Source organism: Homo sapiens, chromosome 17 (assembly GCF_000001405.40).
Source record: "Homo sapiens chromosome 17, GRCh38.p14 Primary Assembly".
Taxonomy (NCBI): domain Eukaryota; kingdom Metazoa; phylum Chordata; class Mammalia; order Primates; family Hominidae; genus Homo; species Homo sapiens.
Genome location: NC_000017.11, coordinates 6,568,453 through 6,849,526, shown reverse-complemented (window position 1 = coordinate 6,849,526; position 281,074 = coordinate 6,568,453). Strand labels below are relative to the sequence as shown.

The following is a 281,074-nucleotide window of genomic DNA, read 5'->3' as shown; positions in this document are numbered from 1 at the left end:
GCTCACGAAGGGTGAGCAGAAGCAGGGTGGGGCGTCGTCTCACCTGGGAAGTGCAAGGGGTCAGGAACTCCCTCCCGTAGCCAAGGGAAGCCATGAGGGACTGTGCCATGAAGGACTGTACTATTCAGCCCAGATACTATGCTTTTCCCACGGTTTTTGCAACCAGCAGACCAGGAGATTCTCTCAGGTGCCTACACCACAAGGGCCCTGGGTTTCAAGCATAAAAGTGGGTGGCCATTTGGGCAGACACTGAGCTAGCTGCAGGAGTTTTTTGTTGTTGTTGTTGTACCCCAGTGGCACCTGGAACCCCAGTGAGACAGAACCTTTCACTCCCCTGGAAAGGGGGCTGAAGCAAGGGAGCCAAGGTGGTCTTGCTCAGCGAGTCCCACCCCCCTGGAGACCAGCAAGCTAAGATCCACTGGCTTGAAACTCTTGCTGCCAGCACAGCAGTCTGAAGTCAACCTGAGATGCTCGAGCTTGGTATGGGGAGGGGCATCTGCCATTACTGAGGCTTGAGTAGGCGGTTTTCCCCTCACAGTGTAAACAAAGCCACCAGGAAGTTTGGACTGGGCAGAGCCCGCCACAGTGCAACAAAGCCGCTGTAGCCAGACTGCCTCTCTAGTTTCCTCCTCTCTGGGCAGGGCATCACTGAAAGAAAGGCAGCAGCTCCAGTCAGGGGCTTATAGATAAAACTCCCATCTCCCTGGGACAGAGCACCTTGGGGAAGGGGCAGCTGTGGGCACAGCTTTAGCAGACTTAAATGTTCCTGCCTGCCGGCTCTGAAGAGACCAGTGAATCTCCCAGCACAGCACTAGAGCTCTGCTAAGGGACAGACTGCCTCTTCAAGTGGGTCCCTGACCCCCATGCCTCCTGACTGGGAGACATCTCCCAGCAGGGGTTGACAGACACCTCATACAGGGGAGCTCCGGCTGGCATCTGGCAGGTTTCCCTCTGGGATTAAGCTTCCAGAGGAAGGAGCAGGCAGCAATCTTTGCTGTTCTGCAGCCTCTGCTGGTGATACCCAGGCAAACAGGGTCTGGAGTGGACCTCCAGCAAACTCCAGCAGACCTGTAGAAGAGGGCCCTGACTGTCAGAAGGAAAACAAACAAACAGAAAGGAATAGTATAAACATCAACAAAAAGGACGTCCACACCAAAACCCCATCCAAAAGTCACCAACATCAAAGACCAAAGGTAGATCAATCCATGAAGATGGGGAGAAGCCAGTGCAAAAAGGCTAAAAATTGCAAAGGCCAGAACGCCTCTTCTCCTCCAAAGGATCACAACTCCTTGCCAGCAAGGGAACAAAACTGGATGGAGAATGAGTTTGACAAATTGACAGAAATAGGCTTCAGAAGGTGGGTAATAACAAACTCCTCCAAGCTAAAGGAGCATGTTCTAATCCAATGCAAGGAAGCTAAGAATCTTGAAAAAAGGTTAGATGAATTGCTAAGTGGAATAACCAGTTTAGAGAAGAACATAAGTGACCCAATGGAGCTGAGAAACACAGCATGAGAACTTCGTGAAGCATACACAAGTATCAATAGCCGAATCAATCAAGTGGAAGAAAGGATATCAGAGATTGAAGATCAACTTAATGAAATAAAACGTGAAGACAAGATTAGAGAAAAAAGAATGAAAAGGAACGAACAAAGCCTTCAAGAAATATGGGACTATGTGAAAAGACCAAACTTACATTTGACTGGTGTACCTGAAAGTGAAGGGAGAATGGAACCAAATTGGAAAATACTCTTCAGGATATTATCCAAGAGAACTTCCCCAAACTAGCAAGACAGGCCACATTCAAATACAGGAAATACAGAGAACACCACAAAGATACTCCTCAAGAAGAGCAACTCCAAGACACATAATCATCAGATTCACCAAGGTTGAGATAAAGGAAAAATGTTAAGGGCAGCCAGAGAGAAATGTCCAGTTACCCACAAAGGTAAGCCCATCAGACTAACAGCGGATCTCTCTAGAGAAACCCTACAAGTCAGAAGAGAGTGGGTGCCAATATTCAACATTCTTAAAGAGAAGAATTTTCAACCCAGAATTTCATATCCAGCCAAACTAAGCTTCATAAGCAAAGGAGAAATAAAATCCTTTACAGACAAGCAAATGCTGAGAAATTATGTCACCACCAGGCCTGCCTTACAAGAGCTCCTGAAGGAAGCACTAAACATGGAAAGGAACAACCAGTAGCAGCAACTGCAAAAACATACCAAATTGTAAAGACCATCGACACTATGAAGAAATTGCATCAACTAACGGGCAAAATAACCAGTTAGCATCATAATGAGAGGATCAAATTCACACATAACAATTTTTTTTTTTTTGAGACGGAGTCTCGCTCTGTAGCCCAGGCTGGAGTGCAGTGGTGCGATCTCGGCTCACTGCAAGCTCCACCTCCTGGGTTCACGCCATTCTCCTGCCTCAGCTTCCCGAGTAGCACCTGCCACGATGCCTGGATAATTTTTTGTATTTTTAGTAGAGATGGGGTTTCACTATGTTAGCCAGGATGATGTCGATATCCTGACCTCGTGATCCGCCCACCTCGGCCGCCCAGAGTGCTGGGATTACAGGCCAATGGAACAGAACAGAGGCCTCAGAAATAACACCACACATCTACAACCATCTGATCTTTGACAAACCTGACAAAAACAAGCAGTGGGGAAAGGATTTCCTATTTAATAAATGGTGTTGGGAAAACTGGCTAGCTATATGTGGAAAACTGAAACTGGACACCTTCCTTACATGTTATACAAAAATTAACTCAAGATGGATTAAAGACTTTAACGGAAGACCTAAAACCATACAAACCCTAGAAGAAAACCTAGGCAATACCATTCAGGACATAGGCATGGGCAAAGACTTCATGACTAAAACACCAAAAAAAATGGCAACGCAAGCCAAAATTGACAAATGGGATCTAATTAAACTAAAGAGCTTCTGCCCAGCAAGAGAAACTATGATCAGAATGAACAGACAACCTACAGAATGGGAGAAAATTTTTGCAAGCTACCCATCTGACAAAGGGCTAATATCCAGAATCTACAAGGAACTTAAACAAATTTACAAGAAAAAAACAACCCTATCAAAAAGTGGGTGAAGGATATGAACAGACGCTTCTCAAGAGAAAATATTTATGCAGCCAACAAACACGAAAAAAAGCTCATCATCACTGGTCGTTAGAGAAATGCAAGTCAAAACCACAATGAGATACCATCTCACGTCAGTTAGAATGGCGATCATTGAAAAGCCAGGAAACAACAGATGCTGGAGAGGATGTGGAGAAATAGGAACATTTTACACTGTTAGTGGGAGTGTAAACTAGTTCAACCACTGTGGAAGACAGTGTGGCGATTCCTCAAGGATCTAGATCCAAAAATACCATTTGACCCAGCAATCCCATTACTGGGTATATACCCAAAGGATTATAAATCATTCTACTATAAAGACACATGCACGTATATGTTTATTGCAGCACTAGTCACAATACCAAAGACTTGGAACCAACCCAAATGCCTATCAATGATAGACTGGATAAAGAAAATGTGGCACATATACACCATGAAATACTGTGCAGCCATAAAAAGAATGAGTTCATGTACTTTGCAGGGACATGGATGAAGCTGGAAACCATCATTCTCAGCAAACTAACACAGGAACAGAAAACCAAACACCGCATGTTCTCACTCATAAGTGGGAGTTGAACAATGAGAACACATGGACAGACACAGGGAGGAAGAACATCACACACTGGGGCCTGTCAGGGGATGGGGCGCAAGGGGAGGGAGAGCATTAGGACAAATACCTAAAGTAGATGATGGGTTGGTGGGTGCAGCAAAACTTCATGGCACGTGTATACCTATGTAACAAACCTGCACATGTACCCCAGAACTTAAAGTACATAAAAAAAGAATCTAACTCTTGATTAATGGATATAACACCTTATTTTATTTTTCTGAAGAAATTGCTTATCAAATTTTTATTTTCACATTTTTTTCTACGTCTTCCATCATTTCTGCTTTCTCCAAGTTCCTTTTTCCTATTTGTTTGGATTTCTTTCTTCCAAGTTGGAGGCTGTCTTTAAACATTTGGAGATCCTGGGCTGCCTGTTTCTGTCTAAGTGTGACTCACTAAAAAGATGAATGAGAACTCTGAGGGAGTAGGTGAGGCTTGTCCACAGAAGGACTTACAACAAGGTCGCTGGACAGCAAACTGGCTTTTAAACTGGGGCGGGACTCCAAGATGTCAGAATGTGGGGGTCTTTTCTCAGGAGCCATTCAGTTATCCAGAGAGAATGTGTCAAACCTCCTGCTGGCAGTGAGGGTGGGGAGGCGTGCAATGGGTGGGTGGAGACAGCTGGGGTGCGCCTGCTGTAGGAGGAGGAAGGGGGTCCATCCTCCCCCTATACAGGCCACTTAGCCCCCCTGTTTTTAGTCCCATGCCTTATGCCCACCTTCTGTAGATTTGGATCTCCCCGTCCTCAGCACCTAGAGTTCTATAAGACCACCTCGCTTCTGCTTATTAGTTTCCTCATCTGCAGGGAGCCAGGTAGTGATCCCCAGCTCTGCCAAGTCAGCTCCTGCTCCTCTCCCTCTTCCAGATATTTGTGGGACTCTCTCATCCATGTTCATCTCTTCCCTCATTTTATCACCTTATGAGTTTATATATTCTTGATTCCTTTATTGCCATTTCAGTGGAGTTTTGGAAGGGGGAAGTGAGCAATCTGCCATGCTTACTCAGAAGTGGGCTGCATTTTAAAAACAAAATCGGCTGCATTGCTCAAAGATGAGGGAGGGTTTAGGAAAACCAATTTGTGTACAAGACATGCTTTCTCATGCATATATGTACGCAGGCCTTACATGATGAAACTCCTGTGAGAGGGGCCAGCCTGTGAAATTCCCAGATGGTGAACATAAGCCCCACCTCATTGAATTGCTATGAGGACTAAATGAGCTAACACAAGTAAAATGCTTAGCACAGGGCCTGGCATTTGAGTTCTCAAGGGATAGCAGTCATGATTATTCGGATAGTTTTGGGATGAACTTGACTAAGGGCTCTGGGGATTTAGGTGAACTTCTCTTCGTCCTCTTCTGTGCCCTGAAGGAGGAAGCACCTTCTGCAGGCTTCTCCTGGGAACCCCACCAGCCTGTGGATCTCAGAGCTCTTTGGAGTTTGAGAAGAGAATGGGGAAATCCCTCTGCTCTTGACAACCCTGACACTGCATAATCGGCATAAATGGGGGATCCCAGCTCAGACAGGAATGTTCTCGTTTCTTGGCATGAACCTGTCTTTTTGCAAACACAGTCACTTTTTGTCTGGCCCATCAGCCCTCCTCCAAAGGTTTCTTCTACTCAGTCCCGCCATACACATCGTTTTCAACATTAAAGTCACCCTTTAATTCGTAACAAAGAGATATGGGTTCTAGTTCTGTCTTTGCTACTAATTGCCTAGAAATAGCTCAAACTTGGGATCTAGATTTGATGTGCCCGATTTGAATCCCAACTCTGCATGAGCCATGTCCCATGGGCAAGCATTCAGTCCTCTATGGGCCTTGGTTTCCTCGTCTATCAAATGAAGATAATAATAGTTCCTAACTCATAGAGCTACGATGGGGCTGAAAGAAATAATCCACGTAAAGCGCCCAGCCTGCTACTCAGAGTTCAGATAAAGCTAGCTGTAAGGATCACTATCTTTCCCAATTTAGACTCTCCCACAAACTTTGTCAGGCACAACTTGAGGTGAGGAATCAGAGGAAATGTGATTTCCTTGATTTTGTCTGTAGCTTTTACTAGACCACATAGCAACCGAGCAACATAGCAACTAATGAAAGCAATTCTGTATAGTTCCAAGTCCAGGAGCTTACTTTTTCAAAAGTATGTCATTCACACTTAAAAAACTCCCCAATCTTTTTGAGTAGCTTTCATGTCATGTAGAAAAACTCTTTACGGTAAAAATGGTGTTTGATTTTTGTTTCTGCTCAAAGCAGTTCTTATCACAAATTTAAAAACTGATCACAAACGTCCTTGGCTCTTCTGAGCCTACTGTTTTATAAACGAGTTACCATACTGCCCTCTTGTGGAACATATTGATTTCCTTGAGTTAAAATCCTTGCTTAGATTTAAAATAGGACTCCCGTTTATAATTTATCATTCATAGTATTAGGCTCATCGGAAAGTATGCTTTATCCACATATTTCACAAAGCTCTTTTAAAAATTAATTATTATTTCATTTTCAATTGTTTGAACTTGGATACTTTATGTTCACTGATTCTGTCTTCCTACAGCGATTCTAGCTGATGGGTATGTCAATTCTGTTCCTCGAGCTTCCTCTGGGTTCAGAGGGCTATTCATAAACTAGTCCACAGCAATTCAGGCATAGTGGGGAGAGCAGGCCACAGGCCACAGGCCAATTGTTCTGCAGGGGTTGCGGTTAGAACTCAAGGAAACTGCCTGAAAGCCTCCTTTGTGCCAGCCCCCATCCAGCCTCACCCCAGCTGGAGGTGCTGATGATCCTAAAGAGGATCAGAATATGCCACCCCCAAAATATGCTACCTTGGCAGAAGAATATTTTGAGCTATAGGCAAGGAAGAAACAACAAATGCAGTAAAAGTTCTCTGCCTTCCCTTATCTGCCTAAATGCAGGACCTAAATTTTGCTTTGAGGAAGATGCCCCTCTATACCCGGAAGAAAAAGAGTGACTCTTATCACTGGTGATGGGAGTTGCATTCAGAAGAATCTGCATAAACCAACCTTATGGAGATAACTTTAATCTTCTATTATTTTCTCCCATATATTCCTAAGCACTTTCTCACAATTTATAACCCCAGAAGCCCAAACATTCTTTCCTTTGTCCAGTCACTTATCCATAATTTATCACCCTTTGTGAAAGTAGTATATAATTTCTCACATCTAACCACGTATTTGAGTTTCTACTTCTCTTTGTGAAGCTCCTGTGCACATAAAAATATTAATATCAATTAAAATTGTATTATTTTTCCTTTGTTAATCTGTGTTTTATCAGCTTAATTTGCAGGTCCCCAGGAATAGAACATAAGAGAGTATGGGATAAAGGTTTCCTCCCCTCTAATCCCAGGTGTGGAGTTGGTCAGCGGAGGGGCAGGAGGAGGGTCAGCAGCCTTGATGCCCCTTTCCAGGAGAGCTTCTTGCAGTGGGTTCGGCTCTTGAAAGTCACCTGCTTCAGCAACCTCAGCTGCTGTGCTTGACAAATGGCAAAAGACAAGACACCAACCACATGAGATCCCAGTGCACATTACCTGCCTCATCTTGACTTTCAGGTGGCTTTATGTGCCTATGCAGTGTTGCAATGTTAATCCTCAAGGGTGAAATCCAAGCTGGTTTATCCGCAGAGCTACCAGGGCCAGTGGTGATGGTGAGCAACGAGGCACCAAATTTCTTCTCCTAAAATACAGAGGATCTGTTCAACACACTCGCAGTCACAGCACAAAAAGCTATTCTGTATTAGGTCAGCAAAGGAAACCAGTCCAAGTGCAAAGGCAATTTTAGATCTATGTCCTGTTTCCTGTGGAAACGCGAAACTAAAGGGAAGCTCACTGGTAGGACAGAGCGAGCACCCGTGAAGGTGCAGCCTTTTTTAAACTTAAGTTCTGATTCAGCGGCGGGTCCTGCGAATCCATCCTTTAACAAGCATCGCCTGCGGGAGGGGCTCTGATGCAGAGTGTAGGAGGGCTGCCTGTATTCCGAGAAACACTGGATGGTGTCTGCCACGATTCAATAGCAGACATTATTACAATTATCAGGAGACTTTGCCAAATAGTAAAATAAGAATAAATATATTTACATTTCCCAGGGTTTGGCCCAATCAGACTTTGCTTGGCTCACATAAATGCCAGCACATAGGTATTTGCAAACAATAAACATATGTTTAGCATCCTAAACTCTACTTTGAAATAAAACATTAAGGAATAGTCATGATTTATGCAATTAGTAAGTCCATAATTAACACTGAAGACTATTAACAATAATTAACACATAATTTTTACTATGTAATACTAATTTTATTTTTATTTTTATTTTTTAGTTGTGTTTTTGGGACAGAGTCTTGCTCTGTCACCCAGGCTGGAGTTCAGTGGCGCGATCTCGGCTCACTGCAAGCTCCGCCTCCGGGTTCACGACATTCTCCTGCCTCATCCTCCCGAGTAGCTGGGACTACAGGCGTCTGCCACCAGGCGCGGCTAATTTTTTTTATTTTTAGTAGAGACGGGGTTTCACCATGTTAGCCAGATTGGTCTTGATCTCCTGACCTAGTGATCCGCCCACTTCGGCCTCCCAAAGTGCTGGGATTACAGGCGTGAGCCACTGCACCTGGCCGTAATACTAATTTTAAAATACCTTTCACGACTCAAGGGATCAGGCAGTTGTTCAAATTTTTCTAAAGGCCTGAAAATTTTCTAGAAGGCTTACACCAGCATCCATGACTATCTTCCTTTCTTGAAAACTGGACCTTCAGATCTTATTAATGTGTTTGATAATTTCATCATAAAGAAAAAAGACAACTGCAATGTGCAAACATACTCTGCCATAGCATAGAATTGTTCTTTGTAACAAAGTTTGTTCAACACAAACTTTATATGAAAAATAATGCCCTTCAAGAAAAAAAAAACTCTCAAAATATACTTTTCTTGGAAGCTTCTGGTATTTGTATGGGAAATGAAATCCAGTTTAACCATATATATATATGTATATTTTTTTTGCTTGTGAATTTTAAAAAAGATTACTGAGTGCCTATTTTGTTACAGGCACTCTTCTCAGTATTGGCTTAGCACCATCTTTAAAGCAATTTTCAGTGAATATAATATATATTGATTATATATTATACACTTCCTTATTGACTAATATAAGATAGAATAGTTAATTTCAAAAAAAAAAAAAGTTTTTTCCTGGGCATCATTTTAACAGAAGTTCTGCTTCCTTTTCTTTCATGCATAGAAAATGTGTTTTCTCCTAATGCAGAGGAGTGGGGATGCTTTTTCTGCCCCTGAGTGGCCAGGAGAGAACTGCTTTCTCTTTGTCTATGAACTCAAGGGCCAACATTATTCTAGCAACAGTAGGACAGGTGGCAAAAGTGTTCTGGTGTCCTAGTTGTCGCCATTAGAAAGTTCAGGCAACTAGAAAGTTCCCTGAGGTCATGCCCTGCAAGTTATATACCTTACATAATGAGGCACTGGAGAGAGAGCCCAAAAATTCCCAATTAAAAATAGGCAAGCTAGGTGAGGTGGCTCATGCATGGAATCCCAGCACTTTGGGAGGCTAAGGCAGGAGGATCACTTGAACCCAGGATTTCAAGACCAGGCTGGGCAACATAGTGGAACACTGTCCCTATAAAAAATTTAAAAATTAGCAAGATGTGGTGTCATGTGCCTGTGGTCCCAGCTACTCAAGAGGCTGAGGTGGGAGAATTGCTTGAGCCAGGAGGTCAAGGCTGCAGTGAGCCATGTTTTCACTGCTGCGCTCAGCCTAGGCAACAGAGGAAGACTCTGTCTCAATTAAAAATATATGTGCAAAAGTCAGTGTGTTTTGATGTCTTTCTTCAAATCACTTAGCAGAATTCCTGCTGTTTTCATTTACATTAGATGCTTGAGACAGTTTTCAAGTGAAATATTATTTTTAAAGTCCAAAATCCCAAATTGCTTTCAAGGTGAATAAAAGGATTTTAAAAGATTGTAACAATTTTATTTCTGTGATGATCACTGAATCTAAATTCTTCATTCTCTAGACAGGGAATCCATCTAAGAATTAAATGGAAGGGAAAAAATATATATTTTTAGTCTGTGATTAGGGGAAATAGCTCATGAGATAAGAACTGGATATAAATGGAAATATGTTCAGGAGGAATGAAAAATAGGAAATTTCATCAGAGAAATAGAAACTACCAAAACACAACCAAATGGTTGCATTCTAGAACTAAAAACATATGATATCTAAAATATTAAATTCACTGGATGGGCTTATAGCAGGATGAAAACGACCAAAAGAAGTCAGCAAGCTTGAAGACAGAAACATAGAACTTATCCAATTTGAAGAACACATAGAACAAAGATTAGAAAAAAAATAATGAGACATATCTTTGGACAAAATGAATGCCTTTTGGAGGGAAAAAGGAGCCAGAGGAATAGGAATGGGAAGGAGATTTACTTCTCACTGTATTCCCTTTTATATTTAAAATTTTAATTCTCAGTGTGTATTACTGATTTAACAGGAAATAGATACATATTGAATTTTTATGCCCTAGCCCTACCTTCAATGACTGAGTGAGCAGGTCTAAGAAGAACTTTATAAGAAGGTTTTTGTTTGCTATTGATATGAACTGCTAGTTAGGAACTACAATCCTGTGATATACGCTGTTTTTATCACTTATTTGTTATAATATGCTGCCTTGTAAATAAATATCCCTGAGTATGTTAAGACACCAAGAACCTTAAAGAGAAAGGAAGGACAGAAAATACGTATTGAGCATCTGTTGCAATTTGCCTACTGATATGGTTAGTATCAATATGGTGGAGGTAATTGAATCTTGGGGATCGTTTCCCCATGTTGTTCTGATAGTGATTGTGAGTGATAGCGAGTGAGTTCTCACAAGATCTGATTTTTTTTTTTTTGTTTTTGAGACGGAGTCTTGCTCTGTCACCCAGGCTGGAGTGCGGTGGTGCAATCTCGGCTCACTGCAACCTCCACCTCCCAGGTTCAAGTGATTCTCCTACTTCAGCCTCCTGAGTAGCTGGGATTACAGGTGTCTACCACTATGCCCGGCTAATTTTTGTATTTTTAGTAGAGACGGTGTTTCACCATGTTGGTCAGCCTGGTCTCAAACTCCTGACCTCAGGTGATCCACCCGCCTTGGCCTCCCAAAGTGCTGGGATTACAGGCGTGAGCCACCGTGCTCGGCCAAGATCTGATGGTTTTATTAGAGGCTCTTCCTTCTCTCTGCACTTCTTCTTCCTGCTGCCTTGTGAAGGTGTCTAGCTTCCTTCTTGCCTTCTGCCATGGCTGTAAGTTTCCTGAGGCCTCCCTAGCCATGCTGAACCGTGAGTCGATTAAACCTCTTTCCTTCGTAAATTACCCAGTCTCGGGCAGTTCTTTATAGCAGTATGAAACTGGACTAATACACATACATGATTTCATTTAATCTTTATAGTGCCCTATGTGGTAGATATTGTGTTCATTTGTCACAGATGAGGAAACTGAGATGCAGAGAGACAAGCAGTTTGCCCAACATCACACAGCTGGGGCTGGGCATAGTTGTTCATACCTGTAATCCTAGCACTTTGGGAGACTGAAGCCAGAGGATCGCTTGAGACCAGGAGTTTGACACCAGTGTGGACAACATAGGAGACTGTGACTCTACAAAAAAAAGAAAGAAAGAAAAGAAAGAAAGAGCCAGGCATGGTGGCAGGTGGCCATGTGCCTGTAGTCCCAGCTACTCAAGAGGCAGAGGTGGGAAGATCACTTGAGCCCAGGAGTTGGAGGCTGCAGTGAGCCACGATTGCTGCCACTGCATTCAGCCTGGGCAACAACAGAGCAAGACCCTGGCAAATAAATAAATAAAACTAAACATCCCCCAAACAAATGGACAAACAAACAAAAAACAAGGGAAACAAATCCTGCAAGTAGTATAAGCCTGAACTGGACTTGAACTTGGGTCTGATACCAGAGGCTGATCCCATGCTACCTACCCCAAAGCACCTAGCACTGTGAGATGCAGGGAGCAGAGCTTAAGAAGGGACTTGTTAAATGATGGATAAATAATGCAAACACTTTCTGATATATAGGCACTCAACTACTATTATTCAGGAAAACTACGAAATTTCTATTCATTATTCTGCCTGAATTACTTCTGGGGCCTCACTGCAAGAAGAAACAATGGTTAGGAACTGGAATTAATCCAAATGTAGGTTATGTAATGGCTTTACCAAAGCACCGATTTGATTTCGGCTTTCTTTACAGCAAATGACCAAATGTAGTGACTCTTTTAACTGGCTAGTCCTGACCCGGTTCATAGCCTATCACTGTAACTGAAATATTCTAGCCCTTTGTCTTATTTGTTATAAGACTTTCTATCTTGTTCCTACTTATCAATACTGGTCTAGAACTAATTTTAATAATAATAAAATAAAATTCAATTATTATTTTTGCAAAGGTAGTACATACATGTGTATGGTTCAAAGTGTAAAAGACACAAAAGGGTATTCAGTGAAAAGTCTCCTTCTACCACTCTCCCTGGACACCTAGTTTGCTTCACAGTCAGCCAAGGTCACCAGTTTCTTGTGTATCCTTCCAGAAATATTTATGCATTTACAAGCAAATATGTATATATGTTTTCTTCCTCCCCTCTTATTTATAGAAATATTTTTGAGGACAAAATAGATAATATCAACCTTTCTGCTTCAGCTACTCAGGAGGCTGAGGCAGGAGGATCACATTGATTTTTTATTGTTTTTCACTGAAAATTATCCTTTAGAGGTCATTTCGTTTGGCTACAAAAGGTCCTTCCTCATTCTTTTGTAGCTTCATGGTTTCCAATGGTAAGGATGTGCCATAATTTGTTTAGCAAGACACCTACTGATGGGCATGTAAGTTGCTTCTAGTCTTTTCCTATTACCAGCGATGCTGAAATGAATAACATTGTGCATGCAGGTGTCATTTTAAAGCCATCTCACCATTTCTTTCTTGCTTACTTTTGATTATATTTGGTCTTGTTTTTGGAGTACTTGGTAAAACCCTGAATATGTTCAACATTTGGTTTGGTTGCCTACAAAGCAGCCAAGAGCAAGCCTTCTAAGCCTGAACGAGTAGATACATATTCCCTGAGTGTCTCCAAAGCAAAAACCTTAGACCCTGAAAACAAAATAGTTTCATAAAAGTTACTCCAGTAATTTTTTGAGATGAGGCACTGCTCATCATCCTCAAATTCAAATTGCCAAAGCAGTCAAGATCCTGTTGTGATTCAAGAGCCCAGACTTCCAGACGTAGGAGACAGCCTGGAAACAAGGCTTCTGCTCAGGACCTTGTTGGCTGGGTGAAGAAGCTTACAGGAGAGCCCGTGGAGGCAGATGGGGTGCTCAAAGGATCACCCACATGGCTGGTTTTTCTTTAAGGAGAACCATACAGCAAGTGATGAAGGGCAGGAAATGGCCACTTTGCTCAAACTCCTGGAGGCAAATAGGAACAAGACTTAAGAAAGGTCTAGTCAAGCCTCCAACGTTACACATTGAAAAGATCATTATGCACTACCTTGAAAAGGACTAACCTGTCTCTTAGGAGCGTGTGAGTCAATATAGTGCTCCGACAATGGGTATAGTGGTTAGCATTGCAGGCTCTAGGGTCAGGTAATTAAAATCCGCCCCCTCCTTTTTTTTAACCATTTAGTAGCTGTAAGTAACTTCTTTGTGCCTCCTGTCTTCTAAAAAATTGGGTCATTAATCATAGCTCTCCTAAAGGGCTGTGTGTAGATTAAATGGGATAATATCTCCCAAGCACAGTGCCTGGCACATAATACATGCTTGATAAATGGTGGTTGTGGTGATCATTCGAGAAACAGGAAGCATTTCACCACTTAATTCTATACAAGAAGCTACTTTAAAATATCGTGACGACTTCTAGAAATCAATACATGTTGCACATATTCTTGACTATCTTGTTTCTAGCCTCAGGATTTTGATTTATTTTGTACTGTGGTGTCAATTACAGAGAAAAGCCACCTTCTAGAAATGAGAAATGGGGACCCTGAATGGAGCCTTGCTTGTGAACTGTGCCGGGACATCCTGGTGTGTGCCATACAGTCCTGTAATTGATCAGTGTCTTATGAATCTTTCCCATTTTTTTATTCCTTGTTGATTTGCTGTGAACACCTGAAAGAAAGATGGTGGAGAACATCTCTTCATCCTTACTGGCAGTGAAAATCTGTTATTTCAAAGGGGAAGCACATGCTTTATATCCTTTTATTCCCCTAAGGGCCTCTTAAAAGCACATCACAGTTATTTGGTAGGTTAAAATTCCAATGAAAAGCTTTTAAGTTATCATGTTTGTTAATTGCTAATTTGGGGTTAGCGTCATACAACAGGGGACTAAGTCCCCGCTACAGACGCAGAACACTAGGGTCTTGAATGCCCAGCTTCGCACAATGGCCTGTGATATTGATACTTATTATAAGGAATAGCAAGAATAAAGGGCTAGTGGTTTCTTATCAATGAACTCACTGCTCCACAGTGAAACCTAAGATGGAAAACAATTCACATCTTACCAATACCATTATATGAAGGGAGTCTTTTCCCCCCAATCTAGGTGCAGTTCAGTGGGGAAGTTGACACAGATCCCAATACTACTGGCAATGCTACCAAAACAGAGGTCAAGGGTCACAGTGGCCACTGTATGACAGTTAAATAAGAAGTGAATAAGATCTGATGTTTGGGTAGCACTTTTGCATCCATAAAATACTCAGGATAGCATGACAGATTTATCGAGGATGGGAAACCTGAGGCTTGTCCGTGGTGAGATCCAGGCTGGAAGCCAGTCTTCAGGCCCCTGGCTAAGTGTGTCGTCTCCTAGACATACTGCCTCTGTTCATCTCCCTCTGAATTCTTCTGGTTTCAAAATAACTAGTTAGCTCTGTCTCAACGCTTTCACACCTCCTGCTCTTCTATCGGCTGCCGTATTTGTGTCATTCATTTACTGAAATCATTTATTATAAAGAGTTTCTGCATTTTTATATTCTTTTAAAAGAGATAATAATTGTACAACTCTCAAAAGGCAAAAGATTATTCAGTGAAGCCTCCTTTACCCTCCACACCCCAGCCATCCAGTTCTCTTTCCAGAGGCAACCAGTGTTACCAGTTTCTTATGTATCTGTCTGGAGAAATTCTAGGGGTACACAAACAATTACATTTTACCATTTTCTATCATAACAATGGTAAAATACTATATATGTAATTCTTCTGAACCTTGCTTTTTTCATTTAATATATCTCGTTGGTCACTCCATATCAAAGAGATGTAAAAAAGATTTCTAATTATATATTTTACAGTAAAAAATACTCTATGACTGTTTCATAATTTATTTAATCAGTCTCCTCTTGGTGGACATTTGGGATATGTAAATTTTTTTCTATTAAGAACAATTTTGCAATGAATAACTTTTTACACACAGTTACATCATTTTGCACATGTGCAGATGTATCTGTAGGATAAATCCCTAGATGTGGAATTGAATTGCTGTGTCAATAGCTGTGCATCTGTAATCTCCACAGAAGGCAGAGACTGTGTTTTATCTTCATCTATCCTTGGTGTCTAGCACAGGTCTTGATACTTCATAGATGTTCAATAGGTATGTGGACAAATTAATGAATGAGTGAATTCAGAGAATGAGTTCAGAGAGTGGTCAACAAATCTTTGTTGAACAAATCAATGAATGAGTTCAGAGAATGAATGAGTTCAGAGAATGAATGAGTTCAGAGAATGAATGAGTTCAGCAGGGATGATCATGAGGGGGTGGTGACTTTTGGCACCATCTCTTGTATTTCATATACTACTCTGAAAATGACATCAAAATTTAATTTTCTTCATACTTATAACTTTCTTCTGTAGGTTTTTTATTTATTTTTATTTTTTTAGATACACGGTCTCACCATGTTGCCCAATCTGGTCTTGAACTTCTGAGCTCAAGCAATCCTCCCGCCTTGGCCTCCCAAAGTGCCAAGATTACAGGTGTGAGCCACCATGCCCAGCCCTTGTGCAGCTTTTAACTTTTCTCAGAATTTGTATTTGTCTATTTTTAACTTATAAAAATTAAAAAATATTTTAATAGGGGTCTGTGTCACCCAGGTTGGAGTGCAATGGTGTGATCATAGCTCACTGCAGTCTCAAACTCCTGAGCTCAAGCCATACCTCCCAGGCATTCCAAGTGATGGCACCTCAGGCATGCATCACGGAGACTGTCATCATTTATCTACTTTTTATTGCTCAGAAGAGACATAATTTCAACTCACCATGTGGTTATACTTCTGGGTTATGAATCATAGTTTGTATAACTCTTCTTAAAGATATTGTTCAAAACTTCTTTTGACTTTTAGTTGTAATTTGGACTCATTGCTTTTTAGTTCGGTAGCTATTACACCGAGCTTTCTTTTCATCACACAGCTGGGTTGGTTCCACTATGTCTTATGTCCAGTATCTTCTTCTTTCTGGATTTTTCACTTTTGCTCTATTATTTTTTTCCATAAAGAATGTACGCTCACCGTTTTGAGTACTGGCATGTCCAAAGAAATCTTTTATTTTGCTCTCATACATGAAATGCTTTGACTGGTTGTAGAATCCCAGATTTGAAATAATTTTCTATAGAATTTGAAGGCATTATCCTAGCATCATTTCTAGCAACCATCATTTCTAGCCACCTGTGTTAGAGACGAAACACTTGATACCTATTCTTTCTTTTTCTTCTTATTCTTTGAATTAAGAAATTCCACCAGAATAGGTATAAAGTTGGCCCTTCCTATCCGTGGATTCTACATCCTTGGATGCGATGACACACAAATAAAAAATATTCAGGAAAAAAATTCCACAAAGCTCCAAAAAGCAAAACTTGAATTTGTTGCACCCTGAGTGCTATGTTGAATCCATGCGAATGAAGCGATGAGTAGGCATGGTTAGACATTGTATTAGGTATTGTATTAGGCATTGTATTAGGTATTATATTAGGTATTAGGTGTTGTATTATGTATTGTATTATGTATTGCATTAGGCACTGTATTAGGCACTATATTAGGTATTGTATTAGGCATTGTATTAGGTATTGTAGCAATCTAGAGATGACGTAAAGTATGCCTATCTAGGGATGTGCGTAGGTTATATACAAATGCTACACCACTTTATATGAGACTTGAGAATCTGCAGATTTCAGTATCTGAGGGGGATCCTGGAGCTAATCACTCTATGGATTATATGCATAATCCACAGGGAGGACTATATGTAAGGAATGGGGGTGTGTGTTAATTTCAGGTGGGTCGTTAATCTAAAGACTTGAGTCTTTGGCTCAAGTTATCTCTCTCTCACTTTCACAATTGTTTTGCCATTCTCTCTCTTTTTTTCTTTCCTTCTGGAAGTCCTACTTGACAAATATTAAATCTTCTGGAGCTATCCCCTCAGATTTAATTTTTCTCCCATATTTTCCATCTCCTAGTGGATGCAGAGTGACTTCTGGAGTGTTTGCCTGAAGGCGTTCTACTCACACACCTGCCCTCACAGAGTGCCCCATCGGGCGCCCCACGCAGAAATAAGCCAGTTGTGGTAACAGACCTATACAAACTCTGGAGGAAACTCATTGTAGCTTACAGAAACAATCAACTTGGCTTCCTGATTTTTAACCCTCAATTTCGCCTGCGACTGCGAGGTCCTGGAGGCATCGCCCAGCCCAACCCCACTGTACAGCCGGGAAGTCTGAGAGCCGGGGTACAGCGCGACCCGAGATGATCCCGCCCGCGGGAGGGCTCGGACTAGACGCAGGTCTCCTGACTCCCAGCTCGGGGCTTTGGCCGCTGTCTTCTGCTTGGTGCCCCGCGTCTTCGCGGTAGGTTGAGGTGGCCGGAGCATCTGGCCCTACCCTTCCCACACGCCACACTCCTGGGTCTCTGGCTCTGGGGTCCGCAGAATTTGCGCCTGCGCTAAGCCTTTGGCCAGGCTGCTCAGTGGCGGAACCAGCCCTCTTTGCCCTGGCAACGCGTCACTTGTTGTCATGGAGACCGCGTTGTTTACCTCTCTGTTCTGCAAGAGCTGGAAGCTCCAGTTGGGGTAAGGAGGCTCCCATCCCGAGCTTGCGTAGTGGTTCTGTGTGGCGCTGAGGTAAGTAAACCATGACCCCACCCCACCGACCCCTACCCGCAACCCTCCCCGCCTAACCAAATCCTTATGACGTTGGGATGAGCCCTAATTTAGGTCCCCACCTCTCTGGGGGCTATTCAGACTTATCCAGGAGCCTTGGGTTAAATGCTGGGCTCCACACTCAGATAAATTCGGTAGAAGCCATAAAAGGGACTGGGCTAGGAAGAAACGGAGAAACTCCATGTTGTCTGAGGGGGCTGGGTGGGCTGAGGTTCTCAGCCTAGTCAAGATCTGACTCTAGTTTCATCCTTATATATGTGAAGGCTTCAGAGATCCAGAGGCCCCTAAGAGCAGGGACTCAGACCTTAGGGTAGAGATGGGAGTGGGGGCAGATTTCAGCCCTGTCTGAGGAAGGCAGTTCTCATGGTCCATCAGAGTTGTATGAAGATGAAATGGGTAATTTTAGCGTTTCCACTGCCGACAGCCTCTGCCAGCTGGCTTCCCCTGTGTTGTTCCCCTTCCTGTTCTCTCCTTTTCTTTGTCCTGGAAGTTTTCAGATTCTTTTATGTGTTGAACAAGTTCAATACCCAGTTGTCAGTTTACACATGTTACATTTCCTCCTCCTCCTCCTCCTCCTCCTCCTTCTTCTTCCTCTTCTTTTTCTTCTTCTTTTTTTAAGAAAACATCTCTGGGCTCATCTGTTTGGCAGAACATTACTCCATGACCCAACAATTCTAATGAGTTATAAAAATGCATACACGTGTTCACCAAAAGACATGTATGAGACTATTAATAGCATTCTCATTATGGCCCTGGAGTGTAAACAACCCAAATATCCATAAACAGTAGAAAAGACAGCTAGATTTTATTCATATAACGGCACCTACACAGCAACGAGAACGAACAAACTGCAATCATATAGACAATATGGATGAATTTTACAAACATAATGTTGAGCTAAAGAAGTCAGAGACAGAATAATACATACTGTATTATTCCATTTATGTTAAATTCAAAAACAGCAAAACGAATTTGTAGTGTTAAAAGTCAGGATACTGGTTACCCTGAGGGGCTTGAGGTGGAGTAACTGGGAGGAGGTTAGAGATGCTGGTAATGCTTGTTTCTTGGTTTGGGTGCCGGCTACACAGATAGATTTATTTTGTGTACAGATTATGATTTATGCAATTTTCCGTATATATGTCATCCTTGAATAAAAATTATCATAAAAAAGGACAAATTGCTTTCATTTAATCTAAAAGAGTCTGCTTTTGATCAGGAATTTGGAAACCTCAAATGGCTAAACTATTACAACCTCCACCCAAGTTCCTGCCCTCAGAGTGGCACATTGCTAACAAGAACCAGTACCACAGAGCAGACGCTCAAAGGTCCCGATCAGAACGCCTGGTCGCAGAAAGCCAGAGGCTTGTGGATGAAATTGAAAAGACCACAAGAAAATCTCAAAGCGATGTGAACAAGAAACTAGGTAAGACAACATGCTTGGCATATTCGTGAACATGCTAGGATGAGGCTGTTGAGTTTAGCTATAGTGTCATGTTCAGATGTGGCAACATATTATTTTTGAATATTAGAGAAAATCATGTGTATTCTCCAGGTTCTATGTTTAAGTTCACTGCCCTAAGATAGACACAAGGTAACCCAGCCTGATTTTCAGCCACCCATCATTCATTTATTTGTTGATTTGATGCACAGTTATTGAGCATCTATGGGCATCTATGTACTACACACTAGGCATATCACAGGGAATGATCAGAATCTCTGCTTTTTAGGGGCTTCTAACTTGAAGAGGATAAAGATACAAAAATTAATCATCAGAATACAGTCAGCCCTTTGTATCCATGGGTTCAGCCAGTTGTAGGTCCAAAATACTTAGGAAAAAAAAACAATAAAAGATTACAACAATTAAAGAATACAAATAAAAACAATACAGTTCAACAGCTATTTACATAGTATTTGCATTGTATTAGGTATTATAAGTAATCTGAAGATGATTTAAAGTATACTGGCTGGGTGTGGTAGCATGTGCTGTTAGTCCCAGCTACTTGGAGGGCTGAGGCAGTAGGATCCTGTAAGCCCAGGAGTTAGAGACCACCCTGGGTGATATACCAAGACCCTGTTTCATAAAAAAAAAAAAAAGAAAGAAAAAGAAAGGAAGAATGAAAGAGAGAAAGAAAGAAAGAAAGAGAAAGAAAAGAAAGAGAAAAGGAAAGTATATGGGAAGATGTGCATAGGTTATATGAAAACACTACACCATTTTGTATAAAAGACTTGAGCATCCATGGATTTTGGTGTCTGTCAGGGACTCTGGAACAAATCCTCTGAGGATACCAAGGGACAGGTGTATAACCAGATAGGTGCTGGGGTAGGGGAACAAAGACGGGGCGGAGTAGATGTGAAAAATTGGAAAAGTTTTTCTAGAGAAGAACATTTACTTGAGTCTTAAAAGGAGTCATTTTCTCTTGACAATTCCTTACTTAAAACAGTATTTACTTAAATTTCTTGAGACAGAGTCTCGCTCCATCACACAGGCCAGAGTACAGTGGCACAATCTCAGCTCACTGCAATCTCTGCCTTCCAGGTTCGAGCGCTTCTCCTGCCTCAGCCTCCTGAGTAGCTGGGATTACAGGCGTGCACCATCACACCCGGCTAATTTTTGTATTTTTGGTAGAGACGGGGTTTCATCATGTTGGCCAGGCTGGTCTTGAACTCCTGACCTCAGGTGGTCCGCCCGCCTCAGCCTCCCAAAGTCTGGGATTACAGGCACGAGCCACCGCACCCTGCCTAAAACAGTATTTAAAAGGTAGCGTTCTTTAGCAAAGATCTCAGGAAAGCACATTTAAAAAAAAAGATAGTATCCTTAAATAATCAAAACAAAAATAAACATAAAACAAAACAAACAACCAACGTCGGCTAAATGCCAAAAAGGGATTAACCAGGGGTAACCAACTCGACTATCTATAGGGACCAAGCAGGTAGCATAGGGATTGAATGTAAGGCATTAGGGTTTAGTAGGGACTGTGGGGACCTGGAGAACGTGTGCCCCATCTAAGGAGGAAGCTGCTACTCAGTTTCAACCCATTGCTTCCAAGAAAGAACATGAGCCCAGTGTTGCCTGATTGTCCGATTTTTTCAAGAAAATCTGGAAAGCAGGAATTTATTCACGTTTTAAATGTTGGTAACTGACTTAATTTATTTATAACACTGGGCCAGCTGAACAAACACGTTTATGGATCAAACCTGGTCTGAGGACTGTAGTTTTCTAATTTCCAGTAAATGAAACCTTCATTCAGGTCAGCAATGTTAGATGTTAGGCTCTCCTAATAGGTTGACCCTTACATTGATACCACCCTGTAGATAGGCCTGTTCTAAATAATTGTGCAAATAGGTAGGTGTTAAAAATGAGAAGGCGCCCGGGCATGGTGGCTCACGCCTGTGATTCCAGCACTTTGGGAGGCCAACGTGGGCGGATCACAAGGTCAGGAGATTGAGACCATCCTGGCTAACATGGTGAAACCCTGTCTTTACTAAAAATACAAAAAATTAGTGGGGCATGGTGGCATGCATCTGTAGTCCCGGTTACTCAGGAGGCTGAGGCAGGAGAATCGCTTGAACCAAGGAGGTGGAGGTTGCAGTGAGCCGAGATCGTGCCACTGCACTCCAGCCTGGGTGACAGGGTGAGACTCTGTCTCAAAACAAAAAAAAGAAGAGAAATCATTATTCATTTTCACAATACTCTGTTTCAGTAGATACGGGGAAAAAGTGAACCTTCATTGATTCATGGAATCATTTTAAAATTAGCCATTAGGCATTAAAAGCATCAAATATGTAGGAATAAATCTAGCAAAAGATGTGCAAGTGTTTTGCACTGAAAAATCATTTTTTCAAGAAATTAAAGAAATTCTTAGTAAATGCAGGGATTTATGAGTTAATGGATTGGAAAACCTAGTATTTAAAAGTGTTGATTCCCTTCAAAAATTAATCTATATATTCAATGCAATGCCAATGAAAATCTCAGCAGGTTTTATGGTGAAATTGGCAAACTGCTTCTAAAATTCATATGGAAATGCAAAAGGTCAAGAATAGGCACGAGGCTGAGTGTGGTGGCTCATGCCTGGCTCCCAGCACTTTGGGAGGCCGAGGTGGGTGGATCACCTGAGGTCAGGAGTTCAAGACCAGCCTGGCCAACATGGTGAAACCCTGTCTCTACTAAAAGTACAAAAAAATTAGCTGGGCATGGTGGTGGGTGCCTGTAATCCCAGCTACTCAGGAGGCTGAGGTAGGAGAATCGCTTGAACCCGGGAGGCGGAGGTTGCAGTGAGCCGAGATCACGCCACTGCACTCCAGCCCGGGCGACAAGAGCGAGACTCCATCTCAAAAAAAAAAAAAAAAAAAAATTGGCACAACTATCTTAAAGAAGAACACAGTTGGAAGACTTCTACCGTAGGTACTGAGAGCTGTGACAAAGCTATGGTAATTGAGACAGCAAAGTATAAGTGAGGATAGACCTGTTGACCAATGAAACATGGCAGAGTCCAGAAACAAACCCACATACATTCATTCATCTGAGTATGACAAAGCAACACTACAGTGTAATGGGCAAAAGAAAGCCTTTTCAATGAATTGCCCAATTAGATATTCATATAAAAAATGATATCTTGGCCAGGCGCCGTGGCTTACACCTGTAATCACAGCACTTTGGGAGGCCAAGGCGGGCAGATCACGAGGTCAGGACAGCGAGACCATCCTGGCTAGCATGGTGAAACTCCATCTCTACTAAAAACACTAAAAATTAGCTGGGCGTGGTGGCGGGTGCCTGTAGTCCCAGCTACTCGGGAGGCTGAGGCAGGAGAATGGCGTGAACTCAGGAGGCGGAACTTGCAGTGACGTGAGATAGTGCCACTGCACTCCAGCCTGGGTGACAGAGCAAGACTCCGTCGCAAAAAAAAAAAAAATAATAATAATCCCAACCCCTACCTCGTATTATCTATCTATCTATCTATCTATCTATCTATCTATCTATCTATCTATCTATCTGCAAATCTAAGTGGAGTGCATATCTAAATGGGAAAGGTGAAACAATGACACTTATGGGAGAATATATTTATGATCTTTATGACTTGTCGAAGGCAAAGATTTCTTATTCTTAAGCAGGCCTGAAAAGAAGCATTCATAGAAAAGAAAAACAATAAATTAGACTATATTAAAATGAAGAACTTTTGTTTAACAAAAATACCTCATCAAAAGGCTGAACAGCAATCTAAAGAGTAGGAAAAGATATTTGCAATATATATATCTGACAAATCCATATCCAAAATATATAAATAACTTTTAAGAATACAAAAGAAAAAGGCAGATAACTCAATAAACAAATGGACAAATCTTGACAGACACCTTACAAGCGAGGACATTCAAACAGCCGACGAACATGTAAAGAGGTGCTCTAATTTTATGAGTCATCAGGGACATACAAATTAAAATCAAGTTGAGATGCCATTATACAGCCATGGAATGGCTACAATTAAAAAGAAGGAAGAGAACAAGAAGAAAGGAGAGGAAAGAGGATGTGGAGCAACTGTTACTGTCATATTCTGCTGGTGGAAATACAAATTGCTGTAATCACTTTGGAAAGCTTTGGCAGTATTGACTACAGTTGAAGACATGCATACTTTTCACCTGGTTATTCTACCTTTAGAGTTTTATCATACGGGAATATATGTTTACCAAAGATATATGCTGCAATGGCCAAAGGAGGGCCATTTGTAATGGCCCCAACTGGAAACTACCCACATGCTTATCAACAGTAGGATGGATAAATATGCTATACCTCACAGCAAAGAGAATGAGTGGCCTACAGCTATATACAACACTACTGATGAATCTTACAAACTTAGTAAGATGCTGAGTACAATAAATGACACACAGATGAGTACATGCCATATTATTCTATTTATGTAAAGTAAAACAAACCAAATAAAATGAAAAATGAATCTATACCTTGGTGTGTGGAATGATAGAACTGGAAGGGGTCATGAGAGACCTCCTGGGATGCCAGTTATATTCTGTTTCTTGAGCTGGGTCTTATATGTGTGTGTTCACTATGAAAATACATTGAATTTTATGATATGTGTACTCTTCTATAGGTTTTTGATATTTCAATAAAAAGTTAAAAATAACTTGCAAGTACCTGTGCTGGTGCTGATGATATAGACACACCAGACTGGTGTTTGCCCTTGGGGAGCTTGCAGTCTGAAAGTAGAGATGAGTCCAGTACAGGATACCCAGGATACGGTGTGCTTCATCCCATAAGAGGCACCAATAAAGCACCGTCAGATTGGAGGAGAGGGCACATCACTTCCAATTGGTCACATCCAATGACTACTCAATTTTCCAATCTAATGATCACTTAGTCTTCATCCAACTTGATCTCTCTACAATACTGGATGCTCAAAACTGGATGTGTCCAGTTACTTTTAGAATTCTATGGCACAAATTTTTCCTGATTAAAATTTCCTTTCTCTCTGGCCATTTCTTCCTCTTCTCTATTATGGATGCTTCTTTCCCCATTCATTTCCTATTGGTGTTCTTTAGCGTTTTGTTCTTCATCTTCTTAGCTTTTTCTTCTCTTCTCTCTAAGCAATCTTTCTTGATGACCTCATTAGAAATTTTATCACTATTTTCTTTGTGTTATTGGTTTGCAAATAGAAATCTTCAGCTCTAATTTCTCATGAGAACTCTTTGGGAAAATAGAGAACTACTTGCTATATATTGCCACCTAGATTCCTTCAGGCACCTCAAAATAAGTATGTCCCAAGATGAACTCATCATTGTCCTTCAAAACTTGCTTCTGCTTCTGTAGTTCCCTATCCTGGTTAATGGGATCAGAGCTCGTTCATTCATTAATTCATTCACTCTTCAAATAGGTCTGACCCTGTGCTAGATGCTTAGGAGTATAAAATTGAAAAAGACTGATACATTCTACTATGTAAAAGAGACACAACACAAGTAAAAAGGCAAGTAACTAAAATTATTGTAAGTTGCTGGCCTAGATGAAGGCAATGGCAGTAAAGATGGAGAGAAAAGGTGCTCGATAATATGTATGTTGGATTTATGAATGAATTTTAACAACAAAAGTCAAGGAGATAGCTTGGACAAAATAATAAAGGCAGGATGAGTGGGACATTTATGGGGAATGAGTAGAGAGGTCCAAGTTAATGTGTAGAGTACGTGAGGAAGAGCAGCATGATGAAGATGAGAGGGAGATGAAGCAGGGCCAAGCCTGAGGAAGACCTTGATTTTGGAATGTTCAGTTCATTGGGTAGCCTGTTAGAATTTAAGAAGTAACGCCAGAAATCACATAAAGATGGGTAAGGGGAGCCATAAGGGTAGATTAGACTACCCAAAGAATGTATCAAAAGAGAAGAAAAGGGCACATGAGTTGAAGAGGACCAAGAGAAGAGCTGAGGAACATAAGTTCAGGTGGAAGAATAAACAGATGAGACCAAGGTTATGAAAGCCAAAAGATGAGGTTTTGGCTGGGCGCAGTGGCTCACGCCTGTAATCCCAGCACTTTGGGAGGCCGATGTGGGCAGATCACGAGATCAGGAGATCAAGACCATCCTGGCTAACACGGTGAGACCTCGTCTCTACTAAAAATACAAAAAATTAGCCAGGCATGGTGGTGGGCACCTGTAGTCCCAGCTACTTGGGAGGCTGAGGCAGGAGAATGGTGTGAACCTGGGAGGCGGAGCTTGCAGTGAGCCGAGATAGCGCCACTGCAGTCCGGCCTGGGTGAAAGAGTGAGACTCTGTCTCAAAAAAAAAAAAAAAAAAAAAAAAAGGATGAGGTTTCACAGGCGAGGAAGTCTTCTATTGTATCAGTGGTTGTCTAAATGTCTAAGAGACTGAGAGCTGAGCCAAAATAAATTTGGACTAGTGACTTAAAGATTATTGGTGACCTTTGAGATAAGAGATGTCCAGTAGGATAGTGGAGGGTACACAGTAGAGGTGAAAATCAGTTACAAGGTGTCAATGGGAAGATGCCCATCTACATGGTGGATTAAGCACATGCATTTGTCTTCTCTTCCTTTTAGAATTCCAACAAAATAGCAGTAAAGAATTAATAACAGTAAAGCTAACAAAATAATAATAAAGCTATGCCCCAAGCATGAGAGAGATTGAGATGCATACACAGGCAAGCACATGCGTGTGCACACATACACACACACAGAGAGTTAGAGAGGAAGCAACAGTAGACAAATAATGAAATCAAGATTTTAGAAAGCAAAGGTCAGCTGGTAACAAACCTAGGGACTGCAGAAAATCAGGCTGGGTAGAGAACAATAAGAAGCCAGCTGATTCATGCTGCAGAAATCTTGTAATGCTCAAAACTGGATGCATCCAGTTACTTCTGAAGCTGGAGGGTCAGGATAGAACCAGAAACAAGATTGGTTGAAAGTCTTTATAAAGAGCTTCCTCTTCACTCTGGCTCTCCCTCACCCCAGCAGAAGGTTAAAGGTTAAAAGGTTCAATGAATGTCTACTTGGTGATTCATTCATTTCTATGTCTACATAGTAATTCTTCCAGCTGTTTCCTAAGACACTGGTAGCCAGGCTTCTACCCTCAGACAGGAGACTGGAGGACTTTTCTGTGGAGAAAGTAGAAAGTAACTGGCCCCGAAAGGAAAGATCCATAAATATTAACATTTGAGGATTCTCCTGTGAGATGCCAGGGTCTCAACTGATCACTCTGTATGATAAAGCATTCTGGTTGACAAGCACTGTCCCTCTAGACAGCATTTCCAGGTAGCACTTTAGCATCTCAGTCTAAATCAGATGATCACCAAATAATTGAGGAAAGCCAATAACATGGCAGACACCAAAACAAATAATCAAAGACACAGAAACTCAGGAGACAGATAGTGCATAGAGAAAAAGAAGACATACACTATCAAATCCATCAAGAATTTAGAGAAGAGATTGCATCCTTGGAACATGCAGAGGAGTCTTTAAAAAAGAGAACATTTGGAGAACAAGCGTTCTTAGAAATTAAGAATATAAGAGCAGAAAAATCTTAAAAATCAAAAGAAGTGTTGAGAATATCCAGAAAGTGGGAAAAAAGGACAACAAAATAACAGCAAAGAAAAGACAAGAAAATTAGAGGATCAGTCTGGGAGGCTCAATAACTAATAGGAGTTTCAGAAAGAGCATAGAGAAAATGGAGAAGTTATGGTGGCTCACACCTGGAATCCCAGCACTTTGGGAAGCCAAAATAGGAAGATCAGTTGAGACCAGGAGTTTGAGACCAGCCTTGGCAACACAGAGAGACCCTTGCCTCTACAAAAATAAGAAAATTAGGTGGGTGTGGTGGTGTGTACCTGTAGTCTCAGCTACCCAGGAGGCTGAGGTGGGAGGATCTCCTGAGCCCAGGAGTTCAAAGTTACAGTGAGCTATGGTTGTGCCACTGCACTCCAGCCTGGGTGACAGAGTGAGATCCTGTCTCTAAAAAGAAGAAGATGAGGAAGCAGGGCCCTAGGCCTGGCCCAGGAAGCATTTTTTTCTCCTAGGCCTCTTGGTCTGTGATGAGAGGGGCTGCTGTGAAGATCTCTGACATGCCCTGGAGACATTTTCCCCATTGTCTTGGCAATTAGCATTCGGCTTCTTGTTACTTATGCAAATTTCTGTAGCTGGCTTGAATTCCTTCCCCCAAAATGGGGGAAGCAGAGCATCCCTTTTAAACATAAGTTCCAATTTCAGATAATCTCTCTCAAATTCAAAGTTCCACAGATCTCTAGGGCAGGGGCAAAATGCTGCCAGTCTCTTTGCTAAAGCATAAGAAGAGTGAACTTTGCTTCAGTTCCCAATAAGTTCCTTATCTCCATCTGAGACTACCTCAGCAGGACTTCATTGTCCATATCACTGTCAACATTTTGATCGAAACCATTCAACAAGTCTCTAGGAAGTTCCAAACTTTCCCAAAACTTTCTGTCTTCTTCTGAGCCCTCCACACTGTCCCAACCTCTGCCTGTTAACCCAGCTCCAAAGTCACTACCACATTTCCAGGTTATCTTTATAGCAGTGCCTCACTTCCAGTACTAATTCTCTGTATCAGTCAATTTTCACACTGCTATAAAGAAATACCTGAGACTGGATAATTTATAAAGGAAAGAGGTTTAATCGACCCACAGTTCCACATGGCTAGGGAGACCTCAGGAAACTTATAATCATGGTGGAAGGCTAAGAGAAAACAAGGACCTTCTTCACATGGTGGCAGGAGAGAGAAGAGAAAATGAAGGGGGAAGAGACCCTTATAAAACTATCAGATCTCAAGAGAGCTCACTCACTATCAGGAGAGCAGCATGGGGGAAACTGCCTCAATGATCCAATTATCTCCCACCAAGTCCTTCCCTCAACAGGTGAGGATAACAGCTGGAGATGAGATTTGGGTGGGGACACAGAGCCAAACCATATCAAAGGGTATATCTGGCATGTGACACAACAATTAAATAAGTTTGACACCAGTGTGAAATTTCAGGACCCTAGGAAAATAGATTACTAAAATTTTTCAGAGTGGAAAAAACAGGTCATATACAAAGAATCAGGAATCAGAGTGGCATCAGACTTTTCAACAGAAACTCTGGAAATTAGAAGGAAATGGAGGGACACAATCACAATTCCAAATAAAAAAGAGTTACAAACTGTAACTCAGGGCACAGCCAAATAGAATGAAATGTCGAGGGTAGAATAAAGACATTTGCAGACTTGCAGGTTTTCAAAAACTTTACCTCACATGCATCCATTTCTTAGGAAGTTACTGAAGGATATGCTTCAGCATACTGAAAGAGTAAATCAAGGAAGAGGAAGAAATACAATCCAGGAAACGGGACAGCAACAGGAGAAGAGTGAAGGGGATTCCTGGAAGCAAAGTCATAGGATGACAGCTACACAGCAAACTAGAGAGCAACTCATCCAGCAGGAGGAGAAGATGCTCTAGGAGAGACATCTCCAAGGAGGAAAGAAAATTGATAGCTTACTTGATGGGTTGGAATATATTGAGGGCATATTGAGAAAAAATTAATAATATAAAGAAACTGAAGGAATCACTATGCTACCCATTTTACTATCTCATAATGTCATGTTGTAAACCTCAAATATATACAATAACATTTTTTTTTAAAACAGAGTCAGCTTACAGAAGTGGAAACTGACACTACAACCAGTACATTATGACTTTAAGATTCAAATGCTGAACTACTCATTATCAATTAAATATATATATATTTAATTGTTTTCCTAGTATAATCAGTCATTTTTTACTCATGGTGACTAATAAATCTGCCTTTAATTATCATTTAAAAAAGAAAGTGAAGCAAAAATGCCATTTTAACTCCTCCCCAAAACAGAAAATTTTGTAAGAAAAGAAATTTATTACAGTGTATGATAGGGCTCAGGTGTAAATAACATTTATATATTTACAAAATGTAAATAAATAGTAAGTTTACTTATTTATTGTTTAACAAAATGGTGATACAACTATATTGGGAGACGGAAGTATGTTGTGTGAGTTGGTTAAGAGCAAATCATTATCTTTCATCACAGGAAATCAACATATAATATCAAAACTGATAATGAGTGAATAGCAGTATAAGCAAATGTCAGAAGTGATAAGGGGCCTGGCGCAGTGGCTGACACCTGTAATCCCAGCACTTTGGGAGGCCGAGGCAGGCGGATCACGAGGTCAGGAGATCGAGACCATCCTGGCTAACATGGTGAAACCCAGTCTCTACTAAAAAATACAAAAAATTAGCCGGGTGTGGTGGCGGATGCCTGTAGTCACAGCTACTCGGGAGGTTGAGACAGGAGAATGGCATGAACCTGGGAGGCAGAGCTTGCAGTGAGCAGAGATTGCACCACTGCACTCCAGCCTGGGTGACACAGTGAGACTCCGTCTCAAATGGATGGGGACAGGTCAGAGAGTTTTAATTCTTTGTGATACTATTTGACTTTTCTAACAACACACATTTATATCTTTGATAAAATTAAAAGTTATTAAAAACAGTGGGCACTGAAGAACTAGTGGGTGTAGAATGATAAATCTGATGTGGACTGTAAGAAAATATATCTTCCTTCCTTCCTGCAAATAAACATTTAAAAAGATGAAAAGATGCCCCAAATAGCACAGCACTAAGAGGAAAAGAGCATGTCACAGGTGGTTTTACAACAGTCTTCAAGTTTCTAATTCAAATGTTGGCTACCTTGGGATAGATTAGCCCTGGTGTAACTTCCCCGTGTGCTTCAGAACAGAGACTCGAGGAAGTCCAGTTCTGGAAGAAGGAGTTAGATGACAAACTTGAGCAGCTTGTGAATGTAACTGATGATCTACTCATATATAAGATCAGATTGGAAAAAGCCCTGGAGACCTTGAAAGAGCCCTTGCACATCACTGAGACATGCCTGGCATACAGGTAGGAGCGAAGGTCCCTCAAATGATTCATGTGTTGTGACAAATGAGATGCTGGGTAGTAAATGCCGGCTGTGTGCGATGGTGAGTTAGAACACAGCACTTGAGCAGGTGTTCTTTTAGAGCCTGAAGTTATCCCAGCATGCCCCTGGTGCTGGGCAGTGCAAGGGGCACTGGACTTGGTTCATGCCTCAACTCTGCTCTTGACTAACTCAACTCAAATATGTTAGGACTAGGTTTGGCTGTGGGTAGCAGAAAACTTTAAAATAATATTGAATTTAAAGAAAACGATTTCTTTCTCTCTTACATTCAAAGAGTCTAGAGATAGTCAGTCCAGGGTTGGAATGGTGGGCCACAGTTTTAGGGTTCCAGGCTTTTTCTATCTTCTTGTTCTACTGCACATGGCTTTCACTCCTAATGTTACCTTGTGGTTTAAGTTGGCAGCTGGAGCTCCAGCCATTATGTCTACATTCCAGCAAGTAGGAGTAAGTGGGGTCTGGCATTCATCATTTCTATTTGCATCCTATTGACAGAACTTAATCACATGGCCACACCAACAGATGCTGGGAAATGATTGGTTTTACTTTGGGCAGCCAGGTGCTCAGCCAAAAAACCAGGGGTTCTGTTGCCAAGGAAGAAGGTGAGAACAGACACTACAGCTCCCAGGGGACAGTATGTCTCTCCCATGCAGAGCCACACGGAAGCACTTTGTAATCCAGACAGCACTATAGGAACATAGTGCTTTTTATTATTATTTCCCTCCTATAAATCCAGTGAATAGAATGATCCTTTCTACTCTGGGGTGATGCTGGTTTCCAGACCTGGGTTCTGCCGCAGACCTAGCTGGAGTGCCCTAACAGGTCTTCTTGCTGTTAGCATAGTCCCCTATAATCTAGTGCACCCTGCACACTGGCTGTTGAGTGAACTTTTCCAAATGCAGATTTTTCCCGGTCACCGCCATGCTTAGAATCCTTCAAACCCCAATGGCTTCAAGATAAATTTTAAGCTTCTTAGCTTAGCAAACCAAGGTTCATCATGATAGGGCCCCCAGTGACCTCTCTGGATCCATATCTTGTCCCCAGTAGTGGGATGTGCTTAGGTGTGTGGAGCTACTTGCAGTTTCTCAAATGCACCATGCCCCTGTCTTCCTGGAAAGCCCTGTTCCTTCCATAAGCTTAAACAGGACCCGTTGCAGGAACCAGGCAGCAGTCTCCCCAGCCAGATTTAGAAATCTATGAAGCAAAGAGAAATAGCAGCTCATCAAAGAGCTCAACACCCAGTTGGCTCAAGTCTAAGCCTGAGGATAATGATAACGTAGAGGCTGCTAAGTTTACTGAGCATGTACTATGTGCCAGGTACTGTAGCTTATGCTTTTATAGCTCATTTGTAGTGTGCCACAATCCTATGAAGTACTAATAATTACCCCCATTTTACAGAAAAGGAAACCAAGGCACAGGTAGGTTATATAGTGGCTAAGGGCACCCAGCTAGTGAGTAGGGGAACCTCCTTTCCAAGCACTATCATGCAGGTTGAAAAAGAGCAAAACGTTGTGTAGCAGGGTCAGTTTGGGAGGAGGATGGCATCTTGGCTAGAAGCACATGTGGCACACAGTTCTGTGACACTGGGTAGATCACTTAGTCTCTCTGAAACTCAGTTTCCCCATCTGTACTTGAAAGGGCTAAGAAAGAATGTTTATATATTAATAAAGCTCAGCACAATGCCTGTCATGGAGTAAGTGCTCACTGGCAGAGGCAATATTACTATTGGTGTTATTATTATTAATAGTTATTATTACTATAAACATCTTTTAAAATTTTTTTTGAGATGGAGTTTCGCTCTTGTTGCCCAGGCTGGAGTGGAATGGTGCAATCTCGGCCCACCGAAACCTCCACCTCCCGGGTTCAAATGATTCTCCTGCCTCAGCCTCCTGAGTAGCTAGGATTACAGGCATGCACCACCACTCTTGGCTAATTTTGTGTTTTTAGTAGAGACGGGGTTTCTCCATGTTGGCCAGGCTGGTCTCCAACTCCCGACCTCAGGCGATCCACCTGCCTCAGCCTCCCAAAATGCTGGGATTACAGGCGTGAGTCACTGCGCCCACCCTAAAACATCTTTCTATGTTCAATTGTTTGTCTAAACACTGAATGAGGATCAAGGAAGGAAACAAGTCTTTGAATTTATTATTATTATTTAAAACTTTCCTCTTCTTGGGAAAAAAAGTCCATCTGGCTGCAAATCAAAACCACAATGAGATACCATCTCATGCTAGTTAGAATGGCAACCATTAAAAAGTCAGGAAACAACAGATGCTGGAGAGGATGTGGAGAAATAGGAATGCTTTTACACTGTTGGTGGGAGGGTAAATTAGTGCAACCATTGTGGAAGACAGTGTGGTGATTCCTCAAGGATCTAGAACTAGAATTACCATTTGACCCAGCAATCCCATTACTGGGTATATACCCAAAGGATTATAAATCATGCTACTATAAAGACATATGCACACGTTTGTTTATTGTGGCACTATTCACAATAGCAAAGACTTGGAACCAACCCAAATGTCCATCAGTAATAGACTAGATTAAGAAAATGTGGCACATATACACCATGGAATACTATGCAGCCATAAAAAAGGAAGAGTTCATGTCCTTTGCAGGGACATGGATGCAGCTGGAGACCATCATTCTGCGCAAACTATCACAAGGACAGAAAACCAAACACTGCATGTTCTCACTCATAGGTGGGAATTGAACAATGAGAACACTTAGACAAAGGGCAGGGAACATCACACACCGGGGCCTGTCAGGGTGTGGGGGGCTGGGGGAGGGATAGCATTAGGAGAAATACATAATATAAATGATGAGTTGATGGGTGCAGCAAACCAATGTGGCACATGTATACCTATGTATCAAACCTGCACGTTGTGCACATGTACCCTAGAACTTAAAGTATAATTTAAAAAAAATACAAAGAAAAGAAAAAGAGAGAGAGAAAAAAAAGTCCATTTGGCATGTTTCAGACCAAGTGACCAGTCATCAATCAATTTTTCTTCATTGTGTTTGGATATTTTGAAGTCACATAGACACCAACTAATATCTGTCACCCACTGTGTCATCGGATGGATCGGGTGACACTCAAATCAGTCGTGCAGATAGTTCTGAGTGTGCAGCCATTAGCCAATGTTGAGTCACCTCATGTTGCACGTGTTGGCTGACTGGCTGCCTTTCCCCCTGCCAGGGAGAAGCGCATTGGCATTGACCTGGTGCACGACACAGTGGAGCATGAGCTGATAAAGGAGGCTGAGATCATCCAGGGCATTATGGCTCTGCTGACCCGTACCTTGGAGGAGGCTTCCGAGCAGATTCGGTATGACTCTTCGGCCTGCCCTCCAAATCTCCACTGGGAATTTTGAGAAAAGGCAGTGTCCACAAAAGCTGGGCTCCATGGCACAGAAAGAAAGGGGTTCAACATTCCCGCTCCCACTTTGTGTCCCCAGATTGCCCCAGCACTCAGGGTAAGAGCTGGCCACATCCCTCATACATGGCAGCCGCCCTCTGGTAAGGGTGGGGCTGGAGCTGGATTTCACCCTGGTTATAAACTGGAGGACGCTGGAACCCACTGGTGAGGCTGACCCCTCACACATAGTAGGCTGCAATGGTGACACTGGAAAATGTAACAGTAGAAGGGAGAATCTCCAAGTCCACATTTGGTTACGTTGATTTGTCACCGGGCATCAAATGGTATACGCATGAGTGTTGGGGTGATGGGTGGGGGGCAGTACCATCATCCTGCACCAGACCTAGCTGCAGCTTCACTTTCCAGGACCTCTCTGAGGACGTGGGTGCCACCTGGGCACTCCAGAGGCAGAAACCCAGTTTACTTTCTCCCTTCAGGATGAACCGCTCTGCCAAGTACAATCTTGAGAAGGATTTGAAGGACAAGTTTGTGGCCCTGACCATAGATGATATCTGCTTCTCGCTCAACAACAACTCACCAAACATCAGATATTCTGAGAACGCCGTGAGGATTGAGCCAAAGTGAGTGGGCCTTGCCGTCTTCCTCCTCGCGGGTGACCCAGTGCTTCTCAGATAGGCAAGACCTAGCGGCTCGTCCTTGCAGCTGGCTGAGAGCTTGGAAGTGGTGGGCTTGGGGCAAAGGCAGCATTGAATGGTGACCTTGACATTGGGCCCAGAGGCTCCTGATTCTCCAGGTTAGGCTCACTAACTAAGAAAGTCTGACATAAAACCTTTAAACCTTTAAAGAATAAAACATTTTATTCCTTCATCTATACATGTTTTTAACAAGTAAAATAATCTAAAAATGTAGGAAGAGCAAGTGAATTTCCCCCCCCCTTTTTTTTTTGAGACAGAGTCTTGCTCTGTCACTTAGGCTGGAGTGCAGTGGCGCGATCTCACCTCACTGCAAGCTCCGTCTCCCGGGTTCACGCCATTCTCCTGTCTCAGCCTCCCAAGTAGCTGGGACTACAGGCGCCCGCCACCATGCCTGGCTAATTTTTTGTATTTTTAGTAGAGATGGGGTTTCACCAAGTTAGCCAGGATGGTCTCAATCTCCTGACCTCGTGATCTGCCCGCCTCGGCCTCCCAAAGTGCTGGGATTACAGGCGTGAGCCACCGCCCCTGGCCTCCCCTTTCTGTTTTTACATCCACTGAGATAACTGGTGTTAGCTGCATGTTCATACAAACATATGTACATGTGCACTCACACACATACGGTAAACTTTGTTTAGTTTATAAAAATGAGATTATACTATGTACCTTTTCTGTGACATCTAATTTGCATTTTTCGGTTAACATTATATCACAGCCTAACTCACTTTAATTTTTAAAACCTTCTTTTTGAAATAAAACATACATATAGAAAAGTGCACAAGTTTGAAGCATTCTCATTGTGTTAGTTATCTTTTGCTGTATACTAAATTATCCCAAAACTTTGCAGCTTAAGACAATAAACATGTATTATCTCATGGTTCCTTGGGTGGGGAAACCAGGCCCTGTTCAACTGGGTGCCCCAGGCTTGATGTCTTCTGAGGCTGTAGTCAAGCCAGCTGCTGGGGTTGCAATCCATCTGAAGGCTTGACCCGGGTGGGGTCCAATTCCAAGCTGATTGTGGGTGATGGTGGGCCTTGGTTCCTTGCCTTGTGAATTTCACCATGGGGATGTCCCATGACATGGCAACTGGTTTCTCCCATAATGAGTGATCCGAGAGAGAGAGAGAGAGAGAGAGAGAGAGAGAACGGATGACAGAAGCCACAGTCTTTTTTATATCCTAATCCCAGAAGTGACATCCTTCTATTTGTGAGAAGGAAGTCAATAAATTCATCCCATACTCAAGGCGAGGGGATTACACAAAGGCATGAATACCAGGAGGGGGGATCACTAAGTGCCATCTCAGAGGCTGCTTCTAATCACAAACTGAACAAAGCCTCATATCACCACCAGGTCAAGAAAGAAAACATTATCACCATCCCTATCATCCTGTCCTCTTCCAATCAATAGTCCCTCCCTCCATCCTGAAGGTAATAACTTTCCTGACTTGTAATAGGTTGGTTTTGCCTGCTTTTCATTAAACAGCATTATATACTAGATATGTGTGTGTGTGTGTGTGTGTGTGTGTGTGTGTGTGTGTGTCTGGTTTCTTCCAATTAACATTATTTTGAAGTTCATCAGTGTCGTTCCAGAAGATAGTTCCTCTTCAAACGAGTAATTTATTCACTTTTTTATTTAAATCTGTATAGATGGATGGTTTCTATTTTATTCAGTGTAATCTATTACATTAGTATTATTTTGATGCTCAAATTATCTCTAGCTGAGCAATCTCACCCAAGTTACTTCATTTTTCTGAGCTCAGTTTCCCTCATCTGTAAAATGGGGATTAGAAAAGTTAGCTCACTTGGCCATCATGAGGATTAAATGAGATAATGTCTATAAGGTGCCAGCCCAATGCCAGAGTAGGGAGGTTGCCCAAAGTGACAGCTATTGATACTGACAGACCACTATTTGCTCTGCCTAGAGATAGGGTAACATTCTAGGTGGTTCTTATGAGGGGAAGGTGTAGCTCGTCCCTCTCTCCCAACCCCCTTCCCCACCCCAAATATGCTGTGAATGAAAGCGTGAGGTCTGTTTCAGCTCCGTGAGTCTGGAAGACTGGTTGGACTTCTCCAGCACCAATGTGGAGAAGGCTGACAAGCAGCGGAACAACTCCCTGATGCTGAAAGCCCTGGTGGATCGAATCCTGTCCCAGACAGCCAATGATCTGCGCAAGCAGTGTGATGTGGTGGACACGGCATTCAAGAATGGGCTGAAGGATACAAAGGATGCCAGGGACAAGCTGGCTGATCATCTGGCCAAGGTGAGGTCCCTTGAGGGAGCATGGAAGAAGAGCAGATTCAGGAGCTTTCACCATGGAAAACAAGAATGCCCCCTGGGCCAGACCGCTAGACTTCTGGGCTTGGGATATTGGGTTAACTCGTGGGTAAGGGTCATTCATATCTCTCAAGCTTAGCAGCAGGCTTTGCATTTTTGGGGACTGGAGCGGGACTTTGCCCCACTCTGGGCCTCCATTGTCACTCACTGCTGCAGAGAACAGAAATGCAGAGAACAGAACCCTGAGGCAGGAGACGGGAGGCTTAGGGGCTGGTTGCAGCTTTGTGCCTGGCTGTCTTCCCACTCCAGTTGCCACTCCTCCGTATGTGAAGTACGGAAATGGACTACATGCTCTCACGTGCCCTTTAGGACTCTGAAGTTACAGGAGTTGATGCAGCCAGTTTTTCCAAACCCGGTTGGAGCTTTAGGACTCTAGCTGGTCGTTTCTCCTGGTTATACAGTGTTGCGCTGGTAAACTGGCTCTCAGAGGGTGTTTTAGTCACTTTCACACCACCGTAAAGAGCTACCCAAGACTGGGTAATTTATAAAGGAAAGAGGTTTAATTGACTTACAGTTCCACATGGCTGGGGAGGCCTCAGGAAACTTACAGTCGTGGCAGAAGGTGAAGGAGAAGCCAGCACCTTCTTCACAAGGCAGCAGGAGACAGAAAGAGTGCAGGGGAAACTGCCACTTTTAAAACCATCAGATCTCATGAGAACTCTCTCACTATCATGAGAACAGCATGGGGGAAGCTGCCCCCATGATCCAATTACCTCCCACCAGATTCCTCCCTCAACATGTGGGGATTACAATGCAAGATGAGATTTGGGTGGGGACACAGAGCCAAACCATATCAGAGGGGGTTAGTATTTGTACTGCAAATACAAAGTGGGAGCATTTGTACCACAGATATCGGCAAATTCTACAGATTAGGGTCCTTCCTGTAGAATTTGTCGATGTCTGTAGTACAAATACTCCCACATTGGTGGATTTCAAGCTACACATTTCAGCAGGCCACTGTCAGCCCACCCTACGCTTTACTGCTGGTGAAGCTGAAACAGAGAGGGGAAGGGCCCCAAGGCGGCACGGTGGGAGTGGAGCCCAGGCCTTCTCAGCCCCTGAATCCCTGTCCTGTTGCCACATCCTGAACACTCCCTCCCAGAGCTCAGAGTCCAGTTGTGGACAAGATTTATTTCTGTGATGTGCTGGAGAAACCAGAGTATCATCGAGGGTGAAACTGCAATATTCAGCAAACCGAGAGGTAGACGAGCCTAGTGGAAATGGGTAGACGTCAGAGCCAGACATCTTGGGTTTGAACTGTGGCTTCAACACTTGCTGTGTGACCTTAGGGAGACCCTGAACTCCCCTGTTCCTTAGTTTCCTCCTTGATAAAATGGGGAGAAACAATAGTCTTCCCCAGCCAGGGTTAAGTTAGACAACTCATATAAAATATTTAGAACAGTGCCTGGCATGTATACATTTCACACACACACACACACACACACACACATTTTGCATATATGATTAACATATAATATCATACATATAAATAATAAAAATAGTTGATTGATGATGATGATGATGATGATGATAGCCAAGGAATAATCCAGAGACTTCCTGGTGGAATAAGAACTTAGTATAGGCCTTGAAAGATGGATCTGAGATAGGACAGAAGGGAGGATGGGAGAGCACTGAGAAGAGAAGAGAGGAAGAGAAGAGGCTAAGGAGCAGAAACAAAGACATACTGGTAATAAAACAATAAAATAAGATGTCACGGCCGGGCGTGGTGGCTCACGCCTGTAATCCCAGCACTTTGGGAGGCCAAGGTGGGTGGATCACCTGAGAGGTCAGGAGTTCACGACTAGCCTGGGCAACAGGGTGAAACCCTGTCTCTACTAAAAATACAAAAAATTAGCCTGGTGTGGTGGCAGGCGCCTGTAATCACAGCTACTCGGGAGGCTGAGGCAGGAGAATCGCTTGAACCTGGGAGACAGAGGTTGCAGTGAGCCGAGATTGTGCCATTGTGCTCCAGCCTGGGCAATAAGAGCGAAACTCCATCTCAAAAAAAATGCATAAAAATAAAATAGTAAGATGTCACTGTATGGTGATACATGGTTGGAAAACTGTCAAGTTATATACATGTCACTGTGATTTATAGTGCTCTGGGCAACAGTGCAAAGCCGTGAGAACATCACATACAGTGTGTCACCATGACTTAATTCTGCCATGGTAGTTCAGAAGCAATAATAAATGAATAAGCATGGCTGTGTTTCAATACAGCTTTATTTATGGGCATTAAAAATATAATTTTATGTAATTTTCACATGACGATATTCTGCTTTTATTTTTCTCCCCAACCATTTAAAATTTAAAAATCCCTAAGACAATGAAAAGACAAACCACACACTGGGATAAAATACTTGCAAAATACATATCTGATAAAGAATTGTTATCCAAAACGTACAAAGAACTCTTAAAATTCAACAATGGGAAAACAGACCAACTACAAAAATGAACAAAAGCTCTAAACAGACACCTCACCAATACAGATATACAGAGGGCAAGTAAGCATACGAAAAGATGCTCAACATCCTATGTCATTAGGGAATTGCAAATTAAAACAACAACACCTCGGCACCTACAGAAAATCCAAAGCACTGACACCCCCAAATGCTGGTGAGGATGTGGAGCAACAGGAACTCTCATTCATTGATGATGAGAATGCAAAATGGTACAGCCCCTTTGGAAGAGAGGGTGGCAGTTTCTTACAAGGCTAAACATATACTCTTAGGATTCAGCAATCTCCTTCCTTGGTATTTGCCCAGATGGGCTGAAAACTTATGTTCATACAAAAACCTGTGTATGAATGTCTATAGCAGCTTTATTCATGATTGCCAAAACTTGCAAACAGCTAAGATAGGTGAATGGATGGATAAACTGTGGTACATCCAGACAATGAAATATTATTCAGCACTAAAAAGGCGTGAGCTATCAAGCCATGAAAAGACATAGAGGAACTTTAAATGCGTATTGCTAAGTTAAAGAAGCTGATTTGAAACTCATACTGTATGATATGAATCATAAGTCCAACTATATGACATTCTAGAAAAGACAAAACTATGGAGATGAAAAAGATCAGCGGTTGTCAGGGGTTTGGGTGGGTGGAAGAAGGAAGGAAGGATCAATGGAAGCAGCCCAGGGGTGTTCTAGGGCAGCAAAACATATTCTGTATGATATTGTAAAGTGGATACATGTAGTTATACATCTGTCAAAACCCATAGAATCGGCTGGGCGCGGTGGCTCATGCCTGTAATCCTAGCACTTTGGGAGGCTGAGGCGGGTGGATCACCTGAGGTCAGAGGTTCAAGACCAGCTTGGCCAACACAGCGAAACCCTGTCTCTACTAAAAATACAAAAATTAGCTGGCTGTGGTGGCGCCTGCCTGTAATCCCAGCTATTTGGGAGGCTGAGGCAGGAGAATTGCTTGAACCTAGGAGGCAGAGGTTGCAGTGAGCTGAGATCATGCCATTGCTATCCAGCCTGGGTGACAGAGTAAGACTCCATAAAAAACAAAAGCAAACAAACAAACAAAACTCATAGATTGTACAACACAAAGAGTGAACCCTAATGTAAATTGTGGACTTTAGTTAATAATAATATATCAATATTGGCTCATCAATTGTATTAATAACAAGTGTACCACACTAATGGAAGATGCTAATAATAAGGAAAACCTGGATGGGGGGAGAAAGCATATGGGAATTCTACTTTCTGCTCAATTTTTCTTTAAACTTAAAACAGCTCTAAAGAAATTGAAGATTATTACTTAAAAAAAATCTTATTTCACAGTCTGTACAAAAACAGGTTGCAGACTGGATTTAGTTTATAGGCCATAGTTTGCTGATTCTTGATCTCACTCATAGCAGTAGTAGTTTTATTATAAGTGTATTGCTATCTATGTATTTTGGATGGTTAAGGTATTTGTAAAATTTAAGAGATTTGGCCTGTTTTTTAAAAATTTCTTTAAAATATATAATTAAATAATTGTTTTAGCCTTATGATTTTAGTTGAAACTTTAAATTTGAAGATAGCATTCGAATATTTAAGAAAATTTAAAGCATCATCTTTTTTTACTAATTTGTTAGATTGACAAATCTATTTAAGAACTCCAGAAGGTCTTATTTGTTAAGATAATTTAAATAGGGGTGGAGCCAAGATGGTCAAATAGGAACAGCTCCAGCCTACAGCTCCCAGCGTGAGCGACGCAGAAGATGGGTGATTTCTGCGTTTCCAACTGAGGTACCAGGTTCATCTCACTGGGGAGTGTCGGAAAGTGGGTGCAGGACAGTGGGTGCAGCGCACCAAGCATAAGCCGAAGCACGGTGAGGCATTGCCTCACCCGGGAAGTGCAAGGGGTCAGGGAATTCCCTTTCCTAGTCAAAGAAAGGGGTGACAGATGGCACCTGGAAAATCAGGTCACTTCCACCCTAATACTGCGCTTTCCCAACGGTCTTAGCAAACGGCACACCAGGAGATTATATCCCGCACATGGCTTGGAGGGTCCTACACCCACGGAGCCTCGCTCACTGCTAGCACAGCAGTCTGAGATCAAATTGCAAGGTGGCAGCCAGGCTGGCGGAGAGGTGCCTGTCATTGCTGAGGCTTGAGTAGGTAAACAAAGCAGCCCTGAAGCTCGAACTGGGTGGAGCCCACTGCAGCTCAAGGAGGCCTGCCTGCCTCTGTAGACTCCACCTCTGGGGGAGGGTACTGCCAAACAAAAGGCAGCAGAATCCTCTGCAGACTTAAATGTCCCTGTCCGACAGCTTTGAAGAGAGTAGTGGTTCTCCCAGCATGCAGCTGGAGATCTGAGAACGGACAGACTGCCTCCTCAAGTGGGTCCCTGACCCCCGAGTAGCCTAACTGGGAGGCACCCCCCAGTAGGGGCAGACTGACACCTCACACGGCTGGGTACTCCTCTGAAACAAAACTTCCAGAGGAACAATCAGGCAGCAACATTTGCCGTTCACCAATATCCGCTGTTCTGCAGCCTCCGCAGCTGATACCCAGGCAAACAGGGTTTGGAGTGGACCTCCAGCAAACTCCAACAGAACTGCAGCTGAGGGTCCTGACTGTTAGAAGAAAAACTAACAAACAGAAAGGACATCCACACCAAAACCCTATCTGTACGTCACCATCATCAAAGACCAAAGGTAGATAAAACCACAAAGATGGGGAAAAAACAGAGCAGTAAAACTGGAAACTCTAAAAATCAGAGTGCCTCTCCTCCTCCAAAGGAATGCAGCTCCTCACCAGCAATGGAACAAAGCTTAATGGAGAATGACTTTGACAAGTTGAGAGAAGAAGGCTTCAGATGATCAAACTACTCTGAGCTAAAGGAGGAAGTTCGAACCCATGGCAAAGAAGTTAAAAACCTTGAAAAAAAATTAGATGAATGGCTAACTAGAATAACCAATGCAGAGAAGTCCTTAAAGGACCTGATGGAGCTGAAAACCAAGGCACGAGAACTACGTGACGAATGCACAAGCCTCAGTAGCCAATTCGATCAACTGGAAGAAAGGGTATCAGTGATGGAAGATCAAATGAATGAAATTAAGTGAGAAGAGAAGTTTAGAGAAAAAAGAATGAAAAGAAACGAACAAAGCCTCCAAGAAATATGGGACTATGTGAAAAGACCAAATCTACATCTGATTGGTGTACCTGAAAGTGATGGGGAGAATGGAACCAAGTTGGAAAACACTCTGCAGTATATTATCCAGGAGAACTTCCCCAATCTAGCAAGGCAGGCCAACATTCAAATTCAGGAAATACAGAGAATGCCACAAAGATACTCCTTGAGAAGAGCAACTCCAAGACACATAATTGTCAGATTCACCAAAGTTGAAATGAAGGAAAAAATGTTAAGGGCAGCCAGAGAGAAAGGTTGGGTTACCCACAAAGGGAAGCCCATCAGACTAACAGCTGATCTCTCAGCAGAAACTCTACAAGCCAGAAGAGAGTGGGGGCCGATATTCAACATTCTTAAAGAAAAGAAATTTCAACCCAGAATTTCATATCCAGCCAAACTAAGCATTATAAGTGAAGGAAAAATAAAATCCTTTACAGACAAGCAAATGCTGAGAGATTTTGTCACCATCAGGCCTGCCTTGCAAGAGCTCCTGAAGGAAGCACTAAACATGGAAAGGAACAACTGGTACCAGCCGCTGCAAAAACATGCCAAATTGTAAAGACCATCGACGCTAGGAAGAAACTGCATCAACTCATGAGCAAAATAATCAGCTAACATCATAATGACAGGATCAAATTCACACATAACAATATTAACCTTAAATGTAAATGGGCTAAATGCTCCAATTAAAAGACTCAGACTGGCAAATTGGATAAAGAGTCAAGACCCATCAGTGTGCTGTATTCAGGAAACCCATCTCATGTGCAGAGACACACATAGGCTCAAAATAAAGGGATGGAAGAAGATCTACCAAGCAAATGGAAAACAAAAAAAGGCAGGGGTTGCAATCCTAGTCTCTGATAAAACAGACTTTAAACCAACAAAGATCAAAAGAGACAAAGGAGGGCATTACATAATGGTAAAGGGATCAATTCAACAAGAAGAGCTAACTATCCTAAATATATATGCAGTCAATACAGGAGCACCCAGATTCATAAAGCAAGTCCTTAGAGACCTACAAAGAGACTTAGACTCCCACACAATAATAATGGGAGACTTTACCACCCCACTGTCAACATTAGACAGATCAACGAGACAGAAAGTTAACAAGGATATCCAGGAATTGAACTCAGCTCTGCACCAAGCAGACCTAATAGACATCTACAGAACTCTCCACCCCAAATCAACAGAATATACATTCTTCTCAGCACCACACCGCACTTATTCCAAAATTGACCACAAAGTTGGAAGTAAAGCACTCCTCAGCAAATGTAAAAGAAAGGACATCATAACAAACTGTCTCTCAGACCACAGTGCAATCAAACTAGAACTCAGGATTAAGAAACTCACTCAAAACCACTCAACTACATGGAAACTGAACAACCTGCTCCTGAATGACTACTGGGTACATAACAAAATGAAGACAGAAATAAAGATGTTCTTTGAAACCAATGAGAACAAAGACACAACATACCAGAATCTCTGGGACACATTCGAAGCAGTGTGTAGAGGGAATTTTATAGCACTAAATGCCCACAAGAGAAAGCAGGAAAGATCTAAAATTTACACCCTAACATCACAATTAGAAGAACTAGAGAAGCAAGAGCAAACACATTCAAAAGCTAGCAGAAGGCAAGAAATAACTAAGATCAGAGCAGAACTGAAGGAAATAGAGACACAAAAAACCCTTCAAAAAAAATCAATGAATCCAGGAGCTGGTTTTTTGAAAAGATCAACAAAATTGATAGACCGCTAGCAAGATGAATAAAGAAGAAAAGAGAGAAGAATCAAATAGAAGCAATAAAAAATGATAAGGGGGATATCACCACCGATCCCACAGAAATACAAATTACCAGCAGAGAATACTATAAACACCTCTACACAAATAAACTAGAAAATCTAGAAGACATGGATAAACTCCTCGACACATAAACCCTCCCAAGACTAAACCAGGAAGAAGTTGAATCTCTGAATAGACCAATAACAGGCTCTGAAATTGAGGCAATAGTTAATAGCTTACCAACCAAAAAAAATTCCAGGACCATACGGATTCCCAGCCGAATTCTACCAGAGGTACAAGGAGGAGCTGGTATCATTCCTTCTGAAACTATTCCAATCAATAGAAAAAGATGGAATCCTCCCTAACTCATTTTATGAGGCCAGCACCATCCTGATACCAAAGCCAGGCAGAGACACAACAAAAAAAGAGAGAATTTTAGACCAATATCCCTGATGAACATTGATGCAAAAATCCTCAATAAAATACTGGCAAACTGAATCCAGCAGCACATCAAAAAGCTTATCCACCATGATCAAGTGGGCTTCATCCCTGGGATGCAAGGCTGGTTCAACATATGCAAATCAATAAACATAATCCAGCATATAAACAGAACCAATGACAAAAACCATATGATTATCTCAATAGATGCAGAAAAGGCCTTTGACAAAATTCAACAACGCTTCATGCTAAAAACTCTCAATAAATTAGGTATTGATGGGACATATCTCAAAATAATAAGAGCTATCTATAAGAAACCCACAGCCAATATCATACTGAATGGGCAAACACTGGAAACATTCCCTTTGAAAACTGGCACAAGACAGGGATGCCCTCTCTCACCACTCCTATTCAACATAATGTTGGAAGTTCTGGCCAGGGCAATTAGGCAGGAGAAGGAAATAAAGGGTATTCAATTAGGAAAAGAGGAAGTCAAATTGTCCCTGTTTGCAGATGACATGATTGTATATCTAGAAAACCCCATTGTCTCAGCCCAAAATCTCCTTAAGCTGATAAGCAACTTCAGCAAAGTCTCAGGATACAAAATCAATGTGCAAAAATCACAAGCATTCGTATACACCAATAACAGACAAACAGAGAGCCAAATCATGAGTGAACTCCCATTCACAATTGCTTCAAAGAGAATAAAATACCTAGGAATCCAATTTACAAGGGATGTGAAGGACCTCTTCAAGGAGAACTACAAACCACTGCTCAATGAAATAAAAGAGGATACAAACAAATGGAAGAACATTCCATGCTCATGGGTAGGAAGAATCAATATTATGAAAATGGCCATACTGCCCAAGGTAATTTATAGATTCAATGCCATCCCCATCAAGCTACCAATGACTTTCTTCACTGAATTGGAAAAAACTACTTTAAAGTCCATATGGAACCAAAAAAGGGCTGGCATTGCCAAGTCAATCCTAAGCCAAAAGAACAAAGCTGGAGGCATCACGCTACCTGACTTCAAACTATACTACAAGGCTCCAGTAACCAAAACAGCATGGTACTTGTACCAAAACAGAGATGTAGACCAATGGAACAGAACAGAGCCCTCAGAAATACTGCCGCATATCTACAACCATCTGATCTTTGACAAACCTGACAAAAACAAGAAATGGGGAAAGGATTCCCTATTTAATAAATGGTGCTGGGAAAACTGGCTAGCCATATGTAGAAAGCTGAAACTGGATCCCTTCCTTACACCTTATACAAAAATCAATTCAAAGTGGATTAAAGACTTACATGTTAGACCTAAAACCATAAAAACCCTAGAAGAAAACCTAGGCAATACCATTCAGGACATAGGCATGGGCAAGGACTTCATGTCTAAAACACCAAAAGCAATGGCAACAAAAGACAAAATTGACAAATGGGATCTAATTAAACTAAAGAGCTTCTGCACAGCAAAAGAAACTACCATCAGAGTAAACAGGCAACCTGCAGAATGGAAGAAAATTTTTGCAGTCTACTCATCTGACAAAGGGCTAATATCCAGAATCTAGAATGAACTCCAACAAATTTACAAGAAAAAAACAAACAACCCCATTAAAAAGTGGGCAAAGGATATGAACAGACACTTCTCAAAAGAAGATATTTATGCAGCCAAAAGACACACGAAAAAATGCTCGTCATCACTGGCCATCAGAGAAATGCAAATCAAAACCACAGTGAGAGACCATCTCACACCAGTTAGAATGGCGATCATTAAAAAGTCAGGAAACAACAGGTGCTGGAGAGGATGTGGAGAAATAGGAACACTTTTACACTGTTGGTGGGACTGTAAACTAGTTCAACCATTGTGGAAGTCAGTGTGGCGATTCCTCAGGGATCTAGAACTAGAAATACCATTTGACCCAGCCATCCCATTACTGGGTATATACCCAAAGGATTATAAATAATGCTGCTATAAGGACACATGCACACGTATGTTTATTGTGGCACTATTCACAATAGCAAAGACTTGGAACCAACCCAAATGTCCAACAACGATAGAATGGATTAAGAAAATGTGGCACATATACACCATGGAATACTATGCAGCCATTGCAGGGACATGGATGAAGTTCTAAACCATCATTCTCAGCAAACTATCGCAAAGACAAAAAACCAAACACCGCATGTTCTCACTCATAGGTGGGAACTGAACAATGAGAACACATGGACACAGGAAGGGGAACATCACACACCAGGGCCTGTTGTGGGGTTGGGGGAGGGGGGAGGGATAGCATTAGGAGATATAACTAATGCTAAATGATGAGTTAATGGGTGCAGCACACCAACATGGCACATGTATACATATGTAACAAACCTGCACGTTGTGCACATGTACCCTAAAACTTAAAGTATAATAAAAAAATAAAAAAATAAAATTCACCTTAAAAAAATAAATAAATAAAATTCCAGGCCAAAAAAAAAAGATAATTCAAATATTTTAAAAAGTTATGTATCAAATTTATAAATGCTGCTTTAAATAAATATTCAAAGGACTTTAAGTAAGTTTGAAGTAGGAGCAATTATTAGTCGAAAGCAGCTTAAAGTAATTGCTAATATCTGCTAAATTTAAAAATAGTATATCTGTGAACCGGACTTATGAAAACCTTAAGAAGTGTTTAAATAGAAGCTTAAGAAAGCCAAGTGCAATTTCTGGACCTCATTGGGATGTAATTTGGACAAACCAACTCTACCAAAATATATGGAACAATTGGTGAAATGTGATCACTAAATATTATTATAATGTTAAAGAATAAGTCTTTTGTCTCTTTTTTGGTGTGATAAAGGTATTGTGGTTTTGTCAAAAGAAAATAAAGAATCCTATGCTTAGAAATACACACTCAAATATTTAAGTGAAATATTTAACTAAAAGGACATAATATCTGGGATTAGTTTTAAAATAACTAAGCTGATGGACAGGAGTATAGATGAAGCAAGACTGGCCACATACTGCTCATTGCTGAAACTGCTGATGACTATGCGAGGTTCCTTAGTCTATCTACTTTTGTGTATATTGCAAAAGTAGATGTACAAGTTTTAAAAAAAATGCTTAATGAAGAAATATATTTTAAACCAGTTAAATATTAATTTTGTTAAAACCAAGTAACTTAAAAGTAGTCTTTTTCTTTTCTTTTCTTTTTTTTCTGAGGCGGAGTCTCACTCTGTCCCCCAAGCTGGAGTGCAGTGGCACGATCTTGGCTCACTGCAACCTCCGCCTCCTGGGTTCAAGCAATTCTCCTGCCTCAGCCTCCTGAGTATCTGGGATTACAGGTGTGTGCCACAACACCCGGCTAATTTTTGTATTTTTAGTAGAGTTGGGGGTTTCACCGTGTTGGCAGGCTGGTCTCGAACTCCTAACCTCGTGATCTTCCCTCCTCAGCCTCCCAAAGTGCTGTGATTACAGCTGTGAGCCACCACATCTGGCCTAAAAGTAGTCTTTTTCTGTGCATAAAGTCACTCACAAAAATAACAACCAAACTCAGACCCAACTGCTCCTTCTTTCCTCAGGCTTCCAGAGGACAGAGCTGGTGCTAGCAGGATAGGAGTGGTGAGGAAATAGGCAGCTTTCTGCTCATGATACAAAGGTACCCTGTACCAAGGTGAGCAGGCAGCTTTGAGCAGTAGTGAGATCCCCACTCTGGCCAGGCCTTTGCTGAGGGCATCTCCTGTGGGTAGATGAGGTGACAATGGCCCGTCCTGTCCCTTGAGTCCATAAGGTTTTAAGTCTTATGTGACCTTGCCCACCAGCAATCACTGCTTTAGGGAAGAGAGATCAGACTCTGGCATGCTGCTTAAGAAGAAATCTGAGGTTCCCTCTTCCTAACTTACATGATCACAACCCATCTGCTGTCAGCTGTTGAGTTTTGAGGAGCACAGCTTGGCCTCACCTACTCTAATCCTTTTTGTAAGGTCATGGAAGAGATTGCTTCCCAGGAGAAAAATATTACAGCTCTTGAAAAGGCCATCCTTGACCAAGAAGGGCCAGCCAAGGTGGCTCATACGCGCTTGGAGACCAGGACACACCGGCCGAACGTGGAGCTGTGTCGTGATGTCGCACAATATAGGCTAATGAAGGAGGTTCAAGAGATCACCCACAATGTCGCAAGGTAGGCTAGCAGCCAGTGGGCAGAGGGCCTTCGGGTCTCAATCCCAACCTGGATATCAAGCAGAGGCTAGATAGTGACCAGCAGCGTGAATGAAGCCAGCCTGCTCTGGAATGCTTGAGGAATGCCCCCTAGAGGGAAGTCTCCACCACCTCCCGCCAAAATTGTTGCCTTGGAGAAAATGGATCCCAATATTGAGTGATTCTAAAGAAGCCCAAATCCAGATGTTTAGGTCAAATCTGCAGTTTTAAACATCAGCATTTCATAAGGTGTCTACGTCATGAATCTGGCCTGTGGCCGCCAAATTGAAATCTCTGTCTTTTTCTTTTTTTCATGGCCTTTTCAGTATGCATTTTATTCTAAAATTAGTGAGATCTCTGTCTTCATGAGGAGAGAGGAAGGGGAAGAGCACATATCAATTTGGCTCCTGCACTGAACACTGGGGAACATTCTTTCCCTTGAAAAAGCAATGCATAGAGAGAAATTATTCTCTTCTCTTCTTCCCTTTCTCCTAGATTGAAGGAAACTTTAGCCCAAGCTCAGGCAGAGCTGAAAGGGCTGCATCGCAGACAGCTTGCCCTGCAGGAGGAGATCCAGGTCAAAGAGAACACCATTTATATCGACGAAGTGCTGTGTATGCAGATGAGGAAATCCATCCCACTTCGGGATGGGGAAGACCATGGGGTCTGGGCTGGGGGCCTCCGCCCTGATGCTGTCTGCTAATAGTAGGGCTAGTTCCAATTCTCATTAAACCACATTGTAAACAGTAGTTACAGTAGTACAGAGCTCTCATTTCAGGCTGGCGGGGCCTCTAGCCAGCCTGCTGCAACCTCTTGGCTGGCATTCCAAGCCTGCTCAGGGGGCTGATTTTGGGGCGAGTTTCTTCTCTTATGCTGGTGTGGTGTTTGCCTAACAATTCAACTCCATATTTTAGCACAGGCCACTCTTACAATATCACAGGACTTGGGGCCCCAGGACAGGGTTTCAAGACATTTCAGTTCAGATTCAATTCAATAAAGTAGTTGGGCTGGATCACCTGTGTAGACCATGCCCCTCTTGCTCATGAGATGGGATGCTAACCTTTCTCTTGGCTCTCAAAATTTCTTTTCTCTAGAAAATAATGTGTTTTTTTTCTCTTAAATACTCAAATAACATAAAGAAAAAGAACAAAATTCCATTCATTCAAGTCAATGGGTTCAAGTCAATGGTTAAGACTGTAGGTTCCGGAGTCTGCCATCTGAGTATAGGACCTCCAATAGTCCCCACTCACAGGGCTATAGGGGCGTTGAATGAGATCACCTCCGTAAAGGGCTTCATACTGAGCCTGTATCATGGGGCAGTGAGTGTTTAATGAATGTGAGCCATTGTGAGCAGTCCCACCCTATACCAACATAATTTCTGCACAATTGTACTCATGGCATAAACTCAATTTCAGGATTATTTTTTTCCTTCACTGCTAATTATTGCAAGCCTTTGTTCATGTTGCTAAATTGTCTTTATAATTATTTTAATGGTTACGTACCTCTTTACAAGTTTTCAGCAAGACTGTTTTATATACTTACTGTTTCTTTTCCAAAAAGAGTTCAACTTGTGGGAGGCTGCCTTCCGCTGAGCTGCAGCAGGTCAGAGATCTATGTGGGTGACTGTCAAAGGAAGACATTTGCTGTGGGAAACTGCTCATTTGTTCCTTATTCCGCTAACATTGAAGGAACACTTTCCATGGACGAGGCTTACCATCTCAGCACCCTCCCATGTGTGAAGCTGCTGCTACACTCTGCTAACATTTGGTTCCCCGGTGCTCATGGACAGCTGACGGTGTGGGGCTCAGGAGACCTAGCTTCTAGTTGCAACACTGCCAGGAAAGTTTCTCTCCTTCTTTAGGACCACCTGTAAAGTAAGGAAAGGACTATATCGTCTGGAACTCTTCCTGTCCTTGCTGTTCCCTGAATCTGGCTGTCTAGCTGCACATACGGTGTCATAGGGCACAATGATAATGCAGAGTGTGGGCCTAATTCCTGGGAGCTTTGCAATCTAGGTGCTCCTTGGTCCAGAGACTCTTTGCCATCAGAAAGGGATGTTCCCAATCTGGGATGGAGAAACCCCCTTTGAGGCCAAAAGCACTGGCTTAATTCTGTTAATTCTGATCTATGCCACCCCAGTGCTGAACGTCTCCTCTCAGAGTGCTCAGCAAATACACAGCCCTTCCCATGCCTCAATCAAGGAGGGAGGCCCCTCTCTGCTCACTGGGAAGCCTCTGGGTGCTTTTCTGCTCTGGCTCGGAAGAGTCCAAATAAGCCTTCCCAGCTCACTGGGCAGACCTCAGAGTTTCTGCTAACTTAGCAGGGTTTTGAGGTCTGTCCCAGAGGATGTGGCTGGCAGGGTGTGAAGACACTGGGCAAAATCCTTCCTTGTGAATACAGCTCTCAGAGGCAGCCAGCCTCAGTGGTGGATTCAGATCCCAGGCTCTGCAGGGAGATGTGATTCAGATCAGCTGGTGGATCAGCTCCACGCTCTACCTGTGATGTGATCCCCGCCAAGTTACTCAACTTCCCCGAGCTTCAGTTGCCTAATCTGTAAATAAGACTAATAAAGCCTAGATTGGCGAGATAACGTGTGGAAGACTCTCAACACAGTGTCTGGAACATGCTGCTTTTAAGGGAAATGTGATTTTGATTATGGTTGAGGCCATTTCTCAACATGTAGACATAAAATGCGGAAACATCTAAGATTTCAATAAAGCAATGTTTTGTTAGTAAATCTGCTCATGCAATTCCTAGGTCTTATTGGGTATCAATGTGTTTCACAAATGAAATCTGGTCTTAGCCTGTGTTTCATGAAGGACATTTGCAATTAGCCCACGGTTGCAAAAGCCTTTGTAGCTACTGATGAAGGCCACCCTGTTCCGTACCCCTCTGACCCATCCAAGCCAGATATCTTTTTAAGACAAAGTACAATTTTTGTCTTAGATAACACAAAATTTATTTTTAAATACCATCACTTAAATTGGGAGTCATTTAAACTTGAATTTTCTTAACATAGAACCAAAGTTGAACGTGTCTGTAATCCACATAATTAAAAGAAACACAGGAGCAAAGTTTCTGTCTCTTCCGTGGTTCATTTGGCAGTGATGAGTGGGAATTCTCTCGGGTAGCACAGGATTTGGCACACTGGGAAAATCTCCGGAAGGTTGTTTTTCTCCCAGAGTACCCAATCTAGGTACTTCTCTATTCTGTGGATTCTGTTGCCTGCCACTCACCCTAACCCAGAGAGTCCATGTCTTGTCATCTTTGCCCTCCACCACCACTCTAGCATGCTCTGGGGGTGCCAGGCTTGGGAGTGACAAGGTCAGAGCCACCCTCCCAGGGGAGCAGGATCATATTTGGGTAACAGTAATGAGTAATGGCATTAGAACCCACATTTGGTTCCCGTTCAGTCTGGGCTCCATTTAAACGTAGTTTCTCATTCATTCATGCCCAGCCCTGATTCTTTCATGAGTCAATTTTTCTGTGGCTTATGTAGGTATGACACAACCTCAGGCCATCCCAGATAATTGACTGATGGGCAACAATAGTGATGACCTGTCACACTTGGCTGTGATCCACAGTTCATAAAGTGACTTCTTGTATATTTTCTCATCAAATCTTTACAAAAACCTGAAGAGGCTGGTATGATTACTAGCTCCATTTTATAGATGGGATGCTGGCCTTTATGTCAGACACACCAAGGTTCAAATCCTGGCTCACTCTTCCTCTTACTGTGTGACCTAGGGTAAGTTGCTTAGCCTCTCTGTGCCTCTGTTCTGTTATCTCAGAGTCATGAGGCCTACACTGTCCTTGTGATCCACATAGCCCTTTTCTGGTGTAGCACTTTGCCATCCCAGGCTCCGGGATAGAGGAGGCTAGTGAGATTTTTGTGGTTTCCAATAAATATTCTTACAGCCTACTGTTGACAAGTGCAGATACCCAAAGCTACAAAACTAACAAGAAATTAATAGGAACACTGATGCTGGATTCTGAGCTCCCTATCATAAGGAATAAAGTACCTGATCACGAGTCAAGCTGGTATCTCTCTCCCCCGGGCAAAAGAGAGACCTATCCTTGCAGCTGCTTAGACCTGCTGGCTAATCCATTGGTCTCTTGCGCAAACAGTCCTCTACTGGCGGGGGAGAGGAAGGAAAGGGGGAGTGGATGAAAAACACGAGGAATGGAGGGCTCCACCTCAGACACTAGTGTTGCAAAGGACACACACCAGGGCAGGGCTGGTGGCCATACAGTCAACAGTCTCTTGTAGTTAATTTATTTTTACAGGGCATATGTAGTATTGAGGCAAACCAAGTCTGACTTACAGAAAATAGCCCAAGGAAGGAAAATAGGGAGCTGGAAAGAAGAAAGTCTTTCAACTCTGCTTAATTAAGTGAAGAACTGGCTCCCACGATCTCACTTTAAGTCCATTGACTACAATTCTAGCTTCCAAAGGTCACTCTGCTACTGGGATCTAGTTTCTGTGACCACCTGATAAGGATGAGCTAACCTTTAACTGAGACCAGATCTGAAGTAAATTAAGTAAACATTCTTTGTTAATCACTGGCACTTGTGTTTTTCACAATGAGCTAACAGTGTTTAAGATCTGGCTTAAAGGCAACAATCTCCACTCTTGCAAAAGAGGCTCCACATTTTCCAGGCTTTGATGAGAACTTCGACATAAACGTCAAACACAGTTCCTGCATCCGAACCGATTCTGAGGCCTTGTAAAACCTGCCAAAATAATAGTTCCAGATACATCCATAAATCAATGAAAACCATATTTAACAGAAAGAGAATAACCTTATTTAGGAGAATCATCATATACAGTCTACCTAACGCCACTGCTAAAATATTGGAAATGAACTTGGTCCATAAGAAAGGTACTTGGAGGCCTGGTGTGGTGGCTCATGCCTGTAATCCCAGCACTTTGGGAGCCCACGATGGGTGGATCACCAAGGTCAGGAATTCGAGACCAGCCTGGCCAACATGGTGAAACACCATCTCTACTAAAAAAAAAAATACAAAAATTATCCGGGTGTGGTGGTGGGTGCCTGTAATCCCAGCTACTTGGGAGGCTGAGACAGGAGAATCGCTTGAACCCAGGAGGCAGAGGTTTCAGTGAGCTGAGATCATACCACTGCATTCCAGCCTGGGCAACAAAGAGCAAACCTCCATCTCAAAAAAAAAAAAAAAAAAAAAAAAAAGAAAGAAAGAAAGAAAGAAAGGCACTCGGTCACAATCAATTGTTCTATTTGCTGCTACCTGAAGAAGACTAATATGTTTAATTCAGAAGACAATTTTCCAAGTCTTTTTTCCTCTACGTAAAATTTTTCTCAGCTAATTCTCCAAAGTTAGTGGTGCGATTTTTTTATCCCTCCCAGTTGTTAATTTTATAATTGGAGAACCCCTTATATCACTGGTCCTTCTTGTGTGAAGATCTGGCACACGGAGTCAGCTGGGCTTTAAACTTGGGGGCTTCCACACCCTGGGAAAATGCCAACATCAGTCACTGTCTCAAACACCACCAGAAAATACTCCTGAGAGATCATCAGTTGAAAAAATGAATCTTAGAAAAAGTTTTAAATCCCACATGCAATTTCTCAGGCAAGTAAACAGTTCATTCTTGCGTGGTGGCATTAACGGTGTCAATGTTAAATGAAAGCCAGTTAGAAACCGTAGGGTGTTATGGAACAATTAGGTACCTTAATCCACTGAAACAAATGAGGAAAGTATAAACAGTCAAGTTTCTAGCTTATTGGTTCCTAAGATTCCTAATAGCCAGTGGGAGTGGAGAGGAAAGATTCCTCAGAGTGGACCCAGATCCTAGACTTATACTCCTAAGAGCATGAAAAGTAAATCTGCATCCTCGTTCTCACCAAGTCAATGGCAAGTGGCCACTGGTCCAAATACCACAGCAATGGCTTGATTCATTCTTTTCCCTGGATCATCCCCTGAAAACAGATTAATGTTCAAAATTACAGAACAGCTTAGACATTTAGGTGTGATGTTAGCATTTGGTCACATATTTGCTTGGGCTGTTTCTGCCATAGGTAATCAACCCAATGGTATTAGAACCCCACTTTGGTTCCCGTGCAGTCTGGGCTCCATTTAAATGTAGTTTCTCGTTCATTCATGCCCAGCCCTGATTCTTTCATGAGTCTATTTTTCTGTGGCTTATGTAGGTATGACACAACCTCAGGCTATCCCAGATAATTGACTGATGGGCGACAATAGTGATGACGTGTCACACTCAGCTGTGATCCACAGTTCATAAAGTGACTTCTCGTATATTTTCTCATCAAATCTTTACAAAAACCTGAAGAGGCTGGTATGATTACTAGCCCCATTTTATAGATGGGATGCTGGCCTTTATGTCAGATACACGAGGGTTCAAATCCTGGCTCACTCTTCCTCTTACTGTGTGACCTAAGGTAAGTTGCTTAGCCTCTCTGTGCCTCTGTTCTGTTATCTCAGAGTCATGAGGCCTACACTGTCCTTGTGATCCACATAGCCCTTTTCTGGTGTAGCACTTTGCCATCCCAGGCCCTGGGATAGAGGAGGCTAGTGAGATTCTTGGGGTTTCCAATTGACCAATGCATGTCAGGGAAATTTCTTCCTCTTAGCAAGTGTAGATACATCCCAAGGGCACCTTTCTAGGCAGGGGTTTCTACGTATCAGATCAGCAGGTAACTGCCTAATTTAAGACTGAAGTTTTTGAAAGATCATTGTCAAGTTCCAAATCACCATTTCCTAGAAAGGCTGAGTCAGCGTCTTGCCAGGATACCACCTCTGCAACAGCAGAGAGTGTGGGGCAGTGAAAGGAGAGGGTGAGATTCAAATTCCTGCTCTGCACAAAGTGGCTGTGAGGCTTCAGGGAAGTTATTTATCTGATCTTCCTTTTCTTGGTCTGTAAATCAGATGAAGAACATTCTTCTTGCCAGGATGTTGTGAAGATAAAATGAGTTATGGTATGTACAGTGCCTGATGTAGTGGGTTCCCATTAAATGGTACCCAGTTTCTTCTTAAATGAGTTAGTTTCCAATATTTTGAGAACTAACTCTTTGAACTAAGAGTAAATATTGAAAAGTAGTACCAGGGCTTTAAAAAGTCCAAATTTGTCCAGGCACGGTGGCTCATGCCTGCAATCTCAGCACTTTGGGAGGCTGAGGTGGGTGGACCACCTGATGTCAGGAGTTTGAGACCAGCCTGGACAACATGGTGAAACCCCGTTTCTGCTAAAATTACAAAAATTAGCCAGGCGTGGTGGTGGCTCCTGTAATCCCAGCTACTCGCTAGGCTGAAGCAAGAGAATCACTTGAACCCAGGAGGCAGAGGTTGCAGTGAGCTGAGATCACGCCACTGCGTTCTAGCAGAGTGAAACTGTCTCAAAAAAAGAAAAAAATAAAAATAAAAAGTACAAATTACCTTTCTCCCTCTTTCTTTCTTTTTCTTTCTCTTTCTTTCCTTTCTTTCTTTCTTTCTTTTTCTTTCCTTCCTTTCTTCTTTCTTTCTTTCTTTCTCTCTCTCTTTCTTTCTTTTTCTTCTTTCTTTCCCTCCCTCCCTTCCTTCCTTCTTCTTTTTCTTTCTTTCTTTCTTTCTTTCTTTCTTTCTTTCTTTCTTTCTCTCTCTCTCTCTCTCTCTTTCTTTCTTTCTTTCTTTCTTTCTCTTTCCTTTCTTTCTTTCTTTTTCTTTCTCTTTTGACAGAATCTTGCTCTGTCACCCAATCTGGAGTTCAGAAGCATGATCAGGACTCACTGCAGGCTCGACCTCCCCAGGCTCAGGTGATCCTCCTTCCTCAGCCTCCTGAGTAGCTGGGACCACAGAAAAGTACAAATTTCAAAATAATATATCCCACATTTATTGAGCACCTATCATGTAGCAGGTGTAGTGGGGAGGGAGGTGAAGCGACAATAACCATGATAGCTGTGAGAACAGCCTTGGGGATCAGGAACAACTTCCTGGAAGAGGAGCCGCCTAAACTGAGACAGGAAGGATGACAATGAGCCTGTCTGAAACAGCCATTACCAATTGGTGAGCACCTGCTATGGAACATGAGCAGAAATTCAGTAGCTGAGGAAAAAGGTAGGAAGGACATTCCAGGAAGATGGGAAGGAAGAAACCGATGCTTGAAAGAGCAGGGTGCTTTTAGGCAAGTGTAGATGGGGCTGAGGGCTGGAGGCTGGGCAGAGATTGGACCTGGAGGCCTGAAGGCAATGTAGGAGGCCCAGCAATCCAGGTAGACATAAGAGAGACTGAGTTAAGACATGAATATAGAAATAGTGAAGAAGGGACAGAGTCCAGAAACGTCTAGGGGCTAAGTGGCTTGGAGACTGATTTGTTATACAGGGTGAGGGACAGGGAGGGATCTAGGGTGGCTCCCAGGTTTCTGCCTTGAGTAGCAGGGTGAGTGGAATGCTGAGAGGGAATGTAGGAGAAGGAGGGCTTCTAAAATGAGGGTGAAGGCCGGGCATGGTGGCTCACACCTGTAATCCTAGCACTTTGGGAGGCTGAAGTGGATGGATCACTTGAGATCAGTTCGAGACCAGCCTGGCTAACATGGTGAAACCCCATCTCTACTAAAAATACAAAAATTAGCCGGACATGGTGGCGGGTGCCTTGATCTCAGCTACTCAGGAGGCTGAGGCAAGAGAATCGCTTGAAGCTGGGAGGTAGAGGTTGCAGTGAGCTGAGATAGTGCCACTGCACTCCAGCCTGGGCAATAGAGCAAGACTCTTGTCTTAAAAAATAATAATAAAATAAAATAAGGGTGAGGGTGGGAGAGCTAAGGAGGCAAGCTCTCTCGCTAATTATGAGGAGCCCGTGGGTGGAGAGAGGTCTGGCTATAGCAAGAGGGCTGGGAGACATCTGCAGACAGGTGGTGGTAGAAGCCATGGAGGGGCTGAGCCCTGAGAAGCACCAACACTCTCAGGTTGAGCGAGACATCCCAGGGGCTGGAGGAAGCCAGGACAGCATGGCTGTCACGGGTGCCACTTTTTAAGGCACTGGGTCAGCAGGTCGAAGGCTCCAGAAAGTCAGCTAAGAAAGGAAAAGCATCCTGTAGATTTGGCAATTAGGCAGCCCCCAATGACACTTTGCCAAAAGCAATTCCAAAAGAGTATTGGAGGAAGAAGTCAAGAAGTGTAGAGGCTTATTTTTGTTTTACCTATTGTTTATTTGTAGTAGAGATGGGGTCTCGCTCTGTTGCTCAGGCTGGAGTGCAGTGGTGTGACAGAGGCTTAAAGATGCTAATCTTTTCATATCCTTCACCCACTTTTTGGTGGGGTTGTTTGTTTTTTTCTTGTAAATTTGTTTGAGTTCTTTGTAGATTCTGGATATTAGTCCTTTGTCAGATGAGTAGATTGCAAAAATTTTCTCCCGTTCTGTAGGTTGCCTATTCACTCTGATGGTAGTTTCTTTTGCTGTGCAGAAGCTCTTTAGTTTAATTAGATCCCATTTGTCAATTTTGGCTTTTGTTGCCATTGCTTTTGGTGTTTTAGACATGAAGTCCTTGCCCATGCCTATGTCCTGAATGGTATTGCCTAGGTTTTCTTCTAGGGTTTTTATGGTTTTAGGTCTAACATTTAAGTCTTTAATCCATCCTAAATGATGAGTTAATGGGTGCAGCACACCAACATGGCACATGTATACATATGTAACAAACCTGCACATTGTGCACATGTACCCTAGAACTTAAAGTATAATAAAAAAAATGACCAGATGATTGATGCAGAAAAAAAAAGATGCTTATCTTTGGCTGGACTTTGAAAAGAAATTGACTAACCTCTGCTGTCTTCTGGTACATACATTGCCTCAAGGGCTGAGAAAAGCTGATAGGACAGAGAAGAAATAGTGAAACATCTCCCTGTTTACTACATGCAAACCTACAGTCACCATTATAAGATGCCAGGTTGGCTTCTTTCAATTTGGCCTACAGCCCTAAAAAATAAGTGTGTCTTGAAGACACAAACCTTAAAGCTGTGAATGGAGACTTTGAAAAGTATCTAGTTGAGCCCAGAAATGGAAGTAGCAGAATGCTATTGACCTAGTTGTACCCCAAACACTGAAGTCTCATTAATACCTAAAAAGCCTGAGCCAGCTTTTTCTTTCTGTGTTTACCTTCATACCAATTACATAATAAAGTCATTATGGAGCACAGCGTAGCTTGGTTTGAGGCTTGTGTGAGCTGTGGCTGTCAGCCCCGGCATATATTCCTTAAAATCCTTAAAGAAGACAAGTGATTTATAAAATACTTCCCATTGCCTGCCATATATCATAAATGGCATTTAAAAGGACAATTTCAGTTAGGTTCACAAACTCTTTATTGGAGGGAGTTAGCATTTCTCAAATTTGTTGGGATGGTTACAATTAAGGAAAGGATAGCTTTCTGTTGCCATGGAGATTAATGTGTCAGTAACAAGCCATACTGACGGGTGCCTGTTGCTCAAGCTGGCACAGACCCTTGTTCCCTCATCATCTCTGGATACCATGGGAAATCTTCAGTATTTTGGAGTCCTTGAGGTCTGTTTGTGAATAAATGCTACCTGTGAGTGCCATGTGGTGGATGGTGAGTCTATAACAGCTGCAAATCCTTTGTCTGACAATGTCACCAACACTTCTCACTTCTGAAAACCTCAGCTAAGCAAAAATATGGGCACAGCACACAAGAGGCAAGACAAACAAAATCTGAAATGTCACTTGTTAAAAGTGTTCTGAGATTTTGTTAATTTATATCTATTGAAAAACAGAACTCTATGCCACTGCATGCACAAAACCCCCAAAGGACCAGAAGTAATACAATGTCTATGGCATGGGCTCAGGAATTTATTATTATCATCGATCCTCTCTTCCAACCATGCTCTTCACTTAATAGAATTACGGTACAACAGACCCCAAATCCTCTTGCTGTGGGGATAATACGTAGGAATTAAGAGCAGAGCTCTGGAATTAGATTGGGTTTGACACTCACTTCCAGAACTTCCTAAATGTGTGACCAGGGCAGGTTAGACTTGCCAATCCTTCAGGATCCCTGTAAAAGAGGGATAATAGTAGTCTCTGCTTTCTAGAGCTGTGTGAGGATTAAATGAAACTAGGTGAATTTATGTCTAGCATGTAAACACTCAACCAGTGATCACTTTAATAACTGTCGAGACAAGCTGGGTGGAGGAAGGGAGAGGGAATGGGTTCTTCTCATTTTGTTGTTTGGGAGGAAGAAAGAGTCTTGGGTTCTAAATCTGGAGACTTTGGTATTAGTTCTGCCACAAACTGGCTGTATGACTCGGGGTAAGTTAACTTCCTTAGAGCCTGTTCCTTCATATATCAAACAAGATAAAAGCCAACACGGGCCAGGTGTGTGTGTTGCAATGCATGTAATTAATTTTTTCTTCGTTTACACACAGAGAAGCTGAAACTCAAGGAGGTTAAATTCTTGCCCCAAGGCACAAGACAAGTTCATGGCAGGCCAGTACTCATCCAGACACCTGGCTCCAAAAGCCAGGTTTGGGGCCATCAAACTTGGCCATTCACATCTATGTTCAACATCACAGACCCGGTCTCAGCATATTTGTGGAAAAATAAAGGAGACACAGGAAAAACGGAGGAAGGAGATTCGAGTCCACGATGCCATTAAGTCAGGGGCTGAGTTCCTTCTGTGGGAGGGAGTTCCAGCTCTGAGCAGACTCCTCCTAAAAGTGGGGCTTTTCCTGCTTCACCCAAGGGCAGGCTGGAGATTTCTATGCATCTGAGATTGGGCCCAGACAATGACAATGTCAATGTCAGCAGACTCCCCAATGAAGGTCAGTGGATACAAAGGATTTCTAAACTGATAATGTCGGTCAGTAGAAAATGTGATTCTATTTGCTTAATGGTTACACACACCCTTTCAGGTGCACAGGTTAGCAAGAGTCAGGGTCCTCTAGTAAGAGTCTATTCTGGGGCTGGGTGCGGTGGCTCACGCCTGTAATCCCAGCACTTTGAGAGGCTAAGGCAGGTGGATCATTTGAGGCCAGGAGGTGGAGACCAGCCTGGCCAACGTGGTGAAACCTTATCTCCACAAAAAATACGAAAATTATCTGGGCATGGTGGTGCATGCCTGTAATCCCAGCTACTTGGAGGCTGAGGCAGGAGAATTGCTTGAACCTGAGAGGCAGAAGTTGCAGTGAGCCGAGATTGCACCACTGCACTCTAGCCTGGGCAACAGAATGAGACTCTGTCTGAGGACTAAGCTCTGATTTTTTTTTTTTTTAAATCTTGCCCAAATTCCTATCTAAGGGGTCTGAGGAATCATGCCCTACAAGCCATAAATTCTAATTAGATGGGTTTTAGTTAACCCTGTATATAGTGACTTTCCAATCTGACTCTGGCATAACAAGGAAGAAAATCAAAATGTTTTATCCCAAAATATATTTTCTTGCCATACTTTGAAATTGCCCTGCAAAGTCTCTTGTGGGAAAAATCCATATTCTGTAGAGAATCTCCTCTCCCCTTTGTTTTCCTTCCTTCCTTTCTGGTTCCAGGAGATAATCAACTAAGAGCCAGGGACCGTTCTAATTCCAATAAGAAACATTTTACAACCTGCTCTCTCTGAAGTCTGCTATCTGAGAGCTTCCTTTGCGCAGTAAAACTTGGTCTCCACAATCCTTTATCTCATCCCAAACATTTCTTTTCTGTTGATCCCAGGTCTTCAGATAAACTCAACCAATTGTCAACCAGAAAATGTTTAAATTTACCTATACCCTGGAAGCCCCTGCTTTGTTGCCCCGCCTTTCTGAATCAAACCAATATATTTCTTAAATCTATTTGATTGATGTCTCTTGCCTCCTAAAATATATAAAAGCAAGCTGTACCCCAATCACCTTGGGCACATGTTCTCAGGACCTCCTGAGGGCTGTATCACAGGCCATGGTCACTCATATTTGGCTCAGAATAAATCTCTAAAAATATTTTACAGAGTTTGACTCTTTTCGTCAACACATCTCAAAAAAAAAAAAAGGAAGCTACTCTGAGTGGCTTTGGGTTTTTAGCTCTGTGGACGAGTGAGGGTGTCAAAAAGCAAAACTGACAAAAAGAGAAATGACACCGGGATAGTTGGTAAACATAGCGCTTTAAAGCCACCTGGAGCCTTCAGGTCATGGGCAGTCTCAGCCTTTGCTGAGCTGGTCATGTTGTCATGGAGCTGACAAAAAAAAAAAGTGGAGGGGAGAGAGAGGAGCAAAAGGGCCGGCAGTGCCCAAGTGTAGTTCTAAGAGAAATGATTTTCAAGTTCAAAGTGCTCCCAGCTTTCTTCATCTGTAGAGTGCTCATTACATCACAGAGTAAACGATGACAAAATAGCTAAGCTCTGATTCGATCAGCTTTCTGTACTTCCTGTAAATTTCCTGCAGGGTCTTGTCCTCTTCATTCGTCTCATATCTGTTTGTATAAATTCTCGCCTGTGCCAACAGAGAAATACATCCACATATGAGCACGCACACACGCACACACACACACACATACACACACACACACGGTGACTACACTTTTCAGGGCTTGACAGCAACTTAAATGATCTACACATACAGTTGTTGAATCAGGAAAATATGTTGGCAGAATCAGAAAAAGACCAAACCCAACTACTAGAAAAGAGAGCTCCAGATTCCCTTCTTTGAAACTGCTGATTTTCAATGAACAGATGATTGTCCCCCACTGCCTTATTCAGCCCTTCGTTCCAGAGCAGAAGCACCATTCCTGGATGCCCCCACTCTACGCCGTGGAACCAGCCTGGGGACCTCTTACCTTGAATACACGCAGGGCACACTGCCGTTCTTTCTGACTCTTCAGGATCCGCTCCACAAAACTAACATCAAGGAAAGCCCAGATTTTGAAGTAAAACAACTTCCTGCAGGATATGATGAGGAGGTGCAGCTCCTCGTCGAGTGACTCATGGTTGTTGTTGAATTCACAAGTTAATTTCTGGAAGAGCACCAAAAGGGAAGATGTGTGTGGGCAGAGATGCTGAGCCTGGCTGAGTTGTTCTGTAACATTTCCACGACCTGGCTCTGGGCCTGATAGCCATGATGATTTGGGGGTTTTTAACTTTAATTTTTAATTTTTGTGGTACATAGGTACATATATTTATGGGGTATATGGGATATTTTGATGTAGGCATACAATGTGTAATAATCACAATGGGGTAAATAGAGTATCCATGACTTCAAGCATTTATCCTTTGTGTTACAAACAATCCAATTATACTCTTTTAGTTTTTAAAAAATGTACAATTAAATGATGATTGACTATAGACACCCTGTCGTGCTATCAAATACTAGATCTTGTTCATTCTTTCTAACTTTTTTTGTACCCATTAGCCATCCCCACTTCCCTCTGCACCCCCTACTACCCTTCCCAGCCTCTGGTAAGCGTCCTTCTACTCTCTATCTCCATGAGTTGAATTGTTTTAATTTTTAGCTCCCACAAATAAGTGAGAACATGCAAAGTTTGTCCTTCGGTGCCTAGCATATTTCACTTAACATAACAACCTCAGTTGCATCTATGTTATTGCAAACAACAGAATCTCATTCTTTTTTGTGACTGAATAGTACTCCATTGTGTACATGTACCACATTTTCTTTATCCATTGATGGACACTTAGGTTGCTTCCAAATATTGGCTATTGTGAACAGTGCTGCAATAAACATGAGAGTGCAGACATCTCTTTGATATATTGACTTTCTTTCTTTGGGGTATACACCTAGCAGTGGGATTGCTGGATCATATGTAAGCTCTATTTTTAGTTTTTTGAGGAACCTCCAAACTGTTCTCTACAGTGGCTGTACTACTTTAAATTCCCACCAACTGTGTATGAGAATTTCCTTTTCTCTACATCCTTTCCAGCATTTGCTATTGCCTGTCTTTTGAATAAAAATCGTTTTAACTGGGGTGAGATAATATCTCATTGTGGTTTTGATTTGCATTTCTCTGATGATCAGTGATGTTGAGCACCTTTTAATATACTTATTTTGCCATTTATATGTCTTCTTTTGAGAAATATCTGTTCAAGTCTTTTGCCTATTTTTTAATTGGATTACTATTTTTTTTTCCTATAGAGTTGTTTGAGCTCTGTATATTCTGTTTATTTATTAATCCCTTGTGATATGGGTAGCTTACAGATATTTTCTCCCATTCTTCCTGTGGGTTGTCTCTTCACTTTGTTGATTGTTTCCTTCATTGTACAGAAACTTTTTAACTTGATGTGATCCCATTTGTCTATGTTTGCTTAGATTGCCTGTGCTTGTGGGTATTGCTCAAGAAGTCTTTGCCCAGTTCAATGCCCTGGAGAGTTTCCCCAATGTTTTCTTGTAGCAGTTTCATAGTTTGAGGTCTTAGATTGAAGTCTTTAGTCCATTTTGATTTGATTTTCATATATGGCAAGAGATAGTGGTCTAGTTTCATTCTTCTGCATATGGCTATCCAGTTTTCCTAGCACCATTTACTGAAGAGGAGATCGTCCTTTTCCCAATGTATGGTTTTGGCATCTTTGTCAAACATGAGTTCACTACAGATGAATGAATTTGTTTCTGGGTTCTCTATTCTGTTCCATTGGTCTTTATGGGATTAATAAATAACCAGAATATATAAGGGGCTTAAAATCTGTTTTTATGTCAGTCTCATGCTGTTTTAGTGACTATAGCTCTGTAATATAATTTGAAGTCAGGTAATGTGGTTTCTACAGTTTTGTTCTTTTTGGTCAGGACAGCTTTAGCTATTCTGCATCTTTTGTGGTTCCATATATATATATACACACACACACACACACACACACATATATATATATAAATTTAAGATTCTTTGTTCTATTTCTGTGAAGAATGTCATTGGTATTTGGATAGGATTGCACTGAATCTGTAGATGGCTTTCGATAGTATAAACATTTTGACAACATTGATTCTTCCAACTCATGAACATAGAATATCTTTCCATTTTTTTGTGTCCTTTTCAATTTCTTGCATCAATATTTTATAATTTTCATTGTAGAGATCTTTCATTCCTTCGGTTAATTCCTAGGTATTTAATTTTATTTGTAGCTATTATAAACAGGATTACTTTCTTGATTTCTTTTTCAGATTGTTCACTGTTGGCATATAGAAATGCTACTGATTTTTATATGTTGATTTTGTATCCTGCAACTTTACTGAATTTGTTTAGCTGATAGTTTTTTTTGTTTTTGTTTTTGGTGGAGTCTTTAGGTTTTTCCAAATATAAGATCATATCATCTTCAAACAAGAATTATTTGACTTCATTTTCTATTTGGGTGCCCTTTATTTCTCTCATCTGATTGCTCTAGCTAGGACTTCCAGTACTATGTTGAATGGCAGTGGTAACAGTGGCATCCTTGCTCTGTTCTGGATCTTAAAGAAAAGGCTTTCAGTTTTTCTCCATTCAATATGATACTAGTTGTGGGTCTGTCATATATGGCTTTTATTGTATTGAGGTATGCTCCTTCTATACCCAGTTTTTTGAGAGTTTTAATCATGAAGGAATGTTGAATTTTATCAAATGCTTTTACAGCATTAATTAAAATAATCATATGCTTTTTGTTCTTCATTCTGTTGTTATGAGGTGTCACACTGATTTATTTGCATATTTTGAACCATTCTTGCATCCCTGGGATAAATCCCACTTGGTCAGGATGAATGATCTTTGTAATGTGTTGTCGAATTTGGTTTGCCAATAATTTGTTGAGGAATTTTCCATCAATGTTTATTAGGAATATTCACCTATAGTTTTCTTGTTTTTGATGTGTCTTTATCTGGCTTTGGTATCAGGGTAATATCAGCCTTGTAGAATGAGTTTAGAATTATTCCCTCTGCTTCTATTTTTCTGGAATGGTTTGAGTAGGATTGGTATTAGTTCTTCTGTAAATGTTTGATAAAATTGATAAAATTCAGCAGTACAGCCATCAGGTCAAGGGCTTTTCTTTGCTTGGGGACTTTTTATTACAGCTTCTATCTTGTTACTTGTCAATGGTCTGTTCAGGTTCTGGATTTCTTCATGGTTCAATCTTGGTAGTTTGTACGTGTGTAGGAATTTATCCATGTCTTCTGGGTTTTCCAATTTATTGGCATATAGTTGCTCGTTATAGGCTCTAATTATCCTTTGTATTTCTCTGGTATTGGTTGTAATGTCTCCTTTTTCATCTCTTGATTTTATTTATTTGGGTCTTCTCTCATTTTTTCTTATTTTTGCTAATGGTTTGTTAATTTTGTTTATTTTTCAAAAAGCTTTTATTTCACTGATCTTTTGCATTATTTGTTTCACTTTCACTCATTTCTGCTCCAATCTTTATTATTTCTTCTCTTCTACCAATTATGGGATTGGTTTGCTCTTGGTTTTTTCAGTCCTTTAAAGTGTGTCATTAGAATGTTTATTTGAAGTTTTTCTTCTTTTTTGATGTAGGCGCTTATAGCTATAAACTTCCCTCTTAGTATTGCTCACTGTATCCCACAGGTTTTGGTAGCTGTGTCTGCATATTGTTTGTTTCAAAAATATTTCAATTTCCTTCTTAATCTCTTCATGACCAACTGGTCATTCAGGAGCATATTGTTTAATTTCCATGTCTTCATATAATTTCCAAAGTTTCTCGTTATTAATTTCTAGTTTTATTCTGTTGTGGTCAGAGAAGATGCTTGCTATAATTTCAATTTTTTGACTGTTTTAAGACTTTTTTGTGACCTAACATATGGCCTATTCTTGTGAATGATCCATGTGCTAAAGAGAAGAGTGTGTGTTCTTCAGCCATTGGATGAAATTTTCTGTAAATATCCTTTAGGCCCTTTTGGTCTATAATGCAAATTAAGTCTGCTGTTTCTTTGTTGATTTTGTGTCTTGAAGATCTACCCAATACAGAAAGGAGGGTGTTGAAGTCTCTAGCTGTTATTATATAGGGGTCTATCTCTCTCTTTAGCTCTAATAATATTTGCTTTATATGTCTGGGTGCTCTGGTGTTGACTGCATATATACTTACAATTGTTATATCCTCTTGCTGAATTGACTCTTTTATTATTATATAATGACTCTGTCTCTTTTTATAGATTTTGTCTTGAAATCTATTTTGTCTGATATAAGTATAGCTACTCCTCCTCTTTTTTGGTTTCCATCGGCATTAAATATCATTTCCCATCTCTTTATTTTCAGTCTATGTGTGTCTTTATAGGTGAAATGTGTTACTTGTAGGCAGCAGATAATTGAGTCTTTCTTTTTAATCTGTTCAGCCACCTATGTCTTTTGATTGGAGGGTTTAGTCCATTTGTATTCAATGTTATTACTAAGTAGGGACTTACTCGGGACATTTCGTTATTTGTTTTCTGGTTTTTTGCGGTCTTCTCTTCCTTCTTTTCTTCCTTCCTGTGTTCCTTTTAGGGAAGGTGATTTTCTCTGGAGGTATGTTTCATGTCTTGCTTTTTATTTTATCTGTTGTATGTTTTTAGATTTGAGGTTATCATGAAGCTTGCAAACAATATCTTGTAACTCATTATTTTAAATTGATGACAACTTAACACTATTGCATAAACAAACTAATAAACAGCAAAACTAAAACTAATAAAAACTTTTTACCTTAACTTTGTCTCCCTACTGTTTAACTTTTTGTTATTTCTGTTTGTATCTTACTGTACTGTCTATGTCTTGAAAAGTTGTTGTTGTTATTATTTTCGATCAGCTTATATGTTTGTCTTTCTACGTAAGATATGAGTAGTTTACTCACACAATTCCAGTGTTACAATATTCTGTGTTTTTCTATGTACTTACTATTACCAGTAAGTAATAGTAAGTATACGTCTTGTACCTTCAGATGATTTCTTATTGCTCATTAATGCCTTTTTCTTTCAGATTGAAGAACTCCCTTTAGCATTTCTTGTAGGACAGGTCTGGTGTTAATGGAATTTGGGGGCTTTTTAGATAAGGGACATTGGACATGTAGTTCTTAGAGGAAGAGATTTGAGAATGATGGTGATCTCATCCAAGGTTGCAAAACTTGGAATTTGGAGGCAGTGTACTTGGAGTATACAAGGTGCTCGTCCCAGCCCTGCAGTGGACTGGCTGGGTGACTGTGGGCTGGTCATTGAACCTCAAGTTCTTCTGCAGCACACAAGGGTCATGATGATGTCTGCCGTACCCCACCTTTGGTTTATGTGGGTACCTAATGAGGTATTAGCACCTTGGAGTCCATCCATGTTTGTAGAGATACATAAACCTGTTAATATCAGTTGTCACAACCACTGTGAGGTCCTTGGAAAGACAAAATGATCCTGATCTTACAGGTGAGAAAGCTACTAGATTAGGGAACAACCCAGAAACTCTGAGCTCTTCGGTTGTGTAAATCAAATTTGACTTTTTGTCTGGCCTGGTCCTCCCCATTCTATCTCCCCAATTACCAGGCACTGGCACTGCTATAACCAGACAGATCCCCCACTGAGATCTGACCATAGGAGCCACAGGGTCTCCTGCATGCTGCTGTGACCTCGTGGAAAAGTAGGAAGAGGCAGCCCAGCCGCTATTCGCCTGCAAGGCACCTCCTGGCTCAGGCTTCATAGCTCTGAGTGGGGACTTAGGGGTTTTCCCTAGCTGACAGCTAACCAGATAATTCCTTGTGTCTGTACCACATGTAGGAAGTGAGTAGCAGCTTCTGTTGCCTACTGTGGTCTTGGGAGGAGGGCAGGAGGCTTAGTTGGTGGTATTTCCTAGAACTTCAATTTGAGATTGAGTGAACATTTGGGAGCCTAGCCAAGAGCAGGCAGCAGTGGGCTTTCTTCTGGGGAAGCCAGTCACCTGAACAGCAGTCACTCCTCACAAGTCCTACCTACCTGCAGAGTGTGCCGGAAGGTGGGCAGGAGATCTATCAGAGTGGGTCTCATTGAACAGTCTGGGTCACTGAAATAGCAGCTTCTCAGACTGATGCTCCTGATCGGGATCTCCTGCAAGAGGATTCGGGCCAAGCGTTCGTACTTCATGATCCGTTCAAAGAAGAAGTTCACCTTCAGATTGGTGGCCTGCCTGGCCAGCTTGGCCCAGGACATACCCCAGATGACCTGTCCGTGGGGGTCATGAACGTGGCATTTGATGTTGATGGTCCGGAGGGTGCTGGCATTCTCACACAAGTTCTCAAGCAGCTCGTCGGAGATACAGTTGTAGTTGAGGTTCAGGGACACAAGATTGTGGAATGTGGACATGGTCTTTTTGAACTGGGGGCTGTTGTAGACAGCAAGGTGATGGCTGAAATAGTCCTCGATGTTGAGCTCTGAGATCACATTCTCATTCCTCATGTAGCTGAGGGAGTCGAGAATTTGGCAGCCTTGCTCCACGGTCAGCCTGGCCCCTTTTAGGTTGAGATAATCCAGGCGTTTGCCCATCTTCTTTAAGAAGAAGCTCAAGCTGCTGATGAATGAGCTCCTGATGCTGTTCCTCCATACCAGGCGGTCCAGCTCCAGGTATTGGATGGAAAGAGATTTCAGACGGTTGTTGCTCTTACTCAGACAAGACAGGAGGCCCCGCATGGTGACCTGGAACTTCTTGGTCAAGACAGCATTGTAAGGATTCATGAATTTGACCTCCAGGTGCTCCAGATAACGACCAAACTTCTTAACATACCAAACAGCTGACTCAACTTCAGATGCATGTACCCTGGAAGGTCTCCCGCTGAAGGTGATGGTTCTGTACCGCCAGAGCTCAGCAGAATACATCATCTGGTTCCACTTTCTGCAGACAAGAGCAGCCCTGGACCTGTCCCTGTCTCCTAGCCACCAGAAAACACGGCACAGACACAAATCGGGCAGAAAGGCCCAGCAGCTCTGGTCTTGGGGCTGGATCAGTTCACTTTCTTCGTCCATCCAGGAACTGGGATGTACAGTGCAGCTGTGTGTTAGGCAGGGCTTCCAAAAATGAGGAAAGGAAAGCAATCACTTGCTTTCTGTGGGGAATAAAAAGGAAGAGCCATTACCTGTCAAACAGAGATTAAACTCAAATGAACCAGCTTTCCCTGTGGTCCCAAGTGCATTAGGCACTGTGCCAGGTGTGGGTGGTTCAATGATACATTCATGACACAGTCCACACCTGCAAGGATTTCACAGTCTATCCAGGGATACAGACCAGTACTCAATTATAACCCTGTGAGAGAGCAGGAAGGTTCAGGCAGACTCATAGTGTGGGGTAGCACACATGCAGGGTGACTTACTCTGTTTGACTAAATATAGTGTTTGGAAGTAGAGAGGGCTGCTCAGAGGAAGCGACGTCTGAGTTGGGTTTTGAAGGGTGAGTAGGATTTGCAAGGCAGATCAGGTGGGCCTAGTGGTAGTGGATGAGGAGCTGATGCATTCTGGGCAGAGGGAACAATACGTGCAAAGCCACAGAACTGTGAATGTATGTGATGTGTTCCCATTCAGGGAGCTAAAAATGGTTTGGTCACCTGGCACTTAACTTGTTAAGTGGGCTGGAAATGGAGGAACTGGATCACGTGGGAGCAGTGGGAAGTGCTGGATCAAGGGGTCCTGCGTGATGTGATAAAGATTATGTCCTAGAGGCCAGAGAGTCCCACTTCCCCTTTCCCCAAGATTCTGGAATTCTGACATGGCCTGTCCCCTTCCTGTATCTAGCTACATTGCTGACAGTTGTGTAAAATTCAAGAGGTGTAACAGCAGAACAGGGTGGAAAACCCCAGCTGAGGTCACAGAGAGCCATGAAGGTTGATTGGTCAAATGTCTGGAAGCCATGTGGTGAGTTTTGAGGTGTGGAAAGGACACTCCTGGGGGACAGAGGAAGGATGGTCAAGAGCAGAGTCCAGGCATTGTGGTGGGAATGGGGATGTGTTTGCAAGTTCTTTAGAAGACACGATTTGGTAACTGTTGAAGGAAGAGGTGGGGAAGGCTGGAAATTTTCTGACCCAACTAGAGAGTCCCGGCAGAGATCTGAGCGAAGGCCTGCTTCATCCATAGATATTTTATAGCCATCTGCTAAACTTTTTACAGTTTTTTGCTTTCAAAGTTTCATTTGCCTAAAAACTCTCCTCATGTTGTTTGCCCCTCCCAAACCCCCATTGTTCAAAGTTCAAGCCCTACCACTCCTTAAAGCTCTCACTGACTACTTTACCAGATAAACCCAAGATTATTGATCATGGCTCATAAAATTGTGGTGCTGGAAAGAGACCTGAGAATTGATTTCTTTTCAGATGAACACTGAAGGCCAGAGAGGTGAAGGGACTCACCTATAGTCTCACAGCAAGTTAGTATCGGGCCCCAGACTGGAACTTGGGCTTTTTGACTCTTTCTTCTGTACTTTTTTTTCCTGTCCCCACCTCTTGGACCACAAGGGTGCAGGGGCAAGTGAATCACATTTCCCAATTCAGGACTGACATTATTCGTCTGTGCAAGACCCCTCTCTAGTTTTATTTATTCATGTGTTCCATTTTAACCCTCTGTCCCATTCCGTTGCCCCCACCATAGGCAACTGTTCAAGTGTGTTTGACGTGTGTCTTTTTGTCTGTATGTGTGCTTGCCAAATGTGTACTTACTGTTTGTCGGACTTATTCCTGTGGCTCTGTGTACATTTCACCCATTGCGTCTAGCAGCTGAATAGAACCCATGGCAGGTATCCTGCCTGTCTCCCATCCTCTTTCCTTTGATGGACCCCAAGTCTCCTCCAGCTCCCACCAACACCACAGTGGCAGTGAGCATCCTCAAGTAAGCACAGTTGTGGGCCTCCCTAGGGACCTTCTCCAGGCTTTGTCCTCACTACGCCATCACTTTCTCTCACCACCCACTCACTGATTTGGCCCCTGTCTCCAGCTGGCCTTCCCACCGCCACATCCGAACAGACTTCCGTAAAGGACTGAACAGCAGCCCGTCCCGCCCATGACGTGGCGCCCTAGTGGTTCCCAGCATGGCTGTGTCCGTATTTAGCTTGCCTCCTTCTGCTACCTCTTGCCAGTGCCCCTCTTTGTATAATCTGTGTCCTTGCCTTTCTCTCCCAAGGGACCCACACACCCCTTGACAACCTCCTTCTGCTTTTGAGAAGGTACTTAAACATTTAACAAATGAAGAAATAGGTCTCTTCAATCACTTGCAAACTGCCCAAGGCTAGGGATCTCCACAGCACTCACCACCAAGCAAAGCTCCTAAAAGGTGCTGCAGAAGAGATAAACCAGTTTAAAAGCTCCACGAAGCAAAGACTTGGAATCAACCCAAATGCCCATCAATGATCGACAGGATTAAGAAAATGTGGCACATATACACCATGAAATACTATGCAGCCATAAAAAAGAATGAGTTCATGTCCTTTGCAGGGACATGGATGAAGCTGGAAACCATCATTCTCAGCAAACTAACGCAGGAACAGGAAATCAAACACTGCATGTTCTCACTCATAAGTGGGAGTTGAACAATGAGAACACATGGACACAGGGAGAGGAACATCACACAATGGGGCCTGTCGGGGGGTGGCGGGCAAGGGGAGGGAGAGCATTAGGACAAATACCTAATGCATGCGGGGCTTAAATTCTAGATGACAGGTTGATGGGTGCAGCAAACCACCATGGCACATGTATACCTATGTAACAAACCTGCATGTTCTGCACATGTATCCCAGAACTTAAAGTATAATAAAATAAATAAGTAAATAAAAGCTCCATGAAACCTTTTGGCCTAGCAAGGTTGTAGGTCAGGAAAAGTCATCAGACACTGGTGCTGTAAGGGTGGGGTTGGAAGAATATGTGTGTCTGGAAGAGTTGCTGTAAGGAGACTCCAAATTCTATTTAATGACTGGGAGCCTCCCCTTACCCCCCGAGACCCCATCAGAGGCAGTGTAGCTTAGTGGGCTGCATCCTAGCTATGCCCATTACAGTCGGATGACCTTAGGCAAGTCAATTTCTTTATGTGTGAATCCTCACATCTGTATATGGGGTAATAATAGTGCCTTTCTCTTAGTGTTGGGAGGATTAAGTGAGCTGATACCTGGAAAGCACCGGGAACAGTGAGTGCCTGCCACGTAGTAAACGCTATACAAGAGCTGGCTGCCATTAATAAGAAAGTTGGTGCCGAGGTACTTCTGCAACGTCCCGCCAAGGAAGATAGGAATACAAACACATCCATTTCACAAATACGGAAACGGAGGTGTTGGAAGGTGAATAAAGTTTCCCAGGGAGAACGTGTAGTAAGTGGGGAGATAGGATTCGAACCCAGGGTTGGTCCACCATATCACACAGCTGCCAACCAGGGAGGGAAATCTAAAGATGTCCTACCCACCGCGGGAGGGGGAGTTGGCCTGGCAACTCCTGCAGCCAAAGATGCTTCCCAGAGGGGGTGATGAGAGCAGCCCGCCTCCCCGCCGCGGGCCTCGGGGCATCCCACCGCCACCCCAGCCTGCTCCGGCCCGCATTCTCCCGTTACCCGTTCGCTGAACCCCGCTCGGGCTGCAGGGACTGGAGCGCGCCTACCTGCTCCGCCCGCGCAGCTGTTGCTCCGACGCCAACTCCATGGGCGCCCCGGGTCTGCGCCTTGCTCTGGCCCAAGCTAAATGCCAAGCTCCGGCCGCCTTTGTGACGCGCTGCCGCCTGCAAGGCTCTGTTCCTGCCCCCGGGTCGCAGAGCCCCAAACCTGCAGTTGCCTGGTCAGTGGATCCCATGTGCAGAGGGCGAGACGGGGCCCTGGCCAGGCGTTGGGAGGCGGGAGGCTCGGCCGGCGCTCCGGGTGAGGATGGCACGCCCCCGCCCTTGCTTCTGCGCACAGGGAAGACATTCGGCCCCGAACTTGGGGCTCAAAACGGTTCAGTTCGCTGCCTTTCCCATCCTGACCCAGCCCCGGGTTTTTTCCGAAGCCGCCGCTGGATAGGTTGCATTACTAGGCTTCCCCCAGCCACTCTCCCTGCCCAAAGCCTTCAGAAGCCGCCCCTCTCCCCTTCACCTGGCCCTTATCCACTGTCCCAGCCTCATTTCTTTCCCCCTCCCTGAATGTCTTCTGCTCCCCTTTCCTTGGGCACTGCCCTTATCCTGGGGTCCTGGCTGCTGCCATTCCTGGCCCTGGAAAACCAGTGCGGAACCCAAAGAAAGGTGGAAGAGCAGCTTTTAGAGAGGTGTTTTTATTCTTTGGGGACAAAGCCGGGTTCTGTGGGTGTAGGATTCTCCAGGTTCTCCAGGCTGTAGGGCCCAGAGGCTTAATCAGAATTTTCAGACAAAACTGGAACCTTTCTTTTTTCCCGTTGGTTTATTTGTAGTCCTTGGGCAAACCAATGTCTTTGTTCGAAAGAGGGAAAATAATCCAAACGTTTTTCTTTTAACTTTTTTTTTAGGTTCAGGGGCACATGTGTAGGCTTGCTATATAGGTAAATTGCATGTCACCAGGGTTTGTTGTACAGATTATTTCATCATCCAGATAAAAAGCATAGTACCAGATAGGTAGTTTTTTGATCCTCACCCTCCTTCCATGCTCCGACCTCAGGTAGGCCCCAGTGTCTGCGGTTCCCTTCTTTGTATCCATGTGTACTCAATGTTTAGCTTCTACTTATAAGTGAGAACATGTGGTATTTGGTTTTCTGTTTCTGAGTGAGTTCATTTAGGATAATGGCTTCCAGCTCCATCCACGTTGCTGCACAGGACATGATCCCATTCTTTTTTATGGCTGCATAGTATTCCATGGTGTATATGTGCCACATTTTCTTTTTTTTTTTTTTAAGGCAGAGTCTCGCTTGGTTGCCCAGGCTGGAGTGCAGTGGCAGGATCTCGGCTCACTGCAACCACCACCTTCCAGGTTCAAGCGATTCTCACGCCTAGGCCTCCCAAGTAGCTGGGATGACAGGTGCTCGCCACCACGCCTGGCTAATTTTCGTATTTTTAGCGGAGACGGAGTTTCTCCATGTTGGCCAGGCTGGTCTCAAACTCCTGACCTCAGGTGAACCACCCGCCTCAGCCTCCCAAAGTGCTGGGATTACAGACATGAGCCACCACTCCCTGCCACCACATTTTCTTTATCCTTTCTACCACTGATGGACATTTAGTTTGATTCCCTGACTTTGCGATTGTGTATAGTGCTGCCGTGAACATTTGTGTATATATGTCTTTATGACAGAATGATTTAGATTCCTTTGGGTATATAACCAATAATGGGATTGCTGAGTCAAATGGTAATTCTGTTTAATCATGTCCCATTTGTCAATTTTTGCTTTCGTTACAATTATTTTTGGGATCTTTGTCATGAAATCTTTTTCCGTTCCTATGTCCAGAATGGTATTGCCTAGGTTATCTTCCAGAGTTTTTATAGTTTGGGGTTTTACATTTAAGTCTTTAATCCATCTTGAGTTGATTTTTGCATATGGTGTAAGGAAGTGGTTCAGTTTCAATCCTCTGCATATGGCTAGCTAGTTATCCCAGTACCACTTACTGAATGGGGAATTCTTTCCCCATTGCGTATTTTTGTCAACTTTGTCAAAGATTAGATGGTTGTAGGTGTGTAGCTTTATTTCTGGGCCCTCTATTCTGTTCCATTGATCTATGTGTCTGCTTTTGTACCAGCACCATGCTTTTGTACCAGTATCATGCAGTTTTGGTTACTGTAGCCCTGTAGTATAGTTTGAAGTTGGGTAATGCGATGCCTCCAGCTTTGTTCTTTTTGCTTAGGATTGCTTTGGCTTTTTGGGCTCTTTTTTGGTTTCAAATAAATTTTAATGCTTTTTTTTTCTGATTCTGTGAAGAATGTTATTGGTAGTTTGATAGGAATAGCATTGAATCTATAAATTGCTTTGGGTAGTATGGCCATTTTAACAATATTGATTCTTCCTATCCATAAGTATGGAATGTTTTTCCATTTGTGTCATCTCTGATTTCTTTCAGCAGTGTTTTGTAATTTTTGTTGTAGAGATCTTTCATCTCCCTGGTTAGCTGTATTCCTAGGTATTTTATTCTTTTTGTGGCAATTGTGAATAGGATTGCATTCTTGATTTGGCTCTCAGCTTGGATGTCGTTGGTGTATAAAAATGCTACCATATTTTGTATATTGATTTTGTCTCCTGAAAGTTAGCTGAAGTTGTTTATCAGATCTAGGAGCTTTTGGGCCAAGATCATGGGGTTTTCTAGATATAGAATCATATCGTCTGCAAACAGAGATACTTCGACTTCCTTTCTTTTTGGTTGCCTTTTATTTCTTTCTCTTGCCTGATTGCTGTGGCGAGGACTTCCAGTACTATGTTGAATAGGACTGAAGTGCCTTGTTCTACTTCTCAAGAGTAATGCTCCAGCTTTTGCTCATTCAGTATGATGTTGGCTGTGGTTTTGTCATAGATGGCTCTTATTATTTTGAGGTATGTTCCTTCGACGCCTGGTTTGTTGAGGGTTTTTAACATGAAGTCAAGTTGAATTTTATCAAAAGCCTTTTCTGTATCTATTGAGATGATACGTGAGTTTTGTTTTTAGTTCTGCCAAACCTTTTCTTTTAAAGCCCAACGAATAAAACCCATCACCTTTCACAAGACCACCACAGCAAGTAGGCAGGAATGCCAGTGTTAAAAGTGAAATCTTTTGAATTTGTAGTACCTTTCCTTTTCCAAATCTAGCTGAAATTTCTCACTTGTTTTCCTTTTGATGAAGCTAACCACCGGCATTTCTCCTAAGAAATGGATATAAAAAAAGTTTGATATGGTTAAAGTAAGAAGTGCTAGCTCCTAGAATATCTCTGGATATTGCTGTCCCTTGTTACAGAGCATGAGCCCTGCCCAAAGACTGGAGTGTAATGGCATAGAAAAGGTCAGGAGCCCACTGAGCCAGAAGTATAGGAGGCTTGCGACAAAGTTTAACAGGGGCCTGTTGCTATCACTGGGTGGAGGGACAGATGGGAGAACACTCACACCATGGAATCTTAGGCAGCCATTAATAAAAATAAGCCACACTGTTTTGTTTGTAGGGATTTCCTTGGGTATTGCTGAATTTACATTAGGATGTAAAGAAATGTTGCTGGGCGTGGTGGCTCATGCCCTATAATTCCAGCACTTTGGGAGTCTGAAGCGGGTGGATCACCTGAGGTCAGGATTTCAAGACCAGCATGGACAACATGGTGAAACCCCATCTGTACTAAAATGCAAAAATTAGCTGGGTGTGGTGGCGGGTGCCTGTACTCCCAGCTACTCAGGAGGCTGAGGCAGGAGAATCGCTTGAACCCGGGAGGCAGAGATCGCAGTGAGCCGAGATCCCACCACTGCATTCCAGCCTGGGTGACAGAGCGAGACTCTGTCTCAAAAAAAAAAAAAAAAAAAAAAAGATGGCAGCTTTACTGGTTCAAAAAAAAAAAAGTGAAAAAATGTATATAACAGGACTCCAAATGTGTATGTTTGTATGGTGGTTATATAAGAAATTGCTAAATAAAATACAGGGTGTCCTGGTTAAATTTTAATTTTAGCAAAACAATCATTGCATGGAATATACCTACACTAAAAACAATTCTTTGTTTCTCTGAAATTCAAATTTGACTGAATGTCCTGTATTTTTATTTGCTAAATCTGGCGACTCTGTTATATAAGGATGGAGAAAACTGTGAAAGGAAATATACCAAATTGTGGGAGGCAAGGAAAAATGGCACTAGTAACACCCCCAGCAAATATGAAATGAACCCATTTTTGTAAAATTATATGCTTATGTGCATACATAGATGCACAAGGAAGTTAGAAAAAAAGGTTTTGGCATACTAAGTCTTTTGTAAGAAGCATGCATCATATACTAAGTGAAAAAGGCATGTGGCAGAGTAAAAAGTATAGTAAGATAATATGTGTGGAAAAAGAAACAAGTAAAACCCAGTATATGCTTGTTTAGGCTTGTATATGCAAAGGTAGAGCTTTGAAAAGATGCCCATAAGACTGTCCAAAGTGGTATCTCAGGGTATGGGGTTGGGGAATTAGGGTTAGCTTTGCTTTTATACTTCTTTATATGATATTATATCAACTAGCTCCAACAAAATCTAGTACTTATGTATTTTGAAAAAAAATAAATTTTTTAAGTAAGGCATTTAATCTGGAGCTTAAGAGCATAAACTTTGGAGCTATATACATGTGGACTCAGGCTGGATCCTGCCACCTTCTAATTGTATACTCCTTGGAAAGCTACTTCACCTTATCTGTAAAATGGAGATAAAATGCATGCCTATTGTTTATGATGAAGATTATAAAGAGCTCTGTATTGTAACTGGCACACAATGGTTAACAACCTCTAATGCCAGTTATTATTATTACTAGAAAATAACCTAGGACATAAAAATCATGATATTCAGGGAGATGCCTACAAACCCTGATCTTCTTGAAGCAAACCTTGATCTGCTGGAGGTAAGCCACCACCAACTGGCTTAGGATCTTGACCAAGACATCTCATCTCTGGGCCTCAGTGCCATATCTACACCATGAGAGAGATAGACTGGGTATCCTCTGATTCATTCATTTACTCAACAGTTTTGAAGCAGTTGCTCCAAATCAATCCCTGGCCTAGAAGCTGGAGACACAGAGAAGAGGGACCTGGCTCTACCTTCAAAGACCTGGCTTGAGTCAAAGGTGACTCAGTCTCTCGGAGGTGATGCAAATAAACCAGGTGGTAAGTGCTACGAGATAGTGCATTTGGGCACCCAGAGAAGTGGGAGTCAGAGAAAACGGCCTTTTCAGCCACAACATTTGTGAACATCTTTCAGGTCTTGGATTTTTTTAAGACACTGTGCGGATGGTTCCCAGAAAGGTAAGCAGAGAACAGAGGCTGAGTACCTGATGTTGATTTAGGATCGGCAGGGGAAGCAGGATGCCACACTGAGAACATCTCCTCAGAATGTCATAGGCTGCTTTATCTCCTCTAGGGGAGCTGGTCCTGGGCTTGGGCTCTGACATCAAAAGTGGATCCAAGGTTTTGTTTTTGCTTCTTGGTGCTTTCTTTGATGAACTTTCAGAATGAAGAGGAAATCTGTTTATACTTCTTGTCTTTGGACGAACATCTTTCTCCATCGTGGAAGTTTGATTTTCAGCAGCTTGACTTGGAAGAGATGAAGGAAGAATTTCTGGATTTCCAACAGGAAAGTGTTTCTTAAACTCTGAGTCTGGACAACATTTACCCTGCAATTGTGAATAATATATCAAATTTTAAAATGACTTCAGCTTTAATGGTCAGAAAATACAGTAGACTAGATAACACAAGAAATTCCCACTGTAAACACTTTTATATGGTGTATAAAATGTGACAGACATTCAATTTAATAGCTGGCTTTGCAGGAAAGAAAGAAAATTTTGCATTCCAGGAATGAAGGTCTGACTGGTTGCTATGGTTTGAATGTGTCTCCTCCAAAATTCAGGTGCTGCCAATGTGATGGTATTAAGAGGTGGGGCCTTCGGGGGTGATTAGATCATGAAAGGTCCTCCCTTTTTAATGAGATTAGGGTCCTTATAAAAGAGGATTCATGAAGTATTTGGCTACAGCCTTCTACTCTTTTGCTTTCTACCATGCTAGGAGGCAGCAAGAAGGCCCTCACCAGACACCAAATGGTGGTGCCTTGATCTTGAACTTCCCAGTCTTCAGAACTGTTCGAAATAAATTTGTGTTCTTTATTATTACTCTGTCTGTGGCATCCTGTTATAGCAGCACAAATGGACTGGTTAAGCACAGGAGTTGACACTGCTTATGGGAGATGTAGGGTCAACTTTGTAACTAGGGGCTTGGATGACAGGAAAGTCCCATCCACACAGGTGGGGATTTGGAAGTAAGACTCTATTGATCCTGCATAAAGCTGGAAACTTTAAAGGATAAATTATGGTGGGTAAGAGGAAAAGTATCAGCTAATGAGAAAAGGAAAGTGGCAAGGAAGCTTTTCTTTCTTGGGTCGGTATTTGAGTGTGGAGATGAAAACTTATGCCCCTGAAAACTCAAAATCACAGGTCCATGCCATTCCTGTGTGTGGGATTAGGATTTACTTTGGCCTCATGGTCTGGGAATCCCTGAGCAGAAGAATTAACATAAACATTGAGATGTCTGGCAGAAGCAATCACAAAATTCCTCTGGAGGGACAACAGCCTCAAAATAGGTCATAGAGGATCCTCATAGGTAGAGTCCCACCAGATAGAAACTCACAATCCAAAATTACAAACACACAAGGAAGCAATCCACCTTGAGTAAGAGTCACAGACACAAAAGTAGTCAGATTAGCCTCCAAGAAGTTCAGGTAATGCAACTATAGGATAGAGACTGTAAAATAAATTAATTAAAAATGATTAAATCTGGGAAAAGAATAACATCTCATGAAAAACAGAACAGGTAAATTTGAAATTTTCTAATTTGTAATTAACAAATAATAACTTTATATATTTATGGGGTACAATGTGATATTTTAATATATATATACATTGTGGGATGATTAAATCAAGTTAATTAACATATCAATCACTTCACATACCTATCTTTTTTTTGTAGTGAGAACAAAAATAGGCAAATTTGAAAGAAAGATAAATTGAACTTCTAGACATGAAAAATGCAGGTATTGAACCTAAATGGATGGGCTAAAAACAGAAAATTAGATTTGGCCAAGAAAGAATGAATGAACTTGGAGATAATTTCAGGAAATTACCCAGAATATAAGAGATAGAAATAGAGAAAATATGAAAGGTTAAGAGACATAAGGCGATTAAAAGAGAGAAATGAAAAAAAAGGAGAGTCATGAAAAAAAAGAGAGTCATGAAGCTAGAATGAGAATGCTTAATATACATGTGTTATGTTCCAGAAGGAGAGTTGAGAGAATGTGGGAGAGTTGGGGAATGTTGGGAATTCAAAGAGATAATAGATGAGAATTTTCAGGCCTGATTAGTGACATAAATCTTTATATTAAGGAAAGAGAAATCCTGAGCAGGAGAAAAGCAAACACATTTGAGTACATTGTTCTGAACAGAATGAATAAAAATAAAACTACTCTTAAACACGTTACAGGTAAAAGGCAAAGAGGATCTTGAAATCAACCAAATATAAAGATTACGTACAAAGGAATGGCAATTAGGCTGGAAGAAAATACATCAACAGCAATAACAGAAGTGGGATGGCAGTGGAATAATCTTCAAAATGATAAGAGAAAATAGCTGTTAATCTAGATTTTGATATCCAGCTAAACTATCATTCATGGATGCAAAAAACAAAAAGCTTATTTTCAGGCAACTAAAGATTTACTACTCAAGGTTCTTGGTGAAGAAGCTACTGAGATGTATTTCAGGAAGAGAGAAATCATACCCAGAAGGAAAGCTTAGGATCCAAGGAAGAATGTGAGTAAAGAGAAGGGTAAACTTGTGAGTATATCCAGCCGGGCACAGTAGCTCATGCCTGTAATCCTAGCACTTTGGGAGGCCGAGGTGGGCAGATTATGTGAGGTCAGGAGTTCAAGACCAGCTTGGCCAACATGGAAAAGCCCATCTCTACTAAAAATACAAAAATTAGCCAGACGTGGTGGCACACACCTGTAGTACCAGCTACTTGAGAGGCTGAGGCAGGAGAACTGCTTGAACCCAGGAGGCGAAGGCTGCAGTGAGCCAAGATCGTGCCACTGCACTCAAGCCCAGGCAACAGAGTGAGACTTTTGTCTCAAAAAAAAAAAGAAAGAAAGAAAGAAAAAAAGCAAAAACAAAAACATGTGAGTATATCTAAACAGGCATGAGTTACATAAATAACAACAATAATCAGTAAAGAGGGGTAGTATGAAAGCAAAATGAAACAAAATTCTGGCAGCATTTTCATGTAAGATAGTTACAGTGTTAACATGTTCTCAAATCTATATACTATTTGTAAGGAAAGTAGAGATAATGACTAACTTTAGACTTTATTAAGTCAAGTATTTATATTAAAATGTTAAGGGTAACTATTGAAATGATAGAAATAAATGTAAAATTGACGAATCAGTAGGAAAGAAGAAAGAGAATAAAGAAATCTTGCTCAATCCAATAGAATACAAGGGAGAAGCAAGCAGCAGCAGCAGCAGCAGCAGCAGCAGTAGTAATGAACAAGAGTGGTAAATGCAAGGCCCCAAAACGATGGGGGAAAATTATTGTTAACATCATTGAGAGTGATAAAGGCATTGTGATTAAGAAAATGACTGTATTTTTGAGATATTAAAGAATGATGGTGAAATAACAGGATATCTTGGATTTGCTTTAACATACTTTAGAAAAAAGAAAACAAACAAAGTATAGTTCAAGCCTGGAAAACTTTTGATTTCCACGTGTTAACAGCTATTTTCTCTTAGCACTTTGAAGATTATTCCACTGCATACCCACTTCTATTATTGCTGTCGATATATTTGCTTTCAGCCTAACTGCCATTCCTTTGCTTGTAATCTTCTTCGGCTGATTTCAAAGAAATCAACCTTTGCCTTTTACCTGTAATGTATCTAAGAGTAGATTTATTTTTATTCACCTTGTTTAGAACAACAACTGTTGTATCTGGGGAGTAAATACATGAATGTTTATTGTATTAACTTTCTACTGTCATATTTATTTGAAAGTTTTTGTAATCAATTTTATTTCTTTTATTTTTAGTGGACAAGTAATAATGATACATACTTATAGAATACAGAATGATTTTCTAATACATGTATACAGTGTGTAGTGGCCAAATCAGAATTGTAATAAGATTTTTAATAAACAGATTAAGATGGTCAATAGATTCTATAGCCACCCAAGCTTTCATTTTCAGACATATAAGGCCTAAAAAATTTGCCTCTCATGCTTTCTTTCTCAAGAAACTATTTGGGGATATGTTCTATCAAACAAGGAGTAACCTAAGAAAGAGAAAGATGAGACCTGAGATTTGGGAATCAGAACTCCAACCGTGGAGAGAGTGGAAGAAATTCCAGACCAACAGCTAATCATCAAGCCTGGGGCATAACATGCTCCCAAAATGAAATGGACAGACTATCTGATGTGTGTAGTTGTACTCAGGGGAATTTTCAGATCTGGTAGAGAATTTTAGGGATGATTTAGTGATAGGTACCTAGAAAGTGAAGCAAATGAAAAACCGAAGCAATTATTAAGTCCAGGTAAAACAAAAAGTTGTAGGAGAAAGAACACATAATCACAATTCATGTGGAAAACCATTTATAATGTTTACATGGTTATACTAATGTAATACTGAATATTTATTTAACCAGAATGAGTGAAATCAATACATTGGAAGGATGAAATGAAGAACTTTGGAGGTGTGTGTGTGGGATGGGTGGTATAAAAAAGTGAAATCTATATTCCTAAATCCTTATGAGTCAATAAGTAATATCTAAAACTGGAAAAAATATAAGAAGGTGCTTTAGACATATGAAGGTGATTACCAGAAGAAACAGCTAAAAGCAAAAGTAGAGTATTTGTGTCTGGGGAGTAGTTAGCATGAAGGGGACCAGTGGGGCTTATAGTTTTTCTGAGGTCGTGGGAGACAATTAACAAGGGCCATAATAAGTAAGTAAATTAGATAATATGTTAGAAGTTGGCAAATGCTATGGAAAAAATAATAGAAGAAGGTAAGGGGTTGGTAAATATGTGATGGAGAGGGAGTTGCAATTTTAAATAGGTTGTTGTGGTACATCTCCTTGAGAAGGTGCCATCTGGGCAAAGACTTGAGAGAAGTGAGAGAGTTAGCTCCTGGAGTAGGGTGGGGAAGGTGAGGAGGTAGCTTCCAGCCAGAGGCAGTAGCCAGTGAAAAGGCCCTAAGGCATGGTATGCTCAAGAAACAATCAGGAGGCCAGTGAGCTGAACAGGAGTAGTACATGAGATCAAAGAGGTGATGAGATAAGAAGGGAGGCAAAGATGACATAGATCTCTAAAGCCACTGTAGTTTTGAGTTTGCATAAAATGGGGCAAGAATCAGTACAGAGATCTGAACAGAGGAGCCAAACAATCTGACTTGTATTTTTAAGGGATCACGTTGACCTCTGTGATGAGAATAGACTGTAGGGGGCAAGGTGAGAAGTAGGAAGACCGTTTAGGAGACTGCTGCAGCATCTGGGCTAGAGAAGATGATGGTTCATACCAGGGTAGCAATGCGGAGGGAAAGAGAAGTCGAGAGTGAACCTGAGATTTTGGCCTGAACAACTGGAAAGATAGAGTTGCCATCAACTGAGATGGGCCAAGCTGTGGCAGAGAGGATTCCATTTCAGATGTGTTACATTTAAGATGTCTATCAAGCATTCAAGTGAAGATGCAGTAAATAGTAATATACAAATCTAGAGTTTGGGGAGAAAAACCCAGACTGAGATATAAATTTGGAAGTGTCTGACTACATATGGCTTTTTAAAAAATTTTTAAATTTTTATTTATTTATCTATTTTTTGAGATGGAGTCTCGCTCTGTCGCCCAGGCTGCAGTGTAGTGGCGTGATCTCGGCTCACTGCAAGCTCCGCCTCCTGGGTTCACGCCATTCTCCTGCCTCAGCCTCCCGAGTAGCTGGGACTATAGTCACCCACCACCACACCCGGCTAAGTTTTTGTATTTTTAGTAGAGACGAGAGTTCACTGTGTTAGCCAGGTTGGTCTCGATCTCCTGACCTTGTGATCCTCCCACCTCGGCCTCCCAAAGTGCTGGGATTACAGGCATGAGCCACCATACCCGGCCTTACATATGGCATTTTTAAAAATCAGGAGGTAGGATGAAATAATGAAGGCAGTGAATATAGGTAGAGAAGAGACCAGAGACTAAGCCCTGGGGCCCCCCAAAATTAAGAGGCTGGGGAGGTAGAGAATGAGAGACCACCAATGTCCTTGAAAACCAGGAAAGTGTGGTACCCTGGAAGCCGAGAAAGTCCACTGAGGAAGAGGGAGTGATGAGCAGTAAATGCTTCCCATAAATTGAGAACTGAGAACTGAGCATTGGATTTAGCAATGCAGAGGTCATTGATTTTGACAAGAGCAGATTTGGTTAAAATGGAGAGCCAGACTGGAGTGGGAATAAGAATGAGAGAAGAAAAGATGGAGGCAGTTACTTATAGACAACTAGCTCAAATGTTTTTCTACGGAGGGGAACAAAGAAACAAGATGGTAGCTTATAGGAAATGGGATCAGAAGTATTTCATGTTTTTCTGGCTTTGGGTCATATTAATAAAAAGTTAAAGACTGAAAACCACAAAACCACCTAGTATACATGATTTCAATCCTTAATTTTCAAAATTAAAAAAAAATTCTTTTCGTGCAAGGCCATTGATATATAAATATTCAATAGTGGTACCCCTTTAAAAAGTTATTGTAAGAAATGTTAGGACAACCTAGAGATGTGAGACTTTGTTGTTACCTGCGTGTACAGCTCATTTAACCTCTCTCTGTTGCAGGACAGAGAGGGGAGAATTGCTGGAGCAGTGTAGCAAAAAACTTGTGTGACCTTGTGTAGGCAAAAAGAGAGGGTATATTATACCAGTAGGAGGGGATAGGCTTTAGAGAGGCACATAGGAAGCTCCTCTATGGTTAAGAGGTGGGAAGGCAAAGTAAGTGAGTGTGGATGCTGCCAAGGAGATAGATCTGGTGTTGGCTGGTTGTGGATGTCTTCTTTTCCTGAACAAGGAGATAAACCATTATCCCCATTTTCCTCAAAAGAAGAAAGAAGCTCAGAGAGGTTACACAGCCAGTAAGGGGCACAGCAGAACTAAAATTCAGAGTTTCTGAGCACAAATCCAGTTCCATGTGTATTGGAGCTCCCCACTTCCCTGTAGCCTTCAAATAAGTGTGTAGGTGCCCTGGTTGCCAGGCTGGACATTTGAAGGGAAGTAGTCAGCTTTACTCTTGTTTTGGTGCTCACCAAGTATTTTCTCATTCAAACAGAACACATGGACCACTTATAGGATCGAATAAACATCAGTACTAAGGAAAACAAGTCAGTAGGTGATTTCCACGTACAGCCAAGGCTGAGAATCCCGTGGCTGGGGCAGCGCATCTCAGACTTGAAATGCCTGGGAAATCATGTGACCCTGCATATTCTGATTTAGCATTTCTAGGGGGAGGGCCTGAGATTCTGCATTTCTAACAGGATTCCAGGTGATGCTCATGCAGCTGGTCCACAGACTGCACTTCAAAAAGCAAAGAGCTGAAAGGTGGAAACAATCCGAATGTTTACCAACAAGTAGAGAAACAAAATGTGGGATGACCGTAAAAAGGCCATTAACTTTGGGAGGCCGAGGAAGGCGGATAACCTGCGGTCAGGAGTTTGAGACTGGCCTGGCCAACATGGTAAAACCCCGTCTCTACTAAAAAAAAATACAAAAATTAGCCGGGCGTGGTGGCAGGCACCTGTAGCCCCAGCTACTCCGGAGGCTGAGGCAGGAGAATCGCTTGAACCCGGGAGGCAGAGGTTGCAGTGAGCCGAGATCACGCCACTGCACTCCAGCCTGGGCAACAGAGTGAGACCCTGTCTCAAAAAAATAAAAGAAAAGAAAAGGCCATTAAAAGGAATGAAATGCTGACACATGCCACAACTACAACACGGGCAAACCTTGAAAATGTTACGGTAAGTGAAAGAAGATGGTTACATAAGACCACATATTATATGAGTCTACTGATGTGAAGTGTCCAGAATAGACAAATCCATAGAGATAGAAAGCAGATTAGTGGTTGCCAGGAACTGGGAAGATGAGGGAATGTACAGTACCTGCTAATGGGTATAGGATTTCTTTTTGGAATGATGAAAATATTCTAGAACCAGATTGCACAACATTGTGAATGTACCAAATGTCTCTATAGTGATGGCAAATTTTACATTATACGTGGTTTACCACAATAGTAAAAAGAAAAAGAAAAGAGCGAAAAGCTGGATCGTCTCTATGGTTTCTTTAGTTTTGATATTCTGTAGTTTTAAGCACTGAAGTGTTAAGAAAGGTAAACAACTTTCTGCCCAAGGAGAAGGAGAAGAGTTCTTTGGAGAGAAGCCTTGGTAAGTTTCCCAAAGGGGAAATGCTCCATTCTGTGCAAAAGAAGGGAGCAACTTGGCACAGCAATGCACTAAACGGCGCTTAGGGGCTATGGAGGGAAGAACCTGTGAGTGTTCCCAGGCAAAATCAGTCAGTCAGTCAATCACGTAACTGCGCCTCTACAGAGTCCTCTTTTTGCACCAAGCTCTGATGTCAGGAAAATGGAAAAAGTCATGCAGTTTTGCAGGAAGCTCACAGTCTAATAGAGAAGACTCCCACATGGGACCGAAAACAGTAAGACAGGCCCTACTGAGGACCAAATTGCAATGTCCAGGCCATGAAGTTTGGAGATGGTCAGAGGTGATCGGGGGTGTTGGGAGTGGCAAGGGAAGCCCCTTTGAAGGGCTGGGCACAAATGAAGACCAATTTTTGTGTGCTTGATTAGCCTAAGCAAGTCACTAAACTATCTTTTGGAACAAAGCAAAAAATAAATATGGGACCCTTTAATATCCATGCTATGTAAAATTGGGCCCAGAATCTGCCTTTCCTATCACACTTTTCAGAATGTGGATGAACTATTGGCACCATTAGAAAATTACTAAGTGCTACTCACCATATGGTGGAAATACTTATTTTCTGGAATCATTTGGTTGCAATAATGACAGTAGATTTCCCTTTCAGGAGCTGAAATTCTTTCCCCTGAATAAGCAGAGAAACAACACCACAAATGATTGTCCTTGTCAACGGCTAGCCCAGCTCTCCCACAACTGCATACATGGCCTGTGCTCATGAGCACGAACTGCCCCCCGGACCTGCCTGGTCTTGACTTTCCTGCGCTGCCGGCATCCTTGACCACACAGGCAACTCTTGGCCGAATCACCCACATCATTTCCTTTATGGCCACAGATGTGCACTCAGGGCAGCAGCAACCGTAATGGAGAGACATTTTCCTGGATCAGGACTGGTTTCTAAGGAGATGAATGGAGCTGTAGCCACGGATGCCAACCCCCTCCATTCTGACTGTGCTCTTTCATTGCACCAGTTTTCAGACTCTGTGATCAGACCAGGTGTTGGTTGAACACATTTTTGTTGACAGTGTTGAAGCTGTGTTGTGTTGTGTTGTGTTGTGTTGCACTGAAGTTGTGTTGAAGACTGTGTTTGATTCTGTTGACGTCCAGCCATGCTGGGATGAAGGAAATATACATGACTCTCACAATTTCCAGGTTTCCATTGGCCAGTTTTGCCCTTGGGTGGATTGTTTATCAGGAGAAGGTTACTGTCTGGGGAGTTTTAGGCTCTCTCCCATGTTACCATGTTACCAAAACAACTAGCAAAGACACCAAAGGATCTGTCACACTGATGGTTGTGTGACAGTAAATACACCCTCATAAAGAGGTGAGTGATTCAAGTGAACATAAAATGGTACCAGGGAGCCAATACATAGGCCCCCAGGCCAGGAGCCATTGCTAACTCCCTTCTGGCCATTGTTGATAATGGAAAAAGCCCTAGATTCAGTGCCAGGAAGTGCGGGAGTCCAGTCTTATTTTTGCCTCTAGCAAGTCCCTGCTTTATTCTGTGTGTAGGTTTCTCATCTGTAAAAGGATGCAATGGATCTCTGCCAGGCTAGGACTGTGCTAGAGGTGCTCAAAGAAAGCCTCCTGTTTCCTAGGACTCCCCATGGTCCCCCCCTTTTTTTTTTGAGACAGAGTTTTGCTCTTGTTGCCCAGGCTGGAGTGCAATGGCACGATCTCGACTCACTGCAACCTCCGCCTACCGGGTTCAAGTGATTCTCCTGCCTCAGTCTCCCAAGTAGCTGGGACTACAGGCGTCCGCCACCACGCCCGGCTAATTTTGTATTTTTAGTAGAGACGGGGTTTCTCCATGTTGGTCAAGGTGGTCTCGAACTCCCAACCTCAGGTGATCTGCCCGCCTCAGCCTCCCAAAGTGCTGGGATTACAGGCATTAGCCACCCCGCCCAGCCTTCTCCATGGCCTCTTTACTCAACTTTGTGGTAGCTAGGCTCTAGCCCCGGCCTCCTAGTCTCCCTGGACCAGTCATTTGAAGGCCACAGCAGACACACAGGAAGGCCACTCTGAGGCATGGTTTAGAATTAGAATAGCCAGATGAATTGAGATCTATACAGCAAATACACTTGTCATCCGTCCTGTTGAGAGCTTCCCTTCCTTGCATCCCATCCAGGAAAGGCTCTGGCCCTTGGAACGTCTCTCTTCCACCCCAGTTTGTGTGCTTACCTTTCCCGAGCTGGGCCTGTTCACTGCGACAGACATCTCTGTGCTGGGCGAGCATGCGGTGCATGATGAACTGGCCACAGCCTTGGCAGAGCTCTGTCCGGCTGCCACAGTAGGACTCGTGGAGCTCCAGCTTGCTGAGCTGCATGTCCAGTTTGCAGAACTTACACTCAACAGGGCGCTCCTGGCACTCATTGGCCTGTGGGAGGCAGCAGGAAGGGCATGATCACTGGCCCTTTTTTTTTTTTTTTTTTTTTGAGACAGAGTCTCATTGTGTTGCCCAGGCTGGAGTGCAGTGGCTTGATCTTGGCTCACTGCAACCTCCGCCTCCCGGGTTCAAGCAATTCTCCTGCCTCAGCCTCCCAAGTGGCTGGGACCACAGGCGTGTGCCACCACGCCCAGCTAATTTTTGTACTTTTAGTAGAGACGGGGTTTCACCATGTTGGTCAGGCTGGTCTCGAACTCCTGACCTCGTGATCCACCCGCCTTGGCCTCCCAAAGTGCTGGGATTACAGGCGTGTGCCACTGCGCCTGGCCGATCACTGGCCTCTTTGACTGTAGGCAGATCAAGGACTTGTGCCCATCTCCCTAGGGAATTAGGGCCAATACGAGAAAGCAGATGAGAAGGGCCAGAGTGCGGGACTGCCTTCGGGGGATCTGAGCTCTGATGGACTCATGGACCATGGAAAACCCTTCTGATCAGTATCTGGGGGACAGGAGAACCTGTGTTATGCGGTGGGCTAGTTCTCCACTGCTCTCCAAGCCTAATGGGGTGAAAAGAGTGGTCAGGTGGAAATCTCTATTACTGGCCTCCCGTTTCCCCTTCCTCTCCTTTTCTCAGGTTGGTCTATTTGGCTGTAAAGGAGAAATCACATGGGGCTCTTACCTTATGAAACTCCAGCGAGGACTTCTGCATGCTCTGCTGACACATCGTACACCCAACCTAAACACACACACACACACACACACACACACCAGATGTGGGTCCACCCAGCACCCAGGGCCTGCCCCACATCCACTTTGGCTCACAGTGTTCCGGGTTTGGGTCTGTGAACTCCCAGAGGGCAGGGATCCGATGTGGCTACCTCAGTGTCTCTCTAGCACCCCGCCCAGTGTTCAAGAAGTGTTTGTCAGACCAGTCTGAGTTGGCAACGGCTGCCTGAGCTTGAGTATCTCCAGAGAGACAGATCAGGGGCCCCAGGAGGAATGGACATGGAAAGGCGGGAAACAGGGCTCCATCTGACTGCCTTCCAGGACCTTCCTTTTTCACATCCTCTCTTTACAGATCTCAAGAGAACAGCCAGTCTTTCCTGAAACCAGAACCTCTTGCCTATGCCAGATCCATAAGCCTGTAGGGAAAGGATTGGAAATAGGAAAACTGGAGGTAGACTCAGATTAGCATGAAAAAGGCAGGATTAACATTTCCTTTCCATGGGCTTTGTGTGGAGGGGCTAAATGACTTCCCATGGCCCTCAAGTGAGTCTCTGCCTGGGGGACTGGACCCTTGCCTTAAGTCCCCAGCCCTCACCCCAACTCCCGGACCCCATCTCTCCTGCAGGGAGGACTGGAGCCATTCCCTGACTCCCAGACCCCTTCTTTCTTGCAGGGAGGATGGAACACTTGCCCCTCCCAGACCCCATCTCACCTGCAGGGAGGACTGGACCCTCGTCCCCCAACTCTCAGACCCCATCTCTCCTGCAGGGAGGACTGGACCCACTCTGTGACTCCCAGATCCCATCTCTCCTGCAGGGAAGATGGAACACTTGCCCCTCCCAGACCCCATCTCACCTGCAGGGAGGACTGAACACTCTCCTTGACTCCCAGACCCCATCTCACCTGCAGGGAGGACTAGACCCTCGTCCCCCAACTCTCAGACCCCATCTCTCCTGCAGGGAGGACTGGACCCACTCTGTGACTCCCAGACCCCATCTCTCCTGCAGGGAAGATGGAACACTTGCCCCTCCCAGACCCCATCTCACCTGCAGGGAGGACTGAACACTCGCCTTGACTCCCAGACCCCATCTCACCTGCAGAGAGGACTGAACACTCGCCTTGACTCTCAGACCCCATCTGTCCTGCAGAGAGGACTGAACACTCGCCTTGACTCCCAGACCCCATCTCACCTGCAGAGAGGACTGAACACTTGCCTTGACTCTCAGACCCCATCTCACCTGCAGAGAGGACTGAACACTCGCCTTGACTCTCAGACCCCATCTCTCCTGCAGAGAGGACTGAACACTTGCCTTGACTCCCAGACCCCATCTCACCTGCAGGGAGGACTAGACCCTCGTCCCCCAACTCTCAGACCCCATCTCACCTGCAGGGAGGACTGAACACTCACCTTGACTCTCAGACCCCATCCTCCCTGCCGCCTCCTCACCTGCTGGTGCTCAAGCTTGCAGTGCTCCTCCATGGTTTCCTTGGGGACAGGCTCCTCACACTCCGGACACAGGACCAGGAACCGCAGGCAGTAAGCCTCATGGAGGGTGAAGTTGGCAGAGACTACATGTCTTTTACTACAGGGTCAAGGTGTGGGGATAGAAAAATAGACTTATTTTCATATTATAAAACATGGAGCTGTATTTCATACCCAGGGCTAGATCTCCAGAGGCCTTAAGCACTGAACATGTGATGATGATGACACCACCTGCCCCACACTCCCTGTGTGGGTCCAAAAGTCAGAACAGTGAGGCAGCATCTAATAAGAATAAGGATGATCTACAGAGCTCTTACATTGCTGGGGCAGGGCATGGGAAGGAGCAGGAGGGAGGAATTACAAAGGGGCATGGGGAGCTTTTGGGGTGACAGGAAGCTTCATTATCTCAATTACGGGGATGGTGTTTCATGGATGTATATAACTTAGGCCAAAACTTATCAATTGCTACCCTTTAAAATGTGAGGTTTATTGTAGGTCAATTATACCTCTATAAGGCTGTTTTTAAAATGAAACATTTCATTTTAAATAATGTAAATAATTAAATTATTTCAATTTAAATAATTTGAGAGAAGTGCCAAATTCTCTTGAATCTTTTTTCTTGTTTTCTGGTGCCCCTGTTTGGTCCACAGTGTTAGGAACGCAGCCCTGCTAGGCTCACGCTTCCTGCCAGGGCCATGCCAACTTCCAAAATCTCCAAAGCGAGAGCTTCCCAAGTCTCCCCTGCCTTCAGGTTCACCTGCGCTAACTCACAGAGACTCCGAGGTTCTTCCTGGAGACCACAGTGAAGGAAGGGTTCTGAGCCTCCCACTTCCTGGGCAGGGCATTTTTCTCTAACCGTCCTTTTTGCCAAGAAGTGCCCCCTTTTGGCTGGGTGTGGTGGCTCATGCCTGTAATCCCAGCACTTTGGGAGGCCGAGGCGGGTGGATCACCTGAGGTCAGGAGTTAGAGATCAGCCTGGCCAACATGGTGAAACCTCATCTCTACTAAAACAATACAAAATTAGCCGGGCATGGCGGTGCACGCCTGTAATCCCAACTACTCGGGAGGCTGAGGCAGGAGAATCACTTGAACCCGAGAGATGAAGGTTGCAGTGAGCTGAAATCGCGCCATTGCACTCCAGGCACTCCAGCCTGGGCAAAAAGAAGCGAAACTCCATCTTAAAAAAAAAAAAAAAAGAAGAAGAAAGAAAGAAATGACTCCTTTCATTTCCATCAGCTCTTGCTTGTGGCAGCTTGGGAGAAGGGAAATGGGGTGGCTGTAGCCGTAAAGGCCCAGGGGACGAGAAGAGTTACATGCCCATGTTCCTGGCACAGGGGACGTGCTCCGAGAGGGACTGTCAAAGCCTCACTCCTCTTCTGCCCAGGCAGCGGGCACACAGGCAGCATCATCTTCCCTTCCTCTGCTCTCTCTCCTCTGCCTGACCTGGCCCCTTCTCCCCCTGCTCTTCCTGGGCTGGTTGAGAAACCAGAGTACTTGAAGGGTCTGGCTGGAGCAAAGCTCTCTGGGGAGGGTCCACTCAGGTCCCTGTCACAGGTAGGGAGCTTTGAGAATGGGGCTTTTTGATCGGTCAGATTCCGCGCCCCCCCTCCCGTTAGAGGTGTGGTCCCAGCCCCCTGCTCTGTCCCCCCTGCCCCGCCCCACGGCTCCCTTTCCAAGGAGGGTGAGAGTAGTCCTGGAGAATCTCCGTGGGACACTTTCTTTCACAGATGGGTGTGAAGGTCATAGTATCAGAACCCCAAATTAGGACCCAAGGTCTCACAAGTATGAGTAGCCCAGTTGGGACCACTGGCCGGGCTATTTGGCTTCAGAACTGTCCCAGAAAGCCTAACATTTGGGGGAAAGGGGCTGCAGTGAAGTGGAGGTAATGCTGCCCACCCCCACCCAGAGATTACCAAGTTTAAACCCTCCTACCCTTGGGGCCCACGGTCTCCAGCTGCTTGTCCTCCTAAGTGTTCTTATGCAGGAACCACTTTCTGCTCCCTTCAGAAACAGCCCTATGTCGTCTACGTCTCTCCCTCGCCAGCCCGGGTCTGCCGCTGGAGAAAGCACTTTCTTACCAGTTCCTGCACACCGAGAAGTCTCCTTCCATGTTCTGCTCTCTGCAGGCTTTCGGTTGAGTTTCGTTTCTTGCAGGCAAGGAAACAAAACTGAAAGTTTTCCGATGGCCCAGCCCACAGCTTCAGGGAGGGAGGAGATCTTCAGAATTCTCGGCTCAGGAGTTCCCCTTGATTCCTGAGGCTGGACCCTCCCAAGAAGCCCCTTTACAGCATGGCCAGCCCCTGCTGTCGCCCTTGGCCGTCATTCTTTGCTGCTGTCACAGCCGCATCTACCTCCCTGAGGCTGGCAGCCTGAGGCCAGGCCTCTCCTGGGCAGCACAGCAGCTTGTTCCCTCACCCTGGCTGGCTGGCTTCTCTCCGTCTGGGTCTCCATCCCTTTTCCAAACCATCCACCTCCCACCCTTCTCCCCCATCTCCGGCTCCCTTCTGGTCCTCCCCTGCAGGAAAGAGGGAACTTGCCATGTTGAGCTTGAATGCTGTTCCCTAAAAATGGCTCCTGGACTTCCAGGCGGTGAGGACCTTGCAAACAGCGTCCAGGGAGGCTCTGGGGATGCAGGGTGGTGTGAGCCCAGACCCAATCTGGTGTGTATCCTCCTGGGGGTCCTTAGAGTTTTTCCAGACCCTAGAAACAGCTGTGCTAACAGAAGAACTCTAAACAACATCTGGAGTGATGACAAGCAGGCCCAGAGAATTCCCGTGGCGTCTGCCAATGGGGTGGGTGCCGCCTCTCTGAGGAGGATAACAAGATTAAGGGAAATGTCCAGGCAGGGCTCCAGCCTCCAGGCAGGCTCTAAAATTCAGGCACTAAATGAGAAGCAGTGTGTGGTGGTACTGATGATCACAGTGATAGGAGGGAAGAATGAAAGACTGTTTCAACATTGTTCCTATGTTCCAGGCACCATTCTAAGCATTAGGTAGGCATTGTCTTCGTTTTAATCCCTCATGTAAGCATTATTAACTCCATTTTGCTATGGAAAACAGAGGCAGTGACAGAGTGAGACTCTGCCTCAAAAAAGAAAAATGAAATGAAAAAAGAGAAAATGGAGGCAGAGAGAGGCTAGGCCAATCGCTCAACATCAGAGCTGGGATTCACACCAGGTTGATATGACTCAGGTGTCTATGTACCTAACCAAGGCCCCATCCACCTCATTTGACAGCTAGTTGGGGTAGTGAGCACTTGGCTGAGAGTCAGAGACTGAGGTTTGCATCTTATCTTGTTCCCTTCCTCATCGGCTAGGCAAGCTCCTTAATCCTTCTGACCCTCACTACCCACTCCTGTCTGTCTCTGGGCAGTCTGTCAATATCAAGAATGAAAAACGAGTGGGCTTGGCTTGGTGGCTCATGCCTGTAATCCCAGCACTTTGGGAGGCCGAGGTGGGCGGATCACGAGGTCAGGAGTTCGAGACCAGCCCGACGAACATGGTGAAACCCCGTCTCTACTAAAAATACAAAAATTAGCTGGGTATGGTAGTGCTTGCCTATAATCCCAGCTACTCAGGAGGCTGAGGCAGGAGAATTGCTTGAACCCAGGAGGTGGAGGTTGCAGTGAGCCGAGATTGCACCACTGCACTCCAGCCTGGGCAACAGAACGAGACTCTGTCTCAAAAAAAAAAAAAAAAAAAAAGGGCTGTGCGCGGTGGCTCATGCCTGTAATCCCAGCCCTTTGAGAGGCCGAGGCGGGTTGATTATGAGGTCAGGAGATTGAGACCATCCTGGCCAACACAGTGAAACCCCGTCTCTGCTAAAAACTACAAAAAATTAGCCGGGCGAGGTGGCGGGTGCCTGTAGTCCCAGCTACTCGGGAGGCTAAGGCAGGAGAATGGCGTGAACCCAGGGTGGAGCCTGCAGTGAGCCGAGATCGCGCCACTGCACTCCAGCCTGGGCGACAGAGCGAGACTCTGTTACAAAAAAAAAAAAAAGAAAGAAAGACAGGAAGAAAGAAATGGAAAAGAAGGAAAAATGAAGAACTTTCTTTTCACATATTGTCTCCTGCTGAGATGGGATAGGGGTGGTGGCAGGGGTGTATAGATTGGACACCTTAGAGGAATGGAATGTGTGGCCAGGGGATAGGAGTGGAATTAGAAGTGACCATAAGTTGCTTCTCATCTACATCCTAATTTTCTTCCAAGATGTTTCCTCCTATAGACTGTCCCACCCACGCCAACCCTTCCCTTCCTCATCAAAATCCCAGCAGTTCTTCAGGACCAACTCCTATGCCAACACTGATCTAGAATCTACCTCCTTTGTCTCTGGCTTTGGTTAGTTGGCTGTGTGTCTATTGTCTCAACTCCTCCCCATCCAATCACAGGCATGGGCGATTTGAGAGCCAGCTCTTTCTGACCCACCACCCCTGCCTTCCTGGAGAGACCCGCGGGCTTTGTGCTTATTAGGCAGAGTGCAGTATTGAGCTTCGCAGTAGCAGGCAGTCAAATGCTGGCTGACCCGAATGGATGGGGTGTTTTGAGATAATTAAGCAGGGAGTTGGAAATCTCCCCCAACCCACACAACACCCCTGAGTCGGAGGGCTCTCAAAGTGGCAGCAATGGCCATTTTCTTTTCATTTCTCAAGATAACTTAGATTTCATAAAGAATATATGAATATACACTCTTTAAAAAAATGGAATGTTACAAATACAGCAATGTTTCTCTTTGACTGTCACGGCTGTTCCTGGGCCATCACTATTATTAATCAGAGAGTGTATGTAGGAACACTCTGGTTAGCACAAAAGCCTGTCCCCATTTCCACTACGACATCAATCGGTGCTGTGGGCTTGTATGATTTCATCATTCTGCCACCCGTCTTTGGCTGGTCGCCAACCCCAATCCCATTTAAAAAAAAAAAAACAAAAAACAGCTAGATGAGAAATGCTCTGTTGTGGGCTTAGAATTCCTTTCCAGGACACTGTGGCTACCCACTTGGCCGTTGTGGGGAGTTTCCGGCAGTCTCTTTGTGTCAGGCCTGTGGGTCAGGGGAGGGGGGTGAAGGTTGTCACAGGAAGCCAGTCTCTCAGACGTGAATTGGCCGGGCTGGCCATGTCACCTTTGCAGGAATCGGGGGGAAAGGGGAGCAGGAAGTCCTGGCTGGACTAGGACACAGGAATAATACACCCCTCCGTGCATTGTTTTGAAGATCAGAAGAGAAATTGTGTGAAAGCTGTACTTGTACAGCATGGAAGACAGGAAAGAATATTTAAAAAGGATTGTTTTAATAGTTTGGCTTTGAGAAGGGATCTTATTTAGGCTTTCTTCTTTTAAGGGATCACTATGCTAAGGAAGATGATGTAACGACAGAGATATTTCACTTCCCAGACAAAAATTATATGGTGCAATTGCACACACTTCTGTCGGTGGTGTCTTTAGAAGAATCCTGTGGTCAGAGTGGGCCTGAGTCCTGGGAGATGTGATCATATAGTCAGACTCCCCAAGCACAACGTGTTTGGATGGGAGTTCGTTTGTCAGACCACAGGAAATTGCATCAGATGACTAGTCTCTGGATGGCATTCAAGCCTGGGAATATCTGTGACTGTGTTTGGGGAAGACTCTAGGCCTGGCTGGGCAGCAAAGACGGGGAATGACCTGCTGGCTGCTGCTTAGTTGGCATATGAAGGGGAAGGAAGCTTGTCATTAAACTCATGGCAAGAAAGAGCAACTCCATGGCATTCTGTCTGTGTGGGGAGTGACCAGTACTTTTCTCTTCCTTTCTTTCTTTGAGAAGTCTCTTTTCACACATTCATAGTTTTGTTTTTGTTTTTTTCTTTTTCCTGGTTAAAACATCTCACCCACTTCCCCTGCCAACCCATTCCCGTCCAATCAGCAATCACAGTCCAAATGTCAAGGTCTCTTCCCTGATGTTTACAAGGGTGAGTGTTATGAGCCTTCTCCTCTTCCCAGATTACACATATTGGGTAAAGAGATGAAGTCTGTCTCTGTCACTCAGGCTGGAGTGCAGTGGTGATCATAGCTCACTGCAGCCTCGAACTCCCAGGTTCAAGCAATCCTCCTGCCTTCACACAGACTACAGGCACACACTACCATACCTAGCTAACTTTAAAAAAAATTGTAGAAATGGGGTCCCACTATGTTACCCAGGCTGGTCTTGAACTGGCCTCAAGTGGTCCTCCAACCTCGGTCTTCCAAGGTGCTGAGATTACAGAAATGTGCCGCTGCATCCAACCAATTTTTTAATAGCTTGATCATGGTATGGTCCCCTTGGTTGCTGCAAATCTCATGGAACTCAGGACAAATGACCATATATGTCAATTTTTTTGTTGTTTCTTTTTATGGTGGAGCGGGGGAGGTGAAAGAGAAAAAGTTTAGAGCTTCAGGGTCTTTTCACTCAGAATTTGGGGTGAACATACTCATATGGTTAAGTTGTGGTAATGAACAGCCACTCAGACTCTCATTTTAGGGAATAACTAGTGTTTTAATTTTTAAAAATGGAAACTTATGTTTCTTCCTACCCTGTCCTTGACATCACGTGGTCTTTCTTACAATGATTCACACTGGCTCCAAGATATTGTGTCCATCTCTTCTTCTTCTTCTTCTTCTTCTTCTTCTTTTTTTTTTTTTTTTTTTTTTTTTTTTTTTGAGAAGGAGTCTCGCTCTGTCGCCCGGGCTGGAGTGCAATGGTGCCATTTCGGCTCACTGCAACCTCCACCTCCCGGGTTCAAGCAATTCTCTGCCTCAGCCTCTTGAGTAGCTAGGATTACAGGCGTCCACCACCACATCAGGCTAATTTTTGTATTTTTAGTAGAAATGGGGTTTCACCATCTTGGCCAGGCTGGTCTTGAACTCCTGACCTCGTGATCCTTCTGCCTCAGCCCCCCAAAGTGCTAGGATTACAGGCATGAGCCACTGGGCCCGACCTGTCCATCTCTTCTTAATGTTCCATTTATAAGGTCATGCTGATACCTTAAAATTGGCCATAGTGAGAGTATTTAAACCGTGGAAATGGGCAAATGCTACAAATCGAGTATCTCCCCATCCCCAAGATCTGGCTGTTAAATACTTAGCAGCTCATCATTGTTTTTCTATCTCAGTAGCGACGGCTCCATGCAGAAGGCCAGGGTTATGTCTAAAAAGAAAAAGACAAAGTTAAAGAAAAGTTTACTGTTCCTTAATTATCTTGTTATCATGAAGATACAAAAATTCATTTGGAAGAGAGGTTGTAAGGATCAGCTTTTACATTGACATGTGAACTTATTTCCTCCAAAACAAAACGAATCAAAGGAAGGATATTAATTTGTTTGAGCAAATATGTCAGTATTTGTCAGGAAAAAAAAATTCAATGTCACGCCAAGTTGGCAGGATATTATTTTATAAAGCAGAGGGCATAGTCTGGGTTGAATTACTCCCCTATTCAAGTTTGTTATTACAAATTGTATTCGTGGAGAACAGCCTACTATATTCACTACTTAATTTTGATTGCTGATTAATGTTTTTGATAGCTAAATAGCCTATATACACCTGGCCCAGGGGCTACAATAACAAACAAAATGAAGTCTCAGCTCCTAGTGAGCTTGAATAGCAAGATATAATCTCACCCATGCATAGATATGATCTATTTTAATTGGAGTAAGTGGAGTGGTCAGATCATATCACCTTCATGGAAAGGTAAGACATGAGGGAGTCTAAATGTGTGTGTGTGTGTGTGTGTGTGTGTGTGTGTTGAATGCTGGAGGTGAGGGTGGTATGAGATAGGAAGGACATTTGAGGCAGAAGGCAGAGTACAGGGGAGTGGAACAGCATATTACTTTTGGGTAGATATATACCAAATATTTCATATGAGTATGGAAGCAATGGGAATGGATGATCTATGCCTTTTCTTCAGCAAGCAGTAAGTTGGGGAGCTACTTCCAATTCCATATTTTTTTTATGGTGAAAAGATATACATATATTTAGAATTAGCCAGCTGGACTCAGTTTAGATGATCCCAATTTCGTTGGTAACGTCCAAAGCATCGTAATCAGGAGCCAGTTGAACATATGCCTTCTTCTCTCCATCAGGCTGATCAGGGTGTTGACTGCGGCCACATCAATGTCACAGAGCTTCTTCACGGCCTATTTGATCTGGTGCTTTTTGGCTTTAACATCCACAATGAACATGAGTGTGTTGCTGCCTTCTGTCTTCTTCATGGCAGACTCAGGGGTCAGCAGAAACTTGATGATAGCATAGTGATCAAGCTTGTTTCTCCCAGGGGCGCTCTTCTGAAGATATCTGGGCTGCCTCAGGAGTCACAGTGTCTTGGGCGGCCAGAAGGTGGGTGGATCTTCTTTTCTTGTGGATCTTCTTTTTTATGTGGCTGTGGACACCTTTCAACACTGCCTTTAAAGCCTTTGCTTTGGCTTCTGCTTTAGGAGGGGCAGGAGCTTCCTTCTTCGCTTTTGGCGCCATCTTGTGAACAGGGTCCAATTCTGTATTTTAATTGGAGTGCTTAGTATATTAACATTTAATATAATTGTCGATATGGTTGAATTTAGGTCTGCAACATTATTGTCATTTTTCCTGTATGCCTCTTGTGTTTTGTTCCCGTGTTCCTCTTTTCTTGCCTTCTTTTGGATTCTTTGAATATTTTTTTGAATTCCATTTTAATTTATGCTTGGGGATGCATCACCTTCCTAGCACATTGATGTATGATCACCTGCCAGGTAGCTCACCTGAGCTTTAGTGTCCAGAGTTTTTACTGAAGGTCTTTCCATACATTTTAATTTCCCTTCAGCCTAAAGCACTTTTTATTTTGTAGTGTAGGTCTTTTGGCAATGAATTCTTTTTGTTGGTGGTGGTGTTTTTTGTTTTGTTTTGTTTATTTGTTTGTTTGTTTTTGAGATGGAGTCTTACTCTGCCACAGAGGCTGGAGTACAATGGCATGATCTTGGATCACTACAACCGGCACCTCCTGGGTTCAAGTGATTCTCCTGCCTCGCCTCCTGAGTAGCTGAGATTACAGGCATCCACCACCGGGCCTGGCTAATATTTGTATTTTTAGTAGAGACAGGGTTTCACCAGGTTGACCAGGCTGGTCTCAAACTCCTGATCTCAGGTGATCTGCCCATCTCAGCCTCCCAAAGTGCTGGGATTACAGGAGTGAGCCACTGCACCCAGCTGGCAATGAATTCTTTTAGATTTCTTTTATCTGAAAATTCCTTTATTTTGCCCCAATTCTTGAAGGCTATTTTCATTGGAAGTAGAATTCTGGGTTGACAGTTTATTTTTTCTTTCAGTACATTACAAATGTTATTTGGCCTCCATAGTATCTGGTGAGAAGTACATGGTCATTTGAGTTGTCATTCCCCTGTATGTAATCTGTCATTTTTCTCTGACAGGCATCAGGTTTTCTTTTTATCTTTGGTTTTCAGCAGTTTCATAATGATTTGTCTACACATAGATTTCTTCATCTTTATCCTGACTGGGGTTTGCTGAATTTCTTGTGCCTGTAAATTAATGTCTTTCACCAAATTGGGGAAAATTTCAGCCATTGTTCTGCAAGATTTTTTTCTGCCCCATTCTTTGTCTCTTTCTCTGGGACTCATTAAAAGTGTCTTAGACATTTTGATGTTGAGGATCTCTTCTATTTTATTTTTTTTCTTCAGATTAGATAATTTCTGTTGATCTAGTTTCAAATTCACTGACTCCTCTGTCATCTTCTAACTGCTGTTAATTTTTAATTTTAGATATTTTAATCAATTTTAGAACTTCCGCATGGTTTATTTGTATAGTTTTTATTTATCTGCTGAGATTTTCCATTTGTTTATTTATTACAGATATATATTTTTCTTTACATGATTATGCATGGTTACAACAGGTGTTTTAAAATCCTTGTCTAATAATTACAACATATGGGTCATCTTGGATTGGGCTTTTGATTGTATGTTCTCTTGAGAAGGGATCACATTTATCTGTTTCTTTGCTTTTCAAGTAATTTGGGATTGAATTCTAGACATTGTGAATATTATGTTGTATAGATGCTGGCTTCTTTTAGCTCCCTCTGAAAACCATTGATTTTTGTTTGTTTGTTTGTTGCAGGCAGTTAACTGGCGGGATGCAAAGGCAATCTTTGATTCTCAAGTCTCAATTTGGGCTCTTTTTGTTTCTTTCCAAGATCAAGATACAATTTATTGGCCGGGTGCAGTGGCTCACGCCAGTAATCCCAGCACTTTTGGAGGCCGAGGCAGGCAAATCACAAGGTCAGGAGTTCAAGACCAGCCTGGCCAATATGGTGAAACCCCGTCTGTACTAAAAATACAAAAATTAGCCGGGCAAGGTGGCAGATGCCTGTAGTCCCAGCTACTTGGGAGGCTGAGGCAGGAGAATCGCTTGAACCCAGGAGGCAGAGGTTGTAGTGAGCCAAGATCGGGCCACTGCACTCCAGCCTGGGAGACAGGGCGAGACTCTGTCTCAAAAAAAAAAAAAAAAAATTTCTTTATTTTACTTGACTAAAATTTCTGTGTTCTTTAAAAAAAAAGAACATATAATAGTTACACATATTTTGGGAGTACATGTAATATCTTTATACCTGTATACAATGTGTAATAATTAAATCAGTATAATTGAGATATTCATCTCCTCAAACTCAGTTTAGATTTTTAACTAGGTTACTTAGAACTTCTCTCCTGTGTATGTAATTCAGGGGTCATCCAGGGATTTGGGCAGAGTTTATTCGCAGAATTTAAGGCTTCCCCTCTCTGCACTCTCCTTTCTGAGATTTCACCATTACTTTCCAGCTGCTGCGGTTGTCCTCAGGTTCTTTAGGACAGAAAGACAGTGACTTCCCTATTAGAGCTTTAGATAGCCTAGGTGCTCTGCCCTTATACTAGAAGCTGTGAAAATAGAAACTCACTCAATACAGTTTCCTGCTTCCACGTGTCAACTAATGTTGGGATTTTCACAAGCGTTGGGTAGTGCAGTTCCCTTAAGTGTTGACTCCCTCCAGAATCTGTATTTTTTTATCCTCCAGTGCATTCAGGTTGTTTATTGTGGTACCTTGTCCAGAATTTATAGTTATTATTTATGGGAATATCGGTATGATTGCAATGAGTTGGGGAGTAACTTGGAGATGAGAAATTTTTTTAATTTTTAATTTTTGTGGGTATATAGTAGGTGTATATATTTATGAAATACATGAGATATTTCGATATAGACATGCAAGGCATAATATTCACATTGGGATTGGGTATCCATCACCTCAAGTGTTTATACTTTCTTTTACAAACAACCCAATTATACTCTTATTTATTTATTTATTTATTTATTTATTTATTTATTTATTTTCAGATGGAGTCTCACTCTGTCACCTGGGCTGGAGTGCAGTGGTGCGATCTTGGCTTACTGCAAGCTCTGCCTCCCGGATTCACACCATTCTCCTGCCTCAGCCTCCCAAGTGCTGGGACTACAGGCGCCCGCCACCACGCCTGGCTAATTTATTTCTGTATTTTTGGTAGAGACAGGGCTTCACCGTGTTAGCCAGGATGGTCTCGATCTGCTGACCTCGTGATCCGCCCACCTCGGCCTCCCAAAGTGCTGGGATTACAGGCGTGAGCCACCGCGCCCGGCTGCTCTTAGTTATTTTTAAATGTACAACTAAATTATGATGGACTGTAGTTACCCTTTGTACTGTCAAATACTAGATCTTATTCATTCTTTCTAACTAATTTTTGTAGCCATTAACCATCTCCAACTTCTCCCCACCCACTACTACCCTTCCCAGCCTCTGGTAACCATCCTTCTACTCTCTGTCTCTATAAGTTTAATTGTTTTCATTTTAAGCTCCCACAAATAAGTGAGAACATGTGAACCTTGTCTTTCTGTGCTTGGTATATTGCACATAACATAGTGACTATCAGTTCCATCCATGTTGTTGCAAATGACAGGATATAACTCTTTTTCATGGCTGAATAGTACCCCATTGTGTATATCTATCAAATTTTCTTTACCTATTCATCTGTTGATGGTCACTTAGGTTGCTTTCAAATCTTGGCTATTGTGAATAGTGCTACAATAAACATAGGAGTGTGGATATGTCTTTGATATACTGATTTCCTTTCTTTTTTAAAAAAAATGTATCTAGGTTCAGGGGTACATGTGCAGGTTTGTTTTATAGGTAAATTGTGTCACAGGGGTTTGTGGTGCAGATTATTTCATCACCCAGGTACTAAGCCTAGTACCCAATGGTTATTTTTTCTGATCTTCTCCCTCCTCCCAACTTTCAGCCTCAAGTAGGCTCCCATGTCTGTTGTTTCCCTCTTTGTGTCCATGTGTTCTTATCATTTAGCTCCCACTTATAAGTGAGAACATGAGGTATTTGGTTCTCCATTTTTGTGTTAGTCTGCTAAGGATAATGGCTTCCAGCTCTGTGCATTTTCCTGCAAAGGACATGATCTGATTCTTTTTAATGGTTGCATAGTATTCTGTGTTGTTTCTGTACCACGTTTGCTTTATCCAATCTGCCACTGACGGGTATTTAGGTTGATTCTATGTCTTTGCTATTGTGAATAGTGCTACAATGAACATAAGTCTGCATGTATGTTTATGGTAGAACAACTTATATTCCTTTGGGTATATACTCAGTAATGAGATTGCTGGGTCAAAAGCGAGTTCTGTTTTGAGCTCTTTGAGGAATAGCCACAGTGCTTTCCACGGTAGTTGAACAAATTTACATTTCTACCAACAGTGTATAAGCAGTCCCTTTTTTTTTGCAACCTCACCAGCATCTGTTATTTTTTGACTTTTTAGCGATAGCCATTCTGACTGGTGTGAGGCGATATCTCATTGTGGTTTTCATTTGCATTTCTCTAATGATCAATGATATTTAGCTTTTTGTTGTAGGCTTGTTGGACACACGTATGTCTTCTTTTGAAAAGTATCTGTTTGGCCAGGAATGGTGGCTCACGCCTGTCATCCCAGCACTTTGGGAGGCCAAGGCGGGCAGATCACCTGAGGTCAGGAGTTCGAGACCACCCTGACCAACATGGTGAAACCCTGTCTCTACTAAAAATACAAAAATTAGCTGGGTGTGGTGGCGCATGCCTGTAATCCCAGCTACATGGGAGGCTGAGGCAGGAGAATCGCTTGAACGCAAGAGGCAGAGGTTGCAGTGATCCAAGATCGCACCACTGCACTCCAGCCTGGGCGACAGAGAAAGACTCCACCTCAAAAAAAAAAAAAAAAAAAGAAAGAAAGAAAAAGAAAAAAAAAAAGAAAAATGTCTGTTCATATCCTTTGCCCACTTTTTAATGGGGTTGTTTTTTCTTGTAAATTTGTTTAAATTCCTTATAGATGCTGGATATTAGACCTTTGTCAGATGCAGTTTGCAAATATTTTCTCCTATTATGTAGGTTGTTTACTCTGTTGAGTAATAGACATTCTTTAATTTAATTAGATCCCATTTGTCAATTTTTGCTTTTGTTATGATTGTTTTTGGCATCTTCATCATGAAATCTTTGCCATTTCCTATGTCCAGAATGGTATTGCCTAGGTTGTCTTTCAGGATTTTCAGTTTTGGGTTTTACCTTTAAGTCTTTAATCCATCTTGAGTTGATTTTTGCATACGGTGTAAGGAAGGGGTTGAGTTTCAATATTCTGCATATGGCTAGCTGGTTATCCCAGCACCATTTATTGAGTAGGAAGTCCTTTCCCCATTGCTTATTTTTGTCAGTTTTGTCAAAGATCAGGTGGTTGTAGGTGTGCAGATTTATTTATAAGCTCTCTACTGTGTTCTATGTGTCTGCTTTTGCACCAGTACTATGCTATTTTGGTTAATGTAGCCCTGTAGTATAGTTTGAGGTAAGGTAATGGGATGCCTCATGCTTTGTTCTTTTTGCTTAGAATTGTTTTGGCTATTTGGACTCTTTTGTGGTTCCATATGAATTTTAAGATAGTTTTTTCTAGTTCTGTGAAGAATATCATTGGTAGTTTGATAAAAATAGCATTGAATCTGTACATTGCTTTGGCAGTATGGCCATTTTAATGATATTCATTCTTCCTATCCATGAGCATGGAATGTCTTTCCATTTGTGTCATCTCTGGTTTCTTTCAGCAGTGTGTTGTAATTCTCATTGTAGAGGTGTTTTACCTCCCTGGTTAGCTGTATTCCTAGGTATTTTATTCTCTTTGTGGCAGTTGTGAATGGGATTGCCTCCAGTCCCTAGTAACCTCAGACTCTCTAGATCCTGAAGGCAATAATGCCTAAGGCTGTGAAAAAAGCAAAGATGGTGGCCTGTCCCTCCTCCTGGGAGCTCTGTTCCAGGGAGGTATAACGCTGCTACCAGTGGCTGGATGGAGTTCCAAGCCAGTGGGCATTATCCTGCAAGGTGCCATGGAAGCAGGGCCTACAGATGGTCACTGCTCAGCCCCCTGGATTCAGCTCCTTTTCTAGGGGTAGAACTTCCCACTTTGCTAGAGTTACAGCTGCGTTTGCCAGGAAGTCCAGTTATCTAAAGCTCCTGGGGATCCATGTATGCCTGAGTGGCTTCTATGCCAAAATTCCACGTAGCTCTGCGTGTCAGAATGCAGACCATGCTGGAGTGGGTTCATAACAGGATCTCCTGACCTGAGGGTTGCAAAAATATATCGGGGACACATGGGTCTCTGGGGTTGTTCACTCACTCACGGAGGCTCCCCTAGCTCTGTGTCACTCCTGGGCAGGCTAATGTCCTACTTTGCTTTTCTCCATTCTCTGTGGGTTAAGTTGTTTTCCTGATAAATCCCAGTGCTTATACCTGGATGACTCAGTTGAAGGTGCTGTATTTACTCGCCGTTTCTATTTCTCTCCATGAGAGTGGCGCATACTAGCTGCTTCTAGTCAGCCATCTTGACCAGCCTTCTCCCTGACTGCCTTTCTTTTGGGTATATACCTAGCAGTGGGATTGCTGGATCATATGGTAACTCTATTTTTAGTTTTCTGAGGAGCCTCCAAACTGTTCTCCACTATTAGTACAAGAGTAGTTGTACTAATTTACATTCCCATCAATAGTACGAAGGTCCCCTTTTCTCCACATCCTTGCCAGCATTTGTTATTGCCTGTGTTTTGGATAAAAGCTATTTTAACTGAGGTGAGATAATATCTCATTGTAGTTTTGATTTGCATTTCTCTGATGATCAATGATGTTGAGCACTTTTTCATATGCCTGTTTGCAATTCGTATGTCTTCTTTTTGAGAAATTTCTACTCAAATCTTTTGCCTACGTTGAAATTGGATTACTAGATTTTTTCTTATAGAGTTAGTTGAGCTTCTTAAATATTCTGGTAATTAATCCCTTGTCAGATGGGTAGTTTTCAAATATTTTCTCCCATTCTTTTTGTGGGTTGTCTTTTCACTTTGTTCATTGTTTCCTTTGCTGTGGACGAGCTTTTTAACTTGATGTAATCCCATCTGTCTGTGTTTGCTTAGGTTGTCTGTGCTTGAGGGGTATGGCTCAAGAAATCTTTACCCAGTCCAATGTCCTGGAGAGTTTCCTCAATGTTTTCTTGTAGTAGTTTCATAGTTTGAGGTCTTAGATTGAAGTCTTTAGTTCATTTTGATTTGATTTTCATATATGGCAAGAGATAGTGATCTAGTTTCATTCTTCTGTATATGGATATCCAGTTTTCCCAGGACCATTTATTGAAGAGACTGTCCTTTTCCCAAAGTGTGTTCTTGGCATCTTTGTTGAAAATGAGTTCACTGTGGGTATGTGGATTTGTTTCTAGGTTCTGTATTCTGTTCCATAGGTCTACGTGTCTGTTTTTATGCCAGTATCATGCTGTTTTGGTGATGATAGCTCTGTAGTATAATTGGAAGTCAGGTAATGTGATTCTTCCAGTTTTATTCTTTCTTCTCAGGTAGCTTTGGCTATTCTGGGTCTTTTGTAGTTCCATATATATAAATTTAAGATTGTTTGTTCTAATTCTGTGAAGAATGTCATTGGTATTTTGATAAGGATTGCTCTGAATTGGTAGATACTTTGGGTAGTATGGACTGTTTAACAATATTGATTCTTTCAATCCATGAACATGAAATATTTTTCCATTTTTGGTGTCCTCTTTGATTTCCTGCATCAATGTTTTATAGTTTTCATTGTAAATATCTTTCACTTGTTTGGTTAATTCCTAGGTATTTAATTTTATTTGTAGCTATTGTAAACAGGATTACTTTCTTGATTTCTTTGTCAGATTGTTTGCTGTTGGCATATAGTTCACCAGGGATATAGCAGTAAACAAAATAGGCAAAAATGTTTTTCCTCGTGGAGCTATATTCTAGTTAAGAAACATAGATAAAAAGCAAATCAAATATATAGTATTATGAAGAAAAACTAAAGCATGGACGCAGAATACAGAATATGATGGAATTGGGCAGAAATGTTAGATTGGTTGCTTTGGAAAGGCTTTACTGAGAAGGTGTCTTTTGAGAAAAGACCTGAAAGAAGTGAAGAAACTGTTCACACGGATTCCTGGGTAGGAGACTTCCCAGTGAATGGCTAATGTAGCTGGCTTCTGTAGTGGGAGCACGCACGATTAGTTCCTTAAACAGCAAGGAGACCAGTGTGGAAGCAGTGGAGTCAGCATGGTGGGTAGGAATGAGATATGAATGAGAAAGACAACAGGTGAGAGAAGGTTATGTAGGACCCTGCAGATTATAGTAAGGGCTTTGGCTTTTACTCTGTGTAAGCTGGGAAACCATTGGAGGATTTGAGCAGAGACCTGACATGTTCTGACTTACATTTTAAGTGGATCACTGTGGCTGCCGTACTGAGAATAGACTTAGGGGGCAAGAAAAGAAGCATAGCTAGAGTTTTGTTATTATTATTGTTATTGTTTAATTTTACTTTAAGTTCTGGGATACATGTGCAGAACGTGCAGGTATATTACATACGTATACATGTGCCATGGTGGTTTGCTGCACCTACCAACCCGTCATCTAGGTTTTAAGCCCCACATGCATTAGGTACTTGTCCTAATGCTCTCCTTCCCCTTGCCCCCCACCCTCCAACAGGCCCAATATGTGATGTTCCCCTCCCTGTGTCCATGTGTTCTCATTGTTCAATTTCCACTTATGAGTGAGACCAGAAGCATGGATAGAGTTTGAAGATCACTACAACAATAGAGGTGAGAGATACGGATGGCTTTCACTAAGGTGGTAACAATGGAGATGACAAAAGATCAGGTTCTCAGTATATCTTGAAAGCAAGCCAACAGGGTTTGCTGAGAGACTAGATGTGGGATGTGAGAGAAGAAGCAAAGATGTCTCCAAGGTTTTTGGCCTGAGCAACTGGAAAAAAAATATGCCATGAACCCACTTGGGGAATATCAGGAGACAGCTTTGGATATGTTAAATTAGCTAGCCTATTGGATATCAAAGTAGAGATGTCAAGTTGGCAGTTAGAGAGAAAGGATTTTGCCCCACAAAACTTTGGAAAGCTTAGAAATTGGGGCCACCGATTTCCATGGACACTAGGTGTGAGAGTAGAGCTGAAAACTGCGTGACTGGTAGAAAAATCTGCAAATATATTAGTTAGACCTCAGGTTCACTATTCCAATACTAGTGAGTTCATTTTTGAAGAAGGTGAACCAGAAAATCCCTGGACTCAGAACACCATGTACTGTGCAAGGCTGGATGCAAACATGGAGGTTAAGTGAAAGTCTACATATTGAACAGTGAGGTCTGCAGCTCCTCATCCCCATGCATTTCTCAGGTTTATATTAACCAGGCAAGCATTTGTAAGATCTTTCTCTGAGTGGCCCAAGAGAACAGACCTGCAGATACTGACATCTGGGAGTCAGTTAGATGAGTGAAGGAAGTCAATTACCCAATCCTCTATAGTAAGCTAATAAATCCCACCCTTGGACTGTTCTTTGGTGCCTTGCTCTTAAAAACCAGTAACAGCCAAAGATCATTGCACATTTGAGAAGGGTCTCTAGTCAGAACTAGAAAAACAAACAGAAAAATATCCCCCCAAAAAAGCATTTCAGAGAAAATAGATATAGAGAAGAAAACTTACAGGGAAAAAATCTCAACCCTAATAGCCACATACAGTAATCCTCAGAGAAAGAAGGTATTGCATCAATGAAAGAAAACAAGACATTGTACAAAAGAAACAATAAGAAAGAACATTTGGAAATTAAAATAGTATCACTAAAATAAAAAAAAATCCAGTGGGAGCAGTAGAAAATAAAGTTGAGGAAATCACTCAAAACAAAAAGTCAAAAAGATGGTAATGAGAGAGAAAAGAAAGATATAATACCAGTCCAGGAGGTCCAAGATCTAATCCTTAGATGTTTTGGAAAAGGATGAACTGGAGAGGGAAAATGCAGAAATAATTCAAGAAAAATTCTCAAAACTGAAAGAACTACAGGTTGAAAGGGCCTACCCAGCTCTCAGCAGAAGGAACATGCAAAGACCAATATCAAGGCACTAATTCCAGAAAACCAATGATTTTTGAAAAGCTTCCAAAACTTCCAGAGAGAAAAATCCGATCACATATAAAGACCAGGAGGTATCAATAGCCACACTGGCACTAGAAGATAACACCACAATGCCTTCAAAATTCTGAGTGAAAAATGATTTTCAACCTAGAATTATAGACCTACCCAAACTATCAGGCCACTCACACTGACCTCATAAACTCTTTTTCTGGGAAGCTGATGCAGGATATACTCTATCAGGAAGGTGTCTGACCCAGGGTCCAGAAGTTAGGGGATTGAACAGAGGAGAGACGCAAAGGGAATTTTCAGGATGTAGCCAAGAAAAGTCCCAGATGAGAGCTGTGTGAACAAGTCTAGGGAGTTATTGGTTCAGATTAGAGCAGAATGAAGGGAATTGTTTATTTTTAATTAGAAAGGGGAACTGATATGTTAGGTGTTTGACTATGTGGAAAATTGTGTCGAGAGACTATTTGAGAATGCAGAAAGATTAAGACTAAGTGGTAAGTACTTTAACAAATGGAGCAATGGAAAACAAGTACTATCTCTCAGAAAAATAAAAAAGGTACAAAAGAAATGAAACTTAATTATAGTACTTGGTTCAACATTTCATGGTTCTAATAATCTGAATCCCAATTTAACCAAAATTATTATAGTCTCTATCGAGAAGAGATGAGGAAAATGAGAAATAATGAGCTGAATATTCAACTTTTATGATATGAAGTCAGCAAATGATTATTAAAATTGAGAAATCATAAAATAAGTAGGAGTTTATTTTACTTAGAAATATGGAGGTTAATACTGGAAAAAATGTTGGAAGCACTGCTGCTAAGGGAGGAGACCATCCCTCATATTGTCTTAGGCCCAATTTCTGCCTCCAAAGAAAGAAGAAGTAAAAACTAAAAGGCAGAAATGAAATCTCCAGGGAGACAGCCCGGCACCACACCCTAGGCCTGGTAGTTAAAGATCGATCCCTAACCTAACCGTTTATGTTATCTATAGATTCCAGGCATTGTAAAAAATCCCTGTCCTGTTCTGTTTTGTTCTGATTACTGGTGTGTGCAGCCCCCAGTCACATACCCCCTGCTTGCTCAATTGATCACGACCCTCTCACACGGACCCCCTTAGAGCTGTGAGCCCTTAAAAGGGACAGGAATTGCTCACTCAGGGAGCTCAGCTCTTGAGACAGGAGTCTTGCTGATGCTCCTAGCCGAATAAACTCCTTCCTTCTTTAACTTGGTGTCTGAGGAGTTTTGTCTGCGGCTCATCCTGCTACACTGCAAGTATTTGTCTCTGGAGAACAAGTGGGATGAGGCGAGATGGGTAGAATGATTAAATTTCCATCATTGGATAATCTGTTTAGTGCTGCTATACATCTTTCCTTAGTGCTCTCTTGGGCCCATCTCAACCCTCTCAAGTGGTAGAAGGGGGCAGGGACAGCAGGAGTTTAAGGCTACCACAATGACCATGATTGCCACCCAGATAGAGAATACAAAATGGGGTTTCACCATGTTAGCCAGGATGGTCTCGATCTCCTGAGCTCGTGATCCACCCGCCTCGGCCTCCCAAAGTGCTGGGATTACAGGTATGAGCCACTGTGCCCAGCCTATCTTCAGTCGATTTTTGTGTAAGGTGAGATGAAGATCCAGTTTTATTCTCCTACATCTGGCTCGCCAATTATCCCAGCACTATTTGTTGAAAAGGGTGTCCTTTCTCCACTTTATGTTTTTGTTTGCTTTGTCGAAGATCAGTTGGCTGTGAGTATTTGAGTTTATTTCTGTGTTCTCTATTCTATTCCATTGGTCTATGTGCCTATATTTATACCAGTATCATGCTGTTTGGATGATTATGGCCTTATAGTGTAGTTTGAAATCAGGTAATGTAATGCGTCCAGATTTGTTATCTTTATTTAGTCTTGCTTTGGCTATGTGGGCTCTTTTTTGGTTCCATGTGAATTTTATAATTGTTTTTTCTAGTTCTGTGAAGAATTATGGTGGTATTTTGATGAGAATTGCATTGAATTTGTAGATTGCTTTTGGCAGTACAGTCATGTTTGCAATATTGATTCTACCCATCCATGAGCATGAGACAAGTTTCCATTCATTTGTGTTGTCTATGATTTGTTTCAGCAGTGTTTTGTAGTTTTCCTTGTAGAGGTCTTTCACCTCCTTGGTTAGGTATATTCCTAAGTATTTTATTTTTTTGCAGCTATTGTAAAAGGGGTTGAGTTCTTTATTTGACTCTCAGCTTGGTCACTGTTGGTGCATGTCAGGCCTCTGAGCCCAAGCTAAGCCATCATATCCCCAGTGACCTGCACATATACATCCAGATGGCCTGAAGCAACTGAAGATCCACAAAAAAAGTGAAAATAGCCTTAACTGATGACATTCCACCATTGTGATTTATTTCTGCCCCAACCTAACTGATCAATGTACTTTATAATCTCCCCCACCCTTAAGAAGTTTCTTTGTAATTCCCCCCACCCTTGAGAATGTACTTTGTGAGATCCGCGCCCTGTCCCCAAAATATTGCTCTTAACTCCACTGCCTATCCCAGAACCCATAAGAACTAATGATAATCCCACCATCCTTTGCTGACTCCTTTTTTGGACTCAGTCTGCCTGCACCCAGGTGAAATAAACAGCCTTGCTGCTCACACAAAGCCCGTTTGGTCCTCTCTTCACATGGACACGTGAAACATTTGGTGCCGAAGATCCGGGTCAGTGGGACTCCTTCAGGAGACCAGTCCCCTGTCTTCACCCTCACTCCGTGAAGAGATCCACCTATGACCTCAAGTCCTCAGACCAACCAGCCCAAGGAACATCTCGCCGATTTTAAATCGGGTAAGTGGCCTCTTTTTACTCTCTTCTCCAACCTCTCTCACTATCCCTCAACCTCTTTCTCCTTTCAATCTTGGTGCCATGCTTCAATCTCTCCCTTCTCTTAATTTCAATTCCTTTCATTTTCTGGTAGAGACAAAGGAGACACATTTTATCTGTGGAACCAAAACTCCGGCGCTGGTCACGGACTCGGGAAGGCAGCCTTCCCCTGGTGTTTAATCATTGCGGGGACGCCTCTCTGATTATTCACCCACATTCCATTGGTGTCTGATCTCCGCAGGGACACCTGCCTTGGTCATTCACCCACATTCCCTTGGTGGCAAGTCAATTGCGGGGACGCCTGCTTTGGCTGCTCACCCACGTTGCAGCCCAGGGCTGCTCCCCACCCGCCTTCTCTGTGTCTCTACCCTTCTCTTTACACTTGCCTCCTTCACTATGGGCAAACTTCCACCCTCCATTCCTCCTTCTTCTCCCTTAGCCTGTGTTCTCAAGAACTTAAAACCTCTTCAACTCTTGCCTGACCTAAAATCTAAGTGTCTTATTTTCTTCTGCAATACCGCTTGACCCCAATACAAACTCAATAATGGTTCTAAATAGCCAGAAATCGGCACTTTTGATTTCTCCATTTTACAAGATCTAGATAATTTTCGTCAAAAATGGGCAAAAGGTGTGAGGTGCCTGACGTCCAGGCATTCTTTTACACATCGGTCCCTCCCTAGTCTCTGCTCCCAATGAGACTTGTCCCAAATCTTTCTTCTTTCTCTCCTGTCTGTTCCTTCAGTCTCCACCCCAAGATATGAGTCCTTTGAATCCTTCTTTTCTATGGACTCATCTGACCTCTCCCCTTCTCCCCAGGCTGCTCCTTGCCAGGCCAAGCCAGGTCCCAATTCTTCCTCAGCCTCTGCTCCCCAACCCTAAAATCCTTCAATCACCTCCCCTCCTCACACCGGTCTGGCTTCCAATTTTGTTCCCACGACTAGCCCTCCCCACCTGCCCAACAATTTCCTCTTAGAGAGGTGGCTGGAGCTGAAGGCATAGTCAGGGTACATGTGCCTTTTTCTCGATCAGACCTTTCCCAAATCAGCCAGCGTTTAGGCTCTTTCTCATCAGACCCCACTAAATATATACTGGAATTCCGATATCTAAATCTGTCTTACAGTTTAACCTGGAATGACTTAAATGTCATCCTAACTTCTACCCTCTCCCCAAATGAACGGGAAAGAGTTTTTTCTCTAGCCCAATTTCACACTGATAACTGCCAGCTTCATGAGCCAGACCTCCATGAAGGCATTAGAGCAGTTCCCCGAGAAGATCCCAATGGAACTATCAGGCAAATTCCCCAGGTATAGCTAGGCGAGATTACATGGTTTCCTGCCTAGTTGAAGGGCTTAAAAAGGCAGCTTACAAAGCTGTTAATTAAGACAAACTTAAAGGAACTACTCAAGGTAAAGACGAAAACCCAGCCCAGTTCATGGCCTGCTTAGGAGCAACCCTTAGACTCTTTACAGCCCCAGATCCTGAAAGGTCAGAAGGCTGTCTTATTCTCAATATGCATTTTATTTTATTACCCAATCTGTTCCCAACATTAAATAAAGCTCCAAAAATTAAATTCCAGCCCTCAAACCCCACAACAGGACTTAATTAGGTGTACAATAATAGAGTAGAGGCAGCCAAGTAGCAATGTATTTCTGAGTTGCAATTCCTTGCCTCCGCTGTGAGACAAACCCCAGCCACATCTCCAGCACACAAGAACTCCAAACACCTGAACCGCAGCTGCCAGGGGTTCCTCTAGAACCTCCTCCCTCAGGAGCTTGCTACAAGTGCCAGAAATCTGGCCACTGGGCCAAGGAATGCCCGCAGCCTGGGATTCCTCCTAAGCTGTGTCCCATCTATGTGAGTCCCCACTGGAAACTGGACTGTCCAACTGGCCCGAGGCTCTGACTGACTCCTTCCCATATCTTCTCGGCTTAGCAGCTGAAGACTGACACTGCCCGATCGCCTCAGAAGCCTCCTGGACCATCGCGGATGCTTTGGGTAACTCTTACAGTGGAGGGTAAGTCCGTCCCCTTCTTAAGCAATACGGAGGCTACCCACTCCACATTACCTTCTTTTCAAGGGTGTATTTCCCTTGCCTCCATAACTGTTGTGGGTATTGACGGCCAGGCTTCTAAACCTCTTAAAACTCCCCAACTCTGGTGCCAACATGGACATTCTTTTATGCACTCTTTTTTAGTTATCCCCACCTGCCTAGAGCTCCCTTATTAGGTCGAGACATTTTAACTAAATTATCTACTTTCCTGACTATTCCTGGGCTACAGCCACACCTCATTGCTGCTTTTTCCCCAGTTCAAAGCCTCCTTCGCATCCTCCTCTCATATACCCCCACCTTAATCCACAAGTATAGGACACCTCTACCCCCTCCTTGGCGACTGATCATGCACCTCTTACCATCCCATTAAAACCTAATCACCCTTACCCTGCTCAATGCCAATATCCCATCCCACAGCATGCTTTAAAAGGATTAAAGCCTGTTATCACTCGCCTGTTACAGCTTGGGCTTTTAAAGCCTGTAAACTCTCCTTACAATTCCCCTGTTTTACCTGTCCAAAAACTGGACAAGCCTTACAGGTTAGTTCAGGATCTGGCCTTACCAACCAAATTGTCTGGCCTATCCACCCCGTGATGCCAAAGCCATATACTCTCCTATCCTCAATACCTCCCTCCACAACCCCTCCATAACCCATTATTCTGTTCTGGATCTCAAACATGCTTTCTTTACTATTCCTTTGCACCCTTCATCCCAGCCTCTCTTCGCTTTCACTTGGACTGACCCTGACACCCATCAGGCTCAACAAATTACCTAGGCTGTACTGCTGCAAGGCTTCACGGACAGCCCCCATGACTTCAGTTAAGCCCAAATTTCTTCCTCATCTGTTACCTATCTCAGCATAATTGTTCACGAAAACACACATGCTCTGCCTGCTGATCATGTCCAGCTAATTCCCCAAACCCCAATCCCTTCTACAAAACAACTCCTCTCCTTCCTACGCATGGTTAGGTACTTCCGCCTTTGGATACCTAGCTTTACCATCCTGACTAAACCATTATGTAAACTCACAAAACCAAACCCAGCTGACCCCATAGATCCTAAATCCCTTTGCCACTCCTTTCCGTTCCTTAAAAACAGCCCTAGAAGCTGCCCCCACACTAGCTCTCCCTAACTCATTCCAAACCTTTTTCATTACACACAGCCAAAGTGCAGGGCTGTGCAATCGGAGTTCTTACACAAAAGCCAGGACCGCACCCTGTAGCCTTTCTGTCCAAACAACTTGACCTTACTGTTTTAGCCTAGCCCTCATGTCTGCATGCGGTGGCTGCTGCTGCCCTAATACTTCCAGAGGCCCTCAAAATCACAAACTTTGCTCAACTCACTCTATACAGTTCTCATAACTTCCAAAATCTATTTTCTTCCTCACACCTGACACATACACTTTCTGCTCCCTGGCTCCTTCAGCTGTACTCACTCTTTGTTGAGTCTCCCACAATTACCATTGTTCCTGGCCTGGACTTCAATCCGGCCTCCCACATTATTCCTGATACCACACCTGGCCCCCATGACTGTATCTCTCTGATACACTTGGCATTCACTTCATTTCCCCATGTTTCCTTCTTTCCTGTTCCTCACCCTGATCACACTTGGTTTATTGATGGCAGTTCCACCAGGCCTAATCGCCAAACACCAGCAAAGGCAGGCTATGCTATAGTATCTTCCACATCTATCATTGAGGCTACCGCTGTGCCCCATCTCCACTACCTCTCAGCAAGCCGAACTCATTACCTTAACTTGGGCCCTCACTCTTGCAAAGGGACTATGCGTTGGTATTTATACTGACCCCATATCCTGCACCACCATGCTCTTTTATCAGTTTCTTCTATTAATTGATTTTCCAATTTGTTGGCATACAATTTCTCATTATAGCCACTAATGATCCTTTGGATTTCTGCAGCATTGGTTTTGGTGACTCCTTTTATTATCTCTGATTTTATTCATTTGGGTCTTCTGTATTTTTTTTTCTCAGTTAGTGTGGCTGAAGCTTTGTCAACTTTGTTTATCTTTTCAAAAAAACCAACTTTTCATTTCATTGATCTTCTGTAGTGTTTTCTTCATTTCAACTTCAGTTATTTCTGCTCCGATGTTTATTATTTCTTTTTTCTACAAATTTAGGATTTGGTTTGCTCTTGCTTTTCTAGTTTTTTAAGAGGTGTCATTAGATTGTTTATTTGAAGTTTTTCTACTTTTTTGACGTAAGTGCTTATTATAGCTACACACTTTCCTCCTAGTACTGCTTTCACTGTATCCCACAGGTTTTGGCATATTGTTCCTGTTATTTTTTCAAGAAATTTTTCAATTTTCTTCTTAATCTCTTAATTGGTACACAGGTCATTCAGAAGCATATTGTTTAATTTCCATGTGTTTTTATAATTTCCAAAATTTCTCTTGTTATTGATTTCTAGTTATATTTTATTGTGGTCGGAGAAGATACTTCATATTATTTCAATCCTTTGGAGTGTTTTAAAGCTTTTTTTGTAGGCTAACATATCTCTCCTTGAGAACAGTGCCAAGGAGAAGAATACATATTCTGTAGCCATTGGATGAAATATTCTATAAATATCTGTTAGGTCCATTTGGTCTATAGTGCAGATTAAGTCCAATTTTTTTTTATTGATTTTCTGTTTGGATGATCTGTCCGCTGCTGGAAGTAGGGTACTGAAGTATCCAGTAGTTATTTTATTGAGTCTATCTCTCTCTTTAGTTCTAATAATACCTTCTTTATACATCTGGGTGCTCCAGTGTTGGGTGCATATATTTTTATAATCATTATATTTTCTTGCTGAATTAACCTCTTTATTGTTATGTAATGGCCTTCTTTGTCTCTTTTTACAGCTTTTGTCTTAAAATATAATTTTGATATAGTTATAGCTACTCCTTCTCTTTTTTGGTTTCCATTGGTAAGGAATATCTTTTTCCACCCCTTTATTTTCAGTCTATGTGTGTCTTTTTAGGTGAAGTGTGTTTCTTGTGGGCAACAAATTATTGGGTCTTGTTTTTTCACCCATTCAGCCACTCTACGTCTTTTGATTGGAGAGTTCCGTCCATTTACATTCAACGTTATTATTGATAAGTAAGGACTTACTCCTGCCATGTTGTTATTTGTTTTCTGGTTGCTTTGTGGTCTTTTCTTCCTTCCTGTGTTCTTTTTGGTGAAGGTCATTTTCTCTGGTGGTATGTTTTAGTTTCTCATTTTTAATTTTTGTGTATCTGTTGGTTTTTGGTTTGAAGTTACCATGAGGCTTGCAAATAATACATTATAACCCATTATTTTAAACTGATGTCAAATTAATGCTGATTGCATAAACAAACAAGCAAGCAAAGAGAAAACTAATAAAAACTCTACACTTTAACTTCATCCTCCACTATTTAACTTTTTGTTGCTTCTATTTATATCTTATTCTACTATGTCTTTAAAGAGTTGTTGTAGTTATTATTTTTGATTAGTTCATCTTTTAGTCTTTCTACTTAAGATATGAATAGTTTCAACACCACAATTACAGTGTTATAATATTCTGTGTTTTTCTGTGTATTTAATGTTACCAGTGAGTTCTGTACTTTCAGATGATTTCTTATGGCTCATTAACGTCCTTTTCTTTCGGATTGAAGAACTCTCTTTAGCATTTATTTCCTTCAGACAGCTCTGATGTTAATGAAATCTCTCTGTTTTTATTTGTCTGGGAAAGTCTCCATTTGTCTTTCATGCTTGAAGGATATGTTCACTAGATATACTATTCTAGGGTAAAAGTTTTTTCCTTCAGCACATTAAATATGCTATGCCACTCTCTTCTGGTCTGCAAGGTTCCCACTGAAAAGTCTGCTGCCAGATGTATTGCGGCTCCATTGTATGTTATTTGTGTTTTTTCTCTTGCTGTTTTTAGGATCCTTTCTTTACCCTTGACCTTTGGGAGTTTGACTATTAAATGCCTAGAGGTAGTCTTTTTTGTGGGTTAAATCTGCTTGGTTTTTCTATAACCTTACTGTACTTGAATATTGATATCTTTCTCTATGTTTGGGAAGTTCTCTGTTATTATCCTTTTGAATAAACTTTCTACCTCTACCTCCTCTTTAACACCAATAACTCATAGATTTGCCCTTTTGAGCCTATTTTCTAATTCTTGTAGGTGTGCTTCATTCTTTTGTCTGTTGACTCCTTCAACTATGAATTTTCAGATAGCCTGTCTTCAAACTCACTGATTTTTTCTTCTGCTTGGCCAATCCTGCAAAAGCCACAGTGTTACTGGGCTTGGGATGCCTCAAGTGCAGATACAGTTGCGGTGACCAAAATTTTAGATCAGAAAACCCAAGTCCCTCCAAATTCTTGGAAAGCCTACCCAAGAAGTATGGGTACAAACAAGCTCTGACTGCAAAGGCTACAATAAATACCTAATTCTTCAATGCCGAGACACCAATGAACGTTTATAAGCATCAAGAACATCTGGGAAAATGTGACCTCACCAAATGAACTAAATAAGGAACCAGGGGCCAATCCCAGAGATACAGAAATATGTGACCTTTCAGACAGATAATTCAAAATAGCTGGGGTTTTTTTTTCCATGACACAGCCTTCAGGAGGTCCTGAGAACATGTGCCCCAAAATAGCTGTTTTGAGGAAACTCAATGAAATTTAAGATAACACAAAGAAGGAATTTAGAATTTTATCAGATACATCTAACAAAGAGATTTAAACAATTAAAAAGAATCAAGCAGAAATTCTGGAGTTGAAAAATGTATCTGTCATACTCAAGAAAGCATCAGACTCTCTTAATAGCAGAATTGATCTGCCTTGTGGTCTTTGATGAGATCTGAAAGAATTCTCTGGGTTACTAGGCAGAGGCTCTTGCTCTCTTCCCTTACTTTTTCCCAAATAAAGAGCTTATCTCTCTTTGCTGATCTGCCTGCAGCTGGGGCAGGAGTGACACAAGCACCTCTGTTGTCTCCGCCACTGGAATTGCACTTGGTTAGACCTGAAGCCAGCCTAGCCCTGGGTCTCGTCAAGGCCCACTGTGACCACTATCTGGATACCACCTATGTTCGCTCAAGGCCCTAGAGCCGTGCAATTAGTAAGTAGTAAAGCTAGCCAGACTCATGTCTTTCCTTTCAGGACAGCAAGTTCTCCCAGCCCTGGGGAGGTCCAGAGATGCTATCTAGAAGCCAGTACCTGGAGTCAGAAATTTTAGGAATTTGCCTGGTGTTGTACTGCTGCTGAACTGACACCCAAGCCCCATGTCAAAATCTTCCCCACTCTTTCTTTCCCTTTCCACAAGCAGAGGAGTCTCTCCCCATGGCCACCACCACCACAGGCCCACAGGGTCAAAGGTGGGGTACTGCTAGGATACCACCAATGTTCACTCAAGGCCCAAGGGCTCTTCAGCCTGCTTGTGGTGAATGCTACCAGGCCTGGGTCTCACTCTTCAGGGCGGTGGGCTCCCTTCTGGCCCAGGGCAGGTCCAGAAATGCCATCTAAGGGCGTAGCCTGGGATCAGGAACCATAAGTGCCTGCTTGGTGCTCTACTCTACCATGGCTGAGGTGGTACCTATGCTGTAAGACAAAGTCCATTTTACTCTGCTTTAGAAAAGCAGAAGGGATCTCTCTCCATAGCCACTATAGCTGGTAATGTGCTGTGTCACACCAGAAGCCAGCACATCTTACAGTCTCATCCAAGGCCCATGGTGTGTACTACCTGGCTACCACTGTTAATTATTCAGGGCTCAAGTGCTCTTTAGTCAGCAGATGACGAATTCTGCCAGGATTGGGTCCTTCCCTTCGAGGCAGTGGGTTCTCTTCTGGCCCAAGGCATGTCTAGAAATGTCATCCAGGACCTAGGGCCTGGCATCAGGCCTCAGGACTCTGCCCAGTGCCCTATCCTACTGTAGCTGAGCTGGTATTCAAGACAAAGCCCTCTTTACTCTTCTTTCTCCTCTTCTCAAACAGAAGGAAGGAGTCTCTCTTGGAGTTATGAGCTGCACTGCCTGGGGTTGGAGGAAGAGTAGCACAAGCACTCCCTTGGCCACCCTGGCTGGTATCTCACAAGGTTCATGCCCTAGTAAGACACTGACTCTGAGCCTAGCATAGCACCAGAACTTGCCTAGGAGTTGCAGTCCTTGTGGCCTAGACTGACTTTCAAGTTTATTTGGGACCCCAGAGCACTTCAGCCTGCAGTGGTGAGGCTCGCCAGAACTCAGCTTCCAGCCGCCAGGATGGATGATTCCCCTTTGGCTAGGGGTGGTCTAAATGCTCCTCTGTGGGCGTTGGCTGAGTTCTGCCCAGTGTTGCTTTCTGCTGTGATAAGGCAGCACCGAGTTCCGATGCAAAGTCCCACAATCACTCTACTCTCCCTCTCTGAAATGCACAAATTCTCTGTACCACATGACCACTGCCAGGGATGGGGAAGGGATGGCAACAACTTGAGACTGTCTTTCCTACCCTCTGCAGTGCCTCTTTCAGCGATATAAAGTTAAAACCAAGTTCTGTGATCACTCACCTGATTTTTGGTTCTTACAATGGTGCTTTTTTGTGTGTAGACAGTTGAGGCTTCTATTCGGCCATCTTGCACCACCTCCTGTCAAGAGCATGAGGACAGAGCAACAAGGTCATTGCAGATGGAGTGGAGTTCAGTAGCCGTGGAGGTAGAAACCAGAACTCAAAATGATATAGCAGAACCTATATCATTTTTGACTGGTTGAATTGGAGTCGCCTGCTGTCCAGAAGGCAGCAGGAGGGAGGACAATTGGTGGAGGCTTCTATCTGGCCATCTTGCTCCACCTCCAGGATTTCTTTTTGGGGTGATAAAAATGTTCTAAGATTGATCATGATGATGGTTGCACAATTCTGTCAATACACTAAAAACCATTGATTGTATACTTTAAATGGGTAAATTGTATGAGATGTGAATTATATCTCAGTAAAGATGATATATGTCTAAATACATTACATTTACATATAAAAAATAAATATAGACCTGACATGGTGGCTCACACCTGCAATCTCAGCACTTTGGGAGGCCAAGATGAGAGGATTGCTTGAGCCCAGGAGTTCAAGGCTGCAGTGAGCTATGACCACATTACAGTACTACAGCCTGGGTGACAGAGTGAGACCTTGTCTCTCAAAAAAAAAAATATGTGTATATATATAACATATAATGCATAATAATTGTACATGTAAAAATATCTTCATATATTTAAATTTAAAATATATTATTAGAATTTTATATTTATATATTTTATACATTGTTTTATAATTTTATATTTTATGTAAAAATGCATTATAATATATATTTGTATATATATATATATATGTATGTGTGTGTATATATATATAAAACATGGACGGCTGGATATGGAACACTGGGACTCAACATCCACTCTACCCTCCTCCTGTGTACTTTCCTACATTGCAGTTTTCTTTGCAGCTAGGGCTTCAGCTGTGATTCGCATTTTGACAATCAGATGCATTGCAAGAGATTTCTAAGAAAGAGGGAAGGTGGAGTCTGGGCTTCCTTCTTCTTTCTGTTGGCCAGCCCAGTCCTGGAGGCTTTGGGATTATCTGAGTATAACATCAGCAGAGGTCCCAGTTTCCCATCACTAGCTTTGTGGTAACACGCATAGCTTTTTCTGCTTTCATTTTGGCTTTATTTACTGATATAGCTCTATCTTCCCTGATACCTGCACCTGTGCATTCTCACTCATCCCTACCCAAGCTCCTTCTTCCCATCAAAGGCAATTCTATTCAGCCCTCCATAGCTTTCTTTCATAGCATTCCCATTCCTACTTCTTCTTTCTTTTTCTTTACTTCCTAAAGCCTCTTCTCTCCTCTCACCCCCACATATAAATTTGTGCATGTCTCTCCCATTAAAAAAGCAAATAAACAAACAGAAAATCTCCTTTGACCCTTTAGTCCTTTCAAGTACACCTCGCTTTTCTTTTCTCCTCACAGTCAAACTTCTGGAAGGAGCCATCTAATCTTGCTGGTGTTGCTTTGCATCGCTTCCCATTCTCTCCCTACTCTGCTTCAACCTGGCTTTTGCCTCCACTGTTACTGAACTCCACTCCATCTGCAATGACCTTGTTGCCCAGTCCTCATGCACTCAACAGTCAGCACTGTAGGCCCCTCCCTCCTCCCTGAATCCCTTTGAATCCTTGATTTCCATTGGTTCTCCTTCCTGAATCCCTTTGAATCCTTGATTTCCATTGGTTCTCTTTCCTGAATCCCTTCCAATCCTTGATTTCCATTGGTTTCCTCTGCCTTTGTTTTCCTCCTTCTTCCATTGGCGCACCTTTTTTGTCCTCTCCATCAGCATCTTTTCCTCCTTCCATTTGCTAAAGGTAGGTGTCTCCCAGGGTTCTGGCAGAGCCCTTTCCTTTTTTTCAGGGTAAAATCTTCTCTCTGGGGAAATCATTGTCAGATGACTTCCAACTCTCCATTTCCAGCAGGACCACTCTCGTGAAATCTAAATTACTTATCTGCCTTCCAGACAGCAGGTGACTCCAATCCAACCAGGCAAAAATAAAACTTCACCAGCTTGCCCTCCCCACCTCCACTCACCTCCATTCCTCTGATATATCCCTATCTTAGTAAATGACATCACCAGCCTCCCACCACCCAAGCCAGAAACCTGGAAGTCACACCAGCTTGTCCCTCTTCTTCCCACCTTCATTTCTTCAACAAGTGTTTGTTGAGCACCTACCATGGAAGAGAAAATTCCAGGTGATGGGTGCTATGGCATTGAACAGAACAGACGGTCTCTGCTCTAATAGAGCTTATCTTCTATTAGGGGAGAGAAGATTCAAACAAAATAGTTTGGCTCTATCAGGTGGTGAAAATAAACAAAGCATGGAAGGCAGTTGTGAATTATGCTTGAGATTGCTACTTGTGTGGGATGAGCAGAAAAGGTTTCCTCTGTTTTTTTAATTATTATACTTTAAGTTCTAGGGTACATGTGCACAATGTGCGGGTTTGTTACATATGTATACACGTGCCATGTTGGTTTGCTGCACCCATTAACTCGTCATTTACATTAGTTACTTCTCCTAATGCTATCCCTCCGCCTGCCCCCCACCCCACGACAGGCCCTGGGGTGTGAGGTTCCCCGCCCTGTGTCCAAGTGTTCTCATTGTCCAATTCCCACCTATGAGTGAGAACATGCGGTGTTTGGTTTTCTGTCCTTGTGATATTTTGCTCAGAATGATGGTTTCCAGCTTCATCCATGTCCCTGCAAAGGACATGAGCTCATCCTTTTTTTATGGCTTCATAGTATTCCATGGTGTATATGTGCCACATTTTCTTAATCCAGTCTACCATTGATGGACACTTGGGTTGGTTCCAAGTCTTTGCTATTGTGAATAGTGCCACAATAAACATATGTGTGCATGTGTCTTTATAGTAGCATGATTTATAATCCTTTGAGTATATACCCAGTAATGGGATGGCTGGGTCAAATAGTATTTCTAGTTCTAGATCCTTGAGGAATCGCCACACTGCCTTCCACAATGGTTGAACTAGTTTACAGTCCCACCAACAGTGTAAAAGCATTCCTATTTCTCCACATCCTCTCCAGCATCTGTTGTTTCCTGACTTTTTAATGATCACCATTCTATCTGGTGTCTCATTGGTATCTCATTGTGGTTTTGATTTGCATTTCTCTGATGACCAGTGATGACGAGCATTTTTTCATTGTCTGTTGGCTGCATAAATGTCTTCTTTTGAGAAGTGTCTGTTCATATCCTTCGCCCACTTTTTGATGGGGTTGTTTTTTTCTTGTAAATTTGTTTGAGTTCTTATAGATTCTGGATATTAGCCCTTTGTCAGATGGGTAGATTGCAAAGGTTTTCTCCCATTCTGTAAGTTGCCTATTCACTCTGATGGTAGTTTCTTTTGCTGTGCAGAAGCTCTTTAGTTTAATTAGATCCCATTTGTCTATTTTGGCTTTTGTTGCCATTGCTTTTGGTGTTTTAGTCATGAAGTCCTTGCCCATGCCTAAGTCCTGAATGGTATTGCCTAGGTTTTCTTCTGGGGTTTTTTATGGTTTTAGGTCTAACATTGAAGTCTTTAATCCATCTTGAATTAATTTTTGTATAAAGTGTAAGGAAAGGGTTTTTTTTTTTTTTTTGAGATGGAGTCTTGCTCTGTCACTAGGCTGGAGTGCAGTGGAGTGATCTCAGCTCACTGCAACCTCCGCCTCCCAGGTTCAAGCGATTCTCCTGCCTCAGCCTCCCAAGTAGCTGGGATTACAGGTGCATACCACCATCCCCGGCTAATTTTTTGTATTTTTAGTAGAGATGGGGTTTCACCATGTTGGGCAGGCTGGTCTCAAACTCCTGACTTCAAGTGATCCACCAGCCTTGGCCTTCCAAAGTGCTGAGATTACAGGTGTGAGCCACCGTGCCCAGCCCAGAAAAGGTTTTCTTATAAGATGAGACTATTTAGAGATCTGAAAGAAGTAAGGGAGCCAGCGGTGTGGATATCTGTGAGGACAGCATTGCAGGATGAAGGGACAGCATTTGCAAAGGTCCTGAGGTGGGAGCAGGCATGGCGTGCTCCAGGATGAGCAAGGAGGAGCAGTTCAGGTAGAGTGAGTGAGGCAGGGAGAGGTAGGAGGAGAGGACAGAGGTAGCAGGAAGCCAGATCACATTAATATGGTTTGGATTTGTGTCCCCACCCCAGAACTCATGTTGAATTGTAACCACAGTGTTGGAGGTGGGGCCCGATGGGAGGTGACTAGGTCGTGGGGTGGATCTTTCATGAATGGCTCAGCACCATCTCCTTGGTGCTGCCTCATGATAGAGTTTTCACGAGCTCTGGTTGTTTAAAAGTGTGTAGCCGAGGCACAGTGGCTCACGCCTGTAATCCCAGCACTTTGGGAGGCCGAGGCAGGCGGATCACAAGGTCAGAAGATCGAGACCATCCTGGCTAACACGGCGAAACCCCGTTTCTAATAAAAATACAAAAAATTAGCTGGGCATGGTGGGAGGCGCCTGTAGTCCCAGCTGCTCAGGAGGCTGAGGCAGAAGAATGGCGTGAACCCGGGAGGCGGAGCTGGAAGTGAGCCGAGATTGCGCCACTGCACTCTAGCCTGGGCGACAGAGTGAGACTCTGTCTCAAAAAAAAAAAAAAAAAAAAAAAAGAAGTGTGTAGCATCGGTCAGGCATGGCGGCTCACACCTGTAATCTCAGCAGTTTGGGAGGCCGAGGTGGGCGAACCACGAGGTCAGGAGTTTGAGTCCAGCCTGGCCAACATAGCAAAACCCCGTCTCTACTAAAAATACAAAAAAATTTGCTGGGCATGGTGGCAGGCACCTGTAATCCCAGCTACTCAGGAGGCTGAGGCAGGAGAATCGCTTGAACCCGGGAGGCGGAGGTTGCAGTGAGCCGAAATCGTGCCATTGCACTTCAGCCTGGGTGACAGAGTGAGACTCCATCTAAAAAACCAAAAACAAAGAAACAAAAACCGTGTGTAGTGCCTCCCCCTGCGCTCTCTCTTCCTCTTGTTCCAGCCATGTGAAGATGCTTGCTCCCGCTTTGCCTTTCACCATGTATGAAATTTTTCTGAGGCCTCCTCAGAAGCCAAGCAGATTCCAGCATCATGCTTCCTGTACAGCCTGCAGAACTGTGAGCCAATTAAACCTCGTTTCTTGATAAATTACCCAGTCTCGGGTATCTCTTTATAGCAATGCGAAAATGGACTAATACACACATGACCATTTTGAAGGCCTCGGGTTTACGGTGAGTGAGGTGGAAAGTCGGTGGAGGGTTTTGAGCAGAGAAGTGACATGATTGGAATGATCATTTAAAAGGTTGTCTCTGGGGGCTGTTCTGAGAATAGACTGAAAAGAGGTAAGTGTGAAGGCAGGGAGATCAGTTAGAAATCCAGGCATGGAGGCTAGATCAGGTTAGTTCCCATGGAGGTGATGAGAATAATTGCATGATAGATATATTTAGAAGTTAGAGCCCAGAGGACTGGGTTGGAAGCCTGGATGTGAAAGAAAGTCAAGAATAATCCAAGTGCTTTGGGGGAAGACGGAGTCTTACTCTGTCACCCAGGCTGGAGTGCAGTGGCATGATCTTGGCTCACTGCAACCCCTGCCTCCCGGGTTCAAGCGATTCTCCTGCCTCAGCCTCCCAAGTAGTTGAGATTACAGGCACGTGCCACCACGCCTGGCTAATTTTTGTATTTTTTAGTAGAGACAGGGTTTTGCCATGTTGGCCAGGCTGGTCTTGACCTCAAGTTATTCACCCACTTCGGCTTCCCAAAGTGCTGGGATTACAGGTGTGAACCACTGCTCCTGGCCCAGTCCAAGTGCTTTTGGCCTGAGCAATTGGAAAAACAAAAAAGGACTTTCTATTTACTAAGATGGGAAAGATTGCAGTTTGGGCTGGGGAATGGTATTCTGGAGTGATTTTGGACATGTTAAGTGCGAGATGCCCATTACAAATTCAAGTAGAGTTGTCAAGTAGGCTGTCGGAGATGCAAATGTGGAGTTAGGAGAGAGGCTGGGGATGGCCTGGAGATGTACATTTGGGAGCTGTCTACATGTGATGGAGTTTAAAGCCATAAGACTTGATGAAATCAGGGAGGAACTGAGCCCTGGGACACTCCAATGTTTGGAGTTTCAGAAGAACTCAACTCGCAAAAAAGACTGAGAAGAAGCCGCTGCGATGGTGGGAGGAAAACCAGGGAGTGTGGTGTCTAGAGGCAAGTGGAGAAGGTGTTGTAAGAGACAGGGCTCAGTATTAACAGACGCTGCCAAGGGGGAGAGAGAGAAAAACTGAAAGGTGGCCATTAGATCAGTGATTTGGAGGTGACTGGTGACCTTGACACTTGGTCTGAATGGAGTTGCACAATCCTGATTGGAATGGGTTCAATGGAGAATGGGCGAAGAAAAAGTGAAGACAGTGAGTATAAACAACTCTTCCCAGGAGCTTTGCCACCAAGGCCACAAGAAAAATGGGTGAGGGACGAGTGTGTGAGGAAGAGAGGGTTTTGTTGAGATAGATGTTACCAAATGTGTATACACTGTTGAGAATCTTCCAAGTAGAGAGGAAAAATTTGTCCCACAGAGTCTTTTTCTGAAATATCTCACACTAATCCTCTCCTTCCATTCCCAACACAGATGTCTTATTTGGGATTCTGACAATTTTCTTTAAAAAAGAAATCTTCGTCTAATTTAATTCAGAGGGTAAACTTTATATGGCATCTTTAACAATGATATGCAATGTGCCATAAAAATGTACACATTTGTCAGGGGCAGTGGTTCACACCTATAATCCCAGCACTTTGGGAGGTCCAGGTGGGCGGATCATGAGGTCAAGAGATCGAGACCATCCTGGCCAATATGGTGAAAGCCCGTCTCTAGTAAAACTACAAAAATTAGCTGGGCATGGTGGCAGGAGCCTGTAGTTCCAGCTACTCGGGAGGCTGAGGCAGGAGAATCGCTTGAACCTGGGAGGTGGAGGTTGCAGTGAGCAGAGATTGCGCCACTGCACTCCAGCCTGCCAACAGAGGGAGACTCGGTCTCAAAAAAAAAAAAAAGTGCACATTTTACTGATGGAAAGATATCCCCCCAACACAAATATTTTCATCTTTTCTATTGCTGAATGCCTCTGGAGGGGGGAAAAAGGACTTAAGATTTGCATGCCATTCAGCAAAAAAAAGGAACTGAATAGAGTGAAGGGGAAAATGTGAAACCTCACTCAGCCCAAAGGAAACTGTGGATTCAAGGCTACTAGTACTACAGTGACACACAACTTTGGACCCAGCATCAATTTGGAAAGAGATCAAAGTTTGCATTTTAATTCAGATGTCATTTATATACACAGTGATAAAAAGAAATTTGCCTAAGTGAAAAACACACAGTACAGCCTTTTCTTCCTGGGCTGCTCTCTCTCTCTAACGTAACAACCTCTGCTTCCAGAAAAAAAGGATCGTGTAGGAGGGGACTACATTTTCAGTATGCGGGACATCAGCTCTCCTTATTTTGTCGGAAATACTTTTTTTTCTTTATCTTATACCTTGCACCTCATGAATACATTTCTAGTATTAAATGCATGTGGGCACCTTTTAAAATGTTAGAAATATTTATTGTGCCATCTTTAAAATATTTTTAAAATAATAAAGGATAATATGATAAACATCTCTGTATCATAGCCAGTTACAAATAATAAAACACTTCAGATACAGCTGAAGTGTCACTCTTTAATCGCATGCCCTCCCCTGCCCACAGATTAAAGCTAAACTAAATTTGGTGTTTATTTATCACTACATTCCTTTTGTTTCTTTTTTTTAGAGACAGGGTCTTGCTCTGTCTCCCAGGCTGAAGAGCAGTGGCGTGATCATAGCTCACTGTACCCTTGAACTCCTGGGTTCAACGGATCCTCTTGAGAAGCATCTTTTAAGACCCAGTATAGTCAGAAAGATCTTGGGTAATAAAAATGTTAACTTCAACACACCTTCGCCAACATAATAGAAAAATGATTTTCTGGTAGTATGTGTTTTAAATGTACTTTCATCAAAACCTTGGAGCTACAAATTTAGCTCAGCTGGTTATGGGAAGCATCCTCTGTAAACCCTAATTGGCAAAGTTAGTCTTTACTGTCAAATTAAATATCTGAATCAGACTTAATTCCTGCCCCAAAAAAGAGTCTGATTTCATTTTCCAATTTGAATATGTATGTTATCATCCCTGTGACAACCATCTTCGAATGTATATAACTCATAGAACTGAGCTCTTCAAACTCACATAAGTTGGTACCATTTTCACACACTTTAAAGAGAGAGATACAAGTGTCTTGCCCTGGACTTAATAATATTTACTGTGGGTGGTAGATTATATTATTTGTTCACAATTATTAATTCTCCCCACGTTTGCCACCCCTCCCTGTAGACAGAGTATATTTCCCCCACTCCATTGATTTTGGACTTGGACATGAGACTTGCATTGGCTAGTAGAAGGTGAAAGAGGTGAACATGCTGTCCCTGAGCAGAAGATTTTAGAGGTACTGCAAATTCCCACCAGCATTCTTGGCTCCTGTCATGAGAACATGTCCCCAAGAGCCTCTGCTTCCTCAATCTGGGTGAAGCCCCTCCACAGTACAGAACGAGAAGACTATGGAGCCCCCCCCCACCATTTCCCTACAGCCTGGAGCAGAGTTGCCAAACCACAGGCTCCCAGCTGACTTGCAGCACCCCCATAAATATAGTAGCTGTAAGTCTACCCCAGGGAACGCTGACCAATACTCTCTTCTATTGACAACATCCAGGACCTGCCTTTTTTAGCAATCAAAGCTTGTTTACAAATAAAACAGTGTTCCCAAGTTAAAATGTGGGGAAAAAAACCTGATAAGCCTACTCTATTGACCAATGGAGCAGCTCTGTCCATAGAAATACTCACATACCATGCCCAAGTAAGTGTAAATAAACTTACTTACTTAAGTGAGTTTAAATAAGTAAGATTCAAATGAAAGCATCCAAAATCTAAGAAAATCCTAGTCACCTGCTGCACTTCTTGGCTTGTCTGCATGTCGCGATCTCATCACAATGAGCCATCACAGCTCACTGCGACCTCCACCCACTGGGCTGAAGCGACCCTCCCACCACACCTGGTTAAGTTTTTGTATTTTTAGTAGAGATGGGGGTCTCATCATGATGCCCAGGCTGGTCTCGAACTCCTGAACTCAAGCGATCCGCCTGCCTTGGCCTCCCAAAGTGCTGGGATTACAGGCACGAGCCACAGTGCCTAGCCTAGTATCACAATTTTCTTAGCTACCAATATCAGCCATAAAATGTGAGCTGGGGCCAGGTGTGGTGGCTCATGCATGCAATCCCAGCACTTTAGGAGGCCAAGGCTGGCGGATCACGAGATTAGGAGTTCGAGACCAGCCTGGCCAACATGGTGAAAGCCCATCTCTATTAAAAATACAAAAATTAGCTGGGAGTGGTGGCAGGTTCCTGTAATCCCAGCTACTCGGGAGGCTGAGGCAGGAGAATCGCTTGAAACTGGAAGGCGGAGATTGCAGTGAGCCAAGATCGCACCACTACACTCCAGCCTGGGCAAAAGAGCGAAACTCTGTCTCAAAAATAAATAAATAAATAAATAATAATAAAATAAAAATAAAAAATAAAAAAGCTGGAAAGAATTGAATTCATCAGTCTGAGGTATATTTTTTATTTGCCACAAATTAAAACTGCTTTTTATTTTGAAATAGTTTCACTCATCAGGTGTTACAAAATAGTACAGAGGGTTGCCATCTACCATTTCTCCAATAACTGCAAAGGGAACCTGAGGTCAAATGGATGTAACACGCCACATTTTAGAATTTCTATACCAAAAAGTAGGTTTTTACTCTCTCAGTTTTAAGATTAAAATTGTATTAAATGATTCTCAAGTGGGGAAAAAAGTTGCATCACACAGTTACATACTATGTACCATTATAACTAAATATTCCCAAATAGTTTTATGTAGATCAGTAACATACTGTAAGTTAGGGAATAATTTATTTTTGTGTTCGAGAAGTATATTCTAATGTTTGGATTTATATTTTTAGAAATACTGTTGTAAGACCTGAGAAATTCAGAAGACAATCTGACAATAGTGTAGCCGGACAAGCCGCAGACAAAACACCTCAGACACCGAGTTAAAGAAGGAAGGGGTTTATTCGGCCAGGAGCATTGGCAAGACTCCTGTCTCAAGAGCCGAGCTCCCCGAGTGAGCAATTCCTGTCCCTCTTAAGGGCTCACAGCTCTAAGGGGGTGCGCGTGAGAGGGTCGTGATCGATTGAGCAAGCAGGGGGTATGTGACTGGGGGCTGCATGCACCGGTAATCAGAACAAAACAGAACAGGACAGGGATTTTTACAATCCCTGGAATCTATAGACAACATAACCGGTTAGGTCAGGGGTGGATCTTTAACTACCAGGCCCAGGGCATGGCGCTGGTATGTCTGCCTGTGGATTTCATTTCTGCCTTTTAGTTTTTACTTCTTTCTTTGGAGGCAGAAATTGGGCATAAGACAATATGAGGGGTGGTCTCCTCCCTTAATAGGTTACTAAAAGTAGCCACATCAAGACAAAATTATCGTGATCTAATATACTTTATGCATTTTATGGTAAGTTACCAATACAAGATCTAAATTCGGATGCACTTTCTTTTTCATTACTTCATTTTTTATAGTGCAATGAAATATGTGGCTAAAATTTTAAGTTATCTGTGAAGTAGAAGTATGACAACAGGCAGGGCTTTTCTTTCGTAAAAAAATCTGTGTGCATAAATTGAACTCATGTTCAGCTCTTGGGAATAATTAAATAAGACTCATAAATTAAAAAATCGGAAATAGGTTGGGCGCGGTGGCTCATGCCTGTAATCCCAGCACTTTGGGAGGCCGAGGTGGGCAGATCATGAGGTCAGGAATTCGAGATTAGCCTGGCCAATATGGTGAAACACCATCTCTACTAAAAATACAAAAAAAAAAAAAAAAAAAATTAGCCAGGCGTGGTGGCACGCACCTGTAGTCCCAGCTACTCGGGAGGCTGAGGCAGAAGAATTGCTTGAATCCGGGAGGCGGAGGTTGCAGTGAGCCGAGATTGTGCCACTGCACTCCAGCCTGGGTGACAGAGTGAGACTCCATCTCAAAAAAAAAAAAAAAAATCAGAAATAACCTTATTATTAGAAATTATGCTCAAACTTCTCCTACATGTATTTAGCATACTTAGTGAAAGAAAAATGTCTATATTGCTAAAAACTAATTGATCCAGCAACTGAGAGTACACTTTGGATAGATCACTCAATCTCTGTTGTAAATAAAGTTTCCATGCAACCATGGGTCTATTTCTAGGCTCTATTCTACTCTTTTTCTAACCTCATGTCAATAGTTAATGATTACATCAACTATTACAAGTTAGTCATTCTTGAAGTCTAAATGGCAATTTCCCCCGTGTTTTTCCAGAAGTGTCGTAATTATTCTTGGCTTACCTGCTATTCTACCTGAATTTTAGGCTTGTTAACTAAAAATCCTGTTGGGATTTTAATTGGAATTGAATTGAATTTATAGGTTAATTTGAGAGAAATGGATAGTCCTACAATGTGTGGTCTCCCTATCCGTGAACTTGGTATAATCTCTCCATTTATTTAGCTTGTTGTTGTTGTAGCACTTTGGCCTTGGAATTTTTCTTAACAATCTTAATATTCTTTTTCATTTGGTGCTAACTTTGACTATCCTCCACTGCTGCCTGGCAAATTATTACTTAGCCATTAAGTTTTTTTTTTTTTTTTTTTTTTTGCAGGGGGACGGAGTCTGGCTCTGTCACCCAGGCTGGAGTGCAGTGGTGCGATCATGGCTCACTGCAAGCTCTGCCACCTCCTCTGTGAAACCTTCCTTCATTACTTAGGCAGAGTTGGTGGATCCTTCTCTTAAGGCCTCACCAACCAGGGTATTTTGCATACAATTGCAAGAATGGATATTTACTAACAGCTGACTATATGCCAACGCACTGAGTTAAGCTCTGACCATGAACTCATATAATCTCCAAAACAGCCATTTAAAATCAAAGTTGGTGCTATTATCTCCATTTATGACAGGATAAGCTCATAGAGAGCAACTTGTCTGAGGCACACAGCCAGGATGAGCTAGGGCAAGATATAAGCCCAGGAACTCTAGCCTCAGAGTCCATGCTCTGGTGAATCCCTTTGGAAGCAGTTGTATTAAGAACAGAAGTTGTACTTTTACATTGTTGGTGGGAGTGTAAATTAGTTCAACCATTGTGGAAGACACTGTGGCGATTCCTCAAGGATCTAGAACCAGAAATATCATTTGACCCAGCAATTTTATTACTGGGTATATACCCAAAGGATTATAAATCATGCTGCTATAAAGACACATGCACACTATTTACAATAGCAAAGACTTAAAACCAACCCAAATGTCCATCAATGATAGACTGGATAAAGAAAATGTGGCACATACATACCATGGAATACTATGCAGCCATTAAAAATAATGAGGTCATGTCCTTTGCAGGGACATGGATGAAGCTGGAAGCCATCATTCTCAGCAAACTAACACAGGAACAGAAAACCAAACACCACATGTTCTCAGTCATAAGTGGGAGTTGAACAGTGAGAACGCATTGACACAGGGAGGGGAACATCACACACGGGGGCCTGTCAGGGGGTTGGAGGGCAAGGGGAGGGAGAGCATTAGGACAAATACCTAATGCATGTGGGTCTTAAAACCTAAATGTCCGGTTGATAGCTGCAGCAAACCACCATGGCACATGTATACCTATGTAACAAACCTGCACATTCTGCACATGTATCCCAGAACTTAAAGTAAAATTAAAAAAAAAGAAAAGAAAAAAGAACTGAAGTTGTTTACTTGCTCTCATTCATGCATCCCGGAGAAAAAGGTTTGAGTGCACATCCTGGATTAGGCACTGAGAAAGGCACTAGCTGGACAGGTGGTGATGAATAAAACAGACAGTAAATAGAAATTACATCATAATAATGTGTCATATATTTTAAAATAGCTACAAGATATTTTAAATGTTCTCACCACAAAGAAATGACAAATATTTGGGCCAGACGCGGTGGCTCACGCCTGTAATCCCAGCACTTTGGGAGACCGAGGTGGGCGGATCACCTGAGGTCAGGAGTTCGAGACCAGCCTGGCTAACATGGTGAAACCCCATTTCTACTAAAAATGCAAAAAATTAGCCGGGCGTGGTGGTGCACACCTGTAATCCCAGCTACTTGGGAGGCTGAAGCAGGAGATTTGCTTGAACCTAGGTGGCAGAGGTTGCAGTGAGCCGAGATCGTGCCACTGCACTCCAGCCTGGGTGACAGGAGCACAACTCTGTCTCAAACAAACAAACAAAAAACAAAAACAAGAGAAATGATAAATATTCGAGTGATAAATATGCTCATTAGCCTGATTTGAACACACCACAATTATACACACATTGAAAAATCACATGGTACCCCGTAAATATAGACAATGATTTGTCAATTAAAAATGAAATAACACTTAAAAAATAAAAAAGTAAAAAGTAAAAATTACACCAATAAATATAAGAGGTACAAATTGTGCTAAGTGCCCTGGGGACACAGGAAAGGCGGGAAAACCCAGGGCTATATGCATGAGAGTTACAAAGGGAAAAGGACAGGAGGGAGGCAATTGCAGGAGGGGCTTGGGAGAATGCATGTCCTTGGGTGCAGGTCACAGGAAGGAACTCATGAGCTTGATTCAGGATGTGTTGAATTTTCGGGCCGAGACACGTCCAGTCTGCGGAAGGCTGGACATCTGGGACTCTGGCATCATGGCTGGGTTGAAGGCAGAGGATGGTAATCACTAAGGAGCCGGCTGTGGTTAGGCCACCAGCATGGATGAGACTCCCCAAAAGGAAGCTGCAGAATGAGAGGCAGGCAGAGGAGAGGAAAGAAGAAAATCACAGAGGTGGGGATGTCTTTGCATCCGTGTGTCTCCAGTGCCCAAAACAGGGCCTCGCGGAGAAGAGGTGCTCGGCACCTGTCTGTTGCCTGGCGGGCTGAATGAATACATGGGCGACTGTCTCAGTGTCGCCTTAGTTGTGTCCCTTCCTCTCTAGAGCTCCGTTTCCCTCTGACCTGGGTCGGGCGGGCAGCTGCGGCTGCTGAGGCTCGGTGGGGCCCCTCCAAGACGCGTGTCCGCATCTGCCCGCCGGGCGTCTGCGGGGTGCAGCGTCCACTGGAGCGCGACAGCCCCTGGGACAGAGGAGGACAGTGGCCTCGCTTCCCTGTGCGATCGCCCAGGAGCTCCGGGCCGGAGAGTGCGAGCGGGGAAAAGGGGTCCTGCACCTAGAGTGGGGCGGACGTGGCGAGGAAGCCAGGGGGGACCGGGAAGCGAGGCCCGCGGTGCGGAGGGCGCGGGGCGTGGGGGGACACCTCTCGGAGAGACACCGGAGGGGCGGAAGTAAGGAGATGGAAAGGAGAGGGAGATCGGGGAGATAGACCTGAGAGACCCAGAGGCCTGCAGAGAGTTTCATCCGGGACCCTTCAGAGCCCAGGAAAGAGCAGATGCGGACGCGGGAGGGCGCCTTACGCCAAAGCGGGCAGCACCAGTGACCAAAACACGCCCCGCTTGGCAGCCCCGGGACGCACCTCTGCCTCGGCAGCGCAGGAGAGGCTTGGACAGCGCGAGATGCTAGGGCCCAGGCTGCCCCTAGAGGGCTGGCCCGAAGCGTTGGAGTCCAAAGACGCCTCCCACCGCCGCCGGGTGGCAGAATTGGGGGCAGGCGCGTCCCACAGACCCCGAGGGGTGGCCCCGCCCCAGGGCCGCGGGGAGGCGCCCCCGTGCGGGGCGGAGTTGTCACCGCCCCCTCCCCAATCCCCGGGGACTGTGGCCCCTTCTTAAGCCCGCGGCGCCTCTAGCTGCCCCTCACTCGTCTCGCCCGCCAGTCTCCCTCCCGCGCGATGGCCTCGGCGCTGAGCTATGTCTCCAAGTTCAAGTCCTTCGTGATCTTGTTCGTCACCCCGCTCCTGCTGCTGCCACTCGTCATTCTGATGCCCGCCAAGGTCAGTTGCATCTCCAGGCAGCCCTTCGGACACCCGGCGTCCTGTGCCCACTAACGGGCACCGATCCCGGGAGCCCTGAGCTGGAGCGCACGGATTTCGCGGGGAGCACAGCTCTCCCGGGGCGCGCGCACTCAGGAGCTCCAGGTGCCGGATGGGAGGTGCCCTGTAAAGAATCTGAGGGGCATGGCGACCCCAGGGCGCACCACCCTTGGGGTTTACAGATCCCAGGGCGCAAGAGCCGTCCAGGCAAGCACGGAAACCTCGAAGTGAGCACAGATCTCAGCCACACAGATCCCAGCCTTAGGCTCAGCCCCTGGCTCCGAATCGAATCTCCCACAGTGCATAACCCTGTTTCCCCCCAAAATGCCACCTGCGCCAACAGGGAACCTGGGAGCTTGCCTTTCCCTCTCTCTCTCCTGTCTTTTCCCTTCGCCAAAGAAGACTTCAAGCTGTAGGTGGCTTCTGCCGTCAGGAGGGACCTACAGGAAAAAAATCATCACCCACGTGGATCCTGCGCTGTCTTTGCCACTCTCTGGCCCTTCCTTGGGCCTTAGTGTCTCTATCTATGATCCACATTCCTTCCAACCTGGAGAGCCACATCTGATTCATAATCCTGCTCCAGGCTGCAGGCAGGTTGGGGTTGGCCTGCTTTGCCTCCTGCCTGCTGGGGCTGTAGCAGGAGGCGGGACACATTCCCAGAGCTCGCGCCTTGGGTGGCAGGACCTGGAGTTGCAGGGAAGCTTCCTCCCAGGCCCTAGTCTCCTAATGCTTCTGTGAGGGAGAGAGAGAATGAATGGCCTTGGCCGCAGGGTGGGCGCAGGCTCCACTGGGCTGTGCACAGCCAGTTTGGCGGAGGCCCAAGCCCTTTGAAGCCTTTTGTGGCTGCTGGCTGCTCCTTCCTCGTTCCTTCTTTCAGCCCTTTCACTCTCAGCCCAGACAGGAAACCTCCAGCTCCCCACCTCCCCTCCCCAGGCAGGTTTGGGAAACAGAGGAGCTCTTCAGGGGATGCTCTGGGGGGGAGCTCTAGAGGAAGGGAGTGCACTGGGGTGTCAGGAAGCCAACCTGCAAGAGAACTGGACTTCCACCATTCTGTCATCTGTGTGACTTTAGCCAAGTGCCTGTGCTCTCTGGGCCTTGGTGTTCTCATCTGTACAATGGGGCTAGGTGGTTTGGTTCTGACACTTTAAGGCTTTGGGAATCAAAAGGGATTAACGTTAGTTCCTAGGATGGGGGAGGGGGAGACTGGGAGGAGCCCTTGGGTGGGCCTAGCACAGGCCCTGGATGGGTCAAGGACAGCAGATCCAACTGTGGAGGCTGTGCAGTTGCCACACCAACTGTGGGCAGCCACACTTCCTCTGTAGCAAGAAGTCTGGGGTTGTTATTGTCCAGGGGAAGTAGCCAGGCAGGAGAGCTGCGATTTCAGCTCTGCTGGTAGGGAGTGATGTTCCCTGGAATGATTATAGTAGCTTGGCTGACCTTCCTGCCACAGGAGACCCCACTCACACACACACACATACACACTCTCTCTCTCACACACACACACTCACAAACACACACAGACACACACACAAACACACAGACACACACAAAACACACGCACAAACACAAACACACACAAAAACACACGCACAAACACACACCCAAACACACAAACACAGACACACAAACACACACACAAACACACACACAAAACACACAAAAAACACAAACACACACATACACATACACACACACACACACACACACCCTGAACTGGAAACCCTAACTCAGTGTGTGTGTATGTGTGTGTATGTGTGTGTGTGTAAGAGAGAGAGAGAGAGAGATTAAGCTGTCCTTTGAGTGAGGACCAGGGAGGGGAAGAAGAGAACCCAGGGAGAGTCCTTCCAAAGGCTGCCTTCACGAGCTTTCCTTCTGGCGGGGTTGGGTGAGGACCCTGGACCTTGTCTTCTTGTTTTTTCCCTTTCTGCCTGTTTTGGTCACCCTGCCCCCACCCTCCATGGCCGCCCCATTGTGCAAGGAAACCCAGAGGGTACACAGCACGGGCAGGGCAGCTGGGAAGCTGGTGAGAAGCTGGGAGGACCTTGGCAGCCTGAGCAACACAGTCCTTGCCAGGAGGTGACTCCCAGGGCACGCCACCCTCTGCCAACACCCAGGCCTCTCTCCTCACCGACTGTCTCCAGTTTTCCTGTCTCCACCTGGATTCCCTCCTGGCCTCATCTCTGCTCCACTCTCTCTATCCTTCCTCTGGGTCTTTTTTTAATTGAAAAAAAATTTAATGAAATAAATGATAGATTTCTTGTATCACTTATTTTATTAAAATGTAAAAGGTTTCTTTTTTGCAAATCTGTAAGATATAAAGTAAAAATAAAAGTACACTCAAATCCCATAAGTTATTCACATTTTGATGAACATCTTTCCAGATGAATCTCTCTCTCTCTTCCCAGACACACACACACACACACACACACAGTAGGTTTTGCCTGCATTTTTTCATTAAGTGGTGTGTCAGGACACCCTGCCTTGTTAATGTTGAACTTTTCTAACATCCGCTTCCCATCCTGCCCTCTCCCTTGACACTGTGGAGGCATTCTAGACTAGGGGGGTCAAGCCTGTTGACTTCAGGGATGAGGCACCTCCTGGGCTTCTAAATAGTGGCGCGGAGGTGAGGGGGCAGTTAACCTTGTGTCTCGTCCTCTTTCCTAGTGGGTCTGCTTGACTCCTCCAGGAACGCACAGTGTACATTGGTGACGCACGCCACCTACTGCTTCTAAGTTTAGAGAATCAAAAGTTACCGAGGACTTTGTGCGCCATATGGGAAGAATGAGCACTCTTAAATCCACGATTTGCAGATGAAGACATGAAACAAGAGGGGACAGGGACCAGGATTGGGAGCAGGAGGAGTAATTTATGAGCGACATTGTTTAGAATTGCTATCACTTGATGATAGTAAGAAGCAAACTAATTTTTAGCTAATATTATTGTTTTAAAATTCTCTCCAATGCGCCCTCTCATTGTCTGCCCCTGGAGGCATCATTCTGATGGCCTGCCCAGGGTACACCCCGACACCAAGCCCCAAGGAAGTTAGTGGCTGCCAAAGGCCAGACAGTGGCTGACAGTGGGCGCCAATCATATCTGTCTGGTGTCAAAGCCTGGGCTTCCAGTCACGCTGCTGTTCCGCCTTTAGTTCAGCGGCTGTCAACCAGCATTGACCCTTTCTCCTGCCCTCACCCTGCCCCACAACAGGGGAACTTTGGCAAAGTACAGAGACATTTTTTGCTGTCCAACCTGGAGACAGTCTTACTGGCATCTCATAGGTGGAGGCCAGCGGTGCTCTAAACACCCTGCAGTGCACAGCTCCCACAACAAAGCATCATTTAGCCCAAAATGTCAGTGTGCCGAGGCTGAGGGACCCTGCCTCCCAGTAGGGAGGTGCCCTGGTTTGCTCGTGGGATGCTGAAAAAAGATTTATTTTTTTGTGGCTGATAACACAACCCTGACAAAGAATTTCCAAGTCTTCCTGCACTGTTTTGTGCAAATAATACATACGCTCTTCTGGGTGATGAGAAGCAGGGATTGTGTACAGGTGCATCTGTTCTTCAGCAGCATTGTCAGAGTTAAACTCAGATGAATGCTATTGATTCCTTTAATAAACATTTGCAAAGATGGCCGGGCACAGTGGCTCATGCCTGTAATCCCAGCACTTTGGGAGGCCGAGACAGGTGGATCACGAGGCCAGGAGATCAAGACCATCCTGGCCAACATGGTGAAATCCCCTCTCTACTAAAAATACAAAAATTAGCCGGGCGTGGTGGCGCTTGTCTGTAGTCCCAGCTACTCAGGAGACTGAGGCAGGAGAATCGCTTGAACCTGGGAGGTAGAGGCTGCAGTGAGCCAAGATTGCACCACTGCACTCCAGCCTGGGGACAGAGCAAGGCTCTGTCTCAAAAATAAGTAAGTAAGTAAATAAATAAATAAATAAATAAATAAGCAAGAATTTGCAAAGATATCCTAAGTGTTGGGCCTGTTCTGGATGCTGAGGACGGTGATCTACAAATACAGCAGGTTCTTGAATAATGTTGATTCATTCAATATCATTTCATTATAATGTTGATGAGGGAGGGAAAAAAAAGGAAGGATCCCTTGAGCCCAGGAGATGGAGGTTACAGTGAGCTGTGACCGTGCCACTTCACTCCCACCTGGGCAACAGAGCCAGACCCTGTCTCAAAAAAAAAAAAAAAGAAATAAAAGAGCGAGAGAGAAAGAAAAGAAAATGATTACTGGCTGGGGCCACTGTCTGTGTGGAGCGTGCACATTACCCTCATGTCCACATGGCTTTTCTTTGGCTAGTATGGTTTCCTTCCACATCCCAAACCCGTGCACGTTAGGTGAATTGGAGTGTCTGTATGGTCCCTGTCTGAGTGAGCGTGGGCGTGCGTGTCAGTGTGCATTCTGCAATGGGATGGCATCTTGTCCAGGGCTGGTTTCCACCTTGTACCCTGAGCTGCCGGGACAGGATCTGGTCACCCAAGACCCTGACCTGCTGTAACTGGGTAAATAATTATCTAACTTGTTTTCAATGTTTCTTAAGTATATGTATAGCTCACATTCCCTTCAGTGTTTAATATTGGAAGTGTTTTGGTCTTTATTTAAGATCTCCGTGATGTTTTTGTGACCAGAAATATGCTGTAGAAATTTAACTGTTGTTTCTAGCAATTTGCCTATGGGAATATTGGCTTATGTTGTTTCGCTTACGCATTGCAATTTCCAAAAACCAATCAATGATGTTAAGTGAGGACTCACTGTACTGTTTGTGCTTTCGAGTCACGCACTGGTTGTGGTGGTAGAAGGACAGTTGAGGAAACAGTGACAACTCCATATGCTAATGGCTGGGGAGGGTACTCAGAGGAAGGGCACAAACCAGACTATAGAAGAGGCGCAGGGAGACATCTAAGAAGGAACTCTGAGGTTGGGCGCGGTGGCTCACGCCTGTAATCCCAGCACTTTAGGGTGCTGAGGTGGGCGGATCATGAGGTCAGGAGTTCGAGATCAGCCTGGCCAATGTGGCAAAACCCCGTCTCTACTAAAAATACAAAAATTAGCAGGGCGTGGTGGCAGGTGCCTGCAATCCCAACTCCGGAGGTTGAGGCAGGAGAATCGCTTGAACCCGGGAGGTGGAGGTTGCAGTGAGCTGAGATTGTGCCATTGCACTCCAGCCTGGGCAACAGGATCGAAACTCTGTCACACACACACACACAAAAAATACTGATGAAACATAAAACAACCTAGGGAGGTGGCTAGTTTTATCACATAATTATTATTACTTTTATTTCAATAGCTTTAGGGGTACACGTAGTTTTCGGTTACATGAATGAATTGGATAGTGGTGAAGTCTGAGATTTTAATCCCTCCCTCCTATCCCACCCTGTCTGCTTCTAAGTCTCCAGTATCCATTCGACCACGCTATATACCTCTGGATACCCATAGCTTAGCTCCCACTTATAAGGGAGAACATGCACTATTTGGCTTTCCATTGCTGAGTCACTTCTCTTAGAACAATGGCCTCCTAGGCGGCAAGAGCGACACTCCATCTCAAAAATAAAATAATAATAAAACCAAAAAAACCAGGTATTTTATTCTTCTTCTCCTTCTCCTCTTCCTCCTTTCTTTTCTTCCTTCTCCATCCCCCTTCCTCTCTTTCTTCTATCCCCTCCTCCTCCTTCTCCTCCTTCTCCTTCTTTCTCCTTTTCTTCCTTGTCCTATTCTTGATCTTTTCTTTTGAGAGGCAGCTAATCCAAGGTTTGAGAAGATGAAAGAACGTGCCTAGAACCACACAGCTGGGAAGGAGGGAGGCAGGGAGGAGGGGTGGGAATGGGGCAGGAGTCCTTTGCGAATAGATCCCTGGCCTGACCCGGGAAAGCTGTGCTGACCAGGGCTGGGGAACAAGATGACTTTGAGGGGAATCCCTCTGAGATCAGCACTGTGTCTTGACAATCCATGCCAGCCGCCGTCCGGAGTGTTCTGGGGGTGGGGAGAGGGAGGCGGCAACACGCTGAGGCCTCAGGACTGTCTCTTCAGTTTGTCAGGTGTGCCTACGTCATCATCCTCATGGCCATTTACTGGTGCACAGAAGTCATCCCTCTGGCTGTCACCTCTCTCATGCCTGTCTTGCTTTTCCCACTCTTCCAGATTCTGGACTCCAGGCAGGTGAGCAGACCCAAGGGATCCTGGTGACTTTCTGGTTCTCCCCTTCTCTCTTTCTCTAGTCCCCACTGTGAGTCGCACAGGCCTGGGGGTGACCGGAAAACCCTCATTTGTGGATTCTCCCTGGCAGGGAGACACCACTCGAGCCTGCATCCCCACTCCAAGCTGTCCCTGAAGTCAGCATCTGGGGACTGGGTGGCTCTAGTGTGTGGCAAGGGACAGTCCTGATGAGGCCTTCGTGCCACGCTCCAGGTGTGTGTCCAGTACATGAAGGACACCAACATGCTGTTCCTGGGCGGCCTCATCGTGGCCGTGGCTGTGGAGCGCTGGAACCTGCACAAGAGGATCGCCCTGCGCACGCTCCTCTGGGTGGGGGCCAAGCCTGCACGGTAATTACGCCTTCTCTCTCTTGCCACGTGGCTCTGCATGAGCCCCAGGGCTGGAAGGGGGTGGAGGATGGCACAGACCAGGCCATCCACTGGTGAGGGCTGGCCATGGGCTTACCTGGACTTGGCTGGGTGGGGTGCGTTATAGCTTTAGTGGGAGAGACCAGATGCATGCGTGGTGGTGGCACATGGTGAGCAGCAGTAAGTAAGGGTCCTCGAATCCAGAGGAGGTGGGTCAGCAAGAGTCCTTGCAGGCTTGGAAGGCTTTCTGGGGGAGGCAGCTAGCTGCAGGGTTCCACCGGGAACAAATTGGATAGAGGCTGGATCAAGCTGTGTCTGATAGGATAAGGGAAGCAGGCCAGAAGTGGCTCAACTACCCAGCTCATGGGGAAGCAGAAAGGTCCTCTCTCCAAGCTGGAGCATCTATTCCCACTGCAAAGAAGCTTCTTATCTTCCCCGATATCACTCAGTACCCCAGCTTCTCTCTCCATTTCCAGGATCTCTCCTGCCAATCTAGCTAGCCATTTCCAGCTAAGCCATGGAGTCAATATAATCATAATCATAACCATAATCAATCATGATCATAATGGGTATATTGAGTGTCTACAAGGCCCCAGGCATGATACCAGGAGCTTATGAATTGCCTCATTTAATTCTTACCACAACTCTGAGAGCTGAGTATTCTTACTGCCCACATTCTGTGGATGAGGGATTGGAGGCAGAGAGGGATAAAGTGATTTGCTCATGGACACACGGGGATTGGACCCAGCTTCTCTGATAAGGCCTGTGTCCTCTCTAATCAGAAACTCAGGGCATATCTTCCTTTTGAGACAATGTGTCCCCTCAATGATGGCACGTCCTTGGCCCAGCCATCAGGAGTCAGCTGCTGGTCAGTTTACGGTAAATTCCTCCTGAGGCGCCCCTGTGTCAGGGGCTGTGCTAGACCCTGAGCACACACAGACGCTAGCCTGCCCTGCAGGCAACCCATGCCCGGGGCTCCCTTGGTGCCTCAGATTCCCCTGAGCAGGGGACTTTGTGGCTCTCTGATCTGTTACACATCCTGGCATTGATTCCTTCCAGTAATTGCTTTAGCATCAAATCAAAAGCCATCATATTTTCTAGAAATGAGAGACCCCAGGAAAGTGGACCTCAGGGCCCTCAGAATTCTTCTGCTTGGCTCCCTTGAGTGGCCAGCTTGGGTGGGAGGCCACTCCAGTGGGTTTCATTCTGCAGCATGCTGGAGAGCTTCCACTTCCAAACCCAAGTTCACACATGCTTCTGTATCCTTCCTGCCACCTTGCTCCTCTGAGTATGGTCTCCGGTTGTCCAAGGCACTGCCTGTCCTGGGAGTCACCTGTATGTGAGGCACCCTTGGTGCCTTGAGATATCATGTAGAAGCCTTGGTTCTTCTCAGACAACTCCATTCATGCAAACTCTCCCCCTCCTCCTAGCCTGGGTCCCGGGCTTTGTTTTTTTTTGGGTCCATAATGTCTGCCTGTGTGGACAGCAGCTTGGGCCCTGGTGCAGAACAGCTCCTAGGTCCCTTCTTCAGGCTCCTACCCCTGCCCCTGCTCCTACCCCCAGGTGAATTAGGAGCCCTGAGGAGGAGCCTGGCTGCAGCGAGGCCCACAGACTGAGAGTAGCTGAGCTCCTTCTGTCCCTAGCCTTGGACAGCTGGGGCATGTAGAGCCACAGAGCAGAGTCAGGCCCTGCCCTGCTCACAGCCCAAGGAGAGAGCAGACATGGAAACAGGTGCTTTGAACCCAGCACAGCGATGATTAGAGTAGGGGGAAGGATTGAGAAGGGTCAGGCCAGCCCCACCTGGTGCACACACTGAGAGCGTGGTCCCAGAGGAGGGATGTTGTTTGAGCAGGCTCTGAAGGACCATGAGGAGTCTTCCTGATAGACAGCAGAGAAGGGAGCAGGGGTTACAAGCAAAGGGAGTGTTTCTTCTGAATACTGTTTGTGTGATAGCTCCACTGCAGCATGGAGGGGTCAAAGTGTATGTGCGGGGCGGAGGGGAGATGGCAGGGTTGGAGTGGCAGCCGGGAGAATAGTCACACTTTCCCAAGCTCCCTCCCCAGCTCACCCTACCCCTACTCTGCTTAGCCCTTCTGAACTTCTGAGAGGTGCAACAGAGTTTGGGGGTGGGTGGGAATTTCCTAGCCAGAAGTGGGAAGCTGGGGCTGCCTGCACATAGGGGTATTCCAGCACACCCTAGGGCAAGCTCATATTGAGTTGGCACCATCTGGATGCCTGGGCTTCCCCTGCTAGATGGTGGGGCAGGGGTGCTCCTTAGAACCACGACTGGATCTGAGGCCTCTTGGTAACCCCAGAAGCAAGCAGAGTAGACATCAGTCATGGGTGTGGGAGAGGCAGGAGGGAGAGAGGAATGGAGGAAGCAAAGAAGGGAAGGAGGGAGGGAGGGGAGGCTCTAAAACCGTCATCCCTATTCCAATATCTGATCTTGAATTGGCCTCAACACCTGTGCATCCCTGCAGGGGTGGACCCAGTCCCCAGTTGCTTCCCAGGGAGTACGGGGGTGGGGTGGGGATTCTCTGGCTTTCCTCCCTGCCCCTCCTCTGCAGGCTGATGCTGGGCTTCATGGGCGTCACAGCCCTCCTGTCCATGTGGATCAGTAACACGGCAACCACGGCCATGATGGTGCCCATCGTGGAGGCCATATTGCAGCAGATGGAAGCCACAAGCGCAGCCACCGAGGCCGGCCTGGAGCTGGTGGACAAGGGCAAGGCCAAGGAGCTGCCAGGTGAGCCCCTGGCCAGGGCACTGCCAGGCCACAACAGCAGCCTTCCCCTCCCTCTGCTGGCAAATGCTTTGGCCACCTCCTTCTCCCTGTCTGCTTCCCGGAGCCCTCCTTTAAACACGCATAGAGAAAAAAAAATAGAAAATACTGTTGTCCTAAGTTTTAGGAGGGGATTATTGCACACAACTTAGATCCTTTAATAGAGCTTTGAACAAAGTCTCACCCTCAGTTCCCATCAGTTGCAGAAATCAGTGTGTTCACCTGATTATTCATTTGGGCATCTTTCGAGCACTTAGGGATGCCCCTCACTCCTTGCTACTCCTGCTCATCCTCAAGGAGGCCTTTTCTGACCTCCTCGAGCAGCTCAAATCCTTCCACTCTCTGCTCCCATAGGTCTGGGGCTTGGCGTCCCATGCTTGCTTCCCTGCTAGGTGCGAAGCTCAGGGAAGACGAGTCAGCATCTACCTTGCCGTCTGCCGTGTTCCCTTACCATCCCCAGCCCAGTGCAGTAGAGTCAGGGTCTGTGGCTGACGGCCTGATTGCCAGACCCTGGGCAAGGTCCTGGGGCTTACAGAGAGGAATCGGGCACATCCCTGCCAGCAACTCTTATGGAGCCCAGTGGGGCAGCTAAATCAGCAGAGCTGGGATTTCCCAATCCTCAGGTCAGCAGCAGAGTCAGGACCTGGGGCTGGGTGGGCAGCCCCCATGACTGGCTCAGCTAACAGCGCTGTGCCCACCACAGGGAGTCAAGTGATTTTTGAAGGCCCCACTCTGGGGCAGCAGGAAGACCAAGAGCGGAAGAGGTTGTGTAAGGCCATGACCCTGTGCATCTGCTACGCGGCCAGCATCGGGGGCACCGCCACCCTGACCGGGACGGGACCCAACGTGGTGCTCCTGGGCCAGATGAACGAGTGAGTCCTTGGTCGCACCTTCTGGGGACAACGAAGTGGGTACCGGGGCTGGAGGGACCTGCCCACCTCTCTCTGCTCCTCTGCAGAGTCCTGGAAAGCCTCGGGGCAGCCAGACCTGGCCTGGGAGCCTGGCAGGGGTGGAAAGATGTGGCCCCATCTAGCCTCTGTGTCCTGGCACCCCTGTGCCCACACAGAAGCCTTAGAGAGGATAGGGAGCTGATGTCAGGGGAGCTAACGTCCCAGTCTGCTTTCTGCTATGATGCAAGACCCACCACCTCCCCTGGGGTCAGGGACTCTGGCTCAGAGAGGGAGTGTGGATTGAACTCTGAGCTAAAGTCATGGCAGATGACAATGTACTTCCAGACGCTGGGTCCTTGGTTGAAACTTGTAGAAAATAGACACCTCTAAAAGACTCCCCAGCACTCCCTTTGCTCACTGCTTTTGGTGGCTAATGGTGATGGCCCCATGGCATCCGAGGTCTACAGATGGTATGAAGGGCTGGGGTTGGGTCATTCACTGCTTCACTGCTTCGTTATAGTCCCCTTGTGAGGTATCAGGTGAACCATGGGATGGTTTGGAACTTTCTAGCCTTGGCCACAAAGGGATGCAGGCCATGAGGACCCCAAGAGGGAGAGAAACCTGGGCCCTGCCGCGGGGTAGTCATGGTCTGTTGAGGGTGGCAAGATGCCTGGGGCTTCCAGGCATGTCTGGTACATAAATGTACTAATTGAGGTATGTACTAATTGCAGTGGGCAGGCACAAAAATAAGGTGATGCCATCCTTTGCAGACAGGAGCCTGGACAGGGGTGGGGAGGGCAGTGGGCGCAGGAGCTGGGAGGTGGAAAGGACAGGTCTGGAGCCTGGCTGGGCAGAAACGTGAGGTTCAACAACCCGTTTGTTTTAATTTCGGGAGTGTTTTCTGTAATGATATCCTTACAGTTCTCCAGTAACTTTCTTTGGGAAGAGCAGCCCGTCTGGGCTGAGTGGGGAAAGCTCTGCGCCTGCTTTGACACTCTTGAGCTAAAGGGGGCGCCCCTGGGGCTAGCAGAGCCCCGGGGATGGGAGGCGGGGCCTGTGGTGGAAGTGACCCTCCTCCAGCCTCCGCTCTGGGAAGCTTTTGAGATTTCCTTTGCTAAGTGGGGGGACCGTTCTTTGCAGAAACCCACAGAGCGAGATTGCTGAGGTCTCTGCAGATCCCCAAAGATGTCAGCCAAATTACATGCATGTGTATAAAAGGTGTATTTTTCTTTTTTTTCTTTTTGAGACAAGTCTCGCTCTGTCGCCCAGGCTGGAGTGCAGTGGCGCGATGTTGGCTCACTGCAACCTCTGCCTCCTGGGTTCAAGCGATTCTCCCGCTTCAGCCTCCCTATTAGCTGGGATTACAGGCGCCCGCCACCATGCCTGGTTAATTTTTGTATTTTTAGTGGAGACGGGGTTTCACCATGTTGGCCAGGCCAGTCTTAAGCTCCTGACCTTGTGCCCCACCTGCCTCGGCCTCCCAGAGTCCTGGAATTACAGGCGTGAGCCCCTGCGCCCGGCCACAAAGTTGTATTTTTCTGGAGGGATGGGCCATAACTTCCATGAGACTCTTAGCAAGGCCTGGACACACAGAAGAGTCAGTGGGTCATTTCTCGGCCTTGTCTTGTGCTGTGGCCATGTTCTGAGGCTCCCACTCGATTAGGGGACAATGCTTGGCAATGGACTTGGTGGCTAGACCTCAGGAGGATGTGGCCTCCACACAGGCGCGCCTCTCAGGGCCCAGCTGCTGCTCCGTCCCCACGCACAGGGCCAGGCTGGCTCCCACAGCTCAGCATCTGAGGTGGGGGCCGGTGTCTTCTTGTAGGTTGTTTCCTGACAGCAAGGACCTCGTGAACTTTGCTTCCTGGTTTGCATTTGCCTTTCCCAACATGCTGGTGATGCTGCTGTTCGCCTGGCTGTGGCTCCAGTTTGTTTACATGAGATTCAAGTAAGTTTGAGCTGCTCACAGCCTAATTATGCCTAATTATGCCTCAAAGCTGCAGAAGAGCCCTCAGACTCAATAGGCAGGTTTACAAAGTCCTTCGTGTCTGGCCCTGATCTTTCTCCAGCCCTGTCTCCTGCTAGTCTGCCCTCCTGTTCCTTCGAACCCAGGCTGCTCACTGAGCTTTGTGCACACGTGGTCCCCTTTCCCTGGAATGCCATTCTCTACCTTCCCACCTCCTCAGCCTTCAAGGCTAGTTCAAATGCTGCTTCCCTGACTTTTCCCCACCCCCATTCCATCTCTGAGCGGCCCCTGGGCATATCACAGGCCTGTCCTTTAGTATCTGCATTTGGCTTCCGGTGACTTTGAATTCCTCCAGAACCACTCTGATGCTGGGCACCCCGCACAGCTCCCAGCACAGGGAGGAAGAGCAGGCAGGTTAAAGCAATTAAAGATAAGCTGGTCCCCACGTGCCAGTTCGACATTGCTGGACAAGCTTCCTCTTTGCCGTGTGGGTCCATCAGGCCAGGTCACCGCAAACCTGTGACTTAGCTCTGAGCTGAGCGCATACGCTCTGTGCCTCAATGCACGGGGAGTTTAAGTCGAGTAAAACCAGCAGTGATTATGACCAAATCCATCCAAACCCAGACATTTACTGAATACCTCTGGTGTTCCCAGCAGTGTACAGGTCCTAGAAAGTTTACCTTCCTGTTCCTAGCACACAGGCAAGTTCATCAGGGGTCACCTTTGATGGCAGCCAGACTTTGGACAGAAACCATGACCTGTGGCTGACAAATAGCTAAAAAAAAGTTATTGTTTTTCTAAAACACACAAATTTATCTGTGGTGCAAAGGTGATCAGGCCACACCAGGATAGAAAGTACTCAGCTCTGAGTTAAGTGCCTGTGCTCTGTGCCTCCATCCACAGGAAGTTCGAGCCAAGTCAAACCAGGGGAATTTGTGACCAGAGGGAAGAGACTGCAGAGCTCAGAGGCAAAAGTGCCCACGGAAACCTGTGATTTTGTGGGGAAAATAGGGAATTTTCCTAAGTTTTCTTCTGAAGGAGGAACTGTTTTGAAAACTCCCATTAAAAAGTTGCTATACAGGCCGGGCGCGATGGCTCACACCTGTAATCCCAACATTTTTGGAGGCCGAGGTGGGCAGATCGCCTGAGGTCAGGAGTTTGTAACCAGCCTGGCCAACATGGTGAAACCCCGTCTCTACTAAAAATACAAAAATTAGCCGGGCGTGGTAGCCCACGCCTGAAATCCCAGCACTTTGGGAGGCCAAGGAGGGCGGATCGCCTGAGGTCAGGAGCTCGAGACCAGCCTGGCCAACATGGTGAAACCCCATCTCTACTAAAAATACAAAAGTTAGCTGGGCATGGTGGCACATGCCTGTAACCCCAGCTACTTGGGAGGCTGAGGCAGGAGAATTGCTTGAAGCCGGGAGGTAGAGGTTGCAGTAAGCCAAGATCATGCCACTGCACTCCAGCCTGGGCGACAGAGCAAGACTCTGTCTCAAAACAAAAAAAAAAGTTGCTATACATATTCAAAACAATCATAATAATGATAGTAAGAATGACAATATTAATGATCATTGCCCAAACCCCACTCTGTCCTGCCCATGGACGGGGCAGGGGAAACTGTTTGCATGGCTGCCTGGCCACCCAGCCTGGCTTTGACAGTAGCTCTCTTTGCCCTGCCTCTTGAATCTGCACCAGGGCCAAAGTCCTGTTCATTTGTTCACATCCGTCGAACAGGTCTCTCAGGAGATGGTCCTGAACCTGCTGCAGGTGAGCATCTGTGTCTCCTCATGGGGCAACAGGAATAATAATGACCAACATTTATTGAGTGCTCATCATGTGCCAGACATGATTTCGAGCGCTCTTTTCCTTTCTTTATTTTATTTTATTTTATTTTATTTATTTATTTATTTATTTATTTATTTATTTATTTATTTATTTTTGAGACAGTGTCTTGCTCTGTCACCCAGGCTGGAGTGCAGTGGTATGATCTCGGCTCGCTGCAACCTCCACCACCTGGGTTCAAGCAATTCCCCCTGCCTCAGCCTCCCAAGTAGCTGGAATTACAGGCACCCACCACCACCATGCCTGGCTAATTTTTGTATTTTTTAGTAGAGATGGGGTTTTGCCATGTTGGCCAGGCTGGTCTTGAACTCCTAACCTCCGGTGATCCGCCCTCCTTGGCCTCCCAAAGTGCTGGCGTTACAGATGTGAGCCACCTCGCCTGGCCCAAGCACTCTTAAACTTAATTAATTTTCACAACAACCTGCGAGGTCAGCACTATTATTATTATTCCCAATTTACAGACAAGGCAACTGAGGCATGGAGAGGTGATGTGGTCAACACAGAGCTTTGTAACAGGGAAGTAGGGGGACTGAGACTTGAACCCAGGCCCTTTGGCTCCCACTGCATGGCATCCCCTCTTGGGGAGGCTGAGGGTTGCTGTCCTTAGTTGCCTCCAGACCTAAGCATGACCAGGTGTCAGAAACACTAGTTGGGGCCGGGGCTGCCCTAGAACCCCAAGGCCTACTGAGAAAGAGGAGGGAGATAGCATGGCGCCGAGGCCGCAAGGGCACCATCAGCTTCTTGTCTGGCCAGAGGCAGATGTCAGGCCCCTGGAGACTCACAGCCAGAACCTGAAGCTGAGTCCACCCAGCCTGGCACGGCCTTCATCAGCTTTTGTTGACTGGCGGGGGAGCCTGAGAGTGTCTGCAGCAGGGGGCTTCTGAGCATGCTCGTGGTGGGGTGCGTGGCTGCAGTCCAGTCCCACCCCTTCCCCTTCCCGACGGGCCACTCTAGTTTGGACGCATGCAGTGTGGCTGGCCGGGGTAGCTCACGGCAGCTTTGTTTTGGCTCCAGATCTGGAAGGTAGAGGACAGCTTTTACATTCGGTTTGAGTGGTGGGAACAGTGCTCTGGCCCAGGCCACGTCCTGCCACAAACTAAGACCTGGTGGTCCCTGCCTGCCTTTGTGGCCTCATGGACCTCCCCACCTGAGGCCAGGGAGCACCTGTCTCAGCGGCAGGAGGCAGCTCCACTGTCAGCTGTTGCTCTCACTAGAGTTCCTCATCTGAACGATCCTGGAGAACGAGGTTAAGTTCTTGGCCTCTAGCCTAATCCAGAACAACTATCTTGCTGAAGAGCCTAGTGCAGCCTCCTAGGCTATATCTAGCCAAAGGGGCCAGACCCCACCCCAGGACCACCAAGAACTACATGGGATATTATTACTGGTTATACCTAACTGTCCCAACCAGGCTTACCTCCTGTAATAGCCATGAGGGTTCTTTGGGACCCCTGCCAGGGCAGAGGCATGCAAAGCTCAAGAATCTCTCCCCTCTTGTTGGCTCTGCAACATATTCAGTCCAAGTTCACCATGGTGCATCATGGTGAAGGCTGTTCTGCTGCAGGAGGACTCTGTGGTCCCCACCCCTGACCCTGACCTAGGCCCCTCACAGGCCAACTGGATCCATTTACTTGCATCTCATGCCAGCCTGGTCATCACCAGATGAAATTAACCCAGAGATGAGAGCAAAGCTGCTCAGCACGAGAGACTCTGAAGGCTTGGCGGTACCACTGTGGGGCACTGGCATTGGAAGACTGCATACTCCATGCAGCCCCAGAGTCTGCAGCTACTGTGGTGTTGGGGATGAGCTGCCAGCACCAAATGCAGGCTCTGGCTCCTGGGCCACTAGTAATACCAAGGTCACCCCTTATGCTGGAAACCTGAAGCCCCTGGCTGAGCCCCAGGGTCTCTAGGACGACAGTTGGCAGCAGAGAGGTGCTTGGTAGAGCACAAACTTTACTAAGCCAAGGGTGTGGCAGCAGAGAGGCCCTGTCTTACACCAGCAGAGCCATCCCTGTGCCGGATGTCTAGAGAGTGTCCCTAGCGGGTGACCCTCAGGACACACGGCCTTGCCCAGCAGGGAGATCCTAGCCAGCCGTGTAGACCTGAGGTCCCATCAGTGTTGCCTCCTTTTCTGACCCCTGAGCACCCCAGAAAGCTGTGACCTGATGTCCTGGTGTCCCCATGTTCCAGGCCAAGCCACCATCACACCAACACTTGGCCCTCACACTCTCCAAGGCTGTTCACATCCAGCACTGGCTTCAGGAATGAGCTCCTATTCCATCAACCCCTTCCCTCCTATGATTATGTCTCATGGCCCCCGGAAGGGCTCTCACGAGGGAGGGCTCTCCAGGACAATACTCTTGGCCTTGCCCACCCCTTCAAACCAACAGTGGCTGGAACTGGAATGTGTGAATGGAATATTCAGCATACCTTGAGGCCTTAGTCCTATGCACAGTGGCCCCAGTTATCCCCCCTCCACAGCTGAGCTCCCCTTTACACCTCCTCCAAGAACCTCCTCTCCTCCCTGCCTCCTCATGCCAACGCCACCTTAGGGGAGGCCCTGCAGGACACCCTGGACAATGGACACTGGTCCCAAGGGGGCCCATCCAGGATGGGGGTGCCATCCTGGGCTGTCTTCCTTCTTGCCCTAGCCATGCTTGCTGCTAACCCCAGGGTCTCCTGGATCCCTAATCCTGCACCTCCAACTCCAGGGAACACAAGGACCCATTCTGCCCCTGACTAGCCCTGTCTGCCAGGGTTCATACTCACTCCCTGCATCTCCCTGAGCCACCTTGGTGATGGGGGTTGGCATCCCAACACCATCGAAGGCAGCTCCAGGCTGAGGTGGAAGGAGGAAGACTTGGGAAGCATGTGAGGGAGCCCTGTTCCCACCTTGCGCAGGCTCCGAAGCTCCTTATGGCCTTCCCCCAGGTGACCCTGGAGCAGCCAGTCTCCAGGTGTCTGGGCACCTGCCGAGACCCTCTAGCCTCTCTACAGAGACTTTTCCCTAGTACATTCTGGGATGGAAGAACAGGAGAGGGAAAGAGGCAGGAAGGGCCTTTCTCCAGGCCCCATAGCAGGCGAGGACAGCATTATGTGTCTTTTTGCTACATTCTGCTGTAGAACATTTAGGCTCCATCTGACCAGCACCTGAGCCAACCAGTCTGCCCTGCCCTTCTCTCATCTTTGCATTCTCCAGTTTTAAAAAGTCCTGGGGCTGCGGGCTAGAGAGCAAGAAAAACGAGAAGGCTGCCCTCAAGGTGCTGCAGGAGGAGTACCGGAAGCTGGGGCCCTTGTCCTTCGCGGAGATCAACGTGCTGATCTGCTTCTTCCTGCTGGTCATCCTGTGGTTCTCCCGAGACCCCGGCTTCATGCCCGGCTGGCTGACTGTTGCCTGGGTGGAGGGTGAGACAAAGTAAGTCTTGGATTCAATAGAAATCGCTGGCTTAGGGCCAGGCGCGTTGGCTCACACATGTAATCCCAGCACTTTGGGAGGCTGAGGTGGGTGGGTCACTTGAGGTCAGGAGATCGAGACCATCCTGGCCAACATGGTGAAACCCTGTCTCTACTAAAAATACAGAAAATTAGCGAGGCATGGTGGCACATGCCTGTAGTCCCAGCTACTTGGGAGACTGAGGCAGGAGAATCACTTGAACCCAGGAGGCAGAGGTTGCAGTGAGCCCAGATCGTGCCACTGCACTCCAGCCTGGGCAACAGAGAGAGACTCCGTCTCAAAAAAAGAGAAAGAAAGACACCACTGGCTTAGTGCACTAGTGCCTAAATGCTGCTGGTCTCGGCTACAGGTGGCAAGAGGAATGTGGGCCAGGCACTCATGCTTGGTCAAGACTTTTCCTCTTTTGGGAGCTGGGTTTCAGAGAGCACTCTGTTGGTTTCATGACTCATTTTTGTTTTCTGACCAAGCTCCACAATAAGACCCTAATGTGTTCCTGTGGTATCCTCTCCTCCCTGAGTAGGCTGAGCAGAAAATCCTTGGCCAGGCAGGGTGGCCAGAGCTGTGATGAGAGAGATTTCTTGGGCTAGGAGTAGGGTTCCCAGAGCTCTAGTTTCCAAATCTCTGCTCTGCCATCTTCCCTTTCTCATCTTCACATCTGGTCAAATCCCTCCAAAGGCACACATCTAGGGAGCTTCATAGACAGAGACTTGGCAAAGGGGGTACATGTAGTTTCTCTCCTGGCTAAGACGTTGTCAGAATGGAAGAAAGGATGAGAAACATGTACATCCTAGAAAAGGCAGAAGATGTGGGCAGGGAGATGCTGGTATGATGGCCATTTCGTTTTGAAGGTCGGCTTAGGTCAGCACCAAAGTCTTCATGGTCACCCTGGTGAACCCAGACAGAATTCTAGAGAACCTGGTCAAGAAGAGGTCCTGAAATACACTTATGGAGAATGCACGCTGAGAGGGGGAAGTAAACTGCTTAGGATCACCCAAAGTTGGTGGTCAAGAGTGTGGGCATCTTGATTTCTAGCCAGGATTCAGTCTCCCATACCACTCTTATTTTTTTATTTTTTTGAGACAGAGTCTCACACTGTCACCCAGGCTGGAGTGCAATGGCATGATCTCAACTCACTGCAACCTCCACCTCCCAGCAATTCTCCTGCCTCAGCCTGCCGAGTAGCTGGGATTACAGGCGCCCGCCAGCATGTCTGGCTAATTTTTTGTATTTTTAGTAGAGACGGGGTTTCACTATGTTGGCCAGGCTGGTCTTGAACTCCTGACCTCGTGATCCGCCCGCCTCAGCCTCCCAAAGTGCTGGGATTACAAGTGTGAGCCACTGCACCTGGCCACCACTCTTGACCTTGACTTTTAAGGCTGTGAGCCTGTTTCTTTGCATAGAAGCATTTGGACACAGAACTGCCGGAGTTGTGATGGGTTTGTTGAGTGACTGTCTCTGTCGCAGATGAGCTGTGCTTTTCCCCACCTAGGTATGTCTCCGATGCCACTGTGGCCATCTTTGTGGCCACCCTGCTATTCATTGTGCCTTCACAGAAGCCCAAGTTTAACTTCCGCAGCCAGACTGAGGAAGGTAAGTCTCCTGTTCTGATCGCCCAGTCATCAGGACTGGAGCCCTGGAACCAAAGGGTCACTATGGGATGCCTTGGGCCCTAGAGGGAGAAAATCCCATCATATCCAAGAGGATTGGCTACAAAAGCCTGGGAAACAGTGGCTTTCAAGCCACCGGTGGTATTATTTAGTGCAAAATATCTTTTTTGCTTTTTAACATTTGAATTTAACATTTGAAATTTTATTTATATTACAACAGGAACAGAAAATGTTTCAAATTTTCCATAACACTGATTTCCATTCAGCACAATTTTTTGTTTTCTCTCTTCCTCCCAGTCTTTGCTAATATGCCTGTATATTACATTATAATCAACACACACAGTTTGAATCCTATTTGTTTGTTGTTTCTTCTACCACTTTTGATTGATATTACACTATAAACATTTCCCACTATTGCTACAGTCTTCAAATATATTTTCTCTAATAATGGCATTATATTGCGTTGAGGGGTTGTAATCATTCTCCTGTTATAGAACATTTTGGCTGTTTTGAATTTTTTATTTTCATAAATTAATGTTTTCTTGCATATAGCTTTTCCTTTGAGGGTATTTTTTCTTTAGGATAAACTTCTAGGAGTAATATTGCTGGGGTGATAGAATACAAAGTCTTAATGGCCCTTAAAATGTATGGCCAAATTGCTTTTCAAAAAGGTCATACCAATTTACGATGCTATTGGCAGTGTGTGTAATAGTTTGATCATATCCTCACCAGCAATGTATATATTATTGTAAACTTTAGCTAATTTATAAGTAGGAGATGGTACCTCATTGTCCTTATTAGCTTTATTCCCCCTTGATTAGATTTCTTTTGTCTTCTAATGCTGCTCTGGTGTGTGTGTGTGTGTGTGTGTGTGTGTGTGTGTGTGTGTGTGTGTGTGTGTTTCTTTTTCTTCCCAGAAAGGAAAACTCCATTTTATCCCCCTCCCCTGCTGGATTGGAAGGTAACCCAGGAGAAAGTGCCCTGGGGCATCGTGCTGCTACTAGGGGGCGGATTTGCTCTGGCTAAAGGATCCGAGGTAACTTCTCCAGCCACAGGCTGCCCAGAGCCCTCTTCTTCGTCAAGAGGGTGGCGTTTCTCCACCCTTCCATCCCTGGGCTTGTGTGTTTCTGTGCCTGCATCCTTCGTATAACCGCACATTCCTTGAGGACATGGACTCTGTCTTGTCATCTAGGAACTCTACACCACACACAGGGCCTGGAAGACAGAAAGTAACCTTTGAGCGATTGCAGGAATGAGTGAATGAGTGACCGTGGTTAGCCAAGAGAGGCAGAGGACACTGTCAGTTACCCTCTGGGGCTTGATCACAATAATCTCTGCTTTGATTTGTCTGAGGGAAATCTTTCTTTCCAATCCTTGTCAATATTGTTTGCTACTACTTTTGGTCCTTCTACTGGCTACTTAACATGGTAGCTACTTCAAAATTTTTCTTTAGCTAAGTATGTAGCAGCGTAGGAGGTGAGGAACATGTTGGAAAACACACAAAAATATAACTTTCTTTACCTCCTTCTTTCCCTCCTGGGGAAGAAATGAGCCAGAGGGAGGGATGAGCTAGCTTGCTGCTGCTGTCCTCCAACCAACCATCTACCTACCCAAGTATCCAGGAGTGTAATAGACAGACTTGGTCTAGTTATTGCTGTTTCTTCAATATCTAGGACACAGCCTGGTGCCTAGTGGGTGCTAAGTTTTTGCGGAGGTGAACAAATCCATCCATCTAGTCACCTCTCCATCCATCATCCATGCATCTATTCATGTCTTCATCCATCCATCCGTCCGTCCATCCGTCCATCCATCCATCCATCCATCCATCCATCCATCCATCCATCCATCTGTCCATCCATCCACCCATCTATCTATCCACCCATCTATCTATCCATCCATCCATCCACCCATCTATCCATCCATCCATCCATCCATCCATCCATCCATCCATCCATCTATCCATCCATCCATCCAACATTCCTATTATGTCCCTAGTGTTATGCCAGGCACAGAGATTACAGAGGAGATTGAGATACGGTCCCTGTTCGTGGCAGACTTCACAGACTAGGGAGGGGCACATATATGAAAGGGCATTTCAGGAAGTAGCACACGAGCAAGGGAAAAATGTGAGGTATTTAGCTGAGGAGAAGTAGAAGATGAGGCTGGTAAGGCTACCAGAAGCCACTTCTCTGAGGGCCCCAAGATAGAGGGGTGTGGACTTGATCGTGAATGCAGTAGACAGCCACTGAAGGACTGAGGCCAGGGGGTGAGTTGGTCAGATCTGCACATGAGGAAATCACTCTGATGTCTGGAGTGGGGGCCTGGGCTGGGCAGGGCTTGGAGGAGAACTAGCTGAGACTCTGCAGCCTTCCATCTCACTCAGGCTCAGAACTTTGGACTCTGTGGACATTCTCTCCTCCTTTGGCCCCCAGCTCAGCACAGTCTCCAGCTTTACTTCGGACTCAGACTATTCCTGCTCAGCCTTCGTTGCTGACTTCTCTGTTCTCCCTGAAACAGGAGTGTCTGCCCAGGCTCTGTCCTTGGCCTCTCCTCTTTTTACACTTCATTCTCTCCCTGGACAATCTCTTCTCAGCCCAAAGCCCTAAATCTAAACCTTCAATTTCTGGTTGAAATCATTCTCCTGAGCTTCCAAAACTGTGGAGCACTGAAGAGGAGGAGATGGATGTGAGACATTTGGGTGACTTGGTGACTGACTGGGTATAAGGAAGGAGGGGAACAGAGACCGGCAGCATGACTCCCAGCCTGCTGGGCTGGATGGCTGGTGGATGGTGAGTCCATTCACCAAACTGGGAGGCCCAGAGAGAGAAGCAGATTCTGGGCTATGGAGGATGAATGCAGGGTGGAGCATGTTGAGTCTGTTGTGCTCTTGGGACATCTGGATGGACATTTCCAGAAGGCATATGGGTATGTAAATCCACATAGTAGGCCAGCTGGCTGGAAATACAGATTTAGGAGACAGCAGAGTGAGGACGGGGATGAAAATGGTGGGAATGGATGAGGTCACCTATGAGGTGTAGAGAGAGAGGGTCGGGAGGGGAGGATGGGCCAAGCTTGCCCTGGCCCTGAAGGAACTGCAAGCTGGGAGCGCTGAGATGACTGCCCTCCTGGTGCTTCCCAGGCCTCGGGGCTGTCCGTGTGGATGGGGAAGCAGATGGAGCCCTTGCACGCAGTGCCCCCGGCAGCCATCACCTTGATCTTGTCCTTGCTCGTTGCCGTGTTCACTGAGTGCACAAGCAACGTGGCCACCACCACCTTGTTCCTGCCCATCTTTGCCTCCATGGTAAGTAACCTGACAGTGGGGAGGAGCCCTTCCATTTCACAGGAACACATGGCCATATTGTGGGTCCCTGACGAGGCAGCAATGTCCAGGCCAGACTCAGACCAGGCTTTGGAGACCCAGGTCTGACTGTGACGTGGATTTGTGGACCCTGGATGCCTCTGCCCCTGAGGCCTCCACTGCTTTGCCACTCCTCTTTGTACCCCTCCTGCTGACCAAAGCACCAACCATGGACCAAGTGCTCAAATTTATTTTATAAATCTAATTGGATTATTTTTCAAGCTGGGGAGACAGGACTTGGGCTAAGGAGGAGCAGGCCAGTGCCGTGGTCTCTGAGCATGTAGCACAGGTGTGCAGGAGGACTGCAGACTGGGAGCACCACTGGCTGGAAACCCCAGGAAGAGGCCTTGGAGGAGTGGGGACTTGGGAGTAGGTAGGAAGGGAGAGAGAATTCTGGGAAGATGGAGCAGCACAAGGAAAGGCAATGGTGCACATGACTGAGGACTCCTGGAAGCCTGGCTTGGTGAGCACAGGGATAAGGGATCCTGGGGAGTGGAGAGAGGTAGCTGTCGGTTGTGGGAAAAGCTGCTGAGTGCCAGGCTAAGGCATTCTGTTCTATGGACTAGCATGTTTTTGAGTTGGGAGTGAGAAGAAAGCAGAGCTTATAGGAAAATCAGTGGCTATGGTTTTTTTTTTTTTTTTTTTTTTTTTTTTTTTTTTGCATTTCCTTCTGTCATCCATTGCAAAGACGTACCAGCTTCAGGGTAGTATGGAAAGATCCCTGGTCTCGCAGTCAGAAGACCCGAGTTCAAGATGTGGGATCTCTGAACATGGCCCTTCAGTTCTTTCTTCCGAGAGCTGTGCTGATGGCCAAGTAAGATGAGGGCTATGAAAAGCCTCTGTAGACTGCAAAATGAGCATGGGAGAGGCTGTCATTATTCTGGAATTGGGAGACAGATTTACAGAGGGCCTGAACACAGGATTGAAGGTGGTGAATTTCCATTCGGCTGCCTGGGCGTCTGCATGTATAAAAAGCAAACCTAAGTGGTTTTTTTCTCCTCCAAGTGAAGATGAAAGTGTTAAAAATAGCAAGGAGGTGAAAGTGTTCAAAATAGCAAAGTGGCCTGTCTCCTCTTCTCCTAAGCAGACTGTCCAAACAGACGCCCAGTAGAAGGAGCACCTTTTGATACTGGGCACGTGGTGGTGATGCCTCCTCTCTCCTAGCACAGGCCGTGGCTTTGTCATCTCCAGCCCTAACTGGGAGCACCGAGGGTTCCAACCAGGCAAATGCAGGCCCTAACGGGCTCTTTGAAAACGGGCTTTTCTAGAACCAGGAACCTCAAGTAAAAACTCCCCCAGCTACCTCTAAGGCCCATCACACTCCTGTCTCACGCCCACCTATGAGAAAGGAAAAGGTGATGGTCATTGAGCTGGGCTGCAGAGGAGTGTGAGGTGCAGACACCATGAGGTACCCACAGCCAGGAAAACGAGGATGGTCGGGGAGACGCGCCAGCGAAGAGCTGGGCCCCTGCGTGGGACCCCTCAGTGGTTCCCAGGGGGCGTGGGACTTGCGCAGTCCTTTCAGAGGGCTGTTTACCAACAGGAACCGTAACATTAAACCTGCTCAGACCCCTTGACTCAGCAATTTCATGTCTGGGAATATATCTTAGGAAAATAATCAGAGATGCCTACCAACATATGTGATGATGATGTATGACAGAATTATTATACAAATATATCCATAGTAACAGGGGGTTTGCTGAAATAAATTATCATATATTCATATAATATGACATTATCAGGCCATTAAAAATCACAGTTTCAAAGAGTAATAAAATGGGAACATGCTCATAGTATAGTTTTTTAAAATTGCAGATGGTATATGGCTAAAAATGTCTAATAATGCAAAGATGTATACAGACCTTAATCCTCTAGCCTCCTCCCTAGAGATGACCTCTGTTAATTTCTCAAATATTTTTCTGGATATTTTACACACTCACACACTTTTTTTGAGACAGAGTTTCACTCTTGTCACCCAGGCTGGAGTGCAATGGTGTGATCTTGGCTCACTGCAACCTCCACCTCCCGGGTTCAAGAGATTCTCCTGCCTCAGCCTCCCGAGTAGCTGGGATTACAGGTGCCTGCCACCTTGCCTGGCTAATTTTTTGTATTTTTAGTAGAGACGGGGTTTCACCACATTGGTCAGGCTGGTCTCAAACTCCTGACCTCAGGTGATCCGCCTGCCTTGGCCTCCCAAAGTGCTGGGATTACAGGCGTGAGCCACTGCGCCCGGCCATTCATCTTAATTTTTAAAAAATCTAACCATGAAGCCTTGGTTATCTTGGAGAGCTTTCCTGATTAGCACAAAAAGAAAAAAAAATCCAATTCTTTACAGCTGCATACTATTCCATTATTTGTATGTGTCATATTTTATTTAACCATCCTGCTATTAGTGACCATTGAGTTGGCTTCCTGTGTTTTGCCGTTACATGGTTGCAACAAACATGTTTGCATGTGTCTGCCCTCATGTGCATGATACATGATTGATTTGATAGATTTTAGGAATTACATCATTCATTCATACACTCAGCAAATATTTAATGAGTGCCTACTCTCTGATAGGTGCTGTTGGATGTGGCTAAATTTTAAAGTGTAGAATTTAAAAGGTGGCTACCAAATTCCATGTGCAAAATGACCCCACGCATGTATAAAAACACACACATCCACAGATTTATATGCGGGAGAGAAGATGTGGTCCCTGGCCTCTAGGCTCTCTCAGTCTGTGGCAAGACAGACAGACATGTGCACGCGGCACTGTAAGGTTGAGCACAGTCTAAGTACTCAGCATGGTCTCTGGCACATAGTAGGTGCCCAAGAAATACATGTCGAATGAATTGAGGGGGTAAGGCCTTCTAGGGCAGGTGGCCTCTGACCTCAGCCTTCAGTGTTCCGTAGGTGGAATTATCTGCCAGAGACGTGGCAAAAGGGAGAGGAACCAAGACTGAGGCACAGAGGTTCAAACGTACCCGGCACATTCAGAGAATCCTTTTCAGAATCACGTCCCCAAGAGCTTCTGTGTTCTGTACGGTGATGTTGCAGTGCTGTTTTTCCGCAGTCTCGCTCCATCGGCCTCAATCCGCTGTACATCATGCTGCCCTGTACCCTGAGTGCCTCCTTTGCCTTCATGTTGCCTGTGGCCACCCCTCCAAATGCCATCGTGTTCACCTATGGGCACCTCAAGGTTGCTGACATGGTAACACAGCTGTTTTTATTTACTCCCGTCGGACTATAACGCTGTTGTCATAAGGGATGCCCCATTTATGAATGACAGAGTTTCAAAACGATGTCATGTGACTTGGGAATGCCACGGAACATCCAGACCTGTAGCCATTGTTGACATTTATAATGCAGCTTTTCTTCTTTTTCTGAGATGATCTCAAGCCTCACACACTGTTCTTTCTCTGAGGTGGGTTATAGACTCTCCCACCTGGAGAAGCCTGTGCAGGCACCAGGGGAGTCCTTGGAAGGGGTGAAGGTGGGGCTGAGGGACTCATATGGCCAAGGATGAACTTGACAAATTAGCAAGAACCATGAAGATAGGCAGGGCAGGCTTAGGCAGCAGGGGGATGCTAATGACAGTCACAGAGATTTGTAGGGGTGCCTGAAGAGGTAGAAGCAGGGAGAGGGAGAGAGAGAGCACTGCCTGGGAGTAGATGATGCCTTGGAAACAAATGTAGTCAGAGGAAGAACTCTTCATTAGCTCTGTCACCTTTGCTGGGAGAAGGGCAGCTTTGCAGCTCTGGGCTGGGAAAGAGGCAAGTGTTTGAGCCCAAGAGGCCAGAAATGTACCTGGGACCAATCGGGTGTTCGTTATCTCAGAGCCTCTGCTGGGTATCTCAGGGACTCCATGAGCATTTTCAAAAAAAAAGGTGGGTCCCAGAAACCATGGACTGCAAACTTGACTCCAATCCCCAGTAAAATATCTACAACAGGGTAGTGAAGCGATGGTTAGTGACCATGAGGGAAGCTTGCAGAGCAGGCATCAGAAAGAGCCTGAGGAGGTCCACAGGGAAGCTGGCACGTCCTTGTAGGATAGTTAAGGCACTGGGGTGAGCAATGAACCTGGACTCACGGAACACTGGGCTCTGTGACCGTTTCCCTGAATGGCCTAAGCTGTTGCCTCCTGTCACTTCTCTGAGGTCATTTTCCAAATGCGCACGGGCATAGAGAACCCATCCACTCTGCCTACTTCCCAGGGATGCCTTGAGCACTGAGGATACCTGGGGGACATGAAGTCGCACTGTCCTGGGGGTCGGGACACCCCAGCCAGGGACAGAGCATGGCACAGGGACATCGAGGCCCAGTGAGCCGACCCTTTGTCCTCCTCTCTGAGAGCACTAGTCCCCAGCAGGCCTCAGGGTGCTGACTCTGTCTCTTTTCCAGGTGAAAACAGGAGTCATAATGAACATAATTGGAGTCTTCTGTGTGTTTTTGGCTGTCAACACCTGGGGACGGGCCATATTTGACTTGGATCATTTCCCTGACTGGGCTAATGTGACACATATTGAGACTTAGGAAGAGCCACAAGACCACACACACAGCCCTTACCCTCCTCAGGACTACCGAACCTTCTGGCACACCTTGTACAGAGTTTTGGGGTTCACACCCCAAAATGACCCAACGATGTCCACACACCACCAAAACCCAGCCAATGGGCCACCTCTTCCTCCAAGCCCAGATGCAGAGATGGTCATGGGCAGCTGGAGGGTAGGCTCAGAAATGAAGGGAACCCCTCAGTGGGCTGCTGGACCCATCTTTCCCAAGCCTTGCCATTATCTCTGTGAGGGAGGCCAGGTAGCCGAGGGATCAGGATGCAGGCTGCTGTACCCGCTCTGCCTCAAGCATCCCCCACACAGGGCTCTGGTTTTCACTCGCTTCGTCCTAGATAGTTTAAATGGGAATCGGATCCCCTGGTTGAGAGCTAAGACAACCACCTACCAGTGCCCATGTCCCTTCCAGCTCACCTTGAGCAGCCTCAGATCATCTCTGTCACTCTGGAAGGGACACCCCAGCCAGGGACGGAATGCCTGGTCTTGAGCAACCTCCCACTGCTGGAGTGCGAGTGGGAATCAGAGCCTCCTGAAGCCTCTGGGAACTCCTCCTGTGGCCACCACCAAAGGATGAGGAATCTGAGTTGCCAACTTCAGGACGACACCTGGCTTGCCACCCACAGTGCACCACAGGCCAACCTACGCCCTTCATCACTTGGTTCTGTTTTAATCGACTGGCCCCCTGTCCCACCTCTCCAGTGAGCCTCCTTCAACTCCTTGGTCCCCTGTTGTCTGGGTCAACATTTGCCGAGACGCCTTGGCTGGCACCCTCTGGGGTCCCCCTTTTCTCCCAGGCAGGTCATCTTTTCTGGGAGATGCTTCCCCTGCCATCCCCAAATAGCTAGGATCACACTCCAAGTATGGGCAGTGATGGCGCTCTGGGGGCCACAGTGGGCTATCTAGGCCCTCCCTCACCTGAGGCCCAGAGTGGACACAGCTGTTAATTTCCACTGGCTATGCCACTTCAGAGTCTTTCATGCCAGCGTTTGAGCTCCTCTGGGTAAAATCTTCCCTTTGTTGACTGGCCTTCACAGCCATGGCTGGTGACAACAGAGGATCGTTGAGATTGAGCAGCGCTTGGTGATCTCTCAGCAAACAACCCCTGCCCGTGGGCCAATCTACTTGAAGTTACTCGGACAAAGACCCCAAAGTGGGGCAACAACTCCAGAGAGGCTGTGGGAATCTTCAGAACCCCCCTGTAAGAGACAGACATGAGAGACAAGCATCTTCTTTCCCCCGCAAGTCCATTTTATTTCCTTCTTGTGCTGCTCTGGAAGAGAGGCAGTAGCAAAGAGATGAGCTCCTGGATGGCATTTTCCAGGGCAGGAGAAAGTATGAGAGCCTCAGGAAACCCCATCAAGGACCGAGTATGTGTCTGGTTCCTTGGGTGGGACGATTCCTGACCACACTGTCCAGCTCTTGCTCTCATTAAATGCTCTGTCTCCCGCGGAAAGCTCCACTGTGCTGCTGACTTGTCTCTGGTTTTCTGCAGTGTGGGGAGCCCAGGGAGGTGGATGAATGAACAGTTAGTTACGCCCTGCCCACCTGCTGGGTGCCAGGCCTTCCTGTCCCTGTTGAATCCACTAGTTATCTCGTTCGATCTTTGCAGCAACCCTGTGAGATAGGAAGGTGTTATTATCTTGCTTTGTCTTTCAAAAAAAAAGCGAGGCTCAGGGAGGCCAAGGGAAGTGTCCAAAGTCACACATCAAGTTACTGGCAGTTACAGTTCCAACCAAGAGCTTCCAACTCCATACCCCCTGCTCCTTCTGCTAGCCATGAAGGGCTTTGGCCTTATAGGGCTTGTAGGGAAAGGTGAGTGGCCAAGAGCAAGTCCATGCCAAGGGAAGATCTCCAAACATGAGTCCCTGTCTGTTGCCTCCCCTGAGATAGGCACAGGACAAGTGATCAATGAGACAGGGTGGTCCTTGCCCTAAGAAGCAAAGTGTTTGGTTGGGGAGGGAAGTAGGGAAAAGGCTGCCACCTCCCCCCACCAAGGTACAACTGCTGACTTCCTTCCTCCCCAGCCCTCTATCACTGCCCTCTGTGCCGCTGCCGTTGACTGGCCTGCCCCACCAGACTGAGGGCTCTGACTGCCCACCGAGTCTAGTGTCAGCATTATGGCTGACCCAGAGCAGGCTATACAGTTAGTATGATGGATAAATAAATGATTGGTCAGTGCAGTCAATTAGGTGCAAGCTGTTGGTAGTAGGCAAGGTCAATGAAGGTCATCCAAGGTGGGCATTGAAGGATGAGTAGAATGGCCAGGGGTAATGGGGGAGGAACTGGTGGGTGGGTGGAGGACTCTTCCAGACACCATGTGGTTGAGGGCTGACAAAAAGCTGGGTGGAGGGCTTCCAGAGTGCCAAGCTCCCACCTGAAGAGGCTGACCAGAGGCCAATCCTAAACAACTCTAGGTGTTGGCTGGAGTTGCACTAAAGTGTATGGCCTCCCCAACCAAACCCTTTGCTTCTTAGGGCAAGGACCACCCTGTCTCATTGATCACTGTCCTGAGCCTATCTCAGGGGAGGCAAAAGAGAGGGACCTGTATTCAGAGATCTTCCCTTGGCATGACTTGCTTTTGGCCACTTACCTTTCCCTACAAGCTCTATGAGGCCAAGGCCCTTCATGGTTAGTGTAAGGAGCAGTGGGCATGGAGTTGGAAGATCTGGGTTGGAACGGTAACTGCCACTAACTCGATGTGTGATTCTGAACACTTAACTTAGCCATACATGCTCTCTTATTTGCTTTTGATGGCAAATAAGAGAAGGCCCAGCAAACAGTGGCTTAAACCAGAAGGTCAATTAATGTTTACTTTTCAGGAAGTCTGTAGGTAGATGGTTGCTGGCATTGGCCCAACAGCTCATTTCAGCCTCCAAGGACTTGCGCTCCATAGTCCACTCTGTCATCTTAAAGCCTTCACACTTTTACCCCCATGCTTGACCCCCAGGCTACATACACAGCTGCTTTCCTTCAAGGCAGAAAGGTGGATGGGGTGAGGGCATGATGGTGTCAACTGCATCTTTGTCTTTTACTAGGAAAGTAAAAGCTTCCTCAGAAGTCCCATGCAGACTTCCCTTTATGTCTTCTGGGCCACAAGTGGGTCACTTGCCTACCCTTAGACCCATCATTCACAAAGGGGGATTGGAGTCCCATTGGAATACTGTGACCAATTAAGACTCATCTCTCGGGGTTGGGGAATTAGCCTATGTTTCCCCAAATTAAGCTATTTCCACCCACTACAAAATCTGGGCTCTGGCAGGACAAAACGGTGGGAGGAGCTGTTGGGTAGGTGATGATAAGTGTCTGGTATGATCACTCCATGAGTCTTGAGAGGCCCTCTTTCCGTAGAATTCAGTAGGAGCATGTTGCTAGGTAGGAAGTGAGTACATGGTTTTCTGGTCAAGAGCTTCAACAATGCCTCCAATTCCCAACAGGTAGACCTTCTGCAGGGGGTCCCGTGGATTGGGAGGCTAGAGTCTGAGCCATGCACAGAGCTCAGTCCTGACATCAGACACCAAATCAGTCATGCTGCACTCTGGGTCTCAGTTTCCTTCATGAAGGCGTTAGACCAGAGGGTCTCTAAGGGCTTTCCCCAGAGTCACGGATCCTCTTACTCCAGCTGACCCTCCCTCTGCTTGGGCCAGATGGAGCCCCCATCCCAATCTCCCATGCTGTCTCATCTTGGAGCCTGTTCCAAGGTCCCACTGCCTGCTTCCCTATGGGGGTTCGCTGAAGGCCATCTCAGGCCTTTCCCCTATCTATATCTTGCCTCTGACATTTTATAAAAAGGGTCCACCCTGGGCCTTTGAGTTCTCTCTTCTTAGTGCTTGGATCAGACATCTGGGCTTGAGGTTAGCTGAACACACAATGTTGACCAGGATTGCCCTCTTAATTTTTTTTGGCAGGGACTTATGGCTCCACAAAGATTCTTTGCATTCCAAAATTAAGTCCCTGGGCTCCTTAGCCTTTGACCTCTGAATGAGATGCTCCTGAGGGCAGGACATATGTCTCCTCCCCTGTTCATCATCAGCTGAGAGCTTTCTTGGAGAAGGACTGGGGTCTCCCCATCTGGCATCTACCTGGGACAGGTGAAGTCTTCTCTCCTCCCCACCATCTCTTGCACATAAACAAAACAACTCTTTGATCTGGGTTCCAAGCAGGATACCAGCTCACTAGCACAAAGCCCAATCCTTGAGATGAACAAATCAGGATGTTCTTGGGTAAGACCTGTAATGGCATGTTCTTGTCTGTGGAAACAAAGTCCAAATGCTGTATTGTCTGATTACAAACTACAGCTGGTGGCCTGGTGAGGTGGCTCATGCCTGCAACACCTTGGGAGGCTGAGACGGGTGGATCACGAGGTCAGGAGTTCAAGAACAGCCTGGCTAAGATGATGAAACCCCGTCTCTACTAATAATACAAAAATATTAGCCGGGCACGGGGGTGGGTGCCTGTAATCCCAGCTACTCAGGAGGCTGAGGCAGAGAATTGCTTGAGCCTGGGAGGCAGAGGTTGCAGTGAGCCGAGATCACACCACTGCACCCCAGCCTGGGCGACAGAGTGAGACTCTGTCTGAAAACAAACAAACTACAGCTGGCTGTCCTATTCTTAGTCCACAATCCCTTCCTCCAGGTACTTTCTCCCCTTAGTCACACAGCCTCTGAAAAGGGTTTGTGTCCCAACCTACCAGAAACCTTTTTAAAAATCTATTCACACACACACACACAAGTTTTATCAAGATAAATCCTCCATACCACGGGATGGGCTTTTACATTTCTCAACCGGAAGTTTGCCATTTCAGGCTGAATCTCTGCAATCAAGATTCCGTTTATCTCACTTGGCTTCCTGAGCCAGGACTCAGGTGTACTCTCTTCCCTACCCCAGGAGCATCTTCCAGCAGCTTCCCTGACCTGCTTGTACAAATGCCCCCTTCCAGCTGCAGAGCCACAGGCCACCCATGGCCGGCAGTGGTGTCCCTGCTTCCTGCTATCAAGGGCAGAGAAATATTAAAGTTCAATCTCAGAACACCCTGTTATCTGGTCAAGAAATTTTTAAACTACTTTTTATAGTAAAAAATTAATATGAACACAGTAAAAGAAATTCCAGTGGCACAAAAGGTATTGAGATGTTTGCCTCTCACTTCAGACCTTTAGTCCCCAAACCATCCACACCGAAAGGGAACCGCTGTCAACAGTTTCTTACACATTCTCCTAGAAATATTATATAATCTAGAAACATTATGTAATAGATATCCATTAACTGTATTACATATGGGAGCATACTATGCACATTTTCTGTGCTTGATTCTACCTACCCCCCTCCACCAATTAAGAATTTATTTGGAGATCATTCTATTTCAGGACATACTAAGTTTGGCTAATTGTTTTTATTCAATAGTTAATGTTAGTTTTAAACGGATGTGAGATTAGGCTGAGCGCGGTGGCTCACGCCTGTAATCCCAGCACTTTGGGAGGCCAAGGCGGGCAGATCGCGAGGTCAGGAGATCGAGACCATCCTGGCCAACATGGTGAAACCCTGACTCTACTAAAATACAAAAAATTAGCCGGGCTTGGTGGCGGGGGCCTGTAGTCCCAGCTACTAGGGAGGCTGCGGCAGGAGAATAGCGTGAACCCGGGAGGCGGAGATTGCAGTGAGCCGAGATGGCGCCACTGCACAGACTCCATTTCTCAATAAATAAATAGAGGTGAGATTAAATTTAGAAAACTGCACAGATCTTCAGTGTTCCATCCAATGATTTTGACAAATGCTTACATCTTAGAAACCACATCCAAATTCCACAAGCCTCCTGCCCAGAGTTCTCTCTGCCCTTTCAAGTAACACTTCCTGCGGCAACCACGTTCTGATTTCTGTCACCATGGATGAGTTGTGTCCGTTGAACTTCATAGAAATGGAATCATACAGGAGTATTCTTGGGTCTGATTTATTTTGTTTAATGAAATACTTCTGAAATTCATTCCTGTTGTTGTATATCTGTTCATTTTACTGTTGCTAAATAGTGTTCCTTTGTACGAATATACCACAGTTTGTGTCGTCTCCCATTGGACACGTGGGCTGTTCCAATTTGGGGCTATTATAAATAAAGCCATTATAAACATCTCTGTACAAGTTTCTTTTGTGAGCATATGTTTTCAATTCTCCTGAGGCATACCTAAGAGTGAGCCCCAGTCTTTTTAAAAGCTGCAAGGTTTTCTTTTTTGAGATGGAGTCTCACTCTGTCACCCATGCTGGAGTGCAGTGGCGCGATCTCGGCTCACTGCAAGCTCCGCCTCCCGGGTTCACGCCATTCTCCTGCCTCAGCCTCCCAAGTAGCTGGGACTACAGGCGCCTGCCACCACGCGCAGCTAATTTTTTTGTATTTTTTAGTAGAGACGGGGTTTCACCGTGTTAGCCAGGATGGTCTCGATCTCTTGACCTTGTGATCCGCCTGCCTCGGCCTCCCAAAGTGCTGGGATTACAGGTGTGAAAAGCTGCAAGGTTTTCTATTGTAAGTATGCATCACAGAATAATCAAATTCCCTATTGATGGGCGTTGGGTTGTTTCCAGTGGATTGCTAATGCTGTAATAAGCATATCTATACATACATCTTTGTGCACCTATGTAAGAATAGTTTCTGGCCAGATGCGGTGCCTCACGCTCTGTCACCCAGGCTAGAGTGCAGTGGTGCAATCTCGGCTCACTGCAACCTCCACCTCCCTGGTTTAAGCTAGGTTTACATGCTGGGTTTAAGTGCTGGGATTACAGGCATGAGCCACTGCGCCCAGCCCCAAGAGTTCTTTTTTTATTAATTTGTAAGAAGTCTTTATGTATTTAAGAAATTAGTCATTCAGCTGTCATAGGGATTTTTATAATATATGTGAAGATCTGCTGAGGCTACTTTGTTTATTCTTCTTTTTCATTATTTTTGCCTCGCTATTTTCACATATTTTTCCATAAGAATTTCTAAGTCAGCTTCTTCAGTTCCAAAAAAAAAAAAAAAAAAAATGGGTTGGCATTTATCTCCCTGGCTATCTCTCCTATTCCTCTTCCCCTCACTCACTCCAGGATTTCCTGACTTCAGCAATATTGACATTTTGGACCGAATACTTCTTTGTTGTAAGAGGCTGTTGTGTGCACTGTGGGATACCGAGCAGAATCTTAGCTTCTATTAATATTTAGTAGAGGCCAATAGCAACCCTCTCCCCTTCCAGGTGTGACAATGAAAAATGTCTGTAGACATTGCCAAATGTCCCCTGGAAGGCAAAATTGCCTGTAGTTGAGAGCCACTGACTCACTCTGACCTAGAACCCTGGCCCCTGCTGTCTGGAGCATGCGGGGTCTCCTCCTGCTCCCTCACTGCTCCAATCTTTGCTCAGTGGTCCCTTCTCAGCCTAGTTCAGATGACAACTCCCTCATCTGCTCCACACTCTCTCTCTGCAGCCTCCTGGACTTTTCTCTATTGTACTTTTCATCTTCTGACATACTATGCAATTTACTTTTTATTTGGTCTGTCTCTCCGACCTCTGTAAGAATGTAAGCCCTATGAGAACAGGGATTTTTGTCTGTTTTGTTCACTCCTGTTGCCAACCCCAGAGGGTCAGGCTCTGGGAAGGGGCTCCTTGGAACAGCTCTAGGCTCTTTCCTTTAAGAAGAGGGCTGATGCTCGTCTTTGAGTTCTCCCGTGGGGGCTGGCGACACACAGGCTGAGGTGACCTTACCTTACCTGGCCAGCTCCCCAGCCTAACAGGAAGGGCCATACCAGATGGCCCCTCACCCTGCGATGTTTTCCCTACATGGTCCAGTGGAGGAGGATGTTGGAGGAGAGACTGTTCCTTGGCAGGCTCTGCGAGGACAGAGGGGGAAAAGGCTCTCCTTCCCTTCCTCTGTTTCCTGACTCTTCCACATGGGCCACCCCCGTCCACAGTGCAGGAGTGTCTGGGAGACCGGGAGGCACAGCTGAGCTCCAGGGTCTCCTCGCTGGGTGTAGTTCCTTGCCTGTGAAATGGGCACAGTGACCCTTCTGAGCTTCTGGGGGCTCATGTCAGCCATTGCGGCTCCTCCCCACGCTGTCCTTTTCTGCAGTGCTTCTGAGGATGCCTACCAGGACCACACGAGTCCCAGGTCCACCCCAAGGCACCCTCCAGATGGGGCTGTAGCTGTGACCTGGTGCCACCCAGGGAAGGAGTAAGACTTTTAGAAGCACCAAGCACCAAAATGATTATGTGGCCCCCTCCCTCTTCTTGCATAAGTCAACAGAAAACAAGACTGTGCTTGTGAGGAGACCAGCGCCATTGACTGTGGAGAAAATGCTATGTAGGGTCCTGCCTGCCCCTCTCCCTGCACTGTCTCGGGTACCCCCTCCATGCGGCCACATGGGAGAATACCGGGTGGGGTGTAGAAAACAGCTCTGCTCAGAGCCCAGAGACCTCGTGGACAGGGCAGGTCTGAGGCTTGGTGGGCTGGCCCTGCAGGGAGGCTGGGAGCAGGCTCCCGCCCGCTGCTGGGTTGCGGCAGTGTCCCGCGGTTCGCCACTTCACATTTATAGCTACAGCGCTTCTCAGCTTACTGTCCCTGCGGTGGGAGGCCTGGCTCTCTGGAAACCACAGCTGTGGTTTGCTGGGTGCCTGCCTGAGTGCTGAGCTGTGAGGGAGGCTCAGAATTTTCCCAGGATGGTGAGGCCCAGCCCGCAGCTTCAGGCTTGCCCTGGTCTCTTCCTGGAACCTGACTGAGGCTGGAGGGAGCTGCCAGCATATTGAGGGGCCCCTGGCACCCCTGCTCTAATCTGGTGTTCCAGCAGGAGCAGAACCTTGCCAGAGAGCGGGATGCTCCTCAGGCCATAGTGGGACTCCTGAAGGCAAGGGAATGGACGGAGGAGGTGAGGGAGTCCTGAGGCTGGAGAAAGAGCAGGAGCCAGGGGACAAAGTCCTCTTGGCCCCTGTGGTGCCATAGCCAGTGCTGTTTTCAGAGCCACCAGCTCCTCCCCTGCTGCCAAGAGCCTGGGTGGGCCTATCTGGCCGCTTACAGAACCAGGGCTGGGCTACCTGGAGCTTGAGGTTTAATGTGTGCACGGGAAGCCTCCAGATGATTTCTAAGCTGCCAAAGCTGCTGCTCTCAAAGTCGAATTTCTTTCCCTGCTGGGTTCCACAAACAGTTCCTCTGCTGGAGTGGCTGGTCCTGTGCCATCCCTGCCCCACAGTGTGACGTGGTGGGTCTTCTCTGCAGCTGACGCCCCCTTTGGCTGCTGAGGACTCTGAGGCTTGCAGGGGTTTGTCTAAATGGAGGAGCAGGACCAGGACTGGAACCCTGATTCCAAAGCCTCTGCTCTTTGCATTGCGCCATGGGGCACCTGTGCATGATCCGAGCTAAGGAGTGGGACCCTGCTGGCTTGACAGAGGCCTGGGAGAAGCAGGGCTTAGCTCCTTCTGTGCACCAGCCATCCATCTTCTGTGCTTTGGATCAGGTAAGGGACAGATCCTGCGACAGACTGACTCCCGGCCTGCCCCCTCTCCTCTCACAGAGCCCTGGCTCTGGCCTCCTTCTCACTAACTCCAGCGTCAGGGAGGGAGGGAAGGGGCCAGTCTGAGACAGGCCCCTGTGATGTCTGGAAGCTCAAACCCTGCAATCGAGGGAAACCCCAGAGAGCAAACAGGGGAGAGGAGGTGGGGCAGGTAGGGCTGTGATTACCGGGTGGGGTGTAGAAGGAACTGGTGCAAGGACAGGACCCACCTTGGGGAGGTGAGATGGGAGGGCTGTTACCTAAAAACAGACCTGATTTTCATATAAATAGAACACCTATTCACTGTGTTTCTTTTTTTAAAGTTAGGATTTCAGTGTTTTCTTCCTTAGCAAACATCCCTGGCATTTCAGCCTGGGGTGGTTTCAGCCCAATAACATGGGCACTTGGCTGGTTCAGGTCATGATGCCCTTAATCCGGGGCTGAAGCAGTGTGCAGTATGTGTGTGCGTGTGCGTGTGTGTGTGTGCAACTGCAAAGAGCAATTCAGTTCTACATTTACTGACCCTTGGTTGACGCTTCTTCTGTGCTGAGAGATGGGGTCACAGAGAAGAATCAAGCTCTGTCCCTGTCCTCAAGGATACAGCCTAGTAAATGGGGTTAGCTTGGTCTGTGTGAATCAGCAAAGTCTTCATCGGATCTATTCTAGGCAGAGTTTTAAAGACAAATGGGAGTTTTCTAGATTCTTGTTTTTTTCTTGCGCAAACAGTTACTGAGCACCTACTACATGCTATGCATAAAACTAGCAACAGAGAGACAGGACACAGGTCCTCCCTTGAGAAGTCTAGCCGGAGACAGTGATAAGAATAGTAACAGCACAATGTCTTGAGGGTTAAAACAGAAGCATGTGTAAGATGCACCATTGGCTGGAAGAGGGAACCATCCACGTGGGGACGTGAGAACAAGGCCCTGTGCAGGGAGTGGGCTCGTCCTCTGGTGTGGCTGAGGCAAGGGAGCAGTGCAATGTGCACCAGGAGAAGAGGGGGGCTGGGAGACAGGCACTGGGCCTGAGCTTCCTTAGGCCTAAGGGCTCAGCAAGTTGCCCAAGAACATGGGACCACCAAGGAATTGCTGAGGCACAGCCAGGAGCAGGCCTGGCGGTCTCGGGCCAGTTGCCTGTGGATGCGCTGTGTGGTCCAGGGATGTTAGGACAACTCAGTCCCAGCTCTGACCTCCTCACTTATGACCTGAGTGGCCTCGGTCATGCCACCTCTCTGAGCTCCATCTGTTCATGTCTCAACTGGAAATTGTGATAACACTAACCACACCCCCTTGGCAGAGTGACGGGAGGAGTAAATGAGATGGTGCATGAAGGGCCTGGATAGAGCAGGTCCTGAAGCGCCTGGATGAAAGGATGCTGTTCTGCCTCCCCCGCAAGGCTATGGGGAGGTGGGACTGGGCCTGGGAGGGCCGTGTGGAGAAAGGGCAGTTGGCCCTCCTGACTCCTGCTGGTAACCCAGGTCCACGAGCAGGGAGCCAGTCCCACTCTGGCTCTGTCTAGGGTGCCATTGTGGGGCTGAGGGGTGGTGCTCACACTGGAAGAAAAGCTTAGTTGGCCTAGGCCTGGTTAGCCAGGCTGTCCATGGAAGCCTGGCCCCTTCACACTCCTTGGATGTTTTTCTTCTTCTTCTTCTTCTCTGAATTTAGGCCCCTTTGGGCAATAGCAGCCTGTCTGTGACAAGTGTGCCGGACAACCAGGGCTTGGCCCATCTGACCCTGGGACCCTGGTCAGGTCCAGGGTAGAGCAGCATTTGGGAATCTTCGAGGGTGCAGATGCTCTGGGATAGACCTGCCCAAGGTCTGGTCCAAGGACGGTGCTCACCTCTGCTTCCAGGCCCCTGGCTCAGCCCCGAGGCCCAGGGCTCAGGTCGGGCAAAGCGGTAGCATCTCAACTGCTCCCACACCATCCGTGGTCTTCCCGAAACCCTGGTGCTGACTTGGCCTTCGTGGAGGCTGCCCCGGGAGGGGCTCCAACAAGACGGGCCTTGAGAAAGGCCCGTTACCTGCCAGTGCTCGGCCTCCAAAATAGAATTTGAAGGGAGCAAAGCCTTTAATTCCATGTGTCCCAACAGCAGGTCGGTGTGGGGATAACTATGATCTGACTGGTCTTGAGTTATAATTACGGAGTCAGAATGAAAAATTACAGGCATTGTGTGGGCTTGTTTTAAATATAACGTAATCCATACCGTCCTCTCTCTTATTTGCTAGATTTGAGGTGGAGGCTTTGGCAGTTGGCGCAGGTTTTGCCTGACGTGTAGCAGATAAAAATGGCCTTTGCTCAGTGAAGAGGGCATGGTGGGAGGCCTCTGAGACCCTCAGCATTCCCAACTGCCCACTTCCCACAACCATAGGCACGTGTGCTTCCGTGCGAGCCCTGTTTGTCAATCGCATTATCTGTATGTTGCGTTTCCCAGCTGACCTCCCTATTTCCTGTCTCCCTCAAGCCAGTCCACCAGAAACATCTCTGTAAAACCCAGCTTTGATGCTTAAGGACCCATCAAGGGCCTCTCTCTGTCTATAGGGTAAATCCAAACTCCAAGTTTCTTTATGACTTGGTTCCAATCCACATTCCAGCATCACAGCTGGGAACAGGAGCTGTGGCATGGAGGTGACATGAAGTACAAGGGCCCTGGGGCCCAACGGCACAGGCTCCAACTCGGGCTCCAACTCTTAGTAACCGAATGTGAGTCCAGGCAGGTTCCTTTTTCTTTTTCTTTTTGAGACAGAGTTTCGCTCTTCTTGCCCAGGCTGGAGTGCAATGGCGCGATCTCAGCTCACTGCAACCTCCACCTCCTGGGTTCAAGCAATTCTCCTGCAATTCTCCTGCCTCAGCCTCCTGAGTAGCTAGAATTACAGGTGCACACCACCATGCCTGGCTAATTTTTCTATTTTTAGTACAGACGGGGTTTCACCATGTTGGCCAGGCTGGTCTCGAACTCCTGACCTCAGGTGATCCACCTGCCTCGGCCTCCCAAAGTGCTGGGATTACAGGCGTGAGCCACTGTGCCCGGCCAGGCAAGTTCCTTAACCTTAATCTGCGTGCTTTAGCTCCTCCACTTCTTGCTATTTATATGGGGTTGCTGTGAAGACAGAATGAAATAACACACTCCTAGAACCACCCTCGTCATGTCCCTTTTCCTCTCCAAGACTTAGCTGACCGATCACTGAAAGGAGGCAACAGAAATACTGTCTTTCGAGTTAGTCGATGTTTCTTTGAATGATATTTCTTGGTGTAGTTGATGGTGTGTGGCGAGATGGGCATGTGTTAGTTCAACCTTTCTCAAAAGTAAAATAAAAATACACATGCGAAATCTTAAAACATGCCTATACCCTATGAGTAGGAATCTAAGCTAAGGGAAAAATGAAATTGTGGACAAAAATTTATGCATAAAGATGCTTACTTTAGTATTTTTTGTTTTGTTTTTGAGACGGAGTCTCACTCTGTCTCCCAAGCTGGAGTGCAGTGGGGCGATCTTGGCTCACTGCAACCTCTGCCTCCTGGGCTCAAGTGATCCTCCCACCTCAGCCTCCCCCACTCCAGTCCCCAGGTAGCTGGGACTACAGGCGTCAGCCACCACACCCAGTATTTTTTTTTTTTGAGATGGAGTCTCACTCTGTCCCCCAGGCTGTGGTGTGCAGTGGCGTGATCTCAGCCCACTGCAACCCCTCCACCCCTCCCAGTTCAAGCAATTCTCCTGCCTCAGCCTCCTGAGTTGCTGGGATTACAGGCACCTGCCACCATGCCCAGCTAATTTTTGTATTTTCAGTAGAGACGGGGTTTCACCGTGTTGGCCAGGCTGATCTGAAACTCCTGACCTCAAGTGATCTGCCCACCTTGGCCTCCCAAAATGCTGGGATTACAGGTGTAAGCCATGACGCCTGTCCCAAGATGTTTACTTTGGTATATTTTTATATCCTTGAAAAACTGAAAACATACATGCCTGACATTTAGGTAATATTAGTTAAGGTGTGTCAGCTCAAAAGACTATTATGCAGTCATTAACAGTGTTTTTAAAGAATATTTCGTTATATTGAAAATGCATATAATCGGAGGTAAATAAATCACGTATAATGTATGGTCGTAGTGATAATAAAAATATGCGAGCACAGAAAAGGTTGATATTGAAATAGAATAGCAGTTATCTTTGATGAACGGATAGAAGGATTAATATTTTCTCCTTTATAGTTTTCTGTATTTTCCAAATATCCTAGAAACAGGCATGCATTATTTGTATAATTTTTTAAAAGCTTAACGTTAAAATGTTAAATAAAATGAGAGGGTAGGGCCGGGCGTGGTGGCTCATGCCTGTAATCCCAGCACTTTAGGAGGCCGAGGCAGGTGGATCATGAGGTCAGGAGTTTGAGATCAGCCTGGCCAACATGGTGAAATCCCATCTCCACTAAAACATACAAAAATTAGCCGGGCATGGTGGTGCACGCCTGTAGTCCCAGCTACTCGGGCAGCTGAGGCAGAAGAATCGCTGGAACCCGGAAGGTGGAGGTTGCAGTGAGCCGAGATCACGCCACTGCACTCCAGCCTGGGCGACACAGAGAGACTCCGTCTCAAAAAAAAAAAAAAAAAAAAAAAAGAGAGAGAACTTGATGTCAGAGTTCCCTTCTGGCTGGTATCAATCTACGATTCTAATAGGCTGGGACCACCCACAGGGCCTGAGAGGTGACTGCAGAGAGCCCTCAAGACCTGCCTCAAAGACAAGCAGCCACAGGGCAGGTCCAGAGCCCGGAGTCAGCAACTCACTGATCATGAGGATTCGCCAAGTACATCCACACAGCCTTCCCTTGAAGCCAGCTGCCTCTCTAGAGTCTTTCTGAAACTTTCCCAAGTGTTGAAGACTCTTCCACGCCATTGAAAGTGGGCAGGGTGACAGCCCCACTCTGACCCTGCTAAACCATGGGGCCTCGGTGGCCCCCCGTCCACCTGGTGCCAAGTGGGGTTTGGCCTGAGAGGTGAGCTCTTTCTGCCACTTCAGGTAAGGGGCTCGTTGGAGAAGGTAGGCAGGCGGCGCCATTGTCACCTCTGTGGACCTGTCTACTGTCCACACATCTGGACTTTGGGGACACCACTTTCTGGCTCTTTCAGACCACACACCCCCAACGGCCAGGACACACAACACTGTCTGGTGAGTTGTCCTGAGGGTGGGGCTTCTGGAACACTTCCTAAGAGGGAGTCACTGAGGGACAGCCTGCTCACTCCCAGCTACTTCTGGGATCTCAGAATCACTGGATCCAATCGAGCAGGTCAGCCCAGCTGAGGCTACCTGGAGAAATGAAAGGGGCCTTTGGTGAGGCCCTGGTGGAAGGAAGGGCAGGGCACCATGTGAGTTCACAAAGGGAGCTCCCCGGGGAGGGAGCCCTTGGAGGCAGGAGCCTGGAGCCCTGTGCCCAGAACCCTGCGCCCCGCCTCTAGACTGCAGCTTGTCAGGGCTTGGCTAGGACCTCCATGAACCAGCTCCACACCTGGCCAGTTAGGAACCAGAGAAACTCAGAGGAATCAGAGGCTAAGACACTGAGACAGACAGGCTTAGAGGGACAGTAAGAACAGCAGTCGGCGGGAGGCAGGCAGAGGTGTGGGGAGACACAGGCTGAGAAACAGACAGTGCCTGAGACAGGGCGGAGAGGCCCCCACTAGGCAGACTGTGCACATCAGCACCTCCAAACAGGCTCACCCTCACGATCACCAGGGAACGCAAATTAAAGTCCCCCTGATGTGCCATTCATTTCACACCTATGAAATTAGCAAACATTAACAAAATTATAATGTCTCATGCTGTTGAAGCTGTGCTGAAACCAGCTTACACACACTGCCAGTGGCAGTGTAAATTAACACCACCTTTTTAGGGGAGAAATTGGGCAATACGCTTCCAGAGCTATAAAAATGTTCATACCTTTTAATGTGGTAATTCTGCTCCTGGGAATGTGTTGTAAGGAAGTCATTCAACAGAACCATGAAAGACGTGTATCTAAAGACCATGAGGGCAGTGCTCTCCGCTATATCCCGGGGGCTCTAGTATGGCCGCCATGAATATTTTTTAAAATAGGGAATATTAAGACTATAGGCTGGGCGCGGTGGCTTGAGCCTGTAATCCTGGCACTTTGGGAGGCCGAGGTGGGTGGATCACCTGAAGTCAAGGGTTCGAGACCAACCTGGCCAACATGGCAAAACCCCGTCTCTACTAAAAATACAAAAATTAGCCAGATGTGGTGGCAGGCACCTGTAATCCCAGCTACTCAGGAGGCTGAGGCAGGAGAATTGCTTGAACCCGGGAGGTGGAGGTTGCAGTGAGCTGAGATTGCGTCACTGCACTCCAGCCTGGGTGACAAAGACTCTGTCTCAAAAAAAAAAAAAAAAAAAAAGACTATATAGTATAACATTTAAGGGTTCTTAGAATATGTGAAAATGAGCAGAAAATAAAACCATCTGTACATTAAAATTAATAATTCCATAAAACAGCTGCCTGAAAGCTCAGGGCAGCCCCACCCTTGCTGGTGGAGGGTGAATGGTTCTTGATTCCCGGCTGGCCATACAGACACTCCTGTCTTCCCACTGAGGGGCCTGCCCTGCCGCTCCCTGTCTGGAAGCCTAATCTGCAGACCTCAGACCGGTGGGGAGACAGGCTCAGCAAAGCCTGCCCACCTGGCCAGCTCATGGGAGTGGCCCTGGGGAGTCTGAATGGTGCTCACTGAGTCACATCCGCTGAGGTGTGTCTCTGATGTCACACCTACAGAGGCCAAACCAGAAAGGAAAAGAAAGAGATGGTGGGGTTGGGTCTTGGTTTAAGAAAGGGATGCAGTGATTCTGCAAGTTCTGAAGTGTCTTGCTTGTTGCAAGCACAGCGGTCTGTTTAAGCCAGCTGACGTCTGGATGCCCAGCTGGTGCATCACCAGCTGAAGACAATTTAGAATAGATGGAAGGCAAAGGAAGAAGGGATCCTGGGGTCACCCCTCCTGGACTGCTCCGACAGTAGGCACGATCTCATTCTAAACTTGATCATCCAGTTCTGCATGTTTCCCACCACTATTACCCATCACAGAAGCTGGCACTGAACGGGAACTCAGTGAATTGTGGGTGGATGAAAAGGTGAGAATTTGACATATTCTAAGACCACGTAGTATAATGACCATGTAGTATGAATGAGCACATGTCACCAGACAATTCCAGCTCTATCCAAAGCCTCTCTAGCTTTTCAAAGGTGCCCTTCATCATGTTCTGGGGATGCTATGCCCCTTGTGCCTGCCCTGCTAACTGCCAAGGGGATGCCCTTCCTTACAGAGGCCAAGAACATTCAGTGACCGTGCCCAGGTCCAGACAAGCCCAACCTTGTTCATTCGCTCCACGCATAGCTACAGAACACAAAGAGGCTTTGTGACAGGCCTGCCCTTGATGTGCTTTCAATCTCACGGGAGAGACAGGAGGAAACAACAAAGAATCATTCACGGAGTGACCACATGGATGCTGTAAAAACAGGCAGCAGCGGTGGGGAGCGAGAACACCCAGGAAGTGGGCTCAGAGTCAAGGACTAGGCAAGTCTCCTTGGGGAGGTGGAAATGGAGCAGGAATTTGAGGACAAACAGGAGTTTATCTGACAGAAGGAGCAACCGAGGTCAGGGGCACGTGTGAGTTTGCTTCAGCCTTCCCCAGCTTCTCATCAGTGAACCACAGGCAAGAAATTCATCCCGACCATTCCTTCATTCCTTCATTTATTCCTTCCACCAACACTTACTGCATGCTGGCTCTGTGCCAGACGCTGTTCTAGGTTTGGGGATATAGGAGTAAACAAGTCAAAGTCCTTGCTCTCCCGTGGGGAACATAGATCATAAACAATTAAGCAATGAATAAATAATATCAAGTCCCATTTTAGTAGGCGCTATAGAGAAATAGAAAAGGTTGACCAGGCGTGGTGGCTCATACCTGTAATCCCAGCACTTTGGGAGGCCAAGGTGGGCGGATCACGAGGTCAGAAGTTCGAGACCAGTCTGGCCAATATGGTGAAACCCTGTCTCTACTAAAAATACAAAAAATTAGCCTGATATGGTGGTGTGCACCTGTAATCCCAGCTACTCAGGAGGCTGAGGCAGGAGAATCGCATGAATCCGGGAGGCGGAGGTTGCAGCGAGCGAGATCACGCCATTGCACGCCAGCCCAAGCAACTGTGCGAGACTCCATCTCAAAACAACAACAACAACAAAAATGAAACTAATTAATCCAGAACAAGATTCCCAGCCTGTGAGAGGTTGGTGCTCAGGACGGAGGCCTGGGCGAGAGAGACATCCGCAGTCAGGCAGCGGTTGCCATGTGAGCGCCGGGGCAGTGTGCAAAGTGAGAAGCTAAGGCGGAGGAAAGAATTCTGGGGACCACTGACATTTGCCGGGTGTGGGGGGAGGGGGAGAGAGAGTTCAGGCTTACGGAGAACAACAGAGGAAAAAGTTTTGATGAGGAGGGAATTGTCCCCAGAGCCAAATGCTACGGAAAGGTCAGAGAAATTGGGGGTCGAGAAGAAGCCATTGGATTGGGAAGGGGAAACAGCACGAAGTTACATTGGGAAGGACAGATTTGGTGAGGTTGCAGTGCAAGGGCAGGGAAAAACGATCAGGACGGGGACGTGTGAGCAGCGAGGGTAGAGAGCTCTTTGAAGAGCCTGGGAAATAAAATGAATAATGGCTTAGGGTGTGCAGGGGTGGGCAAGAGGCAGAGAAATGGGAGTCCAGTTAGGGCAGGGGGAGATGAGACATTTTTGTTGACCTAGGCAAGGGACCAGGAGGAGAGGGAAAAGCTAAAGACTTCAAGGAGGAAGATGTAACCCAGGGACTTCCCACTGCTTCCTTCCCACCCCCTCAAACTCGGGCTACCTGGGACCCCCCAGGCTTCCTGTCTGACGCCAAGCTAAATGCCCTCTGTGGCACCTTCCCCCACAGTGGTTGCCCAGCGTTTGTCTGCTCTTGCTTTAGAAGACAGAGTGCTCACCGCCACAGGGCTGGCTCAACTGTGAGAAATGTTTTCCCTGGAGATCTGACACAGACGTGGCACAGTGTTGGGGTTTCAATGGGGCTTCCTATGTTTGTCTGTAGAATAAAGTTTTTTTTTTTTTTTAAGACGAAGTCTCACTCTGTTGCCCAGGCTGGAGTGCAGTGGTGCGATCTCGGCTCACTGCAACCTCCGTCCCCTGGGTTCAAGCGATTCTCCTGCCTCAGCCTCCCAAGCAGCTGGGATTACAGGCAGCTGCCACTGTACCCGGCTAATTTTTGTATTTTTAGTAGACACGGGGTTTCACCATCTTGTCCAGGCTGGTCTTGAACTCCTGACCTCGTGATTCACCCATCTTGGCCTCCCAAATTGCTGGGATTACAGGCGTGAGCCACCACGCCCGGCCAGATTTTATAATACATTTTTTAAAGTCTTTCTTTTTTTTTTTTCTGAGCCCAAATCCTCCTAGCTTTTCACCGTTTGATTCTAGTTCTGCTCTTGAGGCTGCCTCTGACAAAGACAGCCCTTCAGATAGCAGAATGAAGTGGTGTCTACCCATTCTTCCCATCTTAGGCTTGAATATCCCCTGCTCTTCTGATGGCCTCCAGGGTTTCTCCCGACCACATCACACCCTCAGTATCCTTAGGAGTAGATACAGTAGGTAGAAGACTAGGCATTTATTCCTCTTGTACCAACAGCGGCTGCTGGTTGAGAGCATAAGCTCCGGAGCCAGCTAGCCTGGGTTTGGATCCTGGCTCTGCTTCTTCCTAGCCAGGAATGCTGGGTAAGTCACCTAAGCTTCTCAATCCTCAGTGTCCTGACCTACTTCACCTAGGTGTGAGGAGTGCATGAGTTAGTACATGTAGAGTGCTGCAAACAGTGCCTGGGGGAGACTGAGAGCTCAGTGTGTGTTCTCTGCTCTACGATATTAAAGTGCCAGGCCAGGTGCAGTGACTCACATCTGTAATCCCTTTGCACTTTGGGAGGCTGAGGCAGGAGAATCATCTGAGGTCAGGAGTTGGAGACAACATGGCGAAACCCTGTCTCTCCTAAAAATACAAAAATTAGCCGGGCGTGGTGGCTCGCACCTGTAGTCCCAGCTACTCGAGGAGGCTGAGGCAGGAGAATCGCTTGAATCTGGGAGGTGGAAGTTTCAGTGAGCTGAGGTCGCACCATTGCACTCCAGCCTGGGTGACGGAACAAAGATGGTTTTACAGGACCTTGGTTTAAAAGTAACTAGACACCTGGAAGTACTCCCAGGGAGGTGAAAAATATCCAAAGACAAGGATCCAGCCTGTGGATGGAGACTGGAAAGTGGCTGCAGTTATATCACACAGAGAGTGCTGCGATGCCTAGGAGGACCAGGTACGTGTGCCCTGTCTCTTTCAGAAGCTTCAGGCCTGGCTTCAGGCTTCTGTCCTGCTTGGCATTCGCCTGTGGTTTCCAACTCCTCCGAAGTCCAGCCTTTGCTGCTGTGCGGGGATTGTCTGCCCTCTACTGTCCATCGTCTGTCATGGCACACATTTAACAGATGGCCAGGAACTCAAGAGGGGGCACTAATTGGGAGAAAACTTAGAGACGCACTTTTCTCCAACTCTTTTGACCATGACTCCCAGAAATATATTTTACACTGCGATTCCAAACAAAAAAGTTTCACGAAATAATGTTTACCAGCCAGGCACCGTGGCTCACGCCTGTAATCCCAACACTTTGGGGCAGGGGCGGTGGCTTATGCCTGTAATCCCAGCACTTTGGGAGGCAGAGGCAGGCGGATCACCCGAGGTCAGGAGTTTGAGACCAGCCTGGCCAACACTGTGAAAACCCGTTTCTACTAAAAATACCAAAACAAAAAGAAAAATTAGCTGGGTGTAATGGTGCGTGCCTGTAATCCCAGCTACTCAGGAGGCTGAGGCAAGAGAATCTCTTGAACCCAGGAGTAGGAGGTTGCAGTGAGCCGAGATGGTGCCATTGCACTCCAGCCTCGGTGACAAAGCAAGACTCCATCTCAAAAAAAATAAAATTAAAAGAAAGAAATGTATTGTCTCAGGCCACTCCGGGCCAAATACTGTGCTGAATCTATCAGTCTTAGGACTTTTAGAGAGAAGGCTCCACACTATCATCTCCTTGGAGCCTGGATATCAGTGTATAGACACCTTGAAAGAGCCATTTTGAGACCTTCCTAGACCATACACATTCTTATTTTTGGAGATCCTGATCCATATCATATGATACATACTAAAATTTATGCACATTGGGACTTACTGTTTTAGTCCATTTTGCATTGCTATAAAGGAACATACAAGGCTGGGTTATTTGTAAAGAAAACAGATTTATCTGGTTCACAATTCTACAGGCTGTACAAGAAGCATGGTACCAGCCTCTGCTTCTGGCGAGGGCTTCAGGGGACTTCTACTCATGATGGAAGGTGAAGGAGAGCAGGCATCACAGGGAGAGAGCAAAAGAGCAAGAGAGAGGGGAGCTGCCAGACTGTTTTTAGCAGCGATATCCCCCGCTGGAACCAGGAGTGAGAACTCAATTCTGCAGGAATGGCACTAAGCCATTCATGAGGGATCCGCCCCCATGGTCCAAATACCTCCCACTAGGTCCCATCTCGAACACCAGGGATCAAATTTCAACAGGAGATTGAAGGAACAAGTATCCAAACTATATCACTTATTAATTTCAATTTTGTTTTCTTTTTGTATTTTGAAGGCAACGAGTTTTTTGGGCCTCAGCCATTTTTGTAGGCCCTTGAACAATTCACAGGCCTTAGGACTATACCCTATCATGACTAATGGGTGAAGTAGCCTTGGTAAAAAAAAATCTGATCAATGAATATACACTAAGGAGAAATTTAATTACTTAGCCCTTATCTCCTGGTCTTTTTTTTTTTTTTTTTTTGAGATGGAGTCTTGCTCTGTCACCAGCCTGGAGTGCAGTGGTGCGATCTTGGCCTACTGCAACCTCTGCCTCCCGGGTTCAAGTGATTCTCCTGCCTCAGCCTCCCAAGTAGCTGGTACTACAGGCATGTGCCACCACGCCCAGCTAATTTTTGTATTTTTAGGAGAGACGGGGTTTCACCATGTTGGCCAGGATGGTCTCCATCTCTTGACCTTGTGATCCACCTGCCTCGGCCTCCCAAAGTGCTGGGATTACAGGCATAACCCACCATGTCCAGCCTCTCCTGGTCTTTTTAAAGGGAAATGTGGACAGGCCATTAACACTAAATACATGAGTTCCTACTGGTGAAATCTTTGCTACTCTGGTAGACTGGTGGGGGCAGTACAACTGCAGGTGGACCAAATGCCATGCGACTGGCAAGGTGTTCTCACTCCGAGCCTCAGTTTCCTCAAAGTAAAACAATGGGATTACATTAGCTTGATGATGTTCAAAGATCATTAGCATTGGGACCCTTTTGCAAATGAAATCTTATATGGCAAAAAGCAGACGTGGGATGGATAGACTTCTGAGTTTAACAGCTATGCAGGATGTCTGTGAAGACATCCAGGAGAACCTCCCCTAGGTGCCTGCAGAGATAGAGAGGTTTACTACAGGCAAGGACAGGTTTAGGGACCCCAGGAATTCCTGAGGCCTTGATTGGATCTCAGCTCTTAAGAACAGCAGTGTTTTTCAAACCTCATTGACAGTGACACAGTCAAAAATAAAGTTTGCTTCAAGATATGGTACATATGTAGTGAAATACAAGTTTTCATAAAATATATACACTGTAAAATAAAAGATTGTCCCACACGCTGGCTGGGACAAGGATGTTTTGGGAATATAAGCCACAAAACTCTTCTTGGAAATCAATTGTATGCCTGATTAAATGCTTAAGCCACTTTCTGATGAATTTTAATGAGATTATGACCTCTTGTTAGAAACCAGTTACCTATGTACACAGCTAATATCAACCCTGGAGGGAAGGAATCCAAGGGCCTTTAACTGTCTTTTAATAAATCTAATAATCCTTAACTAGAACTTTTCTTTCTTTTTCTTGTATCCAGTCTAACAATGATTATCTAGTCATTCTCTTTTCCTGTAAAGTGTCCTTACCTATAGACACTTGTTGAATTGACTTAGCAAAAGCCTCATTTCTTGCCGCAACATTGTAATAAAAACTTTGACACTGGGTCATAACTAAATTGTCCAAACCTGGCCAGGCGCGGTGGCTCATGCCTGTAATCCTAGCACTTTGGGAGGCCGAGGAGGGCGGATCACCTGAGGTCGGGAGTTCAAGACCAGCCTGGCCAACATGGTGAAACCCTGTCTCTACTAAAAATATAAAAATTAGCCGGGCGTGTTGGGCACCTGTAATCTCAGCTACTCGGGAGGCTGAGGCAAGAGAATCGCTTGAACCCGGGAGGCAGACGCTGGGCACCGTACTCCAGCCTGGGTGATAGACCGACTCTCTGTCTCAAAAATAAATAAATAAATAATAAAATAAATTGTCCAAACCCACCTCCTTTCTTACCCTTTCCTCTTTCCTTCCTTCCTTCCTATTAAACAGTGTGATGTATTCTGATATTGCTCTACTGATATGTTTTATTCTACTCTATTTCATTTTTTAAAATGCTGACTGGGACCCCCTAAATTGATTTCGCCAGTCTTTAATGTTTTGACTGCAGTTTAAAAACCACTGGGATAGCAATCCTGGTGGACCACTTTATTAAGACAGAAACACATTGTTGCCATTATAAAATAAAATCAGAGATGGAAACCAGGAAAGATAAAGGCACATGGTGAAAGCTGAGAAACTGTCTTCTGAAATTAAAAAAAAAATTAAAGGATGGGGGCAAGCCAAAAACTTTGAGAATATGGTTGCAATGCAAATAAGTGAGAATTTGTCTTCAGAATATTTAAAGGACTCAAGTAAGAAAAAGACGTGAAAGAAGCAAAACGAGCAAAGATATGAATAGAGAAGTCACAGAAAAAGAAACCCACAGGGGTAATAAGCGTATGAAAGGATGCTCTACCCTACCAGTAGACAGGAAAGAACAGAACCTGGAATTATTAAAACTTCAGAAACTTGGAGGAGGGACCCTGGAGATCTGAAACTCAGACTTTTGATAAGGGGTGCCAGTTGGCTGGTGCTGGTATTCTGAGCAGGGATGCAATAAAGCAGCTTTTTCAAACATTAGAAAGTTGCAACGTGGATTCAGCTGCCACTAAGGGAAGGAACATCTGCTACCAGGGTGAATTAGTTACTGGTGTGAGCTCGACATGGAGCCAGGTAAGAAGGCAGGAATATGGTTTGCAGAGACCTAGCCTTAGACAGGAAGCTGACTTTAGAAGGTAGAGGGTTGGAGCCAAGGGCGAAGCCTAACTCCCACAGTCAGTTCTATTGGTTAATCAGCATTTATATTTAAACTTCCATACTCAAAAGAAAAAATGGGCCAGGCGTGGTGGCTCACACCTGTAATCCCAGCACTTTGGGAGGCTGAGGCAGGCAGATTACCTGAGGTCAGGAGTTCAAGACATGGTAGCACACGCCTGTAATCCCAACTACTTGGGAGGCTGAGGTAGGACAATTGCTTGAGCCTGGGAGACAGAGGTTGCAGTGAGCCAAGGTTGTGCCACTGCACTCCAGCCTGGCTGACAGAGTGAGACTGTCTCAAAAATAAAATAAAATAAAATAAAATAAAATAAAATAAAATAAAATAAAATAAAATAAAATAAAATATTCTTTTCTATCTAACACAATGCAACTATTCTTCATAGAAATAAAGATGCTATTAGTCTCTCCTTGAGAAAAGAGACACACAAAGTCCCAAAAGTCACTGCATCCGTCTCTGGGAGAGAGTAATAATATTCATCTCTGAGCTACGATAATTACTCCATGAATGGAGTCGCAGTCCTGTCTGAATATTCTGTTACCTAAAAACTAAATTGTAAAGTTAATCTTCCACAAAACGTATATAAAATAATGAGGAGGAGACCTCCAGCTGGAGTGAAGTAAGGAACTGGATTTACCCTCTTGCCTGAAATAACTGAAGAAACAGACACAAGTGGGCCCCACAATTGCCCCAGCTTACTGCCTGGAGAAAGCTTTCCAGCTGCAGAGTAGGGAGGAGCAACCCTGGCAGAGTCCTATCATCTTCCTGAGTTAAGGGGACAGAGAGAGCTGGCAGTACTGGGAGGCCAATACAGCCAGAATTCACAGGGCAGCATGCTGAAATTGAGGGTGTTGTACAGAAAGAGAACTCTAGAGAAACAAAGGTCCCCATCAAGTATTCAGCTGAATACAGGAGAGAAGGGGATAAGGTGTTACCTTGAAGATAGGATGTATCGACGGCAGGCACCTCATGGTGGCCACAACAATGACCTGAGCCATCAAGTGTCCCCTCAGAAGATGAGACTGCAGCTCACGGAGCTGGAAGTCAGAGCTGCGCACCCAGCATTGGGCCAGAAGCCAGACCACTGGGGGATCCGTGGGCAGGAAAAGGGGAGGTGGTGGGGATCCTGTGCTGGGCAGCTGGAGCTGGAGCAGGGACAAGTGTGGGGAGAGAAGGCATGAGTGCCCGGCACTCAGCGATTCCCGCCCCCCTTGCATGTTAACCTCGTCCTCCAAACCTGTTCTGCTTTCCCCATCCCACTCCTGCCTCTCCCTACAGCTCCCATTTCCTCCCCTCCCCTTCCTACCAGCTCAGTGCATTAGCACCCTGCAAGCTGCTTTGCCTCCAGCATTCTGCAGAAACTGCTCTTCTGGTGCCTCCTCCAGCCTCCACTTCCCCTTTCAGTCCCCGCATTGTGGACAAGATTCAAACCACCTGCTTCCTCCATCCCACACTGTTTTTCGAAATCTCATCTTTTGGCCCCACCTCTACACAAATGACTGAATCTCTTGTTCTCAGCTGCCTGCTGGACAATTTAAATGTCTTCCCGTTACCTCAACATTGGCCAGACAAAAGTCTACCTGGGCACCCTGTTCTCTTTATTGGTGCTATTTCTGCAGGCACCTGGCCTGGCTCCCCTTTCCCCTCTCCTTCATCTCCCTCTGCACTCGCATCCACCGGTCCTCTCCATCCCGACGGTCACTACCCATATCCGAGCTCCCCTCCTCCTGGGGTCAGTGCTGGGGCATGTTGCCCCAGTCCCTGTTTCTAGCATCTCCCCTCTCCAACCCACCCTAAACACCACTGCCCACACCGCGTGCCTATAGCATGTTTCATCACAGCCTTCTCCAGCTTCCCACTTCATGCTCCTTAGCCTGGCTTAGTCTGGCCCCAGTCCAACTGTCCCCTAGGAATCTCCTGACTCCTCTACCTTAGCCTCTGCCCAGTCTGTCTTGCCCCTGAGGACTGGTCCTTCCTCTCCCTCCTGCTTGTCTGAGACCTGGCCCTCCTCCAAGGCTGGTGACATCCCAACTCCCCGATCCCTCCTGGGCTGTCTCTGTCCTCCGGGACTTCCTCAGTCCCGGAGCTTCTGCAGACTAGCCCTATGTGTCTCTCCAGCTACATTGCAAGGCCTTCGAATAGAGACTTGGCGCATTTCCTCCTTTCGCGTCTCCCTGGTGCCTTAGCCCAGCGCCTTTGAAGATGGTGCTTAGTGCATTTCGATAAGGGGCTGAGCTGAGAAGGCTGGAGACTGGGAGCAGAAATCCTGAGTCCTCTCACCTGGATGACCATGGGCAAGAGTTTCCCATCAGGCTGCAGTTTCAGCATGACCAGAGGGGCAGCCAGGTGCTGCTGGCTACAGAGACTGACGTTGGCCTTGATCCCATCCAGCAGGGAGAAGTCAGCTTCGAACAATGTGCCTCCCTGGGTGCAGGAAGAGGTCAAAGGCTGCTATCAACATAAAGCATCTTCTTCCCACTCGGATTCCTCCAAGGGGGAAGAGAGAGAGAGAGAGGAGAGAGAGAGAGAGAGAGAGAGAGAGAGAGAGAGAGAAGCTAACTTGTCTCCATCACCTACTTTGTACCAGGTAATGGATCATGTGCTTATTGCCTCATATCATTGTTTATTTTTTGAGCCAGGGTATTACTCTGTTGCCCAGGCTGGAGTGCCATGGCGGGACCACCATGGCTCACTGCAGCCTTGACTTCCTTGGGCCCAGGTGATCCTCCCACCTCAGCCTCCCAAATAGCTGGGACTACAGGTGCATGCCACTACACCAAAAGTTACAGGTGCTAATTTTTGTATTTTTGTAGAGGCAGGGTTTCACCACGTTGCCTAGGCTGGTCTCCAACTATTGGGCTCAGGTGATCCTCCTGCCTCGACCTCCCAAAGTGCTGGAATTACAGGTGCAAGCCACTGTGCCCAGCCTTATAATTTTTATACCTAGTTGAACGAGCCTCAGTTGCACAGAAGAGGAAACAGATAATCAGAGAGGCTGGGTATTTTGCCTGAGGTCACACAGCTTACAAATAGCAGAACCAGGATTCACATCCAAGCCTATCTGCCCTTAATCCCATGAATTTCCTCTCTGTTGTTCCATATCGCCTCCTGATGAACAGCCACAGCACTCTGATCCTGACTCTCTTACTCTGCACACTCCCCGAATCCCTAGCACCAGGGGCCAGTCACATTTCTTCATTTGACCCTGTTTCTATCAACCATTCCATCTTGCACGCCCTCCCTCCACAGCTACTCTCGTGTGGGAAGGAGGCCGAGCAGCTGAGCTTCTCCAGGGTCCCTCAGGACCTCTCCTGCAGAATCCGTCCTTGCTGGCTGGCAGCAAGCCAGGCCCACAGTGGGTCCCGCAGCAGCATCATTGGCACTAGGCCACCCCACTTCACTGCTGAGCTTCCTCAGGGCTCTGATGTCCATACCTCCAGCTCCTTCTCCAGCTGGGCCTGCAGTTCCTCCATGCCTGGAGGGAACACTAGGCGAGCAGGAAGGTGAGCAGAGCGCCTCAGCACCACGGGGTTGGCGCCATTAAGAAACTGGTACCCAAATAAGGCATCTTCCTTCCAGGAGTCCCGCACGCGCTCTGGGGAAGGCAGTTGTTGAGCAAGTTGTGGGATCTGAGCTCTTGGTCCTTCCAACCCCACCAACCATGCCCCCTTGACTCCAGCCCACCAGAGGGACCCAAGTCTCTGGTCTCCCCACCCTGCTTCTTTCAATTCCCCTGGGTTGGGTGGGATCTGGGGGTAAGCGTCCTGGGAGACATATTGGGGTGGGGGACTGACCAGCCAGCTTGCTCTGGCCACAGCAGAAAATCTGGTTGAAGTCATTCAGATCATTCTAGCAAGTCGGAACATTATTTTATTTTTGAGATGGAGTCTCACTCTGTCACCAGGCTGGAGTGCAGTGGTGCAATCTTGGCTCATTGCAACCTCCACCTCCTGGGTTCAAGCAATTCTTGTGCCTTAGCCACCCAAGTAACTGGGACTACAGGCGCGTGCCACCACGCCCAGCTAATTTTTGTATTTTTAGTAGAGACAGGGTTTCACCATATTGGCCAGGATGGTCTCGATCTCTTGACCTCGTGATCTGCCCGCCTCAGTCTCCCAAAGTGCTGGGATTATAGGCGTGAGCCACCATGCCCAGCGTCAGAACATTTAGTTTTTGATAGTGAGGTCGGCCAGCCTTCAGGACAGAATGGGGCAAAGGGTTTGAGCATCATTCTGAGACTCCAACATGACAGCCACAGGCACCGACCTTGAGCCGGTCCAGTGCAGTGCAGTGCAGCCCATAAGCCCCTTGGCTTCCACTAGACCAGGACACCTCCCTCTCACCCAGCCTCCCCTTGCTCTCACCCTTTGGCCAGCGAAACCTTAAAGTCAACACTCTTGTCTTCCAGAAATTGCTCATCCACAGGGAGGTCACATAGTTTTGCCCCAGCCACATTCAGAATTAACCCATCCTTCAAGTTTCCCCACCTGTAGGGCAGGAAGGAAATCAGGCGTGGGTGCTGGAAGCATCAGCAGCTCACGTGGGGTCAGGGGAGGAGGGCTCACCGGTACAACTTCCTTCTCTCTTCCAGCTCCTCTTCCTGGTGTTTCTGGAACAGGCCTCGAGGGTCGTCGCCCACAGTACGGCCTAGAAGGCCAGAGGAGGGCTTGGCCAGTGACTTTTGGTGAGCGCCTCTTCTCGCCCCTGCCAGGAGAGCCTCATCACTCCGTCCTTCTGTGTGACCCCTGCCTCTTCAGCATCACGCCCCTCCCCCAGGCTCCAGCCACTTTGTGCCAGCTGCAGCCACAGCCCCTTCGACACTCCCAAAGAGCCCTGCGCTCCAGGTTCCAGCACCCCCATCCTGCGCCCTCTTCTCCACACGCGCATCCCCCCAGCTTCTCTCGCACCCCAGAGGCCTCCTGACACCCCCAGCCCCGCGCTTACTGGTGCCTTCAGGCAGGCTCAGGACGCCGTCGACCTCCACCCAGCGGTAACAAGGGAACCTGACCTCGTCCCCGGCTCCGGGGCCCTACACGGAGATCCAGCTGCAGAACCTGAAGGAAGTGACGTTTGCGCAGTTTCACAAACATCAGCGGCCCCAGGTACTCCGGTACTTCCACCTTGAGTTCTGTCTCCTGCGGGCGACAGAAGAGGCTCAGCCCCGGTGGGGCCTGGCGGGAGGGGCACCCGGCTGAGCCCTGCTCCCTCCAGCGCCCACGCCCTTCCTCGGAGCCTCTGAGAGGAGGAGACGTATCGGGGTGGGGGGACTGAGCCAGAGAGAGAGGGACCGCGCCGAGCAGGTGGCCCCAGGACTCGGTTCTGAGGGGACGGGGACGGCAGGTGGGAAGGTGCGCTCCTGCCTTCACTTTCTCCTCCCTGTGGTCACTGACTGTGCCAAGCGCTGGGCTGAGCGCTGCCGCGCCCTGGACGAGCGCGCTGTGGAGCCCGGACGCGCTGGTGGCAATTCCCGCTGTGCGACCCCTCCACCCCACCCCGCCCGAGGCTGAGGACCTGCAGGGGCCCCACCGGCCTGGGGACAACCTTCCCGGAGACCTGGAGGCGGAGAGGGCTCAGCCAGGGAGAGTGACAGAAAGGGAAGGCAGGGGAAAGGCGCGCAGAAAGAGAGCGGCGGGGAAGGGAGGGCGAGCAGCATCTTGGATCTGGAGCTCAGAGCCCAGGTGTGGGGGGTCAGCAGGTCCGGAGGCTCTCGAAGGTGGCGCCAGGGGCTTTGGATTTGGTCCCGAGAACAAGCGGGAGCCGTTCGAATGTGTTAAGCAGGGGGAGTGAATTAGGGAGAAATCATTCCGGCTTCAGAAGGGCTTGGAAGGTCTGCAGCAGAGGTGGCGAGGCCGCTGGAGGTTTGAAATGGCTTTTAAAATAGAGAAACCGGGAGGACCGACGACCGCTCCGGCGACCGCAGTTTCCAGGCACCAGAGCTGTGTGGAATGAGGGGCGCTCAGGAGCATCCCCTTAATTCCAAGGAGATCGAGTAGCGGAAACATTTATTGAGCGTTTACTGTGTGTCACCAACTGCCCACCATAGGGAGGAAAAAAGGGAGGAGGGAGCGCGCCTTTCCACCTTCCGTGCCCCGTCCCCTCACCATGGAGTCGCGGGGCCACCTGCTCCGTGCGCATTTTCTCTCTTTCTGGCTCCCTTTGCCCCGCTTTCTCGGAAGCTCGGAGCAAGGGCGTGGAGTGCGGGGAGCAGGGCTCCGCAGGTTCAAGAGGACGCGGGCGATCGGGGGCGGGACGGATATTGGGCAGGGACGCGGGAGATGCTCAGGGTCTAGAACTGACTGCGCCGGATTCTTGTTTAGAGGGAGGTGAAGAGAGGAAGGAGGCGCGGGTGACACCGGGGGAGGCAGGAGGAGAGGGCTGGGAGGTGGGGAGAGGGGAGGACCTCATCCGGGCATGTTGCTTTGACGTTCCCTGAGACAGACATCCGGATTTGGCGATCTGGGAGAGAGCTAGAGCAGTGATGGGAATTTGGGCTTTCGCGGAAGAAAAAAAGTAACAGGACCGGGTAGAACACCCGGTAGATATGACATGAGATATGACGGGAGGTGGGTCGGGAAATCGAGAGCGTTCTCCTGTCTTGACTCCCCATCCCTTCCCTCTCACCACCCACTCCACCCCAGGTGATAAAGCCTGAAAGGTAGAGATCCAACAGCGCTAGCGGTTGAAACGTTTTTTAAAATAGAGAAAGCGAGAGGACCGACGGCGGCTCCGGTGACTGCTGAGTTTCCAGACAAGGGAGCTCTGTGCAATGAGGGGCGCACAGGAGCATGCCCTCAATTCCAAGAAGATCAGGTAGCCGGAAAATTTATTAAGCGCTTACTGTGTGCCACCTGCGTGTTTTCTGTCCAAATCAGAAAAGGATTTGGACAGAAAACACGCAGGAAGAAGGAATCAACCCCTGGTACAGCAGGCAGGCGAGGTAGGGGTAGGAGTTATGCACGTGTATGCAAGCCTGGATGGCTGGGAAGCCAACCTCCATCTAAAGGCAAGCGCGGACATGCACACACACACACACGCCTCACAAGTTGGATTGCAAGAGAGGGTGAAGTGGGCGAGGAGACCCAGTCAGCCGTGGCATTTGAGGAAGGTACATTTAGGCCACCGAATTCATTCCACCAACTTTGCACACTTGTCTTCCTTGTGCCAGGCTCTGGGACTCATTCCTTTTGAGGGTAAAAGTCTGCCTCCCTGGACTCCTGCCCCTCAGGCGCTCCCACAGCCCGGCACCGCCCCCTCGCCATTCCGGAGCCAGCGCGGGCTAAGCGGGCCTGGCCGGGGATGAGCGGAGCCACCGTCCCCATATTCCTCGGTGCCCCGGGACCGCAAGAGGGAGCCGTGGTTTCCGGAACTCCTCCCGCCCCTCCGGGCTTTTCCTCTGTTAGGCAGGTGGCGATTCGCTGTCTTTGCCTGTTATGGCCGCTGCCGTCGCCCTGGAGACAGGTGAGTAGCGCTCTGAGCCTGGAGTCTTCGCAGATAGAACTCTCCTTGGCCCAGACCTCTTCTCCCGCTTCCCCTGGGCCTCCTTCCAGGCCTCACTCCCGGCAGGATTAGTATTTGGACAGGGAGGAGAGAAGGCTCTTGCAGCGTCTAGAAAGGCTAAGGTACTCTGCAGTTTTCCTAATTTGGTTTGTTCGCACACCTTTGCTATTCAAACACGACCCCACCAGCTTCCCAGCGTGGGCGAGACTAAGGGAGAGGACTTGTGTCTTAAAGCGTGTCCTCCTTGTGTCTTAAAGCGTGTCCTTGATTGGTTTTCTGCTTCTCACATGAGCTTGCATACGTTTGAAATATCGTCGCCAGACCTGTGTATCATTGTGTTACTTGTGATTCTTATATATGCATATGTTCCATCATCTTTTAGGCTCTCTGGAGTCTCTTGTTCAGCTTGCATCCTAAGTTTTTCTTAACTGATTCAGCACGTGCTTTTGCGAAACTTAATCACTGTTAACAATTGTTACAATGCATTATTAAAATAGGGGAAGCCACAGTTATTACAGCCTACCTTAGAGATCACTGTTAAAATTCCTACATAGTGGCCCATGAGTGGTAGGTATTGTGTCTCATTTGTGTTGCTGTTTTCTTTGATGATTTCTCTTTACTTTTAAAGGTAACCCTCTTCCATGACTGTTCCTTAAAGTGGTGCGCTGTCCCAGTAGACCATGCTCTAGCTTTCCAAGCTGCTAGAACTGTCAGTGTTTCTCAGCCTTGGCACTATTGACATTTTGGGACCAGTGATTCTTCATCGTTGGCAGAGGGGAGGGTGTTGACCTGTGCACTGTAGGATGTCAGGTGGCATCCCCGGACTCTACCCGCTAGGTGCCAGTAGCACCTAATGTGCCACCCACCCCCTCCCAACAACTTTTCAACCAAACTAAAATGTCTCTAGAGGTTGCCATATATCCTCTGGGGGACAAAATCACACTTAGTTGAGAACCACTGTCCCACATTCTACACACAGAAGCCAAAAGGATATTTTTTAAATGTAAATGGCATCATGTCGTTCCCCTGTTGGAAACCCTTCAATGTTTTCCTGTTGACCTTAGAATAATCTCAAATTCCTTACTGTGGCTTAGAAGACCTTCTGTGGACTGGCCCCTGCTTGCTTTTAACTCCTCTCTTCCGTTCTGCTTCCATGTCTATATAATTGCTTCTCTCTCACTCCAGCCACACTGGCCTTCTTTCTGTTCCTTGAACATTCAAAGCTGGTTCCCATCCACCCTTTGTATTTGCTGTTCTTCTGCCTAGAATGCACCTGTTCCAGATCACTGTTCATTCACACATATCTCAGATTACATGTTAACTAATCAGCAAGGCCTTCCCTGACCATTTTATCAAAAGAAGCCACTTACTTCCATTCTCTATCACATTACCCATGTATTTCCTTCATAGTGCTAATCACAATAGAAAATTGTCTTGTTTCATCATTGCTTGTCTGCCTTTTCACCAGAGTGTAAGCTCCACTAGAGCTGGGACTTTGCCTTTTTTACTGCTATAGCCCAAGTTCCCAGAATACAGACAGTTCCCAACTTAAGATGGTTTGACTTATGATTTTTCGACTTTACAATGGTACAAAAGTGACATTCAGTAGAAATAGTACTTTAAGTACTCTTACAACCATTCTTTTTCACTTTTAGTACAGTATGCAATAAATTACATGAGATATTCAACATTTTATTATAAAACAGGCTTTCTGTTAGATGATTTTGCTCAACTTTAGGTGTTCTGAGCATGTTTAAGGTAGGCTAGGCTAAGCCATGATGTTTAGTAGGTTAGGGGTATTAAGTGCATTTTCAAATTACCATATTTTCAACTTACAATAGTTTCAACGGGAGGTAACCCCATCGTAAGTGGAGGAACATCTAGTGCCTGGCACAGAGCCGGTTCTCAATAAATATAACTCTTCTCCATCTTCTTCAAACCTCAGGCCAGGTTTCAGTGACCTCCTCTCACTTTCTAAGATTATTTTTGCTTGCTGGTGGGTTTACTGTCATTTTTAACCACATCTAACCTACCTTAAAAAAGTGTATGGATGGGGGTGCCAGGTACAAAGACTTAGCATAAAGAAAACGACCATTTACTTTGAAACATAAACAAAGGCCAATTAATAATTTATGAGTCTGTTCCTTGTCCCTCGAGTTTTTAGCAGGCATGGAATCATTCCACAGGTCATTATTTCAGTTTGGTCTCTGTTCCTAAGGGGTGAAGGTTTTCTGAGGGCTGTGGATCCCAAACTCACCTGGCTCAGAGGCTCAAACAGCCTCTCTTTGTCCATCAACCCGATTTAGACAGCATCCTGGGCCTGAAAACCTTCTGTGCTGGCTTCAAGTGAAAATAGTTCACTGGGTCAAAAGTAGGCTGGTCCAAGACGCAGGACGGTCAGTAAACGTTGGCTGTGTTCAGAAACTGCGGCTTGGCTGTTTCTTACATTGATTTATGGTTTGTTTCCATGAAACCGAAAATGATTGGTCCACCTGGCAGCTGGCTGGCTGGCTGGCAACTGGAGGCCTTTCTGTCCTGGCTGAGGGCCCTGGCCCCTTGGTGGCCTTTGGGAAGCAGCATCTCATCGGGCCGTTTTTTCGTTCTGGCGGGCGGCCGGCTTGGCCCGCGGGGTCGGGCTCTCCGCGCAGTGCAGAGACGTCTCCACCCTCAGGGACGAGGCTCTGACGTGGCGGGAGGTCGTTTCCGTGCGCTGCGAGGAGGATTCCACGTGCCGGGAGGACGCCTCGAGGATGCGAGGGAGCCGCTTCCCCGAGGGGGAGAGGGAGGGCCCCTCGCTGCGGCGCTGGGAGGTCTCCACCCGCCGGGACGACGTCTCCACGCGGTGGGACGAGGTCTCCACGCGGACCGTGGACGTCTCTGTGTAGCGGGTGGTCCCCACCCGGGGCGAAGACTGCTTGGCCCCTCGGGCTGAGGCCATTCTGCCGGCGTGAGGGGGCCAGGGAGGCCTCGGGGCACCCTACAGCCCAATGGTCACCGCAGGCAGAAGAGAGGAAAACTACGGTACTGCCATAGCCGGGAGCGCCACAACACGATGACGTGGAAGCACCATGGTCCTTCGAAGGCTAAAACACTGGACTCCTGCCCCTCAGGCGCTCCCACGGCCCGGGCCCCGCCCCCTCGCTATTTTGGAGCCAGCGCGGGTGGAGCCATCCCAGGGCTGGTCGGGGATGGGCGGAGCCGCCCCGCCCCATATCCCACAGTGCCCCGGGACCGGAAGAGGGAGCCGTGGTTTCCGGAACTTCGCCCGCGTCTCTGGGCTTTTGCTCTGTCAGGCTGGTGGCGTTTTGGTGTCTTCGTTTGTTATGGCCGCTGCTGTCGCTATGGAGACAGGTGAGTAGCTCTCTGATCTTGGAGTCTTCGCAGATGGAACTCTCCTTGACCCAGACCTCTTCCCCGTGGCCTCCTTCCAGGCCTTACTCTTGGCAGGGTTAATATTTGGACAGAGAGGAGAGAAGGCTCTTGTAGCGTCTAGAAAGACTAAGGTACTCTTTGCAGTTTTCCTGATTTGGTTTGTTCGCACATCTTTGCTATTCAGACACCACCCCACCAGCTCCCTGGCGTGGGTGAGACTAAGGGAGAGGACTTGTGTGTTAAACCGTGTCCTCCTTGATTGGTTTTCTGCTTCTCACATGAGCTTGCCTAAGTTTGAAATATCGTCGCCAGACTTGTGTATCATTCTGCTACTGGTGCTTCTTTTTTTTTTTTTTTTTGAGACAGCGTCTGGCTCTGTCGCCCAGGCTGGGGTGCAGTGGCGCGATCTCGGCTCACTGCAAGCTCCGCCTCCTGGGTTCACGCCATTCTCCTGCCTCAGCCTCTCAAGTAGCTGGGACTACAGGAGCCCGCCACCGCTCCCGGCTAATTTTTTTTGTATTTTTAGTAGAGACGGGGTTTCACTGTGTTAGCCAGGATGGTCTCGATCTCCTGACCCTGGTGCTTCTTATATGCATGCGCTGCATGATCTTTTAGGCTCTCCGCAGTCTCTTGCATCCTAAGTTTTTCTTTACTGATTCAGCCCCTAGCGTTTGCGAAACTTAATCACTGTTAACAGTTGTTACAACGCATTATTAAAATAGGGGAAGCCACAGTTATTACAGCCTACCTTAGTGATCACTGTTAAAATTCCTACATAGTGGCCCACGAGTGGTAGGAATTCTCCGTTTGTGTTGCTGTTTTCTTTGATGATTTCTCTTTAACTTTAGAGAAACTTCTAACTTACTCCTTTTAATCAGGGCTCCGCTTTTCTTAGATTTCGAAGGAAGGTTTATCTCCTCCCACTCCTAGTTTAGGAAGACCATCTCAACATTAGTCAGGTTTCTTTATTGCTCTTTCCTTACTACAAATCAGTATTATATACAGTGACCTTTGTTTTCCATGATTTTTGCTGTCTTGTCTCCTAGATGATGCTGGAAATCGACTTCGGTTTCAGTTGGAGTTGGAATTTGTGCAATGTTTAGCCAACCCAAATTACCTTAATTGTAAGTTGTTAAGCACCTCATTAAATTGAGTAGCTATTAATGATTTCTGACAGAAGAGTTGCAGTTCAAAATAGTATCTACTTTTACACATTCTCAGTTGAATGACATTACACTTATGCTGGTATATAGATATAATTGCGTACTGGGACTTGTGTTTTGAATCCAATGTGTGTTGGTGGTGGGGGTGTTATGTAAATAGATCCTTTATATTAGGGGTAACAAATCACAGTTTAAGGATTGGTTTGACCTACAGATTTTTTTTTTTAATGCTTTTCAGTTCTTGCCCAAAGAGGTTACTTCAAAGACAAAGCTTTTGTTAATTATCTTAAATACTTGCTTTACTGGAAAGACCCAGAATATGCCAAGTATCTAAAGTAAGTTTAATTTTTATAATCCTAAGCATGTGTATACTTTATTATATAATAGATTTCTTAGTTTCACATTGGCAAAAATGTATTTGGAATCTCTCCACTTCTTTTTGTTATCACCGTCTTAATACAAGACACCCTCATCTCTAACTTGTAACACTGCAGTAATCTACTCCCTGGTTATCTGTGCTTCCACTTTTACCTTCCTGCCCCCATCTCCACCCCAACCCAAACCAAGCAAAACAGCTTTCTACACAGAAACCAGCTTAATCTTTTAAAAATATAAATCAGAACACTTTACTTTCTTGCTTAGAACCTTTCAATGGCTTTCCATTCCATGCAGAATAAAATCCAGTCTTTTTTCTTGGACTAAAGCCTTATACGATCTGGCCCTGCCTTTTCTGACCTTGTCTTTTACCACCCTTCCCATCTCACCAGGTTTCTGGTCCCTAAGAACTCACAATCTGTAAATGTAGTAGCATAAGCCATGGGCTGAAATTAAAAGAGGGTATCTGTAAGGAAGGTGTTTCTGGGGTTATTTGAAGGAGGTGATCTTACCTGAGTCTTAGAGTTGCTGTCTTTTATTTAAGGCCTCTTATTTGCCAGGAACAGTGCTAAATGCTTCATATGCATTAACTCATTTATATATATATATTTACCATTCAGGTCGTTCAGCAGACACTTTCATGTTAAGGCTTACTAAGTTGCAAGAAACATATTATAACCACAAAGCAATTCCCTTTTAATGGTTAAAAAAAAAAAACAAAAAAAACAAAAAAAACCAACCCACCTTGAACTCACACCCCTGCTTTGTCTTAAGCAGGTAGAAAGCAATAATGAACCTTTAAAAAAAAAAAAAAGTTTGAGAGGAAAATGTTTCAAACTTCTCTCAAAGTCACTTTTCTGTGTCCAATAACAATTGACTCACGAAGCACATACGTCTTATGTTGCCTGCAGGACCGTTTGCACCTTTTCTGGCTTTTTATCCATTTAATAATCCAAAGAACAGACTTTTAAGAAAAGTAGACTTCAACGAATATTGTATGTATGTAGATTTACAGACTCAGTGTTGGAAGCCTTAGCCACCAACAAGTTTAATCTTACCCACAACGTTGCCGAGAGATGGTCATCTACACTCTGGAGGTTTCCATTGAGCCCGTGTTACTCTGTCAGGGACAGCTGATTCGATTGTTAGCCAGATATTAGAAAGTTCTTCCTTATATTGTGATATAATGTACCTCCTTGTAGCCCCAGTCTGTTTGTCCCTGGATGAAGCTAGAACCATTCTATACCCTCTTGAGGACAACAGCCTTCCAGATATTTACATTCAAGAGAGACTGCAAATTAGCCCCTTTTGGGTGTTTTATTCAGTCTGCAGAAGATTTTAGTTTTTTTAATACTTGCCAACATTTAAAGATCAGAAAGTTGTATATAACAAATGCAGATTTCCAGCTACTCTTTCAAATCTGGAAGATCTAGTAACCATAGATCTTAATTCTCCCAAGTCAACAACTGGGCTGAAGCTGAGAGCAGCTGTCACTACTAGCTGCTTTCCACCTGGTGGAAGAGACACTTTCTACCACTTGGCCTGCTTCATTGATAGCCAGTAGGTGCCACTATAACATCTCTCTTCCATCTATTTTTCTCAACTACCCTCTGCCATTGTGCCATGGTGTCCAGAGTTCTCATGAGTTGAGGTTCCCTCCTTTGGATATTTGGCAGTTGTACTTTATGCAGTTCAGCCAAGAACTAAACACAGGCCTTCAGGTGTGGTCAGAGTACAGTGGGCCAGAGGTCCTTTCTTTTCTTCATGTGGTCATACACCTCTGTTAATTCAACTTAAGTTTATATTACTTTTGGGGGTGGGAGTGGGGAAGAGGATCACATTGTTGACTTGCTGGAAGCATTATGTCAACTAAAATCCTTCAGTTCTTATTTTCATCATGCTGTTGGGTTCTCCCTATGTTGTTTCTTTTTAAAAACACCAAATGCAGAACTTCCCTTTTATACTGCTTCTATTTCATCTTGTTGACTTGTAGCCTATCAGAGTATGATTCTTTATTGTCATCTAAGGTATTCTGATATAATCACTGCATGTCTAAATTCTAGTTATTGACTAAATGCTACTTGAGACCATTCTCTTGGTTGTCACATTATTTTACAGTTGAAGAAACTGAACCTTAGAGAGGTTAAGTACCTTGTTAAAGGCCACCTGGCTGGAACATAACATCCTGGTCATTTTAACTACTAATGCTGTCATGAAAGGGAGTTAGCCAGGGCAGGTGTGAATAGAGCATTCTAGCATAAGCAGCCAACAATTAGAGCAACTGTGTATTTTTAGTGTGTGGATAGCAAATCTTTGCTGTCTTGGAAGTTACTATCTTAGAAGCATGGTATTAAGCCCTCTATTCAATGTGGTGTTCACATCAGTAGCATTGGTTTCATTTGGGAGCTTTTTAGAAATGCAGAGCTCAGGCCCCACTCCAGGCCTAAGGATTCAATCTGCATTTTAAGAAGTGACCCATATACACATTAAAGTTTTAGAAGCATTGCTGTAGTATCCTATTTTCCACACTTTAGTCATTTGCATATCACTTGTGCAACTTTGGCTTTATCTGCATACTTCCTGAAGGGGGCCTGCCCCTCCACACCTGTGGGTATTTCTCGTCAGGTGGAGATGAAAGAATGAGAAAAGAAATAAGACACAAAGTATAGAGAAAGAACAGTGGGCCCAGGGGACCGGCACACTCAGCATGCGAGGACCCGCACCAGTGCCGGTCTCTGAGTTCCTTCAGTATTTATTGATCATTATTTTTACTGTCTTGGCGAGGCGAGTGTAGCAGGGCAACAGGTGGCGAGAAGGTCAGCAGGGAAACGTGAGCAAAGGAATCTGTATCATGAATAAGTTCAAGGAAAGGTACTGTGCCTGGATGTGCACATAGGCTAGATTTATGTTTCACTTTACACAAATATCTAACTAGCAGAGAGCAACAAAGCAGTATTGCTGCCAGCATATCTCGCCTCCAGCCACAGGGCGGTTTTCTCCTATCTCAGAATAGAACGAATGGGAATGGTCGACTTTACACTAAGACATTCCATTCCCAGGGACGAGCAGGAGACAGAAGCCTTCATCTTATCTCAACTGCAAAGAGGCCTCCCTCTTTCACTACTCCTCCTCAGCACAGACCCTTTACAGGTGTCGGGCTGGGGGATGTAAGGTCTTTCCTTTCCCACGAGGCCATATCTCAGGCTGTCTCAGTTGGGGGAAACCTGGACAATACCCAGGCTTTTCTGGGCAGGGGTCCCTGCGGCCTTCCGCAGTGCATTGTGTCTCTGGTTAATCGAGAATGGAGAATGGCGATGGCTTTTACCAAGCATACTGCCTGCAAACATATTGTTAACAAGGCACATCCTGCACAGCCCTAAATCCATTAAACCTTGATTCAATATAGCACATGTTTCTGGGGGCACAGAGTTGGGGCTAAATTTACAGATTAACAGCATCTCAAAGCAGAACAATTTTTCTTAGTACAGATCAAAATGGAGTTTCTTATGTCTTCCTTTTCTACGTAGACACAGGAACAATCTGATCTCTTTTCCCCACACTTCCTATATGTTAATGTATTTTAATTGTCTGTTAGCTTTTATGTCTTTTCAACTTGAAATAATTTCACTTACAAAATAGCTGGAAAAATAGTAAAGATAATTCCTGTATTTTGTTCACCCACGTATTCCAAATGTGTAACACTACAATCAGCAAAAATCAGCACATTAATATTATTACCTAATCTACAGACCTCATTCACATTTTGCCAGTTGTTCTGCTGGTGTGCTGTATGTAGTGCAGGATCCAGTCTAGGCCCGTATGTTGCATTTTGCTGTCATGTCTTCTTAGTCTCCTTTCATCTCAGTGGTCTTTTCTTTTCCATGACTATGACAGAAATGATTTGTATCCTTCATATATCTGCAGTCACATGAAGTCTATTTGTCCCACTACTGGTGACGTAAATTTTGGTAACTTGGTTGAGGGTGGTACCGTCTAGGTTTCTCCATATTAAGTTGCTATTTTTCCTTGTGTATTTAATAAGTATCTTATAGGGAAATCCTTTGAGACTATGTAAATATCATATTACATGTATTTTGCCTGTTTTAGCATCTTTTGAAGATAATTGCCTGAAACATTTTTTACTGTGATGATTTTCTAATTCTATCATTCTGCATTTATTAGTTTGGAATTCGATTGTAAGGAATTATATTCCCTTGTTTCCTATTATTTTATTAAAGAAATTTACATCCATTTAGTGTGGACTTTTGGATTCTTATTTTTAGTAGAATTATGAATTAGAATTATGTATTTTCTTGCGCTAAGTATTCCAGATTTGGCCATTGGGAGGCCCTTCAAGTTGGCTCCTGAATACTTTTGATCCTCCCAGGAATTTTTAGCACTTTTTCTTCTGGCACTACGTAATGTTCCAGGCTCATCTTGTACTTTTCCTGTCTTATCCCTGAATCACCCTTTTCTCCAAGGAAACCTGCTCCTTGGAAACCACAGTCTGGTCATTGTGTGTTCATTAGTACCACAGTGTCATTGCTTCTAGGCCCTGTCAGTACACAAAGCTCAAGAACTATATATATATGTATGTATGTGTATACATGCACACACATATACATGTTTATTCTATGTCTATATTAAAAGCCGTAAGTACATACTGATGTTTTCAATACCAGCTCAGTAACACAGGGTTCATTCTAGCCTTTTTCCTTTCCATGTCTATAACTCCTTTTCTGATAGCCAGAAATTTGGCTGTCCTTATCCACAGTATATTTGCTTGTCCAATCCTAGAGTATATCTAATTTCAGAATTGGTATATCCCTGTGGACAACAAGAGTACAATGTATGCGCATAGTCCTCTTTCACACTCACTTTTAAATGAAAGTTGTCTTTTTATCCCTATTGAAGGAAAAATGAGTAACTATCAATTAAACACATAATTACTAAAATATGTTCATGTTCTTCACGTTGGAAACCGCTAGAAGGGAATAGCATGGTTTGTCCCTAAATTTTCACTCTGCTTACCAGTTACTGTGTTGTGTGGTCTTGAGCAAGTTAATTTAATCTTTCTGAACTTAAACCTTCTCATTTTCGAAAATATTGAACACTGACCTTTGATGACTAATCGGGGAAAAAACCCTATGCTACCAGAGTGTACTAAGTTACTGTTATAGAAATGGTAGGCTACAAGATCGTTTTTAAGAGAATAACTGAATTATACCTTGGCATTATTTACCTAAATTATGTTGTTCATTCACTTACAAACTTAAACCCAGGTACCCTCAGTGTTTACACATGTTAGAGCTGCTCCAATATGAACACTTCCGAAAGGAGCTGGTGAATGCTCAGTGTGCGAAATTTATTGATGAACAGCAGATTCTACATTGGCAGCACTATTCCCGGAAGCGGATGCGCCTTCAGCAAGCCTTGGCAGAGCAGCAACAGCAAAATAACACATCGGGAAAATGAAAAACTGGATACAAACGAGGCACTTAATACATGTATATAATGTATTTCTTTTGTACAGTGAAGACAAAAAAAATGAAAACTCTTCCTATCTACCTTTATTATGGTAGCCCCTAGAACCTTTAGTGTGCTTTTTCATCCAACTTTTTATTGTTAATAGACTATTTCTGTTAAACCTGAATTGTTCTTTGATTTCCCTGTGGATTTGTAAGGTGTTTTTCTTTTTTACGCATTTAGCATAATCAGCTGATTAAGAATGGAAAAGTTAGGTGCTTTAGACCAAATAAGGCACTGGGGCATGGGGTAGGGGTGGGCCACCAAGTATACTGAATTCTAAGGCTAGCTGTTCCTGACATATAGTAGGGCAAGACCATCTCCTGGAACCTTACTGTCTCAGATCAACTACTCTACCACTCTACTCTAAGATGTAGTGAGAGTAGCGGAGTCACTGACCTCTTTAAATCATAGGACAGGAACTGCATAAAGGTTCTTGAATTCTGCAGGACAGGAAATAACTGTATTACCTGCTTTGCAAGGTGGCTTTAAGAATCACTGAATCACTGTGGCCTCACTTGACCTAGTCATGGCAGGACAACTAGTGGTTAGTTACTAACTGGACTCTTGACTTTAGAACAAACATGAGGAGCCTCAAATACTTGTGTTCATTTGGGAAAGCTACCATTGATTTGGGAGGTACCACAAACCAGGTGCTATGTTAAGTGCTTCCTTGAATTCTCATTTTATTCTAAGAACCTTGTTTATAGAAGAGAAAACTGAGGTTTGGACGGGGTGAGTAACTTGCCTGTGGTTACACAGCTAGTAAGTGGTAGAGTCAGTGTGACTGACTCCCAGCTTGGAGTTCTTCCCAGAACTGGGTTATAGAGTCTTTCCGGCCGCTCTCCGCCACCTGCCTCATCCCAAGTAAAGCACATTGAGACAGCTGCAAAACAAACTGCTTCTAGTGCTCAGGAGTCTGTTTTTTATTAAACAAAACAAAACTGCCTGAATTAAGCAGAGGCTAGATTAGAGGTCATGTGCTTTCCTTCAGTGGTGAGGTTAGGTTCTACATTCCAAAATCAAAGAAGGGGTTTCAGGAATATCATCAGTTGCTTTGCAGATGGAGATAACTTAAAATAAAAGATACTGATCTTTTGAGAGATTTGGAAGGTGTGCTCTGCACCTTTAGGAGTTTTTAGGTATTTCCGTCACCTTCAAGAATACGTTCCTTTGAGCCTTTACTGCTATTTCTGAAGACTTCTTTATATCTTAAAAATATCCATGTATTACAGGCAAACTAAAGGTTCATGGGCATTTTAATAGCACTCTATTGTTTAGACACATGCCAGTTTTTTTAACATCATTTATTGCTAACATGAATTCAAAGCAAGTATACAGTTTATTGATACTAGAACAAATCAGGACATCAAGACATGATTGCCATCCTAAAATCTTAATCTTCAGAGAACAACATTTCCACCAGGTTGGCCTGAAGACACTCAGATTCTACCAGTTTTTGAGGCTGTAAGAGAAAAACAGTCAAATCTTCACTACTTCTATAAAACGTTATTAGGAGTGGAATGAGTTCTGCCTTGAATGACACTCATCTTTGAACACAGAAATTACGCAATTCAGAAACTATCATCTAGTTATAACAAGTTTTATGAAAGAATCAATATATTTGCTGTAAGATGAATCACTAACATACTTGGCTCAAGAGACTTAAACCCCAAATACCAGGAAGCTCCACAGACTAAAACAGGAGACAGCAAGCCCAGTGCCCTCTTCTTCCCCTCAACTCTTTAATTTAGGATCCCAGGGGCATGACTGAACTAGAAGAGATGCCCTTACTTTTTAACCAGAATTATGAATTAAACAGAAAACAACTGTTGATGCAAATGTTTTAAGGAATTATGAGTCAACCTACTTTCTGGTTTTTTAAGAGTGACTTAACATGAAAAAGACCTAATAGCTAGATATTTACATTATCAGTTTATTGGGATTGGCCATAGGAATGGACTTTCAGCAGCACTCTGAACAACAATGGAATTGAGATGAAATGTCAAGATCTTTTCAAATCTGGATCCACAGCAAGTTAAAAGAGTTCTGACAGTGAATTACAGGCCCAGCATATTTAAAGATACTTACTGTTCCATACTTAAGTAGTGTAGGCACTGCTGTTACTTTCAAGTTTTTTCTGAAGTCATTATTTGGATCTTTCCAACTATTCGAAAAGAAAAAGTGATCATGAAAAAAATTTACTTGGTTTATTACAGTTTGCTTAATATTTGACATAGTCCTACATTTAATTTTTTAGTAATCACTGTTCTTGCAAACACTTAAAAAACCTTGCGGACTATGGCTTAATCTACTAATTACCCTGTGCAAAGTTTCAAAGTGTGACTAAGATATAAAAGTAAAGCCAGCTAAGTTCTGGGCTTACACCAGACCAAATTCGTTGAATTACCCTTACTTAATTCAGGTGGGCATTTTAAATTTGTATTTAATAGCTTCTAATTGTTTAACTTGTCAGACATTACCTTGTAAGACAAACTGGGTAAGTAAGTCCCTGAGGCCCTTCCCGCCTAAGTATGCAATTTGTGCACGTCTGCGAGGTAGATTATACATTGCCACTTACTAAGGCTTTTCTCCTACTTGGCAGTAGATGAACACACATCCTTCACTAATGTGCTTCAGCCCCTCTCGTACGACTGGTTCAGCTTTAAAAAAAGTTGAGATAAAATAATCGCACGTCAACTCTACAATCAGGCACGTATAAACTGTGTTCTTTCCCCCTTCCCCCAGTCTTGGTAAGCACTCAGACTTTAACCTGCAGCTAACTGAAGAGGTCAACACAAGTCAGGTGTTCCCTTCTGGTCTTAGAGCCACGTTAAGGGTAAGGACCAAATCCCAGTCCCGATTTGCCCCTGCACCACCGCGCCCGTAACAATGGAAAGCACATGTATTTGCTGACCAACTCACGTATCCTGTAAGACACTAATGGTACTGGGGGAGTGAGAAGTTTTAAGGAACTAGATTCCAAGATCATCCGGGTAAGGTGGTAAAAGGAAGAGCGCTCTTGGCAGGGCGGGGTAGGATTTAATAGAAGGAGACTTGGGGACAGCTCAGATTGCTCCGCGGATGTCTGGAACCAAGACTCTGCCTCCGCTAAGCCCCCCTTCTGGCCGTAGGCTCGACCTTCCTGCCATTTCCATTGGACAGCAGCCCCCGAATCCCGGCCTCACCCTGCACGCAGTCGGGGCACCAGCTTTTCCCCCCGGCGTCCTTAGAACCCGTAAAGTAGGCGAAAATGGTCTTGCCATTGTGCTGTTCCACGGCCCGGTGGAACTCCTCGAAGCCGGACACGCTCACCTCCTCATAGCGGGCCATTGGCACGACGTGCAGCCGCTACTGGAGGAGTGCACGTCCGGTCGCCGCGGTTGGGTCCCGCGTAGGCGGGGCGAGGCTGTTTCCGGGTGGGCAAGAGAGGGCGGAGCCTGCGGAAGCCAGCGCCGCTAAAGACTACGGGAGCCTCTGACGACCACAATCCATCCGCATGGCTTTTTGCTCTAGTTCCTCAGATCTTTCTGCGCTAGCTGCACTCCCAAGCCCAGGCTTAGATCTACCCTAATCTAGTCCCAGCCCCGACCTCATGGACACTGGCTGCAAAACTTACCGCCTTGCAACACCTGGATCCTTAAATAGTTCAGGGCCTCAAAGGCTCCCAAGCCGCCCTGCGCCTGTTGCTATGGCGACTGGGCAGGCGGCCGGAAGCGCGGCCTTGTTGGGGGCCCCCGTTGCCCGCCTCCCAGTAGCCGCGCCTCACCCTAGGCCAGGTGGGCTCGGGCCGGGGCTGGGGGGGATTCTGGGAAGCCGCATAGAGTCATGGACTTGGGGGAGAGGAGATCTGACTCGGAAAGCCTTTGTTGCTTTGTCCCCCCAGTTACCTTTTCTGCCGTCTAGGCTTTACGGGGGCCTGGGACTGGGGGCGGGTTCCCGAGACTGGGCGGGGGTGGGATGGGTGAGGGGCTCGGAGGGAGAAAGGCTGCAAGGCCGGAGCGGAGTGTGTGAGTGCGTGTGTGGAGCAGCTTAGGGAGCGAGGTGCTAAGACATCCCCCAGGGCCGCGGTAGGGAGGAAGGGAACTGCCCTGGAGCTATGAGCCGGGAGACTCGCCGTGGGGCCTTGCCCAGGCTGCGCCGGGGAGAGCAGGCGGCTAAGATGCCGGGTCGCTGCGTGGGGCCCAGCAGGTCGGGGCGGGGGGTTCGGCGGCCGTGGGGGAAGAGACGGGGCGCAGGGACGTCCCGAGGCCGTGGAGCAAGGCGCCGGGCGAAGCCCTCGGAGTGGGAGACGCGCTGTGTGAGTGCAGAAAGGCCACAGGGCCGTCAGCGGCCATGGGGGACGAGACAAGCGGCGGAGACAGCCGACGCCGCCGGGGCGAATGAGGCTTTGGGAGCTCCTGGGACCCCAGGCTCCATCGAGGCTGCAAGGGACCCTGGGGCTGTGTGGGTGAACGGGGCTGTGGGGGAGCCCGAGGTGGTGGGGCTTGCCGGGGCTGTGTGGGTGACCGGGTCTGGGGAGGAGGAGACCGAAGATAGAAGTCCCCGGGGCTGCGAGAGAAAAGGTCGCCCGGGATCTCTGGGCCATGAGAGCATTCTGCACCTGTGGCTGAAGGTGCAGGCTATGAGGGCCGCCTCGGGATGTGGGGAAGGAAGTAGAGTCGAGCTCCATCCCGTGCCTGCAGGAGAGGGACCTGTCGAAAGGGGTGTTCCTGGCCGAGCTTCCTGGGTAGAGACAAGCCGCGGCGGTCTTACAGGGCCCTGGGTGAAGGAACAGGCAAGGGGGATCCCTCGGGCCCCCTCAGGGCCCACAGCTCTGGGCTTAGGGGCAGCTTACGAGAGAGCCTTAGGCTTCTGTGGACAGGGACAGGCTGGGAGGGTGCCTCCTGCGAGTGTGCCTGGGGCTTTGGCGTCAAGTTCTGAAATGGCCCCGCACCTGTGGAGGGGAGAAGCTGTGGGGGTTCCTGAGACTGGGGAGGAGATAGGCTATGGGTTTGTCTCAGGCCCTTGTGAAAAAGAACAGACTATGGGCGAGCCTGGGACCGTGGGGTGGACTGGGGCTGTGGGAGCGCCCAGAGCCATGGAGGGAGAGCTCGGCTGTGGCGGTGCTGCAGGTCTGTGGGGGAGAGGACAGTCCCCGCAGATTCCTGGGGCTCTGACACATGAAGCAGTCTGTGGGGCCACCCCTGGCGTATGGGGGAGGGGACAGGCTGTGGGGGTGTCCGATGCTGTGGAGGAGGAGCCTACTTCTGTGGGTGCCGCAGGTGTGTGTTACAGGAGACAGGCTGTGGAGGAGACAGACTCTGTGGGTATGCCCGGCCCGTGGGGCACAGGATACTCTGTTGGGGTGCCCTGTGCTGCTGAAGAGGAAACTAGATGTGGAGGTGACCCAGGGTTCAGGGAAAGGGGACAGCCTGTGTGGGTGGAGACAGGCTCTGGGGGTGATCCAGGGTCACGGGGAGCTGCGCAGACTGCAGAGTCATCATGTCCTGGGGAGCAGGCAGCAGGTTCTGGGGGTGCCCCAGGCCTGTGGGGGATACAACAGGCTACAGGGGTACCCAGGGCCTTGGGGAAGGACACGGGCTGTGTGAGTGTCCCAGGGCTGTGGGGAGCGGGACAGATGGTAAGGGTGCCCCAGGCTGTGGTGGTACCTGGAGCCCTGGGAGAAGAGCTGAGCCACAGCGGGGGCCTGGGCCTGTGGGACGGACAGCAAGCTCTTGGGGGGCCCCCAGCCGAGGCAGTGCCTGGGCTTGGAGAGGAGACCTGTAGTGGGAATGTTCTGAGCCCGTGGGAAAGGAGGCAGGCTGTGGGGGAGCCAGAGAGTCTGGGGCCTCCAGCTTTAGGGGTCCCTGGGTCAGTGGATCAGGAGGCTGGCTGTGGAGATGTTGCATGTCAGTGTGGGAGGAGGCAGGCTGTGGGGGTGTCTGAGACGGTGGGCATACCCAGGGCAGCAGATGTGCCCCGGCAGGGGTGTGCCGCAGCAGGGGTCCTCATGGCAATGGGTGTGCCCGGCTCTGGAAAGGTGCCTGCCAGAGTGCCTGCTGCTGTGTGGGCGTCTGGTCCTGTGTGTCAGGAAGGCAGCTCTAGAGACATTTTGAACCTGTGGGAAAGGACTCGGGCTGCCAGAATATCTGTGGCTTCGGGGGGACCCGTGGCTCGGGAGGAGCTGTGGTCTGGCGGGGAGGAATCCGTGGCTTCAGGGGGACCCGTGGCTCAGGAGGAGCTGTGGTCAGGCGGGGAGGAATCCGTGGCTTCAGGGGGACACGTGGCTCGGGAGAAGCTGTGGTCTGGCGGGGAGGATTGTGGTTCTGGGGCCTTCCCGGGCCCATGGGGGAGGAGACAGACTATTGGGGTTCCTGTGGTGCCTGAGGGGCCTGGGCTTGGGGGGGAGACTGACTCTGGGGGTATCCCAAGACCCTGGGGACAGAGACAGAGGGTCAGGGCTCCTGTGGCCACCGAAGTCCTTCTGGCTCCTAGGGTGCCTGGTTCTGTGGAGCTGGAGCCTGGTGATGGAGGCTTTTCAGGCTTGTCAGGGAGGCAGCAAACTGCAGGAATGCCTGGCACTGTGGGGCTGTCTGCAGCTAGTGGGGTGCCCGTGGCTCCCAGGGTGCCTAGGCCTGTGCAAGAGGAAACTGGCTCAGAATTGTGGGGTGAAAGAGAGACAGTGGGCGGACCTGCAGATGCCAAGGGTCCCACAAGGATGGAGGTGCCCACCTCGACCAGGATGCCTGGGCCCATGGCGGAGAAGACTGGCTCTGGGGGTGTCTCAGGTTTGTTGGGAGGCAGACAGACTACAGGAGTGTCCATGGCTGTGGGGCTGCTGGGGTCTGTGGGGGAGGGGACCATCTTTGAGCATGTCTCTGGCCTGTCTGGAAGAAGGCAGACTGCTGGGAGGCCTGTGGCTGCTAGAGGTTCCATGGCCGTGGGAGTGCCCACAGCTCCCGGGCTTCCAGGGCCAATGGTAGGGGATACGGGCTCTGGGGATGACGGCTCAGGCATATGGGGAAGGAGACTGGCCACTGAGGGGCCCACAGCTGCCAGGGTTCCTGGACCTGTGGAGGGGGAGACAGGCTCTGAAGGTGTCTCAGGCCTGTGGAGAAGGAGACACGGTGGAGCCATTCCCGAGGCCGGGAGGGTGCCTCTGCCTCTGGGGGTGCTTGCAGCTGTAGGAGCTCCCATGGCAGGGCGTGCGCCTGCTGCGGTGTGGGTGACTGGGTCCTCAGGAGCAGAAGCGGACGTGGGTGTCTCAGGTCTGACCGTGCTGAGGAGACAGTCCACAGGGGGAGTGGGGGCTTCAGAGGATGAGACAGGAGGTGGGAATATTTTGGGACTGGCCGGGGGCAGCCAGGCTGTGGGGACATCTCACACCTGTGTGCCTGGGGCCAGGTTATGGAGCTGTCCAAGGTCTTTGGGGGAAGAAACAGCCTATGAGAATGCTCTAGGCATGTCAGGGACAAGAACAGCTGTGGGGGTACCCTCAGTTTCAAGGGAGGAAATAGGCCTTGGCCATTTCAGAGACCACCTACAGCCAAGTGGGAGGAGGCTGGCTGGAGGAGTGTCTGCAGTCAGAGTGAGAGGGAGCAATTTGGGAGAGAGTTATGTGGGGGAGGCTAGATTGAGGGGGGCGTTCCAGTAGTGTGTGTAGGGAAGAAGTTGGGGCTGTGTGGGAGGGAACAGGTTCGGGGTAGGTTTGTCATGGGTTGCGGATGAAGGCACTGGCTGTAAGGGCATCTCAGCATGGGGGAGAGAGGGTTTTCGTGGAGATGCCCCAGGGTATGTAGAGGGACAAATTGGGACGTTTCCTGGAGCAGTGGGAAAGGGCCAGATTGCAAGGAGAGTCCCAGAACTTTGTACAGGGGGACAGTTTAGGGGTGGGTGTCCCTGGACTTTGTGCGTGTGTGTGTATGTGTGTGTGTAGCATCACTTGAGGCATGCTGGAACTGTGGGGATCACCTAGTTTTTTTCTAGTGGAGAATGGACTATTTGGCCCTTGGCACCTAGAAGCAGCCAGGAGGGAAGTACTGACCATTTAAAAGTGGCAGATCTCCGGGCCCCATTTCTGCAGCCTTCATTCTGCAACTCCAGCCACCCACCTGTGCCAACGTCAAGCCAGTTGGGATTGCCTTGCTCATGTGCCTCCTCCCATCTGCTTTTTTCATGTGTGCTACAGCCTTAGAAATAAGGACTCTTAGACAGCTGTCTTTATGTTCCCAAGAAGTATCTGTCTTTAAGCAAATCTAGTCTGCAAATTTTGGATTTATTCAAAAGCTTAAATTAGGGTTTTTTTTAAAAAAACCTTGAATTTCCCAATTGATTTACTGTAGGATTTTTTGAGAGAACAAATTCCCCAGAGATTTAAAACTAGTCAGTTCACAGAAAATCAGCTTAACTCAACAAATGCTAAATTGTGTACTATGCTCAGAGCACTTTGTAATGGGAAATAGAAGAGCAAGACAAGGCCCTTCCCCTCAAGTCGCCTTGTCTGGCTGGGAAGATGAGACATGTACATGTGAAATAGGTAAATAACAGTATGAGACAATACTATACGTGATCAGTACGTGAGTGGCAGGGATAGTAAAGTCTATAATGAGGCCTTCAGAATAGGGCAAGGCAATGATAAGGGTGTAGCCCTTGATAGCTTACCGAGTGCTTTCATATCTATTATCTTGTGTACATATGTATAGGGTGGGGGAAAGATTGGGGGAAATGAAGATTGAGAGAAATCATTCAGCTCTCCAAATGGCAGATCCTGGCTTGAATCGAGGAATTCTGATGCTACAGGTTTACTTAGAGTCATTGAGAGTTATATGCCTTCGGGCCACCTGACAGAGTGAAGCATACTGCTTTCTGACTAGTATTAAGACTTGTTAATGTAGACTGCTTGTCCAAAAACCACCCTGCTGGAACATGCTAGTTTACCATGGCAAAGCTCTGTTTTGGGAATAACGCCTTGCTGGAGACCTTTGAGATTTGAAATTTGGAATGGAAAGGGCTCAAGAGATTATTATTAAAATAGTAAGTGTTCCCCTATTTTTTTTTGTTTTTGAAATTGGGAACTTCCAAAGTGTGGTTGCTTTTATAAATGGAAGAAACTATCATTTACCTGTCATTAAGCAGTCACTCTCAGTATGAGGTTACTATTGGCTACTTCTAGTATATTGCTACATGCACATGGCACTGTGTTTTATCTGTTCTTTTCCCTTGTTCAACGCTGTTGGTCTGAAGTAGCTTTGTTTCGTTTTAGGAATGGTTTTAGGGAAGACTGTTGCCGGATGACAAGGCTGTCACTATTGTTCTGTACTACCTGACATTATGGGACCAGGCCAGCCAGCTTCAACCTGTGTTCATCTAGCACCTAGGACCCAACTTGATGGGAGGAGCGACCCCAAAGTACTTCAGACCCAGGTAGTTCTATTTTTGCCTGAGATTTTTATTATTAAATATTTCAAACATAAAATTTGAAAGAAAAGGACAGTGAACACTTTTGAAATCACCTCCTAGATTCAGCAATTGCTAACAATTTTTTCTGTTTTTCTACCTACTCAACCATCTGTCTTTAAAATTTTTGCAGAATCACCCCAAAGCAAATTGCAGTCAACCTGATACTTCTAAATATTTGAGAATACTTCTCCTAAAAATGAACTCTCCTACTTAATCATGATACTATTCTTATACCATTTCTTATAAGAAATGGACCCAAAAAATTCCCTGTTATCCAATAACCAGTCTTTATTCAGCTTTACTCAGTTGTCTCAAAAATGTCTTTTCCCCTAGCATTATATTATGAAAATCTTTAAAAATACAGCAAAGTTGAATTTTACAATGAACACCTCACCTAGATTCCATTATATTTCACTTACTTGTTTCGTTGCATGTCTGTCACTCAGTCATCCCTCTAGAGATCCATCCATCAATCCATCTTATTTTTTGACACATTTCAAAGTCAATTGCAGGCATGAGTATCCAAACTACTTCCATATGCATGTTGTACATTAGAATTCACTCTGTTTAGGGCCAGATGCGGTGGCTCACGCCTGTAATCCCAGCACTTTGGGAGGTCCAGGCGGGCGGATCACCAGAGGTCAGGAGTTCGAGACCAGCCTGACTAACATAGTGAAACCCCCATCTCTACTAAAAATACAAAAATTAGCTGGGCGTGGTGGTGCACACCTATAATCCCAGCTACTTCGGAGGCTGGGGCAGGAGAATCGCTTGAACCTGGGAGGCAGAGGTTGCAGTGAGCAGAGATTGTGCCACTGCACTCCACCCTGGGTGACAGAGCGAGACTCCATCTCAAAAAAGAAAAAAAAAAAAAAAAAAGAATTCACCCTGTTTACTGATTTTTTTCTTTCAATATACATTTTACGTCAGAAATGGTGAAAGATGTACACATTGCAATGTGTACATCTTTTCACATTTGCTGAGTTTTGACAAATGCATACATATGTGTAACCCATACCTCTATCAAGATACAGATCATTTCTGTTATCCTAGAAAGTTCTCTTGATGCCCCTTGCTAGATAACCCCCACTCCTCCCCTCCAGAGGCAGCCACTATTCTTATTTTTTCCACCACAGATTAGTTTTCCCTGATCTAGAACCTTATATAAATGGGATTTTATATTTTTTTGGTGTTAAGACATTTCACTAGCTGTAAAGTTTTTGAGATCCATCCTTGTCATTGCATGTATCAGTAGTTTATTCCTTTTTAATCCTTTTTTCTCATTCCATACTATGAGTATACCACAGTTTGTTTATCCGTTCTCCAATTAATGGACACCTGGGCTGCTTCCAATTTGGGATTATTATAAATAAAGCTGCTATGAACATTCTTATACAGATCTTTTTATGAACATGTTTTCATTTCTTTTGGGTAAATATCCAACAGTGAAATTGCTGAGTCATGGGGTAGGTGTATATTTAGTTTTATAACAAACCATTGGACCTTTTTACATAGTGGTGGTACCGTTTTACATTCCTGCTGACAATGTATGAGAGCTCCAGTTGCTCCACATCTTTGCCAACACTTGTTGTTGTCTCTTTAGCCATTCTGGTGGGTGTTTAATAATATCTTATCGTGGTGTACAAAGAAATTTAAAAAAATTTTTTGACATAATTTCAGACTGACAGAAAAGTTGCAAGAATAGTCCACAGAATTCCTGGATACTCTTCTCCCAGATTCCTCAAATGCTAACATTTTGCTACGTATTCCCTCCTTCTCTCTCTCACTATCTCTATACACACACAAATTATTTTCTAAACCATTTAAGAGTAAATTGCAGACACAGTGCCCTTTTACCTCTAAGTATTTTTTTCCTGAAAATAAAGAATTCTATTATATAACCATAGTACAATGATCAGAATCAGAAATTAACATTAAATCGATACCATCATGTAATCTGCAGACCTTACTGAGATTTTGTTAGTTGTCCCAATAGTGTCCTTTATAGCAAAAGAAAATCCAAGATCATAAGGTGCATTACATTGTCATGCCTCTGTAGTCTCCTTTAATCTGATTTCTGAGTCTGTTTTTAGGTTTTGTGACATTGATTTTTTTTAAGAATATAGGCCAGTTATTTGTGGATTTTCTCTCAATTTAGATTTGCCTGATGTCTTCTCACAGTTACATTCAGGTAATGCACTTTTGGCAGGAGAACCACTGAATGATACTGAGTGCTTCTCAGGACACCCTATCAGCAAGTACATGCTGCCAATTTAGTCCCAGCACTAGCAGTGTTGACTTTCACCATTTGATTAAGGTGGTATCTGCCTGGTTTTTTCATTGTAAAGTTACTCCTTTGCTTTTTGTAATTATTTGTCTTGGAGACTATGTTAATGTCTTTTTAACACCTCAAACTTTCACCAACTACTTTTAGCATTTTTGCCTGAATCAGTTTTTTATTATGGTGGTTGGCAAATGGGGATTTCTAATTTTACCCTTCCTTCTACATTTACTTGTTGCCTTACTCCTTGCAATCTGGCTCTTTCCCACTGCTCCAGGAAACCCCTTCTTTTCCTAGTACTTACTTATTTATTTCAGCACAGACTCATTATTATTTTTATTCTCATTATTTATTTTGATGTGCAGATATTTATTTTGATGTTCAAATGGTCTTTGATTTAGCCAGTGAGAGCCACTTCTAGTTGGCCCCAGTGTCTCTTTGACATGATCTCATCAGTCTTTGACCACTTTATGGTGTAAAAAGACACTCCAAGGCTGGGCGTTGTGGCTCATGCCTGTAATCCCAGCACTTTGGGAGGCCAAGGCAGGAGGATCACTTGAGGTCAGGAGTTCAAGACCAGCCTGGCCAACATGGTGAAACCCCATGTTGCTAAAACCCCATCTCTGCTAAAAAATACAAAAAAATTAGCTGAGCATGATGGTGCACACCTATAATCTCAGCTACTTGGGAGGCCGAGGCAGTAGAATCACTTGAACCCAGGAGGCGGAGGTTGCAGTGAGCCAAGATTGTGCCACTGCACTCCAGCCTGGGTGACTCCGTCTCATAAATAAATAAATAAATAAATAAAAGATACTCCAGGCTCAACTTGTCTTTTCTTTGTCCTGGCCCTGGAATTAACCATTTATCCAAGGAGACTTTGATTCTTCAGTGGAGAATGAAATTTAAAAAATCACTATCTGGGGCTGGATGTGCTCCTTGATACTATCATGTCATTGTTTTAGGCCCTCTCAGAGGACAGAACTAGGAAATAGATGTATACTTGTGTGCATATACATACATGTACACACATTCATAAATGCACACCCGTACTCACATGTCTGTAGCTACACTTTCTCATCTCCTTCCTGTTTCTTTCTTTCTCTTCCCTTCCTCCTTCTCTTGCTGTCTATGTATCTTTCTGTGTCTGTCTGCCTATATGTCTGTATTAAAACTCACAAGTTCACACAGGTATCTCCAATTCAAATCCAACACTACATATTTCCAACTCCCTTGTCCCAGAGCATGAAAGCTGGCTATCATTATCCACAATATATTTACTTTTTTGCTCAGTTCTGGAATGTACAAAAGGTAGTTTCTGAATTGTAATCCGTGTCTCTGCTCAAGAAGAAGCCTGCAAAATTAGAGTTCAGTATTTGTTTAGAGTACATCTGTCTTTAGCCTGACGGCATATAGTCCAAATGCTATATTCAAAAGTTACTGGGGTTAATTTTTTTCATCTTCACTTTTTAGCGTGGTTATGTTACTTATCTGAGATTCAGTTTGGTTCATTGGTTTCTGTTGGTATTTATTTGGGGGTTTTCCACTATCCTTATGGATTTTTTTTTCCTTCCTTTCCCTCTTCCTCCCTTCATTCATTCATTTCTTTCTTCCTGTCTCTCGTGTATATGTGAAACATTAACATGGTTCCAAATATACAAAAAGGTATATTCAGAAAAGTTATCTGCTACCCCATTCCCTCTGTCCTTTCCTTCCTATTCCTACCAGTTCCCTGTAGATAACTAATCTCATTAGTCTCTGATTTTTGTTTTCTGTTTCTTTTTGCACAAGTGATTCAGATGTATATATATTTTCTCATGTCTTCTTTTCTTATATGAAGGGTAGTGTATTATAAATATACTTTTTGCGCATAGTGCTTTCTGCTGAACAATATATTCCAATCTCTCCACATTAATTCATAGAAGTGTCACAGAGATCTTCCTCATTTTTGTTTTATATCTTCATTTTACTCCAGTTTGTGGATAGACCATTGTTTACTCAGCTACTCTCCTTCATGGGGACTCAGATTGATTCTAATAATTTACAGTTACAAACAATATAGCAGTGAGTAACCCTGTACATGTTTATTGTTGGAGGTGTGTCTACAGGGTAAATTCCTAGAAGTGAGACTCCTGGGTCAAAAGTTAAATGTGATACTTGTCCTTCAAGTTGCCTGCTTGGGTCTCTTTCAAGTGTCTTTTCTTTCTTTCCTGTGCTAAATCTTTTTAATTAAAAAAAAAAGTGATGAATGCATGGTGTTTTTGTTAGCGATTGCCAAATTCCCCTCCATAAGAATTATGCCAATTTGCATGACCACCAGCACCTCTTCTATGAGGGCGCCTGCTTCCCACAGCCTCACCAACAGCATATATTGCTATACTTTTAAATTTTTGCTAATCGGTTGGGTAAGAGATGGTATTTCCATGTATTTTTAATTTGTGTTATGAGATTGAACATCTTTTTATGTACTTAAGGACCTCTTTTTTGGTAAATTGGTCATATGTTTTTCCCTGTTTTTATTCAGTTTTGATCTTTTTATACTTCAATAATTATTATTATAATTATTATTATTATTTAGACAGTGTCTTCCTCTGTCACCCAAGCTTGAGTGCAGTGGCTTAGTCTCAGCTCGCTGCAACCTCCACCTCCCAGGCTCAAGCGATTCTTGTGTCTCAGCCTCCTGAGTAGCTGGGATTACAGGCATGTGCCATCACGCCTACCTAATTTTTATATGTTTTTTAGTAGAGATGGGGTTTTGCCATGTTGGCCAAGCTGGTCTCAAACTCCTGACCTCAAATGACAAACACCGTTCATCAGTCTGTGTATCTTTCAGATGGTACCTATTTGTTTTTTCTTTAGTGAGCTTTCTAACTACTTTTTAAAAATCCGAAATACTTCCCTGAAGTTTTGTCACAATTGATTATTTTTAAGTGACTCTTGATGCCTGTAATTATATAAACACATTGATTGTGAGAGCAGGGGAGGCCATCTCCAAGGTCACGGCATCACAGGACTGGGTTCATTGAATTTGTAGGCATGGATTCTCCTCAGGCTATTGACCGGTCTTTGACAGGTTCATTCTGGTAGGCCTAAGGAGGGTACATATTTAAAGCCATAAAATCGTTTCTTTCCTTTAACCTGATAATCCCAGAACAGATCATTTATCCTAAGGAAATAATTTTAAAAGGTTAAAAAACTAAATGCATGGAGACATTAATTGAGGTAATATTTCTATTAGTGGAAAAACTGGAACAATCTAAATGTTTAATATTAACATTATAGTTAGGCATGAAAAGACCATTCATTGGATTTTGGAAAATGCAACAATGATAAATAAAAGCTGTAGGGATATAGAAACATGTTTATGTTTAAGTGCAAAACGAAACAAAACTTGTATTTATTATGAGGAAAACTGACAAAAACTTGAGCCTGTGTAAGAAAGCATAAGCGGACTGTTTCAAGTGAGATACACTTAGGGGCAGGGTAAAAGATGGATCCAGCCACCAAATGAAGTCTCAGGAAGACCTGAAGAAGTACTATCAGATGGCTTGGATCTATCCGTGGAGCAAATTTTAAGAAAGCTTCAATGGGTTATATTGGTCACTTGCTGGGGCCTGACATTTTGAAATAGGACAGAAGTCCATAACTGGGAAATTGAAGGACTTAGTGGTTGCTGCTTGAAGCTTTCTGGGTTTACTTTTAGAGATGGTTCCCAGTATGACATTAGTAAACAGAAGGATAATAGTATGGGACTGGATGATTATAGGATAGAACCAGGGGTATGTGATGAACCCAAGGGTGTAGGAGCGTGGCTGTGTCTATCAGTAAAACAGAAAAATGCCTCTTAGCACTAATGATCTGGTGGCAAAATTTTAGAAATTTGATTATAGACATATACCAACTGTGCAATATGAAATTTTTCTGATGTCTGCTTACTTTTATTTGCTTTTTAAAGAACCAGCTGCAGTTTAATAGGAATGTTCCTACACATTCAAGCAACTTGGCGATCCGATATTCTTGCCCACATGCCATTAGAATTGAAAAACTGAAGCACTCATACAATGAATCATACCATTGTAAAGATGCAGATTGTAGAGTTGGTCCTGACCTGGGCAGTTCTGTTTCATTTTCCGTCATATCCCAAGAGAGACTTAGCTATGCTGTCCACCTAGCCAGAAGAGATGTGAAACGAAGACAATTTGAAAAACATATAAAAGAACATCATCTCAGAAGTCAGCCTCAAAGCTCTCAGAAGTGTGGACATACTAAGTATAAAATACCCGACCACAGGGTGGAAAGGAAGGAATCAAAGAGTCAAGCAGCCTGTCAGTGTAGCCACCAGCCATCCAAAGTAGAAATCTCCAGCTCTGGTGCCAAAGTATACCTTTACTCATCTCATCCAGGCCAGTCAGATCTTACTGTGCCAAATTCGCCACCCACCCATGATCCGGGACTTCAGCCTCATCCCAGGATAGGTGACCACAAAAACATAAGTGAACAGAAAAGCCTGCTAGAAGTCCAGCGACTCCAGAAAGAACTGAGCAGTTGTATCCACAAAATTGAAGAGGTAACTAAAAAAGGTGAGAAAAATTAGATTCTTTACTTCGACCTAAGGCTGTGATTATGGGGTAGTTTAAATGCATTCCTTGAGGACCCTCAACCCCTATAGCAATTTCATTCTTTCCTTCTGTGAGTTGGTTCACTGGAGTGTGAGTACTCAGGACAAGACAGTTAGGCTTGGAGTTTGAACAGTGTCTTGCCCCAGCTCCTCTTTCCAGCGGAGGGACATGAAAGAACTTCTTCACTGTGGCTGCCCTTCAAATGTCCACTGACTGAGGGCCCAGCCTACGAGGTGGCATTAATGTTGGCTGAACCTTAGGTCTTCTGGGACCTGAGTGCAAATTATCCTATAATGTTTTCCCTCTTCTGGGAAAATTATTTTTCAATTTGCTTGAAAAGAGAGCATAATGTATTTATATTATAGGTAAAACCAGTTCTCACTTGGGCAGTATTTAGGTGAGTACACACCAGTGACAAGGGAAGTTGTGGGTATATGTGTAAAGTGAGCACAGGGTAGGAAGGAAGGAATTTAATCATCATATATGGTTTTCTACAGTTCTGCAGTGTTCTCAGGGCCCTTGTATTTCCCTGCTGAGTAGAAGACTGGTTCCACGTGGAGAATTTGGGGTTACCGTAACTAACAAGTAGGGAACCAAGCCCAGCTTTCAGATTGCAAGGGGTATGGAGTTGAGCATCAAAAGAAACCGTTGCACTAGGGTAGTACATAGTCTAGAATTATTTTTTGCATTTTCAATTTAATTAATATATGCATATGTACCTATATGCATCTTATGAAAGAATTTAAGGTACCTTAAGAAATACCTGTGATTGAATAAGATAAAACAAAAATGCACATGAGGATATTGTGGCAAAGGAAACAATAAGGAAAGGAAAAACATTTACTAGGGATGAGTCACAGATTTGCTTCTGAGCTTCCTAGGAGCCAGCTAAAGAGGGAACGTCAAATCACTTGGAGAATTTACAAAGTCTAAGACAGAAAAAAACAATTGTGTAAGGAAAACAATTATTCCACATATTAAGGCCAGAAAGAAATTTCTCCTGTAGGTCTTCTTAAAGAGTGTGTTGTATAATATCATGAACAATTCAAAACCATTCCAGCATAAAAATAACAGAAATGTTGTGGCTTGTTTCTCTTGATATTCCTTAGTGTCAGCCTGTGGCATGGACCCCTACCTACTTTGATTGGAAGCCCTGCGACCAGGGGAACAAAGCCACAAGGCCCACTGCTCTGGTGATCTGGCCTAATACCGGGGAACTGTTAGAACAGAGCTTTCAAAGTCTCTGTGGGGAAGGACTGGGTTGGTTTATTTTATTTACATGAATTTTCAATGTGTCATAAGTCAATACTTTGTGAACTATAATAAAAATGTCACAGTAGCGGCAAACTGCTATGGAAACACGTAAACATATACTTTAAATTTCTGTACTTACCTTTCATGGATTAATAATATTTTGCGATGGCCCCTGGCTGCAGACCCCCTTTGAAGTAGCCCCGAAGGCCCATTTGTGCTTCCCAGTGCTGCTCTGTAGACAGCTGCAGGCGCTGCATGGGAATCATCTGCAGTGAGCCTTCAAACCCCCCACCTAAGCCCGTTCCATTTATGTTCATAGAAGTATGTGAATCCGGATTTTCCCCTACCATGCAGCCCAAACGAGATGAAAGTAATTAGACATATAGGGTCTCTTGAGACTGCATCTGTATCTACAACTCCTGACTTCAGATTTTTGCTTTCTTCAAAACAGCCTTATACTCTTTGCATTGTTTGATGTTTTAAAGAGTAAATATTAAAAATTTGAACTTATAAAATACACTTTTACTAATTGAAGACTCCCTTTTCTTTGATAATTGGAGTATATTGGAGTTTCGTATAAGAATTTGTTTGTATAAGTGTATTTGAAAACCACAGCCTGGAAGGAATAGATAGATTGCATCTTCTTCAAACAGTTTTCCAGAAACAATTTCTTTGAACCAATCTTTTCAAGATATAGAGTACCAGTGTGTACAAGGGTATGCTTCCTGAGAAATACATGAAGACTCTAGACACTCAAATAATTTTGAGACTTGCTATCTTAATATGTTAGAGAAAAGACTTGTCTTTTGAAATCAAGATTAAGGCTGGGCATGGTGGCTCACACCTGTAATCCTAGCACTTTTGGAGGCTGAGGCAGGTGCATCACTTGAGGCCAGGAGTTTGAGACCAGCCTGGCCAACAGGCCAAAACCTTGTCTCTACTAAAGATACAAAAATTAGTTGAGTGTGGTGGTGTGGACCTGTAATCCCAGCTACTCAGGAGGCTGAGGCAGGAGAATCACTTGACCCGGGAGGTGGAGGTTGCTGTGTGAGACTGGTGACAGTGTGAGACTCTGCCTCAGAAAGAAAAAGAAAAAAATGTTTACAATAAGATGCTATCTTAATGTCTCTCTCTCTTTTTTTTAATTCTTCTCTTTTTTAAGACAGTCTCATTTTGTCACCCAGGCTGGAGTGTAGTGGTGCGATCTCAGCTCACTGCAACCTCCGCCTCCTGGGTTCAAGCAGTTCTCCTGCCTCAGCCTCCCGAGTAGCTGGGATTACAGGTGCACACCACCACGCCTGGCTAATTTTTGTATTTTTAGTAGAGACAGGGTTTTGCCATGTTGGCCGGGCTGGCCTTGAAATTCTGACCTCAGGTGATCCGCCCATCTCAGCCTCCCAAAGTGCTGGGATTATAGGGGTGAGCCACCACTCCTGGCCAGGATTTCTCTTTTGAATTCAACATTTGATTATTCTCTATTAAACAGCAAAGACTAAAGACCATGTTAAGTGTCTTTCAGGACATATTTAGTGGCTGATCAATAGGCATTTATTAATACCTTCTTTACATTGTAAAACTAATCTTGCTAAACATAAAAACAGGCCAATAAAAAGTTTTTGAAAAAATAGCAAGAATAACAGATTTTGGCTCAATATAAGGAATTCTAAAATAGTAAGAGGTGCCTCATAGTGAAATCGCTGTCCAGTGGGAATTCTGGCTGGAGGGGAGCTTGATGGAGTAAATGTCTTTATGTCCCTTCCATCTCTCAGTCAGTACACAGCTCCACTTACTGCTGGTTTCTTGGCTGATGAAAAATGAAATTTTCTGTTATGATAGCCTCATTTTTTTCTTAATAAAACCAGAGATCTTCAACTTTATTATTTCTGTAAGTAATTGAAGTCTTTGTAAGTTTTAATATATGGTTTATAATCCACTTTTGGGGAAAACTATTAATATTTTCAGATAGACTAGAAGAAGCTTTGGATCCAGATGAAGAACGTCGAATCCGTATCAGGAGACAGGAGCAAGCTGCTCGCTCTGCCCGAATGCTCTACGTCCTCCAGCAGCAGGTGTGAAAAGTTCAGGGAGAAGTAGGGCAGTCAGCCTTGTGTACTGCTTCCTTAGAGAGTTTCTGTTTTCCTTTTGTCTCAGAAAGATTAGCACTAGAGTATCCCATATGAGTTCTGACAGATTTGTGAGGCTCAATTACCTGAACACATGGGCAAATAATTCTCTTTCTTTTTGTAATCTGCGTGTGTGTGTGTGTGTGTGTGTGTGTGTGTGTGTGGCGCCAAACTCCTTAAACTGGTTCTTGACTTTATGAGGTCATAGACCTTTGAGAATCTATTAAAAGCCACTCCTCCCCACCCCCAAGATGCTTATACATTATATAGCACATATTTTTGCATGGGAAGTCAGGTGGATCAGTTACCCTGAACCCTTGGTCCTAGCTATGGACCCCAGTCTTAGAGGAAAGGGACCTTGTTAGTTTCCCATCTATTTCATGTTTATAATGTATAGAAGCTTGTAATAGTAAATAATTTGGTAAACAGCAAAGAGTAAAGACCATGTTAAGTGTCTTTGAGGACATCTTTAGTAGCGGATACACAGGCATTTACGTTCTTTACATTGTGATGGATTTTTAAAAAGTGTTTGTTGTGACTTTCATGCCTTATACATTAGTAAGCCTTTTACTCATTTCTGGTCACTGAAGTCACATGTTAGCCTTTATTGCTTGAACCAAAAGCTGTACTTTTTCATTTAAAAGAAAATGCCTGAGTTAGGTTTTGCAGTGTATTCTTTTGGGTTCTATTTCAGTTCTTATTCTACACTGCTGCCGTAGAGATTGCTCTAAAACATGAATCTTACCATGTCAGACCTCTGCTTAAAAGACTTTAGTGGCTCTCTGTAACTTAGAGGATGAAAGCTAAACTCTTCAGCGTGGCATGTAAGACTTCACGATCCGGCCCGCCTACATTTCCAGAGTCACCTCCACCTTCACTCCTTCATGCTAAATTCCTATTACACTGGGGACGAAGGGATGGAAGGTGAACACTGCCTATTCACTATCTTGAACTGGAAACCAGTAACTGTTTTTTGGGTGCATGAATGAAGAGCCTTTTTTTCATTTTCAAGTGACTTGAATTAATAATGGTTATATTTGGACAAGAGGAGATATATCGATGCATCCTTTTCTACAAAAAAGATCAATGGAAAGGTATGAAGTTTTCTTTTTTCCCCTTTACAAAACAGGTAAAAGAAATCCAGGAAGAATTGGATAAATTGAGTCCACATAAAATTAAACACACTAAGAAGGTATGCTGCAATTAAATTATGATCAATACTTGCTTATAAATGACATTTCCCAGTGTTTTGTTAGTATTGTGTAGGGCCCTCTGCACTAATGTTATTTTCAGTACTTGCAGAAACCTGTTAGTGAGGGAGTGAGCACCTTACATATTCTGAATATGGTTGCCTTCTAAGGAACAGGTTCTAAAAAATAGATTTTTGTTGTTGTTGCTGCTGGTATAAAAAATTGGAAGTAGTAAGGAAAAGACTGCCACTAGAAAACTTTAAACTTTACAACTCCCTTTACTATGAAAAAGTTTTCACAATAGAAAGCACTTTATACAGAAAGAAGACAGGCTATAAATATTCTTAGAAGTTGGGTGAATGTTAGCAAGTTCTGAGTATGGAAATAACTTCTCTCATCTTGTTTATTACCAGTCATGGGCAATGTCTAAGCTGGCGGCTGCCCATCGAGGAGCCATTCGGGCCTTACAGATGTTTGTCACTCAGTTTACTGACCGAGGGGAGCATCCACTTCCTGCTCGGTGTAAGGAACTGGGCAGCCTTATTCGCCAGCTTTCACTTTGTTCTGTCAAGCTGGATGCAGACCCTTCTGTTCCTGATGTGGTTATAGATATTCTGCAACAAATTGAGGTATGGAATTAATTCCAATTTTTGTTAGAGGTGCATTGGAAGTAATGCTTACTATTACCTAGTTTCGTTAGGATTTATGGAGAATACAAGACAAAGCCATTACCTAGTGAATTAAAGCTTTGCAGAGGGCAGAAGAAACACTTCTTTTTGTTTTGCTATTTTTACAGTGTAGTCTGTATTATCGTATTTCACTGCTTCGAAAATTGGTAACTTGAATATAAAACATGTAACAACTTTAAACCAGGTTCATTAACTAAACAGAATGTCCCATTCCCTGGCCCATGCCATTTGAGAAAAAAATTTATTAGCATAGAAAAGGAAACCAGTAAAGCATTCTTAGATTAGAATATCAGTGTTTAATTTAGATGGATTTTGGAAAAGAAGAAACACTTAAAGGTACAGTATATGGAATCAGAGCCTCAAATCTTGTGATATAGCTAGAGACGTCTAGAAATCACAGCTGGCATGTATTAGACAGGAATTGATAGTGTTCTTAGTTTTCATTGGTGACAAAGACACATTAATTTTATAGCTCTCTGAAGTTTGCATGGTGTTTCCATGTAATTATGCCATTTGACCCTTTCTATGGCAGTATGCTTTGCAATGGGTTTTACTGCTGTTGTACAGGTTAAATTTTTTTAGAAAAGCAAACATCGGAGAGATGACAGTTATTTTTCTTGAGAGCTAGGCATCAAATTCTATTTTCTGACTCCCATGCTAGTATTAGTTCCCCTACGCCATACATTTTCATCCACAAATAGAAAGGTGATCTTTATGTTAGCATGGCAGAGTAAGCTGTTAGCTGTAGAAGAAAGGTGGATAGTGGAGAGAATTCTAGACTAAATGACACTCCAGTTCTACCACCATTAACCAGCTCTTGGTGGTCTTTAAGGCCACTTCTGCCTTCACAGTTTCATTATCAAGCAAATGTGTTTGTGATTTTCATTGGTTACATTCGTGTATATAGAACTCACTGTGAGGAATGCTGTTGTCAAATGCAGACCTCAGAATTTTAGGCAGCATCTCAAGTCATGTGATGCTTTTTTAACGTATCCGTAAGAAACATTTATTGGCCAAAATAATTTAGAGTACACATCTTCATAATCCTATAAAGGATCTGAAGAAACTCTCTAGTCCCTCTCCTACATTTTGAGCTTGAGTAAGAGTACCTTTAACCTAATGTTTCTTAAACAGAATGTTTATCTCCCCTACTTTTCAAAATGCAAGAAATGTGTTATTTTTCCTCTTGTGGCCCTACATCATTTCACAGCATGTTTTCTTACTATATTACTGTTCTCTGAACTAAATCTTCCTGACCGTGTTCAGTTGTCCTTAATCTGTCCTGACCAGGTGGAGACTGGGCCCTGACTTCCCAGTAATGGATGGGTGGGAACTTATTAGAGGAAATGCCTTTTTTTAGGAAGGTGAGACACAGACCCTCCACTCTTATTGACCTATTAAGTGGTCTTTAGTTCAGGAAAATGTATGTTAAATACAGTATGTGTGCCCACTTAAAAGACTGAGTTTATGAGATTTTTGTTGATGATTAAAATGCTTTTGAAGCAGATGGGATAATATTCTGAAGACTATAGTTAATTTCTAAAATGATGATCCTTTAAGATTTGAATGCCTTTAAAAGTAGTCATATTCATTATGTCTTTGCTATTGGCTTTAGTGAGCTACACATCTGAAAGTACTCACAGAAATTGTTACTAATTAATTAGATATCCTAAATAATAACATGTTTTAATTAAGATTGTGTTAACTGTTAGAGATAGCCATTTAATAACACATTTCCCTGGAGTCCTTATTTTCAGTTTTGTGATTAAAAGTCATACTTTTGCGAGATAAACTAAGAGAATAATTGATTGTTTTTGTGGCAGGCTTTGGAATCTCTCCTGGAAAAGAAACTGTCACCAAAAAAGGTGAAAAAATGTTTCAGTGAAATTCGGAGCAGATTTCCTATCGGTAGCCAAAAGGCCTTGGAGAGATGGCCAAGTACATCACCAAAGGGTGAGAGGAGGCCCCTCACAGCAAAGGACACATTCCCACAGGAAACAAGTCGACCTTCTGTAGCAAAGCAGCTTCTTGCCGGTATGTGTCTTAAAGTGTTTATTGTAAGACATTTTATTCATTACAATTATCTGGGCTATAACAGTTACTGCACTGAGGGGAAAGTCAGGATTTAGGACCTAGCCCACAACAGATGAACTTTAACTAGGATCAGTAAATAGCAACCAAGATGTTTCCTGGGGCTGGAGGCATTCTATAGAGGAAGGTTGAGAAAGTAACATTTCCTTTGCTACATCATAGTGTTTGGGCTACCCAAGGCAAATTCCCATAGAGCTGGAAGTTAGAACCCTACTTTAAAAAAAGTTTATTTTATTTTAATGACAGAGATATGTACACACACAGAGACACACACATACATTCTATATATATATGTGTATATATATATATGTATTTTTTTTTCCTCAGATAAATTTTTGTTATTCTAAGAAGTGGAATTGTTAGGTGATAACAGTACGTACATTTAAACAGATACTGCCAACTTGCCCCTTAAAAGTGGGCACACATTTATGTCTTGACTAGAAGTGACATCAGTATATATTTCCCCACATCTTCACCAAGTATGTTATATAATAAAATTTTAAAAGCTTTCCAGTATCAGTGGACAGTGGCATCTTCTTGTTTTCTGTTACATTTTCTGATTCCTGGTGAGGGTTGTCGTTTCTTCACATGCTCCTTAGCCATATTATTTCCTCTTCTGTAATTTGCCTGTTCATATTCTTTATCCATCTCCCTGCTGGGTTCTAAGTATTTTGCTTATGGATGTATATGTTAGGATACTGCATTTTGTTGGTCTGAGGTACACATTTGAATGCTCCTGAAATCATTATTAATTGATGACAACTTGTAGTTAATTGTAACATTTTAAAATTGTAAACATTTTAAACATTTAAAAATTCCTGGTGATGTATAAAATACTGATGTGTCTTATAATTGATGTTTTAGATTTGATGAAATACGGGACTTTGTTAGTTAACTCTTTTATTTCTCTAGATAGATGAGATCACCTATAAATATGTATGGACAAGTCCAGTAAAGTTTGTTTTTTTTCTTTTTTCTTTTTTTAAATTAAAGTAGAACATACAAGTTGGGTGTGGTGGCTCACGCCTGTAAACCCAGAACTTTGGAAGGCCAAGGCAGGTGTATTGCTTGAGCCCAGGGGTTTGGGACCAGCCTGGGCAACATAAGTAGACTCTGTCTCTACAAAAAATGCAAAAAGTAGCCGGGAGTGGTGGCTCATGCCTGTGATCCCAGCTACTTGGAAGGCTGAGGCAGGAGGATCACTTGAGCCTGGGAGATGGAGGTGGCAGTGAGGTGAAATTGCACCACTGCACTCCAGCCTGGGTGACAGAGTGAACCCTTGATTTAAAAAAAAAAAGTAGAACTTACAGATAGAAAAGTACACAAAATAATATAGATTTATAGCTGAATTAATTACCAGAAAACAAAAACATCTGTATAACTACTATCCAGGTCAAGGAATAGAATATTACCGGCATCTAAGAAATTACCCCCTTGAGTTACCCCTTCCAATGTTTATCTTCTTCATCTTCCCCAGATTATTCTGATTTTTTTTTTTTCTTGAAGTGGAATCTCGCTCCGTTGTCCAGGCTGGAGTGCAGTGATGTGATCTCGGCTCACTGCAACCTCTGCCTCCCAGGTTTAAGCAATTCTCCTGCCTCAGCCTCTTGAGTAGCTGGGATTACAGGTGCGTGCCACCACGCCCAGCTAATTTTTGTATTTTTAGTAGAGACGGGGTTTCACCACGTTGGCCAGGCTGGTCTTGAACTCCTGACCTCAAGTGATCCACCTGTCTTAGCCTTCCGAAGTGCTGGGATTACAGGCATGAGCCACAGCGCCTGGCCTATTATTGGAGTTTTTAATTGTTTTAAGAGTTCTATATTCAATCTACTTACATTTAATGAGATTAATGACATATTTGAACTTTTTTCTACCTGATTTTGTTTTTCATTTGCCGAAGTTTTTTTCTTTGTTGTAATTTACTACATTAATCAATATTTTATTTCTTTTTTTCTCATTGATTTGAAAGTTATATATATCAGTCCAGAATTCAGTTGATTTATTTCTCAATCTGCCACTATTCTGTGGAACCTTAATAGTTTAGTGTTCCACTTCTACTACAAGTGTAACTGTAAGAGACAGAAAAACCAAACTGTTTTTCCTACGTAAGACTCTCAATACTTCACCTCTGACACCAAATGTGTGGGTTTTTGCCACACCAAACAATTCTCCAGGGGACACCAACTGGGTATCCTGTAATTCAACTCAATTCTGACACTATCTCCCTGGAATTAGAGTCAGATACCACGGGTTAAGTTTCAGTCCCATAAGAGACCCCAGCTTCAGACACCAGTCACAAGTCCCAGGTTGTGACCTATGCTTCTGAGCGACAGGCTATAAAATTGGGGTTCCCTTGACCCCCTCCTGGGGTTTGCTAGGATGGCTCACAGAACTTTGAGAAACACTTTACTTATGTTTACCCATTTATCATAAAGGGTGTTATAGAAGATACAGATGAACAACCAGATGGAAGAGATGCGTAGGACAAATTATAATATGTGGAAGGGCACAGAGCTTCCATGCCCTCTCCAGGGGAGCCACCTTCCAGGAACCCCCACATGTTCACCATCCTGGGAGCTCCCCAAACCCTGTAGTTGTGGGATTTTTTTTTTCTTTTTTTCTTTTTTTGAGACCGAGTCTCGCTCTCGTTGCCCAGGCTGGAGTTCAGTGGCGTGATCTTGGCTCACTGCAACCTCCGCCTCCCAGGTTCAAGTGATTCTCCTGCCTCAGCCTCCTGAGTAGCTGGGATTACAGGCATGCACCACCTTGCCCAGCTAATTTTGTATTTTTAGTAGAGATGGGGTTTCTCCATGTTGGTCAGGCTGGTCTTGAACTCCCAACCTCAGGTGATCCGCCTGCCTTGGCCTCCCAGAGTGTTGGGATTACAGGCGTGAGCCACTGCACCCAGCTAGTTCCAGAATTTTTACGGAGGCTTCATCGCATAGGCATGATCGATGACGAACTCAGTCTCCAGCCCCTCTCCACTTCCTGGAGGATGGAGGATGGGAGTGGGAGTTCCAAGCTTCTAATCATGGCATGGTCTTTCTGGTGACCAGCTCCCATCCAGGAGTCCTCCAAGAGTCACCTTATTAGAGAAAAAACAAAACAAAATGCTTCCTTAGGAAATTCCAAGGGATAAGAGCTCTGTGTCAGGAACTGGGGTTAAAGACCAAATATTAGGAAAAAAGATGAACCTAGCACCCCTAGTGCTTGGGAAATTAGAAGGGTTTTAGGAGCTCTGGGCCAGAAACTGGGCTAGAGACCAGATGTATATTTTTTATTATATTACAATAAAAACCTAATTTATTCATTTACTGTTAGATATTTATTCACTTTAATGGGATGTTCGCTCTCCTTCATTGGTAGGCAGGTAGAAGTAATATAGTATCTTCCTTCTAATTAGAAGTCTGCCTTTGCCAGCCTTTCCCTTGAGGGTGGGTGTCACATTTATTTGTCCTTATATCCTCTATGATGAGCCCAGCATCTGCCACACAGTTAGGCACTTAAGTGCTTGTTGAAAGACTCTGTGAAGAAGTGTAATTGAATAAGAAAAGATCTCTGAGCAGCAAATCACAGTAACTTGAGTTCTGGGTGCTAGGGAGCTCATTTTGATAGACTGGAGGAAATGGAGAGAGCATTCCAGGCCTGCACACAGAGAAGTGTTTGCTAAATGAGGTAGAAGATTTGAGGTGCCCATCAGCTGACTAGTGAAAAATGGACACCAGTGTCAGAGAGAAGCTGGAAAACCTGCTAACCTAAAACTCATTACAGGAACAAATGTAGGAAAGCTGGGAGGCAAAGGGGGGAAACTTGGACCAAGGAGACCTAGATTTTAGTCCCACCTCTGCCAGTTTGTGAATCTGGGTTGACTTAATCTGTCTGAATCTTATTTATTTATTTATTTTGAGACGTAGTCTTGCTTTGTCGCCCAGGCTGGAGTGCAGTGGCACGATCTCAGCTCACTGCAACCCCCGCCTCCTGAGTTCAAGCGATTCTCCTGCCTCAGCCTCCCAAATAGCTGGGATTACAGGCATGTGCCACCCTGCCCAGCTAATTTTTTGTACTTTTAGTAGAGATAGGATTTTACCATGTTGGTTGGTCGGGTCTCGAACTCCTGACCTCAGGTGATCCACCTGTCTTGGCCTCCCAAAGTGCTGGGATTACAGGTGTGAGCCACCTCGCCCAGCCTGAATCTTAAGTTTTTTATCTGTAAAATGGGAAGGATAGTCTTTGTGTTTTGTGACTGACTTAGTTGTTGTAAGTGGCAAATTATCTAATTGCTAACTGCTGTAAAAATGTAAGGTGGCATTTTTAGTTCTTAATAATAGCACCAAGTTATTAAGAAAAGGCTAGATTGTGTTAGGCATATTCTAACTAAGAAAACAAATCTTTGGTGGCTATTTTAAAAGTAGTTTTACATGGCCATAGAGAAGTAAACTTAAGTTCTCTGGAAAATGTATTTATGGGGAACAGCTCCATGGGCCCTGACAAGGCAGAATGAATGGGACTCGCCTGGGACCGAAAGCCAGAAGACTTGGCTCTGCCACTCTTTGGGAACCTTGAGTAAAACACTTAAGATTATGGTAGCCCTCTTAGTTTTATTTTATATTTGTTGTTTTTTCTTGTCCTTATCTGGATTTCAGAAGGTTACATTTTCCTGTTTCTGTTTTAGGTATCACTCTACCCTATTCTTCCATTCTGATTTCCTAAGGTCTCCTCTTCCCCACCCACCCCTGAAAAAATACTCTAGGGAGCCACTTGGATGGAAAACCCTCCCTGTGTACTCTTCATTTGGAATATACTCCTGAGCCTGATTTGATCAGCTGTCTTGTGATTTACATAATAGTTGGCTGGTGCAGTTTTTTTGCAGCTTCTGAACTGTTCTTAAATTGGTTGATTGCATTAGTGTAACTTGTCAGCAATGAGGGTGGTGGCTCCCTTCCCACCACCAGCAGTGTCCTCAAACTCACTCCTGAAACATGCTGTTTTATGCAAATCATTACTAGAAAGGTAACAGGACTTACAGTCAGAGTTGCTTTGATGTATATAAGCTTGGGAGTTAAATAAATTACAGACTGAGGATTTAGGTTTTTTTTTTTTTTTTTTTTTTTTTTTTGAGACGGAGTCTCGCTCTGTTGCCCAGGCTGGAGTGTAATGGCATGATCTCAGCTCACTGCCAGCTACGCCTCGCGGGTTCACACCATTCTCCTGCCTCAGCCTCCCGAGTAGCTGGGACTACAGGCACCTGCCAACATGCCTTATTAAGTGGAGCACTTTTACCTTTTCACTTAAAGGGGACATTTTCCAGCTTCTTCAGCATATCTGAATCGCCAGCATCACTGTAGTTGCTCTTTGAGGCCATTACGAAGTCAAGTTCAAGGTTACTTGAACACAAGCAGTTTGATACGAGACAGTTGCTGTGATCACCAAGACAGCTACTAGGTGACTAACAGGCAGGGAGCGTCTACAGCATGGATACACATTTTAAAACTTATGGGCCAGGCGCAGTGGCTCACGCCTGTAATCCCAGCATTTTGGGAGGCTGAGGTGGGTGGATCACCTGAGGTCAGGAGTTGGAGACGAGACTGACCAATATGGTGAAACCTCATCTCTACTGAAAAATACAAAAATTAGCCAGGCGTGGTGGCACACACCTGTAATCCCAGCACTTTGGGAGGCCGAGGCTGGTGGATCACTTGAGGTCAGGAGTTTGAGACCAGCCTGGCCAACATGGTGAAACCCCGTCTCTACTAAAAATACAAAAATTAGCTGGGCGTGGTGGCACATGCCTGTAATCCCGGCTGCTCAGGAGGCTGAGGCAGGAGAATCTCTTGAACCTGGGAAGCGGAGGTTGCAGTGAGCCGAGATCACACTACTGCACTCCAGGCTGGACAACAGAGCAAGACTCCGTCTCAAAAATAAAATAAAACTTATGAATTGTTTATTTCTGGAATTTCCCATTGAATATTTTTGGACCCAGGGCTGATGAGGAGTAACTGAAACTGAGGAAAGTGAAACCAGATGGCAGTACAGTTGAGGCCCCTTTTGTATTTTTCTCCTCATTCCATTCTCTTTTCTCCCTCACTAGAAGTTACTATTGTCATTCTATTATAGACGAGTTCTGTTTTTACATTTGTACTGCTTGTGTATCTGTCATATATAGTATTGTTTTATGTAAATATCTTACAGTATGCATCATTTTGCAGTTTGCTTACCCCCCCCCACTTATGCTTGTAAGGTTTTTTCATATTGATACATACATTGATACATGAATTCTCATTTATTAATTTTACTGCTGTATAGGTTTCCCTTATATGAATATACCATAGTTTATTTTTCAGCTCTTATTGATGGACATTTTGGTTGTTCCCAGTTTTTTGCTTTTATAAACAATGATGAAGTGAAATGAATATCTGTGTTCCTGGCTTCCTCTGTGCACGTGTGAGAGTTCCTCTAGCCTGAGTATATACCTAGGAGTGAGATTGCTGGGTTGCAGTGTATATGAATCTTAAACTTTACCAGAACAATCAAGTTGCTAATAGTCTGTGAGAGTACTTGTTTTTCCACATCTTTTGATGGATTTAAAATGATATCTCATTGTTTGAATATTTTTGATTCTAGTGAAGTCAATCATCTTTTCATATTTTTATTGACAATTCAGATTTTCTGTCTAAATTGCCAGTTTCTGTTCTTTGTCTATTTCTCTATTGGATTGTTTATTTGTCTTATAGTTTTGTAGAAGTTCTTTATATAGTCTGGATATTAGTCCTATGTTAATTATGCAGAGATCTACTTCTGGACTTTGGCTTGTCTATTGACTTTAAGGATATCTTTTTGTCAAATGGAAGTTGTAGTTTAGTCCAATTAAGTTCAAATATGTCAGTATTATATTTGAGCTTTAAGAAAGTCTCTTCTGCCCTGGTGTTATACTGATAGTCTGCTATATTTTCTAATTAAAGTTTTAAAGTTTTCTTTCCACATTTAGGCCTTCATTCCATTTAAACTTTAAGTGTTCAATGTGAGGCAAGGATTCTGTTTTATTTTTTTCTCTGTGGATGCTAGTGGTCTTAACACTGTTTTTTGAACAATTCAGTTCAGACTCACTGAGTTATCGTGCTGCCTTTGTCACGTCCATGATGTCTCGCTGATTTCTGCCTGTGTTTGCATCACTCCCACACTGCCTTTAATGTTTTATCACTAAGACTTTGTCTTTGGTTGAGTTGACTCCTGCCTCCATCCACTCCCCACTTTGTTGGTTGTTCTTCAAAATTATTTGGGCTACTGGGATTTTACTCTGTATGAATTTTGGATCAACTTATTTAGATCCTTGAAAAAAAATCTGTTAGGGCTTTAATTGAATATGCACTTGAAATTATGGATTATTTTGGGGGAGAACTGACATCTTTATGGTCTTTTCATTCATGAAAACAATTTATTTAGATTTTCTTTCGTGTCCTTTACCTTATAAATTTTTCTGTAAAAGCCTTGTACTTCTTTCATTAGATTTCTTCCAACGTGCCTTGTAGTTTTTGTTGTCATGTTAATGAGATTTTTTTCTTATATTTTCTATTAGTTATTTTGATATATGGAGATAATACTGATTTTATGTTTTCGTCTTCTTATATTCAGAAACCTTGCTGACCCCTCTTCTCAGCTGTAATAGTTTGTCTGTAAAGTCTCTTTGATTTTCTGTATTGTCTCATTTTCAAATAGACAGCTTTATTTCCTTTCCCATTGCAGGTTGAATGTCTTATATGGAGTTCAGACTTTATTCTCTATCAAATTAGGACCCATTGAAGGGTTTGAGTATAGAAGTGACATTTATTTATTTATGTATGTATGTATTTATTTTTATTATTTTTGAGATGAAGCCTCGCTCTTGTCCCTCAGGCTGGAGTGCAATGGCATGATCTTGGCTCACTGCAACCTCTGTCTCCTGAGTTCAAACGATTCTCCTGCCTCAGCCTCCTGAGTAGCTGGGATTATAGGTGGCTGCCACCATGTCTGGCTAATTTTTGTAGTTTTAGTAGAGATGGGGTTTCACCATGTTGGCCAGGCTGGCCTCGAACTCCTGACCTCAGGTGATCCACCTGCCTCAGCCTTCCAAAGTGCTGGGATTTCAGGCGTGAGCCACCGCCCCTGGCCAGAAGTGACATTTAAATATTACATTTGAGAAGCACAATTTTGGTAGCCAGAAGACAGTGTGAAGATAAACAGGAGATCAGTTAGGAGACACTGTTATTCCAGTCACAGGATACTGCAAGCCTGACCTTGGGTAATAGCAAAAGGGAAGGAAGGGCAGAGATAAATGTAAGAGCTATTTTAAAATTAGGATCAAAGGGACCAGGTAAATGAGTAAATATGATAGCGAAGATTCAGGGAGTCAACCGTGACACCTAGGTTTCTGCTTATAAACCTGCAGTAATATTCATAGGAGGAGGAACAATGTTGACAACAAAACATCTGCTTCTCAGCAGGGCTAGGATAGGTATTTGGAGCCTATCTGTGTGTAGATAATCATTCTCAGCAATTTGATTTGAATAGCATTTTCCTCAGTTTGTTTTTCAAAAATTTCCATGTAGATAAGTATCAGCCCGATACGGAGCTTCCGGAGACCCAGAGGTTGCAGAGTGAGCTTGATGTATTAGATGCGGATATAGTTCTGGAAGAAGGACCATTTATTCTAGACCAAAGTGCAAGCTTCAAAGACGAGGTGTTAGCCGTGGCAAAAACAAAAGCAGGGAAAAAGAAGCCTGTGACTGAGAATGTGCCGTTTAGGAAGAAAGATACTCTGGCGCCAGCAAGACAGCAAGTATGAAATCATTCCTCTCTTTTGGCCCATTTGTGTTAATCTGACATTGTCAAGGTCACATAAACTGGTATATGGTGGAGCCAGTTCTCAGGCAATTGGATGCTGCAGTCCTTGAGTCTGGCTATTTAAGTTGTTTATATATTTTAACAAAAAAATAACAATTTTTAATATTGTTACTAGAATAGAGAATTCTTTCTATTCCTGGTTTGGTAAGATCCTAACTAATATGATACCAATATCCTAATTGGGCAGGAGATTTTAAAATTCAGTTTTTTTTCTGCTTCTGATTTGGAAGTGTGAGACTTGAGGGGATTAAGATTTGGTTCCTGCCGGGTGTGGTGTCTCAGGCCTATAATCCCAGCAATTTGGGAAGCGAGAGGATTGCTTGAGGCCAGGAGTTTAAGACCAGCCTGGGCAACATAGTGAGACCCCATCTCTACTAAAAACAAAATTAGCCAGATGTGGTAACTCATGCTTGTAGTCCCAGCTATTTGGGAGCCTGAGGCAGGAAGATCACTTGATCCCAGGAGTTTGAAGCTGCAGTGAGCTGTGATCGATCCACTGTACTCCAGCCTGGGCAACAGAGTAAGACCCTGTCTTAAAGAAAAAAAAAAATTAGTTCCTGCTAAAGATAAATATCGATCAATAATAATTACTGCATATTAAAAGGGCATCCTAGGGTGAGTGCTTTCTAATATGGCTTTGGGAGCCAGCAGGGTACAACTTGATTTGAAACTACATTATATTTTAAGCTTCTGTTTAAAACTTACTTATGGCCCTATCAGTGGAAAACTGGCCAAAAGACCACCTCCTGGTCGAATACCCTTATTGTATTAGTGACATTTGGTGGTCTTGCCCAAAGGCTTCTTTAGCAAATCTGTTTATTTTCAGGTGGCCTCCAGAAAAGGAGAGTTAGCAGTTATCCCAAGTTATTGACAGATAATGGATTAGGATCAAGTCTGTTTCTTCCCAAACTTCTATGGCAGGGGGCGACCATGAATCATTGAGATGTCAAGATTGAACCTGTAGGAATTCAGATGGGTGCGCCTCTCCACAGACAGCCCGCATTCTCGATAACATTTTTTAAATCGCTAGATTCATTCTATTTAGACCTAAGGCCCAGAGAGGTTAAGTATTTTTATGAAAAATGTTTTACTCATTACTTGAGCCCAGGAGTTCAAGACCAGCCTGGACAACACAGTGAGACCCTGGCTCTACAAAAAATAAAAAATTAGCCAGGCATGGTATCTAACACTTGTGATCCCAGCTATTCAGGAGGCTAAGGCAGGAGAATCGCTTGAGCCCAGGAGTTTGAGGCTGCAGTGAGCTATGATCATACCTCTGCACTCCAGCCTAGGCAACAGAGCAAGACCCTGTCTCTTAAAAAAAAAAAAAAAAAAAAGAGAAAGAAAAGAAAAAAGAAAAATAATTTAACAATATGGTATGAAATTTTTTTTGTTTAATTAGGAAACAAATTGTGAATAAATAAAAATATATTTTATATATTGTTTATATGTTTAAAGGTGTCAGGCAGAGCCAGGGATTTAAATTCTACACCCTCCACCCCCCGCCCCTACCATGGTTGTTTCAATGAAATTTACACCCTCCCCCAAATTTCTGCCACAGTGCTTTCTACTCAGGTTTTACCGAATGGATGCATGAATAACATGGAGAACTTGGAGCTTCAGTGAGTCAGAGGTTAAACCATAGTTTCTTTGGTATTTGTGTGGCCTTATAATTCTTACTTATCTCTCACAGGGACTCCGCAAAGCTGAAAGAGGTAGACAAAGCCAACCTCACAGTAAAAGCAGAGTGCAGCAGACAACAGTTTCATCCAGATTAAAAATGAACCGGCAGCCTGTGAAAGACCGCAAGGCACCATGGATACCCCCAAACCCCACATCCCCACCAGCGTCTCCTAAATGGTATGTGAAAACTCAAGGGACCGTTTGTGTATGTGATGCTCTTTTTCCTCCATATATCAAAGGTGACCTGTAGCTTATAAGGAGCAAATTAAGTAGTAGCCTTAATTTTTTCCATTAAGCAGAAATCCTTTTTTGGGTGAGTCATACATGAGAAGTCTTTGTCTGGAAGCTTGTTGGTTCCTTCTTCTGCCTGACTGTGGTTGGAACACCCTTCCATGGGCCACCCCAACACCGGGACATGTGTGATTGAATGGAAGATGGGGGGCTTCCCTTCACTTGTCTCTTCTGCCAATAGATTCTAGTAACTTGAGGCCAGGGACTGTGTCTTTTTTATATTCTTTTTTATATTTGAATGTCCAGTGCTAGTCACATAGTAGGCATTCAGTAAATCTTTGCTGAGTAAATAAATATTTTAAAATAATTCTAACTCTAAGTCAAGATAATTATGAACTATAAAACTATATAGATCTCACCAACACTGTCTTAGCTGCAGGGAGCAATTAGGATAATGTTGATGTTACTGTCTTGTCATCCTCACTCATAGCACATTAGAATGAGAAGCTGCCATTTCACAGGGCTAGAGAGAAGAGGAGCAGGGTCCAGTTAGGTGGAAATAATCTTTAGGGGAATCGGTTGAAGATAAAGGGGAGCTCGTTTGCCGTGAGGCAGTAGTTTTTGAAAACACAATGGAAAGGACCAGGAGGTGGAACAGAAAAAGGAAAGAAGTAAAAAGCAGTCATGTCAGGGGAGAAGGGAGAAGATAGGTGACTACAGGGTTCTGTCTTTGGAGCCATCAGAAGTCAGGGTGAGCAGCTTGGTGGAAGAGAAGCCCCCTAAGATTCCGAATGAGTGTGAAGGAATGGCCGTGCTCATCCATCCACTCTCATTTTCAAGTTAAGGAAACAATGTTTAGAGAATTTAATGTCTTATTCATGTAACAGCCAGACCTAAAATCAGGTCTTCTGACTTCATAATGTGCTTTTTTTGTTTTTATTACTCTATTCTGTTTTCTGTATTTTTGTATACAAGTATTAATATGGAGATTTACATTCAGTTGATAAGCTCAGTGGTTGAAGTTTGTATTACAAACCAAATATACAATGGACTGTCTTTTAGAGTGCATGTGTGGTGGGTAGAGGAGGGTGGGTGAGGCTTCTAGGCTCAACAGTGCTGTTAGGCCTTATAAAGATACGGAGTTGCCTTATAATATGGAATGTAATTAGTGATCCAAATCTATGTATTGTGACAGAGTTTTGTTGACACTCACCCAATATTCTGTAATTGATCACTGTTTCTCATTTAAAATGGTGATGGCTTCTTTGAAGCAAAGGAGAATTTCTGCCCTTTGACACTGTGCCTGAGTGCGGGAGGATCTCACTTTTCTTCACATTCAGCTTCTACTGTAGGGCCCCGTGCTACAGATCACCATTAATTTAATGCTGTTGTCATCTCTGAGCTGGCACCTACTTGGATGAGTCATTGGATACGGAGTGAATGATGACAAAGGTATGCTTTTCCATTTATTTCAGTGCTGCATGGCTAAAGGTGAAAACTAGCCCCAGAGATGCCACAAAAGAGCCTCTCCAGCAAGAAGATCCTCAAGAGGAAAGTCACCTGACAGGTGCTGTTGAGCATGAAGCAGCCAGGTTTGTGCTGGTATTTTTCAGATCTTTGAGAATTAAAGAGCTCCTTTTACATAGACTTGGAAGTGAACCCTTTCTTCTCTTTCCTACATTTAAAGTTGGTTATTTAAAATGTAGATTATTTTTAAAAATAGAATAAATACATAAAATGTAGTTTATTAAACGTTTCAGTCAAACTATATAGCTTATAGTGAGCTCTTCTATTTTTTCTTATTCATTCATAAATTATATATGTGTCAATTATATATCACTTGCTAGTTTTGTATGTGACAGTGTTATGAGCTCTATGGAGACTTTAAAAAGGGCAAATAGGCCATAATCCCAGCCCTTGCTTATTTATAGTCAATAGAGAAGTTATGTAATTAACTATAATTTAAGATAGAACACGGTATGTAACCTAGGAACTGAGAGAGTTTAGAAACGGGGGAGGGTTACTTCTGGCTGCAGAGGTCTAGGCTTCATGGATGGAAATTAAACTAGGACCTGAAGAACAGGCAGGATTTCAATATGGGAGATGAGGTGAGAACATTCCATAAGAAGAGAACAGTGAGAACAGGTTTCTCTGTATTCATTTGGCTGAAATTATTCTTACAGTTATGGGAAAACAAAAATGAAAGCGGTCCATTAAATAATTTGACAATATTCATATATCCTAAACCAAAAGAATCAAAGCACTTTTACATACAGCAGAGTTGTTCACAGTTAACTTTTCCCTTTTGTTTTTATTTGACTTCACCATGCCTATATGGCTCCTGGGGGCTCATTGTTTGTCTCAACTTGAAGATATAGCAATGGTTTTGTTTGAGTCTAATAAGAAACCCCAAGTCTGAGTGATAGCTGGTTTTCTTGAGAACGTTTGAGACAGGTTCTCATTGCGTTGTGCATTAATGTTTTTTGACATGGAACACGTTCTAGAGAGCTTTAGGGGTACGGAGAGATTATGTTACCTACTGAGTAGCTTAATAGAGCCTGGATTGGTGCTCTGCTCTGCAGTGGTCCTGATTTCTGGTCTGTTTCTGTGATGATGACACCCTGCAGTGTCGAGGCAGAATTGGTTTGACTCTTTTGACTGTCTGCTAGGCTCGCTTGGCTTGATGCTGAAACTTCCAAAAGATTGAAGGAACTAGAAGAGTTAAAAGCCAAGGAAATTGACAGCATGCAAAAACAGAGGTAAATATTTGCTTCTGAGTTAGGAAAAGGTAAGCAGGCCTATTCTACATCTCTATACATTAATGATAAATAGAGATTATTTAGGTCTAGCTACACTTCTGCCTCCTTAAAAGACTGAAGTCACTTAAGAAGCCAAGGGGGGAGCCAAGACTGGAGCTCAAGGGAGCCCTGACTCTGCCTTGAGGAGAGTTGGGGTGACTCTTGATACTGTTCTCTAGGCTTGATTGGCTTGATGCTGAAACTTCTAGAAGAACAAAGGAACTGAATGAGCTCAAAGCTGAAGAAATGTATAGACTCCAACAATTGAGGTATGTGTTTGCTTCTTAGGAAGAATAGTGGATGTTTGCCTGTTCTAATTGATCTAGATAGTTCTAGCAACCAACCTGGACTGTTAAGGCCTAACTTCATTACATGAATGAATGAATAGCTGCATGTCTACCTGTATATTATACCATATTTTTTTGCTAGGAAATGCTTCTTTTGTGTGGAGTTTGAAGGAGAACTGAAAAAAATCTGTAATTGTAGAGAAGTTCTGTCTGAAAGATCAGAGTCTTATGTGTATTTGTTTGGACTACCCTCAAAGGTACTTTTCTCTAGCCAGATGTCAGTCCTTCTAAGGGCAGAAGATGAGTATGATGCACATACATGTTCTGCTCATGTGAATCAACATATAGCTACTTTAGTTTCGTATGTTAGCTTGAGTGCAGGCTATGGTTTTCAAATGCGGTTCCCTTTTTCTATTCACTCCATAAGTGTTTTTTAAACTATAGGCACTATAGACATAAAGAAGCTTGTTAAAAGATTTAGTTCAGCTGCTGCTGCAATTACCTCATTTTTCCAACTCTGATAATAATTCATCCTATAGTCACATTAACAGAACACTCATTGAAACATCTGTGCATTCTGTCACCATTCATGATGGAGTGTTCAGTCTCAGGTTAGAAGGGCTGTGGGTTTATCATTAGAAGGCCAAGACTTTTTGTCTGTAGTAAAGATTTCAAGTCATACAATCCCAGAATCTTGGGATTTGAAGGATCTTTTCCCCCCAACTGAGGCTTTTGGCTCCTCTCTACTATCTCCACCAAGGAACTGTCCAGTATATTTACACACACCCTCTGTGATGGGATAGTCACTACTGTCAGAGGGAATACATTTCATGGTCATTTATAGCTAAGAAGGTGTGACCTCAGGCTGTGTTGAAGTTTGGTTCTCTGTGACTCTTACCCACTTGTCCTTTGGGCCATATAGCAAAAGCTTCATCCTCTGTGTCCCGTTTATTCCTCTGTGTGTTTTTACTTCAGAAATTAAACATATCACACATATAGAAGAACATACTGAATGCACATGTGCAATCCAAAATATTACAGAATGAACATCCACGCACCACCATCGTAAGTCAAGGAATCGACCGTTGCCACTGCTGCAGAAGTTTCCAGTGTATCCCTCCTCAGTTGCATCCCCTTTCCCCCGAGAGGCAGCCACTGTCCTGATTCTTGTGTTGATCTTTTCATTACTCTTCTTCATAAATCTGTCAACTATGTGTGTATCCCTAACAATATCTTGTTTAATTTTGAAAACTGAGAAACAGGCACAAATCTAGCTGAACATGGAAAGGGCAGTGTTTCTGGTAGTATCAGATGAAGACTCCTAGGGGAAGACAGGTTGAACAGAGCCTGGATCCTAATCTGATTTGTGCTTTCATGAGAGTTGTAGGTGCCCCTCTCAGGAGGTCACTGAGCAGGGTCGGGAGTGAGTCCTGCACACACAGGGCGTCCTCCATCTGGAGGGCCTGTCGGTGAGCCAGGTCCACTGGACTTCGGGAGGAAGCCTTGTCAGGAGAGGGGCTGCGCTGTAATGCACGGCTTCTCAGCTCTTTCTGGTCAGCTACTGTGGGGATGGGATGACTATCCTTAGCAGACAGCAGGTCTGCAGTGAGTAGGAGAAACTTCATCAGCAAAGGGGCAAGACAAGCCAGGAATCTAGGCTTAGACCTCCCATTTCCCATATTGTGTTGTAATCTTCTTCAGTTTACTTGCTTGTTTTGATGGAGCACATGCTAATGTAGCTGCTGCTTTTTTTTTTTTTTTTTTTTCAAGTTAGAGACAAGGTCTCACTATGTTGCCCAGGCTGGTCTTGGACTCCTGGGCTCAAGTGATCCTTCTGCCTTGGCCTCCCGGAGGGCTGGGGTTAGGCATAGGTTAATTTAGCTTCTTGAGAAAGGATGAATGGGAAGTAAATCCTTTCAGACCTTTCAAGTCTGAAAATGTCTTTATTAGCTGATAAACCATCTCATATTTGCTGGTAGCCTTACTGGGTATAGAAGATTATTTTTATTGGAAATTTTTAATTAAACTTCTTATTGTGAGGTAATCGTAGAGTCACACGAAGACCCAGTTTCCCCAGATGTTAGCCTCTTGGGAAACTACAGCACAGTACTACAACCAGGATATTAACATTGGTATAGTCGAGATACAGAACCTTCCCACCCCCAAGGAGCCCTCATGTTGCCACACCCACTTCTCTCCTGCCCCCATTCACTGCTTGGCTAAATATCTCCTGGCAACCACTCATCTGCTCTCCCTGTCTATGATTTTGTTATTTCAAGAGTGTTATTATAAGTGGAATTGTATAGTATGTAACTTTTGGGGACTTCTTTTCTTTACATCATTCTCTGGAAATTCATGGAGCTCATCACATGTATCAGTAGTTCATCCCTTTTTGTTGCTGAGTAGTATTCATGGTGTGGATACAAACAAACCATAGTTTAACCATGTACCTCTTCAAGAACATCTGAACCTGTGGTCCCAGCTATTTGGGAGGCTGAAGTAGGAGAATCACTTGAGCCTGGGAAGTCGAGGCTGCAGTGAGCCATGATCATGTCACTGCACTCCAGCCTGGACAACAGAGCAAGACCCTGTCTCAAAAAAAAAAAAGAACATCTGAGTTCTTTTCCAGTTTGGGGCTATTATGAATACAGTTTCTATAAACAGTTCTGTAGAAGTATTTGTGTGAACATAAGTTTTCCTTTTTTCCTGGGATAAATGCCCAGAGGGCAGTTGCTGGGTTGTATGCTAGTGGTATGTTTTGTTTCGCTTTGTTCCAAACTGCCATACTGTTTTCCAGAGTGGCTCTGTCTGTTCCCACCAGCAGTGTTTGAGGGATCCAGTTGTGCTGCATCTTTGTCAGCACTTGGTGGTGTCACTCTGCTTTTTTGTAGGCGTTCTGATGGGTGTATAGTGGCCTCTGAACATCTTTTCATGTACTTGTTTGCTCTCCACTCAGTCTTTGCTGGCATGTGGCCATGGGTTTTTCTGCAGTGTTTGGCTGCAGTAGAGCAATTATTTTCTAAGTTTTCCATCTTTCTCGGCTGCCCCTTTCTTGGTCCTTTTGATAGAGAGAGCAGACTTTATTTGCACTGAAGACTTATTTTTTGTCTGTGCCTATTGGTGTTTCTGGGTTGCCGGCTTCTCCAGTACCTACTCTGGGAAATATAAGGCAAAGAGAAATCCCAAAGAACTCACTGCTCTGTCATTCTTTTGGTCCCAGTGTCCCTAGGTGATGTGCCTTCTCTACTTCTCTCCGAGTCCTCTTATGTTTGCATATATTTAATGTCCAGGATTCTTAGTTGTAATTAACAGGAAGAAGAGTGGAAAGTACATTTTTCAGCCTCTTCAGAAGCAAAAATCTGAGCATTTCTGCTCATTGGCTTGTTTCCAATGAGAAATCAGAATTGCTTTTTATCCTTCTCTAGAGGCTCACAGACTCTGCTTTCTCCCCAGGGTATCTCAGATTCATAATGATAGGACTTATTGTGGGTGTGTTTTCATTCATCAGTAGACCTTTTAAGCCTGGCAATTTATTTCCTTTAATTCTGAGAAGTTTTCGTGCTTTATTTTGTACTTTTTTTTTCTTGTCTCTGTTTTCTCTATTCTCTGTTTCTGAAACTCCTGTTCTTTGATGTTGGACTTCCTTGATTGGTCCTCTGATTTTCTTATCTGTTTTTTCCTATTTTCTTTTTTCCCTCTTCTACCTCTACCCCTACCCTCCCCCAGTAGGAGATTTCCTCCAACTTTAACATTTAACCTATTGAGTTTGTCATTTCTGCCAGTGTTTAAATTTTAAAATTTAAAAATGTTGAGAGCTCTATTATATTCTCCAAATATCTCTTACTTAGTGGTCGCCTGTCCTTCTTTCATGGATTCAGTGCTGTTTTCTTTCTGAATATATTAACACATTTCCTCTGCCTTTTGACCTACATAATCTTTTTTTTCCTTCCTCAGATACCTAGTAATCTTGGCTATCTTCTCATGTTTAAACGTAGGGGGAGTGATTGCCGATCAAAAACTCAGAGTATGTGGGTTGGAATTAGTATTTTAGTTTTCTAAATAATTGTTTCTATCGTGGTATAATTTACATATAGTAAAATGCAAAGAACTTAAAGGTACAGTTCAATGAATTTTGACAAATGCATATCCCTGGGTAACCAAAACGCTAATCAAGATAGATAATTTGTCCTTCAACCTAGAAAGTACCCACATGTCTTTTTTGGTCGTTCTCTACTCCACACCCCCATCCCTCACGGAGGCAGTTGCTTTGATTTCTTTTACTGTAAGTAGCTTTGCCTGTTCAGACTTTATATGAATAGAATCATCAAGATCTACCCCATTGTGTCTGGCTTCTTTTGCTCAAGAAAATGTTTACGATTCATCCACATTGTGTGTGTATCAGCATAGTTCATCCATTTTAGTGCAGAGTAGTATTCCACTGTGGGAATATACCACATTCTGTTTGTTCATTCTCTTGTGAATTGACATTTGGGCTTTCCCATTTATAGTTAGTATGAATCAAGCTGTTACATACATTCTTGCACAAGGCTTTTTGTAGAAATATGCTTTCATTTCTCTTGGGTAAATGCCTAGGAGTATAATTTCTGGGTAATAGGATAGGCAGTTGTTTGATTTTATTAAATGAGCCATATGCATTATCCAGAGTAGTAGCTTTTTATACTCCCATCAGCAGTGCATGTGAGTTCGTTTCTATTGGTTTCACATCCTTGCTAACAATTGAGCTTGTCAGTCTTTTAGTGATTCTGGTGAGAATGTGGTGGTATCTCTTTGTGGTATTAATTTGTGTTTCCTTGAAGGCGAATGATGTTGGGCACCTTTTCTAGTGCTGATTATGAAGTGTGTGTTCAAGTCTTTTGCCTATTAGAATTTTTTTTAAGTGTTGATTTGAGTTCTTTGTATTTTCTGGATATGAGCCCCTTGCCAGATATGTGTGCAGCAGATATTTTCTCGCAATACTATGGCTCGCCCATAGATCTTTGTAATGGTGTCTTTTGATGACTAAAAGTGTTAAATTCTGATTAAGACCAGTTTATCAATTTTTCTTTTCTGGTTAGTCATTTTTGGTGAACTAGCTAAGAAATCATTGCCTATGTTAGTGTCTCAAGGATTTTCTCTTATGTTTTCCTTTAAGTATTTTATAGTTTTACCATTTATTCTTGTGTCTGTTATCCATTTAGAATTAATTTTTGTGTATGAGATGAAATACTGGTCGAAATTCATTTTCTTTAATGGATATCTGGCTATTCCAACACCATCTGATGAAAGTAACACCTGGACTGTTTGTTAAGGACACTTATGTTGGTCTTTAGGTCTTTCCTTTGGCCTGGGTCAGACTGCCCAGAGAAGTTTTCTGATCTTTGGCCCAGAGAGTAAGATCAGGATGTTGCTTCCTAGGAGCTGAGTTGGGGAAGAGGGCTGTGAGTCTAATAACATAGCATTTAGCCTGCATACGTGACCGCTGCCTCTTTTCAGTATGGTACCTACAGCCTCAACTGTGATTGGGTGCCCCTAGTCAAGAGACCCTCACACAGAGAATGAGCCATCAGACTTCTCCTAGAGTTGGAAAGAGGCGGCTGTATAGTTGTGTGAAGTAGGGAAAGGGATCTAGGAGTCTTAATTTCTCAAACATCATTTGGCTGTTGTCGTCAGTTTTTAAACCACCCCCTCCCAGCTTAGCCCAGGCCTAGATGTACCTGGTACTACCAGTCATGTGCCTAAGTCAGCAGTACAAATTGTGTGGGTTCTAGTTTTTCCCACTGCTGGCCCTAGAAGTCAACTTCCTGTCTACGGCCATACCACCCTGAATGTGCCCGATCTCGTCTGATCTCCGAAGCTAAGCAGGGTTGGGCCTGGTTAGTACTTGGATGGGAGAAGTCAGCTTTCTCAGATCAGCTAAGTTAGTTATCACTTTTGTCCTTTGTTTTCCAGCACCATTTTTTTCTTCCTTATCCTTGTGGGTGTAAAGCTAACTCTATGGTTGTTTTAGTGGGATTTGGAGAGGGAACAAAATTAGTTTCTTTTGTTTAGTTGATTACCCTCTTTAGCTGTTAATGACAACCGTTATTTTTTTTGAAGTGTACTCAGTGCGTTACACACTTCAGATGTTACCTAAATCCCTGTGCATAAAGTAAGGCCTAGGAACAGCACTGTCACATCACCTAGGAGCTTGTTGGAAATGCAGACTCTCAGGCCTTACTCAGACCAACTGAATTGGAATCTACATTTTCACAAGATCCCCAGGAGATTGATATGGCCATGAACGGTTAGAGAAGCTCGTGGTCATTTTATTTCCCTTCTCCTGGAGTGGCAAATAAATATGCAAAATAGGATATTTTATTGCCTTTGATTTTAATTTTCAATTTTATTTCTAAATAGTGTTTCTGCCACCCACTTAGCAGACAAGGTAGAGGAGGCAGTTCTGGATCGTTTGAAGCCTCTCTTGGTCAAGGCCCAGGTAATCTATCTAGTTCGTTTCATTTGCTTGCTTTTTGGAAGTCCTGGATTTAAAATGAGTTGCTGCAGAGGTCTCATTGATCCTTTATAGGGCTAAGTGTCTCTGTGGCATCTGGAAGATACCCCCAGACCACCACACACTACTGATATGCCCTCCATTGTGGAAAAGGGATAGAGATAAAGGGACAAGGGGAAAGTCCTCCTTTTGAGAAAGTTGAGATTTTAGTTTGGGAAACAAGTTGGGATTGTAATCCCTGTTCCGAGTGAAATAGATCTGTTGGTGAAGTTAGTGTTCCATTAGCAGCTTTCACTCGAATGCTGTGTTTTTTCACCTCAGTGGTTTGGAATGATGAGCTCTATTTTTCCAAAGGAGAGAGATGTTAGGACAGCTTCTGTGCACAATCCAGTACTTTCTTGAGGATGAAATTATAGATGGTACCACCAAGAGGTTGTGCCATCCTCCCATAAGCAGTAAGCTCAATTCTATAGCCAGACCCTGTAGCTCCACCCTGTAAATAGAAGCAATCTTGTGTGTATGACTAGATGAGGCCACAGAAGAATATTATAAATTTAAATGGAATGAATGACATTCGGGGTCCCTAAACAGGCCACTGAACTTCTCTATTTTTAGTTAGAGAAATGTTAAATTTGTATTAGAGTCCATGGAAATCTCAGTAGCATAGAACTAGGAAGACTCTTAGAAGTCAAGTAGTCTTGAGCTGTGGAGTGGCTGGAAAAAAAAAAAAGAAATCAAGTAGTTCAACTTCCTCATTTTATCATTGAGGAAGCTGTGGAACAGAGAAGTTGAATGACTTGCATAAAGCATGCAGCTATTCTGACAATGTTTACAGAGTTGAGGGAAGAAAAAGGCTGGAAAGCCAAGATCAACACATGGCATTTGTTTCCATGAAGACAAAGTGCTTTGAATTGCTGCAAAAAGCCTAATGTAGCTAAAGCTGATGAATAGTTCCACACAAGTCATTCTGGTAATAGAATTCATTTGTACTAATAGGAGCTATAAGTCTTTATACTCCATGAATGTATTTGTCTGTTTTAATAGAGAGTCAATTCTACTACAGAAGCAAATATTCATTTGAAAGATGGCTCGTCAGTAAACACAGCGAAAGCCCAGCCTGCACAGGAGGTATGCGTTGTGTGATATTGGCATTCTGGTATTATTGCTTGATAACATCTTTAGTTGTAATGAAAATGAAATACAGATTACTTTGCAAACACTAGATTATCCTACTCAAGAAGTATGAATATTATTTTTCACATTTGGCATGTTAATTCTTCCAGTGTATATTTAGTATTATGACTTAGGTCAGCCCTGCAAACAGAGCACAAAAATCTTACAGCCACAGGTTTTTGTTAGTGGCTCTATCCTTCCTCTGGATAACAGAGTGTGGGTGCCCTGTGTGGCCCTGAATGTTGGTGGCCTGCGGCAGAAGAATGGCTGCCTGCCCTCATTTCCTTTCATTCAGCCTAGTTTCACTCATTATTGTCCTAATTTTCTTTATACTTGGGGCCTAATATTTATTGTTAAGCAAGCATGTTTTGAGTGCCTAATATGTGACCAGTATCTGGTCTAGCAGAGAGAAAAAGGTGACCCAGGAAAAAAATGAGAACATTTGAGAAAAATAAAAGCACATTTTCTTGTTGTCCACTCTGTACTCTTCCTCTGGAGGACCTGTTTTTAATATTTGTAGAAATGTTTCTGCCTTGCCTAGGCTTAGAGCTGCAGAGCAGAAGGTGCAAGTTGCATCCATTTAATCTTTGTGGAGTTTGGAAAGATATTTATAGCTTTAATTGCCCAGAGCAAGGAAAAGAAGCTTCATTCCAACTTCCTTCTTAGGTTTCAGAGCAGAAGGAAATTGGAATGAAGCTCCATTGGCCCAGTGACCTTAGGGGCAGGAAGAAGGTAGGTTTCAAGAATGTGTCCCTATTCTGATTATTAAGCAATATTTCAGCTGTAACATATTTTCATAATCTCTGTGATTATAACTTTATCGTACCAAGGTTTTATGACATAATCTGATGTGAGGTGAGGCTTCTAAGACTGAAAGCTAAAAGCCTACATTTGGCCATTACAAATTCAGCTGTTATGGCTTGGTGTTTTATGCAGCTTGGCCACTAAATGATATATTTTTTTTTCTAGAGGAATAGTAAGGCTAACATTTAACCCAGAGAGGCCACTCCATACTGCACTTTAATATGAAAGGAAAATGAAGTGATTATGAATGCTGGCAGTGAAATAGACATGTTTGAGTATACTAGGAATGATCAGCCTTGTATATTAGAATTATTTTGTAGGCATTACATGATGTTTAATACAATTTATTGAAACAGAAAAGTAACTCTGTGTAGTATTTAGAATTCTGGGCTGTTGTTAAATAGCAGCTTCACTGCAGAGTATTCCAGGCAGCACCGTCAAGAGTCAGTGTTTACAAAGAACTGAATGAAAACAAACAAAAGCAAACAAACTCATCAAAGTTGGCATGGTGAAGAAGAAAACTGTTTTTACTATGTTAACTTATAAAAGACCTGGGAGACCTTGAACACAAATTCTCAGTGTTCTCATCTTTAAAATGGAGGAGACATTTGCAAGTAAAATACAGCTCTCTGTAGATTTACTTATAGGCAAGATTATCTCTCATATCAGGAAAAAGCTCTTGTAAAGGTACCATTATAACGTATCTGTCTATTGCTGCTACTGTTGTCATTAACTGAACTGGCACATGAAGTATATATTTTTCCAAAATGTATGAGTTCTTTTAGAATTAAAAGTTATACATACACATGGCCAAAATTTTAAATAATTCAGAAGAAGTATATGAAAAGTTCCCCACAAGCAGGTGCCATATGCTGTTCTATACTCTGCTTCTTTATTTATAATATATTTTTGTGCTCTTTCTGTATCATTGCATTGAGACCTTCCTTATCCTTTTTAATGGGACATAGTATTTTTGGTGTTCCATTCTTTATAGATGGAAAATATACACATGCAAGCATTATTGGTTGTCTCTTGATTTTTTTGTAATTTTATTATATTGGTTATTCAGTTTGATTTTTATTTCTTTAACTTTTGATGAAAGTTGGACATTTTTTCATATCTTTATTGGCCATTAACATATTTTCTTCTGTGAATCATTAAAGGTTTCTTAAATTGCCGTAGCTGTAACCATTCATTGAGTGTCTTATTTCATGCCGAGCACTATGCTAAGTGTCTCAGCGTGCAAGCTCTTATGAAATCCCTACAGCTCTGAAATACAAGATTATTTCCATATTACACATGAGAGGATTGAGGCCCGGAGAGGTCAAGTAAACTTGCCCAAATTTGCAGGCTTATGAATGGGCAGAACCAGAATTTAATTCTAGAAATATTTCATCCTATTGCCTGATATAATTAATTCCCCCAGCAAACATTCTTTGCAAAAGCCTCTTTCAGGGCAGATTATAAACATGCATTCAAATCAAGAGAAATACAGAGCATGTAAAATTGCTTTGGAAACTGGAAAGTGCTTTTTGAATGTACAACATACCAGGTCAAGAAAGGCTGGTAGAGCTCTCCCAGATGATAGGTACAGAGTTTCAAAGACAAAGAATCCTGAACTTTGTGATGTCATATGAGCAGACGTTTTCACAGAAGCACTGCACCAAAAGAGAATAGTTACATCCTCTGGAATGTGTGACGTGTAAAATATTGGACATTCTCCTGAATGTAGCAAAAGGAAGATATTTGTTCTACCAACTGGAAAAACAGATGATAATGATAATTTGCATGGACAATAATGGTATTACTTGGTTAATGCTATCATTTAAATGACTGTGATAAAAATCATTCTGATGTTATTGCTTTTGATACTTACTGACTTAGGAGAATCTTGTTTTACCATAGAAACTCTGCCATTTGGATCTGTATGCTGTTGGTTTATTATGATTAACAATAATTTTTATGTTTTTCTGTTTTCATTATATCACCTTCCCACCCCTAATCCACCCCATGCCTCTCCTCCCCACCCCACCCCATCTTGTAGGTTGCAGCTGTTGATTTTGAATCCAACAACATTCGTCAGCTTGATGATTTTTTGGAAGATTGTGCCAGTGAGCTCTGGGCTGTGACTCATGCTAAGATCTTGGGGTCTGAAACCTTAGCCACCGTTGAGGACAGCAAGGATAGCCCAGATCTGGAGATCATGATGCGCCGAATGGAAGAGATGGAAGTAAGGTCTGGGGCTCCGGGTCTGGTTCGCTGCTAGGGGCTGGCCTCTGCCGAGTGCAATTTCTCCTCATGCCTCTGCAGCCTCATCTGTTAGAGTCACACAGTCCCAGTTTTAAATCCCTGCTCTATTGCCAACTAACTGTATGACCTTGGTATCGTCAACCCCTCTGATAAGTAGGGAGTTTTAAGGATAAAAAGAGGCATAGAGTATTCAGCGCACTGCTTGCCATGTAATCCAGTAAGTGACCATTATTATTATCCCCCGATATCACTGATGTGTAATTCCGAAGACCCTGAGACCAGGGCCTGGGCCCACAAGTGGAATCGTAGGCTTTTGCATCTGTCAGCTTGTACGTACTGTTCAGTTGCCTCCTCTTCCCAGCTGGAGTGTGATCCTATCAAATCACAGATAATTTTATCTTCTTCAATTTCTGTGATACTGCTTCACCCAGCCTAACCCCTGGATTATTCAGTGCAGGAAAATGAGGTACAATAAGGAAGTAAGTGACATGGCCAAGGTCACAAAAAAATCCTGGCAGAGCCAGAACGAGAATCCAGGTCTCCTGACTCTCAATTCAGCGTTTTCTTTTCCATCGCACCATGATTAAATCTAATTTCTGCTTTGCTGCTAGATAGAAACATTAGAAGGAAAACAATTTTTTTTTTTGGATTTGAAAGTTTAAAGATCCGCAGTTTACCCCAGTCTTGAAATCTCCCCTTGGTGATAGTTGTCTAGGCCCGGGGTGCTCAAAACAGTAGCCACTAGCCGCAGGTGCTTATTAAACTGTAAATTAATGAAAATTAAATACACTCTAAGGAGTCAGTAGTTAGTGGCTACTGTATTGGACAGGGCACATATAGAACATTTCCTCACTGCAGCAGCTTCTAGTGGCCAGTGCTGGGCTAGATTGCCTTTATGCTAATTGCTTCATTTTATTTTAGACTTCGTCTCATGAACTAATTACTTCCTGGCCTGACAGGTGCCCATGTCTGGCAGTACGTCCGTATCAGTTGTGTCTGCTGAACTTTTACATCTTTACCAGTTCTGGTTTGTAATTAAACTCATTTTTTCTCATAAATTAAACTTTTTTCTTTTTTTTTAAAGAAATACCAGGAGTCTGTTCGTCAAAGATATAATAAAATCGCATATGCTGATCCTCGACTTTGGATGCAGGAAGAAAACAATGGTGAGTGTTTCCCCATGTTTTTCCCCTAACATTTTATTCTGAAGAATTTCAAACATACAGAAAATTGAAAAAATTGTATAGTAAACACTGCTATACTCACCTTCTAGATTCTACAATTAACATTTCACTCTCTTTGCTTTGTCACCTATTTATCCCTCTATCCATCCATCAGTTCATCTTATGTTCGCATTTCAAAGTTGCACATATCAGCACACTTTACCCCTAAATATTCAGCATGCTTATTATCAACTAGAGTTTAATATTTACTTATGGCTCTTTTTTTCAAGATAAAATTTACAGATAATAAAATGCACAGATCCTAACTGTGCTATTTGGTGGTTTTTGACAACTGGATACATGTCTGTTATGCAAACCCCTATCAAGACATAGAACATATCACCTCAGAAAGTTCCCTCATGCCCCGCCACGTAGGCAACCACTGTGCTTTCTGAGTTAGCTTTGATTGTCTAGAGTTTCATATAAATGCAGTCATACGGTGTGTACTCTTTTGCCTAGACTTCTTTCATTCACCATAGTGTTTTATAAATACTATATTTATGTCATAAATACATTAAATCTGTGTTGCTTATTTCCTCTTGCTGTTATTAACAAATTTAAGTTTGTAACAAGTTTAAGCCACATATTTGGTGGCTTAAAGCACAAATTTATTCTCCTATAGTTCTGGGGGGGGGGGTCAGAATCTGAAGTGAGTGGTAAAGGACTGAAATCAGGGTGTTGGCAAGTTCATTCTGGAGGCTCCAGGGAAGGATCTATTCCTTGTTTCTTTCAGCTCCTAAATTTTGGGCTATTAGGAATAAATCTGCTATGAATATATTCATGTGTATAATCTGTGTGTATATCTTAAGTTTTTCTCTTGGATAAATACCTAATAGCAAACTTGCCAGATCATTAGATTAGTTTGTGTTTAACTTCATAAAAAATTGACAAATCTTTATCAAAGCGGCCTTGCTCCTATTTCCTACATCCTTGCCAACATTTGGTGTCATCAGTCTTTTTTGTGGTAACCATCCTGGTGAAGGTGAATAATGATATTTAGAACCTTTTCAAGTGATTTTTTTTATTTTTTGAGTCACAGTTTCACTCTGTTCCCCAGGCTGGAGTGCAGTGGTGCAGTCTCGGCTCACCACAACCTCTACCTCCCGAGTTCAAGCGATTCTTGTTGCCTCAGCCTCCCAAGTAGCTGGGACTACAGGTGTGTGCCACCACGCCCAGCTAATTTTTTAATTGTAGTAGAGACAGGGTTTTGCCATGTTGGCCAGGGTTTCGCCATGTTGCCTTCAGGTGACACACCCACCTCGGCCTCCCACAGTGCTGGGATTCCAGGTGTGAGCCATTGCGCCTGGCCTCCTGAAGTGCTGGGATTCCAGGTGTGAGCCATTGCGCCCTGCCTCCTGAAGTGCTGGGATTCCAGGTGTGAGCCATTGCGCCTGGCCTCCTGAAGTGCTGGGATTCCAGGTGTGAGCCATTGCGCCCTGCCTCCGGAAGTGCTGGGATTCCAGGTGTGAGCCATTGCGCCCGGCCTCCCGAAGTGCTGGGATTACAGGCGTGAACCACTGCTCCCGGCCTCCCGAAGTGCTGGGATTCCAGGTGTGAGCCATTGCGCCCGGCCTCCCGAAGTGCTGGGATTACAGGCGTGAACCACTGCTCCCGGCCTCCCGAAGTGCTAGAGTTACAGGCATGAGCCCCGTCACCTGGCCCCTTTTCAGGTGATTATTAGGCATTTGTATATCTTCCCTTGTGAAGCGTCCAAAATCTTTTGTCAGTTTTTTTTTGGGGTTGCTTGTCTTTTTGAGTCATAGAACTTCTTTATGTATTCTGAGTACAAGTTCTTTTCCAGATACATGTTTTTGTTTGTTTTGTTGTTTTTCTAAAATAATTTTAAGGAGATAATTTACATACTTAAATTTCACCTTTTTAAACTGTACAATTCTTTCGTTTTTAGTATATTCACATAGTTGTGCAACTAATTCTGGAACATTTTCCTCACTCCCCATTCTTCTTTCTCCCACCCGGGCAGCCACCAGTCTACTTAGATAGAGGTTTTACAAATTTTTTTTTTCCCATGGAAAAAAAATGGGCTCAGCTGCTTATTTCCAAAAATGTTTTATTATGAACAGACATTTTTAATTTTGATAAAGTCTAACATCAATTCTTTCTTGAGTGGTTTTTGCTTTCTATGACCTAAGAAACCTTTACCTACTCCTAAGTGGGAAGAGATTCTCTTGTTTTCTTCTATAGGCTTTATGGTTTTAGTTTTATGTGTAGGTCTATGATCCATCTTGCATAAAAGTTTGCCTGTGATTTGAGGTAGAGGTTGGGGTTCATTTTGTTTTTTCCTAATGGAAGTCCATGTGATCTAGTTCCATTTACTGAAAAGACTTTTGATTTTCTCCTCCACTTTTCAAAATGTATATATATGTATTTGGGCTGCAATGGCTAGGTTACTGTCACCACTTTGGCTGGGAAACGTTACTCAAATTCTGTTTGACTTGTGCTTATCGGTTACTGCCTTACTCAAGAAAAGGAGAGTAAAGTGTGGTTAAACATTACCTCTAAGGAATGTAAGCGCCGTGAGTACTACCCTCATGAAGACAAAAGGAAATGGGGGATGGAAGGTTTACCACAGCAGCCTGTGTCGCATGTCATCATGTAAAATAGGACTTGGAGGTATCGTGTTAGAAAAAGTACTCCCCCTCTCAAATTTTGACCAAAAGATGGGCCATCTCAACAAAACACTAATGTGTTACCTTTTGTGTGCTCTCTGTTTTCAAGTGCTCTGTGCTTTGCTACTGTTGTTCTCTCTTCCCCTCAATCCTCCTCCAGCCTCTATTTTCATTCTCACATAACAGTCAAGCTGTTCTTCAAGGCCAGGCTCAATGATCCTACTCGGCCTGTGCTTTCCCTGGCATCTCTGCACTGGAATTTAGTTCCCTTCCTGGCCTGTGAACACCCATAGCACTTTCTGGCATGTCCTACCATGTGTTCGAGGTATTTGTGAAGGTGTCTCATCTCTCTCAACTAAGCCACAGATTCTTTGAAAGCAGAGAGTTTGTCATTGTGTGTTCCTCACTGTGCCTAGAATGGGACTGGCCCGGCAAGGGCCCTTTTCATCATTGTTTAGTCAGCCCTTGGGCATTTTAGCATCTTTCTGTGTGGAAGCCGAGGAGAGGTAAACGTTGGAGGGCAATTCGTTTCCCTGATGGTTTGGCCACTGGCCACAAAGTTAGGTTGCATCATGTAGAAGACAGTCTTACAGAGGACTTAGTGTTCTCTTTTTTCAAGGATGATTTAAATTATTAGTCACTATCTGTGACTCTGCCGAGAGTCTAGGTATGCATTTAAAAGGAGCTCTCTAGGACACTGAGAACTGAAATGAGGTTTTGGACACATTCTGGAATCATGGAATCGTAGTAAGAGTTCCGTTTCTGGTGGTTCTGTTTGTTTAATTTCATCACAAAACCCAATTTAAAGTGATCTTTTCATTGTGCAGTATCTGTGTCTGTTATCCCCTCTGAGAACAATTGAAAATTTGATTGCACTCTCAGTAATAGTTTTACAAAAGCTGACTTATATCGTACTTCTGTCTGACAGCAAGAAATTAAGCATATAAATGTGAGCCAAGTCGCTTGACATATAGATGCTCCCTACTTAAGAAAAGGACAAATTTTCTTCCTACACTTGAAATACATTTAAAATTATAAATAATCTGACACTCAGAAGAGCTGTCAAGCCTGCAAGTTATAGTTAATAAATTAATGTTTTGACAATCATCATGCAGATTTTTTCAGCATTGCCCAGAGACAAATTAAATCAACTAATTAAGTGTTCAGGTGTGAGTGTTTTCTTCTTCTTCTTCTTCTTCTTCTTCTTCTTCTTCTTCTTCTTCTTCTTCTTCTTCTTCTTCTTCTTCCTTCTTCCTTCTTCCTTCTTCCTTCTTCTTCCTTCTTCTTCCTTCTTCTTTCTTCTTCTTCTTCTTCGCATTTAAAGGTTAAAAAACCCAATTGCTTAAGACTCCTTGAGTGGGTGGCTGGGTCCTAATGGAAGCCATGTAGCCTGGGGCTTTTCATAGACCTCCTTAAGAAACCTTCCTCAGAGCAAGTTCATTATTTCTTAAAACGTATTCCTCATTGGTTTCTTTGTAACATATAAATTCACCTTTGCATTTAAAATGAGCATTTTCCCATTGCACTGCTAGCCAACCCTGTCGTGCTTAAGAGATGTCCATGTAACTTGCTCTCAGGTTCTTGGCCACTAGAACAGCTCTAAAATGGACACCAACTGTTCTTTATATGCAGTCATTTTATGACCCTCCTTTTCTAGACCAAAAAATCTCAGCAATAAGTGAAAAGCCTCTATCTCCTCATCCAATCAGAATCACGAAGACAGTGGATCGCAAGGATCCAGCCGTGAACATCATGTTAGAAAGGCCCTGTAATGGCAAGTAAGTGGCAAAGACACTTTCTGATTTCATTCTAGTCAGTCACCTTTGATGTTATTAGATTTTGAATTCTTTCAGTTCCCATAAGACAGACAGAAATTCTTCCTTTGAGCAAGATCTTGCCAAACTCCAAGATGGCTGAGTAAATAGCATGTTTACAAGATGGGCATTGAGTGTGTTGCATTTTAAGGAGCTTTTCCGTATTCAATAACATTTAGCTGTTTTTTTAATGTGGAAAGCATCACATCAGTACATGTGGGTTGTAGTGATATTTACTGCACGATTTGCTTTAAGAATGCTGTTGTTTAAGGGACAGATAGTCCCACATGTTGAGGGTTGGTTCCGTGAAAAGGGGAAGCAACGCATGGTGTTAGGTTGTTCAGTTTTGTTCATTGTGAGAAAGAGAAATCAAGATGAGCCTTTGGCTATCAAACCATGAGGGTAAATTAACAGTTTAGTCTTGCTTACAGATGATCTTGAATGCTTTCATCATTTTTATTTGTTCTCAGTTCCCTGGATGAAAGTGTGGGAACAGAGGAAGGATCAGAGAAAAGAGAGGCCCCTCTTCTCTCCCTAGCCGAAGATTCTCAACAGAAAGAAGGCCGAGCTCCCCTCTTTGTCCCACCGGGTATGCAGCACAGCATCGGTGACTACTGTAGTCGTTTTGAGCAGTACCTTCGGATCATATCTCATGAGGCTGTAGGCTCCTTCAACCCGTGGCTGATAGCTGAAAGGTCAGTAAAATGTTACGGTCCTCTGTTTAGGAACCAAATTGCAAAATTTTAGACTTAGAAAAAGCTGGAGAAAGCATTAGCCAAGGTCTTATCCCATATGCTTTTGGGCCCTGGAGTTTCAGTGGTTGTTCTTGGGCTAGGAGACAGGCTCTCTATTTTCAGACACAGGGAACCGTAAAACAGCACAGGCGGTGCCATCCACAGGGGTGCTCTGCAGCCTTCTTTTTCTAGGCAGAGGGTCCCAGTCAGCTCAGGCTGTCATCACAGAATACCATCGGGTTCTAGTCAGCTCAGGCTGTCATCACAGAATACCATCGGGTTCTAGTCAGCTCAGGCTGTCATCACAGAATACCATCGACTGCGTGACTTAAACAAGAATGTATTTCTCACAGTTCTGGAGGCTGGGGAGTCTAAGATCAAGGTGATGGCAGATTGAGTGTCTGTCGAGGGCCCTCTTCCTGGCTTGCAGATGGCCACCTTCTTGCTGTGTCCTCAAGTGACAGAGAAAGGGAACTGTGGTCTCTTCCTCTTCTCAGAAGGGCACTGATCCCATTGAGGGACCTCCACCCTCATGACCTCATCTAAACCTAATTATCTCCCAAAGGCCCCACCACAGATACTACCACATTGGGGGTTAGGGCTTCAACATACGAATATGGGGGAAACACAGACATTCAGCCCCTAACAATAGAAGTACAATACTCAGGAGTCAGTTAGAGCTGATTTCCTGTTGCTGTTAATGCTAATGTTGTCCCATCAGAGAACACAAAATATTCCTGGGCAGGAAACAGCCATGACCATGGCATGTTCTTGGTGGGGACAAATTTGCTTTTATCAGTAGCAGGCCTCTGATTTTGCAACATTTTCTTTAACCCTTCTCCTCCTTTCTTTATGTGGGTAAGGTAGTTTTGTGGAGTCACAAAACAAGATCCTGTAGCTACTAAATTTTGAAGAATGGGTAGCCCTTTTTTTATGTACAAATAATTAAAAGATAGGTGTAAATCTATTCTTTTTAAACAGGGCCCACATTTAAATTCCTCGCAAGTTATCACCTTGTTACAAACATGCAAGATATTTTTCATCATTGAGCTAAGTAGTATACTATAATTACATTTATATAGTAGCATAGTAGTGTACTATGATTACATTTCTTTTTATTTGCTAGTTATTTTATATATTTGTTAACTTTACGTACGCAGTAGCCAGCCTCTCAATAATATAATTTTTGTCTGGATCAAAAGTATCAGTTAATCTCTGTGATCGGCCCCACCCTTACTTTTTCTCCTGAGACCCCTTTTCCTCCTACCTGAGTCCAGGCGGCTGCTCTCCAGATCTCCTGGATGGTTTTCATCCTGGGGCTTCCCTTCCTCATCACCCTTCCTGTTAGCTTACGTCTCCCTGTAATAGATTCCCTGTTTTCTGATGCCCTTGTCTTCCGCTTTCTTGGTTTACACTCTTATTTTGATGGCGCATATCCTGTTTTGTGTATTGGAGGAAATTTCTTGAAACTTACAAGTGTGAAAGTGTCTCCCTTCATACTTGATTGATTACTTGGCTGAATTTAAAATTACTGGTTTATTTTTTCCAAAGAATATACCTTCCTTCTTTTGTGGGGGTGAGGAAGGGATTGTCACTTAGCTGCGAATAGGGGTGGAGTGTGTCAGTCCAACAGCTTGTTCTGCAAATTTTCAGCCAGTCTCCTCATTTTCTACCCCATACTGCACTCTGCCTTCATGATTCTCAGCACTCTTAACTTCCTGAGCCTTCACGATGTTTTATAGGACAAATCAGCTTGTTTTTGCCTGGCATCCCTCCCACCCCCACTTACAGACTCTTAGGTTTCAGCTCCCTCTATGCTGCTAAATCAGTTATGATTCTTCTGTGTGCGTTTATCTTCTGAAAATCTTGGGCATTTCTCACTCACGTGTGTCTCTTTTTGTAGATTTATGTATTTATTTATTTCCTTGTATTCAAGTGGGATTTTGGGTGGGATCAGGGATAATCACTTGTGTTTAGGCCCTCAGGTTGACCCTGAAGTCCTGAGACTTTTCTTTGGTATATATGATAGTACCCTTCAAAGTATATAAGATGCTTTGTTCTGGTAGAGACACAAATTTGTCTTCACATGTATTCTGAAGGATTATCTGGGAGAAGAGAAGAAGTAAACGCGACTTGCTTCCTTTTGTTAACACGCGCTCCTGTAGCATATGTACTCATTTTCTTGTAACCTGTCTGGCTTGCTTAGGCTAACCAGGATATTGGGAAACCCAAAAGCAAGCCAAGGAAGATAGACTGTTCCTTGTGTGTTCTTACCACCTGATCAAATGACACATTTTGTTCACAGTTGTTAGGTGGATGTAGGGAAAATCTCTCAGCCTATAAAGAATAACAGGTTAAAATGTAGAGGACAGAGCTATTAAAATATGCCTGGATTTTTACAATATTTTCCTCTGCTGTTCTTTGACCCCAAGTGACAGTGCATATGAACAGTCTAGCTCTGTTTCATTTTTATCTCTTCTTTTTTTATTATTTTATTTTATTTTATTTTAGATGGAGTCTCACTCTGTCACCTAGGCTGGAGTGCAGTGGTACAATCTCGGCTCACTGCAACCTCCGCCTCCTGGGTTCAAGTGATTCTCCTGCCTCAGCCTCCTGAGTAGCTAGGATTACAGGTACTGGCTACTACACCTGGCTAATTTTTGTGTTTTTAGTAAAAGGGTTTCACCATGTTGGCCAGGCTGGTCTCGAACTCATAACCTCAGGTGATCCACCCGCCTCAGCCTCTCAAAGTGCTGGGATTACAGGCATGAGCCACTATCTCTTCTTTTTTAGTTTATGATTTGAATATTCCAAAGATGAGAGTTATATTGATCAGATCTTTAAAAAGCATCCAAAGACAGTTGACTTCATCTAAAGCCTCTTGGGTAAGGAGAAAGCTGAGTTTTTTCCTTTCTTTTAATGTCTTTATTCCTCTTTATACCTGAAGAAAAGCACTGTTCCAGCAATTAGCTTGAGCAGGTGATATAAACTGAATGCAAATAAAAGAGTGATATGAAAGGAAAGGCTTAAGGTGACAGTGCTCTTATTGAAAGCAAACTCTTAAGAATTCCTGGCTTGAAAAACAATCAAGTGAATTCTGGTTGAAAAGGACAGATGAATGTATATGTTTCTCTTTACTTCCTATATCTCTATCCCACTATATGTCACTACAAGAATGAATAAAACACATGAAACCATCAATGACAGCAAACAAGAAATATCAATAAAAATTTGGAAGCCATAAAGCAGTTAGACAATGGTGACTGACTTAGCAGGCTAGAGAAAGCTAAGTGCCTAATGAGGATGAAGGCAAGAACCAAGTTTATCTGTAAAGAACATTGGTTGAGACTCAGGAATTAGAAGCATCAGATGCTTGTGAATGCATGGGTGTAGGTGTATTGGGCCATTCTTGCATTGCTATAAATACCTGAGACTGGGTAATTTATAACGAAAAGAGGTTTCATTAGCTTACAGTTCTGCAGGCTTTACAGGAAGCATGGTGCTGGCATATGCTTGGCTTCTCGGGACACCTCAGGAAACGTACCGTCATGGCAGAAGACAAAGTGGGGAACAGTCACATCACATAGCAAAAGAAGGAGCAAGCAAGGGGTGGGGGAGAATGCCACACACTTTTAAATGACCAGATCTCATGAGAACTCACTATCATGAAGAAAGACAGCACCAAAGCATGAGGGATCCTCTCCCGTGATCCAAACACTTCCCACCAGGCCCCACCTCCAGCAGTGGGGATTACAGTTCATCATGAGATTTGAGCGGGAACAAATATACAAACTGTATCAATAGATGAGTCAGGAAATAGGAGGCTTGGTTGACATTCTTATTTTTGAAAATGAGCAGATGACCTGAGATGACCAGATATTTGATAAAAGATACATAGGCTATTATATCAGATAAGCACTCTGAGGAAGCAAAGCAGACAATACAGTGAGAAGAATAAAACATTAAAAACAGACTAGAATTAATATTCTCAGAGAGCTAAGTGAAACTGTTATATCATGAAACAAGAACAGGATACTATAAAAAAGGAACTTCCAGGGAATAAAAAGAAAGTTCTTAGAAATTAAAAACATGATGGCTCAAGTAAACTCACTGGAAGGATCCAAAGAAAATGTCAAATGTCTCAGGCAGTAGAATAAAAAGACAAGAAGCTAGATAATAGAGAATAAAATATTTTTAAAATTAGAAGCCGTTCTAGGAGATTCAACATCTGAATCACTGGAGTTCCAGAATGTGGGAAAAAGGAAAAAGGAGCAATGGGAAATTATCAGAGAAATGCTATAAGAAAATTTCCCAGAAGACTGTTAGTCTTTAGATTGAAAGGGTTCATCAGTTGTCTACTTGTGAGTGAGTGAGTGAAGGAATAAATGAATAGAACAGAACACACCATGGCACATCATTATGAAAAGGAAATTTGAGCATCTCAATATAAGGAAAAGAAAGATGACAAAAGATTCCAGAGGGTAAAAACTGTACACATTCAAATAATCAGAAATGAGAATGGCATATTGTTTTTAATAACACCAGAAGCTAGAAGATATTAGAGCCTACTTCCAAAATTTAACCTAGCATGTGCTCAGATAAATTATCAATTAAAGATAAGGGCAGATAGAATAGAAACATTTTTAGGGCCCGGGTATGGTGGCTCACATCTAATCTCAGCACTTTGAGAGGCTGAGGCAGGAGGATTGCTTGAGCCCAGGAGTTTGATACCAGCCCAAGGTGAGACTTCTTCTCTACAAAAAACAAAAAATTAGCTGGGCATGGTGGTACATGCCTGTAGTCCCAGTTACTCAGGAGGCTGAGGTGGGAGGATTGCTTGAGCCCAGGAAATCAAGGCTGCAGTGAGCTGAGATGGCACCACTGCACTCCAAACAAAAACACATTTTCAGGTGGGCAAAGTGTTTAAAAATTTAGTTCACATGCTACTGGAAGATCTAGATTACCAATGCAAGATGTACATAAAGAGGAAGACTTGAGTTTTAGTAAACTTAGACTCTACCGTGGAACTTCCAGAAGAATGGCAAAAACCTTTCCAGGACAAGATTTTTCAGTGAGCATAGAAAAGAACTAATCCAGATTAGAGTAGTGGGAAAGAGCACTCCAGCAGGGATGGTTCCACAAGGGGAAATGCAGAACGGGGAAGATTAAAGAAGGAAGAAGAAGAAGAAAAACAGATACAGTACCTAATGTGTTGGAATGTAGCAGAAGTACCCTTGTATTTCTCTCACAGTTTGGGTATAAATTAGTGATAGGAATATAGAAAGTGAAGCAAACATAAAAACGAGGCAATCACTTCTGCTTCTAGTGATGACGCACTTGGTAATCTGGACCACCTCTCCCACTGAGGATAACTGTTAATAGAAAAGCTGTATTAAAAATAAAACCTATATTCTTGAAGGCATCAAGAAGTTAACTAGGTAATGAAGAATAACTGGGCCAGGGTCCTGGAGAAGACAGAGCCCTGGGGAGGTTAGCCCTTTGTTGAGCACTGGATAGTCAGTTTGTAGGGAGATGAGCAGCACTTCTGACAGCCTTTTCAGAACAGAGGACAGAGGCTGGAATTCACGGGTTGCTAAAGTGGGGGAATTGTCCTGGTGAACTTTCTTCACTTTTAATTGAGCTCCTAAAAGATTGCACTCTGGAAGTACAGGTGACCTGGATGTAAATAGGCCTTCTCAGGGACTCCACTCAGCTCCAAATTATCTCAGATTGGATTGAGGTGATTCTAGATTGTTACTGCCCCACAGGCACCATGCATTAGAAAACATAAATTTTCTCTGGAGGAAAATAACATCATCTTAGAAATCAATTTATTTCTACGACTGTTGAATACATTGTCTAGTATATGGTGAAAAATAACCAGGCAACAGAGGGACAAGACAATACCAAGAACAGACCTACGGCAGATACAAACATTAGAGCTATCAGACACAGACATTAAAATAACTGTGCCTAGTGCATTCATAGAAATAAAAGACATGAATTAGAACTTTGGCATAGAACTGGGAACTAAACAAAATCCAAATGGACATTCTAGAATGAAAGATAAAGTTTCTGAAATGAAGAATTCATTGGTTGGGCTCAATAGCAAATTAGACACAACAGAAGAAAATATTAGAGACTTGGAACATAGGACAGAAGAAAATATCCAGAGTGATTCCCGGAGACACACAAAAAAAGACGAAAAGTGAAGAAGAGAGGGAAAGGGACATAGAGGAGGTAAGAAGGTCTAACGTGTTGTTGGAATCTCAGGTCAGGAGAGAGAGAAAACGAGTCACAAACAACATCCCAAGAGATAATGGCCATCACTTCCCCAGAGTAGCAAAAGACATCAAGCCGTAGATTCAAGAAGCTCCAAAAACCCCAAGCAAGGAAAATAAAAAGAAATCCATACTCAATATTGCTGAAAAATCACAGATAGAGAAAATCTTAAAATCGGCTGGAGGAAGAAAAATCAAGATAAACAAAAACAGTGGAAACTGGAAGACCTGGCATCTTTTAAAATTCCAAACGAAAAGAACTACCAGTCTGGAGTTCTAAGCCCAGTGAAAGATACATCAAAAGGCAAGGTGAGAAAAGAGTTTCTTAACAAAGCTGAATTAGCAGTAGACCTTCACTGTAGGAAATATTAAAAAGGGTATTTTGGGGGAAGAAAGAAAACAGTCACAGATGGAAGGTCAGAAATATAGGGAGGCATGAATTTTAAAAATAGGTAAATAGGTAGGTTAAAGTGAATATTGGCTGTATGAAACAATACTGATGTTTTATGGATGCGTGTGTATGTGTACTCACACGTTTAAAATATACAGTAACAATAGTATGTAAGAATATAAGTCAGGAAGGGAATAGAGTTCGTATTCTAAGGTTCTTGCATTGTATGGGAAAAAAGGTAAGAATATCAATTAATGTTAGACGTCAAGTCATGGATACTTGTTGTAATCCAGGGTGGCCACTTAAAGAATCATAAAAGTGTGTGTAATGTCCAAGTCAATAGAGAAGAGCAAATGTAGTTTAAAAATTACAAAATCTAAAGGAAACCAAGAAAGAAGAGAGAACAAAGAGACAAATATAGAAAATGCCTATTATTTTAGAAGCATAAACTCAAATCAGAATAACATTAAATGAAAAAGGACCTTACATGCCAATTAAAAGACAAAAGATTGTCAGATTAGCGAAAAAACAAAAACTGGGTGGGAATGGGGTAGAAGGAATAGGAGAGGGGGAGTGAAACTTATCTGCATTTACCATTTTTGTGTAACTCTGACTTTTGAAACCATGTTAATGTTTCTTATACATCCCCTTAGTCAACAGGGATGGGGCGGGGGCCTTAAGTCGAATACAAACAGAAACATGAACTTAACTGTATTTCAAATAAATAATATAATCATATTAACGGCATGAAGCCTAAATAACTTTTGAACACAGTATGTTGACTCTTTACCTCTGGCTAAAGACAAAAAGAACTGTAAACACATAACTGGATTCTAGTTTGTAGGTTTCTTTTATACAGTGACATGGGTTAACAGTTGAAAACTATTTTCTCTATATTTTAGGATTGGTCAAATAAGTAAGTACATTGTGAATAATGGGAGCAAGGTTTCTAGGGGAAGGCTGGGATGAATATATGGTTTTTTATAGACGTAGAAATAGATACAGGGTGTTTCTTAGTTTGTCTGCTGAGAAGGCCCAGAAGCAGAGGTGCCAGTAGCAGTGAGCACACCCAGTACCCACATCTTGGTTTCTAAATACCGTTCTCCATGAAGAGGCACCAGATGAAGAGGCACGAGGGCTTCTTGGAAGAATGGCTGACTATAAGCCTGGGGCTGGAAAAATGTAAGATAAGCCTCAGACATACTGTGCTAGAAAGGAAGTGCTCAAAGAAAGATGGGGACATGTCGAGAGTTCACAGGAGTTCCCAAGAGGCACCTACGGGCCAAATCCAGGACATTTTCAAGCATCGAAATATGTAATAATAGTAATGGATTACAAACTATACAATAAAATAAAAATCTATAAGGCCAAACTGATAGGAATGAATACATAAGTAAAAGACAAGGGAAAGCTTTCATTACAGTAGAATGCCAGCTATTAAATGGAGAAGAAGTGATGGAAGTAGAAAATCCGTGTTTGGCAACCCTGTAATAATTGATTTAGGCGAATTTCATGAGAAACAGGAGTTTACATAGTCTCAAAGTATCTCCCTCCACTATACCTATTAATTACAAAGGGGAAAACAGTAACTTTACAAGGGAGAAACCTGGCAGACATCACCGTAACCCAGTGATGCAAAATTAACTGACATCATTAATGGATATCAAATAGATATCATGGTGCACTGAAGGGACACACTATCCTTCTGTGGCATCTCTTTCAAAACCGTATGTCCTGAATCTGATCATAAGGAAAAAACCCAAATTGAGGGATATTCTCCCCACCCCCCCAAAAAAAGGCTTTTATTCTTTAAAAAATGTTAAGGTCATGAGAGGCAAAGAAAGACTGAAGGACTATTAGATTACAGTAGACTAAAGAGCTGTGACAACAAAATGCGACATGGAATCCCAGACTGGAACCTTGGACTAGCAAAAAATTTCTTTTGAAGGAAATTATTTGGATGGTTGGCAAAATTTGAATAAGGCCTGTAGATAGATAGGCCTGTAGAATAGATACTAGTTTTGTATCAATGTTAATTTTATAATTGTTATAATTGTACCATAGTTATTTAAGAGAATGTCCTTGTTTGTAGGGCTACTTGGGAGATACGAAGCTTGCGCCGTTCAGAAAATGAAGGTGTGTGTGTGTGTGTGTGTGTGTGTGTGTGTACAGAGGAGCACCCGTGCAGAGTCCCCTAGTGTCCTCCCCCGTCTCCTACAGAGAAGGCACACCCCTTCCTCCGTCGGCCGGTCAGGCAGCTGTTAGAGGTGGGGCTAGGTTGCAGCTGGTTAGTTTCTGGTCGCCTCTGGTTTCAAACACATTGAGGATGAAGTCCATCCTGTGTATGTTTTAGGCCTGTCCCTCTAGCAGGACTTTGGGATCTAAGCACCACCATCCTTCTGTCTAGGAGAGCAGGGCCTCTCACCTTGTTTTTCTTCTTCAAAAGTATCTTGGCCGGGCACAGTGGCTCATGCCTGTAATCCCAGCACTTTGGGAGGCCAAGGCAGGCGGATCACGAGGTCAGGAGATTGAGACCATCCTGGCTAACATGGTGAAACCCCATCTCTACTAAAAAAATACAAAAAATTAGCCAGGCGTGGTGGCGGGCTCCTGTAGTCCCAGCTACTCAGGAGGCTGAGGCAGGAGAATGGTGTGAACCCGGGAGGCGGAGCTTGCAGTGAGCCGAGATGGTGCCACTGCACTCCAGCCTGGGCAACAGAGCGAGACTCCGTCTCAAAAAAAAAAAAAAAAGTATCTTGGCTGTTCTTGGCCTTCTGAATTTCCATTTAGATTTCAGAATTGACTTGTTAATTTCCACAGCTGAGTAAAAGAATGGCTCCCATATATGGCTGTACATACCTTTATTTTATTTTATTTATTTTGAGACGGAATCTCACTCTGTTGCCCAGGCTGGAGTGCAGTGGTGTGATCTCTGCTCACTGCAATCTCCACCTCCCAGGTTCAAGCGATTCTCCTGCCTCAGCCTCCTGAGTAACAGGGTTTATAGGTGTGCATGCCACCACGCCCGGCTAATTTTATGTATTTTTAGTAGAGACCGGGTTTCACCATGTTGGCCAGGCTGGTCTCAAACTCCTGACCTCAGGTGATCTGTCCATCTTGGCCTCCCAAAGTGCTGGGATGACAGGTGTGAGCCACCGCGCCTGGCCTTGTACATACCTTTAGTTGTGTTGTTTGTCTTCCAGCTTTTCAGAAGAGCTGGTAGATGAAGCTCTGGGTGCTGTGGCTGCTGAACTTCAGGATATGTGCGAAGATTATGCAGAAGCTGTGTTCACCTCAGAATTCTTAGAGGCTGCTACATAAAGGCTCTCTGAGGCGAGGCCATTTGTGTCACACTGGAGAAGGGATGGCACCACCCTTTGTTTTGGCCCACAGGAAATTTTCATCCTCAGCTGTCCATCCAGGCCCAGAAGGTGCTGCCCACTGAAAGGAAGGCAGTGCCGGGGAGGTCATCCTCACTTTGCATTTTCTTTTGTCATGGCAATGGTTCTGGAAATGTATGATGCAATGTATCACACTTATCAGTGCCCAGGCAACACAACTTGATTATGGCAATATTTTCAGAATGTGTACTTTTCCTATTGAAATACCATGTTCATTCCTCTGGCTCAGTTTGGTGATGAAAATGTTTTGAAAGATAATCGATACGTATATTTCACACAAGGATTCAGGTTGCTGTTGAACCCTTGCTGGCATTGATACCAACACAAGTGCGGCTACTAGCTGGTCCCATCACGGGGCCCCTGTTTTGCATCTTTGGCGATTTCCTGTCAGGACCTCTGGCCCTACTAGGCTGTAGACTCAGGGAGAGCACAGTCTGGCTGTGCTGCCAAACCTCTCCTCTGCTGCAGTTTATTCCAAACAGGAGCCCCCTGGCTGTCAGTGCACAATAATAGACACACATTTCTTCAACGTTCCATTCCTAGGTGATTTTCACATTTTTAGTTCCTCAGCATATTTTATTGCTGTGTGTTGACACAATCTGGTATAAAAAACTTTCTCTGGATTCAGAGGAAGTTTGAGGAATCAGGAGAGGACCAGGCCTTCTCCTGTGCCTGGGTGAAGGTACAGACCTCGCTGTGTCTCCGATGAGGTCAGAAGTGTCTCTATTTCATACCACAAAGGAACCCAAGTGGGAGTAGGGAACAGATGGATGGCGCGAAGACCTCTGTGTCTCCCCAGAGAAAGGAAGAAACTTAAGAACCATCATAGCCTGGTCCTCCAACATCTTACAGATCATGTTTTCCAAGAGAAAAGCCTGTGTTTTCAGAAACTCTGAATTCAGAAAAAGAAACGGAATGTGCGTAAGAATCAGGCCACTGCCTGGAAAGACTTTCTCTCAATTCGTAGCCTGAGGCTCAGTGAAGGAAACATGCAGAAAGAATGCCTGAGACGCCCCCAGGGAATAAGGGAACTCTTTATAACCTGTCCAGTGCCGTCATCTGGGATTTTTCTCTGAAGTACAAGAATTTCAGGTGATTTAAGCTGCTTGATCACACTTATTTGTGCAAAATTGATTTTCATTTAATGTTAATGTTTTCCTGCTTAATTTTATATAACTTCAGAATGTAAAGAGCTTCAAGGTAAATTACAGGGTGTTTAACCTGGGGAGTTAAATGTGTACACTTGAATTAATAGGAGCACCGGTTGTTGCTAGTATAAAGTAATTTGTGTGGCAGTTTGTACTGTGCTGAGTTTTTAAAATAAACCCAATATTTTAAAGTATGTGCCTATTTTAAATAACTTACATCTCCTTTTTTTCCCACAGGCAAAGTGAAATGTGATTTACAGAAACCACTGAGAATACTTTTATATGTGATATGACTATAGTGGATTATTTGCCACCCCTTCCCCCCGAGAAAAAAATTAGTGACAATAAAAGCTAACATTTATTGAGCACCTACTAGAGCATTGCTCTCCGTGCTTGCCATGTAGTAACTTATTTAATCCTCACCTCATCTCTGTGAGGTGGAGAGCATCATTGTTCCCATTGTATAGATGAATAAAACGAGGCACAGGAGGAGATAATTTGACCAAACAAACTTGGAGTTTACCTGAGCTCATCTTCCTGCCTTTCCCTATCCCCACTCGGCGTGTGCTGGGGCAGTCCCATTCTCACACTTCCTGTTGCAGCTTGTGTCCTGAAAGGCCGAGCCCAGGCTTTGCCTTGTTTCAGGATCTTCCCACTCTCTCCTGCTCCTCCCACCAGGTGGATCTGCCTTTCTCTGACTCATGTGGGTGGAGCTTCAACCAGCCCCAGTGTCCAGGTGTCAACTTTATATCCCTGGCCCATCGCAAACATCCACAGCCAGAGCATTCTCCAAAGACACAAAAATATACTGCAAGAAATAAACATTTTTCTTTGCAAATGGAAGCTAAATCCTTAGAATATAAAAGTTCCCGTTTATCGCCTCGCAGCCAGCCCAGACATCTAGAATTTTTTGTTCTTCATGAACAAGGGCTGACCGTACATCATTCTGTAATTCCCTTCAGCTTTCTCACGAACTATTCGTGTACTATTTCAGAAGCAGAAACACACGAGTTCAGTGTTTTTGTGTTGCATACGCCGTCCCCAGTGTACAGAGACATGAAAATGCACTCCGAGCGCTCCACCGGCACAGCTTGGTCACACGGGATTTCTGTCTGTTTCTGTGCTTACCTCTAGTCTGTTTAGCTCCTTGAGGGCAGGGACCCTGCCTAGCTTGTAGTTGGTGCTCAGTAAATTCTTCTGAATTAATGAAAGGTGAAGGGCAGGCTGATTGACTTTATACGGGGGGGTCTGTCACATCTCATATAGTCCACAGAAATCTATGATGTCCTTTTGTGACCCCGAGATAGAATGCCATTTGAGAACTATAATTCCATCTTGGAGGTACTGCTGCCATTGCAATTCCAGCTCAGATGGCAAGAACTTGCTTCCTTCCTCCTAGAGCAGGGCATGGGCCTCAGCCTCATGCTGCTCCTGACCTTGAGCGAGCCTTGGTCAGGGTGCTCCTGGGGACTAAGCTGGGGCGGCCCAGGGACTGGAGAAGAAGACAGAAGGATGTGCATGGGAGCCCCTTGCCTCTTGTGTTCTGTTACTATTTCAGCACTGTGGTCCCTTCTCCCTCTGCCCGCCGGAGCTGGGGTTTGGAGGAGAGATGGTGAGGAGAGAAGCGCTTTCCTCACTCCACTTCCTCCCTGGGCTCACGGTTCCTGCTTTCCTGAAGGTGGTCCGAGTGTGTTTGTGTGTGTGTGTGTTGGGGGAGTGGGGGAGGTGGAGGCATGAACTGCACTGTGGCCAGTGGGTCTGAAAGGCAGAAGGAAGGGCCTGAGGGAAGCCCCAGGGCCAACAGCAAGAGGAAGGGTCCAAGTCAGAAAGTCCCCTGTGCTCTCTGTGACAGTGTAGGTTTCCATCACGCTTCTGTGTTTCTGAGAGGAGCTCTCTTTATTTTAGCAACGTGAGACAGTAGTGAGAATTCCCTGCAGAGCCTGTAAATTCAGGGGTGTCCACATCATCATGGGCTTATGATCACCACAGAAGTGACCTTTGGGAGGGGCCAGCCTGTGAAAGGGCTCCTGGTTCTCTGGGCTCTTGAAGAGCAGCAGAAGGGCAGTGGCCTTGCCCCACTGAGCTCCATTAGTTCAGGAGCCGAGATCTCAGATCTGTTTCCACACTGGCATGTTGACTGAGTCCAATAACGTGGGCCTGGATTGGAGGGGCTTCCACCTGACATCCTGTGTACTTCCTATCAGTCCTCAGTAAGGGCCCCAGGAAATCCCAGATAGGGACCCTGGGCTGGTTGTCAGGCCCAAGTGAACTCAGGCAACAGACCCAGCAGGATCATTCCCCGACCTGGAGTGCACAGCTGGCTTCCGGAGTCAGGGCTCCCCTCCCGGTTCAGCTCCAGTGCTGGGTTCCCCTCTTGCCAGCCTGTCCAGGACCTTGCTCCACCTTCCCCAGTCTTCTCCCCAAGCCTGCACCTGCCTTCCCAGATGACCCCTTTATCCTTTATTTGCTGCTTTCCCTAGAGTCCCCTTGGCTGTTCTTGACCTCATATACCTGGAAATCCTTTCCTTGAACCAGACCTGCAGGCTTTTACTATTTTCCCTGGCTCGCTTTCCATCCATCCAACTGGACTTCTGCCTGTGGCCTGGAGTTAGGTCCATCCGTTCCCACCACTAAGGCTGCCTTCCAGCCCCCCACCTTGTCACAGCTGGCTACTCCCCTTGAGGAGTCCAAGCCACTCGCATGTGCTGTCCTCTCTCTCCCTGGTGGTGTCATTCCCCATGACACTCTGGGTCTCATAGTTTTATCTCTCCCTCCACTCATTCCAACACCTCAAAATCCTTTCTGGAGAACCTTCAAAGGTCTTACCCAGTCGTTTCTGGGGCACTTTTACCCCAAAGAGCACCCTTAAATACTATCTCAGCTGAGACCCCGTCCACCTCCATGTCCTCTAAAACCCCTTCTGGTCACTGCTGTCCCTTTGCTTTCACTGCAGCCCTCCACCCCGTCCCCTTTTACCCTCCCGACTGGGGATCTCTCCTCTTGTGTTGCTCTGCGGCCTCCTCCACCCCCACACTTCCTCTCTGCCTGCCCCGCTGAACTTAGTCATGCGTTTCCCTTCTGGTCGGCTTGGCTCCCCAGAATCTCCCACCCACACATCGTTCCTCTGTCTTCACTGTGGGTCTTGGTGAGGTCAGCCTAAGGCCTCTCACTCCTGGCCTGCAGAGCCCTGCAGAAGGTCACCGTGCCTGTGTCCCGGAAGCCCACAGCACATTCCTGCCACCTGCCACAGGGAGGCCCTCAGTGCTCCGAGATAGCTCTATCCATGCCTGGCAAGTCTTGTGGACTGGGGAGAATTCTAGGGAGACTTCCGGCTCTGAAATGCCGCGATCACGAGGGGCAGGAGCATTCAGATCCCAGACATGTCGGCTCTGCCATCTGCCCTGCAGCCCCAGTGGTCCCTAAGCCTGAGCTGAATTTGACCGAGGAAGCCCTCAGCGGACACTGATTTCTCGAGTGCATACAGGAAGCAGGGAGTCCAGGGAGCCGTGGAGATCAAACTGGCCACCAAACTTGTGCAGCCACCGTCCTGTGTGGCCCTAAAGACCTCCCGGGGGAGAGTGGCATCTCCAGGGCCAGGCTCAATAAGAGATTTGGCTTTTCTTAACCATAATTAGCCAACACATTGCTTCTGGAGAGTTACTAGAGGTCAAAAAAGTTCCCTGAATGCTTTGAACAACAGCTCACGTATTAGCTGGCACTTTACAATTTATAAAATGCATTTACATATATTCTTTCCTTACATCACTATAACCACTCCTGTTTTGTATACCAACAGTAGTTCAGCTCATTAAGAATTCGAGCCACAAGTTAAATTCCTGTGTGATTTTCATGCCTTGGTTTCCTAATAGGTGAAATGGGGATGAAAAAATAGCACCCACCCAAGGTTTTTGTGAGGATTAAGGGAAATGCCCATGAAACCACTTAGAATAACGCTGAGCAGACAGTAAGTGCTCAATAAATGTTACCTATTAGACTCCCCACTGAGAACCTCGTAAGAGGGAACCTTTCAGCTTGTCGCGCAGGCTTGGTTCCGAAGTGTGTCCCTGGCCTCCTTCCACCCATTGCACTCTCTCTCCTGCTCACAATCCTGTGTCTTTCCTTGCCTCACCTGTCACACTAGACACTCGGCAACACTTTTCCTGGCCTGGCCTTTGGCTGCTCTGAGTCACATACACATCTGGCTTCCCCCTCCAGCTGGTCCGCCTGGGCTGCCTCAGTGGACGCCCTTGCTCTAGGGCTTCCGGTGCCACCAGAAGTTTCTAAACTGGACCGCGTCCTTATGGGGTAGTTGAAGTATTAGCCCCATTTTACAGACGAAGAAACTGAGGTTTGTAGAAATTAAGGGGCTTGCTCCGTGTCATGCAGACATGGGGACAGGGCCAGAACTCAACCTGGGTCCTCTGACTTCAAGTCTAGTAGCCTTTCCATTCTGCCACACAGTTTGATCTTTCTCCCAAGTAGATGATTTTTAGATGGCTTAGGAAATCTTAGCAGATGTCAAACATAAGGGCAGTCTCCATTTTTTAAAAAATCAGCAAATATTTTCTATGGTCCCGCTCTTCGCCAGGCACAGTGGTGCTTAGTTCTGGGCATATAAAGAGGACTGAGATGTCTTGCTTCATTTTCTTTTTCTTTTCTTTTCTTTTCTTTTCTTTTTTTTTTTTTTTTTTTTTTTTGAGACAGTCTCGCTCTGTCCTCCAGGCTGGAGTGCAATGGCACAATCTCAGCTCACTGCAACCTCCGCCTCCTGGTTTCAAGTGATTCTCCTGCCTCTGCCTCCCACGTAGCTGGGATTACAGGCGCCTACTATGCCCTTGCTTCACTTTCTAACATGGCCCAGCACAGTGACCAGGTCAGAGCTGAGCTGCAGCCTCAGTTTCTAGCCACTCCATCAGGGTCTGCTTTCCTGAGCCCCTACACTCCTGCTGGGGCTGGAAACCCCGCCCACAGAGTAGCGATCACCCCACTGCTTGGGTGCTATGTCCTAGGTGCTTTATTTATATCACCTCATCTGAATCTCACACTAGCATTGAAATACAGAGTATCATCCCATTTTACAGATGAAACAGAAACCAAGCAAAGTGCAGATTTTCCCATCTGGAAAGTGGTTGTCACCGGGTCTCGTTATGGATTTGATATTCTTCCCAGCATACTGTAGTGCTGCTCCCTGGACCCTGGCATCCAGCCTGCCGCTGGCCAGGCCCCCGTCTCAGAGTCTTCTGCCAGGAGCTGGGGCTCTGCTCTGAAGGCACAAGTCAGGCAGCGGCCGCATGCTGTGCTGTGGTCTCACCTGTGGCCTTGCCCGCCTGTGCCAGCTGACTGTGAATTGGATGTGCCAGTACCAGCCCTAGCCTGGGCTGTCTCTGGGCCGGCTGTGCCCATGCAGTGCTGTTCCCCAGGTGACTTTCTGCTGCACCCAGGCCAGCCTCCACAAAGCCAGCATCCCCCGCGCTCCTGTCTAGTTTCCTCACCTGCCTCCCAAAGGCAGCATTCTCAGGCAGCCTCTCCCCACATGGTGGCAAAAATGGGCCCAGCAGCCTCAGCCTGATGTTCTCTCTATTTAGCAATCACAGCAGAAAAGAAGAGCCCGTGATCCCCAAGAGAGCAAGCCAATGCCCCTGGGTTACTGGTCTCTGCCTCTGATTGGCCCACCTTGAGTAACAAGCCCATCTCCCGTCGAATCCCTATGCTCTGATTGGTCAAATGGGAGTCATATGTCCACCCCCGGAAAAGGGGATGGATCAGCATCATCTCAGCTACAGGGACTGAACGTGGGGCAGGCAGCTCCTCCGAGGAAGATGGGGGCCCTGTTACCTGAAGCGGAGGGAGTTGACACTGGACAGGCACAAACTGCCACTGCACATATAAAAAGCAGCGCGCCTGGTCATAGACAGTTTTCAATTTGCATTACCATTCATGTAAGGTTCACTACATACTACAGAAATGCAAAGAGAGGCCGGGCGTGGTGGCTCATGCCTGTCATCTCCGCACTTTGGGAGGCCGAGGCGGATGGATTACTTGAGGTCAGGAGTTCGAGACCAGCCTGGCCAACATGGTGAAACCCCGTCTCTACTAAAAATACAAAAATTAGCCTGGCATGGTGGTGCACGCCTGTAGTCCCAGCTACTCAGGAGACTGAGGCAGGAGAATCACTTGAATCTGGGAGGCGGAGCTTGCAGTGAGTCTAGATCATGCCACTGCACTCCAGCCTGTGTGACAGAGTGAGACTCTGTCTCAAAAAAAAAAAAAAAAAAAAAGAAAAAAGAAAAAGAAAAAAAGAAAAAAGAAACACAAAGAGAGTTTAGACACAGACCTTTTCAAAGCAGAATAAAAACAAAGCAGGAGGAGAGGGAAGCTAGCGTACTGTGGTTGTACATTGCAAGGGGCGATTCACTGTTACTGAGTGAGGGTTGTGGTTTTGATGGTCTTCATGGAGGAGGTGGCTTTGAATTAGGCCTTGAAAGATAGTTGACGCTTTTCCAAAGCGTGAAGTCTTGAAAGTGGGGGACATAGGTGTGAACACAGTGCGATTAGACAGCAAAGGTGCTGGCGGTATTTACCAGAGCCGAGAGGTCCACACTGCCATCTCAGCCCTACGCAGGTGAGCAGGAGAGCACCCTGTACCCCAGGAGGCTGAATGCATTGGAGGCACTGAGGAGTGGCCTCAACAGCTCATTACTCCACCGGGCAAAGAATTTCATCCAGCTTCAAGAAGATGCTGTTGAGTAGGAATAGACAGCTTCCCCCATCCTGTCCTCCCTCCCTCCCTTTGAAAGCAAGACTTACCTCGGATTGCCCTTGCTCACGCTTTCTAATCTTTATTCTGTTTCTAAATGGGGGAGTCTACCGGGACCCCCAGGCCCTTGTCAAGTGCTCCATCTGTATTTAATCAATCCCTCCTCTGAAATCCAATCCGTCATAAATTCCAGCCGCACAATAAATGTGTAGAGAGGTCTGCAGGCATGGGCTTTTATAGTCAAAGAGAAACAGAATTGGTGCCCAAATGATTGAATGGAGAACAATGGGACTCCGAGAGAGGTGCGTGCAGGAGGGGCAAATATCGGAGGGCGAGTGGCTGTGCCTGGAGAGCCTGCTGTTCTTGGCCTGAGTGTGTGCCCTCCCAGCAAGGCGGGCATGTCCTCTGCCGGCCTCCCCGCATTTATTAGCCCTTGGTAATGGATTTTATATCTGCTCAGTGTGATGAAGGAGTCTTGGCAGTCCTCAGAGACCTGCAGAGTCTCCTCCCAGCCCTCCAATGAGAAGCCGGCAGCCTTCGTCACCCTTGTAGGTGGCTCTCTGGCCAACATTTACTTTAATGTCAAAAAGAAATCCCAGGCATGGGATTTGAAACAGACGCGGGGCCAACAGGGTGGCTGGGTCTTTGCGAGGACAATCTGGGCAGGGCCTGGGGGCCTGGGCTCTTTCTCTCCATGTTGATCGTGGTGTAGCCTCTGGAGGGGCACGTAGTGGGCTCCCCATTCCGGGCTGGGGCCTCGGACTGGCATGCATCACTTGTGACCTGCAGCATGTGTGACAGAGGCCGCCTGGGCATGAGGGCGGGGGCTGCTGGCTTGGCCGCCAAAGCTTTTAATTAACTCAGATAATTGTTCACAGCTTTAGGCATGAAAGCCCCAGGCTCCTCACACTGACTTAGGGGGCCTGTTTCCCATCGGAACAAAGGAATTGACTAAAACTGGAGTTCTTGCTATTTTGAAGGGTCAGGACCCCTTTATAAACCTGGACAATGCTGTGGACCCTTTCTTCAATAAAGACACACACATAGGGGCCGGGCGAGGTGGCTCACGCCTGTAATCCCAGCACTTTGGGAGGCCGAGGCGGGTGGATCACGAGGTCAGGAGCTCGAGACCAGCCTGGCCAACATGGTGAAACCCCGTCTCTACTAAAAATACAAAAATTTGCCAGGCATGGTGGCGCGTGCCTGTAGTCCCAGCTACTCGGGAGGCTGAGGCAGGAGAATGACTTGAACCCAGGAGGCGGAGGTTGAAGTGAGCCGAGATCGCGCCACTGTGCTCCAGCCGGGGCGACAGAGCGAGACTCCATCTCAAAAAAAAACAAACAAACAACAACAACAAAAACAAAAACAACTATCTAGAACAGTTCATGTACCTAGCAGTGTCCTTGTCACAATACACTTTCCGATCTCCGAGGCAGGCAGAGGCTTTACTACCCCTTTTTCTGTGAATGAGAGCAAAAACCCAGAGTGGAAACAGGTCTCACAGGAAATCAGAAGCAAAACTGGGACTAGGCCTACGGTCCTCTGATTCCCAGTCTGGTGCTCTCTTTTGATGCATGAAAAAAACCCCAAACAAACCAAAACAGAAAACCTCATCCCCCCACCCCAGGAATGTCCAATAACTCTTCCCCTCTGTGTACGGAGGGGAGCAGAAATCCACTTCCCCAAGTGGAGCCTCACTGCATCTTAGGCTCAGAAGGCTTTTGTTAAGTATTACTTTCTACAGCTTGAAATAGAATGTCAAGAAATAGAACTCTGAAAATCATGGTTGTTCTTACTTCCCAAGTATGAAATATTGCAATGTCGAAACATTGGAAAGCACACAGCCTGCAGCAGCCCCAACAGGAAAGCACTACGGGAGGACCAGCAGCCTCTTCCTCCCTGGGAGGCGGGGAGGGATCAATCTGGGAGACCCCCCAGCCCCTTCTGTGCAGTTTCCTGCAGAGGATGCTCTCACGTCCTCATGCCGGGAGGAGTGCCCATCACAGGTGGCCGAAAAGTCCCTCGCTCACACACCCCTAAACAAAGGCAGCTGCACCCTTCTGAAGGTTTCTGGAACCCTTAACTTTGGCTGGGGTCTCGGGGTGAGCTCTGGGGGGATTGCTGGGTAGGTGTGATGACACAGCCCCTGCTGTTGAAGTCATTTGGAATTCATGATGCAATCCCTCATGAGAATTGTCCAACCCTCAGAAGTCTATTGCACTCTCTATGCCCTTGGAATATGGTTATGTGGATACAGGGTCCTGCCTCCCAAGATAGGACCCTTCAATCTTTGTCTCCCACACCTGGAAGCTGGGGCATGCATGTCCCAGGCTTGGCTAATCATGCTTGGCTGGAATGAGTGATTCAAAACTGATGTTTCTTTATAACCCACTCATTCAGGGGCTGGTGTGTACAGCGAAGAGAGTGGCCATCAGACTAAAGTCCTTCTGCTAAAAGGTGACTGCTGTGCTTTCTAGAAAGTTCTTGGCCTTCTCCAGCAGCCTCAGTTCCCATCTGCTTTTCTTTTTTTTCGTTTTTGAGACAGAGTCTTGCTCTGTTGTCCAGGCTGGAGTGCAGTGGCGTGATCTCTGCTCACTGCAACCTCTGCCGCCCAGGTTCAAGCGATTGTCTGGCCTCAGTCTCCCGAGTAGCTGGGGCTAAAGGCATGCACCATCACACCCAGCTAATTTTTGTATTTTATTTTATTTTATTTTTTAGTAAAGATGGGGTTTCACCATGTTGGCCAGGCTGGTCTCGAACTCCTGACCTTAAGTGATCTGCTCAGCTCGGGCTCCCAAAGTTCTGGGATTACAGGCATGAGCCACTGTGTCCAGCCCCATCTGCTTTTCAAGCCTATCCCTGCAGGCTCCTCTGATTCTCTGAGATCCCGATAGCCTGCCAATAAACTCCCTTTCTGCTTCAGAGAGACTGAATCTGTGTCTGTTACTTAGAAAGGGAAGCAACCGGTGTTGCATACACATTGCCTGGACCTTCTATGACATCTGCAAGCAACTGCGATCTGTGTACCTGCTACATGCTGCTGCTTCTCTTGACAGCGATGCGTGGAAGGGAATGCTTCTCAGGGCGACACAGAGAGAGAGGAAAGACTTACCGACACAAGCCAGGGACAGCCGCCTACATCTCCATGGGAGAGTGGGAGGAGAGAGCCTTGAGTTAAGAGCCTGGACTGTCTTTCAGTCCCAGTTGTGCCACCAAATGCCCTGTTTTTGACTGCCCCCCACCCCCATTACCCAGTGCTGAGCTTCCCCATCAGTACAGTGAGGTGCCGGGGTTGGATCCCGTGGATTC

At 44.7% G+C, this 281,074-nt stretch overlaps 9 protein-coding genes, 1 long non-coding RNA gene, 2 other non-coding genes and 3 pseudogenes across 50 annotated transcripts, besides 25 other annotated features; 8 read left to right on the top strand and 7 right to left on the bottom strand.

The window, feature by feature from the left end:
• Nucleotides 17,786-17,835: a silencer, noted in NCBI's record as "silent region_8079". NCBI's record gives its function as "represses an Ori minimal core promoter by ATAC-STARR-seq in GM12878 lymphoblastoid cells {active_cell/tissue: GM12878}" and the evidence as "EXISTENCE:reporter gene assay evidence [ECO:0000049][PMID:35858748]".
• Nucleotides 17,798-51,534, top strand: TEKT1 (tektin 1). 2 transcript variants are annotated; one of them, NM_053285.2, is made up of 8 exons: nt 17,798-17,878; nt 19,134-19,340; nt 30,169-30,334; nt 33,565-33,693; nt 34,221-34,364; nt 36,474-36,696; nt 48,584-48,780; nt 49,293-51,534. In NM_053285.2, exons 2-8 carry the CDS (start codon nt 19,151-19,153, stop codon nt 49,498-49,500), a joined length of 1,257 nt encoding a protein of 418 aa, NP_444515.1. In that variant the 5' UTR covers nt 17,798-17,878; nt 19,134-19,150; the 3' UTR covers nt 49,501-51,534. The 2 variants fall into 2 exon arrangements, with proteins under 2 accessions (NP_444515.1, XP_011522329.1); XM_011524027.4 differs by lacking the exon at nt 48,584-48,780.
• Nucleotides 53,215-53,359: an enhancer, noted in NCBI's record as "145 bp enhancer 34 fragment used in the MPRA reporter construct; PK_construct_3226". NCBI's record gives its function as "activates an SV40 promoter by MPRA in HepG2 cells {active_cell/tissue: HepG2}" and the evidence as "EXISTENCE:reporter gene assay evidence [ECO:0000049][PMID:23512712]".
• Nucleotides 53,279-53,296: a transcriptional cis regulatory region, noted in NCBI's record as "GATA motif; enhancer activity is reduced when this motif is scrambled; it is unclear which activator is functional in HepG2 cells". NCBI's record gives its function as "necessary for full MPRA enhancer 34 activity {active_cell/tissue: HepG2}" and the evidence as "EXISTENCE:site-directed mutagenesis evidence [ECO:0005528][PMID:23512712]".
• On the bottom strand, nt 61,881-73,312 carry FBXO39 (F-box protein 39). Its single transcript, NM_153230.3, has 4 exons — nt 73,255-73,312; nt 68,636-69,738; nt 62,571-62,747; nt 61,881-62,227 (listed from the first exon to the last, which is right to left on the bottom strand). The coding sequence occupies exons 2-4, from the start codon at nt 69,656-69,658 to the stop codon at nt 62,099-62,101; spliced, it is 1,329 nt and encodes a 442-aa protein (NP_694962.1). The 5' UTR covers nt 69,659-69,738; nt 73,255-73,312; the 3' UTR covers nt 61,881-62,098.
• Nucleotides 73,313-73,416: 104 nt separating this feature from the next.
• On the top strand, nt 73,417-78,516 carry LOC124903905 (uncharacterized). Its single transcript, XR_007065594.1, has 3 exons — nt 73,417-73,507; nt 78,240-78,378; nt 78,473-78,516. It is a non-coding gene; the product is annotated as an uncharacterized LOC124903905 (long non-coding RNA).
• On the bottom strand, nt 73,880-94,080 carry XAF1 (XIAP associated factor 1). 19 transcript variants are annotated; one of them, NM_001353135.1, is made up of 8 exons: nt 93,876-94,080; nt 93,417-93,485; nt 91,303-91,438; nt 89,809-89,865; nt 88,926-89,121; nt 87,287-87,372; nt 78,543-78,884; nt 73,880-76,414 (listed from the first exon to the last, which is right to left on the bottom strand). In NM_001353135.1, exons 2-8 carry the CDS (start codon nt 93,446-93,448, stop codon nt 76,358-76,360), a joined length of 906 nt encoding a protein of 301 aa, NP_001340064.1. In that variant the 5' UTR covers nt 93,449-93,485; nt 93,876-94,080; the 3' UTR covers nt 73,880-76,357. The 19 variants fall into 19 exon arrangements, 14 of the variants coding, with proteins under 14 accessions (NP_001340064.1, NP_001340063.1, NP_001340067.1 ...); NM_001353134.2 differs by lacking the exon at nt 93,876-94,080 and adding an exon at nt 87,486-87,641 and having other exon boundaries at nt 93,417-93,481; NM_001353138.2 differs by lacking the exon at nt 93,876-94,080 and adding an exon at nt 87,490-87,641 and having other exon boundaries at nt 93,417-93,481.
• Nucleotides 93,305-93,824: an enhancer, noted in NCBI's record as "active region_11591". NCBI's record gives its function as "activates an Ori minimal core promoter by ATAC-STARR-seq in GM12878 lymphoblastoid cells {active_cell/tissue: GM12878}" and the evidence as "EXISTENCE:reporter gene assay evidence [ECO:0000049][PMID:35858748]".
• Nucleotides 96,803-97,097: an enhancer, noted in NCBI's record as "tiled region #6579; HepG2 Activating non-DNase unmatched - State 5:Enh, and K562 Activating non-DNase unmatched - State 7:EnhWF". NCBI's record gives its function as "activates a minimal TATA promoter and a strong SV40 promoter by Sharpr-MPRA in HepG2 and K562 cells {active_cell/tissue: HepG2 | K562}" and the evidence as "EXISTENCE:reporter gene assay evidence [ECO:0000049][PMID:27701403]".
• Nucleotides 96,803-97,417: a biological region, named in NCBI's record as "Sharpr-MPRA regulatory regions 2431 and 6579".
• Nucleotides 97,123-97,417: an enhancer, noted in NCBI's record as "tiled region #2431; HepG2 Activating DNase matched - State 5:Enh". NCBI's record gives its function as "activates a minimal TATA promoter and a strong SV40 promoter by Sharpr-MPRA in HepG2 cells {active_cell/tissue: HepG2}" and the evidence as "EXISTENCE:reporter gene assay evidence [ECO:0000049][PMID:27701403]".
• RPL23AP73 (ribosomal protein L23a pseudogene 73) lies at nt 99,596-99,809 on the bottom strand (annotated as a pseudogene).
• SLC13A5 (solute carrier family 13 member 5) lies at nt 136,158-164,808 on the top strand. Of its 5 annotated transcripts, none has more exons than NM_001284509.2 (12): nt 136,158-136,295; nt 142,371-142,499; nt 142,749-142,885; nt 145,522-145,649; nt 146,389-146,557; nt 148,401-148,523; nt 153,586-153,801; nt 155,330-155,430; nt 156,365-156,483; nt 158,587-158,748; nt 161,861-161,998; nt 163,189-164,808. In NM_001284509.2, exons 1-12 carry the CDS (start codon nt 136,194-136,196, stop codon nt 163,318-163,320), a joined length of 1,656 nt encoding a protein of 551 aa, NP_001271438.1. In that variant the 5' UTR covers nt 136,158-136,193; the 3' UTR covers nt 163,321-164,808. The 5 variants fall into 5 exon arrangements, with proteins under 5 accessions (NP_001271438.1, NP_808218.1, NP_001271439.1 ...); NM_177550.5 differs by having other exon boundaries at nt 145,471-145,649; NM_001284510.2 differs by lacking the exon at nt 142,371-142,499 and having other exon boundaries at nt 145,471-145,649.
• Nucleotides 145,807-146,517: an enhancer, noted in NCBI's record as "H3K27ac-H3K4me1 hESC enhancer chr17:6606329-6607039 (GRCh37/hg19 assembly coordinates)". NCBI's record gives its function as "activates a minimal SCP1, AML or CMV promoter by ChIP-STARR-seq in naive H9 embryonic stem cells {active_cell/tissue: H9 hESC(naive)}" and the evidence as "EXISTENCE:reporter gene assay evidence [ECO:0000049][PMID:30033119]".
• Nucleotides 147,666-148,578: an enhancer, noted in NCBI's record as "H3K4me1 hESC enhancer chr17:6604268-6605180 (GRCh37/hg19 assembly coordinates)". NCBI's record gives its function as "activates a minimal SCP1, AML or CMV promoter by ChIP-STARR-seq in naive H9 embryonic stem cells {active_cell/tissue: H9 hESC(naive)}" and the evidence as "EXISTENCE:reporter gene assay evidence [ECO:0000049][PMID:30033119]".
• Nucleotides 172,017-172,777: an enhancer, noted in NCBI's record as "H3K4me1 hESC enhancer chr17:6580069-6580829 (GRCh37/hg19 assembly coordinates)". NCBI's record gives its function as "activates a minimal SCP1, AML or CMV promoter by ChIP-STARR-seq in primed H9 embryonic stem cells {active_cell/tissue: H9 hESC(primed)}" and the evidence as "EXISTENCE:reporter gene assay evidence [ECO:0000049][PMID:30033119]".
• Nucleotides 179,182-179,336: a silencer, noted in NCBI's record as "fragment chr17:6573510-6573664 (GRCh37/hg19 assembly coordinates)". NCBI's record gives its function as "represses an EF-1alpha promoter that drives an FKBP-Casp9 reporter gene in an ReSE screen in K562 erythroleukemia cells {active_cell/tissue: K562}" and the evidence as "EXISTENCE:reporter gene assay evidence [ECO:0000049][PMID:32094911]".
• ALOX15P1 (arachidonate 15-lipoxygenase pseudogene 1) lies at nt 188,145-191,808 on the bottom strand (annotated as a pseudogene). Its single transcript, NR_045985.1, has 5 exons — nt 191,744-191,808; nt 191,543-191,665; nt 190,613-190,773; nt 189,459-189,602; nt 188,145-188,323 (listed from the first exon to the last, which is right to left on the bottom strand). The product of NR_045985.1 is annotated as an arachidonate 15-lipoxygenase pseudogene 1 (transcript).
• Nucleotides 191,934-192,570: an enhancer, noted in NCBI's record as "H3K4me1 hESC enhancer chr17:6560276-6560912 (GRCh37/hg19 assembly coordinates)". NCBI's record gives its function as "activates a minimal SCP1, AML or CMV promoter by ChIP-STARR-seq in primed H9 embryonic stem cells {active_cell/tissue: H9 hESC(primed)}" and the evidence as "EXISTENCE:reporter gene assay evidence [ECO:0000049][PMID:30033119]".
• Nucleotides 192,110-192,159: an enhancer, noted in NCBI's record as "active region_11590". NCBI's record gives its function as "activates an Ori minimal core promoter by ATAC-STARR-seq in GM12878 lymphoblastoid cells {active_cell/tissue: GM12878}" and the evidence as "EXISTENCE:reporter gene assay evidence [ECO:0000049][PMID:35858748]".
• Nucleotides 193,848-194,420: an enhancer, noted in NCBI's record as "H3K4me1 hESC enhancer chr17:6558426-6558998 (GRCh37/hg19 assembly coordinates)". NCBI's record gives its function as "activates a minimal SCP1, AML or CMV promoter by ChIP-STARR-seq in primed H9 embryonic stem cells {active_cell/tissue: H9 hESC(primed)}" and the evidence as "EXISTENCE:reporter gene assay evidence [ECO:0000049][PMID:30033119]".
• On the top strand, nt 194,018-194,087 carry MIR4520-1 (microRNA 4520-1). The gene has a single exon (NR_039745.1). It is a non-coding gene; the product is annotated as a microRNA 4520-1 (primary transcript).
• On the bottom strand, nt 194,025-194,078 carry MIR4520-2 (microRNA 4520-2). Its single transcript, NR_039874.1, has one exon. It is a non-coding gene; the product is annotated as a microRNA 4520-2 (primary transcript).
• C17orf100 (chromosome 17 open reading frame 100) lies at nt 196,051-197,765 on the bottom strand. Its single transcript, NM_001105520.2, has one exon. It carries the CDS (start codon nt 197,611-197,613, stop codon nt 197,257-197,259), a length of 357 nt encoding a protein of 118 aa, NP_001098990.1. The 5' UTR covers nt 197,614-197,765; the 3' UTR covers nt 196,051-197,256.
• Nucleotides 197,398-197,447: a silencer, noted in NCBI's record as "silent region_8078". NCBI's record gives its function as "represses an Ori minimal core promoter by ATAC-STARR-seq in GM12878 lymphoblastoid cells {active_cell/tissue: GM12878}" and the evidence as "EXISTENCE:reporter gene assay evidence [ECO:0000049][PMID:35858748]".
• Nucleotides 197,748-197,827: a silencer, noted in NCBI's record as "silent region_8077". NCBI's record gives its function as "represses an Ori minimal core promoter by ATAC-STARR-seq in GM12878 lymphoblastoid cells {active_cell/tissue: GM12878}" and the evidence as "EXISTENCE:reporter gene assay evidence [ECO:0000049][PMID:35858748]".
• On the top strand, nt 197,922-206,216 carry MED31 (mediator complex subunit 31). The gene is made up of 4 exons (NM_016060.3): nt 197,922-198,026; nt 199,094-199,171; nt 199,449-199,545; nt 204,868-206,216. Exons 1-4 carry the CDS (start codon nt 197,999-198,001, stop codon nt 205,058-205,060), a joined length of 396 nt encoding a protein of 131 aa, NP_057144.1. The 5' UTR covers nt 197,922-197,998; the 3' UTR covers nt 205,061-206,216.
• Nucleotides 198,078-198,207: an enhancer, noted in NCBI's record as "active region_11589". NCBI's record gives its function as "activates an Ori minimal core promoter by ATAC-STARR-seq in GM12878 lymphoblastoid cells {active_cell/tissue: GM12878}" and the evidence as "EXISTENCE:reporter gene assay evidence [ECO:0000049][PMID:35858748]".
• Nucleotides 198,278-198,357: an enhancer, noted in NCBI's record as "active region_11588". NCBI's record gives its function as "activates an Ori minimal core promoter by ATAC-STARR-seq in GM12878 lymphoblastoid cells {active_cell/tissue: GM12878}" and the evidence as "EXISTENCE:reporter gene assay evidence [ECO:0000049][PMID:35858748]".
• Nucleotides 198,448-198,507: an enhancer, noted in NCBI's record as "active region_11587". NCBI's record gives its function as "activates an Ori minimal core promoter by ATAC-STARR-seq in GM12878 lymphoblastoid cells {active_cell/tissue: GM12878}" and the evidence as "EXISTENCE:reporter gene assay evidence [ECO:0000049][PMID:35858748]".
• TXNDC17 (thioredoxin domain containing 17) lies at nt 204,986-208,467 on the bottom strand. Its single transcript, NM_032731.4, has 4 exons — nt 208,300-208,467; nt 207,693-207,774; nt 207,203-207,278; nt 204,986-206,576 (listed from the first exon to the last, which is right to left on the bottom strand). The coding sequence occupies exons 1-4, from the start codon at nt 208,442-208,444 to the stop codon at nt 206,508-206,510; spliced, it is 372 nt and encodes a 123-aa protein (NP_116120.1). The 5' UTR covers nt 208,445-208,467; the 3' UTR covers nt 204,986-206,507.
• Nucleotides 207,748-207,807: an enhancer, noted in NCBI's record as "active region_11586". NCBI's record gives its function as "activates an Ori minimal core promoter by ATAC-STARR-seq in GM12878 lymphoblastoid cells {active_cell/tissue: GM12878}" and the evidence as "EXISTENCE:reporter gene assay evidence [ECO:0000049][PMID:35858748]".
• Nucleotides 208,008-208,277: an enhancer, noted in NCBI's record as "active region_11585". NCBI's record gives its function as "activates an Ori minimal core promoter by ATAC-STARR-seq in GM12878 lymphoblastoid cells {active_cell/tissue: GM12878}" and the evidence as "EXISTENCE:reporter gene assay evidence [ECO:0000049][PMID:35858748]".
• Nucleotides 208,408-209,289: an enhancer, noted in NCBI's record as "H3K27ac hESC enhancer chr17:6543558-6544439 (GRCh37/hg19 assembly coordinates)". NCBI's record gives its function as "activates a minimal SCP1, AML or CMV promoter by ChIP-STARR-seq in naive H9 embryonic stem cells {active_cell/tissue: H9 hESC(naive)}" and the evidence as "EXISTENCE:reporter gene assay evidence [ECO:0000049][PMID:30033119]".
• KIAA0753 lies at nt 208,816-271,380 on the top strand. 15 transcript variants are annotated; one of them, XM_011524096.3, is made up of 20 exons: nt 208,816-208,890; nt 214,356-214,516; nt 220,786-221,410; nt 224,666-224,772; nt 225,956-226,018; nt 226,430-226,645; nt 228,529-228,739; nt 237,379-237,608; nt 239,367-239,533; nt 241,063-241,179; nt 242,257-242,346; nt 242,565-242,654; nt 249,069-249,147; nt 250,207-250,290; nt 251,002-251,067; nt 253,184-253,369; nt 254,474-254,555; nt 258,897-259,017; nt 259,524-259,748; nt 271,246-271,380. In XM_011524096.3, the coding sequence occupies exons 2-20, from the start codon at nt 214,424-214,426 to the stop codon at nt 271,259-271,261; spliced, it is 2,868 nt and encodes a 955-aa protein (XP_011522398.1). In that variant the 5' UTR covers nt 208,816-208,890; nt 214,356-214,423; the 3' UTR covers nt 271,262-271,380. The 15 variants fall into 15 exon arrangements, 12 of the variants coding, with proteins under 12 accessions (XP_011522398.1, XP_011522392.1, XP_047293149.1 ...); XM_011524090.4 differs by having other exon boundaries at nt 269,663-271,380; XM_011524095.3 differs by lacking the exon at nt 208,816-208,890 and adding an exon at nt 211,860-211,881 and having other exon boundaries at nt 269,663-271,380.
• Nucleotides 209,211-212,747, top strand: LOC122526780 (uncharacterized). The gene has a single exon (NM_001396008.1). The coding sequence runs from the start codon at nt 209,211-209,213 to the stop codon at nt 212,745-212,747; it is 3,537 nt and encodes a 1,178-aa protein (NP_001382937.1).
• Nucleotides 210,188-210,257: an enhancer, noted in NCBI's record as "active region_11584". NCBI's record gives its function as "activates an Ori minimal core promoter by ATAC-STARR-seq in GM12878 lymphoblastoid cells {active_cell/tissue: GM12878}" and the evidence as "EXISTENCE:reporter gene assay evidence [ECO:0000049][PMID:35858748]".
• Nucleotides 211,202-211,983: an enhancer, noted in NCBI's record as "H3K4me1 hESC enhancer chr17:6540864-6541645 (GRCh37/hg19 assembly coordinates)". NCBI's record gives its function as "activates a minimal SCP1, AML or CMV promoter by ChIP-STARR-seq in naive H9 embryonic stem cells {active_cell/tissue: H9 hESC(naive)}" and the evidence as "EXISTENCE:reporter gene assay evidence [ECO:0000049][PMID:30033119]".
• Nucleotides 211,984-212,766: an enhancer, noted in NCBI's record as "H3K4me1 hESC enhancer chr17:6540081-6540863 (GRCh37/hg19 assembly coordinates)". NCBI's record gives its function as "activates a minimal SCP1, AML or CMV promoter by ChIP-STARR-seq in naive H9 embryonic stem cells {active_cell/tissue: H9 hESC(naive)}" and the evidence as "EXISTENCE:reporter gene assay evidence [ECO:0000049][PMID:30033119]".
• RNA5SP435 (RNA, 5S ribosomal pseudogene 435) lies at nt 248,476-248,583 on the top strand (annotated as a pseudogene).

Bases quoted from the DNA above. Each gene is read 5' to 3' on its own strand.
- TXNDC17 (NM_032731.4), bottom strand. From the start codon at position 208,444: ATGGCCCGCTATGAGGAGGTGAGCGTGTCCGGCTTCGAGGAGTTCCAC. The intron at 207,775-208,299 runs GTGAGGCCGGGA...CTTTTTTTAAAG, and splicing joins GTGCCCCGACTGCGTGCAGG to CTGAACCAGTCGTACGAGAG. The intron at 206,577-207,202 runs GTAAGTATCTTT...TTTCTCTTACAG, and splicing joins CACTACTTAAGTATGGAACA to CCTCAAAAACTGGTAGAATC.
- LOC122526780 (NM_001396008.1), top strand. From the start codon at position 209,211: ATGAGCCGGGAGACTCGCCGTGGGGCCTTGCCCAGGCTGCGCCGGGGA.
- C17orf100 (NM_001105520.2), bottom strand. From the start codon at position 197,613: ATGGCCTCAGCCCGAGGGGCCAAGCAGTCTTCGCCCCGGGTGGGGACC.
- SLC13A5 (NM_177550.5), top strand. From the start codon at position 136,194: ATGGCCTCGGCGCTGAGCTATGTCTCCAAGTTCAAGTCCTTCGTGATC. The intron at 136,296-142,370 runs GTCAGTTGCATC...CTGTCTCTTCAG, and splicing joins TCATTCTGATGCCCGCCAAG to TTTGTCAGGTGTGCCTACGT. The intron at 156,484-158,586 runs GTAACTTCTCCA...GGTGCTTCCCAG, and splicing joins CTCTGGCTAAAGGATCCGAG to GCCTCGGGGCTGTCCGTGTG.
- MED31 (NM_016060.3), top strand. From the start codon at position 197,999: ATGGCCGCTGCTGTCGCTATGGAGACAG. The intron at 199,172-199,448 runs GTAAGTTGTTAA...AATGCTTTTCAG, and splicing joins CAACCCAAATTACCTTAATT to TTCTTGCCCAAAGAGGTTAC. The intron at 199,546-204,867 runs GTAAGTTTAATT...ACTTAAACCCAG, and splicing joins GAATATGCCAAGTATCTAAA to GTACCCTCAGTGTTTACACA.
- FBXO39 (NM_153230.3), bottom strand. From the start codon at position 69,658: ATGGACGAAGAAAGTGAACTGATCCAGCCCCAAGACCAGAGCTGCTGG. The intron at 62,748-68,635 runs GTAGGTAGGACT...GTGCTCTTCCAG, and splicing joins CCTTCCGGCACACTCTGCAG to AAATTAACTTGTGAATTCAA. The intron at 62,228-62,570 runs GTAAGAGGTCCC...CTGTTGGCACAG, and splicing joins GTGCCCTGCGTGTATTCAAG to GCGAGAATTTATACAAACAG.
- TEKT1 (NM_053285.2), top strand. From the start codon at position 19,151: ATGGCTAAACTATTACAACCTCCACCCAAGTTCCTGCCCTCAGAGTGG. The intron at 19,341-30,168 runs GTAAGACAACAT...CGTGTGCTTCAG, and splicing joins CGATGTGAACAAGAAACTAG to AACAGAGACTCGAGGAAGTC. The intron at 34,365-36,473 runs GTGAGTGGGCCT...GGTCTGTTTCAG, and splicing joins GCCGTGAGGATTGAGCCAAA to CTCCGTGAGTCTGGAAGACT.
- KIAA0753 (XM_011524090.4), top strand. From the start codon at position 214,424: ATGGGACCAGGCCAGCCAGCTTCAACCTGTGTTCATCTAGCACCTAGG. The intron at 251,068-253,183 runs GTAGGTTTCAAG...CCCATCTTGTAG, and splicing joins ACCTTAGGGGCAGGAAGAAG to GTTGCAGCTGTTGATTTTGA. The intron at 259,018-259,523 runs GTAAGTGGCAAA...ATTTGTTCTCAG, and splicing joins GAAAGGCCCTGTAATGGCAA to TTCCCTGGATGAAAGTGTGG.
- XAF1 (XM_047436316.1), bottom strand. From the start codon at position 91,184: ATGGGGTCTGGGAGTCAAGGCAAGTGTTCAGTCCTCTCTGCAGGAGAG. The intron at 89,122-89,808 runs GTAAGAGCCCCA...TGCCTCCCACAG, and splicing joins CCTCGCTGGAGTTTCATAAG to GCCAATGAGTGCCAGGAGCG. The intron at 78,885-87,286 runs GTGAGTAGCACT...TCACAATTGCAG, and splicing joins ATAAGTATTTCCACCATATG to GGTAAATGTTGTCCAGACTC.